The 210,702-nt window shown below is 43.3% G+C and overlaps 1 protein-coding gene across 6 annotated transcripts; it reads right to left on the reverse strand.

The window, feature by feature from the left end:
- Nucleotides 1–71,424: 71,424 nt before the first annotated feature.
- Nucleotides 71,425–205,916, reverse strand: HIVEP1 (HIVEP zinc finger 1). 6 transcript variants are annotated; one of them, XM_055407247.2, is made up of 9 exons: nucleotides 205,772–205,916; nucleotides 198,929–199,071; nucleotides 126,002–126,055; nucleotides 102,935–108,879; nucleotides 99,515–99,648; nucleotides 98,633–98,808; nucleotides 93,991–94,092; nucleotides 74,665–75,161; nucleotides 71,425–73,091 (listed from the first exon to the last, which is right to left on the reverse strand). In XM_055407247.2, exons 2-9 carry the CDS (start codon nucleotides 198,966–198,968, stop codon nucleotides 71,997–71,999), a joined length of 8,043 nt encoding a protein of 2,680 aa, XP_055263222.2. In that variant the 5' UTR covers nucleotides 198,969–199,071; nucleotides 205,772–205,916; the 3' UTR covers nucleotides 71,425–71,996. The 6 variants fall into 6 exon arrangements, with proteins under 6 accessions (XP_055263222.2, XP_055263219.2, XP_055263220.2 ...); XM_055407244.2 differs by lacking the exon at nucleotides 205,772–205,916 and adding an exon at nucleotides 202,588–202,764; XM_055407245.2 differs by lacking the exon at nucleotides 205,772–205,916 and adding an exon at nucleotides 202,128–202,266.
- Between the last annotated feature and the right edge of the window lie 4,786 nt (nucleotides 205,917–210,702).

Genomic DNA, 210,702 nt, shown 5'->3' on the forward strand with positions numbered 1-210,702 from the left:
TGAGCTGAGAATTTTCCAAGATTTTAGGCTCTGGTTCCTTTTTGGTTAACAATTCCTTCAGCTCACCTTTCTTTTCTTGCATTTTACTCCAAGCGCTAAGAGAAAGAAAGATACTTCTTCGTCTTTGCTTAGAAAAGTTCCTCAGCTATACATCCAATTTCATCACTCACAATTTCTACCTTACACAAAACTCTAGAACATAAATCAGTCAAGTTCTTTGCTACTTCATAACAAGGATTGCCTTTCCTCCAGTTTCTAAGTTCCTCATTTCCATCTGAAACGTCATTAGATCAGCCTTTAATGTCCATATTTCTACCAACATTGTGTTCATGATAAAGCATGTCTTCCCTCAGAGAATACTGGGTTGGTCAAAAAGTGCCTTCGGTTTCTAAGTAAAACTAAAAGATACTTTTCATTTTCACCATTAACTTTATTGAAGAATATATTCACTGCTTTGTTCCCCTACCTTCTGCCATGTTCCAGGCAACTTCATAATTTCATCTTCCCAAAATATTTTATCTTTTTGAGCAATGAATTGTTCTAGGTGCGTTTTACAGTCATACAAGGAACTGAAAGTTTTTCCATTAAAATGATTTTGTAAAGACCAAAATAAATGGAAATCCAAAGGTGCAATGCCTAGTGAACACGGCTGACGAATCAGAACTTACCAGCCAAGCCCTAACAGTTTTTGCCTGCTCATCAAAGAAGCATGTGGTCTTGCGTTGTCCTGATGGAATATTATGCGTTTTTTTGTTGACTAATTCTGGATGCTTTTCATTGAGTGCTGCTCTCAGTTGGTCTACTTGGGAGCAGTACTTGTTGGAACTGATCATTTGGCTTTCCAGAAGGAGCTCATAGAAGAGGACTTCCTTTCAATCTCACCGTATACACAAAATCACCTTCTTCGGAGAAGACCAGCCTTTGTTGTGGTTGTTGGTTGTTCATTTGGCTTGCCCCCGGATCTGTTTCATTCCTCTTTCTTGTACAATATCCACTTTTCATCACCCATCACATTTTGTTTTAAAAATGGAAAGTTTTCATTACATTTGAGCAGAGACTCACAGGGGAAATACTGCCAAGACAGCCTTTTTTGCTTAATTTCTATGGAACCCGAACATCAAGGTGATTAACACAGCCAGGCTAGCGCAAACGATTCTCAGCACCTGGTTGGGATATTCTGAGCGTGTTGGCTATCTCTCATGGTATAACATCGATTGTTCTCAGTGTCTCAATTTGATCTCTACTGACTTCAACTGGTCTGCCCAACTGTGGAGAATTATCTAGAGAGAAATCTCCAGTACAAAGCCTTGGAAAGCATTTTTGACATGTTCCATCAGTCAGAGCACCTTCTCCATACAGTACACACAAGTTTTTTTGAGTTCCAGTTGCTTTTTTACCTTTCTTGAAATAATAAAGCATAATACACTGAAAATGTTGCTTTTTTCCTTCTGTCTTCAATATTAAAGTGGCTACACAAAAGTTCTCCAATTTTGACAAGTTTTTTTTTTTTTCTTAAATGCACCGTGGTCCAGAGCCCTTTCCTTTCTTCTGCAAGATGCTTCTCCATCCTTCCTAGATTTTATATCACCTTTCATCACAACAGACTCACACTTTTAAACTGAGAGTAGTAAAGCGAGAAACAACAGAATCGAGATGGGTGGGGAGGAAGTCAAGTGATTATAAAATAGGGGTGAGGGTGGGGGAGATAGGAAAACCAAATAATGGCAGAATGATCCCAGTATTCCTCCTTGACATTTACACCAGCAGCAAACACAAGGATTACAAATGCGTGTATGGGCACGCCCAGGATCTCACCTACCTTTCATGGGAGAGGAACTTTTGGACTGATTGATATTCTTGGCACGAAAGAGCAATGTCATTGCAACTCTTAGGCAAATCACTGTCAGAGAATGGCTTTCCACCCAGGCAAGCTGTTTTTCATCAGTAAGAAGTGATTGCATCCAAGCAATGTGTATTCTTGTGATCTTACCCCTGAGACCCGAGGTGAGAGAAGAGGACTCTCAGCTGGCTTGGATCAAGTGGGCTCCACTCAAAAACATTTCCCTTGTGCCTTCCTTTTAGATCCAGGGCTAGGATATAAAGAGTGTAGAGCACGATGGAAATAAGATGGGGAAGAAATGAATATTTTCAAGAGAAAATGACCGTATGGCAACAGAAGAGTAGGGAAAACAGTCCCTTGTCCCTACACACTGCTGGAGGTCTATGAGTTTCTTTGGGGATCTTCCTCTGCCTTTGGGAGGTAAAATATGGGTCACATAAATACATCATTGTTATGGCAATTACTCACTGGTGACAGGTAGGGAAGATTCTGTTACCTGTACCAGGCTGGGAAATACAAATGCGAGGTTTTAAAACTGCTTCTACTTATGGCACCACCGGCTCACATTTCACTGGCTTCCACTCATCACTGGTCCCCACCCACATCCTCTTCCCCTTCATCACTTTCTGCCTGAATCTCCAAATAGTATCCCCCATCACTTACAAGAGGCCAAGGGCGGCAGACGCCTTAGCCAAGTTTCCCCTCGGGTTCCAAAGAGGAAGGAAACACGCATATGTGGTTTCAGAATGAACCCCTCCAGGATACCCGGGATGGAAGGCCCTGTCATCTGAGGGTGTTTCTCTAATCTGGAACTCCAAATTTAACCAGTGATCCAACCCAGGCTGAGAGAGTTTCTTCCTTTCTATACACTTCAGCCTATCAGCAGAAATAGAAACTGGAAAATCTCAGGGGAGTCACACTGTCCCTGCAGGTTTTCAGTTATTTGGCAAACTCTGCCTTAGGGATTTCTGCAGTCTCTGAGTTTATTGGAATCATCTCTTTTTATTGAAATGAAACATGCCTGCAGAGGCCAGATGGACCAAGTGGTTCAGGGTGGTAAAAAACAAAAAGGCTTTCAAATGTTAACCAGGAAGAACCCCTGGTGGCCGGGCTTCCCAGGTGGGACTAGTGGTAAAGAACCTGTTTGACGATGCAGGAAATGTAAGAGAAGCAGGTTCAATCCCTGAGCAAGGAAGATCCCCTGGAGGAGGGCATGGCAACCTGTTCCAATATTCTTGATTGGAGAATCCCATGGACGGAGGAGCCTGGCAGGCTACTGCCCATAGAGTTGCAAAGAGTCCGACATGACTGAAGCGACTTAACACATACACACAGAAGGAGACTCTGGTTCCACTGCCCTTTTCCTTTGTGACTGAGTGAATCTCATTTTCTTAGACTCTTGACCTGCAAACTGAATGGGATATGAAATCCTGTGCAACTGCATCGCAGAGTTTTTCTCAAGTTAAAATAAAACAATGTAGGGGACATCCTTGGTGGCCCAGTGGTTAAGAATCTGCCTTCCACTGCAGGGGACATACATTCAATCCCTGGTCGGGGATCTAATCCCATGTACTGCCGGGCAACTAAGACCCAAAACAGCCAAAATTAAGACATAAATAAAACTTTTTGATAATATAAATCTTTAGGAAAAGAGCTGCTGAAAATGCACTCAAAGGAGATTTTGTACTTATTCATTATTATTATATCATTATAGTATTATTATTACTATCACCTCTAAAATTCTGAAATGTGTTCAGGGATAGAAGTTTTTTAAAAGATATTCTGAAACTTTTTTACATTAATAATTATTGGTAAGATATTTCTTGTATATTGATCAGTTTTAAATTATAACAGTCATCATAAACGTTTGTAACATTTTCCTCCTGGTTTATTTGTTCCTAATGGGAAACAGTAAAAGCTCAGAAAAGACAGTTAAAAGACCCTATTATTGTAAACTTCATCCATGTGATGCTGATGAGTCTTAATACTAGAAACCCCTACCATAGCCATTCCTAAAGTGTAGTCTGATTCCTCCAGGGATTCCTGAGATCGTTGTTCTGGTTCAGAAGAGGAAAATGATTTTCATAATAATAGTAAGAAGTCATGTGCCTTTTTCATTGTGTTGACATTTGCACTAATTGTGTAAAAGCAAAATTAGGTATAATAGCTGCTGCCTTAGTGTTAATAACAATTGAGGCAAGGGCTGCTGCCTTAGTATTATTAACAATTGAGGCAAGGGCTCCAGCCTTCATCAGTAGTCATTGTTTTGTTTTTTTTTTTTTTGGTCACAATGAACTCACAAGGAAAGCGGAGGGGAGGGGGAGACTATCTCATGTCCTCGATAAAACAGGAAAATGATTAACTTAGTTAAACTTGACCTTTGACCAGATGTCTTTTTCAATATTCTACATGACAAAATAGGAAGTGTGCATAAAGCACTTCAACAACTATACTCCACCACATATGCAGTTTTGAGTTGCAAGCTAAAATAGCCTACTCTTTCATGGAACACCATTTTTCTCTGAAAGACATGTGTGCCCAATCACTCAGTAACGTCCGGCTCTTTGCAACCCCCTGGACTATAACCTCCAGGCTCCTCTGTCCACGGGATTTCCCAGGCAAGAATACTGGAGTGGGTTGCCATTTCCTTCCCCAGGGGAATCTTCCCAACCCAGAGATCAAACCTGTAACTCTTACATGTCCTTCATTGGCAGGTGGATTCTTTACCACAGCACCACCAAGACAGTTGACAACAAGCCACCAAGACAGTTGACAACAAGCTATTGTTATTTGAACTATCTTTTTGACAGAATTTTTCTTGAGAGTAAATAAAGAGAGCTTGTCACTTCAAGGAAAATGGCAGACATTATTGCTGCCAAACATAAAAATTTGAGCTTGATAACCTCCTGATGCTTAAAGATTTTTCTAATGAGCTCAGTGATATTAATAAATGTGATTTTTAAAAAATATTGTATAGTCAATATTTGGAAGCTCAAATATTCACCCATGAAGCAAAATTTTCCAATGATTGAGTCATTATACGGCAAAATCACACTTGGGCAAAAGATCCATTCAGAAAACATAATTAATTTCATTAAAATCTGTTATTTTGGCTAAAAATTGCACAGTTTATCAGTTATTTTTAAACAAATATCTTACGTTTCTTTCAGTTTTGATTTCACGAAAATTATTTTATTTTAATGTATTGAGTTTCTCGTTGCTTTTTAAACAAAAGTTAGTATTTTAAATATTTTCAACATTAGTTCTAATATTTTAAATATAACCTACATAAAAAAAAGTTTTTGGGGGGGTTCTCAAAAAATTTTAAGAGTATGAGGGATTCTGGGCTAAGTCAAAGCCCCTCACCACTATTGGTTATGTCCACTTCCACTCCCTGAGTTGGAAATAGGCCTGGTGAGCCCTGGCTGTCAAACTGCACCATCTATTGAGAAACAGTTTCCAAATTCCGAAAGATTGCTTGCCTCGGGAAAGTGCTGGGTATTAGATGAAGGGTTGCAGTCTTCCTCCTGTGTCTCACTTGATGTCTCAGGGACAGCTTTATAGCAAAGGGGAATATGCGATTGAGGAAAATCTTTCAAAGCTGAGTCTTTCCCTTCCTCATTCCAGATAAATGATATTAATGCACAGCCTATTACCTAATGGGACTGCGGTCTAACTTCCGTTTCTCAAGCCTTTTATGGGAAAGCACTAAAGATCGGGGCAGCCCACAATGTACACTGGACTGTTCAAAGAGCGATTCCCACCACCACACCCCGGCTTTCTCTGCTTTCCTGAGTTTAAATGTGTAGCAGGCATATGTGTTGAAACAATTTGCAAATGTGGCTTAAGATAAACCTTTGCTGGGGAGTGTAAGAGAGTAGACCCGAGGACTGAGTCTTCAAAGAGGCGTTACTCATGTGATTGTCTCCTATGGCATGATTAAGGAAAGACAGACCTGGTTTCCATTCTGAACTGCACTTCATTTCTGAAGAAAGAAAACAGATGAGCAATTATATCAATATTCCACCAACCATAGCGCATTGGGCAGTCTCATCGGGGAAAAATGTAGGGCTACGACTCTTGCAAATAATTTCTATTATGTAAGTGCCGAGCCTGCAACCCTTCCTTTTCTGAGCCATCTCTCCTCCCACCATGACTTTCTAAGACGTCGCCTCAATATGTATAGCCACAGTTTTTCAGAGTGAAAATGTTTTCCTGGAGAAACTAGGATCAGGTTCAACTGAGAGTGATTGAAAAGTTAGAATAAAATTGGCTTAAATGAGATGAACATTTGTATAATCTCCTGTGCGAATGTGGCTGATCCAGGACTGGAATGATGAGACCGTCGTAATCAGGGCCCCCAATACTTTCTACCTTGATGTTCCATTATTCTCATCAGGACTCAGCACCAGCCATCAAAACTGTATTCCAGGCAGCAGGAGATACAGAATAAAAGGAGGCAGAGTAAGACTACAGCCTGTCCTTTAGTGACACTTCCTAGAGATACACCCTACTGCTATTTACAGCCCTTGGTTCTTTCCTTGAGGATGATGGGGAAAATGGATATTGGAAGGCAGGAAGACAGTTTTTCTTCTAGGTGGTCATGGCTGCTAGCATTCAGAAGTTTTATGATTGAGGAAGAAGAGGAACATAAACTTTCAGGAATGATCAGAAGTTCCATGTATATTTTTAAATGAGTTTAGGGGAGTTAACGACTAAGGAGCCTGTCGTGTGTATCACAGCAAGAAAAGAGCAAGCGCTGAGGTATTCTGAACAAGGCATGCCTTATTTGACTCGCCCTATTCTGTGCCCAGAATTTAACAGCAATGGTTGATTGGGGTTCTTCAGCCAATGTGGGTCTTGCTGTGCGTCAGCCTAACTGATCCTGCAGAAGTTTCTAAAAGTTGAAATTGTATACCAACTACTAGAAGATCAATTGAGGATGACTCAGCAGACCCAACTGAGATATAGACTTCTTCAAACAACTGGCCTCTGCACTGTATACATAAATCAAGAAATGAAACAGAGTATTGTTCTCAAGTAAGTTCTAATTCATCTTCACTGAGGAATTGGGAAACCTTTAGTCAGGCGGATCTGAAGGGAATGCCTTGTTGCAACCCTTGCTGGCACTGTGTTTCATTTTTCTCTTCGACATCACTTCTGTGTTCACACTAGCGATTGCCTCGGATCAAGGCTGATTGTAATAAAAAAGAGTCTCAGTAGCTCTTCCTTGGAAAGCCACATGTCCCTGCTTTACCCATGGTTGGCGTCAACCAGATTCTCAGAGGAGGTGCCCTCTCCTACGAGGACTCTCAGCCGCCCGAGGATTATGTTAGCCAACCCTGGAAAACCCTTGCTCTTACAAAGGTGTGTTCTCTGACAAATGCTGCCCACCAGCTTCCTCGTGGCTCTGATGGTCACCAAGTCGCGGGCAGCTCTTGTCCAATGGTGTGAAATATTCCCTCCTCCGCTGCAGCCGCTTGAGCGGGCGGGGTGTGGGCTGGAAGGGGCCTCGGCTTCCTCTAGGGGACCAATGACTCAGGGCTTGGGAAGTGACCCCGCTGGGATCTGGGCTGGTTTCATCATAGTGCAACTATGCCTTCAGACCCCAGTGAAACTTCTACATCCTCTCAAACACGAAGTCCCCTAAAAAGACAAAATGCCAGGATATTGACATGTGCACAGTGCTATATTTAAAATGGGTAACCAACAAGTCATGCTGTACAGCACAGGGAACTCTGCTCAGTGTTATGTGGCAGCCTGGATGGGAGGGGAGTTTGGGGAAGAATGGATGCAAGTATATGTATGGCTGAGTCCCTTTGCTGTCTACCTGAAACTATCAAAACATTGTTAGTTTAGGACTTTCCTCATGGTCCAGAGGTTAAGAATCCACCTGCCAGTGCAAGAGACATGGGTTGGATCCCTGGTCTGAGAAGATTTCACATGCCAGTGGGGGCAACTAAGCCTGTATGTCAAAACTATTGAAGCCCTCACACCCTAGAGCCTGTGCTCTGCACGAAAAGAGAAGCCAAGAAGATGAGAAGCCCGAGCACCACAGTTAGAGAGCCGCCCTCACTGGCCACAGCCAGAGAAAGTCCGTGCATAGCAATGAAGACCAGCCCAGCCAAAAATAAACAGATAGATAGATTTTTAAACTTTAAATAAATAAATAAATGTGGGACTAAAAAAAGAAGCAGCATGGGCTGCCTGTGTTTTTCTGCAGCACCTTGGCTTATTTCAGTGTTCTGAAATTGATTTCTGTTCATTTGCATTTGTGTATATGACAGCTGCTTGATCTCAGGTAATGTAGTTTGGGGGTCTTAAGTCACTTTCTGGAGTGGGGACGATTTTATGCACCAAGGTTAAAAGTGTAGGAAGCGTCCTTCAAATAGAGCTCTGGTCCCCTAGGGTAAGAGTGTTGTCTGCATGTTGTCATCATAAAACCAGGACCAGCCCAGAGCAGCAGGCCATCATGTGGTCCCCTCTTGAAAACCTTGTCGTGGCAGGGATAAGCAAAGACACTGAGGGTGCTGCTCCTTCACGCAGGTGACAGTCAGAATCTCTTGATTGATCACTGTCACCGCAGATTTTGAAATACCTCAACATGCCTTCTCATAAAAGCTTCCGTGCATTTATCAAAATTATTTACAGGATGTTTTTAGTCTTCCCTTCCAATACAGGAGTCACTTTCTCAGGACTGTTACCTATCTGTAAGCCTCTTTATATTGGTGGAGGATAAAGGCTTTATTTTGAGATTAATGGATATGTTGTTGCCCAATGCTTGTTCCAGTTGAGAAATCCTGGGCTAATTAATTAGAAACGTACTTGGAATGTAAAGTGAGCTTATTTAAGATAGGAGTTATATAATAAAGCATTGAGAATTTCACCAGCTTCTTTTTTTTTTTTTACAGTCAAATATTTTAAGGAAAAATACACCTATCTATATTTCCTACTTCAAAGGATAGAATCTTTTTTTATTTCATTGCCATCTTTTTTTTGACACGCACACACTGCTTATATTTATTTATTTACTTGCTTATTTGGCTTCACTAGGTCTTTGCTGCTGCACACTGGCTTTCTCTGGTCTCAGAGAGCAGGGGTTAGTCTCTAGGAGCGGTGCACAGGCTTCTCTCGCTGTGGCCCACAGACTCCAGCGTGTGGCTGTCAGTAACTGTGGCCCAGGGGCTCATTCATTGTGACTCAAGGGCCCCAGAGCACGTTGGCTTCAGTAGTTGTGGCACACAGGCTTAGTTGCCTCATGGTATGTGGCATCTTCTGGATCGGGACTTGAACCTGTGTCCTCTGCATTGGCAGGCAGACTTTTATCCCCCCACACCACCAGGGAAGTCCTAGGATCTAGCTTTATCATTAAATGTTTGACACAAAAAAATATTCATTAGTTTAAAGACATTCTAAGATCACATTCAAATTTGATTATTGACTGGGAAAAAAAAAATCTACAGTGTGAGAAAATACTTCTCTTTCTACTTAAAACTCAAACCAGGATTCATTTTCTATCATTTAGTGTAAAATTAAGGAAAAACTCAGTTATCTCAAAGATTGTGGTTGTTCAGTAGCTCAAGTGTCTGACTCTTTACGACTCCATGGACTGCAGCTCACCAGGCTTCCCTGTCCTTCACCATTTCCTGGAGCTTGCTCAAACCCATGTCCATTGAGTTGGTGATGCCATCCAACTATCTCAAAGATAGACTGCATTTTACAAAGACTGATATCCCATTATATTTTTAAAATCCTGTTTTCAAGAACACAGAAAAGCATATACGCACGCCCCCGCCAAATCATCATCTTTTAAAGGTCTACTTTAAAAGCCGGGATTAAGGGTAGCTCTCTTATAATATATCCTTGACATCCTAGAAAAACCACGAAGTCTTGCAACAAAGATCTGTGTTATAAAATACTATAACTCTGTACTCATTAATATGATAACAACTAGGCATATGTGGCAACTTAAGATTTAAATAAACTAAAATTAAATAAAATGAAACATCAGTCCATGCTCAGCAGTCACCTACAACTGGTGGCTGTTGACGGACTACCACATTGCAAAGCACAAATTCCATTTTCAGCATTGCAGAAAGTTCATTGGCCAGTCCTGTTCTGGGGTCTCCTCTAGTACAGATGATCTGTTTTTTAAAAGGGCTCAACAAAGAGACCTCCAGAGTGACAGCATGGGAAGGACAGCGGAAGGGGAGAGGCTTTGAAACAAACAGGCTCTGCCTTGATGTCACATAGTGACCTTCCAAGGAAAGCCATCTATAGCAGTGCTTCCTCTTTTTATTGAACTTTTGAAACCACTGCTTGGATTTCCACTGCATGGAAAGGGACTAGGAAGTCATTAATTGTGGGGATTTACCTCCTCTGGAAAAACAGAGACACATGTGTGCCCCCAAATCGTCATCATTAGAGGATGTTATCAAACATCTCTGTGTGCGACTCACTGTGTGACCAAAATTAGCAGCAGATTCAGTTGAGAATAGGAAGGAAACACGGGCAGGACAGACTTTCTAAGGAAATGGAGAAAGCTGAGATTCTCCACTCAGATTTTCCACGGTTGCGTTGTGCTCTATTTTAGAACCATCTATCTTTTCGTCAAGTCCATCCCCCTGTTCTACAAATGAGATCACTGAGGCCCCAAGATGAGGAAGTGACTTGCACGAGGATACTCACACTGTCCCAGGAACAAGACAGGGTCAGGTCTTCTTTCTATAAATATTTTATCCTTCTTACTACTACATGCTTACCTTATATACCAGTCAGACAGACACTCCAACCCTCCCTTTAAAACAAACTCTATGACAAAAAAATTACTTTTTAAAGAAGCTAAAATATCATGGTTCAGGAAAGCACTGTAATGGTACAAGCGTGTTTTTGTTAAATATCACTTCCTGGCTTCATTTCTTCATGAAATGATTTAGGGTCTGGTTGCTGGCCCAGTTACTCTCTTCAGTGAAGTGAAGGTGTTAGTTGCTCAGTTGTGTCCAATTCTTTGTGACCCCATGGACTGTAGCCCACCAGGCTCCTCCTTCAGGCAAAAATACTGGAGTGAGTAGCCATTCCCTTCTCTAGGGGATCTTCCCAACTCAGGAATCGAACTGGGGTCTCCTACATTGCAGGGAGCTTCTTTACCAGCTGAGCCACCAGGGAAGCCCCGGTTGCTCTCTGCCTATCCTCAAAATCCCTCCCCTCTGGACATCTCAGACATTCTCTCTGAGTGCAGAATTTCCTTACCAAAGAAACTTGGGGAATTGGTTACTTCCAGCCCTCTGAGTGAATTTTAGCTAAGACTTCAGCTGTTTTAGGGACTGCCCTGGTAGCTCAGCTGGTAAAGAATCCACCTGCAATGCAGGAGCTGCTGCTGCTGCTAAGTCGACTCAATTGATTCTGACTCTGTGCAACCCCACAGACGGCAGCCCACCAGGCTTCCCTGTCCCTGGGATTCTCCAGGCAAGAACACTGGAGTGGGTTGCCATTTCCTTCTCCAATGTGTGAAAGTGAAGTCGCTCAGTCATGTCCGACTCTTCGTGACCCCATGGACTGCAGCCTACCAGGCTCCTCCATACATGGGATTTTCTAGGCATGAGTACTGGAGTGGGCTGCCATTGCCTTCTCCAGCTGCAATGCAGGAGACCCTGGTTCAATTCCTGGGTTGGGAAGATCTGCTGGAGATGGTATAGATTACCCACTCCAGTATTCTTGGGCTTCCCTGGTGGCTCAACTGGTAAAGAATCTGCCTGCAATGCAGGAGAATTGGGTTTGATCCCTGGGTTGGCAAGATCCCCTGGAGAATGGAAAGGCTACCCACTCCAGTATTCTGGCCTGGAGAATTCCATGGACTGTACGGTGCATGGTGTCGCAAAGAGTCGGGCACAACTGAATGACTTTCACTTTTCAGCTGTTCTTGCTTTGATTTAGAGCCCAGAGCCACAGCCCTCTAGGAGAGTGAGCTTGAAGTAGACCTTGCCCTTGGTCTTGGTTTGGGGAGCAGCAGAACAGTGTTTAAGAGCAGAGACTTTGTGTCCAAAGGGCTTGACTTCAAACCCAAGCTCGGCACTAAGTGCAGTTTGATCATATAGTGACCTCAGCCTCAACCTACAAAGTTCAAACATTAAGACCCATTTCCCTGTGGTTTTGAAGGGATTTAATTGGTTCCACTATGTAAATAGCACAGTATTTTAGTGTCAGAAACATGAAACTCACACCCTGGAAGGTGATGCTGTTGTTACCTGATCTGAGAATCTGCAGACACTCGGGGTTTCCGCTTCCCACCAGCCACCCTGGAGTCAGCATTCAGACCTCGGCTTCTCTGCTGCCAGCTGGGGGAGCATTTCCAATCTCAGCTCTCAGATTTTGCCACTTTAATAAATGCATCAGACCACAAGGTGGTGCTTTATTCTAATGTTTGATATTAGGAGGATTTTTCCAACCACAAAAGTGAAGAGCAAGGCGCACGCACCAAGTGTCAACTCTAACTCTAAATGCCAATGTCTGGGTAGGCTCCCATCCTCTGTGACTGATGACCGAGGAGCACAAAGCTCCATGGAGCACCAGGTCCTCCTTGTTCTGTCCCCAACTGGGAGGGAGAGGAAGAGAGCCCCAGCAAAGCTGATGCCTTTCCTGGGTTTCTTTTTCTGTGCTGCTGCTGCTGCTAAGTCGCTTCAATCATGTCTGACTCTGTGCGACCCCATAGACGGCAGCCCACCAGGCTCCTCCGTCCCTGGGATTCTCCAGGCAAGAACATTGGAGTGGGTTGCTATTTCCTTCTCCAATGCATGAAACGGAAAAATGAAAGTGAAGTCGCTCAGTCGTGTCCGACTCATCACCACCCCATGGACTGCAGCCCACCAGGCTTCTCCACCCATGGGATTTTCCAGGCAAGAGTACTGGAGTGGGTTGCCATTGCCTTCTCCATCTTTTCTATCCGTTCATCCGTTCAGTCGCTCAGTCGTGTCCGACTCTTTGCGACCCCGTGGACTGTAGCCTACCAGGCATCTCCATCCATGGGATTCTTCAGGCAAGAATACTGGAGTGGGTTACCATTTCCTTCTCCAGGGGATCTTCCCAACCCAGAGATCGAACCCGGGTCTCCCACATTGGAGGCAGACGCTTTAACCTCTGAGCCACCAGGGAAGCCATCTTTTCTATAGTGTTATGTAAATTCCTGTCAACCTATGCACCCACTGTGTGGCTTCCTCAATTTCTATCTTACTCACTCTCCTGGTGAGCAATGGTTCACAGGGTACAATGATGGGAAAGAGTTTAAGAAGGCATCTTGGTGATGTCTGCTCTGAGATGGTGAGATGTCCACTTGCTCATCGTAGAGTAGTGACCAAAGCCTCTGGCCATGAGTGTAGATCACGGGGCTCTGTGTGCAAAGCAGACGCCCACCCCTCTTAAGGTGTAGCTTGCCAACACATGTGCCACCCCAGTCTCATTCCATTGGCATTAGACAATACAGCAGCAGTTTTTCCCACTGGGTTAACTACCTTCAATTAGTAGAGCAGCTTAATGATCTAAAGGACTTTATAACCAATGTGCAGTCATTATTAGAGGCCATAGAGAATTAGCAATTCTGAGTCCTAGTCTAAGCTCAGCCACTACCTGGCTGCATGAATTCAGGCAATTTCATGGATTTTGTTCACTTTTAAAATGGTGCACCAAGAAGGTAGGAAGACCATGTGTGCATGCTCAGTTGCTCAGTTGCGTTCGACTCTTTGCGACCCCAGGGACTGTAGCCCACCAGGCTCCTCTGTCCATGGGATACTCCAGGCAAGAATACTGGAGTGGGTTGCCATTTCCTCCTCTAGGGGATCTTCCCTACCCAAGGATCAAACTTGTGTCTCTTGCATCTCCTGCATTGGCAGATGGATCCTTTACCACTGAGCCACCTGGGAAGCAGGCAGGTAGACCAGATGGTCTTTATGCCAGTCCTGAGGCCAGTGTCCTTTCTTTCTTAGAAGAGGTCCTGCATCTGCCCAAGGTGTGAGTTGTTGTGGAGGCTGGGAAGGCTTTATGGGGAATCCCAGATAACACACATCAAAGACAGTAAGAGAGAAAGGCAGGAGGTGGACAGGGTGAGGAAGGGCTGGGCTTGGAGACCAGAGGATACTGAGAAAAAGAGGGAGAGCTGGGGAGAAGAGAACTTGGATTGTGTAAACTTGAGTTAAGGCATCAGGGCAAAGTGAGAGGCTTTTGTGGAAAATGGCTGCTGTAAAGGAAAAAGGTGGCGGGGCGGGGCGGGGGGAGGGCAAAAAGGTAAAGCGCTTTCTTTGGATCCAGGCAGAGGATTAGCCCGAGGATGGTTTTCTGTTATAGCTGATCCCCTGATAACAGCTTTCTAAAGGCTTGTGTAGACGTCCCTTCACCAAGACCTTTGACCTTTTAATCCTTCTGAAAGCGACCTGCCCTCTATTTCCCCTAATGAGAACAGAGACAAATAAAAGAAAGTTTGCCAGCAGTCATTCCAAGAACTTCTGTTGGTTTTCTCATTCTGCTTTAAGGCTGCACCCAGCAACCTTCCATTATAAGATAATGAAAAAAAAAAAAAAAAAAACCTGTCCATGAGTCATAACAGCTATGGTCAATAAGCTGCATCACCAAGTTACATCTACAACAGCCTCTTCGGCCTGTTCATAGTCTGAGTGAGAGAATCGGGATCAGTAAGGCTCAACTTCATTTTCATAGACTCACTTTTCTTTTAAGAAAGTCCTGCAGTTTTCTTCGAGTGATATAGCACTTGGTGGAAGGCACAGGAGATGAAAGATGGCTTTGACAGCACCAGGCTGTTGGCTCAGAGGAGAGACAAGGCAAGATTGCTACATTCCACCACTTACTGAATTTGGAGGAGCGCTGCGTTTGTCCTCTTGAAAGGATCTGACTCAGCTTCTTCAAATCTTATGAGCACTCTGGTCATGTTATTTGAGACTCATCTGACTCTTATTTATTTGTATTAGACATTTTATTGTTTGGGAAAAAAATGAACTCAATTACTACAAGTATGAACAGACATCCTGAAGAGTGATCTAGTATAGTGTTAATGGAGACTGTTATTGTTGCTATTGTGTTACTAAAAATTATACATATTGTGTATATTAAGATATACAACATATTAAATATATATTATATATATTTAAAATACCTAATAAAAAATATATTTGGTGCTATATTCTGAAAGATTATATAAAAATGGTGAAGAACTGCTCTCTCTTGGAGAAAATGTTAGGATTTTAACCTTTCTTTCTTTAATTCAAATACTAATGTCTTCTTTGTGGTTTTCAGTCTATGAATTTTTTGGAAAAACTTGTTTTGATCCAAATTCATCACTGAATACATCAGAATTTTGTGAGAGATAAAAACTTACCAAAAACAAGGGGTTACCATTGGTGTGTATGTGATGTCTCTAAGCAAAAATTAAATGAATAAATCAGATGAGAATATTAGTCCAAAAAGCCAGGGTCAGGGTTACAGTGTTTTAAAATGTCACCTATTCCCTTTCTGTTTAATAAAATAAATTTATAGCTTTAACCTATGACTCCACAGATAGCCATGTGTTTTCTTTTGCAATGGGTTGTCAAATAAGCCCCTGAAATATTTTCATTTTGCTTCTGTTCAGAGCACAATCCTGGAATAATATAGAAATCAAATTATAGGCTAGTTTGAGTAGGAGAAAAAAATCATTTTTAATAGTCAAGCTGGAGCAACAAAAGCATATGGGAACTACAGCAGTACATGTTTTGGGTGGATTTCATGATATGACTTTTCCATTAATTTTTAGATTTTTTAAATCAGTGATTTTTGTCATGTCCTGTTAAATATGGATTTCACTTTTGGTTTATCAAAATTGGAGTTTTGATGCATCACTGGTCCTTGAAGTGAAAGTGCCAGTCAGAGAAGGTGGCTCCCAGAAGCCCTTGCACCCCACTGTGGATGAGTGTGTTCCCATCACCCACCTCCCTCAGGAACTCAGTACAAGCTGGAGGGCCAGGGTTTGATTGTGGAAAGTTCAAAGCAGCTTCTGGGCCATATAATCTCATGGATTACTGTTGAGTTATAAATCTATTTTTTATTAAAATACAATTATATATACATGGTGACAATGCTCACATTTTATGGCAAGCCATTTTTCACACTAGTAGGTCTGCAGATAGATTGCTGGAGGTGCAAGGAATTCTGTTTCTCCACCTTAGGCTATAAGCTACTGTCCAGGTACCATATCTCTCATAGATTATTTTCAACAGTCTCTTGGGTCTCCAAAAGGTGCGCCATTCCCTCCTTACACCCTTTTCCCTACCATCTGGAAAAGGCCCCCATCACTTAATAGGAACAGACACAGGCAAATCCACCTACTTGCTGAAATGTACTTGTAGCTCCCAGATCAACACTCACAGCACTTTCATGATGATTTATGAACACGTGCCAGATGAGCAAGCTTATGAATTACCAACAGGCGTGCTCCCAGCTTCTTGTTTTGGCTCTCATGCTAATAAAGTCTCCTCTCTGCTGTCTCCTTGGGCCACATCCTTTGCATTTCTGTGCTCTTTGGAGTGATTGTTTAAAATGGCCCCCAACTCCACCTTGCAATGCAGGAGACACAGGTTCGATCCCTGGTCCAGGAAGATTCCACATGCTGCAAAGCAGCTGAGCCCATGCTCCACAACTACTGAGCCTACACTCTAGAGTTGAGCCCATGTGCTACAACTACTGAAACCCCTGTCTAGAGCCTGTGCTCTGCAACAAGAGAAGCCACTGCAAAGAGAAGCCCATGTACCTCAACTAGAAAGTAGCTCCTGCCGCCACTACTAGAGAAGGCTCACGTGCAATCACAAAGACCCACCACCTGCCAAATAATAATAATAATACTGAAATGGCCCCCAAACATAGTGTCCAAGGGCCGGTTAGTGTCCTAAGCACAGAGGCTGTGTGAAATGCCTTATGGAGAAAATCCGCGTGTTCCATAAGCTCCATTCAGGTGTGAATTCTAGCATCATTGGCTGTGAATTCAATGTTAATGAGTCAGTGTGATACATGATATTAAGTGCATTTCAGCAAAAACACACAAACTGTAAAATAGGCAAGGTGGATCAGAAGATTCTCATCCCTCCTATCACCCTTTTTTAAACAACAGAGCTTTGACATATACACACTGCTTCACTGAAAATGGATAACCAACAAAGGCCAACTACATAGCACAGGCTCTGCTCAATACCATGTAACAACCTAAATGGGGAAAGAATTTGAAAAAGAGTAGCTACATGAGATACAGGTGTAGCTGAGTCACTTTGCTGTGTGTACACTGAAGCGAACACAACTGTGCCATATGCCGCTGCTGCTGCTGCTAAGTCGCTTCAGTCGTGTCCGACTCTGTGTGACCCCACAGACGGAAGCCCACCAGGCTCCGCCGTCCCTGGGATTCTCCAGGCAAGAACACTGGAGTGGGTTGCCATTTCCTTCTCCAATGTGTGAAAGTGAAAAGTGAAAGTGAAGTCGCTCAGTCGTGACTGACCCTTAGCGACCCCACAGACTGCAGCCTACCAGGCTCCTCCGTCCATGGGATTTTCTAGGCAAGAGTACTGGAGTGGCTTGCCATTGCCTTCTCCGACTGTGCCATATACCTGTACTCAATACAAAATAAAGAGGTAAAAAATTAAAATAAAGTAGAAAACAACAGCAAAGCCCCCAAAACACACATAAAATGATGATAGACATTGGTCTATTGATGCAGATGTCACCAGTGGCTCATAGGAACCCAACCTTTATTTCCCCTGGGAGCCATGGTTCTGTCTTCATCAATTCTATGTTCAAATAGTGACTCTGTAGAACACAGTACCACCAATAACGAGAATCAGTTGTAACTGCCATTGCTGTCTTTTCTGTTTCCCAAAACGCATATGCCTACTTTTTTACTTTTTTCAGAAAGGAAATTGGAAACAAAACAATTCAGAGAAAAGAAATGAATATTTTATAAAGAGAGAAAATGAATCCTAGGGTAAGCTTTCAAAGGAACTGGGGTTCGCTGAGTTCACAGAAGAAATGCACTTCAGATCCTTTCCAATCTCCCTTCCAACAGAGGACCAAAGAAGGGAGAGACGGACCCACACTCACGCAGATAAGATGGAGCTGGAACCCAGGAGAACACTTTACCGATTGGGGTCATGAAACTTCAGAACACAGAGTTCCTCTCCTAGACAACTTTCAGAGAAGAAGAGAAAACTGATATTCACAAAACTGCTCAACTGCATTCGAAAGTTGCAAATCAGGCACTCGGACTGGCTTTTTATAGCTCTGGGATCCTATGAATAGCATTCACTTGTGAGGGGCCCTGCTAAGCTGAGAGGCAAGGTCTGTGATTATGGAATGTTTTCACCCAGAACAGAATTCACTCGAATGAATAAGCCTGTATAGGGTTTAAAGCTAGGCCACTGGCCATACTCTGACCAGTATTTTCCAGGCTGCATTTTCTGGAAAGTGAGGCTGTATTTCACATGTGTGTATGTGAGTGTGTGGTGTGTGTGTGTGTGTGTGTGTGTGCAATTAGTGATTTGTCTTTCTTATATTCACATTTTAATTTTATGTAAGGTCATATTAGTCAGCATTTTGCCTTTTCTCTGTGGGATTTATGATCACGTAGATAAGAGTTTGAAACTACGAGGTCTTGGGTAAGTTATTTGACCTCCCTTCCTTCTGTTTTCTCATCTGTGAAACAGACATCCCCATGTCTGCCTTGCCAGGTCAGTTAGAAGATTCTCTAGTTTAAGTGGCTCTTCCTCCCTCCAGCTGGCCCCAAAGCCCATTTTCTCACCACTAAACTGTAGGTTCCACCAGGACAGATACCCTATCAATGTGAGCCTCCCCCTTAAGCAGGAGCTCAAGAAGTGCCTGCTGAATAAAGTTCTGTTGGAGCAATCGTTCCCAAGTTTAATTTCTTCAAAAGGTCATCACTGCTCACAGAATGAAGCTCAAATTCTTACAGGGTCAGAAAAGCTGCTTGTGAATTCGCTTCCGCTTATTAAAGACAGGTGCTCAGTTCTGGCCAACCTCCTCCCCACTCCCAAGGCCACTGGACCAGCTGGGCAGGTGGCCCTGGACAAGGGGAGGACACAGTGCACAGTGGCGAGACTCGATCATGCTGGAAGAAAAGTCTTTTTTCTGATTGGTCGGCCTTAGCCACCTTGAGATGACACCGTTTTCTGTTTTTCACTGAAGCCTCCCGTGGACAGAGCAGCCGCCTCTGAATGCCAGGCGTGAAGTCCGCGGTTTCACCGGATGCGCTGAGCAGCCTAGCCTCCAAGTCTTTAAAGGAGCTGCTGTTTCTTTCCCGGGATCCACACCATTTCCCTGGAGGATTCAGCGTAAATACCACTTCTTCCGCAAAGCCTCCCTGACCCCAGGAATAGAGTTCACGGTCCCTAACTCTCCACACTTGCTTCTCCAGTCATTTCCTCGCTAGATATTTAGCGATTATTTATTAAGTGCCTGCTGGCAAGAGGCCAGTGCAGTGAGTCCGCAGGAGGGACTCGAGTCCTGCCTCTTGGACTGACAGTAGATCCGGGGAGGTAAGCGTTAAATACAAAGAGTTTGGTTTTCATTTTGAGGAGACCCCACCCTGCTGTGAAAATGTCTATTAAACTGGAATAGCAATCACACTTTTCAGACTGTGTGGTAACTGCCTGATTTCTTGTGTATCCCTTTAGGAGACGACAGGGTCTGTGAGGTCTAAATTTCACTTTTTCTCAGAGCTGTCGCCCCAGAACTGAACGCAATACACTACATGCATTTAGGACACTATAAATGCTATCATGGTTGTTGTTCAGTACCTACATCGGGTCTGACTCTTTGTGACCCCTGGACTGCAGCACACCAGGCCTCCCTGTTCTTCAACATCTCCCTAAGTTTGGTCAAACTCACATCAGTTGAGTCAATGAGGCTATTCAACCATCTTGTCTTCTGCCACCCCCTTCTCTTCCTGCCCTCAATCTTTCCCAGCATCAGGGTCTTTTCCACCGAGTTGACTCTTCGAATCAGGTGGTCAAAGTATTGGAGCTTCAGCGTCAGTCCTTCCAGTGAAGATTCAGGATTGATTTCCTTTAGGATTGACTGGCTTGATCTCCTTGCATACCAGTAGCAATAGTGCTGTCTGGAAACTGCTTCTAGAAGGCTCTGCGATTGCTCACTTGTGACAACACAGCATTTGGAGTACGCCAGTCCACAATCTTCATGTGTCCCTGAATAGATAGAACAAGGGCCACAGACGTCGAAAAAGTTCCGTGAAGCTCAGCTCAGGGCATTTGCTTTTAGAGTGTCCCCTCCCCCGGCCCCCTGGCACCCACAGAGCTGTCACCACGTGCGCTTTGCCTGAAGCCCATTCATACCAGTGTGCCACCTCTCCCCCGGCAGCTGCAGTTTTAGCCTTCCTTTCAATGTCTAGCATGAAAGCTTGTGTGCTCTGTAAAAGGAATTTCAGGTTAATTGGGAAAAGTTAGTGGAAACTGAAATACAAGGTCCCCCATGGACACGTGAGCCTCAAGCCCACTAGCGTTTAGGTTGTAGTTTTGTGACAAAACCGACTCGGGTTGCCTATATTCTTTTGCGTGACTTGAATACCACAAAAAATACCACTCTGACATGAAAAGAATGCCAGAGCCTGAAGGCAATCTTGGTTTAGCCATTTCTAAGGTAATGGAGATGTGACGGCTTGGCAGTCACGAGCCGCAGGTGCTGGAGAGCAGCTGGGTTAGTGCCTCTCCATCCGCCTTCGCCGCCCCCTCCCTCCCTGCTCTCCTGGTTCCCAAACACCCCGGGCTCCAGGGCCCAGGGTCCCTGTGCCGTCTGTTCCATGTCCCCGTCTTTGTGTCTGAGTCTCACCTTCCCTCCTGCACTGAGCCTGTACGCGTCACGCCCTCAGCCAGGCTGCTGAGAACTCTCTCTGGACTCCCAGGTCCCTGGGCAGCACGGACTCTTAGGGATGCGTGGAGTCAGTGTGTCGTCTGGAGTCATGTGCAAGAATGTGGGTGCGATGGGAGGACAAGAGTGGACGCATGTTCCTTGGCTCTGGGTCGCAAGGAAGAGCATCAGAACTTCCCAGGACTGAGAAATCTCAACTCTTGGTGGCATCAGATGAGGATGTATTAATGGAAACTCCTAGAGCCACTCCAGTACTCTTGCCTAGAAAATCCCATGGATGGAGGAGCCTGGTAGGCTGTAGTCCATGGAGTCGCTAAGGGTCGGACACGACTGAGCGACTTCACTTTCACTTTTCACTTTCACACATTGGAGAAGGAAATGGCAACCCACTCCAGTGTTCCTGCCTGGAGAATCCCAGGGACGGGGGACCCTGGTGGGCTTCTGTCTGTGGGGTCACACAGAGTCGGACAAGACTGAAGTGACACAGCAGCAGCAGCAGAGTCAATACAGGGCTTCCCTGGTGGTTCAGACAGTAAAGAATCAGCCTGTCTATGGAGAAGACCAGGGCTTGATCCCTGGGTCAGGAAGATCCCCTGGAGAAGAGAATGGCAACCCACTCCAGTACTGTTGCCTGGGAAATCCCACGGACAGAGGAGTCTGGTGGGTCACAGTCCATGGGGCCACATAGAGTTGGACACAACTGAGCAGCAAACACTTTCTTTCAGAGTCAGTAGAGATTTGGGACATCAGTGCCAATTCTAGACATCAAAGAAGTGATAAAAAGAGAAGACAAAATATATTACTGATATTCATAAGTGAGTTCTACAACATATATGCCTACTGTATGTAAGATGAAATGTACTGTGAATTGTATCAGATTGAAACAGTAAAACCAATACTTACAGGTAAATAAACAGAACAGAATATAAACACTAGCAAACTTGGTAAAAATATGGTTTTTTCCAGCTACCACTAGTCTTTGAGTAGGGACATTTGGCCACCGTGAAGAAACACAAGCCTCTGTTTTGTCTTGTATCCTGGGGAGGTGATTTTTCTGGAAAGCTTTCCTGAGGACTGTGGTTCTCCCCCTTTTCCCTCTGTCCCCTCGGTTCCCACTCCTTCCTCTCTAATATTTTTCACAGTGAGAGTCAGTCACCCAGGAAGAGTTTCAAAACAATGGACAACTTCAGAGAGTATGAACTTTGGGTTGAAATACCAAATAGAGAGAAGCTGGGAGAACAAGCTCAGCCGCAGGGAGGGAGGGCAAAGAAAGAAAAAGATGCACTCATTTGCTACGTTCAGTCATTGATGGAAAAATCCACACTGGAAGACAGAGCATACAACAATTAAAGAAGACTGTGTAGCTGTTAGAAGATACGTTTTTACATGTATGAGCCAGGGATCATGCTTTATAAAGTACCTACACCAATAATCTTAAAAACGACAGAATGATTTCTGTTTGTTTCCAAGGCAAACCATTCAATATTACAGTAATCCAGGCCTATGCCCCAACCAGTAACGCTGAAGAAGCCGAAGTTGACGGTTCTATGAAGACCTACAAGACCTTTTAGAACTAACACCCAAAAAAGATGTCCTTTTCATTATAGGGGACTGGAATGCAAAAGTAGGAAGTCAAGAAACACCTGGAATAACAGGCAAATTTGGCCTTGGAGCACGGAATGAAGCAGGGCAAAGGCTAATAGAGTTTTGTCAAGAGAACGCACTGGTCATAGCAAACACCCTCTTCCAACAACACAAGAGAAGACTCTACACATGAACATCACCAGATGGTCAACACTGAAATCAGATTGATTATATTCTTTGCAGCCAAAGATGGAGAAGCTGTATACAGTTAGCAAAAACAAGACCAGGAGCTGACTGTGGCTCAGATCATGAACTCCTTATTGCCAAATTCAGACTTAAATTGAAGAAAGTAGGGAAAACCACTAGACCATTCAGATATGACCTAAATCAAATCCCTTATGAGTATACAGTGGAAGTGAGAAATAGATTTAAGGGACTAGATCTGATAGATAGAGTGCCTGATGAACTCTGGACGGAGGTTTGTGACATTGTACAGGAGACAGGGACCAAGACCATCCCCCTGGAAAAGAAATGCAAAAAAGCAAAATGGCTGTCTGAGGAGGCCTTACAAATAGCTGTGAAAAGAAGAGAGGCGAAAAGCAAAGGAGAAAAGGAAAGATATAAGCATCTGAATGCAGAGTTCCAAAGAATAGCAAGCTGCTGCAGCTAAGTCACTTCAGTCGTGTCCGACTCTGTGTGACCCCATAGATGGAAGCGCACCAGGCTCCCCCGTCCCCGATTCTCCAGGCAAGAACACTGGAGTGGGTTGCCATTTCCTTCTCCAATGTGTGAAAGTGAAAAGTGAAAGTGAAGTTGCTCAGTCGTGTCCGACTCTTAGCGACCCCAAGGACTGCAGACTACCAGGCTCCTCCATCCATGGGATTTTCTAGGCAAGAGTACTGGAGTGGCTTGCCATTGCCTTCTCCAACCGACCTCTATGAAGAATAGCAAGGAGAGATAAGAAAGCCTTCCTCAGTGATCAATGCAAAGAAATAGAGGAAAACAACAAAATGGGAAAGACAAGAAATCTCTTCAAGAAAATTAGAGATTCCAAGGGAACATTTCATGCAAAGATGGGCTCGATAAAGGACAGAAATGGTATGAACCTAACAGAAGCAGAAGATATTAAGAAGAGGTGGCAAGAATACACAGAAGAACTGTACAAAAAATATCTTCACGAGCAAGATAGTCACGATAACATGATCACTGACCTAGAGCCAGACATCTTGGAATGTGAAGTCAAGTGGGCCTTAGAAAGCATCACTATGAACAAAGCTAGTGGAGGTGATGGAATTCCAGTTGAGCTATTTCAAATCTTGAAAGATGATGCTGTGAAAGTGCTGCACTCAATATGCCAGCAAATTTGGAAAACTCAGCAGTGGCCACAGGACTGGAAAAGGTCAGTCTTCATTCCAATCCCAAAGAAAGGCAATGCCAAAGAATGCTCAAACTACCGCACAGTTGCACTCATCTCACACGCTAGTAAAGTCATGCTCAAAATTCTCCAAGCCAAGCTTCAGCAATATGTGAACCGTGAACTCCCAGATGTTCAAGCAGGTTTTAGAAAAGACAGAGGCACCAGAGATCAAATTGCCAACATCCGCTGGATCACAGAGAAAGCAAGAGAATTCCAGAAAAACATCTATTTCTGCTTCATTGACTATGCCAAAGCCTTTGACTGTGTGGATCACAATAAACTGTGGAACATTCTGAAAGAGATGGGAATCCCAGACCACCTGACCTGCCTCTTGAGAAACCTGTATGCAGGTCAGGAAGCAACAGTCAGAACTGGACATGGAACAACAGACTGGTTCCAAATAGGAAAAGGAGTACGTCAAGGCTGTATATTGTCACCCTGCTTATTTAACTTCTATGCAGAGTACATCATGAGGAATGCTGGGCTGGAAGAAGCACAAGCTGGAATTAAGATTGCCGGGAGAAATATCAATAACCTCAGATATGTAGATGACACCACCCTTATGGCAGAAAGTGAAGAGGAACTCGAAAGCCTCTTGATGAAAGTGAAAGAGGAGAGTGAAAAGGTTGGCTTGAAGCTCAACATTCAGAAAACAAAGATCATGGCATCTGGTCCCATCACTTCATGGGAAATAGATGGGAAAACAGTGGAAACAGTGTCAGACTATTTTTTGGGGCTCCAAAATCACTGCAGATGCTGATTGCAGCCAGGAAATTAAAAGACGCTTACTCCTTGGAAAGAAAATTATGACCCACCTAGATAGCATATTAAAAAGCAGAGACATTACTTTGCCAACCAAGGTCCGTCTAGTCAAGGCAATGGTTTTTCCCGTGGTCATGTATGGATGTGAGAGTTGGACTGTGAAGAAAGCTGATGGCCGAAGAATTGATGCTTTTGAACTGTGGTACTGGAGAAGACTCTTGAGAGTCCCTTGGACTGCAAGGAGATCCAACCAGTCCATTCTAAAGGAGATCAATCCTGGGTGTTCATTGGAAGGAATGATGCTAAAGCTGAAACTTCAATACTTTGGCCACCTCATGCGACGAGTTGACTCACTGGAAAAGACTATGATGCTGGGAAAGGTTGGGGGCTGGAGGAGAAGGAATGACAGAGAATGAGATGGCTGGATGGCTTCACCGACTCTGTGGACATGAGTTTGTGTGAACTCCGGGAGTTGGTGATGGACAGGGAGGCCTGGTGTGCTGTGATTCATGGGGTCGCGGAGAGTCGGACACGACTGAGCGACTGAACTGAACTGAACTGAACACCAATAAGACAAAAGAGGTATCTGATTCATTAATGTGACTATAACACTAGTTTTAGTCCTTTATGAAACTCCTCAAAATTGATGCTTAAAGAGCATGCAGAGCTTGCTGTTTGCAATAGCATGCTAAAAACAAATATCATACATAAGAAATCTAAAACAATGGTACTGATTAACCTATTTGTAGGGCAGGAATAGAGACACAGACATGAAGAACAGACTTTGGACACAAGGAGGAAAGAGAGGTAGGACGAATTGAGAGAGTAGCGTTGAAACATGTGTATTACCATATGGAAAATAGGTACCTAGGGGAAAGTTGCTGTATCTATCGAATTCATTTGGTTACTGAGTGCTGATTGTATTCTAGGAAGCATCGAGGACAGGGATTACTCAAGCCAGACACGGGTTCATGCCCTCATGGATCTGACGGTCTACCGGGAATGGCATGCCTGTGTCTCATCAGGGAATCGCCCAGGAGAGAATGTGAGGCTGTATCTTCAATGATGAGTTCCATGGTACTAAGCCAGCCTCTCAGATCAGAGTGCAACTTGTCCTCTTGCTGCTGTTCAGTTGCTAAGTCGTGTCCACCTCTTTGTGACCCCATCATCTGTAGCCTGCCAGTCTCCTCTGTCCATGGGATTTCCCAAGCAAGAATACTGGAGTGGGTTGTCATCTCCTTCTCCAGGGAATCTTCCCAACCCAGGGATCAAACCTGTGTCTCCTGCATTGGCAGGCAGATTCTTTACCACTGAGCCACCAGAGAAACCCAACTTGCCCTCTTAGAAGGGATCAAAAAGGGTCATGGAAATCTCTCTGAGTAAGATTACATTTCTTGAGACACAAAACCATTATGGTCAGGATTATTCTTTCGTAACAGAGTTTATGTCCCCTTTGTTTCAGTTTTTTTTTTTTTTTAATTTGCCTGTTATGACATGAGGCTGCCAGGTAAAACCTGCAAGTTGAAAATTCATTGTAAATGTTAGCTTCCAAGACAGTATGGTACCAGCACAAAAACAGACATACAGACCAATGGAATAACATAGAAAGTCCAGAAATAAACCCATGCACCTATGGGTGCCTTATTTTTGACAAAGGAGGCAAGGATATACAATGGGGCAAAGACAACCTCTTCAATAAATGGTGCTGGGAAAATGGGACAGCTACATGTAAAAGAATTAAATTAGAACATTTCCTAACACCATACACAAAGATAAACTCAAAATAGATTAAAGACCTAAATGTAAGATCAGAAACTATAAAACTCTTAGAGAAAAACATAGGCAGAATACTCGATGACATAAATCAAAGTAAGATCCTCTATGACCCACCTCCTAGAGTGATGGAAATAAAAACAAAAGTAAACAAGTGGAACCTGATTAAACTTAAAAGCTTCTGCACAACAAAGGAAACTATAAGCAAGGTGAAAAGACAATCCTTAGAAAGGGAAAAATAATAGCAAATGAAACAACTGACAAAGGATTAATTTCCAAAATATACAAGTAGCTCATACAACTCAATACCAGAAAAACAAACAACCCAATCAAAAAGTGGGGAAAAGACCTAAACAGACATTTCTCCAAAGAAGACATACAGATGGCTAACAAACACATGATAAGATACTCAACATCACTCAGTTCAGTTCAGTTCAGTTCAGTTCAGTTCAGTCGCTCAGTCATGTCCGACTCTCCGCGACCCCATGAATCACAGCACGCCAGGCCTCCCTGTCCATCACCAACTCCCGGAGTTCACCCAAACTCATGTCCACAGAGTCGGTGATGCCATCCAGCCATCTCATTCTCCGTCATCCCCTTCTCCTCCCGCCCCCAACCTTTCCCAGCATCAGAGTCTTTTCCAGTGAGTCAACTCGTCGCATGAGGTGCCCAAAGTATTGGAGTTTCAGCTTTAGCATCAGTCCTTCCATCACTCATTATTAGAGAAATGCCAGTCAAAACTACAATGAGATACTACCACACACCAGTCAGAATAGCCCTCATCAAAAAGTCTACAAACAATAAATGCTGGAGAGGGTGTGGAGAAAAGGGAACGCTCTTACACTGTTGGTGGGAATATAAATTGATACAGCCACTATGGAAGATGGTATGATGATTCCTTAAAAAAAACTAGGAATAAAACCACCATATGGCCCAGCAATCCCAGTCCTAGGCATATACGCTGAGGAAACCAAAACTGAAAGAGACGCATGTATCCCGTTGTTCATTGCAGCACTATTTACAATAGCTAGAACATGGGAGCAACCTAGATGCCCATCAATGGATGAATGGATACAGCAGTTGTGGTCCACGTACACAATGGCAGTTCAGTTCAGTTCAGTCGCTCAGTCGTGTCCGACTCTTTGTGACCCCATGAATCGCAGCACGCCAGGCCTCCCTGTCCATCACCAACTCCCGGAGTTCACTCAAACTCATGTCCACAGAGTCGGTGATGCCATCCAGCCATCTCATTCTCTGTCATCCCTGTCTCCTCCCACCCCCAATCCCTCCCAGAATCAGAGTCTTTTCCAGTGAGTCAACTCGTCGCATGAGGTGGCCAAAGTATTGGAGTTTCAGCTTCAGCATCAGTCCTCAGCCATAAAAAGGAATGCATTTGAGTCAGTTTTAATGAGATGGATGAACCTTGAACCTATTATACAGAGTGAAGTGAGTCAGAAAGAAAGATAAATACCATATTCTACCTGGCGTGCTGTGATTCAGGGGTCTCAAAGAGTTGTACACGACTGAGTGACTGAACTGAACTGAACTGAATGCATATTTACAGAATCTAGAAAAACGGTACTGAAGAATCTATTTACAGGGAAGCAGTGGAGACACAGACATAGAGAACAGACTTACGGACGCGGGGAGGAGGAGGGGAGGAGGGGATGTACGGAAAGAGTAAAACACAGGATGTTAGCTTCCTGGCTTTTTAAACATGACTAGAATTTGAAAAATCAAACATGTGACTTCAGGACTTTGTATTTTCTTATAACTTTATAGGCAGTTTCTGGGTTTTTTGTTTAAGGTTTTTTTTTTTTTTGATGCAGATCATTTTTAAGTCTTTATTGAATTTGTTCCAATATTATTTCTGTTTTCTGTTTTGGTTTTTGGCCACAAGGCATGTGGGATTTTAGCTCCTTGACCAGAGATTGAATCCCCAACCCCTGTACTAGGCGGTGAGGCCCTGCACTGGGCCTCCAAGGAAGTCCCGCGCAAGTCTGCTGTTTTCAGTCACTCGTTTACCTACTCAACAAGTAACTCTGACCCTAGACATGTGCCACACCTGGTGATGAGTATTCAGGGCATAGAGATGAGCAGGAGATACCAGGTAACAAGGCCACGTACAAATAGATACAGAATTAAAATCACAGTGAGGGGACACATGTATACTTATGGCTGATTCATTCTGTTGTATGGCAGAAGACAACACAATATTATAAAGCAATTATCCTCCAGTTAAAAATAAAGTTTTTAAAATGTTATAGCTGGCTCATATTTTAAAGAGGCCTAAAGAAATCCTATGGACAGAGGAGCCTGGTAGGCTACAGTCCACAGGGTTGCAAAGAGTGGGACATGACTTAGGGACTAAACAATAACAAAAAAACAACCTCTAGCAAAAATGACAATATCCGTGCCCCAAACTGCATTGCAAAATGAGTCGATTCAGGGAGCTGCTGCCTTTGTCAAGGTGAGAGCCACATCTCCTCCCCCAGGTCCCTGCTAGCAGATAACTCCTCCACCCACCTCTCTCTGCTCATGCAACAGCATGGGAAAACCACCTCTGTATATCTGATAGGCAGAATCTCAACTACATTTAAAACCCATTTCCCAGGAGCCTGGGAAAGGCAGTTTCAGTCTCAGTCCTTGCCTTCCAGGAGGAAGTTGGAACACCCATTGAGGGGCCTTGCCACAGTCAGCCGTAGTCCCCGAGGACAGGGCAGGGAGGTGTCACAAGCCACAGCGTGCGAGATCTGCTTTAGATTGGGTGATGGAGCAAAGCTGTTATGAAGTAGCCGCCTTAAAGCTTAAAGCTGTACATAGAAGAAGGAAGAGGACAGAGTCTGTGTGTGCAAAGGCCCTGTGGCAGAAATTTGGCCAGGACAGAAAACAAGGACCGAAAGGAAAATGTGAGGCGGGAACAAAGAACAAAGCGGAGTCCTTGGAAAGGTGGAGGGGTGATGTGCAGAGCCTGGTGGGTCCAGGTAAGGACTCTGGACATTACTCCACCTGCAATGGAAGCCCTCCAAGGGGTCTATACAGGAGAGTTGGGATTATACATTTCATTACTACATGGCCTAGTATGTTGTGGTTTATTGTCAATACTCTCTGCTGCAAGAAATAAAATATCTGACTAAAAGGGACTTAGAAAAGTTCATCTTTCTTACCTAACAAGAAGCCTAGCGACAGGCATTTCCAAGATTGGTTTAGTTGCTCAGCAACGTCCAGGCTTTGGGTCAGCGTCTTCATGAGCTTGGGGCTGTTCCCACATGGTCACAAGACAGTGGCTGCAGTTCCAGACATCACATGCCTTCCCCATGGAAAGAAAAAAAAAGGACAAGCAGAAATCTCTCTTTGGAAATTAAGAAAAGAAAGATATCTTCCTGAAACATTCAAGTTCCTTTGTCCAGAATCATGTGCCATTGATAGGCTGAGCTGCAAAAGACACCAGGAAAATGGCTCTCTGCCACTGTCAGATTCTATGGTGGGAGGAAACCTCTGCCAAAAAAGGGAAAGGATGGAGTGGTTTTTATGGGGAGCTGGAGTGAGTGCCTGACCATGAAAAAAGTGGTGGTAGCCTAGACTCACCTAGGGGTGTGTGTGTTTGTGTCTGTGTGCTCAATTGGGTTCTACTCTTTGACCTCCATGGGCTGTAGTCCACCAGGCTCCTCTGTCCATAGGATTTTCCAAAAATACTGGAGTGGGTTGCCATTTCCTTCCCCAGAGTCATCTTCCCAACCCAGGGATCAGACCTGTGTCTCTCACATCTCCTACATTGCAGGCGGATGCTTTACCCCTGCGCCACCAGGGAAGTTCCTCACCTAGCTAGAGAAGGGCATGAAATGGGATGGTTAAAATAAATCCACACTTGTATAAATCAATCATTTTCATTTCTTGCATAATTGTGCTACTTAGAAACTTTGTTCATAAATGTATCCATAGGACTTCCCAGGTGGCCCAGTGGGTGAAAATCTGCCTGCCAACGCAGGGGACATGGGTTCAATCCCTGAACCGGAAAGATTCTACATGCCGCGGAGCAACTAACTAACAGAGCCACGACTACTGAAGCCCGCTTGCCCTAGATAGAGCCCACGCTCCACGACGAGAAACCCACAAGAAGGCTGAACCCACAACTAGAGAGAAGCCCCTCCCCCAGCTGCAACTAGAGAACGCCCTCAGGCAGCAAAGAAGACCCAGTACAACCAAAACTAAAGAAATAAATAATTTTTAAAGAACAGTGACATTAAAAATAAATAAATGTATCCATAAACATATTGGTCAGTTCAGTTCAGTTCAGTTCAGTTGCTCGGCCGTGTCCGACTCTTTGCGACCCCATGAAGGTGATGCAAATCAGTGACATGGATCTTACAATACACTTTTCTGGGCAGGAGCCTTAGGGCAGGGCAAGGCCAGCCTGACTTCCGCTCCGGGTCTACCTGGGGCTGTGCAGACGACGCCCCTCGGTCTTTTGCACAGCCGTGTGACCACTTGTGTGCCGGACGTCCTTCCCCCTCTACCTGCCAGGATGCCACAGTGGGAGCATCCTACCCGGACGATTGTACGTTTTGCAGTTGGTCTGATGAAAAATGGACCTTCTCTTTCTCAATCCAGGAACAGCATTTTAACCTCCTCATCTAGCCCCATTCTTTCATCATCTCGGAACCTCCACTCTTTCAAACATCTCAGTTCCCGATTTCTCCCTCCTGCCTCGGGGGAGGGAGCAAAGTCAAAGTTTCAGTTGTTATTTGCACAGGAGAAAGACAGGCAGGCACCCCCCAGACAGATGCTCTGTTCTGTTTCTTTCTCCTGCTTATTGGAAATATGCTAATGACCCTGCCAGACCCCAAGGCAATGACAAATCTGGAAGGCTACACTCTCGCCCACTGAGTTGGAGTGGGGACTAGTCATCTTCCTCTTTTGCTATCGTCACAGACTTCGCCTAGTGTATTACCAACGCCCTCAACCAAAGCCCTGCTTGGGCTGCTCTTCATCTGGGAAAGCAGGGTTTACAGCCATCTCCGCGCTCTGACTGCGGTTTTGTAACTCCAATCGCAAGAGGGGCTTACTGTTAAGTAGAATAGACTCCACGCCTGAGATTTGTTTGTGAAATGTCCAGTGGAAGGTGTAGAGAAAAGGCAAGAGGCAGAGGGATTGATGAGCAGAGAGGAGAATTTCTACAAAACCCTTCAGCTAAATGAGAGATCAATTCATGAGAATATCATGCTATGGTTTTAATGTTGCCAAGTAAGTGTTAGCCCTCCTGCTTGCTTTCTGGTTACTGCACTGAAATTTGGAGATTTAATGCTCAAAACTTAAACCTGATGCCCCGCTCTCCTGCCCGCCCCTGGCCCCCCTACCCCCCAGCCCCACCACCATCCCACCTCTGTAATTCTGGAGGCAGATGCGAATGGCGAAACAGGGGTAGGAAAATCAAAAGAGAAACTGGAAGAGAGGTGAACACAGAAGGGAAAGAGGACTTTATCAAAGCATATAGTCAATGTGCCAGGATATTTAAACTTAAAATGGAAAATTAAACAATATTGTGCAGAGGGAAATACAAGTTAAAGAATAAAGACATGAGCAGGAAAGAGAGACACAAAGCTCTGACAGTGTTCATCTGTGGTTACAGCTGGGAGAGCTACCTAGCAGGGTTCACTGCTATTGGTGATGTTTCATAGCTTCACCTGGGTGGTAAAAATAAGAGTGTTGCATTTTCTTCATCCCTCGAGTAGGAAATGGCAACCCACTTCAGTATTCTTTCCTGGGAAATCCCATGGACAGAGGAGTCTGCTGGACTACAGTCCACGGGGTTACAAAACGTTGGACACGACTGAGCGACTGAGCACACATGCACGTTTCTTCATATTATAAACATATATGTATAGTATTTATGAACTTTAAATACTATACCTATAATACATATATAATGCATATTTACTTATATACGTACATAAAGCTGATAAATATCATATATGTATGGTTTGTTTTTGACAGAGTTGGACTGTGAAGAAAGCTGATTGCCGAAGAATTGATGCTTTTGAACTGTGGTGCTGGAGAAGACTCTTGAGAGTCCCTTGGACTGCAAGGAGATCCAACCAGTCCATTCTAAAGATCAATCCTGGGTGTTCATTAGAAGGACTGATGCTAAAGCTGAAACTCCAATACTTTGTCCACCTCATGCGACGAGTTGACTCACTAGAAAAGACTCTGATGCTGGGAGGGATTGGGGGCGGGAGGAGAAGGGGACGACAGAGAATGGGATGGCAGGATGGCATCACCGACTCGATGGACATGAGTTTGAGTGAACTCCGGGAGTTAGTGATGGACAGGGAGGCCTGGCGTGCTGTGATTCATGGGGTCGCGGAGAGTCGGACACGACTGAGCGACTGAACTGAACTGAACAGAAATATACTTTCTCAAACAGAAATGAGGATGGTGAAGGTACAAAGCGGATAAGGGGATGATGGAGGCACAGTACCCAGAGACCGTGATTCTTCCAGCACGTGAATACGTCACAGCTTATTTAGCTCAACTATTACTCCAAGCTATGGTTTTTCCCATGGTCATGTATGGATGTGAGAGTTGGACTGTGAAGAAAGCTGATCGCCGAAGAATTGATGCTTTTGAACTGTGGTGCTGGAGAAGACTCTTGAGAGTCCCTTGGACTGCAAGGAGATCCAACCAGTCCATTCTAGAGGAGATCAATCCTGGGTGTTCATTGGAAGGACTGATGCTAAAACTGAAACTCCAACACTTTGGCCACCTCATGCGACGAGTTGACTCACTGGAAAAGAGTCTGATGCTGGGAGGGATTGGGGGCAGGAGGAGAAGGGGACAACAGAGAATGAGATGGCTGGATGGCATCACCAACTCAATAGACATGAGTTTGAGTGAACTCCAGGAGTTGGTGATGGACAGGGAGGCCTGGCGTGCTGTGATTCATGGGGTCGCAAAGAGTCGGACACGACTGAGTGACTGAACTGAATTACTCCAAGAATTTCAGCTATTTTCTTTATTTTTTGGTTATAAATGTCAATGCAACAAAGATTGTATTTCCTCCGATAGTTTACCTAGGAGTAATTCGTAGGGGCAAATTATGAAATCAAGAATATAAACATTTTCATGAAATAATTCAAAATGCCCTTTGACTATCAAATACAACATATATGCTTTGGTTTTGTTGTTTAGTCGCTAAATCATGTCTGACTCCTTCACGTCCCCATGGACTGTATAGCCTGCCAGGCTCCTCTGTCCATGGGATTTCCCAGGTAAGAATCCTGGGGTGGGTAGCCATTTCCTACTCCAGGGGATATTCTCCACCCAGGGACTGAAGCTGCATCTCTTGCATCTCCTACATTGGCAAGTGGGTTCTTTACCCCTGAGCTTCCTGGGAAGCCTGTGCTGTATGGTAGGTGATTCTTTTCTATGTGCTTCCTCCTCCCCCAGCCCTGACAGAAGACGCACCCTGTCCCTTTCTACTCTGCTTTATGTCCTGGCAAGTTCACCAGCAAGACCTTGCTGACGTTGCCGAGACTTTTTGTATAAACGAGACGTTTCCATGGTCTGTTTTAAAAGAACTCTGAAACATGATAAAAGAAAATGAAGGACGATGGGTTCACAGTATCTCCTCTCCTGAGCCCTGGGGTTTTGCACTCGTCAGCTGTATGTGATCCTGAGTGAGTTACTTAACCTCTCCATGCCTCAGTTTACTCATCTGAAGAGAGGAGATGGATGCTCCTACTTCTCACGGTGATTTAGGAGGATTAAGGGAGAAAATATATATGTATAGGTGCTTAGACAAATAGTTGGCCCCTGGCAAGCATGATATAAATGTTAGTTGTCATGATTATCGTTAACATCTTTTTCTGGGAAATTACTCAAAAGATTGGGAGACATTAGGTGATTCAAAGCACTCATCTGAGTTAATGGAATGAGTAAATCAAGAACTAGAAAAAATTAATTGCTACTGTCTTATTTCTTCTATTGAAATATTAATATTAATGAAGCATTGATTTGATCATTATGGACTTTCCTTCTTATAGGGAATCGATTGCTTCTTCAGAAGCCAAAAGAAACTATACTCTTTATTATTATTATTATTATGGTCTGTCTAGTCAAGGCTATGGTTTTTCCCGTGGTCATGTATGGATGTGAGAGTTGGACTGTGAAGAAAGCTGATCGCCGAAGAATTGATGCTTTTGAACTGTGGTGTTGGAGAAGACTCTTGCGAGTCCCTTGGACCGCAAGGAGATCCAACCAGTCCATTCTAAAGGAGATCAATCCTGGGTGTTCATTGGAAGGACTGATGCTAAAGCTGAAACTGCAATACTTTGGCCACCTCATGCGACGAGTTGACTCACTGGAAAAGACCCTGATGCTGGGAAAGGTTGGGGGCGGGAGGAGAAGGGGAAGACAGAGAATGAGATGGCTGGATGGCATCACCGACTCTGTGGACATGAGTTTGAGTGACCTCCGGGAGTTGGTGATGGACAGGGAGGCCTGGCGTGCTGTGATTCACGGGGTTGCGAAGAGTTGGACACGACTGAGCGACTGAACTGAACTGAACTGAACTGATTGGCTTCAGGGACTTTCCTGGTGGCTCAGCAGTAAAGAATCCACCTGCATTGCAGGAGACTCTGGCTCAATCCCTGGGTCAGGAAGATCCCCTTGGAGGAGGGCGTGGCACCCCACTCCATTGTTCTTGCCTAGAAAATCCTGTGGACAAAGGAGTCTGGTGGGCTGCAGTCCATAGGGTCGAATAGAGTCAGACGCAGCTTAGTGACTAACACTCTGGTGTGCTTAAATCCATCTTCAGCAGGTGCACTGTGTGTCAGTGTGCATGCTACGGAAATCGTTAGTGGGAATTAAGACCTCAGGCTAAAACGAAACCACACAACCAGAAATTAAAGTGAGGCGACACACAAGGCGATCCATCCAGGTGCTTGGCAATCTCTACTCATCAAGGATGATTTGTCGTACTTAAAAAGTCAGCTGAATCAGAACAGATTTTTTTAATGCTTCTGAAACTTTGATGTGACATTTTTTCCATAGGATCCAATTTCCTCGGGTTTTATGTGATCAGTGTTGGCAACCCCCTAGGTTTATTAACAGGTGGTGCTGCTGGGTTAATTACAGGAGGAAATCGGTGCACGTCAGAGACCTAGGTGAGCGCTTCAACGAGCAGTCACCTTAAATTGTCAATGATTTGCTACAGCTTCTCAGTCAACTGTTGGGCAAAGGGTTTGGACAACAGTGAAGCTGGATGCAGGGGCTTCCCAGGCGGTGCATGGTGAAGAGTCCGCCTGCCGATGCAGGAGACACAGGAGACATGGTTTCGATCCCTGGGTAGGAAAGATTCCCTGGAGAAGGAAATGGCAACCCACTCCAGTTTTCTTGCCTGGAAAATTCCATGGACAGAGGAGCATGGAGGGCTACAGTACCTGGGGTCACAAAAGAGTTGGACATGACTTAACAAGAAACTAATCAACAACAACGAAATGCGACATATTAGTTTCCTGCACGTGCTGTGTCACTTCGTCAAGTCCGAGTCTTTGCGACCCCCTGGCCTAACTGACCAAGGCAGTAGGTCAAAACTGCCATGCAAAATCTTTTAAAGAGTTCTTTCAAATGATTTAATTATATTATTACTTGATATATATTATAGTTATTATTTAATATCACATTTAATAAATTGGTAGTTTCCTAATACTGGTTTATAGAATCCTTATAACAACCCTAGGGGGTCGGTAAACTCATTACTCAGAAGGCACACAAAAGTAACGCACCCTCAGTCACACAGCTAGCAAGAGGGGTGATTCAAGACGTGCAGCCTGGCCTCAGACCTAAGGGCCCAACCGCTGTATGATGCAGGAGGCCACATCCTACTTGTCTTTGCTAAAAAACATTTCCTGGCTTCCCATCTGAGTCAGAGGGACAATCTCAGTCCTCGTCAAGGCCTCCCAGACTCCAGGAGGGCTCACTACTGCCTGCCTTGTGACCTCATTTCCCAGCACCCTCTCAACCTCTCTGCTCAGGCTAAACTGCCATTCTCAACACCCAACCACTCTCTGACTCCTTGTCTTTGCCTTTGCCCTTCCCTTGAGTTTTATGCATGTGAATGGATGCAAATTATCTCTCAATGAAGACTCGTTAGCATACAAAAGTGCTGGCCACAACCCGTGAACTAACCCGTGAACTGACTTCGCGCCCCACTGATGCGTTACAACCTTCAGTGTGGTAAGCATTAGCTCCAGGGACTTGCAGCGTCAGGAATATGAGCACAACGGTCTAATTTAATCCTCCGAGTCTTGGAGAATTCCTCTTTCTACAATTTTATAGAAATTTTTAGAGAGGAACTGAACGAAAACTTCAAAGGCGACTCTTCTCCCTTTTAATGATTTAGCATCACTGGACACCCACGGTCAGTGTGGTCAGCCTTGAAGAGGCAGAGTCGACCTGGCTGTCAACAAAGTTCCTATCCCACTTTTCCCCTTGGCTTCCGCAAGATTTGCTCCAGTCTGTTCCAAAGGCGGCCATGTCTTCACTGGCCACTCTCTATGCAGCTTATATTGTGTTTTTCTTCCTGTCACTCATTATGTGATACGTGATACATGTTAACTGATTGACTGTTTGTATATTGCTTCTCTCTCCCACCCCCAGAGCTTCATGAGGACACTCTTTGGTGTTTATCTACTGCTATAATCCCAGAGTTTAGTGGGTAACAGGGGCGCAGTAAATATTTGTGAATGGAGAAATGAAGCAATGAATTATGTGGCTACGACTGGGCCTGATCATGCTGAATAAACAATCACTGCCAAGTTTAAAGCGCAGAGACTAAATGTATTCAAAGTGGCACAGAAGGGGTCTCAAAATAAATTTCTTTGGCCAGGGGGCTTCTTTTTTTTCCTTAAAATTAGAAGGAAGTCTGCTGCTAAAAGGCTTTCCATGTGGTGGTAAAAACCCGCCTGTCAATGCAGGAGACATAAGAGATGCAAGCTCTATCCTTGGCTTGGGAAGATCCCCTGGAGAAGGGCATGGCAACCCATTCCAGTATTCTTGCCTGGAGAATCCCATGGACAGAAACCTGGAGGGTTACAGTCCATGAAGCTGAAGAGAATCAGACACACTGTTGCTGAAATCCACCCAGCATGAGGCTCTGCAAACTTTTCTTGGTCACAGTACCTGGGAGAGAAGGAAAGGAGCAGGGAGCGGGGACAAAGGACAGAACAGGGTGGGGAGGGAGGCAAGGGCCGCAGAGGAGGAAGAAAGGGAAGGCAGCAAGTTTGAACACCCACCCTGAGCGGAGCAGTGCTGCGAGCAGGTGGCGACAAAGACGGAAACCAGGGGCGCCCGTGAGAAACCCGATGTCTAATAGGCGGGGATGCGTCCTTGGCCCCGATGGTACGAAATGACAAGGCCACCATACTTTCTGGTTGGACGAGCTCTCTCAGGACCTCTGTTCTTCGTTCTCATTTACGAAGAGAAAGGATTTTCTCTGAACCCCTGAACATCACTTGCCCAGTGATGAGCAAGTGATGCTTCTAGAAGAGAGGTCACCTTCAGACGCGTTGTCTGTCCTCAGGACACATCGCTCAGCCCCATGTCAGCTCATTTGCTCATTGGCTTGGTGATGTCCAGATAAATTATTTTCCAAAGCGCTTTATTTGTCTCCTCCTGCTGTTCTCAGCAAAGGAAGCAATAGCTCGCTAGTGACTCTGTGCCTGTGTCGTTCCTGTAATAATAAATGGCCACACTGAAAGGCTAGCAGAGGCTCGCTCACTCCACGGGATACATGTTGGCTGTAATTCCAGAGGTCTCAAAGAACAGTAAGCCCAGCCCAGGTCCTAGTGTCCATGATGAGTGAAAACTCACCCGGCTGCACCTCTTCACTGGCCTGAAACAAGGGCCACATTTGATGGGTGACGGCGCTGCAGCCTCCTTCCCCAAGCTGACCCCAGCATCCCTCCTTCTGTGGAATGTCCTTATCAGCCTTCGAAGTCACCACATTCCAAACCGATCTTTCCAACACAGGGCGTGTGAAGCGATGCTACTGTGTAAGGTCATGTCCAGCTGCCAAAGTGGTGCCTTCAGTGACAAGGCTTCGTGCGTCACACCATCCTCCCCAAAAATCAAGGGCAAGAGGGGGAGACTTCTCAGATGAGATTTTTTGGGGAGTTGGACAGCAAAATGCAGAAATGTGCTGTGATCAGAGATGTCTGACATCATTGTAAATTTGATGTGCAAACACATTTGCCCTTTTTTGGAATCTAGAAAGTCAAATCTTTGGGGGATCACACTTCACAACTGCGCGGTCTGTACTTACATTCATTATAGATTAGAAGGGGTGCACCTGTGATTACTTTATTTTCAGAAAATTGACGGAGGAGAGAGCTTTGATTTCCAGGTACTTCCTAGTTACTATAAGTTGTCTGACATTTAACTCAAGGTTCACAGTGTAGATGATGGATTGTGGGAGACAGAGAGATTGGCATCTGCTGTATTTGGTAAAAGTGGTAAAAATTCCTTCTTTGGAATGTGTTTTTAAACTTAATATTTCAATGAATTTGCATATTCCAGATAGGCACCAACTCTTTTATATTCAACCAGCATTTGTCTGCAAACATACTCTGCTGACATAAAATGTTTGGAAAGAAACAGAAAACTCAGGAAGAGGAGAAATGATCCAAAAATATCCTAAATCAATTATGAGAGGGGGTAGAATTAAAAATGGACAATATGTAGAGCTGTCAATAAGTTTACATCTTCAAACTTTCTCCTTTGGTCCTTTCCTCTCAGTATTTAAAAAACATCTTCCAGAGGGTCCATTTTAATAAAACTAAACAAGACAATAAAAAGTGAAAGTGCTAGTTATTCAGTGGTGTCTGACTCTTTGCAACCCCGTGGACTGTAGCTGGCCAAGCTCCTCTGTCCATGGGATTTTCCAGGCAAGAACACCGGAGTGGGTAGTCATTTCCTTCTCCAGGGGATCTTCCTGACCAAGGTTCGAACCGGAGTATCCTGCATTGCAGGCAGATTCTGTACTATCTGAGTCACCGGGGAAGCCCTAAACAATACAATAGACAATCGGGACCAACCACAAATCTTTCCCTCGGGTCCATCCTCAGAGGGTGTCTAGCCTGACCACTCTACCTGGGTGATGTCATCAAAACCCAGGGTTCCAGCCATGATGTACACACAGGCCATGTCCGTTTACATCATGCTTCTCTAGCCTAAGCCAGTCTTCTGGAGCAGCAGATCCTTTAAGACAACTGTCCAATATGCTTCCCAGCATAACTCCCCATGTTTCACAAATGTCTCAAACTCAATGTTTCCAACACCAAAGCCATTGTTGCTGTTTAGTCACCCAGTCGTGTCTGACTCTTTGTGACCCCATGGATTGCAGCACACCAGGCCTCCCTGTCCCTCTCCCAAAGTTTGCTCAAGTTCATGTCCATTGCTTTGGTGATGCCATCCAGCCATGTCATCCTCTGATGCCTTCTTCTCCTCCTGCCCTCAATCTTTCCCAGCATCAGAGACTTTTCCAATGAGCTTGCATCAGCCCTTTCAACAAGTATTCAGGCTTGATTTCCCTTAAGATTGATTGGTTTGATCTCCTTGCTGTCCAAGGGACTTTCAGGAGTCTTCTCTAGCACCACAGTCCAAAGGCATTAATTCTTTGGCTTTCTGCCTTCTTTATGGTCTAGCTCTCACAACCATACGAGACCACTGGGAAGACCATAGCCTTGACTATACAGATCTTTGTTGGCGGAGTACTGTCTCTGCTTTTTCAACACACCATCTAGGTTTGTCATCACTTTCCTGTCAAGTTGCAATCGTATTTTGATTTCATGGCTGTAGTCACCTTCCGCAGTGATTTTAGAGCCCAAGAAGAGGAAATCTGTCACTACTTCCACCTTTTCCCCTTTGATTTCTCATGAAGTAATGGGGCTGGATGCCATGATTTTCGCTTCTTTAATATGTAGTTTTATGCCGGCTCTTTCATTTTCTTCCTTTACCAAAGCTACTTTCATTCCCCAGAACCTACCCTTCTCGTGTATTCTCTGTGTATATGATAAACTTGTCCCACCAACTAGGCCAAGCCAGAAATTAAGGTTCACTTATGCCTCTTCCCTCTTCTTCATCCCTGCAGACAGTATTTCATGAAGCTCTTTAACCTCCTACACACTCTCCAATCCATCCTTTCTTGCGGTGTCCCGTTCAGACCCCCACCACTTTTATTCACGTTACTTCCCACCCCATAACAGTCCTTCTTTCCTTTTGCCTTTTCCCTGCTGTCTTAAGCTCCCATGGCTGCCAGGAGTGGTCCCTTCAACACGCAAATCAGATCCTGTAGTACCCTAGCCTAAAACTCTCCCTTGACTCCCCCCAGCATTACAACGTAGAGGTTAAAGTCTTCCAGGACTCCAAGCCAACCTACCTTTCTCACCCACTTTTCTACACATCCCTTCTGCTCTGTACCTTCTTGGGGCCAAACAGAAAGCAGTTCTCAAAGCTTCACCTCCTCAGCCCTTCCTACTTCATGCACATGGACACGTCTGCCTGGAACACCCATTTCCCTTTTGCTCACACAACCCACTGGTACTTATTCTAAACCCTTACCATGTGTAACTCTCACATCTAGACGATTTAGGTCTTCTTTCTTTGAGCACTCACAGCATCACCTACATGCTTCTACTAGCATCTAACATCTATGATCCTGAATTGAAATTGATTTACTCACTAGCTTCATCTCCCCAAACATAGCATTTTTTGAGGACAAGGGATGTGTCTTATATATTTTTATCCCTTATCCCTAGCTTTATTCCTGGCATAAAATAAGAGCTTAATAAATCTTATTTAAATGAAATATTTGCTTCTCTTGTCAATTCCCAGCACAGCATTAAGGTAAATAAATCTTAATTAAATGAAATAAGTGGATTGTGACACTCAGAGCAGTTTGAAGTTAAATAAAAGACTGAGATACTTTTACCAGGAGCCTGGGAAGCAGTTTCCACCACTGGTCCACTATCTCCACCAGGATAATGCTTCAGAAACTGAAAGAGCTATTGGGAGCTGTGATGAGGGTAGCGAGTTGGTGAAGGAGGAGGAGGAAATGAAGGAATGATTTGGAGCAGGGAGTTGTGTTGATGTGAAAGCAGCTAACCCCAAGGTCAGTCTCATGTCAGTTCCCATTAGCAGGAAGAATAACAGAGTAGCGAAGATGGGGCTTCTCTGGTAGTTCAGATGGTAAAGAGTCTGCCTGCAATGCAGGAGACCTGGGTTCGATCACTGGCTCAGGAAGATTCCCTGGAGAAGGGAATGGCTACCCGTTCTGGTATTCTTGACAGGAGAATCCTACGGACAGAGGAGCCTGGTGGGCTATAGTCCAAGGGGTCACAAAGAGTCAAACATGATGGAGTAACTAAGCACACACAAAGATGTTCCAAAGCGCTGTGATACTGAGAGGAGGGCCAGTGGCTGTGGAGAGCATGAGTGCTTACCATGGGGAACACCTGATTTACGCCCGAGAGTCCTTTTTGTGGTAATGATGGAAATGAGCAGATTACGATTGTCCTGATTCTTTCTTGAGGGCAAAAGAGTGAAAGTTTTCATTTAATGTGGGCATAAACATACATGGATTAAATGCCTAAATATAACACATTGAGGTCACTTGTTCTATGGAAGGAAGAAGAAGTAGAAAAAGCATAAGTGTAAACGGGAGGATATAGGCTACTAGTTCAAGTGTGAGATGAGTGCAATTGTGCGGTAGTCTGAGCATTCTTTGGCATTGCCTTTCTTTGGGATTGGAATGAAGACTGACCTTTTCCAGTCCTGTGGACACTGCTGAGTTTTCCAAATTTGCTGGCATATTGAGTGCAGCACTTTCACAGCATCGTATTTCAGGATTTGAAATAGCCCAATTGGAATTCCATCACCTCCACTAGCTTTGTTCATAGTGATGCTTTCTAAGGCCCACTTGACTTCACATCCCAAGATGTCTGGTTCCAGGTGAGTGATCACACCATCATGATTATCTTTGTCGTGAAGATCTTTTTTGTACAGTTCTTCTATGTATTCTTGCCACCTCTTCTTAATATCCTCTGTTTCTGTCAGGTCCATACCATTCCTGTCCTTTATCGAGCCCATCTTTGCATGAAATGTTCCCTTGGAATCTCTTATTTTCTTGAAGAGATCTCTTGTTTTTCCTATTCTGTTGTTTTCCTCTATTTCTTTGCATTGATCGCTGAGGAAGGCTTTCTTATCTCTCCTTGCTATTCTTTGGAACTCTGCATTCAGATGCTTATATCTTTCCTTTTCTCCTTTGGTTTTCACTTCTCTTCTTTTCACAGCTATTTGTAAGGCCTCCTCAGACAGACATTTTGCTTTTTTGCATTTCTTTTCCATGGGGATGATTTTGGTCCCTGTCTCCTGTACAATGTCACAAACCTCCGTCCAGAGTTCATCAGGCACTCTATCTATCAGATCTAGTCCCTTAAATCTATTCCTCACTTCCACTGTATAATCATAAGGGATTTGATTTAGGTCATATCTGAATGGTCTAGTGGTTTTCCCTACTTTCTTCAATTTAAGTCTGAATTTGGCAATAAGGAGTTCATGATCTGAGCCACAGTCAGCTCCTGGTCTTGTTTTTGCTAACTGTATACAACTTCTCCATCTTTGGCTGCAAAGAATATAATCAATCTGATTTCAGTGTTGACCATCTGGTGATGTCCATGTGTAGAGTCTTCTCTTGTGTTGTTAGAAGAGGGTGTTTGCTATGATCAGTGCGTTCTCTTAACAAAACTCTATTAACCTTTGCCCTGCTTCATTCCATGCTCCAAGGCCAAATTTGCCTGTTATTCCAGGTGTTTCTTGACTTCCTACTTTTGCATTCCAGTCCCCTATAACGAAAAGGACATCTTTTTTGGGTGTTAGTTCTAAAAGGTCTTGTAGGTCTTCATAGAACTGTTCAACTTCGGCTTCTTCAGCGTTACTGGTTGGGGCATAGGCCTGGATTACTGTAATATTGAATGGTTTGCCTTGGAAACGAACAGGAATCATTCTGTCGTTTTTAAGATTGCATCCAAGTACTGCATTTCGGACTCTTTTGTTGACCATGATGGCTACTCCATTTCTTCTAAGGGATTCCTGCCCACAGTAGTAGATATAATGGTCATCTGAGTTAAATTCACCCATTCCAGTCCATTTTAGTTCACTGATTCCTAGAATGTCTATGTTCACTCTTGCCATCTCCTGTTTGACCACTTCCAATTTGCCTTGATTCATGGACCTAACATTCTAGGTTCCTATGCAATATTGCTCTTTACAGCACCGGACCTTGCTTCTATCATCGGTCACATACACAACTGGGTATTGGTTTTGCTTTTGCTCCACCCCATTTTTCCTTCTAGAGTTACTTCTCCACTGATCTCCAGTAGCATACTGGGCACCTACCAACCTGGGGAATTCCTCATTTAGTATCCTATTATTTTGCCTTCAGCAATATGTGAACCGTGAACTCCCAGATGTTCAAGCAGGTTTTAGAAAAGGCAGAGGCACCAGAGATCAAATTGCCAACATCCGCTGGATCATGGAGAAAGCAAGAGAGTTTCAGAAAAACATCTATTTCTGCTTCATTGACTATGCCAAAGCCTTTGACTGTGTGGATCACAATAAACTGTGGAACATTCTGAAAGAGATGGGAATACCAGACCACCTGACCTGCCTCTTGAGAAACCTGTATGCAGGTCAGGAAGCAACAGTCAGAACTTTACATGAACAACGGACTGGTTCCAAATAGGAAAAGGAGTACGTCAAGGTTGTATATTGTCACCCTGCTTACTTAACTTATATGCAGAATACATCATGAGGAACACTGGGCTGGAAGAAGCACAAGCTGGAATCAAGATTGCTGGGAGAAATATCAATAACCTCAGATATGCAGATGACACCACCCTTATGGCAGAAAGTGAAGAGGAACTCAAAAGCCTCTTGATGAAAGTGAAAGAGGAGAGTGAAAAGGTTGGCTTGAAGCTCAACATTCAGAAAACAAAGATCACGGCATCTGGTCCCATCACTTCATGGGAAATAGATGGAAAAATAGTGGAAACAGTGTCAGACTTTATTTTTTTGGGCTCCAAAATCACTGCAGATGCTGATTGCAGCCAGGAAATTAAAAGACGTTTACTCCTTGGAAGGAAAGTTATGACCAACCTTGATAGTATCTTAAAAAGCAGAGACATCACTTTGCCAACAAAGGTCCGTCTAGTCAAGGCTATGGTTTTTCCCGTGGTCATGTATGGATGTGAGAGTTGGACTGTGAAGAAAGCTGATCGCTGAAGAATTGATGCTTTTGAACTGTGGTGTTGGAGAAGACTCTTGAGAGTCCCTTGTACCGCAAGAAGATCCAACCAGTCCATTCTAAGGGAGATCGATCCTGGTTGTTCATTGGAAGGACTGATGCTAAAGCTGAAACTGCAATACTTTGGCCACCTCATGCGACGAGTTGACTCACTGGAAAAGACTCTGATGCTGGGAAAGGTTGGGGGCGGGAGGAGACGGGGACGACAGAGAATTAGATGGCTGGATGGCATCACCGACTCTCTGGACATGAGTTTGAGTGAACTCCTGGAGTTGGTGATGGACAGGGAGGCCTGGCGTGCTGTGATTCATGGGGTCACGGAGAGTCGGACACGACTGAGTGACTGAACTGAACTGAACTGACTGAGTTCAAGTGTAGGAATTAATGTAGAATCATGTGACCACATGGGAATGGTATTACTTCCTCTAAGTCATTGACATTTTTTAATACACACAAAACAGATCAGGAACAGACATCTATTCCACATGACTTGCTGTTCACTTCACATTATCTCTTTGATTCACACCATTGGGATCTGTGGTTTCACACACTACTGACTGGTCTGAACATCATAATCTAGCCTTAGTTGCAAGACTATTTTAAGTGACCTTATCAAATGCCCAGCTGAAGTCTTATTGCTTTTTTTTATGGCAGTGAAGTATACCATTCTGCAACGGCGAATGCATGGTTATTTAGACAGTGCTCTGAACCTCTGGGTCACCCAGAATAGCTAGGGAATTCCACTGGTGGTGGTGGTAGTTTAGTTACTAAGTCATGTCTGACCCTTGCGACCCCATATACTGTAGCCTGCCAGGCTCCTCTGTCCATGGGATTCTCTAGGCAAGAATACTGGAGTGGGCCATCATTTCCTTCTCTAGAGGATCATCCCGACCCAGGACTGAACCCGGGTCTCCTACCTTTCAGGCAGATTCTTTACCCACTGAGCGATGAGGAAAGATCCTAGAGGATTCCACTAGGAACTTCTTTCTATATTCAGATTTGGGATAAGGGTTTCACTGCTTAAAAACAATAGTATACAAACCAGTTACCTATGGCATCAATGAATTTAGCAATTGGATATAAAAGTAGAAGTCAAATGCATGCCTGCTCGGTCACTTCAGAGGTCACTTCAGACTCTTTGTGATGCTATGGACTGTAGGCCACCATGCTCTTCTGTCCATGGGATTTCCCAGGCAAGAGTTCTGGAGTGGGTTGCCATTTCCTCCTCCACGGGATCTTCCCGACCCAGGAATTCAACATACGCCTCCTGCGTCTCCTGAATTGCAGGCAGATTCTTTCCTGTTGAGCCACTGGGGAAGCCCAGCAGCCAAGCAGGAGCTGCATAATTCCATCTTATCCCTCTCCCACGTGGACATATTTTCCTAGCTTACCTAGGCAATGCGAGCTAACCCTTTGCCTTCTTCTAGCTCATTCTATGTAGCAGTCCTGGCAATAGTGATTATGCTCCTGTTTGTCTCTTGTAGCAGGTCCTCTAAAATCTGAATATGTGAATAAATACCTAAGCTCTTTAGAGCCCTCCTGGATGGCCATGTTGGTTTCTGCAATGCCACTGTCTTTACTGCATTTAATTGCATGATGCAGCCTGTCTCTCTCTGTCTGTGTGTCTCTGTATGTGTGTCTGTCTCTGTGTGTGTGACTATATAGTCCACAGAGTCACAAAGAGTCAGACACGACTGAGCGGCTTTCACTTTCACTGGCTACCATGTTGCCCAGCTCGGCTATAGACCCATCACGCAGACTATTAGGCTATTCACGCTTCTCTACTATGTATGCTATTCATTATTTCCTTTGAAAACTAGATCAATCTCCTTAAACTAATGCATTTAGTTTGTAAAAACTTTAACAAAGGATTAAAGTCCGTTAAGACCTGAAACTGAGCCAATGTAAAGTAGTTCTTTTATTGTGAGCTCGTTTTTTTCTCATAAGCTGACTATTGATGTGCCTGACAACATCATCTGAGATAATCCTCACCTTAGCAGGGGTCTCTCATCATCATTCCTGCCTCTGTTCCCCTCATCTCGGCCCTTGACTCCTTTTCATCTTCAGTGCCATAGCTTGTCATTAAAAATAAAAAAAATTAGATTATCAGATAAACAAATGGGAAAATGTTTATCTCAATAACAAGCAAATAAATGAAAAATAAAAGATCAATTGCAAGATATTTGCCTGTTAAATGAGAAATTCATTTTTTAATGACAATACCCAGTGAGAATAAAACCGAGTGAAATGTTTCTCACACAGGATCGGTGATACTGTCACATCCTTTGAAGGAAAACCATTTGACAAAGTGAATCAATGACTTTTAAAAAATTCATTTTATTTGATCCTGTAATCATCCTTTGGAAATGTGTCCTGTAGAAATTGTCAAAGATAATTGATGATGGTATTCACATGGAATGTTCACTTCAGAGTTATTTATAAAAGCAAAATGTGAAAACAATCTCAGTCTACAAAATAAGAAATGGGATAAATAAATTTCACTATATTCATTAGGTGGCCTATGATTATGAAGCTGTCAGCAATAAAAATGAAAGTATAAAATGTCAAGCAAAAAACACAAAATGAGATGTTATATGCCTTTTAATATATATTTTACAATATGTATTTTAACATGCAATATCTAACGTTACTATATAATATGATTAATATTAGTATCTTTCTGTAACTGAAGGACAGATAATAGAAAATAATATCCCAAAATGAAACCAATGATTCTATTTGGGTAATAGGATATTTTTTACTGCACTGTGTTCTGTGATTTAAAAGAAAAGGGTGCAATTTATTTAAATAGATAGCTTTGTCCATTTTAAGTGTCGTTTGTATGGTGTTCAAGTGTTGCAGGAGCATATTCAGTCAGTTTTCAGTTACCCAAGGACCTGGATCCTGATCTTAATGAGCTGTGAGACTGGAACACACCTCTCTAAGGCTTTCTTATCTATAAGATAAGAACACACCTGGTCTCAGCTTTCTTATCTATAAAACAAGGAACATGAGGTTGACATTGTAAATTTCCCTGGTCTAAAACTGTATGATTTTACAAAAGCAAGGGCCAAAATGATCTCTATAGTGTTTTCATAATGAGGTACTATTTATCAGTTCAGTTCAGTTCAGTTGCTCAGTCTTGTCTGACACTTTGCTACCCCATGGGCTGCAGCACCCCAGGCTTCCCTGTCCCTCAGCAACTCCCAGAGCTTGCTCAAACTCAGGTCCATTGAGTTGGTGATGCCATCCAACCATCTCATCCTCTGTCATCACCTTCTCTCCCACCTTCAATCTTTCCCAGCATCAGGGTCTTTTCAGATGAGTCAGTTCTTCACATGAGGTGGCCAAATATTGGAGTTTCAGCTTCAGCATCAGTCCTTGCAATGAATATTCAGAACTGATTTCCTTTAGGATTGACTGGTTTGATCTCTTTGCTGTCCAAGGGACTCTCAAGAGTCTTCTCCAAAACCACAATTCAAAAGCATCAATTCTTCAGCGTTCAGCTTTCTTTATAGTCCAACTCTCACATCCCTACATGACTAGTGGAAAAACCATAGCTTTGACTATACACAACTTTGTTGGCAAAGTAATGTCTCTGCTTTTTAATATGCTGTGTAGGCTGGTCATATCTTTTCTTCCAAGGAATGTCTTTTAATTTCATGACTGCATGAAAGTTAAATTTAAGGTTGAAAATTAAATCTTTTAATTTTAAATTTATTAAAGCAGTTTAAGACGTGAGAATCATCATATCATCAACATTGGTACTACTAAAATTCCAGCTCTGTAGTTACACTGTGTGTGGACTTTTTCAAAAATAATGAAATGGTGTTAAATGTCAACTTGCCTATAAATTTTATTATTCCCTTTATGGATTGGGCTATAATGGAAGATATGTCAACACATTGATGTAGATGAAATAACAGGCCCCCTTCACAAGTAGGTTTCCTCTATATTTTACCTCTTATCTGGGGCTTCCCAGGTGGCTCAGTGGTAAAGAATTTGCCTGGTTTCAATCTCTAGATCGGGAAGATTCCCTGGAGAAGGGAATGGCAACCCACTCCAGTATTTTTGCCTGGAAAATTCCATGGACAAAGGAGCCTGGCGAACTACAGTCCATGGGGTCATAGAAGAGTCGGGCACGACTGAGTGATTAAATGACCACAACATAACCTCTTGCTTAGTTTACTATTATAAGAAATCTTAGCTTCTTGAGAATTTTTAAGACTTGCTACTAGAGTTTTTAATACATTTAGTAGTTACTAAAATTGCACTTTTCCAGGATTCTACCACTGCAACTTTTCAGTGGCTCTTCTCTGACGGTAATCACGAAACATTGTTCTGAACATGCCCAACTTAGCGTCTGGCGAGAGACATAAATCTCATAAATCTCTCAGAAATCTCCATGCAGATTTCTAAAGCCACTTTTCCGAGCAGCTCTTTCCTCTCTGGATATCCTTCTGCATGAATTACAAATGACTCAGCAGCCCGCAACTCTGGTATCTGTTTCCTCCACCCAGAAGACCTCTGCTCTCAACCTGGGCTAACTCCCGTGTACTACAGTTTGGAAAGTGCACCAGGCAGAGATAAGGCGAATATAAGATATATGTTCTTCCCCTGGGAAGAGCAGAGAGAGTCCCTTGGCCCTCAAGGAGATCAAATCAGTCCATCCTAAAGGAAATCAACCAACTGAATATTCACTGGAAGGACTGATGCTGAAGCTGAAGCTCCAATACTTTGGCCACCTGGTGCGAAGAGCTGTCTCATTGGAAAAGACCCTGATGCTGGGAAAGACTGAAGGGAGGAGCAGAAGGGGGCAGCAGAGGATGAGATGATCGGATGGCGTCACCAACTCGATGGACGTGAATTTCAGCGAACGCTGGGAGACAGTGGAGCACAGAGGAGCCTGGTGTTCTGAAGTCCATGGGTCACAAAAAGTTGGACATGACTTAGTGACTGAACAGTGATGACAAGAAGAAGAACAGCAGACCTGTGTGGTAAATTGCCCAATGTCTGAAAACAATTATTTCATATATCCTGTCCAGGTAGATAGTTGATTATTTCAGGTAGCTAAATCCAATACCTGTTACTTAGTCATATCCAGAGACAGAATTTCCTTCCTTTTAAACACTAAAAGGTGTATGTTTATCCCATACTTTAAAAATACATATTCATAGAGGATATTTATATCTCTATCTCCTCATACATTAAACTTTAGACTGAAATTTTGCAAATGTATTTTAAAGACCTCCCCTGCTTTTCATTTTTTAATAAATAATACTTTTTTCTAGTTAATTTATTTTTTTAGCCACACCTGAATTCAGACTTAAATTGAAGAAAGTAGGGAAAACCACTAGACCATTCAGATATGACCTCAATCAAATCCCTTATTATTATATAGTAGAAGTAAGAAATAGATTTAAGGGACTAGACCTGATAGATAGAGTGCCTGATGAACTCTGGACGGAGGTTCGTGACATTGTACAGGAGACAGGGACCAAGACCATCCCATGGAAAAGAAATGCAAAAAAGCAAAATGGTTGTCTGAGGAGACCTTACAAATAGCTGTGAAAAGAAGGGAAGCAAAAAGCAAAGGAGAAAAGGAAACATATAAGCATCTGAATGCAGAGTTCCAAAGAATAGCAAGGAGAGATAAGAAAGCCTTCCTCAGTGATCAATGCAAAGAAATAGAGGAAAACAACAGAATAGGAAAAACAAGAGATCTTTTCAAGAAAATTAAAGATATCAAGGGAACATTTCATGCAAAGATGGGCTCAATAAAGGACAGGAATGGTATGGACCTAACAGAAGCAGAGGATATTAAGAAGAGGTGGCAAGAATACACAGAAGAACTGTACAAAAAAGATCTTCACGACAAAGATAATCATGATGATGTGATCACCCACCTGGAACCAGACATCTTGGAATGTGAAGTCAAGTGGGCCTTAGAAAGCATCACTATGAACAAAGCTAGTGGAGGTGATGGAATTCCAATTGAGCTATTTCAAATCCTGAAATATGATGCTGTGAAAGTGCTGCACTCAATATGCCAGCAAATTTGGAAAACTCAGCAGTGGCCACAGGACTGGAAAAGGTCAGTCTTCATTCCAATCCCAAAGAAAGGCAATGCCAAAGAATACTCAGACTACCGCACAGTTGCACTCATCTCACACGCTAGTAAAGTCATGCTCAAAATTCTCCAAGCCAGGCTTCAGCAATATGTGAACCCTGAACTTCCAGATGTTCAAGCAGGTTTTAGAAAAGACAGAGGAAACAGAGATCAAATAGCCAACATCCACTGGATCATGGAGAAAGCAAGAGAGTTCCAGAAAAACATCTATTTCTGCTTCATTGACTATGCCAAAGCCTTTGACTGTGTGGATCACAATAAACTGTGGAACATTCTGAAAGAGATGGGAATCCCAGACCACCTGACCTGCCTCTTGAGAAACCTGTATGCAGGTCAGGAAGCAACAGTTAGAACTGGACATGGAACAACAGACTGGTTCCAAATAGGAAAAGGAGTGCGTCAAGGCTGTATATTGTCACCCTGCTTATTTAACTTCTATGCAGAGTACATCATGAGGAACGCTGGGCTGGAAGAAGCACAAGCTGGAATCAAGATTGCCGGGAGAAATATCAATAACCTCAGATATGCAGATGACACCACCCTTATGGCAGAAAGTGAAGAGGAACTCAAAAGCCTCTTGATGAAAGTGAAAGAGGAGAGTGAAAAGGTTGGCTTGAAGCTCAACATTCAGAAAACAAAGATCATGGCATCTGGTCCCATCACTTCATGGGAAATAGATGGGGAAACAGTGTCAGACTTTTATTTTGGGGGGCTCCAAAATCACTGTGGATGCTGATTGCAGCCAGGAAATTAAAAGACACTTACTCCTTACTCCTTGGAAGGAAAGTTATGACCCACCTAGATAGCATATTAAAAAGCAGAGACATTACTTTGCCAACAAAGGTCCGTCTAGTCAAGGCTATGGTTTTTCCCATGGTCATGTATGGATGTGAGAGTTGGACTGTGAAGAAAGCTGATCGCCAAAAAATTGATGCTTTTGAACTGTGGTGCTGCAGAAGACTCTTGAGAGTCCCTTGGACTGCAAGGAGATCCAACCTGTCCATTCTAAAGGAGATCAATCCTGGGTGTTCATTGGAAGGACCGATGCTAAAGCTGAAACTGCAATACTTTGGCCACCTCATGCAACGAGTTGACTCACTGGAAAAGACTCTGATGCTAGGAGGGATAGGGGGCAGGAGGAGACGGGGACGACAGAGAATGAGATGGCTGGATGGCATCACCGACTCGATGGACATGAGTTTGAGTGAACTCCGGGAGTTGGTGATGGACAAGGAGGCCTGGAGTGCTGTGATTCATGGGGTTGCAAAGAGTCGGACATGACTGAGTGACTGAACTGAACTGAACTGAAGTAGGATCTTTGCTGAAAAGACTGCCTGTAGTCTCTCACAGGCAAAAAAGAAAGGCAATCCCATTAAATCTGCAACTGCTTCTCAAGTGCAAGTATCTGACAAAAGGATTCCAACAGCCTCCTTCTAAATTCTGACAGATAGCTCACACATCCCCAAAATATTATCTATCAGTGAATTCACACCAATAATGTGAGTCTCCTAAAACCATATTTAGCTTAGTCTTCTGAAATTCTTTAAAATTTGTTTTTGCTAGCAATTTGTATCTCAAACCTTATTCACTGCACATGGAAAAATATAAGCATAGATTCTACTCCGAGTGTTTATGTTTCTAATTTCAAGGGTTATAACAAAATTATTAAGATTACACTTCAATTGTATTCATACCCGTATATAATCTGTGTGTACTGTAATATAATTTTGAGTGGTGGTGGTTCAGAAGTGAGCAGAAGTCACTGTCCAATAAGTAAAGACCATATCTTGTAAACGTGAAAAATGATCAAAGTTGGCATAAAGATAAGCAATCAGGAAATCTGAATTCCAGCCCAAGAAGGACAAGATTAAATTAAGTGATTAAAATTTAGTTATCTCAGTGTTTTTCTCATCTAAAAAGATCATTGCAGAGCACATATCTCTAAGAACTCCATCACGTAGCTTTGCAACCAAGACATTTGCACAGAGTATTTAATAAATGCCAGAGGGGCTGGAGCCAGAATCTGCCCCATGGCAGAGTCATACCCTTTAAATGTGCCTTTCCTTCTCTCTCTCTTAGCTTGCCTGCTGAGTATGCCGTATCTGTGATTAATACTGCAGAGGACATTAAGACAAGTACCAACAGCAGCTCTGTTGTTCCATGTTTATGAATTCATCAGCTCTCAAGTATTCTTGCCTCTCAAAATGATTCAAACTAGAGTTGGTTTGCTCCCAACGTTTCTTTTGTTTTCCTTTCCTAAAATTAAAAAAAAAAAAATTCTCTTACAGGTTCTGGTGGAAAGTATATCACCTTTATAAATACATAAATTTTCTCTTTTAAAATATCCTGCAACACAGTCTCCCCATAGATAATATTGTACTTCAGTTTGATCTCTGGTGTTTCTCTTGCTTCCTGACTTTAAAAAATTAGCCATCCTTCTGTACTGAGCTGTCCATGCTTTTTTGAGTCACTCGAGAGGGCAGCTATCTAAACTGACACCTCATGCCTGCAGTAAGGACAGTGCTACACTGTCATTAGTTATCACAAGTAAATTCTTATATAAGTGATGGCATCTTCTACTTGTACTGTTTATTTTATTAGGTGATTCTAATATAGCACTGCATTGACTCTTCCTCACAAGGCTCTTTTGAGGCAGGAACGGAAAGCATTTTCTTTAAGAAGGAAGAAATGGGGACTTCCCTGGTGGTCCAGTGGCTAAGACTCAGCATTCCCAATGCAGGGGTCCCAGGTTCAATCCCTGGGCAGGGTACTAGATCTCACTTGCCATAACTAAAGATCCTGCATGCCACATCTAAGACCTGGTGCAGCCAAATGAACAAGTATATTTTTTTAAAAAGAAGGAAGAAGTGAAAGATTAAAGAGAGCCCCAGAGTTAGGGGAAAAACCCGTGTTTTCCAGCCCCTAGTCCAAGGCCCAGTTCACTAAGCCAAACTTCCTCTCTAAAGAAATAGAGGAATTAAAAAATTAAATTAAAAAATTAATTTCCTTTAATTTTCCTGAATTAAAGTGAAAAATCTTGACATTTCTATGAACATTCTAATCATTCCCATTCTGTTGTTTTCTTCTATTTCTTTGCATTGATCACTAAGGAAGGCTTTCTTACCTCTCCTTGCTATTCTTTGGAACTCTGCATTCAGATGGGTGTATCTTTCCTTTTTTCCTTTGCCTTTAGCTTCTCTTCTTTTCTCCAGCTATATTTAAGGCCTACTCAGACAACCATTTTGCCTTTTTGCATTTCTTTTTCATGGAGATGATCTTAATCACTGCCTCCTGTACAATGTCACGAACCTCCATCCATAGTTTTTCAGGCACTCTATCAGCTCTAATCCCTTGAATCTGTTTGTCATGTCCACTGTACCATCATAAGGGATTTGATTTAGGTCATATCTGAGTGGTCTAGTGGTTTTCCCTACTTTCTTCAGTTTAAGTCTGAATTTGGCAATAAGGAGTACAAGATCTGAACCACTGTCAGCTCACAGTCTTGTTTTTGCTGACCGTATAAAGCTTCTCCATCTTTGGCTGCAAAGAATATAATCAATCTGATTTCAGTATTGACTATCTGGTGATGTCCATGTATAGAGTTGTCTCTTGTGTTGTTGGAAGAGGGACGTCATGTGAGATCTTGTGTTGTTGGAAGAGGAACATTTCATGCAAAGATGGGCACAATAAAGGACAGAAATGGTATGGACCTAACAGAAGCAGAAGATAGTAAGAAGAAGTGGCAAGAATACACAGAAGAACTGTACAAAACAAGATCTTAATGACCCAGATAACCACCATTGTGTGGTCACTCACCTAGAGCCAGACATCCTGGAATGCAGAGCCAAATGGGCCTTAGGAAGCGTCACTACAAACAAGGTGATAGAGGTGATGAATTCTGCTGAGATAGTTCAGATCCTGAAAGACGGCGCTGTGAGAGCGCTGCACTCAATACGCCAGCAAACTTGGAAAACTCAGCAGTGGCCACAGGACTGGAAAAGGTCAGTCTTCATACCAATCCTGAAGAAAGGCAATGCCAAAGAATGCTCAAACTACCGCACAACTGCACTCACCTCACACGCTAGCAAAGTCATGCTCAAAAATTCTCCAAGTCAAGCTTCAACAACACATGAACTGAGAACTTTCAGATGTTCAAGCTGGACTTAGAAAAGGCAGAGGAACCAGAGATCAAATTGCCAACATCTGTTGAATCATTGAGAAAGCAAGAGAGTTCCAGTAAAACATCTACTTCTGCTTTATTGACTACACCAAAGTCTTTGACTGTGTAGATCACAACAAACTGTGGGAAATTCTTAAAGAAATTGGAATAGCAGACCACCTGACCTGCCTCCTGAGAAATCTGTATGCAAGTCAAAAAGCAACAGTTAGAACAGGACATGGAACAATGGATTGGTTCCAAATTGGGAAAGAAGTACAGCAAGGCTGTGTATTGTCACCCTGGTTATTTAACTTATATGCAAAGTACACCAAGCAAAGTGCTGGGCTGGATGAAGCACAAGCTGGAATCAAGATTGCCAGGAGAAATATTAATAACCTCAGATATGCAGGTGATTCCACCCTATGGCAGAAAGCAAAGAGGAACTAAAGAGCCTCTTGATGAAAGTGAAAGAAGAGAGTGAGAAAGCTGGCTTAAAACCCAACATGCAAAAAACTAGGATCATGGCATCTGGTTCCATCACCTCATGGCAAATAGATGGGGAAACAATGGAAACAGTGACAGACTTTATTTTCTTGGGCTCCAAAATCACTGCAGATGGTGACTGCAGCCATGAAATTAAAGGACGCTTGCTCCTTGGAAGAAAAGCTATGACCAATCTAGACAGAATATTAAAAAGCAGAGACATTACTTTACTGACAGAGGTCTGTCTAGTCAAAGCTATGGTTTTTGCAGTAGTCATACATGGATGTGAGAGTTGGACCATAAAGAAAGCTGAGCGCTGAAGAACTGATGCTTTTGAACTGTAGTGTTGGAGAATACTGTTGAGTGTCCCTTGGACTGCAAGGAGATCAAACCAGTCCATCCTAAAGGAGATCAGTCCTGAATATTCCATTGGAAGGAGTGATGCTGAGGCTGAAACTCCAACACTTTGGCCACCTGATGTGAAGAACTGACTCACTGGAAAAGACCCTGATGCTGGGAAAAACTGAAGGCAGGAGGAGAGGGGATGACAGAGGATGAGATGGTTGGATGGCATCACCGACTTGATGGACATGAGTTTGAGCAAGCTCTGGGAGTTGGTGAAGGACAGGGAAGCCTGGCGTGCTGCAGTCCATGGGGTCCCAAAGAGTCAGACATGACTGATGGACTGGACTGAACTGATGAAAAGTCTTGATTTCATGTTAAAGTTACGCTTGTTCAGAACGTTTGCTGTAGGTCCTGGTGGCTTGTTGGTGGAGAGTCCACCAGTCAACGCAGGAGACTCAGGTTCGAGCCCCAGTCCAGGAAAAGCCCACATGCTGCGGAGCAGCTAAGCCGAGTTCCCACAACTGCTGAGCCTGAGCTCTAGAGCCTGGGAGCTGCAACTACTGACGCCCGTGCTTGAGGGAAGCACACACACATGGCAACTAGAGAGTAGCCCTCACTCGCCGCAACTGGAGGAAAAGCCCCCTCAGCAGTGAAGATGCAGCGCGGCCAAAAAGTAAGTAAATAAGTAAAAGTATTCTTTAAAAAAGAACTTTCTCTCTTCATCGAAAAGAAGAACAATAGGTCACTTAGATATGCCAGTAATTGGCCAGCTTCATGATAGATGCATTGAGGACTCTGATATTTTTGTTTCACACTCTGCAGCTTGGGATGAGGAAGTAATTTCTTAGTGTGATTCTTCATATACCTTGGGCTATTATTTTCTCCATATACCTTTCCTTTGGTCTTATTTTTCCTTTTCTTTAAATAAAAGGGGAAAGAACAAAATGGAAAAAAAAAGTAGTACATATGTTATCTGTGAATTGTTTTCTCTCTGACTTCTCTGTATGGCAGGTTCCTACAACAAATTTCTAAATACATACTTTAATCACCATCTTAAATTGCTTTAGGGTGATACTTTGCTCCCTATTGTTAACACAGAAAGTGCTTGAGCTTTGGTCCCAGTGTCGGGGCTATTTAATCCCCCAAATCTTAGGCGCTGTGAATAAACTGCAGAATTATTGGATTAAGATATCTAGAGAATCAAGTGTTGGGAGAAGAAATGTGAGGTTTCTCTATCTTGGCTTGTCATAATCTCAGTCTGTTTACACAAATTAAAAAAATAGCTTTTCTTATCTGGACGGCAAAATATATTATTATCAAAAGAGAGGGAAAAGAGGAATTTAAGTCATCAGGATGAGTCATCAAGATGCTAGCTTGCCCGTTTTATGATACGGAAAGTATCAAATCTGTACTTGACCAATGTAGGCTCTTACCTTTGCACAGTTGCGTTAGCACATTGGCATTCCGGATAGCGCTCACATTTTCATGTATTGACTTTAGCAAGGAAGTCAGGGCTTCGGCATCTGGGTATATTTCTGTTGGCTCAAGAAGCTACTGGAAGTCCCCCAATACTTTTCCTTTGCATTACCTCAGTGCTCTGCAATAACAGCTTGGATCAAGTATGCAAGCCAAGCTAAACATACATACAGAGGTATAAGTAGTCCACACATTCAGAGTGTCAGTTCTGACCTTGAGTCTGACCCAGATGCCCTCATTGCTATAAAGCAATGCACTGATATATTCTAAGGAAATCGTGTGTTGTTTATACCTGTACTTGATCCCCTGGAAAAGGAAATGGCTACCCATTCCAGTAATCTTGTCTGGGAAATTCCATGGACAGAAGAGCCTGGCAGGATGTCAATGGGGACACAAGTGGGATAGCACTGAGCCATGAACATTTTGGGTTTTCCAGGTGGGTCAGAGGTAAAGAATTCACCTGCCAGTGCGGGAGATGCTAGAGACCCAGGTTAGACCCCTGGGTCAGGAAGGTCCCCTGGAGAAGGAAATGGCAACCCATTCCAGTATTCTTGGCTAGAGAATCCCATGGACAGATCAGCCTGGTGGGCTACAGTCCATGTGTCACAAAGAGTCGGACACGACTAAGGGACTAACACACACCTGTAGTTGATATAGTCTTTCAAGCCTATTCAATGTTAAACAGCATTTACCAAAAAAAAAAAAAATCCTTTGCTACAAATGGAAATGAAGATATGCTCATGTATTTGGATACAAATTTGAGCACATTTCTGACGCTGCAGAGAAGACACAGTAATCCAGAAGAAAAAAAAACCTTCCAGGATGGACTGGAGACACCCCGGTGTGGCCAGACCCTGTGCTGTGTGCTTAGTCACTCGGTTGTGTCCGACTCTTCGCAACCCCATGGTCTGTAGCCTTCCAGGCTCCTCTGTCCGTGGGATTCTCCAGGCAAGAATACTGGAGTAGGTTGTCATGCCCTCCTCCAGGGGATCTTCCTGACCCAGGGATCAAACCCAGGTCTCCCACATTGTAGGCAGATTCTTTACCATCTGAGCCACCAGGGAAGTCCTGTGGCCTAACACTAGACCATATCAAAATATGGAAATTGTGATGAACGCAAATTATGTGGTGTTGATGAAATACAGGAAATACTGAATATCTCTCTCATTTTTCATACCAAAACACCTGTTTATAATTACTTGTTAAGAAATTTAGAAAACAATAGTCATTTGGGAGAAGCTGACAATTAGAGCAAATCTGTAGGTGATTATTAAATACCTAGCGTAAATAGACAGATTTTTCCCTCTTAAAATTTTGAATGCTCATAATTATCATTTATAAGAATAAAGGACTCTTTTTTCCCTCAGTAGATGACGATGCAAGTTTGAGAATCATTGCAAAAGTATACAACAAGTGAATTTAATTTAAATTTAATATGTATATTTTCAGCTTACTTGATAATGGCCTGGGAGCTGAAAGAAAATATGGGTGAAGAATAGGTGACATAAATACCCGGTTGAACAGGCATACTTTTTCTGGGGCCTTGAGCAAATACTTATCCATCCCAAGCCTCAGTTTCCTTAATTGGAGAGGAGTGTTGACCTCACGGTGCTAATTAAAGTATTAAATAAACAAACAATGTAAAGTGCCTAACAGAATACCTGGCACACAGTCAGTGTTCATATATTTTAATAACCATTGTTTTTTTTTTTTTTTTTTTTACTATTTCACAAATGTTCAATATTTTGAGTGTAGATTGATGTTGATGTAAAGCTTACTGAATTTCTACATGTTAAATGTCATGGAAATAATTTCTAGTCTTTTCAAAGAAAATTCATGTCATAGTTGGTTAGCCTCCCATCCTGTTTTCTACCTTAATTTTCATTTTATTACACGAATGCATTTTCCATTTTGAAAGCATTAAAGCATTACTCATAAGTGACTTCTGTTAGGAGTAAAGCCTAAAATCCATTGTGCTGGATTGGCCAACATATTCCTTCAGTTTTTAAGTAAAAATAAAAGAAACATTTTTTCATTTTCACTAAGAACTTTTTAAAACAATATATTCATCATTTTGTTTCTCTACCTTTTGCCATTTTTTGGGGAACTTCATAATTTCATCTTACCCAAACCTTTTATCTTTTTGAGCAAAGAATAGTTTCGGGTGCTTTTTACAATCTTCCAGGGAACTGAAACATTCCATTAAGAGAATTTTGTAAAGGCCAAACTAAATGGAAATCTGAAGATACAATGTGGTGGCTCAGATGATAAAGAATCAGCCTGCAATGTAGGAGACCTGGGTTCAATCCCTGGGTTGGAAAGATCCCCTGAAGAAGGAGTTGCTACCCATTCCAGTATTCTTGCCTGGAGAATTCCATTGACAGAAGGCCCTGGCAGGCTATAGTCCATGGGGTTGCATAGAGTTGGACATGACTGAACGACTAACACTTCAACTTTTCACTTTCAATGTCTGGTGAGTATGGCAGATGAATCAGAACTTCTCAGCAAAGCTTTAACAGTTTTTGCCTGGTCATCAAAGAAACATGAGGTCTTGCCTTAGCCTTGTGGAAAATTATGTGTTTTCTGTTGACGAATTCCAGATGCTTTTCGTCAAGTGCTACTTTGTTGGTCTAATTGGGAGCAGTACTTGTTGGAATTGATCATTTGACTTTCCAGAAGGAGCTCATAATAGAGGATTCCCTTCCAATCTCACCATACACACATCACCTTCTCTGGATGAAGACCAGCCTTTAGTGACTTTGGTGGTGGCTCATTTTGCTTGCCCCATGATCTGTTCCATCCCACATTATTGCACAGTATCCACTTTTCATCACCTGTCACAATTTGTTTTAAAAATGGAATGTCTTCATTAGTTTCAGTAGAGAATCGCATGCAGAAATACGGTCAAGAAGGTTTTGTTCACTTATGTGGAATCCAAACATCAAAGTGATTAACAAAACAAAGATGGTGTGAATGAGTTTCAATGCTTGATTTGAATATTTTCAGTATGTCGGCTATCACCTGCATGATATAAAATTGATTGTTCTCAGTGAATGTCTCTATATGAATGCTATCAACTTCAACTAGTCTACCCAACCATGGAGCATCATTCATTGAGACATCTCCAGCATGAAACTTTGCAAACCACTTTTGAAACATTCAATCAATCACAGACAAACTTCTCCATGCACCGCACAAATCTTTTTTTGCCTTTCAGTTGCTTTTTTTTTTTCTTTACCTCTCTTGAAATAATAAAGCACAATATGATGAAAATTCCCTTTTTTCCTTCCATCTTTAATATTAAAAGAGCTACACAAAAATTCATCAATTTTGATAAAAATTTTTAATGCATACTGATATGACAGCTGTCACAATAAAATCTGATAGAATTGTTTCGAATGAAGTTACAGACAACAAAACACTACTAGAGCCATCCAATGGAAAAAGATGAACAAGGCTTTTCACCAACCCAATATTAGTTTTTTATAGTAGAAAACACGTGTATTCTTTGCCAGCCCCATAAAACCCAGCTACTCCCTGAATATCCACCCCTGCCCCACCTAAAGTTTTCAGTTCCTCTTCAATTATAACTGGTCTCATTCCAGCCTTTTTCTGTGCTTTTACTTAAAGAGATATGACTTCAAAAATCTATACTTCACTTGCTATGCCTCTCTATGTGCATTTTTAACATAAATCGTATCTGTTAATGAATTTTTCTGCAACTAGTTATTTTTATTTCAAGATATGTCTTGGAGAGCTATCCACATATCTTATGCTTTTCTTTGTATTCAAGCTTAGTATTCCAGAAAAGGAATATTGTTTATTGAGACATTACCTTACTGAAGGATTGGGTTGTTTACAGTTTTTCAACATTACCAAAAACAAACAAACACAAATTTTTAGTTCATGTCCCTTGGCAAGCGTTCCTCCAGGTTGATACAGAGAAGAAGTTGCTAGGATGTAGGCTGCATTTTTAGTTGCTAAACTGTCCTTCCCTAGTTTAAAAAAAAAAATCTCATTTTCATTTTCCCCATTTCTATTGACAGTGTATGCTTTTTTAGTATATTTGTTGGCCATTTGTGTTTTTTCTACTTGGCATTTCTTACCTTTTGAACATTTTTCTACTGAATCATTTGAATCTCTCTTACCGATTTCAAAAATATTTTAAATATAGTTTTGGATGAGAATCTTTTCTTCGTTATATAATGTAAATTCCTTTTTCTGATCGGTTATCTTTTAAACATTATCATGTTTTTGTGTAGAGCCAAAGTTTTGCATTTTGATGAACCTGAATTTATGAAACTTCATGAGTTTTGTTTTTCGGTTTTTGTTACCTAAAAGCCTTTTACTACCTCAATGTCATAAACATAGTATCCTATATTTTTTCCTGTAAATTTATAACTTTCCTTTTTATATTACACTTTGAAATGTTACCTTGAGCTTTTCAAGTTAAAATCACAAAACCCAACACATTAAATTCTTTCAAAGATTGATTCTAAATAATCAATTTATTTTAAATATTTATGTTATAAACATCACTTTTACGTATCTAATTCTGTCAAGAACTTTGAATACTGACTTGGGAGACATACAAATTAGTAACAAAGCCAAATAACCCTAAGCATAAAGATTCTCCTTATTATGTAGCTAACGCATTAGAGGTTTAGGGTAAAAATTTCAAAGCATGGAGGAATGTTCGATTGTCTGTCATTGTCTTCTGGTTTTTTCTAATTCCCGCCCCCCAATAATACAAATTGGTGTACTACTAATAATAAAAAGAGGTAACTTTGATTGAATGCTTGTTCAGGCTAGGTAGGTTCTTTACCAAACACCTTACATGGATCTCATTTAATCCCCACACTGACTTTTGAGGTTGGTGTTATTATACCCATTTTACAGATTAGAATACTGAGATACAAGAAGATTCAGGGACCGTCTCAAGTTTAGAAAGCTGGAAGGTGAAGGAGGAAGAATATAATCTCAGGCATTGCCTCCAGAGCCCATGCCAACAGTCAGTTTGTATTTTTCTTAAAGGATGTATTTCCCCTCTTTGGACATTATTTTCCTCATTTGCTAAATGAGGAGATTGAAGAAGTTAGCTTGAGTTTGCTTTTTTTACATCTATGAACAGAGAAGCCTGGGGGACTATGGTCCATAGGGTCTCGAAGAGTCAGTTACAACTTAAGCAACTAAACACTTAGCACACACTTCCTGCTAGAACTGACCAAGAACAAAGGCAACCACAGGGAAGCACAGGGAAATGAGTACCCTCCCTTTGGGACTGTGCTCCACCGCCTGCAAATCTCTCACACACTTTCTTTTTGGCCAGCTGACAGCCCCCTCTTCTCCTTGAAAATGAACAGGAATAACTTCATGTAAGCTGTTAGAAATCACCTATTGGGTTTATTCATTATACTTCAGCTTTGTCTGGTTTTCCTGCAAAGCGAAACGTTAGAAAACATTTTAAGCATAACACAGCATTTTAAAAAGGGTGTCAGTGGTTTTTAACAGAGTCACAGATAAAGAACTCACCGTGGTCTTGCATGTGGTGAGTGCTTCTTAAGTATTTGTTGCATGACTGTCAGTGTCTGTCCTAATGCAAAGCATTCAAAATCATTGTAAAATTCCAAAATTCAGAGTTAACATTTATTCAAATATTGTTATAAGGAATTAACTGCTTTACATACTATCTGCTTTAATCTTCCCCCAAACCCTGTGAGGTGGCTATTTGCTTTTGCCCTAGATGGCAGATGAGAACCTTGAGGCACGGAAAATAAATAATTTGACAATTAGCTGGTAAGTCAATGACCTGGAATTTCAATTTAGACAATCTGTTCTTAAGATTGTTTCCATATGCAATATGCTACTTGTTTGCATATCTAATATTTAAAAGTAAGAACTGAAAATTAAGCTTATGTTTTGATTTGACTAACAGATAAACTATGGAGCATCAGTATGGTCTGTGCTAATAACATTGTTGCAACGTGTAGAATATAAACCTGTTTTATTTTTCTTATTTTGCAAATCCCTTCCCTCTTATCCATACCCTATATGATCACAAATTTGTGAGATGATTTACAACAATTGTAGGGATACAATCTTATGGCCACTGAAATACACCTTGAACAAAAGCTGCACCAAAATTTAATCACACTTCAGTCAACAAATCTAAGTGTTCCTGAACCCTGGACTGAATTAATGAGATGTGCATATTTTACAAATAATTTATTTTCAATTCATTCACAAATATTTTCAGCACGCATTTTAGCTGCTGCAGAGACAGTTAAATAACAACATAAAAAGCAACAGCATGGAAAGACCACAGATTTGCGTCTAAGACACAATAATGAAAATCTGTTATGAAATATTTAATCTATTTCAGCTGAAATCCTAAAGAATCCATGTCTCTGTCTACCTATAGCAGAAACTTTAAATGTTTTGACACCTGAATCTGTTTTGTCTTCCAAATCCCTCTTTTTTTCTTTTTTTTTGAAGGGTTTAGAAAAATGACAACAAAGAGTTCATAGGAATTTGTTTAGCGACAAAACAAAACAAACAAAACATTTTCCAGGATAGGCCCCTAGGGTCCCTATGTCAGTTCTGATCTTTATCTCCATTTAAAGGACCTTCTGAGCATTGACCTGAAGGTATTCAGGACTGCTTAAGCATCAAAGAGGATTGACGTACCATGTACTGAACATCTTACAACTACTTCTAACAGAGCCCAAGACAAAGAAGAATATATTCTAATAAGCATTTAACTTCAAGGCCGTTAACAACAACAAAAAATCATTAATTATTTGGATCTGATATTTATCTTTTAAGAAGTATATTTAAAAATTATTTTATTTTTCTCCTGATAGATTTGCTTTTAAAATTCAGTCACCAAAATGATGAATTCAAAAGGTCGGAGACCCTTTCAGACTGTGAAGTGATACCAGTTATTTTATCAGAATAGTCCATATACTCTTAGTGAAGACTGGATCTTTCAGTCAATGATGATCACAATTGTACAAGGTTGGTTATAATCTTAAGCTACTTCTAGGGAACTACTTTTAGGAAATCTGAGTGTCAAAGTAACAGAAAATGTCTCACTGTATAAAGCTGTTCCTAAATTTAAAAATTCAAATGAACCAATGGATACAACTGCTGAATCAAACCCAGTCTTAACATTTGACCCTAAGGGGCAAAAATAAGCCTTGTTATTAACAAAGAAAACTAGGAATGCCTGGCTAATTGACTGATCCCAAAGCTGGCTTTTCTTTCCATGACTGACCTTCAGGAATGTGAAGGCTTCTTGTCTTTCACCTACACGGTTTCCTTAGGTCACATTTGGCAACCCATAGGTAAATAACTAAACACACTTTCTTTCACTTAACTGAAAACAACGAATGAAAGATGTCTTGAAACCAACTTCCAACAAGTGTCTATTGGTCTTTATATCTTTATAAAAGCCATGAAGAGCTGAACATCATAAAAGGTATCTAATTATTCACTTCTATATTGCAGACACCAAAATTAAGAATTAGAAGGAAAAAATGTTAAATTTTCTATACTTACATCTATTGGTTTATCCTGAGGTATGGAATCACTGGCTAAATAGATCAATTATTTCTTTTCCTCTCTTACTGCTTTTGCAAAAAAGAATTTATAAATGTTTTCATTTTCTTCTAAATTCCTAGCTTTGCTTTCTTTACATTATTTTTAAATTTATACCTTGGAAAAAATAGTACAATTTGATGCCTCCTCTTTTAGGAGAAATATGTTTAAATAATTTTCTTCTCTATCAGAAGTAATGGAAAATTGTTCTATTTCTTCCTGGAAATATTTCTGAAAATATCACATTCAGAGACTTGATATTATGCTATGCTGTGTTCAGACCTTGTCTATACCCTGAACAACGTGAATCCACACTTGACTCTCCTCCTTCCACTCTTTTATCATCGTGTGATATGTAACAAAGACAGTTTTCTCAGTAATGATTGATAATTAAAACCTAATACACTTTGGAGCTTTACATGTCTTATGCTTGATTATCATTTTCATTTTAGATTGCCATTTTGTCTCCCTCTATTTAAATTAAATATTGCCTCACCAAGTGTTCTTCCAGCTCCTATTATATCAATTATGAAAAAGGGTATAGAGAAAGTTTATAAACTGCATTATTGATGCAAATATACCTGGCACTGGACATACTCATTTCTGTAAGAAATTTAAATGAAATGATTTATGAATTCCATTCCGTTCCGTTCAGTCGCTCAGTCGTGTCTGACTCTTTGCGACCCTGTGGACTGTAGCCTACCAGGCTTCTCCGTCCATGGGATTCTCCAGGCAAGAATACTGGAGTGGGTTACCATTTCCTTCTCCAGGGGGTCTTCCCGACCCAGGGATCGAACCCAGGTCTCCCGCATTGGAGGCAGACGCTTTTAACCTCTGAGCCACCAGGGAAGCCCACTTTATGAATACTAAAGGTGAATTTCACCTAGAAATGAATACAACTCCACCCAGTTACTGTAAACCATTGCTGAAAGCAGCATGGAGAAACACAGATCTAGTTTTAAATCACAGCGTCACTACTTAACCAGCTTTGTAACCCCGAGACATTTTCTGAAATATAACATGGAGATAACATCATATGGTATTTGTTGTAACTGTTAAAATTAGAAATACTGCGTTATACATAATGTGACTTACTCATGAAAGTGAAAGTCACTCAGTCGTATCTGACTCTTTGCCACCCCACGGATTGTATAGTCCATGGAATTCTCCTGGCCAGAACATTGTAGTGGGTAGCAGTTCCCTTCTCCAGGGGATCTTCCCAACCCAGGGATCAAACCCAGGTCTCCCGCCTTGTGGGCAGATTCTTTACCATCTGAGCCACAAGGGAAGCCTGTGACTTACTCATAAAATACCATTATAGTGTCAATGAAGCATGCCTGTGTATAGCCTCAAAACCTAGATCTATATGAGTACCTAAAAAAACTTACCTGCTTTTGAAAACTAATTTATTATATCCTGTTAAGCCAGGAGATTTTACATTTCCTTTGAGGTTTCACTGTAATTACCTGAATTACTTATGTCTTTTCAGAATTAGGTATATGACCTGAGCGTGTGGGAACAAGTAAAATCTAGAACTTCCTAGATCTTTAACTTCCATTCTTCCATCGTTTCCTCAACATGCAGTCTCCACCTCTACTACAACTGAGTGCCTCAAAAGAAAAATTCTTGTGTCCTGAAACAAATCCTTAATTTCTAATGTAACCCTCAGACATGGAATAAGAGAGGCCTAACTTCCCAGACAACAAAAGCAAAGCAATAAGAAAACTTATGTGTAAGAAAAATATAACATTTCAGGTGGACTTTTTAATTTAGAAAAGACCCCCCAAATGCACTATAAGCCAGACTCAATCCGTGACTTTGAGAGAAACATCAGCTTGGTCCTTCTCGCTGATGTTCAAATGCGGGTGGATCACTGAACAGAGTCGGGCTCTTTGCAACTGTCTCTTTGCTTTGCCAGAGCAGGTCTGATACCCAGCATCTGGGCCCTTGGAAGTCATGCTCTCTCAGAACTTGCTTCAGAATAAAGTGGAGTTACATATTTCTTCCTCGACTGATCTATCTTCAAATACTGGCGTGAGCAATACTAGAATTTTTAATTTTGCAGTCTCTCTTCAAGATAAATATGTTCCTAATACTTCTGCCTGATTTTTATGCAAATGAGTTTTAGTTTGTGAGCCCTGGCAGTTTTACACAAAATTTTGTTTCACACCAAAAGAATCCTGGTTTTACGCAAAAATTAACGGAGACATAGGATTTCGTTAATAGTTGGATTATTAGGGAAAAACTCTCTCCTTTACTGAATCAAAAGACAACTTTATTATTATTATTTACTACAATTATTCTTTATATTTCTACTGCTGGGACGCTCTCAACGTGACTTCTTGGCTGTGATGTTGAGCCATCTGGTTGCTCTGCATCCAGGGCCTGGTGGTCTGGAAATATGCTCATTTGTCTCTATCTTGTTCAAGCTTGGAGTCCAGAAATCCCAGTGAAGAAGGACACTCCCATGATGCCCTGTTCATGAGCATTTAGAGTGTGGATATCTTTTACCCGTATTTCTAATATCTCTAAAATGATGCTTTGGGGAGGTGGGATGCAGACGGTACAAATAGACTTTTTGTATAAATGGTTACAGTTTTTCAACACAAGTGCTGGAGCATCTGTTCCTGTCACTTCTCCAGTTAGTCCAATCTCCTAGGATGTTGATCCTCATTTATTTGGACTGAACTGAACTGATAAACAAGTATGTATATATATACACACAATAACCTTTACTGAATATTAAATATATAATTCTCCAAAGCCATGGGGAGTCAATTTGGGAAAAGATTCTTGCTTTAGGGACATTTACTATTCCATGTTTTGAATTAATAGATGGTTTTGAAACAAAATTACTCTAATGAAAAGTCACCTTTCTGGTGTTGCTTCATCTCTAGTTGATCTCTAGTTGATCTCAAACTTCATCCTAAAATGTAACATTAAAAAACAGAGAAGTTAAGAAGAGTACATATTTTGCCCTGAGCACGCATCATGAAAGAAACATTACCCTTCTCAACAGTCTTCCAATGAAAATAATGACCCCTAATCCTTGTTAATCCCCACCATTTAAAAGTCAGGTCAGAGATTAATAAGAAAAGTGCTATTTATATCATTTCTGTGAAAGGAAAATCATGCGTCTATTTTGAAAAAAGTGAGAAACAAAGTCTCTATATTAAATGTTAACAGTTGATCATCTCATTCTGAAATAATTACTCTTATAGCCTAAAGTTTGGGGAATAAGGAGTTACTTTAAGGCAATTGATTTCTGTTAACTCATAACTGATATTCATAAAACAGATGGACTAATCTTTGAAAACTAGACAAATGAATTTTGATGCTTTTGCTATTTCCGACACTTCTGATGGTGTCAGTGGATTCATACAGTATGCTAAAGTTGCTTCACATTATGTTTTTCACCTGTTTTGCTAATAATTTAAAGAAATTTGTTATATCCTTGCATTCTACTTCTTTACTAACCTGAATCTTTCATGAAGCATACAAACACAGTTTCCCAGCTCTCTGGATTACTTGTAAATGATTTATTCAAGTCATTATTTGCAAGTCATTGATAATCTGAGAATGACTTGTTTCTTAGGACAAGATGGCTTTGGAGAAACAGTTCAAAATTACTCCCTTATATTTTAGTCATGGGACTATTTCAAAATATAATGACACAAACTTTGATAATGTTTCTGATTTAGCTACATACTTCAAATGCTAGCAAAATATTTGAAAGCTACATGAAAGCATTATAGTCAGTAATATTAAAGGTATGTGTACAATGTAATGAATCTTAAAAAGTCAAAATAAGCCTAAGGTATGTTATGGCATTATGAAATTTTCAAGGGAACATCCAAGCATACTACAACATTTAGTATTTGGTTAAAGGTGAGAATTGAGTGAAGCACTTTCACAGCATCATCTTTTAGGATTTGAAAGAGCTCAACTGGAATTCCATCACCTCCACTAGCTTAACTTGTGCACTAAGTATGCCAGAAAATTTGGAAAACTCAGCAGTGGCCAAGGACTGGAAAAGGTCAGTTTTCATTCCAATCCCAAAGAAGGCAATGCCAAAGAATGCTCAAACTACCACACAGTTGCACTCATCTCACACGCTAGTAAAGTCATGCTTAAAATTCTCCAAGCCAGGCTTCAGCAATACGTGAACAGTGAACTTCCAGATGTTGAAGCTGCTTTTAGAAAAGGCAGAGGAGCCAGAGATCAAATTGCCAACATCCGCTGGATCATGGAAAAAGCAAGAGAGTTCCAGAAAAACATCTATTTCTGCTTCATTGATTATGCCAAAGCCTTTGACTGTGTGGATCACAATAAACTGTGGAACATTCTGAAAGAAATGGGAATCCCAGACCACCTGAGCTGCCTCCTGAGAAATCTGTATGCAGGTCAGGAAGCAACAGTTAGAACTGGACATGGAATAGACTGGTTCCAAATAGGAAAAGGAGTGCGTCAAGGCTGTATATTGTCACCCTGCTTATTTAACTTATATGCAGAGTACATCATGAGAAACGCTGGGCTGGAAGAACACAAGCTGGAATCAAGATTGCGGGGAGAAATAGCAATAACCTCAGATATGCAGATGACACCACCCTTATGGCAGAAAGTGAAGAGGAACTAAAAAGCCTCTTGATGAAAGTGAAAGAGGAAAGTGAAAAAGTTGGCTTGAGGCTCAACATTCAGAAAATGAAGATAATGGCATCTGGTCCCATCATGAAAAAAGTGGCTGACTTTATTTTTGGGGGCAAAAAAAAAATCACTGCAGATGGTGACTGCAGCCATGAAATTAAAAGACGCTTACTCCTTGGAAGGAAAGTTATGACCAACCTAGACAGCATATTAAAAAGCAGAGACATTACTTTGCCAACAGGTCAAGGCTATGGTTTTTCCAGTAGTCATGTATGATTGAGAGTTGAACTATAAAGAAAGCTGAGCGCCAAAGAATTGATGCTTTTGAACTGTGGTGTTGAAGAAGACTCTTGGACTGCAAGGAGATCCTACCAGTCCATCCTAAAGGAGATCAGTCCTGAATATTCATTGGAAGGACTGGTGTTGAAGCTGAAACTCCAATACTTTGGCCACCTGATGCAAAGAGCTGACTCACTTGAAAAGACCCTGATGCTGGGAAAGATTGAAGGTGGGAGGAGAAGGGGACGACAGAGGATGAGATGGTTGGGTGGTATCACCGATTTAATAGACACGAGTTTGAGTAAACTCTGGAAGTTGGTGATGAACAGGGAGGCCTGGCGTGCTGCAGTCCATGGGGTCACCAAGAGTCAGACACGACTGAGCAACTGAACTGAATATGTAGGAATTCTTCAAATTAAGAAAATTCTATTTATATAAAGACGAACCCACCTCAATGCCAAAATTCTTAGCATTGCTTTTGAATTTAGCTTCATCATATGTACTTAAAATCTGACTAGGAAGCAAGAATGTTTATTATACTGCTTTAAAATTTTAGGCAACGAAATTCTAAGAGGTGTGACACAAAGCTAAAACTTATTTTGAGAAATCTGACAGGCAATGGCCCTCATTTTCAACAACCATTTTGTTAGACCAATACAATTGCTATGACAAGTTTCCAGAACTCTTCTCAAATACATCTTGGGATATAAAACATAGTTTTATTGTTGTTGAGATATCTGTGGGCAAGAATAAATGTACATTGGAGCATGCATCAAAAGCATCACTGATCTATCAGAGCCTACTGGGACAGAGGCATAGTCTAGAGATCATAATTTAGATTGGGGCTTACAGGCCCAGATGACAGGCTCTTTTCCCCAAGTCCCAGGTTTGGAGCTGGGGCTAGGTAACAGAAGTCTCCCAAACTCCTTACACTATTTCCCTCATGCACTGCTATCCTACCAACTTCATTCTCCTAGATCTTCACCAAATAGGCCTTTAAGACCATGAACGCATTGCTTCAAATGCCAACATTAAGACATTTTTTCACAAATGAAGCATCTGTAGTGCTCGGGTAATATTGCACATCATCGCAGGTGCAATTGTGGGTTCCCTCCCCATTTTTCTAAATAAGTCAAGCCTCTCAGGACAGGAAGCAATCATTTCTAAAGAGTCAACTTAAGTAATTTCAAATCTGAATTTGGTTCTTCTGTGAAGCCCAGACCTCCCGAGGTTTGGTCCGGGGCAGAGGTCTCTGGCTGTAATAAGCAGGGCCCAGGGGACAGAGAGGCCAGTTTACACACAAACCTGGGCTGAGGCCTCCGGGTCTCATGGGCTTCGCCCAAGTCAAGCTCTCAGGACTGACTTGTAACATTATACATTTCTCAGAAGCTGTCAGACCCACCTTTACTAACTTTGCCCTTTTCTGTCCTTATGCTAAATACACTTACATGTAGTATTCTTAAGTACTTAATCTTCTCAAAAGAGTTACAAAATTATTCCTTATAAATTGGAAAAATTGGTCTCTTGGCTATTTCCCTCTGCAGTAACTATACAGGGTGGGGGTGAATGTGGAAGGAATGTTAACCTCAGGCTCTTTTCCGAATGCAGGTTGCTGGTCACTACATTACATAAAGAAACCACAATTAAAGCAATGGTAAAGTCAGTAAACAACTTTACTGAAACATTTCATAACACAGAAAATCTGTCTGAAGTGTAAAGTTATTGTCTTACACAAGGAGGACAGACCCATTTTCAAAGACTAATATGAATACAATAAATATGGAGTTTACATACTAATTTATACACAGAAACTCTGCCCCACAGCCATAAAAATTTAATATTTAACAGTGCAACATATAATTTAATCATCGGATTTATTTGACAGGTTTTCTTGCTAAACACAAATAACTACCTGGCTTTCATGTACATATATAATATATACTTTATGTATATAGATATTCAACAATCTGTACAATTTCTAAACATAAAACTCCTAAAAGGCACAATTGTCTATACAACATGTACAAAAATGGCTGGAGCTGACACAAAACAACAATTATTGGTCAAAAGTTCATGATTGCACAAAGATTAGTCATGAGTTTATGTCAGAAAAATGTGCTTTAAGGAAAGGAGGGTTTTCAAAGAAACCTGTGTTTATATAAAAAAACCAAAAAAACAAAAACAAAAAACCCCCAAACCAAACCAACCCCCCTGAATAAACGGCCCCTAGGTGGCAATGACGAGCCTGTCCTCATCCTCGTCGCTGCTCACGTCGCTGAACTGGGTGGCCGGCCTCCGGGGCGGGGGCCGGGGTCCCTCCGGGTCCAGGGGGAGCCTCGGCCGGCCCGGCGGGGCCGAGGCTGGTTTGCAGGGCGCGCCAGGGGTGTCGTGCCGGGGCTTCGGGGGATTCGCCGAGGCCCCCTTTCCCGCGTCCCTGGGACTGGAGCTGTCCCGCCTTGCCGGGTCTCTGGCCGGGGCAGGCGGGTCTAGACCCTTCTGGGCGCTTTCCCGCCGGACTCCGGGTGAGCCCTGCGGGGATGCGGTCCCAACGCCGGGCTGCGCCCCGGCAGAAGGCTGCGAGGGCGGCGCCTCCCGAGGAGCCCTGTTCGGGGGAGCGGGCCTCTCGGGGGCGCCCGGGGCGTCCACGGGGACCTGGCTCACGGAGGGGATGAGCGTGGGCAGGGCGATGTTCAGGATCTGGAGGCCCGGGATGGGCGCGGGGGGCGCGGGGCTGCTCTGGGAGGCGGCGTTGGCGGCCACCACCTGCAGCCCCACGGCGTTGAGGGCCAGCCCCGGCGGGCGCACCGGCGGGCCGAGGTTGGCGCTGGCCAGGCCCACGATGTTGACGGTCTCCATGCTCAGGGGCTGCAGCGTGGGCAAGCGGATCTGGCCGATGGGGATACAGGGCACCACGCTGCTCAGCTCGGCCACGCCCGCGGGGCTGGTGGCGCCTGGCACGTCCGCGCTCAAGTCCCCCGGGGTGCCCAGCGGTCTGTGGATGACGTTGACAGCCGGGATGGTGAGCTGCACTGGCCCGGCCTGGATGGGGACGAAGGTGGAGTAGGTGAGGCCGGCGGGGACCACCTGGATCCCCCCGACCGGAACCATGTTATAAGGTGTCCTCGACTGCTGCTGGGAATGCAGAGGCAGGTGGCTGAACAGGTGCGTCTGCGGAGAAGGCAGGCCTGCAGGCGCAGCCAGGGCGGCTTGCGGCTTCCGCTCTTGAGGGCCTGGCGGAGGCGAGGTGCACGGAGGCGCCCCTCCCTGCTGAGGGCTGCGCTCAGACGCCGGGGGAGCAGGAAGGCTCAGGCATGGCGGGCCCTGAAAGACAAGACAGAACCGTCTCTTGATGGCTCAGCTTCCTTATTAGTCACCGAGCAAAAGCTTTAGCTCTTGTAAAAAGTCTCTTCTGTCCCGATGTAAGAGTGTGTACAACAACGATTTCAAAAGCTTGCTGAATGTTGTTATGTTGATTTTCAAAGCAAAATTCCTACTGCACCCTTTAAGCTCTTTATTTTCTAGAATAAATAACAGCCACAGATTCTATATATTACTTAATTTTCCAACAGATTTCCTGGATATCATCTCACTTATACCAAAATTAACCCTGAGAGGCAGCCATAATTATCTTCTTCTTCCACTGCTATTATTATTGCTGGCACCTCTAGCACCATCCTAGTTTAGAGATTAGGAATTACTGAGAAATTCTGAGATCTTAGTTGGCCATGAGTATCGACTGCGGTGGGGGGGCGGGGATTAACTGGAGGACCACTCATTTATGAAATAAACAGCTTCCATTAACGAAGAGGTCTGCAGTTTTCATTTGGTCCTTCATTTATTCTAAGTGTATGAAATGTCTACTGAAAACCGGATCTTCAGACACCGGTAGGTGTGTGAGAGATTTAGGGACAGAAGCTTAGGGCACAGGTGACTAATAGGAAAGGAAGGAAAGGTTAGCAGGAGGAGTAAATCCTGCCAATTTTCCCACCCAGAGTTATCATCTAAATATTCACTTTTTCTTGATATGTCCACATTACAGAACTCCATTAATGTATCTACTAATTTAAATATTAATGCTACTTAAATATGAATGTAATTTAATTAAATAATATTAATGTAGGACAGGCTCTAGTAATTCAAGCTTTCATAGTTTTCTGAGTTTTATCTAGTGTTACCCAGCAAACCAAAATCTGCCACATTTAGAAATAAATCCTATGGTGATCCTCAGTTCATCCCAGAGGTAAGAGAACTGTCCATGAGAGAAAACAGATTTCTCAGGAGCCTGCCAGGGTGTGTAAAAGCAGGAAGTCATTCACTGCTGACACGGAGGGTGACTTTCCTGAGGCCTGAGTCTGGCTCTGAGCTAGTTCTTGGGCAGGAAGCTTTCCTAAGTGGTGACAGCAATTTGATGATTCAAGTAAAGTGAACTTAATACCTTTTTTTTTTCTTTTGGGTGGGAGGGGTGGGGGTGTCAACCTGGTAGCTGCCTTGTCAATAGGGGTAACATACAAACTGTTTGGATAATTAGTGCAAATCCATCATATCAATGCCAGTGGAAGATCTTCTCAGAGGAAGCCATGGAAAACGGAGGTCCCAAGACTCATTTTCTCCATTGGCACACAAATATTTTTTATTCCAAGATATTTATAAAAAACCAAATAGTAGTAAATGAGCATACTGCAAAGATCTACTTGGTTCTTTTACAGATTTATAACAGATGAACTTTGACTAAGATACATAACACGAATCCAAAGGGCATAAATGTCCTTTAGCCTTAAATCAAACCAAAGAAAATAAGGTTTAAAAAAAAACCAAAACTGATGTTAGCTACAAATGGGCAATTTCAGTACATTAACTCCTAAAGTCAAAAGGAAAACAGCTACGGATCCATTACCTGCGTTAAAGCTACAGCCTTTCCTGCCGAGCCGCTCAGCACATCCTCGGGGTCGGGGTAGTCCACAGACATCTGGTGACACGGGGACCTGGGCGCCCCCTCGGGTGGGCGGGCGGCCGCCTCCGCACTGCCCGCGGCCCGCGGCCCGGCGCCGCTGGGGGACCCCGGGCTCCCAGTCCCGCCGCGGTCCGACTGCAGCGCGCTCAGCACGGTCATCTTGGTGGGCAGCGCCCGCGGCAGCACGTCCATCGGGTCCGCGGGCCCCCCGGGAAGGCCCTCGGCGGCGCTGGCGTCCTCTTCCGCGCCCGTGGGGTCCCGAGGGCCGCCCCTGGCCGGCAGGTGCTGCGGGCTGGCGGCGGCCGAGGGCGCGGCCGACAGCACCGACTCGGCCTGGCTGTCCTCGTCCTCCTCCTCGTTGTCGAGGTCGTCGTCCTCGGCGCCGTCGGATTCCTCCGGGTCGTACCCCGACCTCTCGAAACTGAACCTCTGTTTCTCGTCTGGGAAAAAACAACCGAGAGGGGGTGTTACAGATGCTTATGCAAGTTTAACGAATGGCATCATCTTTTCATAAGCTTGGCAATACTGCGAGGAATATTCAAGGCCAGGGCGCTGCCCACACAGAGCCCCCACTTTAGTCGGGGAGGACGACACGGGGAGGAAGGCAGTCAGGACAGCGGGGATCGGAGGGATGCGCCGGCAGAGGAGGGGAGTGGCCAGGAGGGCTTCCTGGAGGAGGCGGAAGGCGGACGAACCTCGCCAGAGCAGAGGGGCAGAGGGTGATACATAGTGCAGACCAGAAACCGAAGCCTCAAATTTTACACCTCCAAAAGAAGCCTGAACTCTACTGAGAAAGTGAACCGAGAGTTCACTGCAACGGATTCTCTGAGCTCTTCTTCTCTACTTGTTTGTACCGCCCTTCTGTTGAACAAATTAAAATGAAACTAAAATACTGGGGGCATTTCATATTTGCAAACAATAATTTCCCATGATATTTGCATAGCATTTTAGTCATGTTTCAGCTGTTCTCTGAGTACTAATATTCTGTGATATTTTTTTTCCATGATGATTCAGCCCATTTCTCATAGGAAATGGAATATTACTTAAAAGTCATTAATATCAGCCATATAATGTCACGTGAGACTATGTTTAACCAGGAATAGTCAAGATAGTCCAGGGAATAGTTTAAAAGTTCTCATAAGCGCATGTGAGACTGGATTTAAAACCTTGTCTATTCAAAACTTGCAAAATCAGAGGCGCTTTCCCTTAGAAAGCTAATAGAGCTTAAACAGTTAAATGGAAGAGCAATGTTAAAATCTCAACCCCATTCACTGTCGCTGAGCTATAGGACATTCAGCTTTGCTGCAATGCAGTCTGCATTCACATGTACTTTTTGAAGAGAAAAAATGTGAACAGAAAAATAACTAACAGGTATATCTCTTGGATTTACCAAATGGTCTGCATATTAATTTACTTTATTACTCTTTCTATATTACAAAGATAAGTTCTTAGAGAAGAATCTTGAAGTATCAACACCAACGCATTTATGGAAGATTATTTCTAGGATAGAACAGATTAGAACTTTTTAAAAAAAATCTCAAGCACATGTTACTTTTGTGCTTAAAACATTCAAACACAAAACATACATGTAGGCTTCTAATATGTGATTTCATGCCTTCTGTTTTATGGGTTCTACTATTTTGTTATAAAATAATAGATAAAATAGCACCAATCTACTGAATTCCACCAGGTGCCTGCACTGGACGTGGGGCAGGCGCAGCCTGGGTAGGTGCTCTGCCCTCTTCCTCAGATCCCTCTATGATACCGTCTGATGTTTGAAATTCTAAAATTAGACCATCATCCCTCATATGTTTTGAATTTGCCACATGAATGGCAAATCAGATATATTTTTAGAGGTTTTAGTAAGAGAAAAAGAATTCTTTCCTAAGAGAAAGCAGAAAACCAAACAGAAGAAACTGAACGGCTAAGGAGAGGGAACAGGTGACTGGAGAGGGGGGCCGATTTCTTCAGGCCAGTCCTGCCGCAAAGACCGACTCCGGTGCGACTTTCTCAAAAGCTACCACTGGCTTTTTTTCTTTTTAAAAAAGAACAGGCCTAACTTTAAATTTAGAACTCTCCCCAAATCCATTGTAAGGCTAAAGTCCCATCAAACAGCCCAAGCTCCAGGGAGCGTCTGTATAAGAGAAGGGAGACGAGCTTGAGTCATCCGGGGCTGACGCAACAGGACACGGTCAGAGGCCGGCTGAACGGTGGACAGACTGGTCAGGGCCGAGTGCGGGCGGGAGGGGCTGGGTGGACCCTCTGAGGCTACATCTTCTTTCAGGCTGTAGATGATGATCACCGTTCAGCCCCATAGAAAAGTGGAGTAAGCATCCATGGTGGTCAGGATCCAGGGGAGAGAAGCAGCATTTAGGAGGGGCAGGGAACCCCCTGCACCCCCTCCCTTCTCCCCACAGCGAACAAACACTCCGTCCTGTGAAGAGGAGCGCTGAAGCATCGCTGCCCTGGGACACTGTGAGAATTTACTGCGGTGAGGAAACCGAGTAGGAGGAAAAACGCAACTCGACTCCTTAAGGAGGGACAGGGCTGCCGGCTGAGTCCACCACAACGGCTGAGCTGGGGCAGGAGAACAAGAGGGCCAGAGCCCAGGGACCCGAGAAGGCTGCGGCAGGGCCAGAACACAGTGCCGCCCCACCCTCCTCCTTACCCCCTAACGCCAGGCTAAGGAGCCTCAAGTGAGGGCTGACAGCAAAACACTGCAGGAAGAGCAGCAGGAGAAGAGCAGAATGTGTTCAGCACCCTCTCTGATGCACAGCGCCAAGGGAGGACCTAAAATGGGAATGGAACTAGCATTTCTCTTACAATCCAACCCGCACCAAACAAGAAAAGACTCTTTAGGAATCTGAAGCCTTTCGTGCTCTGATGGTGGTCATCTTAACAGCAACAGAGCTCTCCAACCCAGTCCAGCTCCTGACCGGAAATAGCAAGGCTTCAACTCTCACCTGAAGGGACTTGCCAGGCATAAATGCTATTTATATTGGTCTCATACAGTCTTATGCAAGATGTCTAGCTCTCAACAAAAATTACAAGGCATACAAAAAGGTAAGAAAAAAATACTCAGAAGAGGAAAAGCAATCAGAACCAGTCAGATGTGATACAGATGTTAGAGCTGTCAGAGAATTTAAAATAATTGATCAATATATGAGAATGGTGAGCAGCATATGGTGAGCAGCAAATTCCAAGTGGGAATTTCCTCTGTGAGAAGAAACTATTAAAACAAAAAATTGAAATGCTACCAACGAAAAACTCAGTAATAATCATGGAAAACAAAACAAAATTCTATGCCCATTGAAAGGGATTTTCAAAGATGAAAGAGAAATACAAACTTTCTTAAAAAACAAAAACGCACATATGACACTAAAAGCACAATTAACTTATAAAAATGGATAAACTAGGCTTCATCAATACGAAGAAAACTTTGCTCTGAGATAGACACTGCAAAAGAGAGTAAGATAAGCCACAGACTGGAAGAAAATGTCTGAAAATCACATTTCTGACAAAGGGATTATATTCAGAATATATTAAAAACTACCCAAATTCAAGAATAAGAAAGCAAAAAACCCACTTTAAAAAATGGGCAGAATCTTTGAAGACACTTCACCAAAGACAACTGGAAAGCAAATAGCACACAGAAGCATGCTCAACATCATCAACCATGAGGGAGATGCAAATTAAACCCACAATGAAATACCACTATACACCTGTTAGAATAAATTGGTGTAGACACTTTGAAAAAGTTTGATAGTTTCTGCCAAAGCTTAATATACACCAAGCTAATGACCCAGCAATTCTAGTACCAAACCCTGCAGAAATGGAAACTTCATTCACATAAAAACCTGTATATGAATGTTTTATAGCAACTTTATTTATGACTGCCAAATACTGGAAGAAACTCAGATATCATTCAAGAAGTCAGTGGATAAGAAGCTATGGCACATTAAGACAATAGAATACTACTCAGCAATAGAAAGGAATTGACTCCCACAAAAAGATGGATAAATCTCACATGCATTTTGCTAAGTGAAGAAGCCAGACTCCAAAAGCTACTTATTCTGATTCCTTTCATATGTGACTGTGGAAAACAGAGAAATACAGGGAGGAAAAGAGATCAGTAGTTGCTAGGGGCTCTTATGGGGGTGGAGGAGGAGCAGTTATCTGCACATAAGTGGCACGGGGGCTTTCAGGGTGATAGGACTATTCTACATGGAATTGTGGGGGTGGATATACAATCCTAAAGGAAGTCAACCCTGAACACTCATTGGAAGGACTGATGCTGAAGCTCCAATACTTTGGCCACCTGATTCGAAGAGCTGATTCACTTGGAAAAGACCCTGACACTGGGAAAGATTGAAGGTGGGAGGAAAAGGGGGCAACAGAGGATGAGATGGTCGGATGGCATCACTGACTCGATGGACATGAGTTTAAGCAAACTCTGGGAGTTAGCGAAGGACAGGCAAGTCTGGTGTGCTGCAGTCCATGGGTCGCAAAGAGTTGGACACGCTTAGTACTTGAACAACAACATATACAATTCTACACATTTGACACAAACCATAGAACTGTACACCATAAATTGAATTTTATGGTGTGTAAATAAAAGCATAATTAACCAGGATGTGGGAAATATTCAAGATGAAATGCAAGCTGAGACTGATGACTTGAGCACAAATAAACCCCTTGGCAGAAGGGGTTCTGATCAGATAATACAAAAAAGTGAAAGTGAAAGTTACTCAGTTGTGTCCAACTCTTTGAGATCCCATAGACTGTAGCCTGTCAGGCTCCTCTGTCCATGGAATTCTTCAGGCCAGAATACTGGAGTGGGTTGCCATTCTCTTCTCTGAGGGATCTTCCCAATCCTGGGATCGAACCCAGGTCTCCCACATTGCAGGCAGATTCTTTAGCAGCTGAGCCACAAGGGAAGGCCAAGAATACTGGAGTGGGCAGCCTATCCCTCCTCTGGTGGATCTTCCTGACTCAGGAATCGAAGTGAGATCTCCTGCATTGCAGGCGGATTCTTTACCAGCCGAGCTACAAGGGAGATAATGTGGCAAAAGACAAGAAGAGCTGCCCACAGACACTGAGCTGTGATTATAAATCTGTTTTTCACAGGCGGGTCAGCATTTCTGGAACTAGTTTATTGGTATACTAGAGTGGAACAAATAGGCAAACATACTGTAGATGAGAACCAGGTTTCTCACTGTAGGAGAAAGAAAAAAAGGAAATGGAACAGGCTGGGTAGAATAAACTCCGTGGGGCTGGACTGGAACTAGAATTATCAGTGTGGACTCATGTTCTCCTTTGTGTGTGTGTTTATGTGTGTACACAGAAATAAATACAGATGTGTGTGCATACGATTTAGTGTACATACGGGTATTTCCGAGCTCTATCCAACAAGAGGGGTTGGAAGCAGTGACAGGTGAGCAGCCAGAAATGCATCACCGAGTGGCTAGATCTTGGTTCTGAAATACCATTCTCCGATAAAGGGAACCAGGGGTCCCTGGAAAATGGTCAATTCCAGGGCTGGAACATCTTGAGGTGTCAAAAAGTAAAGAATAGCTTAAAGAAAAATAATAGTAATAAAAAAAGCAGCAGCATATTGAAAGGGCCCAGGAACAGACCTCAAAGAGCTCTCAATGGCCACTGAGAACTTGAGCTACACAATAAATAACAGTACTGGACCTGTAACCCAAAGAATTAAGTACACAGCCTTAAGTCCACATGGAAGTCAATAAACGAATGGATGGATGAACAAATGGAAAATTGGTAACTTTTCCATGTAGAAACACTCTGATTAATAAACTAGAACACCACAGCAATACCATAGGCAAGGTCCATCACTGCATAAACAGAATATCTACATAGTTTTAGGGTATCTCCACCCATATTTAACATGTATAAAGGGAACAAGAGTTAAGTTTACAGTAGCAAATCCTGGCAACATCACCTTGGCCAAGGAATGGAGGCTCACGTGACCCATGAAATGTGGTGGCATAAGGTACCCGGTAAGATGCCGCAAGAAAGTCACAGTTACTCTAGGGCGCCTCCCCAAGAACGCATAACCTCAATCCAGCCACGAGCATGTATCAGAAAACCTCAAGTTGAGAAAATCCTATGAAATAACAGACAAGGACTCTTTATCAATGTCGAGGTCATGAGAGACAGGGAAGGCTGGGGAGCTGTGACAGCGGGATGCGATGTGGGCTCCTGAAGGACAGCCCGGGACGGGAAAGGCCATCAGAGGGAAAACCAGCAAGTCCTGCTCTCCAGCTGGCAGTCCTGAGCTGGGGTTGGGTTCTTAGTATCGACGAGTGTCGTATGGTCATGTGAGATGCTCGGATATGGGAGGCCGGGTAATAGTAGAGTATACACTCTACTAGTTTTTCAACTTTTCTATGAGACCAAAATAATCTTAAAAAAAAAAAGACATTAACCTACTTGCCAACGCTCCAGGATCTTCATTTTACTCTACTGACACCAAGACTCTGTCTCACTCAGGGAAGCCCGCACAACCCCATCTCCCTGTTGTCCTTACTGTGTTCACTCAGCTGTCTCTTTCTGACAAGCAACTTCTTTCTGTCCTCCTATCGTTTCATAGGAAACTATTAATTTAGATAAATTCCAACATGTCTCTTGTTTAATTTAAAAGCTCAGGAAATTTCTCCAAAACACGCCCTAACGCCCCCGTCCCCTCCAAACATACACACACTACTCTCAAACCCTGCACCCATCTTGCAGTAATCGTTCGGTGGCGCACACGACACCTGAACAGATCTCCTCTGGTTCTGGCAGCGAGACTCCGGGAGAACCCGGGTTGAATCTACACAGAGCACTGCTATCTGATCGCAGATGAAACAAAAACTAATTAAGGACCTGACTTTTTTCCTCTGACAATGATTTAAAAGAATTTTTAAAAGCACTGAATTATTTTACAGGGTGGAGCCCACAGCTTAGAAGTTCACACCCAGGCCGGTCCAGCTCCTGAGTCTGTGCTAAACACTATATGTTCCAATGTCATATTATAAAAACCCAACCACAGAATGATCCGAAAGAAGGTCATCAGTGAATTACAGTCAATAACCTAGCTTCCAAATATGCATGAGGGAGTTGAACGTTTACAGGTAACAGACATTCAAAGCTTCAAGTAATTATTTTATTACGAAGAGTAGAACATGTAAAATACAAGCCAAAAGGAGAAAGCAAACTGATAACCTTTGAAATATCGCAACAAATGCACTGCATTTTACAGTGAATATGGAAGTTAAAGAATTAGTTATACTATAAATCTTTAAAAATTTTAATTGTACATATAGATATTAAATTTCAGTGTATGCAATTTACATGAAAGAGTATATAAAGAAAACCATATGCTTTTTAATGGGGAAGGAGGTAAAACTACTTGGCTCCATTTTAATCTGTCTTTGCCCGGATGCCACACTTCAGGATCAAGGGTCGCAGCATTAGGGGTGGAAAGACACTGGTGCCTCTAGACCTGGCCTTCTCCCTGGACACAGCCCCGGGCCTGCAGCCCATGAACTTCAGAAGAGCTGGGGTTCCTTCCTGCAGCTTTCTGTCCCAAGATAAGGACTGAACAGTATTTATCTCCCTGTGTGCACCGGATCGTGAAGCTTCTGAAGGGGAAGACCACTGTCCAAGTTTGGAAACTTGAAAATGAGTGTCGGGTCATTCCATACTTGTTAAACAGGGTGGGTATTCTGGAGTGGCAGAAAGAAGATACAACGGATACCTTAAAGAAGCCTGAGACAAAGGATACCTTAAAGAAGCCTGAGACAAAGCGCCAAAACAAAGCCCAGACCTCTGCCCTCTGCATTTGTGCTTAAAAAAAAAAAGAAAAAACCCTTTCATATTACTGGGTTGTCCCCTTAACCTCCAGAGAAGACTATTCCTATCGACTCAGAACCTGTGAAGACCCGGAAAGTGACCTGCCCACGACCACAAGCCCAGACCTCTGCCCTCTGCATTTGTGCTTAAAAAAAAAACCTTTCATATTACTGGGTTGTCCCCTTAACCTCCAGAGAAGACTATTCCTATCGACTCAGAAACTGTGCAGACAGAAGACCCGGAAAGTGACCTGCCCACGACCACAAGTCAGCAAGGTCAGGGACACAGATGTGCCAACTTTCCCCGAAGCTACTATTTCTGACTTTGTGACACTGTTCACTGTGCTACAGGCTGTTGCTGAGCTCAGTAACTACGATGGCACATGACGCTGTCTTCCTCGTATATATCAGGGACTGCCAGGCCCCATGTGGCTCCCCCTGTTCTTTTACATAAACTTTTATGGGAACACAGCCAGGCCCATTGGTGACATGCTGTCTATGGCAACTTTTGTGCCTCACTGAGTTCATTCGTCATGCCAGAGGCTGTGTAGCCCATAAAGCCTAAAACATTTATTATCAGGTCTTTTACAGAAGCAGCTTCCCAATATTTTACTGGACTGTCATGTTTAAACCTGACAGCCACTTGTGGCAGACCAGACACCAAACTCATCTTACACAAGGAAGATAAGCGACTTAAATGCAGCGGGAAGCCAGAATTTAGAAACAGGGTTTTTCTTTTTTTTTTATTAAAGGGCCACACCATTATTCCAATAGGATGCACTCTGACAACTCTTCCTTCCTTGGTATGTACAATGCGGTACTAGGGTTAGTTCCTCAGCCATGTCTGACTCTTTGCGACTCCATGGGCTGTGGCCTGCCAGGCTCCTCTGTCCATGGGATTCTGCAGGCTGACTGGAGTGGGTAGCCATTCCCTTCTCCAGGGGATCTTCCTGACCCCAGGGTTCAAACCCGGGTCTCCTGTATTGCAGGCAGACTCTTTACCATCCTAGCTACAGGGAATGTAGACTGCATTATTCCAGTGGGGTGAGAGCTGTAGGCCACCCCTCTGCAACTCCCAGGGACCCAAGAACAGAAGTAAGAAACCCATACTTACTTAATAAATTCATAGATAAATGGCTTCTAAAAGTTCTATTTAATTTCCCTCCTCCTGGACACACCCTAAACTCATTAGAAAGAAAAATTTCCAGTACTCAGTATGAGTCTACATATTTGTAATGTGAATTCTATTTTCTGTAAATTTAAATTTAGGAGGGGAAAAGAAGGTTACCAGTGCAGCCATAGTGTTTTTCAAAATTAACTCATCAAACCACTTCTCTGAAGATGGGTGTTATTTCCAAATCCCACTTCATTCAGTTAGAGGCGCTGCAGGCTTGCCCTCTCATCGCTGCCCAACAGCGACCCCTGCTGGCTGAATCGGGGCCTCCCTCAGACTGGCTCCCCTGGGAGGTCAGTGGCACCTCCTCCATCAATGTTCTGTTTGTTACAATTTCTTTTTTCCCTCCTAATTCCTCTGAAATCCAAACAAGGGCAACGTGGGGGAAAAGTTTTCTAAAGCATGTGACTACTGCAATAATGGGTTTTTGTTAAACTGTGTTTTCATCTTAACTATATAATGGGCCAGAGTTTAACGTTTGCTAACTTTATGGATGTGAGAGTTGGACTGTGAAGAAAGCTGATTGCCGAAGAACTGATGCTTTTGAACTGTGGTGTTGGAGAAGACTCTTGAGAGTCCCTTGGACTGCAAGGAGATCCAACCAGTCCATTCTAAAGGAGATCGATCCTGGGTGTTCATTGGAAGGACTGATGCTAAAGCTGAAACTGCAATACTTTGGCCACCTCATATGACGAGTTGACTCACTGGAAAAGACTCTGATGCTGGGAAGGATTGGGGGGCGGGAGGAGAAGGGGACGACAGAGAATGAGATGGCTGGATGGCATCACCGACTCTGTGGACATGAGTTTGAGTGAACTCTGGGAGTTGGTGATGGACAGGGAGGCCTGGCGTGCTGTGATTCATGGGGTCGTGGAGAGTCGGACACGACTGAGCGACTGAACTGAACTGAACTGAACTTTAGGAAGTAAACCAAAAGGCAGTCCTATCTGTGGTGCTCCCTACTGACACGAACACTTCTTTATTTTAACTACAGACTCCAAGACCTATCATGGTTTCGTACTGTGTGTGGAAGTTTTTCTTAAATGGAGTAAAAATATTTTCTGCAAACATCCCAGTGACAAAAACATATCCTACAGGTAATTTCGTTTTGAAAGAACTTCATTTAGTTCTTCACTAAATTAATTTTAAGGGTAAATGTGATACAGGTTTAAGTCCTGTGATCTAACCGCATCTTCCTACACACATCATCCTAAGAACTTCATCACCAACAAGAACCATGTTTCCAGTTGCACTTTGCCACTCTGAATGGTTCTCCCAGTCTGGCAGTGAAGGGCACATATTAACATTCCTAGCATTGAAGCCCAGCAGTCTGTTGACAAAAACATTCTTTGGATCAGGGCATAAAAAGCAAATAGCCAGCGGCGTGATTTTTTTGACACAAAAGGTGAATACAAAAGAAGTATTTACTAAGATCCCAAGAACACAGGGACAAAATTCCTGAGACTACATAATTTTGCATGGCAAGATTACAGGGAGGCGTGCAGCTGGCTGGAGGGGTGAGACTTTTCATAAGCACCTACTATAATTACAGCTTGAGGGGCTCGTTTTAAACTAAATGGAAACTTGAGATGGCAGATGTCCAAATTTTAATGGCTGCCTTAGATAAGATTACAGTCCCCTCTGCTTAATTCTGAATAAATGCTTCCCAACATCTCTAAATTCACTCCATTTGAAAAGTGAGCACAAGAATTCATCTGCTGAAAGATAAGATGGGCAGCCATACAGCCCATGTTGCTAAGGGGAGTAAAGAGCCAACAGCTCAGGAGTATTTGGTCCTTCATCACAATATCTCCACAGTGACCTACAGTAAGTGATCCATCAGCCAGGAAACGCGCACACTATGCTGGTGTATGACATCTGGGGTAGAGAGCTGGCAGAGGAGAAAAGAAGTTCAAGACATTCCAAAACAAAGAAAAAGGCTGGAGACGAAATCAGGAGAAGAAATACTGTAGATAAGTAGAAACAAATCTGCAGTAAACCTCTGATGAAAATCAACAAGGCAAATATAAAGGAATAATTAAATATGAACATGGAATAAAAGGGCTTGGACTCTTCCCAGAAAAACCAGAAGCTGACCAAGACAGTACCAAATGGTTATGATTTTTTCAAATAAATATTATGGTGGGATACTCTGTAGCAACACTGGCCTTTAGAGAGCCTTTCATTCTGTTGAATAAGTGAAAGCTCAGAGATGATATTTCTTGATGATTATGTGTGCTAGAGAAAAGATCAATTAAATGACCAAGCGACCCCCTGCCCCTCCCCCAATTTTTCCAATAAACCTAAAAACATTATCCTTGGGTTTCTGGTTGCTACTCAGCAAACTCTGGCATTTAGAATCAGATTCTCCCAAAGAACACCCTTGTGGGTTTTTCCCTTTAAAAAGTTTATGCCCATTTCCCAGATGTCTGAGATTAATCAAGGCTTAAATATCTGGAGCAAGTTCTCGCATCTCCTGTTGGCACAGGCTGTTAAGATTTATGTGACTTTCATCAAATGTGATGACTCTAACAGTCCTTCCTAAAGTGCTCTAGGATTCCACTTCTGACAGCACTTCCCTGCTGTCCATGTAAAATTTTATTCAGCTCACACAGAGTCGGACATGACTGAAGTGACTTAGCAGCAGCAGAGAAGAGGTAACGTCACAAATCTTCGTATTGATCAAGATGATGTGTTAGGGCACCAGTTGCTCCTGAACTTGGCTATTTGTTTTTAATCACTGTGCTAAATGGTGGCAACTGTAATCTAGCTGCATAATTGAGAAATCTCCACTTGTTTAGGAAAACCTAGGTGACAAAGGAGATTCTGCTGATAGGAGTTTACTCAGTAATTTCAAACTTGTAATTTTCATCCAGTCGATCAGTAACGTCCCTGGATAAATGCATCTCTGAGGGCCAAATGGAAGGCATCAGAAGAGCCCCTGGAATCACTACCTTTAGGGACACAGGTAAGAAACTGCTAACTGCTGGCCAAACCTTGGCATTTTCCTGAATGTTTATGTAGGCACGCAGCAGATGGAAATCCTAGTGTAGTTTCTAGAAGTGCACTGGGCTTAATACCAGAGTTAGATTAAAAGGACGAGAAATGATATCAGGACACTACAAAAGTGCTTATTAAGACTGTTCATAGTTAAAGGGAAACAGACAGCAAGATAATATGTGGAAAGACCCTGCATTACACAAGGGCAATTTCACCACTTGCTTTCCGGAAAACAAGAAATACACGGTCAGGCAGGAATCTGGTGATGGCGGCTAAAGTCTCAGAAGGAACGGCAGACGTGAGCCTGCTCCTGAGGAGGGTGGGGAGCTGGGACACTCCTACGGGAGGCGAGGAAGCAGCGGGGAGAGAACCCAGCACTTGAGACCACTCTGCCCTGAGCAGCTTCTGGACCTGAGCTGCCCACCAGCAGATGTACATTTCAATTAGATTAAAACTAGGAGAGCTGAAAATGCTATTCTCCCTCCTATTTTAAGTCAGCCACTACTTCTGCGACTAATGTATGGCTGATAGTCTATATTTTTCCTTGGAAAATAAAACTGATCCTGAAATGAAACACTTCATAACATACACCACTCTTCCTTACAACATCCTTATGGAATTGATAAGGGCAAGGTTTTAAACACACGCAGAAACGTGAAGGCAGGAACAAATCAAGTCCTCGGCTTTTAGATTGTCTCTTCTGCGGGGAAATCTAGCTTGTGGTGCTGCTGAGTCAGAGCAGAAATGAACCCCAAGAGAAATAAAGCTCCTTGATTTAATAAATGAACAGCAAGACTTCAGAATGAGTCATTATACATTTATACACACAAAACTGGATGCACGAGGGCAAAGTCTTACTAACTGTCCAACCAAACTTGTAAACTCCACCTGGTGGAGAAGGAGGGATGCTGACACCTTCAGGTACACCCTGAAGAAAAGCACCCTTCCAGAAAAAGATTTTTGCTCTATGGTATTATTACTGTGGTTGCCAAATGGGACTATCCACTTAAAGAAATTATGCGTCTTTCAGTCATTACTGTCTAAATTCCCACTACCAAATAAAACAGCAGGGGCAGAAAGAAAAAACAAACAAAAGCTCGGGCAATGAGAATTCCAAGGGGGCACGGATTAAAAACTCTTTATTATTTGTGCTTCCTTGTTTCAAGAATATTTGAGAATATAATCCAGACTAAAAGTCAGATGTGTATGGGCGTGCGCACAGTTGCTCAGTTGTGTCTGACTCTTTGTGATCCCCTGGACTGTAGCCCACCAGGCTCCTCTGTCCATGGCATTTTCCAGGCAAGAATACTGGATAATTTTCTCCTCCAGATCTTCCCAACCCAGGGGCTGAACCCATGTCTCCTGCATCGGCGGGCAGATTCTTTACCTCTGAGCCACCTGGGAAGCAAAAGTCAGATATATAGTTGTTGCTCAGTCATGTCCAACTCTTTACAACCCCGTGGACCGCAACACGCCAGACCTCCCTGTCCTTCACCAACTCCCGGAGCTTGCTCAAACTCACATTCATTGAGTCAGCGATGCCATCCAACCATCTCATCCTCTGTCGTCCCCTTCTCCTCCCGCCTTCAATCTTTCCCAGCATCAGGGTCTTTTCTAATGAGTCAGCTCTTCGCATCAGATGGCCAAAGTACTGGAGCTTCAGTTTCAGCATCACTTCCAGTGAATACTCAGGGTTGATCTCCTTTAGGATGAATTGGTTGGATCTCCTTGCAGTCCAAGAGTCTTCTCCAGCACAGTTCAAAAGCATCAATTCTTTGACGCTCAGCCTTCTTTATGGTTCAACTCTCACATCCATACATGACTACTGGAAAAACCATAGCTTTGACTATATGGACCTTTGTCAGCAAAGCAATGTCTCTGCTTTTTAATATGCTGTCTAGGTTGGTCATAGTTTTTCTTCCAAGAAGTAAGTGTCTTTTAATTTCATGGCTGTAGTTACCATCTGCAGTGATTTTGGAGCCCAAGAAAATAAAGTCTGTCACTTGTTTCCATTGTTTCCCTGTCTATTTGCCATGAAGTGACGGGACTAGATGCCATTATCTTAGTGTTTTGCATGTTGGGTTTTAAGCCAGGTTTTTCATATATATATGGGACTAAAATGGCAGTGACTTTAAATTATTTTAGATGATTTAAAAAAAAACAACACCCCAATCCCCTCTGACTTCCTTAAAGGCCCGTGCTGAAACCCCCTGTGGAGCAGGACCCGACCACGCAGCTTGCCCAGCGCTCTCAGCTCATCTGCCTCATTTATACTCTCAACGCCCTGCAGCCCTCTCCCAACAACTCCCTGGGTCCAGAATCCTTTCCCCCACCCCTCTCATCTCACCCCCTCTGTTTCAAACAAAGCGATATATGAACAAATATATTTGTTTCTATATTCCCTTCCTTTCCTTTCTCCTGGGATACCCCCAGTCATCCCTCTGTTCCCAACCAGGTATCTCCGTCCTCCCCAGATCCCAGCCTTGGGGAGTGGACCCTGGCCAGGCTGGGCTCACGCAACATTCCAGCATCACAGCCACAGGCGAGGAGCTCCTGAGGGCAGTGACTCTGCACATACTGGACAGCGGCTGCAGTGCTAAATCCATAAAAGGAATCCATCAGAAAGAGAATAAACTCTTCTCTAGAACCACTGAAAAAGGCCACAGATACTTATCAGTCTGGGCAGATCATTACTGAGGATGAAGAAATGGAATGGTCAGAGTAGCTTAAAATATCCGCTAGTCTTCTGCTCTAATAACCCATAAATAACCAAGTAACGAATGGCCATCACCTCTTTGATAATACCTATGTCAAATACCTATAATACCGTGGCTAAATCATGTAAATGCTATTCATAAGCAAAGGCGTTAAATATTGTATTACGGCTACCATTTCATCGCAGTGAAGGAATTTAATGGAAGATGAATATGTATTCAAAAAACAATACTGAGTTATTTCCTGACAGAAAAAGGTCACATTTCCCAGTCAGTCATTCAATCTACAACTCTTTACCATCTATGACTTGTAGTAACAGTCCCAGCAAGTCATAGAGTGGGGAGCACAAGGAGATGCCTGTCCTTATGTTCTATTTTCTAGTTGAAAGGAACAGATAATACACACACACCTGGTGGTGGTTAAGGGCCATACAGAAAAATAAGCAGGTCGGGGGTGTGAGTAATGCTGACGGTGAGAGGGGCAGGGGTTTCCTTTCTTCTCGGGTGGCTCAGGAAGCCCTCCCTGCTGAGCTGACATCTGAGCAGAGCGATGAGAGATGATGGCATGCTTTCCAGCACCCGGTGAGCAAGTGGTGGGGCGGGCAGAGAGCTCGCGGGGGCACAGACCACAGCTCTGAACAAGCCAGGAGGCTGATGGAGGGCTTTAAGCAAAGTAACGACATAGTTTTAAAAAGCCACTTTGGCTGCTGTGTCGAAAGCAGCCTGTGAAGAGACAGGGGTTGAACTCCGGAGACCATCAGGGGCTCCTGCAAGCAATTGAGAAGACAGGATGGTGGCTTTGACCAGGGCTGGGTGCCACAGGTGGCCCAAAGCGCTTTTCTGAATGCATTTTGAAGGAGGAGTCAACGGTTTTACTGATGGATTGGAGGCAAAGGACATCAGACAAGGCTTCAAGATTTCAGTGCAACAGCCGAAAGGATGGGAGGAGAAACCACAGGGAAACATGCGTCTGAAGAGGAAGGGGTCAACCAGGAGTTTGGGGCACAAGAGAGTCTAGATGTCCACTGGAACATCCAAGAGGAGATGGTGAGTAGGCAGATGGGCGTGCAGGCCTGGAGTACATATGGGATCATCAGCATACAGATGGGATTTAAATGTCAGGAGACTGGATGAGACTACCGGAGGAGGGGCATGGACAGAAAAGACAAGAGCTTAGGAATCACGGCCCTGGGCGCCACGTACAGGGACTGGGGAGACGAGGACTCAGCAAGGGAGGGTGAAGAGGAATACTGACTGTTGTTGGCTGTTGGGCCAGAAAACAAGCCTGCCCTGCAGACATGCGGCATCACACGGCGGGCTGCTGGGCTTCCCTCTAAAAACACAGACATCTGAAGAGTCGCTCAGCAAGACCCCACCAATCTCTGTCCTCAGTTTAACAGCGTGAAACTATGTCCCAGAGAACTGTCAGATCCCAACCTTAGGACAGTCATCAAGAAAACACAAATCAAGCAGCAAGCCGTCATCCATCAGATTGGTCCCAAATTAAAATCCACACAGTTATCAGGTTTAGTTAAGGATGTGCAGAAATACAAACTGTTCTACAGAACAATTTAAAATTATAAAGCAAAATTCATTTTCTAGGTATCTACATATAAGGTGATTGTGTCTATGCAAAATTTGGAATACAAACTTAAAACCCACATGTTACGTGTGGATATGCACATATATGGTAAATGAACTGAAAGAAAATCCCTAAGTGTGGTTACTGTTCGCCTCTGGGGAGAGTGATATGCAAGGGTAAGTAAGGGACACTGCACCTAATGTGTGATCTTTATTTAGCTTGATTCCCTTCCCCACCCCAAAGACACTGAATTTAAGAGAAAGACTTAAAGCAAATGAAAGAAAATATAATCACCAACTCTGGTGTGAATACATGAGTACACATAATAAAACTCTTTGTAATCTCAACTGTATTAAAAAAAAAAATCTCAGAATATTTTTTTAGAAGGACAAAAGACAACAATGAAGGGAAAGCAAGACCATTTGTTTCAAACAATAAATGCTGACCGTTTATCGCCTTCACTGCAAGCCTATAGCAAAGCGAAAGTGAAGGGATGTGTTTTTTGGCATTTTACAAAGAAACATGAGGTCTCTGGTATGAAACAGCAGTTGACAAAATCCACTCAAGTGCTGTAATTTACAACTCAATAAAAACCATTAAAAAAAAACTGAAAGTATTACCAGTAATTAAAAAAAAAACAAAACAAAACACACACACACACAGAAAAACAGGTAAAGCTACCTAGAGTTTTATCAGAGGATCTCAACTGAATTGGCAATTAGGGCCATCAAGTTTGAGTTGTAACCTAAAACCAGCTCCCAGCGCTTCTGGAATGGGGTGAGAAATGACAAAAATGAATGGGAGATAATGTAAGATCACTGTCAGTCAGCCAATCGGAATGATGCTGATAATTCATGAATACTGCGCTTAATTCGCCTACGGAAATCTGGGCTATAAACACAAGCCTCCCGTGACAATTCAGTAGATTCTATAGACATTTACTTAAGTTTTTAAGACTCATCTTCTTGAAAAAGTAAAACATGTAAGAGTATATAATAATAATGCTTTTAACATTTATACCTTTTTCAGAAATTAGTGTTTCATGTTACAGCCCTTACTTTGAGCTTTTTCTAGTCTGTGGGTGATAAATATACTCACTGACACCCTTACTCATTTTTCCTAGCTTTTTAATTCTGAATTGCTCAGTGTAACAGCAATAAAGCAAATAAATAATGAGGAAAGATTTTTTTCACTTAAATACTTATGGTAGTTAATTTACTGCAGGATTACAAAGAGCAGAAAATAAATCAAACAGACTATTTATATTAGAAGTAAATTATAGGTATATTAATTTTATTAAATGTGTGTCTTTAAACAAAGACACCAACACAGAATTCAATTCCTAGCCATTCAAAAATCAGTTTTAATATTTCTGTTCCTAGGACAAAAAAGTTACACGTGTTAATTTGACATATTACTTTTGAATCCTGATATTGCCATTCCCAATATGTATCAGAGTATCAAAGTGTCTATAAAACACTAAGAACCTCCTTTTTGTCCTAAGTTTGCTCCAATTATATTTTCCTTATTTTAAGAACACATCCATTTATTGCCAATAATTAAAATTTAAGGCAATCCTTTCCTTATGCTTAAAATACTAAATCATATCAACTGTAGCACTTACGATATGAGTCACTTCTCTTGAATATTTAGAAACAAATTCAGGCTGGTTCATCTAGTGTGTTAATTGCTGTCTGGTGGAATGAAAAGCATTTGCTTTCCTTACCTATGTTTTCAAAGATGTCTTCACCATTTTCTTTTTGAAATTTTTTCTACATCAAACTAGTACATACTAACTAAAACATAGCAAGCAGGTAGACGTTTAATTTAGGGTATTTTTCAAAAAAGCAATAGGACAACTTAAAAAAACACAAAAAACCCACACCTATCTCTTTTGTTGCTAAATTCTTGGGTTAAAACAAAAAGCCTTGCAAGAATAAAATTCTACTGTCTGATTAGTCAGAACAGATGAACAGGTTTATTTCTCCTCAAAACTGGTTAGAGATAAATACTTCTAGTTGTTCAGCTAACATTGTTAAGAAAAAACCAGTTAACCTTTTCAAGATAATAAACAATTTGGGGAAGCAAACGAATACTTTATGCCACAAATATTTCCAGAGCAGCTGCCCTGAGCAAGGCACTGTGCTGGGGACTGTGAGTGGCCACGAGTATTACCCAGGCAAGAATTCTACTCATGACACGCCTGAGAATCTCAGCGAGGAGGTGAGCGAGGAAGCGTGTAAGTCATAATAAAAACATGGCAGAAAGGGAGTCATTACTTTCACGGAGCAAACTCTAGAATATTACAGGTGTCGAGCAAAGGGAACAACTGCTTTCCACAAGTGCTGTGGCAAGGGAAAAAAATCAGAGAAGGCTTCGTGACAGCAGTGGATCTGAGCTGGATCTTGGAGGAAAATAAGATTTCGACGGGGTGTAGACAGGGAGCTGAGTTTCTGCGGGGACCGAGGGCAGGGCCTTCAGGGAGAGGGGTACAGGCAGAGAGCCGGATCAGCGTCACGGAAGCAGGAGACTCAAGCGGTGGGGCAGGTGAAAAGAGAGAGAGATGAGGGATACAGGTGGAGAAGCGGGTGGGTGTCAGACTAGAAAGGATTTTGAGGAATTACTTGGAGGTCAAGTGGCTCATACTGTACTTGATAGGCAAATGGAAACCAATGGAAGACTCGGAGCGGAGGGATAGTATGATCAGACACATGCTGCAGGAAGATTAACTTAATGTCAGTAGGGATAGATGTTAAAGGAAGAAAGACGAAGTAAAGATGGGAAACTGATCAGGAGTCTATCACACAGGATAAATAAGAGGCGATGGAAATAGGAACTGAGCAAAGTCAGTGGGAATGGAAAGAAGAGTATGGATGCAAAAAAAAAAAAAAAAAAGAGTACACTGTAAATAGCATTTATGAAAAATATGGAATAAAGCCTTACCTGATTCTTCTGTATCTTGTTCATCTATTAAACCTACTGAGACGCCTAAATCCACACATTTCTTGCTATGTGTCTTGGACTTCATGTGTTTTGTCAGATTTCCTTAAGGGAAAAGAATGTTTACTAAGCTTACATAGTATTATTTGGCTATTGCATTTGTCAATACTGGCAAATTCCATTCCTATTTCAAGTGAAAGTACAGACTGTGGTTATACAATTCCAACGACTAAAATTTGTTCAAAAGAAAATACTGGCATCTGTATGTTGTAATAACCCTGCTATTAAATAAAGAAGAGAGATTTATTATTCAGATTATTAATTATTATTAAGCAATAATCTCCTCTACTTTGATAATGTCTATCATTGCCTCACGGTTTCAATTCTCTAGTCCTTATTTATTTCATAGAACATTTTATACCCACTTAACGTCCCTTTCAGATTGCACTGTGACCTGAGGTTTCTGAATTCTCCCCAGGCTGTGTTTGCTGGCTTTCCCTCATAGTATTTTATTTCCTTGTACAACTTCTTAGTTTTTACTGTAAACTTATCTTGAGCAAGATGGTTCTGTATGGAGTTGTAAGTACCCCGGGTTGCAGACACATCTCTATATGTCGGTCTTCCAGTTGCTTCTGCCTGAGACTTGAAAAGCTTCATTCCACTAATTCTGGATGAACCTGAGGATCTTTTTGGCATGGCATAGGTATAGGGATTTGTTTTTTAGCAGGGAGCTTTTCCCCTACATGATCCAAGGACACTGGACAGGTGAGCCTGGCTTCTTTCAGAGGCCTCAGACTCCATTTTGGACCAGTATGAAGCCCCAGATCTGTGGGCATGGATCTGGTTTGATACCCTTATGGACTTTTTTTCCCCCATATCTGCTCACCATGCTAGTTTGGAGTTTCTTTTTTATTCCTGTTTTCTGAGAATCTGTCTTTCTAAATTTCAAGTTTGGCTATCTATTCAAAACTATAGTTAGTTGTTATATTACAAATAGTATTTCTGTGTGTTTGGAACAAGAGGAAGAATTTTCCGCATTCATTTCACTTCACCCTTCTGACTAAAAGCCTCCTAACAGTAACCCTAAAGGGGTGCTTCCTCTGGCAGCTGGTTTATTGACCCCTGTAAGTGTCACCGGGTTACACTGGGAACCATTGGGCACTCTGGCCCAAAGTAATCATTAATACAGGGAGAGAACTCAGATTCTCTAGAGGATAACAGGCAGCTTGAGTGGATAATGCCACGTACACCCAAAATTGCCAAGAAGGGAAAATCATCTCTTTTGAAAAGAAACAAAATCTAAATGCTGGGTTTGGAGAGCAGGGCTCTATTAGTATTTGAGAATAAACCTTTAGAAGAGCTAAACATGTCTGAATCAATGGTCCAGACCTGGAGCCAAATCTTGCGGCAGCTAGAAGACCAGTGAAACTGCAATATTTATAGAACTTCTGCTCCACTAAAAATTCACTAAGCCGGTGGGTCTGGCCACACCTGATTAGGCCAATTCCTGCAGTAGTTAGTATGCTCAACATCCCAGAGCTTGGGGCTTAATGGGTTCAAGTGAAAGAGGGGGCCTGGACTAGATACTAAGATCCAGCAAACCCTGACCTCTGTGACTCGAGAGATAATGTCCAGCTTAAATGACTTGGCCATGTCTGACATTTATTTTAAAAATAAAGCATGAAGCAAATTTGGCAACATGTTAACAACTATTAAAAGATGATGGGTATAATGGTGCTCACTATACAAATATCTACTTTTTTGTACACTTCAAAATTTTCATATCAAAAGTTATGACTAGTTTTCCCATCTTACTGTGGCTGAAATTTCCATTTACAAGTCAAAACACTTTCTAGTATGATGACAATATTACAAACCAAATTACAAGGTCCACTAATAGTTCTTTCAAAATGCTTTTGTTCCCTAAACAGATAGTCATAGAGGTCATTTGTTTTCTAAGAGATGGATGTATAATTGTAAGGAGGCAAATTTGGGAATGTAAGTTTTTAATAAGCATATTTCTCATAACTTGAGCTATTACTTATTATTAACCAACTTTGTAAATAATTTAAAATAAAGCAATTTGCATTTCATATGCAGAACATGCATATTAAAATGCAAATATCCCCTAGCAATGCTGTAAACTTGGTGCATTAATTTAACCCAATACATTTTTCAACAGATGTAATAAACATTCATCTAAATCTTCTGAAAAGCAGGAAAGCTTCTGTTTCTGGGTTCCAATAGCTATATAGAGAGAGAGCCCAACTTTCTGTGATATATATGGGCCTAAATCCTGCAGAGATGCAAGTTCAATGTGTATTTTCTGCTGACTGACCTTTAAAGTAGAATAATGAAGACAAGTCCATTAAAACTGGTTTGAAAATGCATTCATAAAATAAACTGAGAGGACAAATGATGAAGCACAGATTTACAAGCAGGACCATCAGAAGCATCGAGATCTAGGAGGGCAGAGCAATGCCATCTTTGCACACTCCCATTTACAGGGCATGCCATCAGATCACAATGACTTTCTGTTAATAATCAGACACATCCAGTAAGAAGCAGAGGTGAACTGCTTGGGAAAACCAAGTCAATCAGAGTAGGGTAAAATCTAGTCTCATCAAAAAACAAGTCTTTTAATATTTAGCTGCCTTTAAAAGGTACTATGACATCTGTTCCACATATAATCACAAAAGGTAGACTTTTACAAGGAAGCTGACCATAGCAAAGAGAATTGCCCTGAGGAGAATAGGGAAATAGTGAATTTCTGACATTTTCTTTACGAGTCTCCTTAGCTCGGGTAGCTTTCTTTAAATAAGTATTTATCACATAATTCCAATGAACAATCTGACAAAACAGAAAGTTTAATGTAAACTCATATGTGTGGCATGTTTGAGAAATGACAGACAGGAAGACTGCTAACATGCACTGCTCACTCTTCACGGATCACAATGCCCCGTCCACCATTTATATCTAAAATTCTACATGATGCTGGTTTGAGTTATCTCACTAGGATTAATACTTGATGATTCAAGAAATTTTCCTTTGCCAAATAATCTCTGTAGTTCCATTTGGTTTTCCACATCTACGTTTTCCTTCCTTTCTTGCCCTTATAAATATACCTTTAAAATGTCCTGATTCCTTTCCCTCCTTCTATCAAGAAATACCCATTTCACATTATACCTTGATCCTCTTTAATCTGGTAACATCACTTTGTACCTGGTCATCTCTTATCTGTAAATACTGGGCTATTGCTGCTCTCCTGGTCTCACATGGGAAATTATTTAACAGATGGGCGTTTCTTAATCATTAGGATCAAAACCAGTGTAAAAGCCACGAATTGGGTTAAAAGATCAAACCACTTAATCCTATCAAAGCCTTCCCACAAGATCAGGAAAGTCATCCTGAAATGCAGCCTGCATTTCTAGAAGGAACTCCTCTATATATCACAATCCAAGAAAGACAGAATCACGGTTGCTCCCAACTCATGATTTCTTGAAACTTTAGAAATATTCAAGTCTATCTGGATCACGGTTTTGTTTCCCCACATCACTCCTGTTTCAGGTATTACTGGCATTTTAGGAGAGCTAATTAGAAGCTACTTAGTTGCAATACACTACAACTCTCCTTAAAGGACAATAAACATTAGCCAAAAAAGGGAATAAACTCTGCTGAAGAATTGATCAATCTTTAAAACAAAAACCTCAAAGTCAACCAATAAGAAAAAAGCAAATGTTAACTAAAAGGGATAAAAATAAAGTAGTTCTGTGAAAAAGTTACTGATTAAATATTTTTCATAGATTTTGTCCTTTCAGACAAATAATTTTATGACCACACTGCCTTGTATTTGAGAGAGTCTTATTTTGTAAAGGGTGATATATGAAATTGAAGCCTCAAGCAACTAATTTTTAAACAATAATCCATAAACAAGGAACTTTATGGAGAAAGCAAACATTTTACAATAGTGCATTCATTGTATGTAACAGGAAATTTGCAGAAGGTAAAATTACCTTAACTATAATAAAGCCTTACAATTTAAATAAAAACTTATATGAGTACAGAAATGGTAATAAATGTAACTTTAATTACTAGTTCCGAGTTCTAAAAACATTAAACAGTACAAAAGAAAACTTTTGAAACTGAAATTCAACAGAATTTGGGTAAAAAAAATGTTTCATGGAAAAAAAAAGAAATGGCTATGCATTACTAAAATTAGATAATAAAACATGAATGTAATCAGTATAATTTTACTGTACTTATTAATTTTTGTCTTTAATCTTTTAGCACTGAAATGCATTTACTTGTGATCACAAAAATTTCTTTTTCTTCTTTAGCCCCAAAATAAGTAATTTTGAAAATGTATTAGTCATCATGTTATACAACTGTAATTTGGGGAGTAAAAGAAAAAAGGGCAGTTGCTCCTTTTCGAATGTCATATTTATTACATATATTCTAAAAGTATGTAATTAAAATCTGAGGTCTAGAAATATATAAAGAAATAAAAACATGACGCTAACAAGGTATAATTTATATTAGTCTATTTAAACTACTGCATCGTTGGTCAAAGAATAGTAAAGCTGGGTCTTGGCTCTACTGACTTAATGTATATAATAAAGGACTATGAAGCAATGTCATCTCATACCTTTAGTCTTAAAGGAGAAGTTACAGTAAGTGCAGTGGTAGGGGCGGACATCTGTATGGGTTCGTATATGTTTCTTTAACATACTGGGTTTCTTACAACGGATTCCGCATTCTTCACAAATGTACTTTCCTCTTCCCCTGCCTCGGACATATACATACTCTTCATTTGATTTGTATCTAATTTAAAGAAAAAAAATGAATAAAGCAATTGGATTCTATGTCTTGGAGAAAATATCGATGATTAAAATTCAACCTAAAAAATTAAACAAGGCACAGTTTTTACACTCAATAATATAAATACTATGCACGTACAAGTAACAGAATATTCCAGCTTTTCACAGCAACACAATATTCTAATAGCTAATTCAATTCAAGCAACTTTATTCAATACCAGGTTTAATTTTAAAATAGTTCCTCTAAGTCACTTGTCTAAAAGTTTTGTTATTGTTAAATTCAGTTACAACTGTAAGTACTGAAATATTTCTGAGCTTTAACTACAATTGGCTGTTATGATTTTTCTGACAACCAAATTCATAAAAGATATCAAATAGGCAACTAATTCATCTCTCTTAGCAGATTTTTTCCAGGCCATTCCTTATTATGAATCAATGTGAAACCCAGGGTTCACTCTGAAAATTTAGTGTTCAGCTGCCTCCTAGAACCTACAATGTTTCCTAAATAGTTATCATTTTCTTGATCAAAATGGAGTTGTTTAACATAATACCTAACATATATTTTGCCATGAAGATTCTGTTAATAAGCCAAGAAACTCTGCAACATTTATATAAAATTGGCACTAGTTAAGTCTTCATTCACATGAAAGCAAATGTACATTTAAAAAGTAAATTTAAATGTACATTTAAGAAGTAAAATTTGTACTTGCCCTCCATCAAATATTTTAATTCTTCTTGGTTCACTTTTGATTAAGGAATTTTCTTTATCTTGCTCACTGTTAATTTCAGAGGCATCTTTACTGCTGAATTCAACTACTGTGGACTTTTGATTACCTAATGCTCTCTGAAAGGGAAAAACAAAAAAAAAGAGAGAGAGACACTAATTTAATAAAGCTGAAAACACAAACGCGCTGATGTTTCACTTGGAAATTAAAACACGGCAGAGTACAGTGCATAAGGTTAGCTTAATGGAAGGCATTACAAGGACGTAACAGCTTTAAAGGTCATTGCTTTCTCTGCTCCTTTATCTGTCAGAATCACAGTGAACGGATAAATCTTACTGGACTTTAAAATTCCACCACGTTCCAGTGATACCCCCAAATAAAGACTCTACAACCCCCGACACTGGTATTCGATAAACTTAATGGGAATTAAAAAAATAAACTAAATATTGTTCTTAGAGCTAACCAACCACTCATATTACAGCCTAAGCATACTTGTTTACTCTTTAAAGATGGAAAAGAGCTAGCTACCCCTTATGGCATAATGTCTCACACCCTGAAAAAGACGAGTAACTCCCTGTCAATGTCAATGTGCTGTTAAGTTAAAGCAGTAGCCCTGTTTCCCAATATTTTAGCCTCCTCTTCCCCATCATTTTAAACCATAATTAGATTTCTTCTCTCTATCCTCTCCAAAGTTTCTGCATACTGATGACTGTGAATTATACGTCACAGGTCAAAAGTTAGGTCTTGGCCTCATACTACTTAAATCTCTAGAAAAAAACATACTGAACACGAGAATGATGAACAGTGTGTGCTTTCCCCGCCGAAACGCTGTAGTGACACTATCTCATGATCTTATACAGCTGCACTGTTCCCAACCACTTATCTCACTTCCCGGTCCACTCTGCCCTCAAAGGCCCCTGGGGGGCGGCAGCACTGGTGGATCACGTCCCAGTGAGGAAAGACCCTTGTCCAAGGCCAAGTGTTAACGGCAGGGGCACCAACTCCAGTCCTCCGGCCAAATCCAAAATAAGGCCCAACTTTTCTGATCAAGGGCCTCTGATTCCAGCCTCCCCTACAAGCTTCCTGTAAGAATCACACCACCAAGTAGACAGCTATTGTACTGCGATGACATAGTAACATTTAAGTGATGAGAGGGTCTGTGTACTATGGACAGAGGGCCGACGTGGCCTCACCAAGAACCCCTTTGGGAAGGCCCCGTCCTTACAAAGCCAGGGGTAAAGACGAGCAGCTGGCCTGAGTGTCTCAAAAAGGTGGTGTGAAGAGGTAATGACATGGACCCTGACAAGTACAAATGCAACTGTCTCTTCCTTTTCTGGCAAACACATCCGGTTTCCCTGCAATCTGGAATCTATATACACACACCTTTCCTTGACTGTGTACCTTTAACAGCAGCAATCTTACTGCTTACCTTCTTCTCAATACCAAATTCTCACTTATTTTTTGCTCACATTCTTGCTATCAAATCTCATTTCTGTTCACCAATGAGCTACATGCCAAAAGCCTTACTATTTTCTTAGTCTATATCCTTAACTACTCTATCCATTATATGTTGTTGACACCTCATTTCTTTTAGCATCTGTCTATTCTTTTCCATTTTGAATTATAAATACATCCACATTTGGGTGTGAGCCAACCTTCAAGCCAGTAGCCAGTCCCCCATGGTCACCAGTCCATACAGCTCAAGTCTCAGGGATATCAGACCGTTCAGTGCTGATACCATGCTAGCCTTCTTTGTCTGACCTCTTGGCTCGAACAATTCTCCTTGAAACATCTTCTTCCTTGCCCTGGTGATACCACTTTCTCCTAGTTCCCCTCCTTTTGAAATTCTCTTTCAGTTCCAATGGGGACTTTCTTCATTCATTCAACCCTTTAAATAGTAGGGATCTTGGGATCTGTCCTAGGCCCCTCTCTCTTCTTCTCACTCTTTGGGTGACCTCATTAATTGCATCTATGCACTGAAGGATCTCTACCCCTTCCACCTGGAACTCTTTCTCAGCTCCAAATCTGGGTGTGCACTTCCCAAGGCATTTCTACCAAGCACTCAGCACTGAAGGAGAGCTAGTTTTCACAGGTGATTCAGGAACACAGACACACGAAGTTCTGCTTAAATTCTCATGCTCAAGTCTCATTTTCCATCTGGTTTAGTAGATATAGAAGCTGAGCCTCTGAAAATTAAATTCTGAGTGGTCTGGATGCACCCTCCTCCGTTGAGAAAGTATCACAGGCTCTCTGCCACCGTGCGCATTGCTTTGGTCTTTATTTACATTTCCAATTTCGAACTAGGTCAGTGTCTCAAACTTCCAACACCTGCTCGCCACGCTGGACTCCTCAGGGTTCTATAAATGAACCACGTTCTTTCTCACTTCCACATCATTTGGCAGACTATTAAAAATTTCTCATTCCTGTTTGCTTGGGAAAAAAAAAATCTCTACTTTTTTTTCTTCCTTAAAGATTCAGCTAAAGTATCACCACTCTTGGAATATCTTTCTTATATTCCTTGAGTTACCTGGTAGTGTTAGAGACTTCCTTCTTTTAAAGCTGTAAACAGTTCTCTTATAATACTGGTACTGTAATTATTATCTTATTGATAAATAAATATTTATGAACCTGTATAACCTGTTCAGATCAAGAACTTCATCTACAATTCTGAATGTCCAGAGTCCAACCTAATACCCTAATTTATGTATTTATTCTTAATCATTTAAATGATTTCATTTTATAAAGCCAACAACTCGAATAAGGTTTATTTCACAAATAACCAAAACTTAATACTTTTATGACTTTTCTGTACAAATCTTGACCAAATCAACTTATCAAGTGTACAGTTATTTTGTGAATCTTTTCTCTAGGAGTAAGATGATTCTTACAGCTACACAGGATGAGATATGGGATCAGTATGGTGAGCAGAGGGTGGTCAGATTTGCATAAAGCAAGGATGAATGGCTCTCTGCTTCTATTTTAAAATGAAACAGAACAGTCTCCAATATTCACACCTCTGTTCCCCTTCACTAGCAGGGACAAAGCACAAATGTAGTCTTCTGTCACCTAACAAGAAAAATCTTTAGTATAAGAGAAAAATGAAAGTAAAAATATGATTATATGTACTATTAAGACTTAAATTTCTGCCAGTAGAAAAAAAGTGCTCAAGGCAGATTATCATTTTCAAAATGCTTCAAGACAGAATCACTGAAGGGACTCTGGGTAATCTTGATCAATATGGCTCCCTGGGTAAATTTATCACTTGCTTTCAAATAACTCTACACTTAGCACAATTTGTCATTCAAAATTAAAATACAAACTCCAACTGAAATGTTTGCAGGCATCCAGACAGGTGGAAACTAACTTGCACAGACTCTTTCTGAAGATAAAGGATATTTCAAGTACCTTGCTTAAGTTGCTTTTCCACTTGCTTGAATAGACCAGTAAGTCTGACTTGAAATGGGTGGTTATTGCTTGACAGTATAGAGATTTTCCGGTCTTCTGCTTGGAGTTCAGGAGAGAAAGAGCCACTTTGGTGGGCAGGCCGAGTGGGTTTGGATCACTGGCACTCACGGTCCAGTTGGTGTAGGCCGAAGTTTTCTGGTCCTTCTGCGGCAGGTGCAAGGCCTTCTGTTTCATCAGGTAGCACCACGTGAAGCTGGTGGCTGTCTTCAGGCTGGGGAAGGATGTGGACGGCTGTGTGTCGCCAGCCTCACATGTGGAAGGAGTCGTGGCCACAGGCTGACTCTGTTCCTGGACGTTCACTTTGTCACCTGGATTTTTAATCCCTGGAGACTTCCTTTCTTGGTGGTTGTCTATGGATTCCAAAGGAGAAATGTGAGTTTTCTCTGCAGGCACAGCTGGGTTTTGAACTGTCGGCGTTAGCAATGCGGCTGATGGGATGCTTTCAAATTCCTGCAGTTCTTTCATGGGTTCTCTAGCCACAGGCTTGCAGTGTCCTGATGACAAGTTATCGGCTGATGACACATCAGTCAAGCGAAGGGCCTCGGTACTGACTTCGGGGTGAGGAAAAACATCCTGCTCCAATGTCACAGCTTCAAGGGTCTCCGTGGCACACGCCTGCCTCACCAGCACAGGCTTCTGTTTGCTGCCGTCAGGAGCTCTTGAACCCACTGCTTCCAGCGGCCTCGCATCTGTCGCACAGACAGCTCCGTTTTCATCCTTGGCTCGCTTCTGGTGCTTTTCCATGGCAATGTCTAAACTATTTGCTGGGGAGAGCATCCTTTTACTGGAAGCTGAAGATTCTGGCTGGGGGGAAAGTCTCCCAACAGACATCTTCGGTGCTGTGGGCGAGGATTCTGACAGAGATGGGTTTTGGCCCATCTCTGAAAAGACAGGTTGGTGGACGAGCTCTCCCTCTGGGTTTGGCAAAGCATTCCGGGGATTGTTCTGCGGTTTTGGTACGGAATTTTGTTCTTCGCTGATTGGCACCATACTACAATTAGCCTGGCAAATCGGCTGATTGGAGAGATCCTGGGTCACCAGGATTTGTGGCAGAGGTGTGACTGCAGCTAAACAGTATGCGGGGACCTGAGTCTGCAGGTGCGCAGGCAGCGTCAAGGACGTGGGCACCCTTGGCACCTGACCGCCGAGAGCCCCGACCTTCAGGGGTGGCGGAGGACACGAGTTAGAGGTGGCTTCTGCTAATTTGGCTGGTAAGGTCAGTGAGGTTGCACGAGGGGTGGCCCCGGCTGGATCTGAAAGAACTTGTTTTGGCAGAGGTTGCACAGGATTAGAAGCGCAAGGCTGGCTGGAGGGGACCACCGGACACTGGAGCTGGTACTTGGGAGCAAAGCAATCCTCACTTTTAGAAGGGACACGTCCACCGGGGCCTGCATCTGGTTTGACACTGGGCACAGAAGACACCTGCAGGGACATCTGTGTGTCTGGGTGGCTATGGGGCACGTGGATTTGATTCAGCAAGTGGATACCAAGAAGTGGTTGAACCGGAAAGAGGTTTCGAGAGTGGGAACTTGCTGTCTCTGCTCGCACATCCTTCACTGGAGTCTGGGAGTACAAAGTGTTTGCAGGAAGCTCGGCTGAAGCTGTGTGAGTGAGCTGAAGCCCCTGCAATGGCACTGTGTTCACAGCGGGACGGGCGACGGTCTGGAAAGATAATGGGTTCCCGGGAGCCAGCTGATTCTCCGGAGCGATGTTTAAAGAGATCTGCCTTATCAGTGGGCCCCTCCGTCTTTCCAAGAGGGGCACGTGCCCGGGAACTCCCACGCCGGAAGGGGATGTCGGAGGATGCGATTTGGCTGGTGGTGCCTTGTGAGATGGGGTGATGCTTCCACAGTCGAATGACTTGCTTCTGAAGTCGGACACCTCCATGGACGTCTGCAGGCAGTGAATCTGTTCCGACACGGCCCGCCGCATCTCCCGATGACCCCCCGGAACACTCAGCGTGTTAGAGCCAGCGGGAATCAGGAGGAAGTCCGCTTTGTGCAGAAAGTCGATTTTGGGGGAGGCCTCGGTCTTAGAGACGTCCTCCACATCTAAAGACGCGGAGAAACTCGAAGCGTGCGATAAACTACTCTCCCTGCTGAGACTCCGGGAGAGCGTGGAGTCGAAACTCGACTCGGCGGAAGAATGCTCCATCTCGGCCAAGCGCAGCCTCTTCTTCTTGGGCGGCAGTTTCTCCGTCGGCAGCTTGGCTAAGGTTTCGCTCCGCTGAGGCCAACTGAACTTCTCCGGCTTTTCCGCATCGTGGCCTTGGCCTTCCAGATCACGATCTGGCTCTTCGGTGACCAGGATTTCCGGGACTTGGATGCTGTGCTGCCGAACGAGTCTGGAGGGCTGTCCGGGCATGTGCCGCTCACCTGAGATCTTTCTGGAACCGTCCTGAAGTTCCCCTCTTGGAGTATCAGACAGCATGGGCTGAGACGTGTGCCGGGAAGGGCGGCCTTCCTCTTGGGAAATTCCTCTGACGCTCAGAGACCCCAGCTTGCCAGTTCTCAGCTCCTGGTAAGGCACGGGGGACGCGCCTTCGCCAGCCTCCAGCTTGTCAAAGGCCCCGGGCCTGCTGAGCGAGTTTGTGTGCTGGATGACCGAGATGCCGGCCCCGTGTCTCTTGGGCTCCGCCCTGTCCTGGGCGGGCGAGCTCATCGGCTCTTCCAGGGCGGACGACGGCTTCGGGTCCCGGGGCTGGTCGGGGCCTCTGGCCCCGAGCTGAATCTGCCGCTGGAGGTTTCGAGGCTGCAGCTCACCGGGTATGGCAAGGTTCTGCTGAGACAGGCTGGGAGCCGGGCCCAGCGCGCTCTGAGATCGGGAGCCCTCGGAGCTTTTCGGAGGTGCTCCCCTCTCGTTCTGCTGAAGTTCGTCGTCATCTCCGACGCTTTTCATTTTCCTCCTTTTCCGGATCTGGGTCGTCTGTTCCCACACCCCGGTGGCCCCGGCGACCCTGTAGTGCAGGATGGGAGGCTGTGCCCCGCCGGGCACCGGGCTGTGCTCGGGGTCCCGCACAGCAACCTTGGTTTTTGGTCCGTGCAACTCTGAACAGTAAAATTTCTTATGGTTTTCGAAATTTTCCAGTTTCCGATACCTGTTTCTACAGGTCTCGCACTCAAACATGGTCCCTCGCCCTTGGTGAGACTTCTTCTTTTCCAAGTTTGAGCCCGGGGCCGGGGGCTTGCTCCTCAGGGCTGCAGTGTCCCCGGCGGGGCTCCCTCCAGGATGGCTCTCATCCCAGGGCTGTCCGGCCCCGAGAACGTGGTTTTCGTTCGCTGAGGAGTCTTCTACTGCTGCCTGTCTCACCAGGGTGCGGGGATGTCCACTCTGGGTCACAGAAAGGTTAGGTCCTGGTACAAAGACATCATCGTAGAAAGCGCCAATTTTGTCATCAAAAGACTGACTTCCTCTCAGCGGATGTGGGGCAGGGATGATGCTGGCGGGTACTGCGGAGTACCCGGTGGTGGGCATGGAATTACTCCTGGTGATGGGCAGGCAGTCGAGGGAAGGTACAGACAGAAGAAACACTTGCTTTGATTTCTCTGTGGGGGTGAAAGGGGACTTTGGTATATCAGAGCTCGAACTTGTTCTCCGTCCCATTGGTTTCAAGTCAAACTGGAAAGAGTCCTTAAAGATGTATGACTTGGGGGAATCGATGCTTCCCCGGCGGGAGAGGGAGGTCCTCCGGGGCTTCACGCTGTCCAGCTGCTTGTCATCCACCAGGGCTTCGTTGTCGGAGATGAGCTTCGAGATCCGCTCCTCCAGCGTTTTCGTGGCCAGCGGAGGGCGCATCTGACCGGGGAGGAAGGGTGCTTTTTCACCTGCTGAAACAGCAGAGGCTGCTGGTGTGCTGACCCGAGGGGTCGAGGGCCCACTGTTCTTGGCAGAGTCCTGTTCTGGGGCGGGTAGCGTCCTGGCAAAGGGGGTGGGTGGACTCACGGTTTGGTCGGCGCTTTCAGATCGGGAAAAGTAGCCCGAGTCCGTACTTCCCAGGCTGCGAGGACTCAGCAGTTTTCCTTGCTGCTCTTGGCAGTAATCGGTGGCCTGCTGCCTCTGCAGCTGGGCATGAGCTGTGCCCACAGGGGACTCTGGCTTTCCATCGGGCTGACTTGGGTCACTTTTCTGATGGGCCTTCTCATCTGCCTCCAGGGAAGACGCCCAGGCCGGGTGGGACAGGACCAGGGTTCCCTGAAGGTCTTTCTGTGCACCAGGGAGCTCGGGCTTGGAATCTGTAACCTTCGGGCTGTCAACTGGTAAAGGGGACACGCTGATGGGGTGGACCACAACCTTTGGTAACTCTGCCGCGGCTTGTGATTCTGAAGACCCGTCCTGCGGTGCAAAGTCACTGACCACGCGCTCGGGATTGCTTGGAATGGAACCTGATTTTAGTAAAGCTTCCGAGCTGGATAGCATTCTTATCATCTGCGCCGGCTGCAGGTCCATGGAGCCCGGGTCGTTCGGCCTTTCGTCGCCAGCGCCGTCCTCTTCGCTGTCTCCACTGTCTTCCACGTCCGAATGGATGCTAAGTGCTTTGGGGGACTCATGTGACACAAACAAGCCGCTGGCATCTGGCTGCAGGACGAGGCCCAGTTTGATAGTGTGTGCGTGAGACTTTTTGTGCTTGTACAGGTTGCTTTTAGTCTTAAATGAAAACCCGCAGGTCACGCAGGGGTAGGGGCGCTCCCCGGTGTGGGAGCGGATGTGCTTTAGAAGCACGCTGGGCTTTGCACAGGCTCGGTTGCAATACTCACAGATGTATTTTCCTTGCTTTTTTGGCTTCTGATCTTTCAGGAGAAGACTGCACATTTGCTCCACGCTGTGGTTAACCACAGCGGCTACAGGGCTCGAGTTGGAGATGGGCGTGGGGGGTGACTGTGAGGAAGGCGCGGGGCTCACCGGCACCGGGGAGGCAGCGTCCACTTGCTGGTTGGGAGGGGTGACCTGAGTGCGGCCTGGGGGTGACGTGGCCGCGGCGGTGTAGACGTGTTCTAGCTGGGCATTCTCCTGGCTCTGCAGGCTCGCAAGGGATGGGGCGAAACCCGAACACGCGGGAAACTGCTGACTTGGTGGGCCGGGTTTAGGCACGGGGAGTTCGTGTATGTGATACGCGGGAGAGCCGGCCGGGACCGCCGCTGGTTCCTTCCTCTGAGCGGCGGACACCGGCCCGGAGGGGTACGAGGTCCGAGCAGGCTGCGCCGGCGGCTGCGAGGGGGCGGCCGCATCCGGCGGGCACGGGGCCGGGGCCTCCCGCGGGCCGCCGTGCAGGTGGGCAGGGGCGCGTGCGGCTTTATTTGGTCTCAGTTTTTCGATCTTCGCGGCACAGGGTGAGCCCTTCTGCGACAGGCTGCTCAGCTCTGGCTCCATGGCCTTCAGCAAGACGTCGAAGGCGGTGTTTGCAAACGAGGAGGGCGGGGAGCTGCGGCCGGAGCAGGCCGGACCCTCGCGGCGCTCGTCCTTGCCCTTGCTGGGCGGGGACCCGGGGTCACACTTTCCCTCCGGGACGCCGGCCTTGGCGGGGTCGGGGCCCTCCGACCGCCATCGGCGGGGCTCCGACGGCTGCGGCGGAAGTGGGGGCTTCCGGGGGCAGAGGGGGGCTTCGGGCTTGGGGGCCCCGGTGGCCAGCCCTGGGGTCTCCCCGTTGTGTTTGGTCAGCGGCCTCCCCGCGGCCTTCGCCGGGCTGTGGCTCTGCTTCTTGTGGGGCTCCGCCGTGCCCGCCAGCACGACAAAGGGGGACTCTTCGGTATTTTGTCTGTGTTTGGCCTGAAGAGGATTTCTCAGAGGGGATTTTGGTATTTTTTTCAGGTGATTCTCCGCTACAATCTTTTTCCGTTTCACACCTTTAAGCGATTCGGAAGTTCCTTTGATGCCAGCCTCTAAGAGTTCTGTTCAAAAAAAGAAAAAAAGAGAACCAATTGGTAAAGTGGTACGAACACCCATTATGATTTTTTTTTTAATTAACATTACAATCATGAGGGTCTTATGACAACTGAAGAAGGCAGTTTAAGGAAAGCCCGTTTTGGATAAAACTGCATTCTAGCATTCTGGTGATAGGCTGGCCATCAAAAATCTGTTGACCTTACTATATACATTTCTAGAACTCTGTGTTCCTCTCTTGACCTCCATCTCACCAAGGTCCTGGGTGTTTTGTTTCAAAACAAAGTTATCCTCCACCTTCACCCTTGCAGCTGAGGACCCTAGAATGATAGTCTGAGAGAGCTGGCCCACACAGAAGAAAATCCAGCTTTTTCATGCTGGGTATTTATCTTTTTACATTTAGTATCTTTTAAAGCAAACTTCTCAGCAAGTTTCTAAAATAATAGCATTGCTCCAAAATAGGCAATAGTGATATCCTTATGGGCTTCCTTGGTAGCTCAGCATGCAATGTAAGAGACCCCAGTTCGATTCCATATAATGATTTTTAAAGCAAATGTAACTCAGCTGATCATGGGATATTCACTAGTAGAACTGTGATGAATTGCAAATATAGCAATTATATCCATAAACAAAAATATGAAAGTAAAATAATACACTTATTAGTGACTCTTCAACAACAAAATTTTAAAGTCAGAATGATGTAATGGCCTTTAGTAGAAAAAAAAAATCACCATTTTAATTGCGCAAAATATTCAATGGCTACATTTCTTTGCCGTTAATGATAGCTGAGTAGGTAGCTAGATAGATCTTATTACAGGAGAGAAGATATGAAACCACCTCCATATCTCCCTGTGTTGAAATAAATCACCATTCAAATGGCATCAACCACCCATAATCGCTGTCAACTACTGTATTTTTGAGCAATAATTGCTTACCATAGTTTCTTTCGATTTGTTGGATCCTCAGGCACATCAACAAAAATTATTCAAGCTTATATTACTTACTTATAGGGAAGCCAAATACTGTAATTTCTCATTATTTTCAAACAGCTGTTACAATGCACCTATTTGAAATTCACATTAGCCCCAAATGTCTACACCAAAATAACTACTTTGCATTAACTGAAAAATTTACATAAAATAAAAATTTCTAGTCATCTTGTGACATCAGTTTATGTGCACTCATGTTTTAATTTAATGGAAAAAAACATACTAATCCACTAAAGATACATTTAACCACTACAATCAGAGAGGCAAATAAAAGGAGGGAAGGTCTCATGATGAAAATACTTGAGCTAAAGAAAACTAGAAAAAAAAAAGGTATCAGTATTGTTGATAGAAGTGAAGTCATTCAGTCGTGTCCGACTCTTTGCAACCCCGTGGACTATAGCCTACCAGGCTCCTCCATCCATGGAATTTTCCAGGCAAGAGTGCTGGAATGAGTTGCCATTTCCTTCTCCAGGGGATCTTCCTGACCCAGATATCGAACCAATGTCTCCCACATTGATGCTTCGCCATCTGAACCACCAGGGAAGCAGTATTGTTGATACCTCTACAAAATGAGGTTGAGTAAATCTTCTTGATTCTTCAACCCACTCAGTTATAAAATGGTATTTCCCCACTGGTTTTCCCTCTTCAGTAAAGTCAGTGATGTACTTGATGCCTCTCCTTAACTACACAAGCAAGAGGGCGAAATGAAAAACGATGATCAGCACCTCGGGTGAGAAGTTCCCCAACTCACTTCCCGAGGATCTGGAGGTGGGCTGAAACAAGAGTGAGAGCCTCTCAGTCCAGTTCAGTCGCTCAGTCGTGTCCGACTCTCCGCGACCCCGTGAACCACAGCACGCCAGGCCTCCCTGTCCATCACCAACTCCCGGAGTTCACTCAAAGTCACCTCCATCGAGTCGAGATGCTATCCTGCCATTCAGTTCAGTCGCTCAGTCGTGTCCGACTCTCCGCAACCCCATGAACCACAGCGTGCCAGGCCTCCCTGTCCATCACCAGCTCCTGGAGTTCACTCAAACTCACGTCCATCAAGTTGGTGAAGCCATCCAGCCACAGACACACAAACAGAGCAGAGCAGCCACTTGGAGGAGGGGCAGTTCCCAACTCAGGCAACTCTCAGAGCAAAAACACAGGAGATTAAAAAAAAAAACCTGCCCACGCCAAGCCCACCCACAACCCAGTGTGACCTGAGCCTTAACTGGGGTGAAAATGTTTATTTTATATTTTGCATACTTTCTGGCATAAGATTTTATTTTTAGGTAAAGCTGTTTGTCCAAAAAAAAGTTAAACGATGGCTTACACTCCAAAGGAAAAAAAATGCAAAAATTCAACTCACAGGCAAATTACCAAGAAATACCATAGGAAGTTTTAAAGGGGACATTCTATGTGTATTTTTTTAAAAAAAGACAATTCAACTTTGTATTTTAAGAAAATGAAGTTGAGATGAAGGGGAAGGAATGACTTAAGATCCCTATTTCTTTATAGAGATCATTCTTCTAAATGTGAAAAAAACACATTTTAAACAGATTTTATGAACCTCGTTTCAGTTTTAAATGAAGACACACTCATCTCTCTTTGATGAATGTTTAGAACATTTACACTCTATTTGCATAGTGGTTTACTCTTTTTTCTCTGAATTTTAATACCTGGTGCTAATACACCATTTTTTTCCTTCAAAAGCCGGTACAGTCCTTTGCTTTCTGGCAGTAAAGCTTATAAAGAGAAGCCTGCTGACAGCGTAACAAGTAGTTTCTCCTCCTTGAGGTGACTTGCCTTTTTTTTGCCTTCATGTCTGTAAGAACGTTTCTTTTCAAAGTCTAATAACAAAACTAGTAGTCAGCTCAGAACTGACCACTGTACAACTTTCAATTTTTTGTTTTTCCCTAGAACACAATGAACCTCGAAAAGGAGATACATTTAGTTTATTTCAGAAAAGTTTTCTTTTTATTATTTATTCAAATACATTTTCTGGCCAAGATTTTTCTTTGGGGTGGACTCTTTTACATTACTGACATCAATTATCTTTGTGCAGGACCACCCTTATGATGATGTAAATTGCTTCCATCTTTTTGTTTCTCTCCTTTGCTTTTTCTAGAATTATATAAAGCTTTACCCCTTACATCAATAATGTGATTTTTAGGCCATTAAGTTCCTTGCTGTTTCAATTTTATTAGTTTTGGACCGACATTGTTTTGTTCCCTAAGTTCCATATTTCCCATGTCATCTCATTTTATTGCCTCATATTATGTGTGACTGTGTGTGTGTGTGTGTGTGTGTGTGTGTGTGTGTGTCCGTGTGTGTGTGTGTGTGTGTGTGCCCGCGCGCGCATGCGTGCATGCATGCTAATCGCTCAGTTGCTCCAACTCTTTGTGACCCCATGGACTGTAGTCTGGCAGGTTTTTCTGTCCATGGGACTTTCCAGGCAAGAATACTGGAGTGGGTTGCCATTTCCTCCTGCAGGGGGTCTTCCTGACCCAGGGATCGAATCCCAAGTCTCCTGCATGGTGGACGTATTCTTTACTGTCTGAGCCACCAGGGAAGCCCACTGCGGCTTTAAATAAATTTATTATCTTACAAAATTTAAAGAAGCTTAAAAAACGCTTGTTTCTGAGGTAATAAATTTTTTAAGGCTGAACTTTTGGTCCTTCTTTTCACACTCTCCCTGCTTTTCTATTACCTGAGATCACAGGGAATCACCGTGGGTAGCGTTCAGTGGAGAATATGATCCCAGCAGTGTTTTTCTGAGCTGTGTTCACGCTTCTAAGATTTTGCTGGCTCTCCTTTACCATTCTCCTTGTTCAAGGAAGAAGGTTAAGGAAATAGGAGCTAAAGTATGACAAAAGATATTCTCACGGTTGGATAGTGTCAGGTATGGTGAACTACTACCTAACAGTGTGTTCAAAACCCTGCCTTGATTGAAGGTGAGTCTCTTTTTCTGACTGACTAAAAAAACACACAAGTGTGAACAACTTCAGATCTCTCCTGGTTTGGGGAACCTGGGGACCACCTGTTTTCTAACAACTGAGGTGACACTGGTGTCAGTCAAGAGATCAGAGGGAGGGGCACCATTTAGAAGGCCTTTTAGCAGTTCAGGAGAGGGTTAAAATGCTACCCTAAACTCAGGCAGTGACAGTGGACCCCTGAGCTGATTCAAAGCAAGAAAGCCTGAGAAAGGTTTGCCCAGGGTTCTGCTGAGGCTCCCTGTCTCTCTGGAAGGACCAACACTGAGCTTGCTGGGGGGCGGGCGGCGTGTGGCTGGGGTGGAAATCAACTCACTTTCCGTCCCACCAAATCTCAAGCGCAATATCCACATGTAGAATTATATACTATAGCTGCAGACCCAGGACGAGACATGTTCATCAGGGAAGTGGTAAGGCTAATAATGGCAGAGCCACTTAACATAATATTAGACATCCATTTCAAGTAATTACAAAGATTACACAGCAGTATGAAAATGATGATGAATACATCATTTTGAATAACATATTTCTAAATAGACATGCACATATTCTTTTCTTTCCCTAGAGAGTATGGGCTAGCGGCACAGATCTGGGAGTATGCAGTGAATGCTGTTTTTCATAAAAGTACGGAAATGAGAAGCCAGAGACAATATACGGCAGAGAGGTCTGCCGTCAGAAGTTTGGGTATTCCCTGCATTTAAGGGTGGGCGAGAAATGGCAAGAATGATAATGATGACAAAAATGACACAAAAATTCATTTTTAGTGAATGCTAAAAAAAAAAAAAAAAAAGACAAAACACAAAACACGTGACAGTAGAGGGCCCAGGAAGCCACGGTTTAGAGACTTATAAGGAGAAAATGTGAGCAACAGTGTTAAGTGTCACATTCAGATAAACAGGATGAGACATGAAGCTGGCAGGTGTGGGGGTCACTGGGATTTCATTCTGTCAATAACCTGAGTGGGCAAGGAAACAGATTCTCTCCTAGAGACTTCAGAAAGAAACAGGGCTCTGCTGACACCTTGACTGAAACCAGTGAGAATGTGTGGGGCTTCCGACCGACAGAACTACAGGTGTATTTCTTGAACTGATAAGTTTACAGTAATTTATTAGACAGCAATAGAAAACGAACACAGGTAGCCACTGGGCACGTGTAACTATTTAAACTTAAAAATAGTCTGTTGCTCAGAAAAGGAGTTTGTATGTTCTCTGACCACAACAAAACTAAATGAGAAACAGCAGAAAGACATCTGGAAAATCCCCAAATATTTGGAAATTGAATAACATATTTCTAAATAGCGTAGGGGTTAAAGAGGAAGTCACAGGGGAATTAGAAAAATCCAAACAAACCTTTAGAGCACTAGGAAAACATGATAAGGAGTATGTACCATGCCAATGATAGGCAACACTCAAACACTAGAGAAATCTCGAAAGGTGGGGTCAACAAAAAGATTCTTGTAATAATGACTATGATTTTTAAATCATTTCTCCAGATCTAGCCAACACAATAACAGAAATTTTAAAAATGAGATACAAATGATGGTAAGGAAGAAAGCAGCATTATTTTCAGATAACAATGGTTTCCTAGAGTACCTAGGAGAAATAACTGAAACTCTACTACATCTAATGAGTTGCAGTAGGTCAGCTATCTACCCAAAACATACATGTATCTTTCACTCATGCCAAAAACAGTTAGAAAATATAATGAAAAAATATTCTATGTATAACAACAATAAAAACAGAAAAATGCCTAGAAATACATTTAGCACAAAATATTCAAAACCTACAGAAAATTTTAAAGTTTTCTGATAGGAAGGTGCTTACAAAATGAAGAAACACACATGTTCCTGGAAATAATATTTTGAAGATATCAATTCTTTTCAAATTCATAAACTTTATACAATTTCAAACAATGTTTAAAACTTGCTTTTTTAAAAATATGACATGACTCTATTCCTCACTTAGAATAATATTCTAGATTAGACAATAAAATTCTGAAAAAGAATTATGTAAAGACACACCTACATGGACAGAGATTAAACAGTATTTTCTCAAAATCAGATTAATGGTTAAACTTGAGAATCCGCAGAAGGGCTGTAAATGCATTTAGTATATGAAAATGTGGCATATTTCAAAATAATTGAACAGAAGTAATAGCTTTGAGAAAACAAGGTCCAAAAGTTTCCACAAACTAATGAAACACATGAATATACAGAATCTAGAATGCTATGAAGCACAAGCAGGATAAACACACAGAAATCATACTGTGAAACTGCAAGCGTCAGAGACAAGACCCAAAAAGACCACCTTCAAACGAACAATAATTAGACTCACAAGCAGACATCTCGACAGTAACAATGTGCTCAAGGAAATAAACTAACAAACTCTAATGTTATGCTTCTGTACTTGGATTAAACGCAGTTTTTCAAGATTGAAAAAAGAAATAGACATTTTCTAATAAATGAAACTTGAAATAATTTGACCCAACAGACCTGTACTAATGAAAAATGATGATTCATCACGTAAATAAAATTATCCTTCATGGGAAGCTAGAGATGTAAAAAAAAATAAGTCCCCAGTTGGTTAATACATGTAAAAAGAAAGATGAGGAGCAGCTGTATACAAAGAGTGAAGAATATATGTGGACTCAAATACATGATGATAATAGCATGTCAGTCAAAAGCAGGGTAAACGGACACACTCAAAAGAGAGGAAGGTGCAAAGGCCGTGAATGCACAGCTGCGAAAGCTTAGAGTCAGTATCTAACACAGCAGCGACCTCTGGGGCACCACCAGGCCTCATTAAAGGCACATCGAGAGAAGAGCAGAGTGGTTCTGTGCTATCAGTGGAGAATGAGTTCAATTTCCTAACAAAAAATGGATTCGGAGGCCTTGACAATGTTCCTAAAGGAGGATATGCACTGCAAATCACTCAGACCAGAGCAGCAATTCTGAACAGGACCTCAGCCCTGAAAAGAAAACCAGGGATGGGATACAAATGGAATTTGAAGTCAGTTCCTCCAAATAAGACCAAGAATCATTTAGTTAAGGGTTTAAACAATGCAGGACACAACATTAACTTTTATCGTATAACAAATAGGCAATGGAATACAGTTTTAGAAAACTGTTCAAGAGGAATAGAAAAATAATTATAGGGTGAGGAAGGGAATCTGAATTCACCATTAACAGGCTATGATACAGAAAAAAGGCAGGTAATAGAAAAAGAATAAAGAATATTCCTTTTAACAGAAAAGGAAAATGTAATAGAATAAACACATACTAAATTTTATATATTACAAAATCTTGGATAAAATTTAAAAATTCATAAAGTTTTAAAAAATTAAAACATGATGGGATTGGAGTACAGAGCTGGCAACTCTTTACCCATCACTGGAGTTCCATATTTTTAAATTCATCACGTACATGTATTATTCACATACAACTAATGTGTAATTCGACCCCAAAGCAGGAAGTTATTAGCAAATTAAGAACCTAACAAATACCTGCTTATTTAGCAATAACTTAAAATATAGATAAAAATCCAGCAGGTAGAGATGAAATAAATACTCAAAATACTTATGTCAGTAATCATAAAAAGGCAAATAAATATTGTCGAACTTTTTTATATAGAAAAGGAAATTTTTTAAGCAGTCAATATAATTTCAGAGAAATAATTTTGACTGTAGAAATAAACAGTAAAACCAGAGATATATCAAATTGAAAATTTTTAAAGCAAAATAAGTAACCATTGTTTGAAAATTTTAATTAAATAAAAAATCAATCTAATCAATAATAAATGTTCTCAGAAATGAGAAAGGAAAGGATACAGCAACAGTGAAAATTATTTAAACTTATGAGAGAAGGTTATACTCTATCTTAAAATATTTGGATACTTGTGTAACATATAGAATATAAGAAGTTATAAATACAATCAACCCAAGAAGGTGCAAACTTGAACAGGTCTCTAATTAGCAAAGAAAATAACAGTACATCTACTGAAGACATACACATGTTCTTCTTCCCTCACAAACACTCAACTTTCATATAGTAACGTTTCATATTAAATATAAGGAAACACTACCAATTAAGTCACAAAATAGATTTAATATTACAGGCCAGTCTGGGGGCTCAGAACAGCCAAATAAATATTTGCCCAATGCCTACTGTATGCACCAGGACCCGCAGGAGGTGCCAGTATACGAGCTTGGGCAAAATGGAACCGGAGCCCTCATCCCCACATGTGGCAGGGGTGAGGCTAAGAGCTTAACAGGCTGAGATCTCATCAGCTGTTAGGGAGCTCTGTCTTCATGCTGAAGAGACACAGGTAGCCATGGAAGGGCTTTGTTACCAATTACTAAGTGGGTCCCTTGCTGCTATGTGGTGGGCTTCCAGCAAGGAACCCGCATAGCGGCCTTCCCGTTCTGGTGCAGAGCTGCACTTCCAACACCATCTGCCAAACCATGGCCTCACTCACTGAACATCCAACTAGGCGCACACGTTACTATATACATTTGCCCTCATTTAAATTTTGTTCAGTCCTCTTCCTGCCTTTTCTCACTCACCCACAGAGTCTCATTTTCTTTTTCCAAATCTCTTCTTGAATGAAATAGCTACTACAGTATCCCAAGCTTGGTGCTTGGTGCAGAATTCTAAATCATCATCCTTAAGAATTGATATTCTTCGTACATATAGCACAGCCCAACAAAACACTGAACAGTGAAACAGGGGTAAGAGAATGCTCTGTTTCAGTGAAATGGTCCTCTACTGTTGGCTTTCAATTTTTTAAAAATTTATTTTTTAGAATTCCTCGCAGTTGTTCACCTATTCCCAATTGATTCCGCCCCCCGCCCCTTGCGTTTATTTTCTGTTCCTGCTTCCCCAGAATTGTCTCCTTCACGTCCATGTGACACAGGTACTGCCTTTTCTCATCTGAGTAAATGTGAGAAAAAGAACAAGTCCCCTTGTAGGCAACAAACGTCTGAGCCTGCCTCTCTTTTGTTTTCTTTCTTTTGCCCCACACATAGGTCACAGAAGCAAGGCTGGGGAAAAGCTTAAATAAATCAACCAACAGCCATACACATGATCCTTTTAAGTCTCCCTACAACACGACTCATATAAAAAAGTAAGATTGAAGAGGCATATGCATAAGGTCAGTCATCCCAAAAGCGAAGATGGTAAATTAAACATAATCTGGATTTCCCCCCCCCTTATTCTTAAATGAATTCCCAAGTGAACCAAAAGAATGAGACCCATTCCTTTGTTTTCCACCATCCTCAGGGATGCGGTCTTCAAAGCAGCTCACATCCACATCTCATAATCTGAGCTGTTTTAGATCTCTCTTGTCAAAAAACGAAGCAGTGGACATAAACACACACTTCATAGAATCTTAAACAAATGTGTTTTGAATATTTTAATCTCCCTGAAATCCTGCTGCATCTTCCAATCACTTATAAAAGCACCCTGTCCTCCCTTATCTGTCAGTCAATTTTTCCCTTCCTAAATGGGACATGAGATCACTGTGTACCTTATAATCTATAACATTTTGAAGTCAATGGAAAGGCTATAAAAGTGTGAAAGAATGCAAGCCTTTCAATGAATCCTATAAAAGTAACATCTTGTTACCTATTTTAGCTTCCAATTTAATAAATGATTACTCAATAGAGAGTAATCAATAACATTGTTAAGAAATACACTGAGAGTTTTGCCTCTCATAATTTGCAGGAAGCAAGGTTTTAGTTTCTTGCATTTCAACGCCATGAACAGAATATTTACTTATTTTACTAAAAGATAGTTTGTTTATCATTATGCAAATCATCTTTTATAAAACTGGCATAGTCTAGTTGCGAAGTAATGATCTCTTGGGATTTAGTATTTTTAAATCTCAAGATATTGGAAGGATTGACACATGATACTTTTAACTCATATACATGGCACAAATAATTAGAATAATACTAATTTTCTGGCAATCTGAGTCATTAGCATTGTCTAAGACACTAAAAGAACACTTCAGGAGACCTGCATATTTAAATCTGAAATTCCAAGTAAGATAATATTAAAAGAAAAAAGAGATGACTTTTTCTAAAAAATAGAAAAGCTGTAGCTGTTTTCCCAAGGGAAATTTGTTAGGCACTGCTGCCAGTCTACATAAAACCTCATGAATTTTGATTCCACCAATTCAGATTTTATGATAATTTGCACAAGAGCTAGGTTCCTTTAAGGTACAGACTTTTTCTTTTCTTTCCACTTTCTAGGGCAAGAAAGAATGGCTGATGCATTAATAAAAAAAAATGCTGAAGAAAAAAATGAATTAATAACTTTATAAGAAAAATATGATAAACTTTTTTGAGCAATTAATATTAAGAAAGTAGAATTTATAAACATTTCAATTAAAAATAAACACCCATTAATGCTCATTTAATTACATTATTTCCTGGTAATTAATTTATAAACTAGCTAGCATTACTATAATACTGAAATAATTAAACTGCATTCCTTTAAAAAAATTCTCTAGTTCAGACATCTCACTAACATATTACACTAGCCTTCCCATGGGCTGTATCAGTGTGAGCTTTCATTCTGTAAAGTGCTAATACCTTTCCAAGTTTACAACATTGTAAGCAACCCAACCAAGTTTTGTTTTACTGCACAAATTTTCTCCCAGATTGTTTTAAAACATTTTAATCTCATCTTTCAGTAACATTATTCATTTCAATTTAAGAAAAATCAGTCCAACTTTTCCATTATGCCACCTAAAGCTTAGTCTTAACTTACGAAGGACTTCATCACCCCTAATTATGGGAACATCCTCTCATATTTCCTTAAGTATACTTAGCAAAATTCTTAAGGAAGAGAATATCACTGGTGTAAAGGTATAACCTTATTAACATAAAATACTATTCCAAATCAACCTTCATTTTTTTTTCAATATCACAATCAGTATTTTTAAAAAAAGGGGAATTATTTTTCAGTCCTTGAAAACTTATTCATGTTATAAGAAGTTTCAAAAAATTTAGGAAAGTAGGTGAGCAAATGCTAGCTTTCATATTGACCCACTAATCAGAGTTCACAATCTAGGTTTCTGCTCACTAGACTGTCATGTTCACTTCTGAATTACTCAGTCTAGTTTTACATAGGAACCTAACTTCCCTCAAGCTTCCCCAGATAACAAGAGGGTAATTCCAGGCAGTACATTATGCCTATGTTAACAGAAATCCTACTTGTCAAGTGACTCCTTGGAGCAAGTCTGAATATCACAGAGTTATTACAGCAGGGTAAGTTGCTTACTGTATTTCTTGGCTATAAATGACGTATATGCTTAGGACTCATTATTTTCATACACGTGGTAAAATAACTTTCTGGTGACTAGAGTATATAATTTCAGAGTGATAGCTACTAAAAGGAAACTACAGATATTATGGTGGTGATTTTAGGATTTTGCTGTTTGAGACATAATAATATGAAAAATCTCAATGCAAGCTGACCTAAAATCTCCATCCTTTTCTATACCCATTGTTGGACTCCTACTTTTTCCTGAATCATTACAATATTTTTTTGAAAAGGTGATCTCTTCACTCAAAGGATTAATTTAGAACAGGAGTAACTACATTACTTTGCCAACAAAGGTCCGTCTAGTCAAGGCTATGGTTTTTCCCGTGGTCATGTATGGATGTGAGAGTTGGACTGTGAAGAAAGCTGAGCGCTGAAGAATTGATGCTTTTGAACTGTGGTGTTGGAGAAGACTCTTGAGAGTCCCTTGTACCACAAGGAGATCCAACCAGTCCATTCTAAAGGAGATCGATCCTGGGTGTTCATTGGAAGGACTGATGCTAAAGCTGAAACTGCAATACTTTGGCCGCCTCATGCGACGAGTTGACTCACTGGAAAAGACTCTGATGCTGGGAAAGGTTGGGGGCGGGAGGAGAAGGGGATGACAGAGAATGAGATGGCTGGATGGTATCACCGACTCTGTGGACCTGAGTTTGAGTGAACTCCAGGAGTTGGTGATGGACAGGGAGGCCTGGCATGCTGTGATTCATGGGGTCACGGAGAGTCGGACACGACTGAGCGACTGAACTGAACTAAACTGAACTGAACTACTATAGATTCAACTATCATTAGAACACAGCTCTCATCCAGTTACAATGCAGAATAACAGCAGAATAGCACAGACTTGCTTGCTCCTTAGAAAAAAAGCTATGACAAACCTAGACAGTGTATTAAAAAGCAGAGAAATTACTTTGCCAACAAAGGTCTGTCTAGTCAAGGCTATGGTTTTTCCAGTGGTCATGTATGGATGTGAGAGCTGGACTGTGAAGAAAGCTGATTGCCGAAGAATTGATGCTTTTGAACTGTGGTGTTGGAGAAGACTCTTGAGAGTCCCTTGGACTGCACGGAGATCCAACCAGTCCATTCTAAAGGAGATCAATCCTGGGTGTTCATTGGAAGGACAGATGCTAAAGCTGAAACTGCAATACTTTGGCCACCTCATGCGACGAGCTGACTCACTGGAAAAGACTCTGATGCTGGGAGGGATTGGGGGCAGGAGGAGAAGGGGATGACAGAGAATGAGATGGCTGGATGGCATCACTGACTCGATGGACATGAGTTTGAGTGAACTCCGCGAACTGGTGATGGACAGGGAGGCCTGGAGGGCTGTGATTCATGGGGTCGCAAAGAGTCGGACACAACTGAGCGACTGAACACAAACTTGAAAATTCCTCATCCTATGTTACGGTCCCTGGGATACAGTTATTGAACAGCTTTCAACTTCAGCTTTCCCATCTTTGTAAAATGATGAATTTTTCTGTACAATGCTGAACTCTTAAATTTCTAATATAAAATCTAGGAGCATTTTTATACACCATTCCCTAAAACTTTTGATTATGCAGAAACAGAAGAGCAAATTATTTTAGAAATACAAACTGATTTCAAAAAGCAATTAATTTAACAGTGCAATTAAGTCAGAAATCAGTAACAAAAAAGTAAATAAAAATCCCCAACCATCTCTAAGGGAAAAAAACTCTATTGAGGGAGTCAAAGAAGAAACCAGCACAAAAGTTAATGGAGGTAGGAAACATGAGACTACGTTTAATACAGCCGAAGCAGTGTTTATAAGGAAATCAATAGCTTCAAGTGATTTTACTAGGAAAGAATAAAGATGTAAAAATAATCCCAGTTACCAACCTAAGAAACTGGATAACAGAATAAGCCCAAAGAAGAAGAAAAGGTAACGCAGAGCAAAATGTAATGAAACAGGAAAAGTGTTATACAAGACGATATCAAGAAACTCGGACGTTACAGTAAAAGGGGAGTGGAACAGACAAACCTTTGGCAAGACTAAGCAATGTAGAGAGAAAAGGCGAACGTGAACAGTGAGAAAACGGAGACACAACTACAGATCCAGCAGCAACGGAAGAAAGAATACCAGGAATGACATTTTGCCAATAAACTGAAGTACCTGATAAAATGGATAAGTTATAAGAAAAATACCTGACTGAAGAGAAAAAAAGAACACTGGAGTAATTTTATTAAATACATTGACAATTAATCTCTGACAAAGGAGGCAAGAATATACAGTGAGAAAAAAAGTTATATGTAAAAGAGTCAAATTAAAACATTCCCAAATACCATACACAAAAATAAACTCAAAATGGATTAAAGACCTAAATGTAAGACTGGATACTACAAAACTCCTAGAGGAAAAGAAGCAAAATATGTTTTTTCACAAATCACAGCAGTATTTTTTTTTTGCTCCATCTCCTAAAGGAAATAAAAGTAAAAATAAGCAAATGGGACCCAACTAAACTTGAAAGCGTTTACACAGCAAAGTAAACCATCAGCAAATGAAAAGACAACCTACTGAACGGGAGAAAATATATGCAAATGATGTGAGCCATGAGGGACTAACCAACATACATAATAACTCGACATCATATGAGCTATATATGAGCTCATATAACTCAGCATCAAATAAAAAACCCCAAACAACCTAATTAAAAAATGCGGCAAAAGAAGTTAATAGACATTTTTTCAAAGAGGAAATGCAGATGATGACACAAAGACTTTCTACCAAGCAAATATTGGGATGAAATGGAGACCAGTATACAGTACATATTAGCAATATGCCAGTTCTTAACTTGGCTATTAGCATCAAAGATTGCCATGCTATTATCATGATGTTATAATATATATTACATATACTAATATAAGTACTATGTATTAAATATATGTGATGATACATAATATGAGACACACATAAAATATATACACAACAATATATGACATTGCATATATGTAATAATATATATTACATATACTTACATGGATTATTTTATGGGTCAAATATTATGTGATAAAAATTTAAAACAAAGTACTAAAATCAAAATTTATTCATGGAACAGCACATAAAAGCTCTCCTGATTAACTGATGAATTTATTTCTTCCCAGTTCACTTTAGTCGTATTCATCATTACATCTGTGACATTCACTATTTATTTAAATCTCATGCAATGATTTTAGAAATAGTGTCAAGCACAGTGGATATTAAAACCAAGTATTTAGCACTATAAGGAAGAAAATAAGGACATTATAGAGAACTGATGAATGCCGCTGTCTATATTTATCCCCAAATTGGTTAAAACCAAAATAAACAAAACTCAAATCATCTGATTTTCATTCATAAACAGAGAGAAAGAATAAAAGAAATATGCTACCATAATTTAGTGCACTTCTTTATTCTATTGGTATATAATGAACAAAGTCAGCTTCTCTGTAATCATATTGTACTACACAGATGAATCTTTCCTTAAAATGTTAGAAAACAGGAAAGATATCTTTTAAAATCTACCAATAAGCAAGGTTTGTTTTAAGAGCCTACAGTATGCTAAATTCTTCTGAAGATAAATTAGTTACTTGTCCTGCTGGTAAGAAAAAGAAGAGGCAGAAAGAACTTCCAATGGGTTAAAGACTATAGCATCTTCAATTGACACAAAGCCTTTGAACAAAGTAGCAATTAAAGAAAAAAAGGCAGGTGCAGAAAAAGTTAAACTTTCAAGGGGGGGAAATCACCAAAAGTTGGAAAAAGTAGTGAAAAAAATGATCTATTCTAGATGACCCACAAATCAATAAAAACAATAAAACTCCAAATTTCTAAAGTATATGCTACAAAAGAAGAAATGGATTTCCTTTCATCAAACAAGACAGCTCAACAAGCAAAGATCTGAGAAATCTCAAAGACTTTTGTTACTCAAAAAGTTTATCTTGTGCTGTTAAAGACAAACTGATATTATTCCTCAATTATATTTTGGAGCAAGACTACTTTATTTTTAATTTGCCCAGAATGCATATGTAAAAATGAAAGCTGAGTAGCAACACTGGGCAGTGAACTGCACAGAACAATGCTTGCTTGGTATTCATCCTGGGTCTTAAATAAATGTAGCCTGCCAAATGCAGCCCACTGGATTACTTCAACCTCATTATCCCATTTCTTTTTCTAGAACCTCTGTTCCATTTCCTCCTTTCCTATCAGACACTTAGTTCGCTGTTTTTAAAGCTCGTTGCCACAGGGGTAGGAAAGAAGTAAAAGTAAGACAAGAACACATTTATATTGCTAACTGAAGCAGCTATAAACCATTACTAGACATGGAAAAGATTGACCATAACAAAGTTTAAACTCTTAGGTTCTTACAGCCTGACTGTCTCAAATGCTTGAGGATTTCAGCAGTGTGAGGAAGGGATCTTCAGTCAACCTTTCAAAGGGATGGCCCTGGCTGTAATGACTTCTCAACTCTTCTTAGATTGTGTTTTGGCAAGAGTGCCACTGAAGGGTCGTGTTTGATATGGGCTTTCCAGAAATCCCATGGAAAGTGGTGAGGGGAGCAGATAAAGAGGGAAGATACTTTTAAGATGTCTGCACATCACAGCGGAGCTGCTCAGACCAGCCCCAATCAGCCCTGAAGGCTGCACAGGCTGGGCCAAGGGGCGGAGAACGCGGACAACCTGAAATTATTTCCACCAAAGGTATCTACTTAGGAATCCACTGCTGCTGCTAAGTCGCTTCAGTCGTGTCTGACTCTTTGTGGCCCCGTGGACTGTCGGGGGTCCTGTCCATGGGATTCTCCAGGCAAGAATACTGGAGTGGGTTGCCATGCCCTTCTCCAGGGGATCTTCCTAACCCAGGGATCAAACCAGAGTCTCCTGCATCGAAGACAGATTCTTTACCACTGAGCCACAGGAAAAGCCCAGTTAGGAATCTACTTAGATTAAAAAAAAAAAAAAAGAAAAAGACTTTCCACTGGAATCCTACATGGCTAAATTTTTCTGCCAAAATATCCTGCGGTAATAAGAGGATATAACAAGGACAAAGCAAAAACAAATCATGCAACCTGAATGCCATAAAGAGAATCTTGCATCCTTTTAATCAGTTTTGCCCACTAACAGTGTGCTGGAGCTCCATCCACCTTCCTGTCTCCCTCCCCTTCCACAGACTGTTCTACATCAGATGTCTTTTTTCACAGTAGCTGAGAAAATGATCAGTACGCTTTCTGTGATGAAAACCGCTTTTTTGCTTGTAAGCTTTTTATTCCTTATACAAAATTTACCCATGAAAACGAAGGAAAGAACACAGATCCAGATAAACAAACGTTAATCAACGTCCTCTGCCCCTTCTTCTCACCACTGCAACAAATCACCACAGTCAACTGAAATAGTTAACGTTTTTTAAAAAGCTGCATAACATCCCCAAATATGAAGGTACTACAACTGAGGCACCTATTCCTGCACTGACTAGCACGTGGGTTATTTTGGTTGTCTTAGGCTTTTGTCACATAAAAAAAAAAAAAATTCTCCACCACTCGAGCACACATAAGCACACATTTATGTGAACACAGCCGTCAGTACCCATTATACCGGCCCTGTTTATAGCTATGTGACAGTCTCCCAAATAGGATTTTCAGAAGATCTCCAACAAGCTGTCATACTCCCCCAGCGAAAGAGTTAACACCTGGGAAACAGTCACAGAACATGCTATGCACTCAAAACCTTTCATAAAGTCCACCAACTTTTAGGTATCGGTTTCACACTGATTCACGTAGAAAGGCTGCGATAACAAGGCATTTACCCAGGACCCTCTGCGGGAATAAAGCCCACACTGGGGTTGGTTTTAACGTACCTTTTTTTGACACTTCTGCCCCATTTAGTTCTTTTTGTGCTTCTTCAATTTTGTCTAAGAAAAACAAAAATAAGGATAAATTAATTCATCATACACAAATAAGACAGCAAAACAAATATATTACTTATAAAAGGTAGCTGACACATAGTAATAAACATTTGTTGAATGAATTATTTATGAAACAAGTATGTGTAAACTGTTAAAGGAATAATGGAGTCCTTTTAAAATTATAATTAAGTCTTAGTCACAAGGGCTACTTCCAATCGTTTCCATGATGCAAAGAATTAGTGCGTTTTAAATACTGAATCATAATTTTAAAATGTTTAGCTGCCTATTCAAGGTACATAAAAATAATTCTTTTTTTTTTTTTTTTAATGAAGACATACAAATTTCACTGGTGAGTTTCAACAAATGCCGACTGGCTTAGAAGTAAGTCTAAGCTAAGTTCACAGATGGCCTAAGACCTAAGTCAAACATGGAAGAAGTACAAGGATGGAAAATAAATGATGGGCTGAAAAGCAGCAACATGATACTTTTGCCAACTGTTGGTTACAGAATAATTACCCATGAAGTGTGAGGGTGGAATACTGAATTAAAGAGATACTAAATAAAAACTAAGGGCTTCCGCAGTGGCTCAGCAGTAAAGAATCCACCTTCAATGCAGGAGACTCGGGTTCGATCCCTGGGCTGGGACAATCCCCTGCAGGAGGGCATGGCAACCCACTCTAGTATTCTTGCCTGGTGAATCCCATGGACAGAGGAGCCCGGTGGGTTACAGTCCATGGGGTCGTAAAAGGGTCAGACACCACTGAGCAACTGAAAAACAGCAACAAATATATAGCATTTCTGCAATCATCATTTTTAGATGAGCACAGTTCTGAAAGAAGCAATAACTAACAAAGAGTTGGGGTGGCTGCCTCCCAGAGCTCCAGCTCTCCCATCTGAGATTTGAGCACAACTGGATTTGGTAAATAAGCGCATGTTCTACGTTGGTAACAGTTAATTTAAATTTTTATAAGGATATACATATTTGATGATTGACAGAAACCAATTCTGTTTAATACAGTGGTCTAAATACTGACTCTAATGGCAGAAGTTAACAAAATTCCTAGGTACTATTCCGTACTGAAATGAACACCATAACCATAACGATGCAACATTTCAGTAGTCCACTGGAGTACGGTTTAAATGCTTTCAGAATATTGGTATGTCAGCCATTCATACCTCCCAGTGTCCACTATCAGCTCCCACAATGGTCACTGATACTAAACATCACCGCGGGCCACAGAAGATGGCATCCTCCCCATCACAGGCCCTTCAATCTCCGGTGCTACCTGCCTCTTCCCCATCAGCCTTGCCGGAAAAGCCAGAAACTCAAAGGACCTTCCATTCATTGAGCAAACTTCTTTCAAATGCATACTGATCCATCCAGCCTGCCTTATCAAGGGAGACGGGGAGATGAGAATGAAGGAAACAAGCCATGGTTTCTCAAGACTACATCTTCATCCCGTCAGCAACGTCCTATTTGCTCCCTGATAATTATAAGATCCAGAGTAAGATTTGAGGGGAGGAGAGACAGTCTTTGAAAATAATACATTTTTTTTTCTCATTTGCAAGCTTTTAGTTATTTCTCATGAAAAAATGAGTAAAACGAAACAGTAATAGAAAAAAAAAGAAAGCCCATAATAAATGCAGAAAGTAGATTCTGTATTTAGCAGTACTTTTACTTCAAAAGAATTCCAAATGCATGACTGAAATTTATATTAATATACATGACAAAAGCACAAGGCCCACTTTTTCAAAAATAAATAATACTGAGTATATTGGAGAGTACATTGGAGATATTAAAAATGTAAATAAGTATTAAATATACAGTCTTTGAGAAACATAAAAATGAAAAGCATTATTTCTATGCCAGCAGTTTGCCTAACTTAAGAACCATAAATAATATATATGTATACATTGTACTGATATATATTCATAGCAGTAATGACTGTGTGTAAGAGTTTGTGCATGCATAATTTGGTATTATATAATAAAACAACTTTTTATTAATAGGATTAACTGGGGCTCCAGGCAGCAAAAGCTCATGACTTAACACATATTTAATGAACAGTTTCTGTTCAGTATATTGAAGTTTGGCCACCTTCTATTTGTACTTTAACATGACAAATTCTTGCAAAAATGACCTCAATTTGTATCAGTAGATTTGGGGTATCTACTGCGTCTAGTCAAGGCAATGGTTTTTCCCGTGGTCATGTATGGATGTGAGAGTTGGACTGTGGAGAAAGCTGATCGCTGAAGAATTGATGCTTTTGAACTGTGGTGTTGGAGAAGACTCTTGAGAGTCCCTTGGACTGCAAGGAGATCCAACCAGTCCATTCTAAGGGAGATCGATCCTGGGTGTTCATTGGAAGGCCTGATGCTAAAGCTGAAACTGCAATACTTTGGCCACCTCATGAGACGAGTTGACTCACTGGAAAAGACTCTGATGCTGGGAAGGGTTGGGGGCAGGAGGAGAAGGGGACGACAGAGAATGAGATGGCTGGATGGCATCACCGACTCTGTGGACATGAGTTTGAGTGAACTCCGGGAGTTGATGATGGACAGGGAGGCCTGGCATGCTGTGATTCATGGGGTCGTGGAGAGTCGGACACGACTGAGCGACTGAACTGAACTGAACTGTGTTAGGTATAGGCATTTACTTAAATGCCTTTACCTGGAACTCTAATTCAATAGGTAATTACAATCTTCAGTGACAGAGTTTATAATAGTCATTATAAGCTCTTGCCTCACTCTTTTAGAGAAAGTCCTGTTTATATTTAACCTCTGTTTATGATTTTCCTGGTAAAACAAGATGTTTTAAAGACACTCTCCAAAGCTGCAGAGAAAGTACTCATTTATTATATGGTCTTAATTGGTGCAGATAAGGCAATTTACTAGTATTTAAAAGCAACATTTATCATTTTTTTCACTGTGACCCAGAGTAAGGAATGTTTTTACATTCCAACCAATTACAAATGTGTGTGTATATATATTACGTGTATACATAATTCAGAAACCAACTTACCCATACACTAATTTCTGTCCTTTCCTATTAAAAATGAAAAATGCTGCCTTGCTCAGACACATTGATTCTCAGCCCCATGCTGGACAGCAAACCCATGGCTTGAACCCACAGACAGAAAATAGTTCTCAGCCAAGGGCTTCACCACCCAGCCAAGACACCTCTCGTCATAAGCCTTGATGTGCAGGGGGGTACGTGTTGTTTAGAACAGGATCTCAGGTTCTCAGACATCTTCCATCATGCACTCCCCAAGGTCACTGTTATCCAAGCTCATAATTTCATAAAAACCACACATTCAGAAATAAACAGTAGTTTCTCAGCTGCTTCAAAATAAAAACAGATATATGTGCAAAATGGACATTCACACCATGTTGGTAAATCTAAAATAAGTAACACATTCTTACTGTAATGAGTTCTTACTGTATTTAAATTAAGATGTAATTGCAATTTATTCAACTTTTACTAAATATGCTTGGAGTTGTTCACCTGGAAAAGGTCCTAGCAACACATGAATGGATCCATAATTGTCCCCAAGATCCAGAAGGACCCATGGCTGAGTGACAGGCTTGGGAGGACTACTGACCGTGTAGGTTAAAGTTTGGTTCTGCAACTATTAAAAATGTGTGCCTTTTGACAGTTTTTCTTCTCTGGTAAAGCAGACAAACTATTTCTTAATGGTACAGGCTATGAACAAGCTTGTTTAATGCCTTGTATATTTTAAAGCTTTTGTTTGTATAAGAAAACAATGCAAAACTATTTTATTTTCACCACACGTAAATAACTGTAAATAAAGAAAAAACAAAGATTGATTTGTGAAACATAATCTGAAACCATTGAGCCAAAAAAACAAAATTCCTGGAGCCCTTAGGAAACCACCGTTCTTTTGGGGTTCTGGGAAGAAGATGGGATCATTAAAAACAAATCATTTATAAAAATAAAACAATCCTCAAATAAGGATTTGAAGTAAGTGCCTGCTCTCTGACTACTTTCACCCTCTGATGAAAAGGAGGAGGTCTCCTGCACCATCTCAGAGTCTCAGCACCCCTCCTCAAGAGCACGAGGATCCAGGACATCAGTTCTGGGGACCAACCCACCAAACTGCTAGGATTTGGTTCATCGACAGTTGTGTGTTTTTATTGCATTGACTGTTTACCTGGTGGCAGGTACACAAGGAAGAACTAGAAATATAAAGTGTAAAAAAAAAAAAAGGCTCTGCATTACAATACCCTTTCAACAATCATTTTAATACCAACTTGATGGTAAATATAAAGCCCGATTCCCCGGCGCAGCGAAGTTCTCCGTGGACCCACTCCCTGTGTGCGGCCGCAGCCACACCTCTGCGTAGGTGCCCTCGGGTCCCTGAGGCTCTTCCACCTGCTGGCCCCGACCCCATGGCCTCGGGATGTCGGCTCCTGGGGAAAAACCTGCTTCGACACCCGCCGCAGAGCCACGGCTGCTGCGGGGAGGATCCGTTTTTCCAATGCTCTGTGTCTCATGAGCATTAGCAGCTTCAACAGTAAGGGGGACTGAGCGATCTGCCCACGGTAGAAATGCTGGCAGTAACCTGCCAGGTGACACGGTGAGCACGGGTGCATTCTGGAAAAGGGAAAAAGGAACAGGCACCCACAGACTGAGCACTGGCCTTCGGTGGTTCCAGGTAAGAACCTGGCGCTTTATCTTCCTTAAGGTTAAAGGTGATTTCTGCGTTGAAGAAACTGCATCAGTGCCCTGAAACGGCAGGTGAACCAGCTGCTCCTCACGCCTTCCGACCTAGTGAGGAGTTTAACGATCACCCCAATTCCAGCAGCGCCTCCTCCTCGCCTGCTGTTCTGACAGGCACCCGTAACCTCTGCTCTGACCATCAGGGGGTCTCCTCCTTCACGCAGCCCTAAAGACGCCAAGTGGAAACACTAATAGTAGATTTTTAGGAGGCAGATCCTAAGGAACTGTAAAAGGCACCTCTGTTTACGCTAAGGGAGACCATCTGATTGAAAAAAGATCACCATATGCGCTGCACTATTTTTACTACTGAATAAGCCTAACTCCCACGTCCCATCATCACACGTCAGCACCAGCTCCCTGTTTTCACTGGTAACTGCTCGAGCTATTTCAATAAGACTAAATATATGACCATGACGTAATATGAAGAGTGCACCCAACACCCATAACCACAAATACATGCTCTTCTAAACGACGGGCCTAGTGTTCACTACCAAATCAGCTAAGTAAGCCGACCTTTGGAGGTAACACATTTTAACCTGTAAATGGTATCTTTCATATTTCCAGATCTATGTCTTTCAGGAAGCTAAGCTCCACAATAATGCCAAAAAATGATAGTCTAGACTAGTAATATTTCAACCTGAAAAATACGGCCTGAAATAAGTGGAGAAAAAAATAAAAAGCGAGAGAGTGAACTCTGTCCTAATGAATTTGAAGACTGTGATTAACAAGTTCTACAAAAATGTAAAATTACCCAGCTTGTCCAGAAAGAGAAACCCAACTAGACTAAGTACAGAAGACTGAGAAAGTAACCGGGGAATAACACAGAATTACTTCTCTAAGGTTGAAGGCCAAGATGGTCTTGTCATCAGATTCTTACCAATTCTGAAGAATAAACATTTCTCCTAAACTGTCCCAGAGCACAAGCTAACAAGAAAGGTGTTCTAAATAGTTTTTAAAAGCAGCTACAACCCTGATATCAAAATGTGACCAAAGGCGCAGAAAAATCAACACTACCTAAAAATCTCCCAAATGAATATAGATTTAACAATCCACACCCAGAAATACATTCCAAGATTAGAAAGCCATACCAAATGAAGGTGTAAAGTAAGTATGCAGAGATATTTCAGGATTGGTGGTGGTGGTTTAGTCCTGAAGTCATGTCTGACTCTTGAGACCCCTTGGACTGGAGCCAGGCAGACTCCTCTGTCCATGGGATTTCCCATACAAGAATATTGGAGTGGGGTGCCATTTCCCCTCTCCCGGAGATCTCCTACCCAGGGATCGAACCCATGTCTCCTGCATTGCAGGTAGATTCTTTACTGCTGAGCCACTCAGTTCAGTTCAGTCGCTCAGTCGTGTCCAACTCTCCATGACCCCATGAATCACAGCACGCCAGGCCTCCCTGTCCATCACCAACTCCCGGAGCTCACTCAAACTCATGTCCATCGAGTCGGTGATGCCATCCAGCCATCTCATTCTCTGTCGTCCCCGTCTCCTCCCACCCCCAATCCCTCCTAGCATCAGACTCTTTTCCAGTGAGTCAACTCGTCGCATGAGGTGGCCAAAGTATTGCAGTTTCAGCTTTAGCATCAGTCCTTCCAATGAACACCCAGGATTGATCTCCCCTAGAATGGACTGGTTGGATCTCCCTGCAGTCCAAGGGACTCTCAAGAGTCTTCTCCAGCACCACAGTTCAAAAGCATCAATTCTTCGGCGATCAGCTTTCTTCACAGTCCAACTCTCACATCCATACATGACCACGGGAAAAACCATAGCCTTGACAAGACGGACCTTGGTTGGCAAAGTAATGTCTCTGCTTTTTAATATGCTATCTAGGTTGGTCATAACTTTCCTTCCAAGGAGTAAGCGTCTTTTAATTTCCTGGCTGCAATCAGCATCTGCAGTGATTTTGGAGGCCCAAAAAATAAAGTCTGACACTGCTCCCACTGTTTCTAGGGAAGCCCATTTTCCAATATTAGAAAACATGTTATTATCATTTGTAGTAGGAAACAGGATGGGGATGAGGGGGAAGGTAATTTAAATAATGTTCAAAATGTACTTGATTAAAATATCTATCTTTAGTGTAAACAAAAAGCAAAACAAAAAAGCGTCAATGATAAATAAAACATTTACACGTCATCACAGGAACCAAGTGGTATTCCGATACACATCCCAAAACAGAGAAACTAGCCAATAACCTGTGATCACTTCCTTTCAGAAGCCTTCCCTGACCTGCTCCCTCAGGTCCTGGTTTGTGCCCCCAGGACAGAGTTCTCAGCCCCTACGCGTCGTTCACCATGGGATATTCTGAGACCCTGTGTACGCACTTGCTTTTTTCATTAAAGCGGTTTCTTATCCAACAGAGTACATAGGTGCTTAGACCAGCGGACCCTCAACACATATTTGTTCAATAAACGAATCACTATTGCAGTATTTACTATAGCATTTATGTTAACAATTACTTGGGGACAATTTTACATGCAAAACCATAAGGGACTAATCAAAGAACTATGATATTTCCATACAACGGAATGTTGGGCAGCCATTTAAAATACTTTTGAAATACTTATTGATAGAAAAAAACACTCAAAGTATATTATGTAAAAACACACTGTGTCACGCAGACGTCTGTGTACATACACACACACATACAATTTCTGTAAATAGGCTCAAATGTAATGATTATCTGAGGGTAGTACATTAATAGTTTTAATGTTATTTCTATTTTCTTCAATTAATAAATTACCTATAATAAACATTTTAATATAAAATATTATCTAAATTTAATAAAAACTAAAAATCCTAATATATGCAGGCATGCTAAGTTTCTTCAGTTGTGTCTGACTCTTTATGACCATTGCTTCTGTGGTGGCTCAGACTGTAAAGCATCAGCCTGCAATGAGGGAGACCTGGGTTCAATCCCTAGGTCGGGAAGATCCCCTGGAGAAGGAAATGGTAACCCACTCCAGTACTCTTGACTGGAAAATGCCATGGATGGAAGAGCCTGGTAGGCTACAGTCCATGGGGCTGCAAAGAGTTGGACACGGCTAAGTGACTTCACTTTTACTTTCATGGACCATACCCTGCCTGGCTCCTCTGTCCATGGGATTCTCCAAGCAAGAATACTAGAATGGGTTGCCATGCCCGCCTCCAGGAGATCTTCCTGACCCAGGGATCGAACCCAGGTCACTTTTGTCTCCTGTGTTGGCAGGTGGGTTATTTACCACTAGTGTCACCTGGGAAATCCCTAAAAATGTGATTTAAATTATTTAAAGAAAAAAAGTCATCTGTCTATAGGTTCTAAATTCCAAATTTCCAGATCATATGAAAGACTCTGGGATAATTCCTAAAACATAAAAACATTAATATGCTGAATGGTTCACTCAGTCAGGAATATATTTATTAGCTCCTGTGGGCTAGCACTAAGGATGCACAAAGATGAATAACCCTTCCATGCAGGAACTTGGAGAAGTAAACAAGCAACCCCTCTCCACGCGGTGAATGTGAGACTGAGTCCATGGGGCGCTCGGAAGCACGTGAATGTGACCATCTTGCAAACAGGAAGAATGGTCCTGAAGCACCTTCATGGAAGAAATAATACAAACGCTGTGAAAGCAGAGGAGAAAATGAGAATTCCTGTCTGGAGGAGGAGGGAGCTCAGAGAGGGGAGGACAAGGAGGCTACAGAGGCAAAGACGCAGAAAGCAAGACGAGAGTCAGGAACTCATCGCAGTTTGTAACATACACCTGGAGACAGCAAGTTTAAAGACACGGGATTTGAGAGCCACCTTCTTATGTAACTGGTTGCTAAAACCATACCATGGAGTAGGTGGAAGTAAAAATATAACTATTCTATGAAGTAATTTGGCCATAAGCATCAAGATCTTTGAGACCAATCTTTACATTTTAATATGCCGATTCAAGTACTGATTCTAGACTAAGGCAATGAAAGGAGTGGAACAAAGGCTATTCATCACTGTAGTTTCCACAAAGGAAAAAACATGAATAATCAATGATACCGAGAATATAGCAGATACTCAATAAATACGTGTTGAATACTTGAGAAATGGTTTAGGAAACTGTGGTACCTTTGTATAATAGACTATTACCATAGAACTACTATATTATAGGCTTCTAGGAGGACTTACTGAATCAGAAACTATAGGAATGGTGTCCCAGACTGTATAAATTTTTAAAGCTTTGCCAAATGTTTTAATGGGCCACCTAACCTCCAGTTAAAAATCACTTGTGAGATGAGAGGTAGAGGAAGAAAAACCCAAGAAAAAGGCAAAAAAAAAAAAAAAAGGAAAAGAAAAAAAGCTGAAAAAATTAGGAGAATCAGAAACAATTTGGCCACAGAAGTCAAGAGAACAGTATTTCATTGACAAATGAGAAGATCATGCAACTGAGGAAGATGGAAAAAGCTTCCACCGGATTGAGCAGTTAAAGAGGTCCCAGTAACGCTTCCTGAAGCCTTGAAGTGGAAAGAGAGGATGGCGGGCAGAGGGCTGAGAAAGTGATGGGGCAGGAGGTGGAGAACACAGAGCAGAACTGTCTTTCAAAGCACTCAGCAAAGAAGACAGGGAACTTGAGGTCCGGAGAGAAATGCAGTGTAAAGGAAGGTTGTTTGGTTTGACGTGTTTTTGTTGTTTACATGCTAAGTCATATCTGACTCTTTGCAACCCCATGGACTGTAGCCCTCCAAGGCGCCTCTGTCCTTGGGATCTCCCAGCAAAAATACTGGAGTGGGGTGCCACAGACCCAAGGGAAGGAACCAATAAAAAGAGAGGAGAGATATGGGATGTGGAGGTCAAGGCTCTGAAGAAAGTGGAGGCTAGCCTGGAGGCTAGGGCTGATTTTGAATAGGGAAACACCCAGGGCGATGCTCTGAGGTCAGAGGGAAGGGCAGAAGGGTGGGTCGTGTGAAAAGTCTGCTGATGAGAAGAAAGTTGGAGGGAGTTCATATCCAAACTTCACAATTGTATTGAGATAACATCTGGTTGCCTAGAAAGAAAACGGAGTTTAGTGATTACGTTAAGGAGTCTGGAAAGTGAAACTAAAAGTGAAGTCGCTGAGTTGTGTCCGACTCTTTGCAACCCCATGGACTGCAGCCTACCAGGCTCCTCTGTCCATAAGATTTTCCAGGCAAGGATACTGGATTGGATTGCCATTTCCTTCTCCAGGGGATCTTCCCAACCCAGGGATCGAACCTGTGTCTCCCGCATTGCAGGCAGATGCTTTACCATCTGAGCCACAAGGGAAGCTTAGAGGTCTTAAGGGGTCTTAGAGACTGGTAAAAGTTAGACAAAGTTATTGATGGGAGTGGAAGAACTGATCAATTTTAAGGGCAAATAAAGCATTGATTAACTCAACTAGGGATCCATGGATGTAGAAATCCACATTATTCCTTGAGCCCCTACTGCAAATGAAGCAGACACAGTACATTTGTTATCTAATGCACAGTGATGGGCACCTCTCATAGCTGTCTTTAAAATAATTTTATCTATTCTGCCTTGTTTTTTCTTGTGACTTTTTCTTTCAAAGGACATTCTGTATTTCAAATCTACAAATATAGATTTGAAAGCCATCAAGAAAGCTAGAAATGGAGTAATGTTGGCCAACAAATGCATGTTCAATATAATCTGATGATACATAAAAATATCTGGAAACTTAAGAGGCATCCGTCAAAACAATTTTTAAAAAAATCTACTTATATATTTGAACCTTTAAAAACAAACCAATAATGAAAACTTTTACCGGACAAAAAGCCTAGTTTCTTTGGTAAACGATTTGCAAAGAAGAGAGACAGAATTGGGAATGGTGTCTATAGATTAAAAAAAAAAATGAAAGACGTATCAAACTACAAAATGCTGCTGTTGCTGCTGCTAAGTCACTTCAGTCGTGTCCGACTCTGTGCAACCCCATAGACGGAAGCCCACCAGGCTCCCCCGTCCCTGGGATTCTCCAGGCAAGAACACCGGAGTGGGTCGCCATTTCCTTCTCCAATGTGTGAAAGTGAAAAGTGAAAGCGAAGTCGCTCAGTCGTGTCCGACCCTTAGCGACCCCAGGGACTGCAGCCTACCAGGCTCCTCCATATGTGGACCTTATTTTCCCTGATTCTAACAAAATGTTTAAAAAATTATGACACTGCAAAGAACTGGTAATTTAAACACTGATAGGATAATTGCTCTATTAAGGAATTATTTTTCTTTGGTTTCATAAATGTACTGTGATTATGTTAAAAAATTATTTGTCTTTTGAAGCTTATATAACAAAAACGTATCAACAAAATGATGTATGTGAGGTCCTAAAACACATATAGGAGGGGAAGAGCCCAGAGGAGGTAAGGAAACCAGACTGGCTGTCCAGGGGTGAATTACTAAAGCTAGGTGGTAGCTGCTACTGCTAAGTCACTTCAGTCGTGTCCGACTCTGTGTGACCCCATAGACGGAAGCCCACCAGGCTCCCCCTTCCCTGGGATTCTCCAGGCAAGAACACTGGAGTGGGTTGCCATTTCCTTCTCCAATGTGTGAAAGTGAAAAGTGAAAGTGAAGTCGCTCAGTCGTGTCTGACCCTTAGCGACCCCAGGGACTGCAGCCTACCAGGCTCCTCCATCCATGGGATTTTCCAGGCAAGAGTACTGGAGTGGCTTGCCATTGCCTTCTCCGAGGTGGTAGCTAAACAGAGGTTTATTACACTACTCTATTTGCAATCATTTTTAAACTCACATCATCAAAAATATAAAAAAAAAACAAAAGAAGGAACTCAGTCTGAAAATATAATTTTAAAAAACCGAATTACCGAAGTATTCCTCACATATTGTTGGTTCAAATAATAATCATAGGCAAAAAATACTATGGAAGTGGAAAGTAAATGAAGCTAGGCATCCAAAGGCCGGGCACACAGTAAGCCCTCCCGAGGTCATGGACTCAGAAGTAACTGGAACCAATAGGAAATTCAGTAACTTCTGAGTTACCGCTAACAGTCAGGTTTGTACACACCAAAGCCGGAAAGGACAATAAAAAAAATAAATCATTTCTAGAAATGTGATCACCAGTGTTCTTAATTCCTTTCAGCCGGGCAAAGGGAGGGTAAGAACTTGAAGACTGTAAAGGTTTCTAAAACACAACGTTTTTTTTTTTTTTAAAAAAAGAAAACCCAAGGAGCAGAGCAACCTATATAGTATACATCTGCTGCTGCTGCTGCTAAGTCACTTCAGTCGTGTCCGACTCTGTGTGACCCCATAGACGGACCCACCAGGCTCCCCCGTCCCTGGGATTCTCCAGGCAAGAGTACTGGAGTGGGTTGTATCAAAATATAAAAATGGATGCGTGTATTTTTAAAAAACACAGAACTGAAATAGATGATTTTCCTCCCAATCTATTTTCTAGCACACATTACAAATAGCAAGGAAATTATCAGCTCTGAATATCTTTTGAAAAACTGAAAGCACTTTTGCTTCTTCAAGTTCTTTTTAAATAAATTACTAATTAGTTCAGCCTATTAAATACTGTCAAAATGTGAGAGATGATGTAAATTCCAGGGAAGTGAAAAGGCTTCTCTGAGAAGAGAGCGTGAGGAAAGCTATTATAAAGTAGGACTAAGTATACAGGGATGCCATGAGTAGGAGTTACACGTGTTAGTCGCTCCGTCGTGTCTGACTCTGTGTGACCCCATGGACTGTGGCCCACCAGGCTCTCTCTCCATGGGATTCTCCAGGCAAGAACACTGGCGTGAGTAGCCGTGCCTTTCTCCAGGGATCAAACCTGGGTCTCCTGCATTGCAGGGAGATTTTTATGATCTGAGCCAACCAGGTGTTACACGGCAGAAGGCACTTATGCAGAGTGAGAGGAGAAGGTGGTAAAAAGTTAGCATATCGAGTAAGGAATCGAGTCTAAACTAACATGGGAAGTTAAGGTTTTGATGGCTGGACCAAAGACAGTACCAGTCCATGTGACCCAGAAGCAAATGACCTGCTGCCACAACTATCTATTCACACTCAGCACAATACACACATATGACAGAGTGAGCATTTTATGGACATTCAGGGATCATTCAATCACTTACTATATGAACAAATGAACAGAAAACCTTAAACTGGTCTATGAGGGATGAGAAGTCCTTCTGCAAACATGGTAATGACTTTGTAACATGAGACTGAATGAAGGGACTGGGGCTTATTCCAGGAAAGCAGCTTCAGGAGAAGCCTAATAGAACACAATCGACAGGTCAAGGCTGGACATACAGATTCAGAATTAAGAGTCTAGACTTCTTGTTTATTTTAATAGATTCTGGTTTGTGTTTTACCATGTTTGGTTACCAGAGATCATTGGAAGCACTTTGTTTTCATACTATTTCAAATGCACTCTGTAAATAATTCTGTAAATAAAACTATTATCAGTGAAAAAATGAAACATCAGTAATATGACGGGTGGGAATAAACGGAAGCCAGAAATCAAACAAGAGGTTTGAGTGGAGCCAAACTCCATCAGTTCATGAGTAGATGGCTTTCAACTGGGATGGATTTTGCTTTTGATTTATACTTATAACACTGGGGATTTGAGCAATGACTTTATGGAGTTAGTATGAGAATCCTAAATTTAAGATTAGTGGTCCAGATCAGTAGCTATTATGGAATTCGATTTTTTTTTTGGACATGTGTGCATACTTTTTAAATGATGTTGTAATTTCTGCATAAACTTTTGTGGAAAAAGTGATGGGAAATTAATATAGGTGGTTACCTCTGAGTAAGAGATAAAAAGCAAGGGCAGGAAAAGGGGGAAATGCTAATTTTTTAAATTATATATGCTTCTGGGCTACTTAACTTTTTAAATTAAGTTTATTACTTATAGTGAAGATGTACTATTCATTGAAATATACATGTATGTATAAAAATATATGTATACATGTATAAATATAGGTAGTCAAATAAAAAATAAAACTTGAATGCCTCAATTCTCTAAAAGTATATGTGCTTATTTACTTATATGTTTAAAAAATACACATATTACTTATGTGTGTACGGATATACACACGTATCTGAATGTACATATATGTATGTCCAGGCATACTAGTAGATTCTTTTTTTCAATATTCTCACTTCATCTCAGTATTATTCCATTCTTTCAAACTATTTGATACCTGTTTCCTCCTTCCAAATTGGGTATATTTTAACACGTACTAATCAGTCCAGGTGGTGCAGCAGTAAAGAATCCGCCTGCCAATGTAGGAGATTCAAAAGATGCAGGCTGGACCCCTGGGTCGAGAAGATCCCCTGAAAAAGCAAATGGCAACCCAATCCAGTATTCTTGCCTGGAGAATTCCATGGACAGAGGAGCCTGGTGGGCTACAGTCCATGGGGTGGTAAAGAGTCGGACACAACTGAACGACTGAACATCAGCAGCAGCAATAATATCTTACAAATATTACAATCCACTATTCTTTTGGATTTTTTATTTTTTTGGCCATACTGCAAAGCTTATGGGATCCTAGTGCCCTGACCAGGGATGGAAGCCATGTCCCACGCAGCGGAAGCATGGCATCTTAACCGCCGGACCACCAGGGAAGTCCCAGATCCACCATTCTTTACATTTTATCTAATTAAATGGGTTGGTCAAAAATATTCAGGTCAGTTAAGAAGTCTGCTTTTTCAACCTAAAATAGTCCTATTTGCATCTCTCCCGAAGGGTAATTCCCCAACCAGCAAGAATCAGAGGTAAAAAGCTATGAAAAATTCTAAGTAGGTGGTGGAGGGGAATGAAGTAAAGTGAAAACAAAGTCTAACAGGTTTAGTCACCAACCACAAAGGTGATCTTCATGGTGGGAATTACAGTCAAAATAAACTAAAACGCCCTCTCGTTCTGTTGTTCATAAATACCCAGGGGCCACTGAGAAGTACTAACAGCACGTGACTCTGTCCCTGTCACAGCGGGCACCTCATTCTACTGTGAGTGATTCTTGCGCAAGGTCTGATTCCTTACCGCCCGGCAGGGCCCACCAGGACACGGACCAGGTAGGTGCTAATCACTGAGTCCCCGCACCCTGCTGGACACACAGCAAATAGTCTTGACACTTTTATCAGGTAAACGTCGTTAAGTCCTACCATTCTATACGGTATCAGGGAAGAATTAAAATTGGTAACAAGAAAAACAGACCTAAAAAGAAACCCAAAAGTTCCAATTAACTACATCTTGTAAACAATCCTTATTATGTATTCTGTTCTACTGCTGCTGCTGCTAAGTCACTTCAGTCGTGTCCGACTCTGTGCGACCCCATAGGCAGCAGCCCACCAGGCTCCCCCGTCCCTGGGATTCTCCAGGCAAGAACACTGGAGTGGGTTGCCGTTTTCTTCTCCAGTGCATGAAAGGGAAAAGTGAAAATGAAGTCGCTCAGTCGTGTCCGACTCTTAGCGACCCCATGGACTGCAGCCTACCAGGCTCCTCTGTCCATGAGATTTTCCAGGCAAGAGTACTGGAGTGGGGTGCCATTGCATTCTGTTCTATAAGTTAATAAATGGCCTAGAAGAAAAGTTCCCAAACTTTTCACAGTTTCGCAGAGGAAAATAGCAGTAGAAGAAAATATATGGCGTATAACCATTTCCAGTTACTAATATACTATGCTAAGATTAGTGACTTAGTTCATTACAAATACAAAATGTAAAGAAAAGAAGCGCAAAAACGTATAGCTGGTCACAGGTGTGGACCACAGTACTAATGGTCAACCACAGCTTTTTATTACTGGCCAAGACATTCAGAGAGAAGAAGTCCATAAAGAGTAGTGAAAGTATTAAGTCACTCAGTCATGTCCTACTCTTTGCAACCCCATGGACTGTAGCCCACTGGGCTCCTCTGTATAATGCGATTTCCCAGGCCAGAACACTTGAGTAGGTTTCCAATCTTCTCCAGGGGATCTTCCTGACTGAGAGATTGAACCTAGCTCTCCTACATTGCAGGTGGGTTCTTTACCATCTAAGCCACCAGGGAAGTGGACTGAGTAGCTATTCTCTTCTCCAGGGGATCTTCCTGACCCAGGGATTGAACTGGGGTCTCCTGCATTGCAGGTAGACTCTTTACCATTTGAGCTACAAAGGAAACACCAAAGTCCCTAAAAGGATTTCCAAAAATGACTAACACTTAGAAAACGCACCATTAAATCTTCTCATTACATTATGTTAAATTATATTTAGGAAAATAAATTCTTTGGGAACCATTCACATTACTGTCTGAGTCCATTAGCCTAAATAATCAAATACCAGTTTCATATAATTTTGTATACATGTGCGAGAGCATGTGTATGACGAATGTCTGTTTGTACAATATAGAGCATGTATGTATCTATTACTTTATTTGAAATATAACCACCACACTATTAGATATAAACATGAACATGTCCTCTATTTATTTGTCTTCACTATTATCTGTGGTGTTGGAGAAGACTCTTGGGAGTCCCTTGTACTGCAAGGAGATCCAACCAGTCCATTCTGGGGGAGATCAATCCTGGGTGTTCATTGGAAGGACTGATGCTAAAGCTGAAACTGCAATACCTCATGTGACGAGTTGACTCACTGGAAAAGACTGATGCTGGGAAAGGTTGGGGGCGGGAGGAGAAGGGGACGACAGAGAATGAGATGGCTAGATGGCATCACCGACTCGATGGACATGAGTTTGAGTGAACTCCGGGAGCTGGTGATGGACAGGGAGGCCTGGCGTGCTGTGATTCATGGGGTCGCAGAGAGTCGGACACAACTGAGTGACTGAACTGAACTGAACTATTATCTAGTAATAACAGTTCACGAGCAATAATGATACAGCACTGGACCCTTAAAACAGTTGAGTGGTTACGAACAAACTTTTATGTATAAAAAATTTTACAACATATAAAATTCCTAAATCTGCATCTTTAAAAACAATCATTAAAAAAAAAAAAAGACCCCATACACTTTAAACAATCATCACAATTGAAACAGTGAACAAATGTCATTTTTTTTCCGCAAAGGAAGTACTTGGCCACCTCCCACACTGTCAAGGACTCTGGCCAAAAATAACAGTAATTAGGCTTGTAACCTCATATGTATGGATCTGATCTAGTCAAGCCAAAAATAGCTCTGGTTGCGTATCAACTGTAGGCATTTGTTTCAGAGGCTGTGTCATACAGGCCAAGTCAGGCAAATTACAGTGAAAGCACACTGGAATATAATTGAACTTGAGAAAAATTCAAGCTCTTTCAGTGTGATTGAAAGTTCTTTTCAATAATACTGTAGCACATGAGGGTACCCAGGATACCATTAACTATTTCTTAAACTCCCTAAAATATATGTTAAACAAACCAGCAAAAGAGAATTCACACACACACGCATTTCTTAAAAACTTGGTGGAGGAACCACAAGTTACCTGTCTGGAGCCATCATCAGAATCCGTCCTCCTGGAAACCTTCCTCCAAGAGGAGGGCGGCACTGCCTTTAGGGGTGACCATCTGCAGCTCGCCCGCCCCCAGCGTGGCTTCAAACTCTTGGGGTTCCTTCTGAGACCCACCTGCCAGGGCTTCCCTCACACCTGTCTGGGATGCCCTCACCCTCCTTCTGACCCTACTGGGGAGAAATCTACCAGTAACAGCTAAAACATAAGTGCTTGCCCTGTGTGGACACCGTCCTAAGGACTCGATGTGGACCCACTCACTCAATCCTACCCCAAAACCCACCCAGGAGGGAGGAGCTGCCCGTGACCTCCACTCGGCGAGAAGCAAACCATGGCTCCTGGAAGCAAATGCAGCGCTAACACGGAGAAACCTGGCTGCCGGCTTTCACCCCAGGCACGTGGCCTCCAGAATGTGAACTTAATGCTATGCTATATTACTATTCCGTATCATTTAAAAGGCTGTTCTGCCCAAGCTGGCAACTCCTCCTCTTTCATGTTTGAGCTTAAGTGTCATGTGCTCTCAAAGTCTTTCCTGATCCCCACTGGGGCCTCCACAGTGTGTGCCCACGCACGCTGGCTCCTCTGGCATTGAGAGCACCTGTGCACGTGTGTGGAAGGTTACTCCTTTCAGGCCTGGATCACCTGCTAAAATCATAAACGCCACATGAACATCTATCCTGGCCACCCGATGTCCTGGCACACAGTATTTATCTGCGTTGTCATTGCTGTGCAGTCGCTAAGTCGTGTCTGACTCTTTGCAACCCCATGGACCATAGCCCTCCAGGCTCCTCTGTCCATGGGATTCTCCAGGCTAGAATACTGGAGTGGATTGCCATGCCCTCCTCCAGGGAATCTTCCCGACCCAGGGATCGAACTTGCATCTCCTGCATTGGCAGGTGGATTCTTTACTGCTGAGCCACCAGGGAAGCCCCTATTTACCCATATCTTCCCAATTTTTCGTGACCAAGCTTAAATCCCAGCTCTCGGAAACTTCTATACATAAATCCAGAAAAGCTGTTTTTCTTACCTTTCTGGGCGTCCCACAGAACTTCACCTATCCAAACAACGGGCTGGAGCGCAGCATCTGTTTAAGGGTATCTGACTCCATCCCCTTCACCCACTGCCACTGGTTGTCTCACTGTTTCTCCAGTTCTCCACTACGCATGAATGTCTTTTCCATCTCTGAGATTTTTAAGCTCCCTGATGGGTAAATCTCTCTTTCATCTTCCCTAGTGGTAGGAAAATGGACCCTGCAGCACAAGTGCAACCCCTGAAACACAGCACGTGTTCAAACGTGGCTGAACTCACACCTGTCAGAGCTAGTGACCAGACAAAACATCTCGACTAACTTACTCAGGCCCACTTGGCAGGGCGACTCCGGGTGGAAAATCGAGCTGAAAATGTCTTTTCCCAAGGGAAAAGGAAGCAGCCAAGAACTGATCTGACCGATCAGCAGAACTGGAGTGGGGATGTGGAGGAAGGGACGGGGCATGGAAACAAAGCCCCACAGAGCTCCCGGGAGAGCAGCCTCTCTCTCCCCTTTGTCTCCTTTTGGGCACCAGACTTCACAACGACAGGCCGCGGTTCTGGCTCAAAGATGAATTTCCATTCTCCACACTCAGATACACCCAATTTCAACAACATCGTTTCATGGGGGTAAAAGGGCTTATCATCATGGCTGAGGTCATGGGCATTAGAATCGTGTAATAGTTACATGTACGTTGCAACTACAAGCCAGTGATTTTACTCACTGCTATTAACAAAAGATCAGGAAATTATACTCACGGTGATCTTATTAAAATAGCATCACTACACAGCCTGCTGGAGTTACTTGCTGTGGAAAGAGAGGAATTCCACTGGGTTTGCTTCAATGCTCTGCTACAAAGCGGGCCTGGAATGCTCCATCCCTACCGCTTGTTCAATTTAGGGTACGTACCAAAGCCACCCTTGGGATGCACTGCTTGAAAGAATCTGTAAACTTCCCACTTGGGACTGAAAAGCAAGATCCTCATTTGCTGTCAGAAGAATTGATTTTGCAAGTGGCTGCGCTTGGACACAGACCTGGGCAGGGACAGGCACCCAGGAAGAAGCAGGGGCACACCCTATCCATAAAGCATGGCAAATCATTCTGGGTTTAAATATGCAGCCCCTTGAGAGTCCCAGATTCATGGTTCCCAATATTCACGAAGGTCGAGGACAGTCTGTCATTCCTATCTTTGCTGAGAAACACACCTGAGTCCTGGGCACGGCCAGGCAGGGCCCGGGATTCACTGGGCTGCTGGGCAGCTTGCCCAGCATCCACTCCTCAGACCTCCACTGTCCTTTTACTCTTCTCTCTCAAGAGTGTAAGATTCCAGCAAACCCCAAGCCCTCTGGCTCTCCCTCCGAAAACCTGCCCAGACCACCCATCTCCCCTCCTGGCCCTGGCCCGCACCTCCCACCCAGACCTCTGCGCTGGCCTCCGCGTCTCTCAGCCCCTTCTCTGCCGGACCCCATGCACAGCCACACCTGCCATGAGAGCCAGTCCACTCCCTCGCCTCCTTCTCACCTACAGCGCCTGCTGGCATCCTTAACACACTGTAATTACCTTACGTCCACTGGTTTGATGCATGGCTCTAAGTCTCTAGCTGTCATTCTTGGCCAGGGGTGATTTTGCTCTTCAAAGGGTATCTGACAATGTCTGGAGACACAGCAGAGGGGGAGACCTTGACATCCACTGGGTATAGGCCAGGGATGCTGCTGAACATCCCACGACACCCAGGACAGCCCTGCCGACAAAGAGTTACCTGCCCAAAACGTCAACAGTGCCAAGATTGAGAAACTCTGCTTTGTGGGGTTATAGGCAATAAGGCATGCCTGACTCTTGCGACCCCATGGACTGCAGCCCGTCAGGCTCCTCTGTCCATGGGATTCTCCAGGCAAGAGTACTGGAGTAGGCTACCATTTCCTTCTCCAGGGAATCTTCCTGATCCAGGGATCGAACCCACGTCTCCTGCACTGCAGGCGGATTCTTTAGCACTGAGCCACCTGGGAAGCCCCAAACTCTGCTTTAAAATGATCCATATTTGAATGGACATCTGAGAAAGGTTCAATATTACTTTAATCATATTCTCTATTCCTCTTGTAGTCAAGTAATTATTTCCAAATGGAGCAATAAAACATAATTTGGATTACAACCTTATACTTTAACATAATGAATGGCAGCACATGACGGCAGTAACTATTGCCATGGGTGTGAAAGGAACCAGCCTTCACATTTGCACTAGAACTAACGGACTCACATGCATTCTGCTGTCAAATATGAAAAAAACAGCGGCAAGAAGAGGTGCAGCTTCAGCTATCACTTGGCTAAGATATAAAAAAGCTGGGATTCCATCTCAGGATACCCGGATGGAAAGCTTTTCACAGTATGCCAGGCTAGAGTATTAACATGCAAAACACAGCGTGGTGGTTAAAAACTGTCATGGGTTCAAATCCTGGTCCATCTCTTCTTATCTCTATGACATTAAATTACCCTCTAGACCTCAGTTTCTTTGTCCATAAAATGGGGGGGTGGGGAGGGAGGGGAAAAAAAAAAAAAGCACCTCCCTCACAAAAGTGTGTGAGATTCAGAAAAGACAACAGGGCAGGTGTTTAGAATACTCAGCTTGCAGTTAACATTGACGTGGAACTCTCCAGGCCAGGACACTGCAGCGGGCAGCCTTTCCTTCTCCAAGGGATCTTCCCAACCCAGGGATTGAACCCAGGTCTCCCACACTGCAGGCGGATTCTTGACCAGGTGAGTCACATGGGATGCCCAAGAATTACCTGCTATTATCTAACCATATGCAAATATGTCACACTTCATCGCCCTTTCACTTGCATGAGTCATGAAAACTGATTTTGGTCTCCTGTTGAATGGGTGTACCTGAGAATTAATTTAAAAACTAAGAAAAATAATGAAAAATGTCAACTCCATCAACATCTATACCTAATAATTTATAAACTTTTATGCCTTTAAATATTTTATTTAAGAAGGAAATTATTCTTAATATATAATATTTCAAACACAAAAGAAGTAGAGTTTTAGTAAGCCAAATAAAGCTATCACTTAAGAAAGTTTTAAATATATATACAATCTCTACTTTTATTGAAAAATTTCCAAAATGCCTTAATGTGAAATGATAGTTTCCAAGTAAATTCAGTAATAAATTTCTACATTTTACAAATCTTGACAGTAGTACTATGTACCACTATGTATGATACCATGTCTAGATTTCACTTAACACTACCTTAATTAAGAAAAAAAAAAAAGACTTGGTGTAGCATTTCTTTCATGGATTAAATTAGGCAATTAGTTATTCTTAAAAATAAGCAGTAATAAGCAGTTAATGACTGTAACAGCCATACAATGTATCTTCACCTAAACCATCTCTGACTCAACTACTATAAAACAATCATTCAGATTTCACCAGAAGACTGAGATGTCAAAAAGTTTCTTTATATTTGGTAAGTTTAACATCTTATATGACTTCCTCAAGAGAAACATATTTTGATGTAGAAATATTTTAAACAGCAGCTTAGAGTTTAAGCTAAAATTACCAATCACATTTATTGTTAAACAAAGGCGTTATCCACAATGACAGCCACAAGAAAACAAAAGACCAAAATAGTCATCATATTCAATCTACCACTGACGTCAAGAGAACAAACCAACAAGACCCCCCAAGATGATGCTACTACAAACGCGTTCACAAAAATTTTGTTTGACATAAAACTATTTCCAATAAAACCTATTAACAGCAATGACAAGAGTCCTAACATTCACCTGAGATACAGCAGGTTTGTCTATAAAACACACCACTGATTTTCCTCTACCTATTTCGTAGGAAAATTCTTGCAGCTGTCACTGTTCCACGTTCTTGAATGCTCCGGCTACACAGCTCTATGACACCCGTACACTCAGGACCCCAGCTTAGGGACACATTCACGCCTGGTTCCAGTCCCACCCACCCTGTTAGATCTCTCTGAGTGCATTATTCCCATCATCGTTTATCTGATTTGCTCTTCTGTCATTCATCTATACGCAAACACGCCGACTGAGGTGAGTCGGTTTCTTGTTGGAGGAAGGGCGGACATTTGGTTTAATCTGTTTCAACTCTTCATTGAAGCTCGAGTGGAAGAAATCAGGAAGGGTGGGAATACATACAACATTACAATCCATTCACTTCACACAGAGAATCCACAGGCGCTTCCACGAACATGTCTGTCACCCCCAGGGGTCCCTGCACAGTCACATTACCAGGCATGACAGGTCAGCCGGCCCCCCCGTGATCTGAGCCACCTGGGCCCCCCCACCCCGCATGGCACATTCTGGAGCAGCGCTGAGAAGGAGCTGCTCGCCGGGGCTGCGGTCCTGGGAGTCCTCCCCCACTGCCTCTCCATGGCAACGCCGCTACAGAAAAGCCAGTCCACCTCTTACGCAAATGAAAAAGAGGCCACAAATGTCAGCAGTCACAACATCCACCTCCTCCCTCCCTGCTTAATTTCCTTCTTAAAGTAACAGCAGTGCATTCTTCTCCTTCTGTATTTTCAGAACACCTTCCACTGTTCCATGGATGGGAGAGCAGTTTAGGAAAATCAGAGTTAAAAAAAAAATCCATCTGTATGACCACTTACATAACGTAGCTGAGAATCCAAAGAAGGGTATGATTTGCTGAGGTTCATCTACCGAGGCAGTATCTCACTGCATCCCCTTTGTATCGGGCCATCCTAGTGTTTGAGAGAAGAATCCTTTATGATATTAACCATCCTGTAATTTGGCTTTCTTAGAGACAGACCCAGAGAGAGGAGCAGGGAAACCACCCATTACGATTACCAGGAAACACTCAGCACTCAACACACACTGTTTCCTCTGCAAGTTCACGTTTCTTTAGAAAAATCAAGCTTTGCTTTTACCTTTTTGACTAAACAGTCAATTATCTATTAAAAATGCTACAGAATGGAAAAGCTGAACAGATTATCCTTCAAATGTTAACAGGTTTAGCTTACATTGTAACTGAACAGTTTCCTTTCATAAATATATTTTAAAATATATATATATAATGGCTGGTTTACACTTCATATGGCTACAGATTGGAGAACAGAGGCAATTCTTGTCCACAGAACCATGACTAACAGCACCTGATAAATTTTAAAATGCCCTTGCCTTAAAACATGTTTTAATCCATAAAATGCAACAAAGTATCAAATTCTGTAAGCTGTAATCTGACATGTGATTATCTATTAATGAGAATTCTGAGTGAATTCACAGGGAGTAAGCGAGAGGAGACAGGGACGACCGAGAATGAGATGGCTGGAAGGCATCACCAACTCTGTGGACATGAGTTTGAGTGAACTCCGGGATTTGGTGATGGACAGGGAGGCCTGGCGTGCTGTGATTCATGGGGTCGCAGAGAGTCGGACACGACTGAGCGACTGAACTGAACTGAACTGAAGCTCCTATTGGTGGTGGATGAACAACATAAATGTGGATGTGGTTGTCTTAACATCCTCTAAAAGATGTATTTTCCAAGGGAAAACAAATTAGAATCCAAAACACATTACCTAAAAAAACAATAGCAAAAAATGTTAAATATACCCAGGGGTGTGGACACACTTTTCCTGTCTCATGAAAAATGCAGTTTTAAACGTTTCATTAATTACTCAGCATTTATTAAACACCTACCAGTGTGCTAGGCAACCTAAGTTTGGGAACAAATGTGAAGAAAAGAGATGTTGATATTTCAGACGAATCTAAATGACGTGGAAAGAACCGCATCTGGTACAGCCAGGGGAACACACAACTCGAACAAAGGCCCGGAGGCAGGAGGAGCCGCTGCAAGCCAGCACGCGGGTCAGGCCTGACGCACCGTGCTCGCACAAGGCAGCTCCTAGATTGATAAACGGAAAATCACACGCGATCGGTGTGTACACGAAGGGCAACAAGAACGGAAGGTCCAACAGCTGAGCATCAGCTACGACTGCAGAGCAGAGGGATGAGCCACTTTCACAAAACACCACTCTGGGGGGCTGGGCGCTGTCCCTCGACTGGCCCAGCCCAGGGGTGTGACAGCTGGACCAGAAAGAAGACTGAGCATCGAAGGATTGATGCTTTTATACTGTGACGCTGGAGAAGACTCTTGAGAGTCCCTGGGACTGCAAGGAGATCCAACCAGTCTATCCTAAAGGAGATCAGTCCTGAATATTCTTTGGAAGGACTGATGCTGAAGCTCCAGTACTTTGGCGACCTGATGCGAAGAGCTGACTCACTGGAAAAGACCTGGATGCTGGGAATGACTGAAGGCAGGAGAAGGGGACAACAGAGGATGAGATGGTTGGATGGCATCTCCAACTTAATGGACATGAGTTTGAGCAGGCTCCAGGAGCTGGTGATGTACAGGGAAGCCTGGCGTGCTGCAATCCATGGGGTCGCAAAAAGCTGGACACGACTGAGCGACTGAACTGAACTGAGGGTTCTGGAGGACTCCCCAGGGCAAAACTCTTGGGAAAATGGATGAGTCTACAGCAGAAATGGAGTCAAGAGGTTCTGGGAAAAGCATGAAGCTAGAAACAGCACATCAAGTCAGTTGAACCATTGAGAGGTAGGCATCCAGCCCTTCTGAAGTTCAAGTGTAAAAGAGAAGGATGTGGTTGCAGAAGTAGGCAAGATCAGGAAGGACTAAAAGCCACAAAAAGGATCTGAGCCTTTATCCTGAGGTACATGGTAACAGTACAGGATTTCAGAGAACAAGTGATACCAGATTAAAAATTACTCAAGTGATCACTCAAATTGCTTTTGGATCTACAGTGGGAATTCCTCCCCCAGGAAAAAGAAAATAAAAAACCTACGAGATAAGCACATAGGAATGACTAAGAATCTCAATGAAATAGCCGTTAAGCACACAGAGAGTAAGCTACCTTAAAGAGAGGTACTGAATGAAATTTTCTTTCTCAAAGCCTTGAACAGGTCAACCCACTGTGAACCAGATCATCAGACTTATGTCAAGAGACCAGGAATCCATGTCAGCAGGGCCACTACCTCTAAGGAGCTGTATGAGCCTGGGATGCCTGCCCAAGTGGAGGAGTCACCCCACAAAACTGGGGAATCCACCTCCTACCTTAGGTTCCATTCTATAATACAGTATCCCTACATAAGCTCTTTATTCAAGTTATCTGTCTCCCAAGCTAAACTTTATAGGCTAGAGCCACATTTTGTTCATTTTTATAACCTTCATCGACTCGATGGACATGAGTTTGGGTGAACTCTGGGAGTTGGTGATGGACAGGGAGGCCTGGTGTGCTGTGGTTTATGGGGTCGCAGAGAGTCAGACACGACTGAGCGACTGAACTGAACTGAACTGAACATCTAACAAAATACTTGCTCCATCAGAAATGCCCCAAAATATTTTGAACAAATACTCTTGAGGTTCTTTTCAGCTACTATGAGCAATGACTCTAGAATTTTATTTGAGACTCAACTTCAAAAGAGCCAGCCAACTCAAAAGTTGGCCTGAAGTGTAATTTACATCACCAATTGTTTCCTTTCAACTTTTTTTTGACTATGTGCATGTCACTAAAGGACTGCTGCTGCTGCTGCTAAGTCACTTCAGTCGTGTCCGACTCTGTGAGACCCCATAGACGGCAGCCCACCAGGCTCCCCCGTCCCTGGGATTCTCCAGGCAAGAACACTGGAGTGGGTTGCCATTTCCTTCTCCAATGTGTGAAAGTGAAAAGTGAAAGTGAAGTCGCTCAGTCATCTGACTTGTAGCGACCCCATGGACTGCAGCCTACCAGGCTCCTCCGTCCATGGGATTTTCTAGGCAAGAGGACTGGGGTGGTTTGCCATTGCCTTCTCCAAACAAAGGACTAGGTGAATGCTATTTTCAAAAAACTAAAGTTTTCAGACTTACTTGTAAGCACTTTATAAACACAGGAAACATAAATTTTATATGTTTTCCAAATCACCAGCAATACTGACAACTAGCAAATGCTCCCAGATCAAAACCCTCTACTTTACAGCAGCATTTTGGTTTTAAATGATCTTCTTTCTCAAACCCACACATTCAGCTTCTAGATTCTATAAAAATGGGTAAAAGAACATACCCAGACATCCCAGAGATGTGGAGGCATTTTTAAAAACAGATGTATTCAGATGAGAATACATCTGAACATCTGGATTTCTTCCTTCCCACACTAAAGAGGGGCTTCCCTGGTAGCTCAGTTGGTAAAGCATCTGCCTGAAATACAGGAGACCCCAGTTCAATTCCTGGGTCAGGAAGCTCTCCCGGAAGAGACATGATGACCCAACATTCAGGCTTCAGGGATTTATTAACTCACACCCTAATATTCTTCACGTTTTACAACCATTGTGTGATAGTTATTGACTGTTAGGAGGGATTTTGAAGAAATATCAACTCCCCTCCCATACTCCAAAAATACATTTCACACTAACCATTCTAATCTATTTAGAAAAGGTAACTGAGATGACCTTTTAAAATCGTTTATGTCTGAGATTGTAGGATGTGCAGATTAACTTCAAGACCATCTTCTAGACAACACTCAAAAGCGAAACTCCCAGAACAGGGGCAAGGGTGAGCATGAGCTTGCTTTTAAGTTCCTAGGCTAGCGACTCCTCGCTATTTCGAGGGTGAGGACCTCTGTTTAACAAAATATTCTGGAGCCCTCCCAGGGATCGTGGATATGGTTTTACTCCCTGATTGATTTAGGAATCTTATTGATGATAAAAGTATATAAAAGCAACTTTCAAGTGGGTCTGTATTTCACTAGTCACAATACTATCTATATCACTGAATTAAAATAAAGGAGCTCCAAAACATATTAAATGAAGTCAGCTTTATCTCAGTAATAAAAGGATAGCATGACATCAGAAAAATCTATTCCTACAATTCACTACAATTCCATATGGAAAAATATCACTATAAGTCAAAACAAAGTGATAAAAATTGCATACCAATTCCCCTCAAAATGCCCAGAAAGTTATAATTAGAAGATAATTTCTGAAACTATGTAAATAAGATCCACAAGAAGCTAACTGCGACCACTCTATTTAACTGCAGACTACCAAAAGCATTATCATCAATGTCAGAATTTAATCAGTGGTACTATTTAAAACTTTAACTAGAGATCCTGGACAACTCGATAAAATAAGAAAGGAAATTTTAAAGAGGCATGAAAATTGTAAAGGAAGAAACAAAATCATTTATTTGCAGCTGATATGACAATCTAACGAAGGAAACTAAGAAAATCAACCGAACTGTAAGAATGAGTAAGAATTCAGTAAAGTGCGTGTGTGCTCAGTTGGGTCTGATTCTCTGCGGCCCCATGGACTATACAGCCCACCAGGCTCCTCTGTCCATGGGATTCTCCAGGCAAGAAGGCTGGATTGGGTTACCATTTCCTACTCCAGGGGATCTTCCTGACCCAGGGATCGAACCTGCATCTCTTGTGTCTCCTGCATTGGCAGGTGGATTCCTTACCTCACCACCTGGGAAGCCCTAGAGTAGGCATATACAGAGTCAACTCACAAAAGTAGATAGTTTTAATGTACTTTTAAATGTACCACAAGCAAATCCAAAAACAGAACACATAGATAAGGTAAATGTGGCAAGATGTTGACATATGTGAATTTAAGTGAAGGAAGCACGAGTATCAGTTAATCCCAGTGCTTTAAGACTATCACATTCCTTTAGCCTAAGGCTCCATATAACATGGGAAGTAAATTCAAGACACTTCCTTCCTCCTCAAATCTTCTCCGGTTGCCCAGTTACCCTGCTGGTAGTTTATTTATCCTGTTTCACCGCCAAATAAATCTGAGGGCATTTAAGCTCATTTTCTGCTCTGAACTCTGTACTGTGGCTCTTCATTAACTCATCACTCTAGATCTCAGCTTTGGTTCCAACTTTTCTACCCAACGGAGGCTAAATCTACTCTGGACCCTAGAATGGCCCAGTGGCTTTCTAGCCCAATACACATTGTTAACTAAACTGCTGAGCAATGAAATGTAAAACAAAAGAACCAAATGTTACGTCATCCTTGCCTTGAGTAGTCCATGAAGCACGGTCCCCTTAAACGATGCACTGAAACCGCCATGTCTCACTGCACTGACGTTATAAACAGCACTGGCTTCACTGGATCCCTGTCTTGGGAACATGTTTATCTACATCACTGTGCTCACTTTGGGCTTAACTTACTTTGTGAGCAGGTTGGTACTTTTTGAGCATGATGATGAAATCTCATGCATCAAAACCACAATGCTGGCTGAAAGAATTCAACTCATACCTTGAAATCTGCTAACTCAGAAAATACTGTAGCTCAGAAGCCAAACACTCAACCAGAAGGATGAATGATTTCTCTCCCAGACTGGGCATTTGGTGAGAGGAAGACATAAAATGCCTGCATTGTATCATCTGGTTTGTGGCAACTTCTCGGATCAAGCACAGAGGTTTTCTATTTTAAATGTAAGCTATGAAAGATAACAAAATCAGTAAGATAATAAATTTGTTTTAAAAATTAGTAAGAATAATTTTAATTGAGGAATTGTTTTCTTGCCACTTTAGATTCCTCAAGTGTAAGTTTTAACAAGACTAATAAGACTTTTGGTTTGAAATGTAAATTACAATTATAATTCTATAACAATTTAGGTAATTGTTTCATATTACACTTTCCTACTGGAGAAGGAAATGGCAAACCACTCCAGCACTCTTGCCTGGAAAATTCCATGGATGGAGGAGCCTGGTAGGCTACAGTCCATGGGGTCGCAAGGAGTCAGACACGACTGAGCGACATCACTTTCTTTCTTTCTATAGTTCCTTTTGGAGAAGGACACGGCAACCCACTCCAGTGTTCTAGCCTGGAGAATCCCATGGATGGAGGGACCTGGTGGGCTGCAGTCTATGGGGTTGCAGGGAGTCGGACACGACTAAGCAACTAACACACACACACATACTTTCCCACCAAGCAAAATACTCTACAAGAAGAGGAACCATGTCCATCTAGTTTTGCACTGAAGTCTGACTCCTCGGCATGAAGACATTCAATCTTCATGGAAGAGTGGATGACAGGAGATCAAACGGAAACAAACGACACAATAAATATGAAAATGAATATCACAATCCTGAATCAGCTTCTCAAATGCTCAGAGTTTTCAATGAACAAGAAGCAAGACATTTTTGATCAAATAATATGCTATGCCATAAAATCACATTAGAAAATTGAGAAAAAGGTTCTACGATAATGATTAAATGGAAATAAACCAAGCATACAGCAGTAAGAGAATGTGAATTGTGACAAAGTAGTATGATGCACGGAGAAGGCAATGGCAAGCCGCTCCAGTACTCTTGCCTAGAAAATCCCATGGACAGAGGAGCCTGGTGGGCTGCAGTCCGTGGGGTCGCTAAGGGTTGGACACGACTGAGCGACTTCACTTTCACTTTTCACTTTCACACATTGGAGAAGGAAATGGCAACCCACTCCAGTGTTCTTGCCTGGAGAATCCCAGGGACGGGGGAGCCTGGTGGGCTGCCATCTATGGGGTCACACAGAGTCGGACACGACTGAAGTGACTTAGCAGCAGCAGTATGATGCAATGTCATGCAGTCATTTGAAACAAAGTCTAAGAGGAACATGAATGACATTGAGAAATACTAGTGACAGATACCATTAAAGGGGAGCACCAGAAGATAAGTACTATATGGTCCCAACTGTGCTTTATAATGTATACATATGTAATTATATGTGGAGAATCCCAGGGACGGGGAAGCCTGGTGGGCTGCTGTCTATGGGGTCACACAGAGTCGGACACGACTGAAGTGACTTAGCAGCACCAGCAGCAGCAAGCAAATGCATGCCAAGGCACACGTATACAGTCTAGACACATATATACATATATGAAATATGTCAAATTGTTAGTAGTTATCGGAGAAGGCAATGGCAAGCCACTCCAGTACTATTGCCTAGAAAAATCCCATGGATGGAGGAGCCTGGTAGGCTGCAGTCCGTGGGGTCGCCAAGGGTCGGACACGACTGAGCAACTTCACTTTCACTTTTCACTTTCACACACTGGAGAAGGAAATGGCAACCCACTCCAGTGTTCTTGCCTGGAGAATCCCAGGGATGGGGGAGCCTGGTGGGCTTCCGTCTATGGGGTCACACAGAGTCGGACACGACTGAAGTGACTCAGCAGCAGCAGCAGCAGTTAGTAGTTATTTCTGGATGACACAGTTCTGAGTGACTATTATTTTTGTGAATCTTTCAAATTTTCTGCAATAAACATATCAACAATTTTTTTTTCTGTAACTCCGCCTACAGAGGGAGAGAGAAAGATGGACCTTAATTTCCACAGCATTAACAGAGGCTTCAATCTAGCTACTGACACAGTCATCAGGCAAATGTGTGACCCAAACATAATACTCTAGCATGCCCACACTGCATCAGAGCGGACAAAAGGAACTCAGATCAAAGTTACCTGAATGTAGAGCAGACACTTTATATATCTGCTGCTGAGAGCCGAGCACCAGAGTTTCAAAGCTACTAGCTTTCAAGTAGGGCTTCCCTGGTAGCTCAGCTGGTAAAGAATCTGCCTGCAGTGCAGGAGACCTGGGTTCAAACCCTAGGTTGGGAAGATTCCCTGGAGAAGGGAATGGCTACCCACTCCAGTACACTTGCCTGGAGAATCCCCATGAACAGAGGAGCCTCGTGGGCTACACTCCATGGGGTGGCCAAAAGTCAGACACGATAGAGTGACTAAGCACAGCACAGCTTTCAAGTACAGTAGACTCTTTGTGCAATGCAGGGAAAAGATATATCTTTTTGTTCTACGATTTAAACAAGATATATCTCTTATTTTTAACGGCGAATGATGAAAATGTATACATTTTCTCTCCTTCTGTTATAATACTTGTAAGACTCCTTATTTAAAAAAATTACCTTAAATATGGAATAATAAAATAATCACCATCCATGCAAATATTTGTCACAGTAGTATTTATTTTAGAGAAGAATGGGAAGCCATCACATAATAGAATTTTGCATGTTTATTCTTTTGGTCTTAGGTCATCTCTAATTTTGTTTGGGGATTGACAAAACTGGGAAAGGAAAGGGGGTGTTTTACTTTCTCTCCCACCGTATCCTGACTGCAGCGGCGCGTGTCCTCCTAGTACCAACAGGCTCATTTCAGTTCAGACGTGGAGTCAACTCTGTTCTTTCCAGATGCTGGCACAGGTCAAGGGCTTGAGAACCTTTCTATAGGTCTTCTTCACCAAGACTCACAGTATCTATTTACACTTTACTGATCTATCCAAACTGGGTTAGTTTATAATTAAGAACAAGACTTTCCAGAACTAACACCCAAAAAAGATGTCCTTTTCATTATAGGGGACTGGAATGCAAAAGCAAGAAGTCAAGAAATACCTGGAGTAACAAGCAAATTTGGCCTTGGAGTACAGAATGAAGCAGAGCAAAGTCTAACAGTTTTGCCAAGAGAACGTGCTGGTCATAGCAAACACCCTCTTCTAACAACACAAGAGAAGACTCTACACATGGACATCACCAGATGGTCTCTACCAAAATCAGACTGATTATATTTGTGGCCAAAGATGGAGAAGTTCTATATAGTCGGCAAAAACAAAACCAGAAGCTGACTGTGGCTCAGATCATGAGCTCCTTATTGCCAAATTCAGACTGAAATTGAAGAAAGTGGGGAAAACCACTAGACCATTCAGGAATGACCTAAATCAAATCCCTTATGATTATACAGTGTAAGTGAGAAAGAGATTTAAGGGACTAGATCTGATAGAGTGCTGAAGAACTACGGATGGAAGTTCCTGACATTGTACAGGAGGCAGGGATCAAGACCGACCCTGAAGAAAAGAAATGCAAAATGGCAAAATGGTTCTCTGAGGGGGCCTTACAAATAGCTACGAATAGAAGAGAAGCAAAAGGCAAAGGGAAAAAGGAAAGATATACCCATTTGAATGCAGAGTTCCAAAGAAAAGCAAGGAGAGATAAGAAAGCCTTCTTCAGCTATCAATGCAAAGAAATAGAGGAAAACAACAGAATGGGAAAGTCTAGAGATCCCTTCAAGAAAATTAGAGATACCAAGGGAATATTTCATGCAAAGGTGGGCTCGATAAAGGACAGAAATGGTATGGACCTAACAGAAGCAGATATTAAGAACAGGTGGCAAGAATACACAGAAGAACTGTACAAAAAAGATCTTCAAGACCCAGATAATCCCGATGGTGTGATCACCAACCTAGAGTCAGACATCCTGGAAAGTGAAGTCAAAGGGACCTTAGGAAGCATCACTACGAACAAAGTTAGGGGAGGTGATGGAATTCCAGTTGAGCCATTTCAAATCCTAAAAGATGATGCTGTGAAAGTCAATATTGCACTCAATATGCCAGCAAATTTGGAAAACCCAACAGTGGCCACAGGACTGGAAAAGGTCAGTTTTCATTCCAATCCCAAAGAAAGGCAATGCCAAAGAATGCTCGAACTATCACAAAATTGCACTCATCTCACATGCTAGCAAAGTAATGCCCCAAATTTTCCAAGTCAGTCTTCAACAGTACATGAACCATGGACTTCCAGATTTAAAGCCGCATTTAGAAAAGGCAGAGGAACCAGAGATCAAATTGCCAACATCAGCAGGATCATGGAAAAAGCAAGAGCGTTCCAGAAAAACAACCACTTCTGCTTTATTGACTATGCCAAAGCCTTTGACTGTGTGGATCACAATAAACTGTGGAAAATTCTGAAAGAGATGGGAATCCCAGACCACCTGACCTGCCTCTTGAGAAATGTGCTTGCAGGTCAAGAAGCAAGTTAGAACTGGACATGGAACAACAGACTGGTTCCAAACAGGAAAAGGAGTACGCCAAGGCTGTATACTGTCACCCTGCTTATTTAACTTATATGCAGAGTACATCATGAGAAATGCTGGGCTGGATAAAGCACAAGCTGGAATCAAGATTGGTGGGAGAAACATCAATAACCTCAGACTTGCAGATGATATCACCCTTATGGCAGAAAGTGAAGAAGAACTAAAGAGCCTCTTGATGAAAGTGAAAGAGGAGAGTGAAAAAGTTGGCTCAAAGCTCAACATTCAGAAAACGAAGATAATGGCATCTGGTCCCATCACTTCATGACAAATAGATGGGGAAACAGTGAAAACAGTGTCAGACTTTATTTTTTTGGGCCCCCAAATCACTGCAGATGGTGACTGCAGCCATGAAATTAAAAGACGCTTGCTCCTTGGAAGAAAAGTTATGACCAACTTAGACAGCATATTAAAAAGCAGAGACATTACTTTGCCAACAAAGGTCAGTCTAATCAAGGCTATGGTTTTTCCAGTAGTCATGTATGGATGTGAGAGTTGGACTATAAAGAAAGCTGAGCGCCAAAGAATTGATGCTTTTAAACTGTGGTGTTGGAGAAGACTCTTGAGAGTCCCTTGGACTGCAAAAAGATCCAACCAGTCCATCCTAAAGGAGATCAGTCCTGAGTGTTCATTGGAAGGATTGATGTTGAACTGAAACTCCAATACTTTGGCCACCTGATGTGAAGAACTGACTCCTTGGAAAAGACCCTGATGCTGGGAAAGATTGAAGGCAGGAGGAGAAGGGGACGACAGAGGATGAGATGGTTGGATGGCATCACCAACTCAATGGACGTCAGTTTGAGTAAACTCTGAGAGTTGGTGATGGACAGGAAGGCCTGGCGTGCTGTAGTTCATGGGGTCACAAAGAGTCGGACACGGCTGAGAGACTGAAGAACTGAACTGACTGAGAATTAAGAATGTTTTCCCATGATAATCTTCTTTTTTTCCAGAGCTTATAATACATTTCTAACCTATTTCTCTTATTTTTACCCTTGGTAAACTTTATCTTCTAGTTTGACCAGGAGAAAAATCCCACTTCTCTTCTTTTTAAACAAACCATAAAATGATCTCAGGACCTCTCAATGTTTAAAGGGTAGCAAGTAAAATTTGACTAGGCCTGCCAGAGGAAAGCACAACACACAGAAAAAAACCCAGCACATCAGAAAGTATAAAATTGTAATAATTTTATATTTCATCTTAGGCAAACCAGTATTCTGAAACACTACATACTTGAGACAAATATCCTTTTAGGTTTTCCCCAAAATGGGTATGTGAATTAGAGCAGTTGCATAGAAAGTCTTGTGATCTAGGGAAAAATTAACAGCTGTGAAGTATTAGAGGCACATGGCCCAGATTACAGGAATGGTATAACTCTTCCAACAATGAAAATCAGATTATTTTAAATAGTACTGTTTTAATTTTTTTTTAATTATGAAAGTATGGTAACACATTTACAGGAGACTTGGAAAATACAGAACAAAGTTACATATAGTTTCACTATGTATTACAATTATTTTTAAGTAGATAAATTAAGATTTTTAGTTGGAGTTTCAATATCAAACTCTCAAAAATTATTGGAATGAATAGACAGAAAAGTGGAAGGATACAGTAGGCCTGAAAAGTACTATGAAGCAATTCAACATAATTAAGATTTATACAATGGTCACACAATAGCAGGATACAAATTATATTCAAGTTCCCATAGTATATAAACCAGGAGACACTGGAACATATCCAGGTGCATAAAACAAGGTGCAAAAACTTCACAGTCTTTTCTCTTGTCACTGAAATTATGTTAGAAATCAATACCAAACGATATTAATTTCTCATTTTGATACTAATTTCTTATTTTGCTGAAATCATTCTCTGTTTTTTAGTCTTTTAACTTTATTGAGGCTTTCAACGGCTAAGTCAAAGATCTCTCTTGGTGAATGACACACTGCACTTGAAAACCCGTGAGTTCTTGTTAAATATTATATTTAACATGAAAACTCCCACCTCTTACTCCAAGGAGCGACTGTTTAAGTATTTGTTCCAGGTCTTCATGTAGCATTCCTCACCATTTTGCATGGTTTTTAACAACTGTTGGGTCAACTAAGTTTCTAGCTAACAAGTAGTTACCTAATCTTAATCTGGTGAAAGAAGATCCTTAGGTTTCGTTTTAGGACAAGAAAAGGAAGTTGAGGCATCAGTGCGCCCTGGGAACAGCAAGGGCTTTGTTTACAGACAAACCGAGGCTCCAATCGGGCTGGGCGGCCCCCAGCTCCCTGACACCAGGCAAGCAACGCCACTTTCAGCCCCGCACCCAGCTTTTCCACCAAAGACAAAACGGAACAAAAACCCCCAAATTAAACAGCACCATCTGCCTCAAGAGATGAGCTTTAATTCCCGAAAGAGATATCGGATGTAACATACCAGACACCAGGGGGAAGAGTCAAAGGACGTCAGGTCCTCTTCCTGTCTTCATAAATACATGTTTTTTAAACTATCAAATAATCTTACATGCATAAACTAGCTGATGGACCATGGCAGCATATTCAGAACAGTACTGTTTTTACTGGGGTATAATGATTCCTGGGTCAGGAAGATCTGATGGAGAAGGGATAGGCTACCCATTCCAGTATTTTTGGGCTTCCCTTGGGGCTAAGCTGGTAAAGAATCTGCCTGCAATGTGGGAGATCTGGGTTCGGTCCCTGGGTTGGGAAGATCCCCTGGAGAAGGGAAAGGCTACCCACTCCAGTATTCTGGCCTGGGGAATTCCACGGACTGTATAGTCCATGGGGTCGCAAAGAGCTGGACACAACTGAGCAATTTTCACTTTCACTTTTTCATAATTGCTTTATAATTTTGTACAACAGAATGTATACATATATCCCCTCGCCCTTAGCCCTACTTTTTATCCCCTAAGCCATCCCACCCATCTAAAGGTCACCAAAGAACACAGAGCTGAGCTCCCTACATGGAACATTAATTTTTTTAAAGGACGTCTAAGGAAGTTAAAATGTATTCATAAAAGCCTTTATGTATCGCATCACACTACACAAAGCCATCCCTTTAAATATGTGCCTGCCCATTCTGGATGCTCCTGGTCACACATTTCATTGCTCACACCAGTGTCCTCATCACGTAAAACAAAACCTAAAGGCAAAGAATGCTCAACACATTCACAATCTGGACGGACAGGCTGTGGTTCTGTTACCATCAGAAGACGGCTCTTTACTCATCTAAGGCTTGCACAGTTGGAAGGGAGAGCTTTCAAACGCGCTCGAGCCAGAGGCCAGAGCGGCTGGACAGCCTCCAAGGCTGGGCAGGCTGACCACACGGCCTCCCGCAGCGGAAAGTCCCCACAGGGCGTCTGAACTCATTCTGAAAGCAGGGGGCAGTTCCTCCTACGACTCATCTGCGAGTTTCTAGAAAAGGACAGTTTGCAGAGAGCCACAGAGGTTCTCTCCTGAGCCGCTGGAGCGTAATTATGGGCGAGGGCAGTGATGGAGAGAGAGTGCGCGCTCAGGGAGGGTGAGGAGGGCTGAAAACAGCAACAGCAACCCCAAGTCCCGTCCCTCTGAGGAGCTGACTGCAGAAGCACCAACTCAGTCCTGCCCCACCACCTCCCTTCCTGCCCGAAAAGCAAACAAACAAAAATGGTTACAGTTTGTGTGTTAATGTGTAAAGTGTAACTAGATTCGCTTCCTTTCCTCTGGAGACACAGAGCATGGGTCAGTGTGAACATGCTTACATTTGGCCTATAGATTATATCACACACACAGTGTAAAGACAGAAATGGAAGAACCGTAATATTTCTGAATGGCCGCTTACTGCAGGGGAAGGAAGGACACACATGAGAGCTGGACTTCTCTGACAGTAGCTTACTTTCTAGATTATGCTTACGAACCACTTAAATATTTTACACAATTACAAAAGAAAAATTTTAAACAAAACCATCTCTAAAATTCAAAAACAAAATGACAAGTAAATTTCAGAATGTACTGAGTTGTGGCATAACCATCCAAACGGGAACAAGGGACACTAAAACGCAACACTTCGATGACATAACCCCAGTGATACGTACCCTAAGGAAAAATGAAAATGAAAAAAAAAAAGCACCGATGGTGGTGCTGGCATCAATCCGAAACCTACGTCAAGGCTGTATATTGTCACCCTGCTTACTTAACTTACATGCCGAGGACATCATGAGAAACGCTGGGCTGGAGGAAGCACAAGCTGGAATCAAGATTGCTGGGAGAAACATTAACAACCTCAGACATGCAGATGACACGACCTTAATGGCAGAAAGCAAAGAACTAAAGAGCCTCTTGGTGAAAGTGAAAGAGGAGAGTGGAAAAGTTGGCTTAACGCTCAACATTCAGAAAACTAAGATCATGGCATGTGGTCTCATCACTTCGTGGCAAATAGATGGGGAAACAGTGGAAACAGTGTCAGACTCTAATTTGGGGGGCTCCAAAATCACTGCAGATGGTGATTGCAGCCATGAAATTAAAAGACACTTACTCCCTGGAAGGAAAGTTATGACCAACCTAGACAGCATATTAAAAAGCAGAGACATTACTTTGCCAACAAGTCAAGGCTATGGTTTTTCCAGTAGTCATGTATGATTGTGAAAGTTGAACTATAAAGAAAGCTGAGCGCCAAAGAATTGATGCTTTTGAACTGTGGTGCTGGAGAAGACTCTTGGACTGCAAGGAGATCCTACCAGTCCATCCTAAAGGAAATCAGTCCTGAATATTCATTGGAAAGACTGATGCTGAAGCTGAAACTCCAATACTTTGCCCACCTGGTGCAAAGAACTGACTCATTTGAAAAGACCCTGATGCTGGGAAAGACTGAAGGCGGGAGAAAAAGGGGACGACGGAGAATGAGATGGCTGGATGGCATCACCAACTCGATGGACATGGGCCTGAGTGAACTCAGGGAGTTGGTGATGGACAGGGAGGCCTGGCGTGCTGCAGTCCATGGGGTCACAAAGAGTTGGGCACAACGGAGCGACCAAACTGAACTGAACTGATCCTGGTATATCGTGGGACAAAGCAAGTGCACGATCCTACCACTGCAGGAGTCACTGACAATCAGGTTTCTCCCTGTGAGAGAAAGGAGATACATAAGATCAAAGAGGACAAGTGAAAACCCTGTAGTCCTGACGTTTGTCTCGAGCTGTATTCATGTATTTGTGCGTGTACACACACAGAGAGAATCTACCAAGGACAAATACAGTCTCTCTGTATTTGGGATGGACAGCCAAGCTGGCAGCGAGAATGTGCCTGGCACCCGGACGGTGGCACCCAGAGACGCCACCTCCTGCCGCATCTGGGCGTCATCCACAGAGCATCTCCACAGTCCGGGTGCCAGGCACGTTCACGCTGCTGGCGTCACCATGGATCCCATATACTGCTGGAGCCCAAGAGCACACAGTCTGCTGGACGAAGCCTGTGACCTAGTCTGGCCAGAGGATGGGAGGGCAGGCACTCGGCAGGGCTGAGGGAGCTGGAGGGACAGACGGGCACACCCTGACGGCCAGGACCAGCGGCTCCCCCAGGAGGCAAAAGGGGAAGAAGGGAGGAGGTGATTCAGATTCAGCCAGTACCTGCCCCGCTCGCTGTGCCAGCTCCTTGGGTGAATTACAGCACCTAGCATCTGAGGATGGAGAAGGCAATGGCACCCCACTCCAGTACTCTTGCCTGGAAAATCCCATGGAGGAGCCTGGTGGGCTGCAGTCCATGGGATCGCTAAGAATCGGACACGACTGAGCGACTTCACTTTCACTTTTCACTTTCACACATTGGAGAAGGAAATGGCAACCCACTCCAGTGTTCTTGCCTGGAGAATCCCAGGGACGGGGGAGCCTGGTGGGCTTCCGTCTATGGGGTCACACAGAGTCAGACATGACTGAAGTGACTTAGCAGCAGCAGCATCTGAGGATGCTAAGCCTTATCTATCTCACAGAGATGAAGCAAGGAAAACGAGATTCTAAGCCTGACAGTGTTTCCTGAAGACAGGGCTGCTCCCTGGGCTGGGGGACTAGGTGCCCTGCGTTCAGGGCGGACACTGGGGTCACTGCTGCGATAGGTTAGAGGCAAGAGACCCAGGTGGAGCGGGAGGCATCAGGTTTCTCAGCAGTCTCCAGGCCTGGCCTACACCTGACACCAGGGAGCCCACCACACCCAGCAACACTGTTCATGAGCACCCCCCTGCGAAGGCCTGAGTTTACATCCTCATTTAAGGGCACGAACCAGGTCATCCCATTCCAGCCTTCTCATTAGAACAGTTACACGTTATAAGTTTCACAGAAGAAATTTTCCCTCATTACATAATAAAAATTGTTCAAATCCCGAATAGGGCAGCTGGAAAAAGGCAGTCTATTCAATAAGACTACTTCGCTCTGTACTTTGCCAGGCAAGTATACACTTTTTAGTTACATAACCACAAATTTAATTTGTTTTTAAATAACCCTTGAATCATCTGTAAATCATATATATATATTTTTTTTCTTTCCTACATACAAATAGTATTTCTTACCAGAGGGAGCAGACAGAAAAGTATCTTCTTTGGCTATGTGTGTTGATTTTTTAACAGAGAACTGGGTGAAGTTTATATACTCGGAAAGCACATGTTAGATTTTTAGGAATCTATCGTCAGGGAAAGAGAAGCAATTCAGGCAGAACAACCAGCACGTTGGCCTTACACCCTGCCCCAGCACAGAAAGTGAGCGTGGTCACTCCACAGCTGCCCCAGGACCTCAAATACCACTGGCTCCTCTTCTCCAGGGTGATGACCACCCCCACCCCTCAACCAGGAGAATCTGAGGGGCCGGGGCAGCTCACGGCGAAGGGTGTGCGTCAGAATCACCTTCCACCTGAAATACACGTGGATTCTGCCATAATGAATAGCATTAATCCCCAACTTCCATATACCGAAAAGATGCCTGTTCCCCGGGCGCTCCTATTACGTGCTAATGTAAACCCCACAATGAATGTTACGGTTATAGATGGCTTTGAGAGACCACTCTCCTCTTCACCTCCACACACCTTTTCTTAATAATCTCACCTCTCCCACCCTCCTTTGGACAACCGGCAGTTTAGCTGTACGCTCAAATTCAGAGTCTTACCACATACAGTGGATGGCTATCATCCTTTTCACTGACGTCCCTGTTACCACGCAGTAAGCAGAAAGGAGGCGTCATACAAACACTTCGAGGCTTGATTCTGGTTTGGAGTGGCTAGGGCTGAGAAAAGAATACAGAAATGTCCCCAAGCAGGGAGCTATGCTCAACAATTTGCAATAACCTGTAAGGGAAAAGAATTGCTGTTCAAATAATAGTAGCAAGGAGAAAAATCTGTTTTTGACTTCCAGAGTTCTTCAACTCAACTGGAAACACATCTTGAAAAATAATCATTCTGCTTTGGACCCTGCACATTGATTTTCTGAGCGAAGAGTGTCTCCAGGTTCTATTAACAACAGATTCATACGCATGTTTTGAAATATGCTGTGAATCACAAGGAACATCTTGATGACTAACGGAAAAAAAAGTAGGAATTTTTGGAGGTGGGGCGGACATTTCCGGTTGGAAGGAGGCCAAGAGCTGTTTGTAGACAGAGGAAGTACTGGAAATATAGGCCACCTCTTCCAAGTACTAAATGGTCATTCAACGTCCGGGTGACAAGAGTTCAGGAAAATACGGTCATGATGCTGTCTTCTCCCACATGGAAAGGAGTGGGACGCGTGAACTCCTGGGCCCCTGTAGCGCGCTGTTCTCAGAACCGTACTGACATGCCTTCCATGGCCAGTCACGCGCTCTGCAGCCCACCTGCCTCACTTCTGGATCTTGAGCCACTCAGGATTCACGACTTTTTAAAGGGAACAAATAACTGCCCCCCAAAGGGGTGACTGCTTAACAGAGAGCCTGGGAAAGGCTTAAAACATCCACGGGCACAATAGCGGGTTAGAAAGCGAGGGTTATACTGCTGTTGCTCAATCATTAAATGTCCAACAGTGTGCGACCCCAGGGACTAAAGCCCACCAGGCCCCCCTGTCCATGGGATCTCCCAGGCAAGAGTACTGGAGTGGGGCTGTCATTTCTGCTAAATGGAAAGGTAACTGGGTGCAGGGATAAACTATAGCATCTCTGCCATCCCTCCCGCTCCTCCCGCTACGTGAACCTCAAGCCCCCAGACGCTAAAAAGCAGTAAGAGTGCAACAAACTCAAACACAGGGCCTGAAACTCTTTCCTGGCTGGCTCACCAAGACAGCTTGGTTTGCCCTGGCTGCAGGTAACAGGGCAGCGAGTTAAAATGCTGCCTCCCTGGTGCATCTGCAGGAGTGAGGTGGCGGCCGGTGTGGCCCTAAAGCACCATGAACTTAGAGATGGAGACGGCCGCAAACACTGCCCTCAGACCTGCCCCCCACAGAGCAGAGCGAGGGGAGCGCAACCTGTGCAACAGAGGGAGAAGAGGTCAGCGGAGACGGCCTGGGTCTCTGACAATTCCACCCAGAGCCGGAGTGACCGGGGCAGGTTACACCACCGCCCAGGGCTGTAGGAGCCAACCCCCGCCCAGCACAGTGCCCGCATGGAGAGGGCACCCTTCTGCACTCTCCAGGGGCGCCTCCCCAAACACGGCTTCACCCGATGGCAACTCTCTGATTCCTCTGAAAACCATCTTGGCAAAGTGCCTCCAATCATTTAAAACTGCACAGGCAGCCGGGTCCATATCTGGGCGAGGGGCATACTGTACAGAGCACGTCCCCACACTTGAATTGTGTAAGACATACACAGATCTCACAGGCCCTCAGAATTATGTTGCTGTTATACTACAATGGCATTCACACACCACTGCAAAAAGTACAGTGTCTTACGCACTTAGACACGCGGCAGCAGGAAGATGGGGGTAAGCCTCGGGGAAGACAGACTGCAGTTCTACCGCCAGTCTCTGCTCAGCACTCCACTTCTGGGAGCCTGTGGTTTCTTCCTCCTTTGTGCCTGGGTTTTCCTTTCTCAAATGGGGACAAGCGAGTACAACCAGCTACAGAAATTTTTCGGAGAACTGAAAGAGGTAACGAGGTTAGGACAGGCTGAGAAATCCAGCGAGAACTCGATAAACGCTGGCCGCCACCCACAACAATATACGCAAAATATCAGTACCATACAGCTAATTTTCTAACTGCTACTCAAGAATATCTAAGGGTTTGAAAGCACATTTTAAAAAATTTAACACAATCTACCAGTTTACAAAATCTACAAAAGTAGTTCAGTTATTCAGAACAAACAAGGTAAAATTTCTCTAGTTTCTATATGGCTAAAATTACTATTTTTTAAAAATCTTTCCCAGTGAATTCTGGGTAATTTAAATTACATCTAATTTCATCTCTTGGGTCAGTGTTTCACAAAAGATGCTTAACATTCTCTTGCAAATCATATTCATTTATGAACAGAAACATCAAGCATTAGTGGGGTGCCATTCCCTTCTCCAGGGGATCTTCCCAACCCAGGGATCAAAACTGAGGTCTCCTGCCTTGCAGGCAGATTCTTCACCGTCTGAGCCACCAGGGAAGATCCCAAGAATATAATTAATTGCTGGATTTCAAACTGGTAAAATTTAAAGCATGGCTTCCTGATATCTGTAAATGTTACGATCAAACTGTATTAGGGATGCTTGCTGCGCCACCACACTATGGAAAGCATTAATAGGCATGTACCGTAAAAACCATAATGAATGTTTAACTGTTGTTTGAGAGGTTATGAAAAGGTTGTTTACATGCTATGAACACACCCTCTGAGGCTCTTGATGGGTCAGCCTCCACTGACCATGGGGCACACTTCCTTTCCAAGCATTAACTCAGCATGAATTTACTGAAGAAGCCAAGGAGCTAGCCCCAGGCCTTGCCTGTTGCACAACCCCAGGGGGTGCCATCCCCACTGATTTTTGTAGTTGGTAGCACAGTATGCCCAGGCCACCTTTTCACTCTGACGGCACCCTGAAGAATGCACCCAACTCATGACATGTTAAAGGAAGAATACAAGCCACATAAATCCCCCTTGGCATGTCAAATCGATACAAACATGCCCCACCTTCCTTTCAGATCAAGGGAACCTGTCAGAAGCCAATTCTAATGTGCAGCAAATCTGCTCCTACCGGGAAAGTCAGGGGACCTCCAGGGGCCAAGCTGCGTGTCTGAGATGGATGACCGATCTATCTGGATCCACACCAACATATTCCCACAATCCAACTTCTAACCAAGAGTGTATATACATATACACGCACACACAAACGCCCAGGGGACGGCCAGGGTGAGCACTGAGATGCACGTGCCCAGTGCCACACTGTGTCTCGTCATCTTGGTGGTCTCTCTAGTCTAGCTCCTGACAACTCGGCTGAAGCGCTACAGAAGCCCTATAACCAGAGAACAAATGCTCCACAGACGCTGCCCGAGACTCCAGAAGGACTGCAGAGCAGGTATGCAGGCCCAGTCTGCTTGGGGGCAGTCGTGGGTGTGGACAGGAAAACTGCCATCTCCACTGGCTGCAGTCAGAGGTGTGTGGTCTGAGGGGTGCTGGCTTGTGGGGGGGGGGGGCACTCAAGTTTCTAGAGATACACTCTGGCCCCCTCACCGAGGCCCTCATTCAAATGCCACAGTTTCAAAGTTCAACCGAGAATCGTTTTGTTCAGAAGTTCAAATATATTTTCCCTTGGAGAAACATGCATTTTGGCTGGTGTGTTGACCAGCTCATAAAAAGAGTCCATAAACTTAGGGCAATAATGAGAAGAAAAAAAAAAAACTGAGAAACACTGATCGTGCCTAAAGAGTAGAGTTACAAGTAAAACCAAAAAAAATCTTACTTAACAAGTTCTCATCTAAACCCCAGAGGCACATCTAGCTGGCTTGGTCTCTTTTCCCTGTTCGGACGTATCAATAAAACTGTTACCAGCTAGCCACTGGAATAAACACCTAAACTATTAAACAATAACTATCAAAATCAAACCTTAAACTATCTCTGATCTACTCAACATTAATCTCAAGGCTTATTTTCAGCTACTCTGTTAATAGTACGTCTATGTAACACTTAAATTTAGTAGGTATATTCAAACACTTTCCCCCAAAATACTCAAAACATGTCTAAACTGAACATTTTTCAGGTTTCTAAGACAACCTTAAACATATTCAAACTGCAGATTCAGCCTTACCTGTCTGCCCTGACACTGAAGTATTCACACTTTGCATACAACAACCCTGCTTGCTGCCTTCTTTCTGCCCATAGATGAGACATCAGATGCTGGGGTCTCAGTGCAACTCCTTCTTGTCCCGATCACAACCCTACTTGTCACTTGAGTCATATTACAAGACAGTTAAAGTGTGACGTGTCTGCTAAGACACCCTTTAATCTTCAAAGATTTAAGTCACATAAGCTTTCTGTCAAGCAAACAGTTATAAAATTGAGTGTTTCTAGCTACATAAAGAGCGTTAAACAATGAGGATACCGAATGTTTTACTACCTTTTCCCAGTTTTCCTAGACACCCCACCCCAGGGAAAAACAAAATCGTGTGTTACAGTCCCAAAAATCTATGGATAGTTTAAGCCATGACCAGCATTTGGTAAGCGATATAAATACATTTATTTCTTCATGAAAGACAGAAAGAAGGCAAGAATCAGATTAAGGAGCCTTCGTTACACAGTAGAGCTAGACTCTTTTAAGAGAAAATCATTTAAAATTTTTCTTGTAAGAGAATTTAACTTCTGTGAACATCATAAAAGATTTGCACCACCTGGTGGAAAAGCAAAGATTCAAACACGTTAAATCTATTACAGAGTGTTTCTTAGGTGCTCTTGGATCAAAGGCCCTAATTTCAGGACTCCGATGAAAGCCATGGGGGTCCTCTCCTCTCTGAAAGCAGGCACGTGCCCGCCTGCTCACAGCGGGGGCAGATTCAAACACACCACTAAGAAGCATCCCCTGCTTCCAGCAGTAGGAAACGTCCACCTTTCTTTTTGCTTGTAGCTCCTCTTAGCTGCTGGGCATCTGGATCCTCACCCCAGGCCGGGCAATCCACCATTGCACAGGGCCAGGCGCTGCCCTCTGCGACGCTCGATGCAGGGTGAGGTCAGGCAGCAGCCCTGCACTCCCGAACGCTGCACCCACAGGGCGCTCGTACACAGGGTCTCCCCAGTGCGCTGCCCTGGGTCCAGGAGTGCCCTGCGTGGCCACCTCATCACGCTGCTCCACACTGTGACCTTGCACACGCAGGCTGCACACACAGCTTCCGACCTTGTGCAAAGGGATTACATGAGCTATTCGATATCCTTCCAGTGAATTCCTTCACGGACCGAGAGCCTGCTTCTCTTCTTTACAATCAGGAACCTTGAGTGTTAAGTCTGTTCCTACTTTATTGTAAGCCTTGGTCAGCGCCACCCCCACCCCCACAATCAACCAGTCCCGTGGCCTTCTTATCAACTTGGAGCCCATGGGAAAAATAAGGCCCGAAGAGCTACTGGAAGTGAAGATAAGAGAGTGACCCGTCACAAAATGCAAGAATATGCTGCCTGGAAGTGAAGCAAGATTCCTAAAACCCAAAACAGGCTCGTTCGCCAGGGCAGACGCCATAACCTTCAAGCTGGTATCTGAGGCAACGGGCACGATTTCAATCAAAGGTGACTGGCAAACATCTAATGAAAGAAAACTGGTTAAAGAAAAGCTAGGTGGTTCAGAAACAAACGTCAACGCCCACCCGTCTTTAATCAGCAGAGCAAAGATCTGTGCCCTCTTCACAAGACGGCACAGACACCACTCTGATCTGAAAAAGGCAACCCCGAATTTCAAAAGAATCTCAGAACATGCTCAGCCAAAGCAGAAATATACAAGCTTAAATCCATTTAGTTTAGATAAATGCACAACAAAGACCCAGGAATGATAAGTAATCTATCCAGACACAACTCTAGTTTCCGGTAAGAGTTAGGACCAAAGGTAAAAATGTCTATTCCATGTGCCAGTTACTTACACAGGCGTGGGTGCCAAGTCGCTTCAGTCGTGTCCAACTCTTTGCAACCCTATGGACTGCAGCCCACCAGGCTCCTCTGTCCATGGAATTCTCCAGGCAAGAATACTAGAGTGGGTTGCCATGCCTTTCTCCAGGGGATCTGCCCTACCCAGGGGTCAAACCTGTGTCTCTTTATGTCTCCTGCATCAGTGGGCAGGTTCTTTAACCGTTAGTGCCACCTGGGAAGCCAGTATTACATATGGCATTTATTTGAATCCTCATCAATACCTGTGATGGATATATCATACTCATTTTGTAATGCAGAGAATGAAGCTCAAAAGTTAAAGGTCTCATCCACATAACAAAAGGATCATAACAAGAGGCAGAGTACAGATTCAAAACTCTTATTTGTCAATTTCTAAAGTTCATCCTGGTCCCTTCCTCTCCCGACTTTGAGGTGTGAGGGGTTAGGGAGCTGGGAGTTCTTAACTTTATGTGTGTGCTATGTACACTTTTGCAGTCTAGCAAAATCTACAGACTTCTTCTCAGAATGTTTTTAAATGCAAAAAACACATAGGCTAATAAAAAAATCAACTATACCAAATATTAAAAAATCTTTTTAAGAAATATTATCTACTCTTCTTTAAGAAGACACTATATAAGATCTTACAAAACACTTAATAACTACTGCTTTTTGCCTTTGGTAGAAAGGACATCAAAAGCTCAAATCACTACAACATACGATGCTTTTGAACTGTGGTGTTGGAGAAGACTCTTGAGAGTCCCTTATACTGCAAGGAGATCCAACCAGTCCATTCTAAAGGAGATCAATCTTGGATGTTCATTGGAGGAACTGATGCTAAAGCTGAAACTGCAATACTTTGGCCACCTCATGCGACGAGTTGACTCACTGGAAAAGACTCTGATGCTGGGAAAGGTTGGGGGCGGGAGGAGAAGGGGACGACGGAGAATGAGATGGCTGGATGGCATCACCGACTCTGTGGACATGAGTTTGAGTGTACTCCGGGAGTTGGTGATGGACAGGGAGGCCTGGCATGCTATGATTCATGGGGTCGTGGAGAGTCGGACACGACTGAGCTACTGAACTGAACTGAACAACATTAAATGTCTAAGAGATATATCATGTTCCTTAATTTTTTCTATATAGGACACTTTAAAAAAGAAAAAGAATAAATGGCAGAGCTTATTATTTAGATTCTATAATGCTGAAGAATATTTTTAAGATACTGCTACTATTTATTTCACACACAAAATTCTTTCCTATAATAGCCAATAAAACTTGTTTGCCAACCACATAAAACCACATTATCCACAAATATGTTTTTATTTAGCTGTAACCTATTACTCAGCAATAAACTGCTAAAGGGAATAGAGTCTCCTGTATCAAGATTCAGAAAATCTAATTTTTGCCACTGATTCATGTACAGTCTTGAGAAAAATCATCAATGCTCAATGTAGGAGTGACCACAATAGGAAATACACAAAGCAACTTACACGGACAAGTATGTTTTGATTCTAAGCAGTTCATGTGCGTGCGTGCTAAGTCACTTCCGTCGTGGTGGACTCTTTGCCACCCTACAGACCGTAGCCTGCCAGACTCCTCTGTCCCTTTGGAAGCATGGACAAAGGGCAGAATACTGGAGTGGGTCACCATTTCCTCTCCCGGGGGATCTTCCCAACTCAGGGATCAAAGCCAAGGCGCTTATGTCTCCTGCAGCGGCAGGCAGGTTGTTTACCACTAGCGCCAAGGCATTTAGCAAACAGCCTGACCAGCAGTTCAACAACCAGGAGAATCAGGCACCACTAACAAGCAGACCGCTCCCACTGTGCTCAGAAAGCAGCAGGAGGCGAGGTGACCACGAGGCAGTCCTCACGCCTTGCGACCTCACACCCTCCTCAGTCTGACCCTCAGCACCGTCTCCCTGCCCTCCACCCTGCTCCTCACAGTGAAATCCAGCCTGAAGAAAAGACGGCTTTTGCAAATGTACATCACACCTTTATCTGTACTGTTGCCTCTGCTCAGATTACCTCTTGCGTGATGATCATCTGGTCAATTCATCCGTCCTCCAAGACCAGTTCTTGCATCGACTTCTCTGGAAGGTCACTCTCCTCAACTGTATTCTGAGCTGTGTCAGGTACCCAAAGGCATGACCAGATAGGATGACCTGGGGAGCTTTGCACTCCTGGGTTCTAGAGTGCTACCCTGAACACAGACCGAGGAATTAAACTGAAAAATCTCATGCCAAATGCTTAACTGATGTCTGAAAAAAATCTAAAATTTTCATACTGCTGTTACCCTAACAAAAGTGTTTCCAAAAAGATCATGTAATTATACATGTAACTGTACATTATATTTTTGCATGTAACAACAGGCATTTTTCGTATTTCCACGGGATCTCAAAACTTATCACTTTTAGAGCCTGCTAGTACAGAGAATCACTTCACTATACTAAACGGCATACTAGTCACGTCCACTATTTTGCTATTAATGATAACACTAAATGAACACCGCGCAGAAGCAAGAATGTCTCTCTGAAAGAATCATGTCTTTGGGATAAATTTCAAGAAACTGAAAACCTGGGAAAGGGGGTTTGTTTCAATGTGCTTATACTCAGGTTTACACCCCTTAAAGGCCCTCCCTTGTCACCAACAACAAATGATTATACAACCTCCTCCACACAACCTCAGGAAACCTGGGTGTTTTGTTTTGTTTTTAAATACCAAATGTATTGGTAAATAAAAATGATCCCTATCCCATTTTCACTTTTTATTACTGAGAGTAACTTTTCCATATATTACTTTATCATTTCTAGTTTCCTTTGTCCGTTTACCTGCCATGTTTTCTTACATATTAGAATGCACGCTCAGTCGGTAAGTCAGGCCCATCTTGGCAACCTCATCGACTGTAGCTTGCCAGGCTCCTTTGTCCACAGGATTTCCCAGGCAAGAACACCAAAGTGGGTTGTCATTTTCTTCTCCAGGGGATCTTTCCAAACCAGGGATCAAACCCACGTCTCCTGCGTTGGCAGGCAAATTCCTTATCAGGGAGTCATCAGGGAAGCCCACATATTAGAACAAGTTACCTTTAACAGACTTTGTCTAACGACTTTGGGGTAAATATTTTATACGTTTATATGTGTCATGCTTTTTATTTGAATTCTAACTCTCTAAACCTGAGACGGTAATCTCTCCAGAGGTCAGACATGTTCTTCCACATTTCCTACTTTTTAAAAACATATGATTTTCTATATGTCCACTCTTTAAAATTTATGTTGACTTGTGTGGTGAAGTTTCAGTATCTTCCCTCCCAAGTACTTACTCAGTTAAACCCAACATCATTTTTAAATGATCCTTCTCTGCCTAGGTATATGCATCTGTGTGTGTGAAAGAGTAATTCCAAAATTGTAAATGCTAAAAAACAAGATGCACTTTAGAAACAGATTTTAACATCAGCTTTGCTGAAATACACAAAAATTCATAGAGCAAGGGGTAGATGAAAAGTAAACTGCACCATACATAAAATGTACAAAGGTCCATATGGTCAAAGTTATGGTTTTTCCAGTAGACATGTACGGATGTGAGAGTTGGACTATAAAGAAGCCCGAGAACTAAAGAACTGATGCTTTCAAACTGTGGTGCTGGAGAAGACTCTTGAGAGCCCCTTAAATAGCAAGGAGATCAAACCAGTCAATTCTGAAGGAAATCAACCCTGAATATTCACTGGAAGGATTGATGCTGAGGCTGAAGCTCCAATACTTTGGCCACTTGATGCGAAGAGACCCTGGAAAAGACCCTGATGCTGGGAAAGATTGAGGGCAAGAGGAGAAGGGGCGACAGAGGATCCGACGGTTGGATGGCATCGCTGACTCAATGGACATGAGTTTGAGCAAATTCTGGGAGATAGTGAAGAACAGGGAAGCCTGGTGTGCTGCAGTTCATGGGGTCGCAGAGCTGGACACGACTTAGCAACTGAACAACAACAAAAATGCACCATACGTAATTTTTCACTGAAATTATGTTCACCGAGATTTACTTGTAAACAGGTCCTGACACTCTACTTCTCTGAACTATTCTTATTTCAATTAAAAAAGAAAAAAAGCATGATTACAATTCTTTCCTAAAGCAAGCATCCACATACATTTCAAAAGGACAAGGCATTATTTAAATATACTTTGTCTCCACTTTTAGTAAATCCTATAGGCAGAATTCTATACAATAAATCTGGTATTTTTGGTAAAGATTAAGCTGTGACTCGAACCTAACAGATATACGACAATCTATTTTTTAAATAATTTGGGAATATACTGAACAGTTTTCACTGTCACTGATTAAACTCCTGGGTCAATCCGAGCAGGGCCATATGGGTGTCTGGACTCACACACACACACTCAGCCACATACGCACACGCTTTATGGAGCAGAAAAAAATAATATCCACATCCATGAGGTGTCAGCAGTTCTTCATACATTTGGTACCGAGTGCTTGATTCACACAAACGGTATTTTCCCCAAATCTAACATGTGTCCAAGCCCCCATGCTTACTCAAGCTGCTTTTCCCGGCTATTTCTGTTGAGACCCCGCACTTGCAGGGCTCTTCCAGTGACATGTCAGGTCAGATGCCACACGCAGCGTGGCCCATCAAGTGGAGAAACCACACCAAAGAGTCCAAGCTACTCTTTCTTCCTTTCTCTTCTTTTAAATATATATATATATATATATATAATTTTATTTCTTCTGCTGTGCTGGCTCTTCGTTGCTGCTCAGGCATTTCTCTAGTTGCAGCGAGCGTGGGCTTCTCATTGCGGCGGTTTCTCTTGTTGCGAAGCACGGGCTCTTGGGCGTGCGGCCTTCAGCAGCTGCAGCAGGTGGGCTCAGGAGTTGTGGCCCCCGCGCTCTAGAGCAAAGGCTCAGGAGCTGTGGTGTACAGACTTAGCTGCTGCGAGCACATGGGATCTTCCCGGACCAGGGTTCAAACCCGTGTCTCCTGCATTGGCAGGCAGGTTCTTTACCACTGGCCACCGGGGAAGCCCCTCAGCTACTCTTCTTAACCAAGTCTCTCACCACTGAATTCCTCTTTCCTCTCTTTCAGGCTCCCACAATGAAAGGAAATTAAATATAGATAGATAGGTAGGTAGGTAGTTAGGTGGGTAGATCAGTTTTATCACTAGAAGAGACTTGAAGAATTAGTTCGATATGGACACAGGAAATAGAATGCTTAGGGTCTGGAGGCAGCTTCCCTACTGAACCACAAAGCACTGCCTCCCTCCCAGGCTCCAGCGGCCCCCGGCACTGACCCCCTTTGCACTTGTCTGAATGGCCGGGTGCTTGTCCTACCACTCCCCTTGAACCCCGGGGCCTGGGTCCTGCCAGCCAGGGTCCTTACGGAACCCTCCGCGGCGCTCAATGGCCAGCACCTTGCACACTTACTCATCCAATATTCAGAGCACCTGGAACAAAACATCCAGCCTACATAGACTAGCAAGTCTCATCTTTCAGTTCATTTAATAAAACACTTGTAAGGTTTTTATCACAGAAAAAATGTTGCCAAAAATATGCTTTTTTAAAGCCTGAAGGGAAAAAAAGTAATCATTTTTACAGAGCTGTCTCAAGAGACAGGTTTGTACGCGTGTTTAATAGGAACAGCATGAATATGCAACTCTGTCCTTTAGTCCTGCAGCAAATGCAGGTGCTGGAGGACCATTTGATGTTTACAAAACCTGTGATTTAACTCTAGAACTTGGGCTGCATCAAGCACGTTACAGGCATGTATGGGCTGTGAAATCAGGCCTCATTCTAGACGGCACACAGCTGCACCTGTCAGTGGGAGGGCCCTACCTACACAGTGCCTGTCTGACCCTGTCCACTGAGACCATTGACTTCCTGACCTCATTTTACAGTGAAGGAGCTCTGAATCCTGATTTCCCGTGCTTCTAAATTTTGCAATGTCGATGCTGCAAAAGTTACAGGTACCCAAGGATTTCAACTTTAAGTATTAGTGTTTTTTTAAATGTATGTATTTTATTGAAATCTGGTTGACTTACACTGTTTCAGGTGCAAAGCAAGGTGATTCAGTTATACAAATACACATACATTATTTTTGAAATTATTTTCTGTCACAGGTTATTACAAGATACAGACTCTAGTTCCCCAGGCTATAGGGTAGACCTTTTGTTGTCAAGCATTACCCGTGATAACACACACTCCGTGATGAACACATTCTCTAGAAGAAAAAGAAGAATTCTAAGAGGGAACATCTAGAAACTTAACTAAAAAAATAAATTTAACAAAAAGCATTACAAGATATTCTGGCATAAATGTCTTTGTCAGAGTTAAGTAAAATGTTAAGTAAGAGGAATCGTTAACTTCTCCATCCCATGGATCATGTGAAAGGATGGCCACTGTTATGAGAATCTGAATACACCACAGTCTAATCAACCCTCTCGAAAACCAAAGGTGACACTGAAACCTGATGTCACAAAAGTCACCACTTCCTTTGTATTAACAGAAACACCGTAGGACAGGGCCTCTGGGGTTGGGCTGAAGGAGCACTGGGCCTACAGGATCTGACAGCAGCCTTCCACACTCTCTGCCAGAGACCTGCTTTCACCCCTTCCCATCACGGTCTCGGAGTGTCTAGATAATGATCTACTTTCTTTCATTTGATGGACCTCCCCACAAGACAAGCTTTTAATATATACATATATATAAAACTTCCCTGGTGGCTCAGATGTAAAGCATCTGCCTACAATGCAGGAGACCTGGGTTCGATCCCTGGGTCGGGAAGATCCCCTGGAGAAGGAAATGACAACCCACTCCAGTAGTCTTGCCTGGAAAATCCCATGGACACAGTCCACAGAGTCACAAAGAGTCGGACAAGACTGAATGACTTCACTTTCACTTTCATATACATATATATATTTTATAAAAGCTAAGTAAAACAAGAAGCAGATAAACTGATACAGAAAAACTTAACCCAAACTACATTCCCAACCACTAACATATACTGGATGCCTGTTAACGTGCCACACCGCTTGAGGCTATACGTGTGTATTTTGCTGTTGCTGTCTAGTTACTAAGTCGTGTCTAACTCTTGTGTATACCAATGTGTACATACCCAGGTGGCTCAGTGATAAAGAATCTGCCTGCCAGGGCAGGAGACGCAAGAGACTGGAGTTCCATCCCGGGGTCAGGAAGATCCCCTGGAGGAGGAAATGGCACCCCACTCCACCATCCTTGCCTGGAGAATCACACGGGCAGAGGAGCCTGGCGGGCTGCAGTCCATGGGGCTGGAAGAGTGGACGCAAGTGAGCAAGCGAGCACATACACGTGCTGTGCACCAGATCTTCTATCTGTGTCATATTCATTCTTCACAGGAACTCATCAGGCAGGTAGGTACTGCTGGCCACAATTCAAGGTAAGGAAACACAGGCTCACAGAGAGTAAATAACATTCTGTAAGTCAGGGACCTCATCAGCTGCAGACGCAGGATTCAGTCCAATTTCACAGCCCCAAACTCGAAAGCCCTGGCTTTTCCTCCCCAGTGAAACCACATCTTCAGCGACAGAAGCTTCGATATAAAGTTATCAGTGGGCTAATATTTATATGAGTAGTACAGATTTAAAGTATGAATAATGGCTGCAATGGCATCCTAAAAACACGATCGTTTCCCTTTTTTCTACTTTTTAATGTATAGCAAAACCCATCACAATATGGTAAAGTAATTATCCTCCAATTAAAATAAATAAATAATTAAAAAAAAAAAAGAGCAGCCAGATTTTCAGCCAAGCAGATGGGTCTGGACGAGCAGTCCAGTGGAAGCTGGTTAAGACACACCGTGGGACCTGACAGTCCCGTGGCAGAGCCTGCTGCGGGGTCGGGGAGTGGGTGGGTACTCAGAGCACAGTCCACGAAAACGCAGCAAGGGCAAAACTAGGGGGCCGACACACCCCCTCCCGACACACACCTCTTAAAATGACGCACAACGACCAGCTCGGCCCTCCGGAAGTCAGCGAAAGCCGGACACAGCCAGAAACGCGTCTTTGTAAAAAGCGCTGAACTTCAGGCAGGACCGGCACGGTGCAAGCCCACAGCTGTTTCGCTCTGGGGCTGTATCCATGCCCTTGTCCTGAGCTCCAGTCAGTGCAACAGGTCAGGGCACGGGGGTCGGCCGAGAAGACCACGAGCTTCTCTGCCAGGCCAGGCCAGGCCAGGCTCACCAGATTCGGGGCACTGTCAGCTAAGGGGGGGCCATGCCATCGGCAGGAGAACACAAGGGCCTGAGGCTCTGCCAGCCTGTGACTGAGGTCAAGGCGGGTCAAACAAGAGACCCGCAGATTAGCCAGGATTTCGCAGGGAGCTCTGGGAAGGGACATAACGCTCCACCAGCATCCCCGGCCGACCAGTGACCCTGCGCACACGTCGCAGATGCTGGAGTGGACACATCCCGCCCCGCCCCAGGTCCCCTACTGGCACCAACGCCCACGGAGATGCCGGGGAGTCCGGCTGGAGGTAGAAGCCAGGGGAGACGGGACAGCTGCCTGGAATCTGCAGGTGCTCCCCAGCCCATGCGTGGGCCCATCGGCAGCGAGCAAAAGCTTTCCCAACTCCGCGTCAACTGTCTGAGGAGTCATTGGTTGAACACAGAACTATGCTGGCGCGAGGGTGACCTCCGGGAAAAGCTAGGCTTAAAAGTAACAACAAGAAAAGAAACAAAAGAACAAGCTGAACAAGAGACACCAGCCGCCACGCAATATGGGAGAGACAGCCTTCACAGATTGATTTCAGGCAAGTTACTAAACAAACAACTACAGAAATAACGCTTGAGCAGACAAGTCAGAATCCAGTGTTGCTAGAACCCATTGTTTGAAGTGTAAGATATTCAACAAAAAGCTTGGAGACATGAAAAGAAACAAGAAAGCAAGACCCATACTCGGGGGGAAAACAAGCCATCAATAAAACTACCTCCAGTATCCCCAAATGTTGGATTTAACCGGTCAAGGCTTCAGAGTAGCTAGCTATTATATGAACATATGTTTCCCTGGTGGCTCAGATGGCAAAGAATCTGTCTGCAGTGCGGGAGACCTGGGTTCGGTGCCTGGGTCGGGAAGATCCCCTGGAGAAGGGAATGGCAACCCACTCCAGTATTCTTGCCTGCAGAATCCCATGGACGGAGGAGCCTGGCGGGCCACAGTCCATGGGGTTGCAAAGAGTTGGACACAACGGAGCAACTAACACACACACATACACTCAAAGAACTGAAGGAAATCCTGCTTAAAAAACTAAAATATGGTAAGCTGACAAATAGAGAACCTCAAAAAAGAGAAATAAAGGGTATAAAAAAGAGTCAACTGGAAATTCTGACTTTGAAAAGTACAATAAATGAAATTAAAAGTTTACTAGAGGGGTTCAGCCACAAATTTGAGGTGACACAAGAAAACAGCAGTACAGTTGATGGCAGCTCAAAGGAAATTAACTAGTCTGAAGAAAACAGAAAAAATGATCAAAGAAAAATACACAGAGCTTCAGAGGCCTGTGAAACAACATTAAGCATAACAACATATTTGTAATGGGAGAAGAGAAAAGGATGGAAAAACATTTGAAGAAATAATGTCCTACAACTTCCCAAATTTGATTAAAAAATTTTTAAAACAGCACTAATCATCACATCCAAGAAGTTTAACAAAACTTCAAATAGGGTAAAGACAGAGAAACCCACACCTAAACTTTACACAGGACTCAAGCTGCTGAAACCCAAAAACAAAGAGCTAAACTTGTAAACAGCAAGCAAAAAGTAACCCATCACGCAGAGAAAACCAACATGATAAGCACCTGATTTCTCATCATGAACAAGGGAGGGTCAAAAGCCACGGGATAGCCAGGGTGCTGGGGGAGGGGAGCTTACCAGCCAAGAACTCTATAGCCAGAAAACCACCCTTCAAAACTGCAGGAGAAAAAAAGGCATCCCATGACTTTTTGAAAAGACAAAAGTTATTGCGAGAAGATCTGCCTTACAAAAATGCTGTATGAAGTCCTTCAGGTTGAATGGAAATGACATGGACAAATAACTCAAATCCACAAGAAGAAATGGAGATGGCCAGAAGTGGTAAATGTAAGACTCCACTAATATTTTTCTTATTTCTTAAACTCTATCTTTTCTCGTTCCTTCCCTCAAATTCATAAAAATACTGAAGACTGTACAAAGCCACAATTCAACACTGTAACGCTGGGTTTGTAACAGACAGGTATCACACATTTATGACAGTAAGACCATAAACAGAGAGAGAGGGAAAAGCCAAAACAAAGGCACAGTGTTCAGGCAGCCTGATTCTCAAGTAGATGACGATGCATTAGCATGCAGACTGTAATCTCTAAAATAACCAAATGACCAGAAGAAACGACTCAAAACGACAGTAACGACAAGAAAAGCAGCAGAGAAGTAAAAACTATACACTAAAAAAATATTTAACACAAAAGAAGACTGTGACACAGAGAAACGCAAGATTATGAGACAGAAAAGTAACAAAATGGAAGACATAAATCCATCAATAACAATAATTACATTGACATAAGTGGAATAAACGCCACACTCAAGACAAACTGTCAAGCCTGGATAAAAACACGACTCCAACAAGGTGCTGTCCACAAGGGACATGTCTCAGGTTCAAAAACCCCAAAGTTTCAAAGGAAAAAGACGAGAAAGATAATACTCTGCAAACAGCAACCCTAGGAGAGCTGGAATCGGAGATAATTGTATCAGGTAAAACATGTTAACAACCAACTTGACCTCAGTGACATTTAGAGAAACTCCAGCTAACTGTAGATGTGGGCATGACGGCTCACAGCAACATTATCCACAACAGCCAAAAAATTAAAACCATCCAAACGCGTCTACTAACTGGTGAATCAGTAAATGAAATGGGAGCTAGGCACACAATAGAACATTACTCGGCAATAAGAGGTAACAAAAAAGCTGATACATGATACACGCAGATGAATTTCAAGTATATTATATTGAAAGAAGTTAGATTTTTATATAAATTGTGATCCTCATATTATTAATAAAGGTCCAGAAAACGCAAACATAAAGAGCCAGAAAGCAGACCAGGGCCTGGCTGTCGGGGGCCAGGAACGGGATGAGGATTGACAAACAATTCAGGGAAGTGTGGAGGATACGGTGGACACAACCTGAAACTGGACTGTGGTCAAGGCTGCAGAACTCTACAGAAGCACCGAACGCCACTGAACTGGACAGTGCACAGGTGGGGGTGAGTTTCTCTGCATGTAAACTCTATCTCTGCAAATCTGTAAACTTATGTATTGTACAGCACTTTGACAGAGCAGTATAAACTACTGTCTGGAGACTGACAAGGGCACTCTTTCCATGACAGAGCATCACATACAAACTCCAGCTCGTCCGAGATGTTAGTTGAACGCTAGGTGTGTAACTCATCACTCATGTGGCATTAATTTCATCAAAACACAGCAAACCAACTTAGACTCTCAACATGTAAGAGGCCAAATGATGCCTTTAACCTGTGTCACACAGTCACACATCTGCTTATGCGTGTTAACTGAATATCACTTACATGTTCACTCATCAGATGTTTGCACAAGCTGGCTGAACTTGCATGTGTAAGCCACTATGTTCTTTCAACGTCTTCAACTATAAATTTCCTGGAAGACAGGGGCAGAGCTGTTGAACTCCTCAGTGTGTCCCACACATTATAGCAGGGCCTACAGAACCCCAAACAGAGGCTTCTGGGTCAGTTCATGACCCTACAGTCTCCTCCCTTTACCATGAGAGGCAGCAAGTTAACAGTTCCTGATTCTCAGACCATTTATGGGTCACGTGCTAACAGCAGCCTGTACAGAAGTAGCGGCTAAGGTTCCAGCATGTCCGTGGAGAATTGATGGTGCTTTCAAAAGCATTTCTTAAATCACTCAAATAGAAATTATGAACTCAACTGAGTCTATCCTTAGCACAGAATATTTAATCTTAAGCAAAGTAATATTTAAAATGGATAACCAACAAGGACCTACTGTGTAGCAAAGGGAACTCCGCTCAATGTGGCAGCTTGGATGGGAGGGGAATTTGGGAGAGAATGGATACACATATATGTACGACCAAGTGCCTTCGCTGTTCTCCTGAAACTATCACAACATTGTTAATCAGCTATAGCAGCCCCCTCCAAGATTCTTGCCTGGGAAATCCCACAGACAGAGGAAGCTGGCAGGCTATAGTCCATGGGGTCGCAAAGAGTTGGACACGACTGAGCGCCTAAGCATAGCACCCCAATACAAAATAAAAAGTTTAAAAATAAAATAAACTTAAGGAAAATATAGCAAAATAAAATGGATCATTTCTTCTTCTCTATCCCACTATCCCAAACCACCAGAAATAAAGAACTGCTCGGAGATGAAAGGGAAGTGTTGCAGGGAATACTGCGAATTCAGGCACACCAGGTGCTGAATCACATTCTCAGACGCCTAAGCACAAAGTGTTAATACCTCACACGTGAGTACCATCCTCGCTCAGAAGACCTGCCCACCCCCAGGCCCACTCACAGGCGGCGGGACTGCCTCTTGGAGCCCATTTTTCAGGAGGCCCTCCGCTCAGAGATGGCTCTGCTTCCCTGCAGAACAATCCTGCAAAGAAAATGCACACTGCTGGAAATCATCGCCTCCAGCATCTTCTCCTACTGTGAGTTAAATACAGAGGCAACTCATGGGGACAATCCAACCCCGAAAAGGACAGCGCTCTACCTAACAAGCAGCTGGCTCCTCCCTGACGACCCGGGCCTTCTGAGTGGGACCCAAGATCCTGGCATCAGAACATCGAAGACAACTGAATTTTCCCGGCAAGACCAACTCAACCTCTAAGGCCATCACTTCAGCTCAGAACCACAAGCAGAAGGGCCCTGAAGGGAGCCCCTGACAGGTTCAGGCAGCAGCTCTGAGTCCCCATGACCCACGCCCGTGGCCATCCTCCACAGAAAGAGGGGCACTCCGACTTACTCCCAAACAGAAGGGGGCTGATAAATCAGCTACTTCTCCTCTACTTCCTGCACAGGGGTCGGCAAACGTTTCCTCTAAGTGTTAGACGCTGCCCAGGTGGCTCAGCAGTCAAGAACCCTCCTGCCATGCAGGAGAACAGGAGTTCCATCCCTGGACAGGGAAGACCCCCTGGAGAAGGAAATGGCAACCCACTCCAGTATTCTTGCCTGGAGAGTCCCATGGACGGAGGAGACTGGTGGGCTACAGTCCATGGGGACACAGAGTCAGACGTGACGGAGCGGGGGACACGGAGTCAGACGTGACAGAGCGACCAGCCAACAACAAGGCGTTAGACGGCAAACGTTCCAGACCCTGTGACTCCTCGCTTTGGCTGCGGCGGCAAGTAAAGCAGTCAGGTGACGAGTGAGTGAATGGACGTGGCTCATTTCCAGCGACAGGACATTCACAGAAACAGGTGGAAGGCTGGATCTGACCACTGGACTGCAGCCTGCTGACCCCTGCCTAGAACTGCAGCTATTTAAAGCTAAAAAGGAAATTACAGGTTGACAGTGCCCTGCCCCTAACCCCTGCCTACTCCCGTATGGTGTTCTCAATGAAGACACGAAATTCAAGTTATTTGCTCGAGGTCACATACTAGCTTATGCTGGCTTGTCCGTATGCATGAAGAGACTTTTCTAAAGTAAAAGAGAGAGAGAATGAGAGATGAAGGGGAAGTGAGAGAGGGAGACAGACACTCCTTTTAACCCATCATCCTATTTCCTGGATATCAACAAATCGCATGGACCTAGGTGGTATTTTTGGTTTTAATATACTTTTGGGGAGCAGGTTTAGGTTCACAGCAAAATGAAGCAGAACGTGCGTGGATCTCCCCTCCCTCCACACAAACTCAGCCTCCCCCACCATCGCCACAGTCCAACCAAGTGGTGCATCTGTTACAAACGATGAAATACACGTCATTAGCATCCAGAGCACACCGTTTACTTGAAGGCTCACTCCTGGTGCATGTTCCATGAGTCTGGACGTGTATCCACCATTACAGCATCATACACAAGAGTTTCACTGCTCTCAAGATCCTCTGTGGGGAGGCTGTTATTTCATTTCAAAATGTTATAAGACAGTCCAAAGTGTCTGACATCTCTTCTGTGAATACTCAATTTAGTATAAGAGGACTCAACTTCGTTAATTTTATAACTGTCATGAATAGGCACTATATATATCAAATCACCAGGGTTTCCTTGGTGGCTCAGATGGTAAAGAATCCACCTGCAATAACGGAGACCTGGGTTCGATCCCTGGGTTGGGAGGATCCCCTGGCAGAGGGCATGGCAACCAACTCCAGTATTCTTGCCTGGAGAATCCCCATGGACAGAGGAGCCTGGCGGGCTACAGTCCATGGGGTCGCAAAGAGTCGGACATGACTGAGAGACTAAACACATACATATCATATCTAAACAGGTTCCTTTCTTCTTCTTCAGTAAAGTTTCAAGTTCACTGAGAAATCCACTCTAACCACCAAACTAGATTAACAACCACTTCTGTAATGATTTCCCCCATCTCTTCTTTTGCAAAAGTCTCAAAACAACTTATTTTCTGTCAATCTATCCTTCTTTTCTTTAAAACGCATCTCAAAACTCTACCTCCTTCAGGTTTTCAAGGAGAACAAAGTTAAACTACTCCAATAAGTATTTTCTGATTTTTATCCCACTCAGATTTTTTCACTTTGAGGATTCCACACTGCATGTACCATATTCACCTGAAATTATTACATGTTGCTTTGCATTGCCCAAATAGGAAAAGGAGTACATCAAGGTTGTACATTGTCACCTGCTTATTTAACTTATATACAGAGTACATCATTGGAGAAGGAAACAGCAACCCACTCCAGTATTCTTGCCTGGAGAATCCCAGGGACAGAGGAGCCTGGTGGGCTGCCGTCTGTGGGGTCGCACAGAGTCGGAGACGACTGATGTGACTTAGCAGCAGCAGCAGAGTACATCATGAGGAACACTGGGCTGGAAGAAGCACAAGCTGGAATCAAGATTGCCAGGAGAAATATCAACAACCTCAGATATGCAGATGATACCACCTTTATGGCAGAAAGTGAAGAGGAACTAAAAAGCCTCTTGAAAGTGAAAGAGGAGAGTGAAAAAGTTGGCTTAAAGTTTAATATTCAGAAAACTATGATCATGGCATCTGGTCCCATCACTTCATTGAAAATAGGGAAACAGTGGAAACAGTGTCAGACTTTGTTTTTTTGGGCTCCAAAATCACTGCTGATGCTGATTGCAGCCAGGAAATTAAAACACGTTCACTCCTTGGAAGGAAAGTTATGACCAACCTAGATAGCATATTAAAAAGCAGAGACATTACTTTGCCAACAAAGGTCCATCTAGTCAAGGCTATGGCTTTTCCAGTGGTCATGTATGGATGTGAGAGTTGGACTGTGAAGAAAGCCGATCGCCGAAGAATTTATGTTTTTGAACTGTGGTGTTGGAGATGACTCTCAAGAGTCCCTTGGACTGCAAGGAGATCCAACCAGTCCATTCTAAAGGAGATCAGTCCTGGGTGTTCATTGGAAGGACTGATGCTGAGGCTGAAACTCCAATACTTTGGCCACCTCATGTGAAGAGTTGACTCATTGGAAAAGACTCTGATGCTGGGAGGGATTGGGGGCAGGAAGAGAAGGGGACGACAGAGGATGAGATGGCTGGATGGCATCACCCACTCGATGGACATGAGTCTGAGTGAATTCCGCGAGTTGGTGTTTTACAGGGAGGCCTGGCGTGTTGCAATTCATGGGGTCGCAAAGAGTCGGACACGACTGAGCAACTGAACTGAGAGCTTTTTTTGTGTTTTGGGTCATATGAAAAACTCTTAGAAGGAGATTTGTTGTTCACTGCTAAAATGAAAGACTAATAAAATCTCCTAAATCTGATCTCTTATCACTAAAAGCGGTTCTTCACTTGCCCTTTACCTACATCTGCAATCTGGATATAGAACCCACATATATCTAGAATAGTATATTTTTTCTATATGCTTCTGTACCTACTGCATAAGGAAAAATTATAAACTGCTTTATTTTACTTAAAATTTTAATATTTCCATTAATTTCCCCCCAAAACAGCTTCTAAGCCTTTGTGTCCAAACTTTCAACCTTTATGTGGAGACGCCCACTTAAATACTGCTACTCTCCATCTTAAGCAAGACATCTTTACTTTCAAATACATCTTACTAAGCAAATCAGGTAAGCAAACATCTCTGATGGAACAACTGTTCCTTCTCTCTTGAAGAGCTTGGAAATTCCCGTTTGCAACAGCAAATCCAACTTGGACTATAATCTATGTACACAAGTCTGAAATGGATTTCCAACAATTAAAGACTTCAAAGGGGCAAGAGGTCTTTCTCACCTTGTGAGTCACCCCAGTTTCATGTGCTATGCTTGACAAGTTTTATTTTGTAACTGGCCATTGTGCCATTGTGCTCAGTCGTGTCTGACTCTTTGAGGCTCCACGGACAGGAGTCCGCCAGGCTCTCCAGGCAAGAATAGTGGAGTGGGTTGCCATTTCCTCCTCCAGGGATCGAACCCACATCTCTTGTGTCTCCTGCATTGGCAGATGGATTCTTTACCACCGAGCCACCTGGGAAGCCCTCCATTTTGTAACTGGGGTGAACAGCATTTCCACACTCTTGCTCTAATCTGGGGAGTTCTTTCTACTATCAACATGAAAAAGCAGAAGCATGACACGCATGTGTGCGTGCTCACTTGCTAATTCACTTGTTCGACTCTTTTGTGACCCCATGGCTGTAGCCCTCCAGGCTCCTCTGTCCATGGGATTCTCCAGGCAAGAATACTGGAGTGGGTTGCCATGCCCTCCTTCAGGGGATCCTCCTGACCCAGGGACCAAAACCACATCCCCTGCATTTCCTGCACTGACAAGCAGGTTCTTTACCACTGAGCCACCTAGGAAACCCTATATGGATGACAGTCACAAGCACATTAAACTCCAGGCTGTGGGACCCTGGGCCACCCACAGCTTCTCTGTACCTCACTCCCACATCCATAAAACGGGGGTAGTAACAGCAGCCATTCCACATGGTAAGGAGGATTAAACAAGCAAACATGTAAAAATCACTCTGACTAGAGCCAAGTACACAGACCTGTGGGCAGGCTAGCTGTTCTCATCATAAAAACGATACACAACCTCCGTCTTGCTACTGGCCCACAATGAAGTGTAACTGAGGGGATCAGTATGATTAAGAAAAAGAATTTAAAGACCGCTCCACATGTATCACCTCAAACAAGACATTAAATAGCTGCTGGAGATCAATTCACTTAAACTTCTCTGCCCAGCTTCCTCGTCTGTAAAAAGAGGAAGATGAACTAAGTATCTAAGGTTCGTCCTTTCCCAGCTGTAAAATTTAGAAATTCTCTTGGAAAGGCATATAAGAAACTAGGGATGGGAGAGACAGCTCCCTGACACTGTTTAACCACCTTCCAGGTCCCTGTGTAGCAGCTCAGATCATTTGTATTGATTTTTAAGCTATCAAACACTGCCCTGTATGTTTAATCAACTCCTATTTGGATACGGGTATATTAAACGGCTATATGCTGATTATATCTTTTTCTTCACTGAAGAATCTGAAAGAGTTGGAAGACAAGTACACATAACTAAGCACACATATAAATATGCACATTTCAAAATATAAAACAATAAATACACTTGAGCAAATTCATACTCTAACACATAGGCACCTGAGTACCATAAAAAGCAACTTTTGTATCAATTAAGTGGGTATAACTCTTGGACTACTATAGTTCCATCTTGTAATTTGCGACTGCTATTCGGAGAAGGCAATGGCAGGCCACTCCAGTACTCTTGTCTAGAAAATCCCATGGATGGAGGAGCCTGGTGGGCTGCAGTCCATAGGGTCGCTAAGGGTCGGACACGACTGAGCGACTTCACTTTCACTTTTCACTTTCACGCATTGGAGAAGGAAATGGCAACCCACTCCAGTGTTCTTGCCTGGAGAATCCCAGGGACAGGGGAGCCTGGTGGGCTTCCATCTATGGGGTCACACAGAGTCGGACACGACTGAAGTGACTTAGCAGCAGCATTCCAGTTAATTACACAGCAGCCGACTATTTTGTGATCACTACATACTTTTAAATACTTTTGCAAGGCAGCACAGCCTTAGAATATTCTAGAACAAAAGTTCTAGAAAATATTCAAGAAGCTTCTGAAAAGTCTTCCTTTTAAAGTTATTTTTTTAAAAAAAGGTCAAAATTAATACAATATTGCACCAAGTATAAACTTTAAGCTTAATGGTCAGAAAGAACTTCCTTCTAAAATAATGATTTGAGTATTGGGAAGAGACTCTATTTGGTGATAAGCTGTAGTGCTATGGTGAACAACGGCTAACAGTATTACAAATACCCAGTGCTTCATAAGAAGACCTTCATATCATTTGTCTTTGGAACATTATTAATATTCTATGGTTTTTCCAGTAGTCATATATGGATGTGAGAGCTGGACTATAAAGAAAGCTGATCGCCGAAGAATTGATGCTTCTGAACTGTGGTGTTGCAGAAGACCCTTGAGAGTTCCTTGGACTGCAAGGAGATCCAACCAGTCAATTCTAAAGGAGATCAGTCCTGAATATTCATTGGAAGGACTGATTCTGAAGCTGAAACTCCAATACTCTGGCCACCTGATGTGAAGAGCTGACTCATTTGAAAAGACCCCAATGCTGGGAAAGACTTAAGGCAGGAGGAGAAGGGGATCACAGAAGATGAGATGATTGGATGGCATCACCAACCCGATGGACATGAGTTTGAGCAAACTCCAGGAGTTGGTGATGAACAGGGAAGCCTGGCGTGCTGCAGTCCATGGGGTCGCAAAGAGTTGGACACAACTAAGAAACTGAACTGAACTGAATATTCAAAAAATACTGCTTGAATGTTTTTAAAGAACTAAATATATAAATGAAAAAATAAGGTGCTTAGTTTATTTATAAAATATTTTTTCAGATAACACAAGAATCAACTTTAGCCCAGACTCATTTAAATTACATTGCATTCTAAAATGTGTGGTTTTAACATCTATGTACACGACCAAGGCGAGAAGGCAATGGCAACCCACTCCAGTACTCTTGCCTGGAGAATCCCAGGGACAGGGCAGCCTGGTGGGCTGCCGTCTATGGGATCGCACAGAGCTGGACACAACTGACGTGACTTAGCAGCAACAGCATATGACCAAGGGTTTTAAGCATATTATGTATTTTTCTGTTCTATGGTAAGATAAAATTATTCCTCATCAGAACATATTTTCTGCAACAATGTTCTAAAATAAAGTCATTACTCTGATTAATCACATTATTACATTTTGTATTTGCTTTTAAAAAGAGAAAAGCATTTGCTTAATGTTAATAAGCATTCAAAAAGCATCAGATAAGCTCTCAACGTGAGCTGAAAAATAATTATCTGAAATAAAGAAAAATAAGTGGCTTGCTATATTCAGTCTACTGTTCTATTTTTATCCTCGTCAAACTAAATAATATCAGCTACTTACACGAAAGTTCCTAATAAGTCCAACTGCTTTTTCACCTTTCTCATCAAAACTATATTTTAAGTTATCTATTTCCTTTCTAGCTACAGTCATATACAGAATTTATTTTTACAAGCCATGGGATGGTTTGCCCTACAAAATTTCTAACTTCTCAAATCTTGAGGCTGTCGGCACAGAAGTGCTGACCTAACATTCAAATGTAAAAAAACACTGCACAAGCAGCTGGAATTACATCTGAAAAATCATCAAAATTCAACCTATTCTATAGATAAAGCTCAATCAGATAATCCCCACATAACAAGAAAACGTAAGATTTTATTCACAGTCAAATTTTACAAAACAATCACTAGAATGGGCTCCTATCAACACATTGATAGCAAATGCAAACAGTCTCTTGATGAGCTTATGCCTGGGGTCCCAGCTGGGTCCTGTGGTCTCCCACAGGAGGAGCCAGGGAATGGAGAGATGGGACCACATCTGCCAGATGTATGTGGAAGATGCACCTCGCAGTGAAATACCAGAATATGTCACTGCTCTCCCGCATGACGGCGACGTCATTTTTAACAACAATGCAATGATAATAAAACAGAAGACCTCACAATCTGTGGCCTGAGAACTACACGCAGACAGAACAAATAACCAGTTTTACTTCACTCAGCACTGTCAAAATAGGAGCTGAGGTTTGAATGAGTTCAGCGGCAGCGCGTCAGCTAAGAATTTCCCTCCCCGAGTGACTGCACTGACCTCTCTCTTCCAGATCCCAAGCCCTAAGGAGTAAGGATAAGGAGGAGGCATACCAGTGATCAATGCGGAGCACGGATGCAGCCTCCTTTACGTGGTTATCAAAATGCAGGTAGAGGCTTCACACAGGTATTCCCTGGTGCTCTGTGTAACTCAAGAGTCGGACGGAAACCAGTTTTTCACCGAAAGTAACACATAGGTCTCTGGACTGAGTGTCTATCCAGTGTCAGGCATTGTCCCAAATGCTTACACATTATCGAATCTTCACACCCATTATCTCTGTTTTACAGACAGAGGAAACCAACACTCCCAGCTTGCCTGGCTAGTCCATGATAGCATAAAGCCAAACTCTTCACCGTTACATTAAGTAAAAGTACTAAGGGGATGAACTCTAGAAATCCTGTGGCAAAATTTCACATGAAACAGGAGTTAGTAATAACTAACTTTATTTTTGGGGGCTCCAAAATCACTGCAGATGCTGATTGCAGCCAGGAAATTAAAAGACGCTTACTCCTTGGAAGGAAAGTTATGACCAACCTAGATAGCATATTAAAAAGCAGAGACATTACTTTGCCAACCAAGGTCCGTCTAGTCAAGGCAATGGTTTTTCCCGTGGTCATGTATGGATGTGAGAGTTGGACTGTGAAGAAAGCTGATCGCCGAAGAATTGATGCTTTTGAACTGTGGTGTTGGAGAAGACTCTTGAGAGTCCCTTGGACTGCAAGGAGATTCAACGGAGATCAATCCTGGGTATTCTTTGGAACGACTGATGCTAAAGCTGAAACTCTAATACTTTGGCCACCTCATGCGAAGAGTTGACTCACTGGAAAAGAGTCTGATGCTAGGAGGGATTGGGGGTGGGAGGAGACGGGGACAACAGAGAATGAGTTGGCTGGATGGCATCACCGACTCGATGGACATGAGTTTGAGAACTCCGGGAGTTGGTGATGGACAGGGAGGCCTGGCGTGCTGTGATTCAAGGGGTCGCAAAGAGTCAGACACAACTGAGCGACTGAACTGAACTGAACCTGGTTCATCTGTTTGGAGTGCTTCAAAATTTATATTAGAGCTGGTTTCTAATATAAGAAGCATTTGCCACTTAAGGTTCAAAAACATAAACAAATTTCATGAGTACAAATCATCGTGAACCCTGTAGTTTGCTAAAAAGCTAAAGTGAATGTGATTCTGTTGAGCAGAGAAGACTAAAATAGTCTCTTCTGACATATGATTCACCCAGCTAAGATGGCAGGTCTACAGAATTACTAGTAATAGTCCTCACCGAGTTTAGTACGGTATTGCTTCCGCGGTTTATTTTTTGATTTTCTGGCCGGGAAGCATGCTCATTCTTAGCTCCCTGACTAGGGATCAAACCCACATCCCCTGTATTGGAAGGAAAAGTCTTAACCACTGGACTGCCAGTGAAGTCCCTGTAGAATAATAGGATGGAATAACAAAGTACAACAGGACACCTATAGACACAAGCAATGGAAACCCACTGTCTCCTGGGGGTAGGGGTGGCGGGGGAGAGGAGGAAGGGGAGGAAACGTGAAGAAGTGAACTCTTCAGTGGACACACCTCCCACACAGAGTAAGGAAACAGTGGAAGCAGAAAGGGAAGGACATTGTCCAGAGAGATGGGCAACGTGGAAATGCTGGGAAATGCTTGGTTTGCGCACTGAGCTCCGGAGATGGCGGACGGCTGTCCATCAGACACACAGGAGGAGGCGAGGGCGAGGCGAGTGTGTCCCAGCTAAGCTCACGGCTTTGGACCTCATCCTCCAAGGCGATGGGCGTCCACAGACCCCACGTGTGGGTCTCGGCCATGCTCTGATCACCCTCCTAAGTGTTCCTTCTCACCGTATGATACAGCTGGAGCTCGGAGCGGAAAAAAAAAGCCCTCGTCTTTTGCAGTGGGTTCAGAGCCAAATGCACTCAACCAATAAAAATGAAAAACAGCCCCACCAAATTCTCAAAATATGTTTTGCAAAGGTTAATACTTAGTATTTTCCACACTGATTTCCAATCTTCAAGCCGATGAGCCTTTGAAACCCTGGGCCCAAATACAACTAAAAAAGGTTAACACCTATTTTCTCTTTTTTCCCAAAGCTTTGAAACTTTCACAGTGGTGATTGGCAGAACACAAAAGCAGCTCTTTATCTAAAGAGGACAGATGGAACCCCTGCAAGTCCCCAGTTCCTCCATTCCACATTACCCAGGAGTCCCAGTAAAGAGCTGGGAAGGCGCTGATTGGTAGGGAAGGACTGCTGGGGAGGAAGGCTTGGTCACAGCCACATTCACGTTCATCAGGACCCGATGGGAGCCAGCCTTGGAATCTCCCACATGGCGGCCAGGAGCCCTTCGCCTGGGACAACACATAAAGCCTTTCTTCCAAACACCAAGTCCACCTCTCATGCCCTTCAGAAATTCCTGTACAACCTCACAAAGGAAATGTCACCATTAAGGCTCTATCTTCCCCCCTCCTCCGACACGCACACCATGCAGGCAGGCATTAAGGACAAAGGTCCTGCCTGGTTTACATGGCCCAAGGAGAAGAGACCAGAACTCAGCCAACCGCACTCTCACACTCGACAGGTCACCATCAGATGCAGAACTCTGGCTTAGTTACGCCCCAAACTCACGGCCACCCTTAACGTACCAGTTCTTCTCCTGCTCTTACACTGAAGAACTTCCAGTATCAGAGAGACGCAAACGCCATCTCCTTAGGGGAGCACAGCCTGTGCCTGACTTGCGGGTCCACCAAGTCGCTCAGTTGTGTCCGACTCTGGGCAACCCCATGAACTGCAGACCGCCAGGCTCTTCCGTCCATGATTCTCCAGGAACTCTGGATTGGGCTGCCATGCCCTCCTCCAGGGGATCTTCCCCACCCAGGGATCGAACCCTTGTCTCTTGTGTCTCCTACATTGGCAGGAGGGTTCTTTACCACTAGCACCACCAGGGAGGCCTATGCCTAACTTAAATCCAGGCAAATCGTTTATGCTTCTGCATGACAGAGCCCTGGACGTATTTCTTTATACATGTGTGATACCTCAATACACAAACACACTCTTCCGCACACACATATGTGCTTGTTCCAAGGAAACTTCATATTCTAGAAAGTTGCATACGTTTATCCTCTGACTCTGCACGTCCGTGGGACTATACCAACCCCAGCTGAAGGACCAACGATAAACAGAAGAAAAATTATATTTGAAAACTGCCATGGAAGCATAATTAACATATGATTTCAGATTTAAGTATAAAGTTTTAATTACTGACTTAATGACCAAGCACAAGTAAAGTACTTCCCAGGCTATTTTCTGAGGAAGCCTCAAAAGAGGCGACGTGTTTCATGGAAACCCCTGAAGAGGACAGCGCCCCGGAGGGTGAGTGATGAGCTAGTCTCTCCCCACGGCACAGCTAACTTCATGAGACAGGGCTGCTGGAAGCCAAAGCACTGGGGACAGGTAAAGCGACGCAAGCGTGGTGCTTCAGATGTACCCCACAACTGAGATACATAACACAGTCACCCCTCAGTATCTGCAGGGTACTGGGTCTGGGCCCCTAGAGATACCACCCTTTGAGGATGCCCAGGTCCCATAAATAAAACGGTCTAGTAGAGTCAGCCCTCCGTACCCAGAGATTCCACATCTGAGGATTCACCCAACCCACGGCGGAGAAACACCCACACACACGCGGACCCATGCAGTTCAAATCCTTGTTGTTCAAGGGTCAGCAAGAAACGCTGAAAAATTCGTTTCAGTAGATACTGTTCACTTGCTCGCTTTAACCCCCAATCTGTGCCCGGGGACAATGTGCTCACACACGCTTTTAGAAGGAAAGCAGAAACTGGAAAGGCGCTCCTGCCTTTGTGCTTTGCTTACCTGGGCTTCCCCAGTGGGGACAGCTTGGTCCTCCTCCTCAGGTGAATGAGCAGACTGGCTCAAGCATCACGCCGTCCACGAGGCCCCCCTCCCCTGGGCCTGGCCAACCTGCCAGTCCACCCACATGGCTTTAGCAAAGCCACTTTCATCATCTCTGCTAACCCACGTTGATCTTTTCTTCAGTGGCCAAGAGATCGTAACGTTCTAGACTCTCACCCACGGGCCCAAACACAATTTATCACAAGTTCTCATTGAGAACTTTAAAAACATCTTAATTCCAGAAAAGAAGCAAGTTTTCCTACTAAAACTTTTCATTTTCCATCCTCTATGAACTTAGACCCATTTCGTGGATCTTCATAATCTGACTCCTCCCAGGTCTTCTACTCCAGCCTCCCCACTCCTGCTTTTTCTGATGCTCATAGACGTAACTTAGACGAGCCTGGATCCCAAGTGGCTTCACCAGCTCTTACCCCAGGATGAAATGCACTCCCGCTGTCCCGACAGCTTCCTGAGTCACCTCTCAGCCTTAAGAACTCAGTTCAGAGGTTACCTTTCCTTCCCACCCTGCCCCTCTCCAAACCAGCCCCCAGGACTGGGCTGTAACACGATGCCCACGCTCTGGGCGAATCTCTGAAAGGCTGCTCTCTCCCTGTGCGTCCTCTCGCCTGGCCTGTCTCTGATGATCAGTTCATCCCTGCGGCCTGGGACACAGAAGGACATTCAACAAATACCTACTGAGCTGTACGTTCATTTGATACAGAAAGGAAACGACTACGGCCTAAAAATCTGCGTTTCTCCGGACAGCCAAGTTATATTACGGCATGAATAGAGACACAGACGTAGAGATCCGACTTGTGGACACAGCAGGGGAAGGAGAGGGTGGGATGAACTGAGAGAGTGACGCTGACGTACATGCGCTACCGCATATACAACAGCTAGCGAGAAGCCACGATCAAACACAGGGAGCTCAGCCTGGTGCTCTGTGAGACCAAGACGGCTGGGATGGTTGGCGGGGTGGGAGGAAGGCTCAAGAGAGGGAAATCTAAGCCTACTTATGACTGACGCAAAGATGCTGTGGGGCAGAAACTAACACAACATTGTAAAGCAGTTATCCTCCAATTTTTAAAAACAAGGATAGAGTTTAAATATGAAAAACGAGCATTTAAGTGTTTATGACCTAATGAACGATACTTTCAGCTCAATCATGCGTTCATTCTTTCAACAAATGGGTGGCCTCCTTTTAGCTGTGAGGAGCTGTGCTGGGCTGGGGCCCCTGCCAGCCCCAAGGCTGACTTCAAGCACATGGATTAATAGAACAGGGCACCCTCTCTGGACAGATGAGTTACAAAAGCTGGGCTCAGGACTCCAAACGCCCGCCCCAGCTAGCTGTGAGCATGGAGGCTCTGCCTATAGAAGTAAGTGAGGCCAAGTCCTGACTTCAGGGCACTCAGATTCCAGTGCAAGAGACAGACAAACACACAGTCTGCAACATTTTTCATGTGACCCTAACATCCGACTCTGACATACGACACTCGGTGCACTCCCTCTAAATCCTCACTTCATTGAACACTGGTGCTAGAATCATCGATTTGAACTCGGGCCAAGGCGTCCACCTGAGCCAGCAGAGACTTCTAGCCCACTTAGCAGGCAGGAAACAAGCACTGTTTGCAGACTCAAGGAGGCCACAAAACTGGCCACGTTTCCAACTACCACCTTACAGGTACCGGTCAAATTACTTCACCAAGGAACATGCTTGATTAATTTGTCCAATTTAAGTCATTTCTTACCTTGCATGTGCTTGAGAATATTTTTTTCTGTAATAGTAAATATTTCATCAGATACTTTACTCAGGTTGGAATTATTTGCTTAAAACACTGCTATACTTTTATCTCCTAAGTTAAATGTAAAAGATAATTACTGCTCCCAGTGGATAAAACACATTAGAGCAATACAAATCTTGTAAAACAATAAGCTAAAATAGGCTGCCTTTCTTAATACTACAGTACCTCTTCACAGTTTAAAGGAAATGCTCATTTTTATATGAAATGTATACATAATAGACATACATATGTTTTTTGACTGCTTCCCTATGGAAAATACATTGGTGTACCTATTTTCTGAGTTCTGCACATAATGGTGTGCATTAATGTCAACTACGCCTCTCCACTTCTCAAGATAATGTAACACTGCTACAAAAATAAATCTCAAAACAAGAGTGCGGGAGGGGTGAGAAAACGTAACTCAAGGTGACCCAGTGGGCAAAGAAGAGCCGGCCATTTATTTCAGATTCCTCACTCCAAAAAGGTGCCTGGTGAGAAACAGTAAATCTCAGACTTTAATACCCACCCTAATGGTTGGGAAGGCATTGTAATTCTGTCAAATCCCATTAATTCATTCAACAAACACGTATGAAGCATCTCCTGAGAGACAGGAATCGTGCGTGGCAAGAAGAAGTGAACGAGAGAAACAGAACAGGGGTCCCGGAGCTGACCCACCACCGGGCAGGGTCGCCATCCCACAGGCTGCCTTTGCTGCCGCCAAAGAGATACTTGATTAAATAAAGACTTATTATAATCCCTCCTTCCCACGCACGCAGAGCCCTACCTCTGAGATTTCTGGGATGAATCTGTTTCGTTCGAGGCATCTTCTTTGATTCAGGGGCCCCTTTCTCTTCTTAGAAACTGTAGGAAGAGCAGGTCATGAAAAGGTAGCTCCATAAACCCAAGGTCCATCAATTAATCCATGTGCTAAAAAAGAAAAAAAAAAAAAAAGTCATGTTTTACTATTTTTCACTACTTTCAAAGAAAAAAAGACACTTCAGAAGTTACGACATAATACAGCACTACTCTAAACTCAATAAAAGGTAACCGGCCTGAAAGCCCCTGCAAAAGATGACTTACTTTTAATTAAACACAGTACATGTCATTTTGTCATTATCTGGGCTTCCCCATTAAGAACACGGGGGGAAAAAAATCACTGTTCCTTTAACAAAAAAAGAGTGAAAAAAGTCAGTGAACTGTGTTTTAAAGCAACATCCCCAGGTTATAAAAGGGTTTTGCCGTATACAGTACATGCCTGCCCATTTATAAATTTCTCAGGGACAAGGACCATTCATTCTGTTACTGGGTTAATTCGGTACATAAGTGTGGTTGCCACTGGGGCTGTTCCCCCACTATTGTGGTTTTCCATTCGAGGTTCCTGTTAGGACTGTTCTTTCTGCCTCCCTGTGTTGAGCCAGAATGTGTGACCAGTTCTGGCCAATAACCTGTGAGTGGAGAGACAGGCGTCATTTTCAGGCTTTGCGTTTAGTTATCAAAGTAAGATCCCCCCGTGCTCTCTTCCTCCTCTGCCATGAGACAGGCACTGTTCTGGACAGCAAGTCTGACAACATGGAGCTGAGCTCCTGCCAACGCAACACGATCATGGTGCATAAACATAAAAGAGATCTTTGCTGATTTAAGCACTGAGGTTCGGGAGTTATTTGTTACTGCACATAACCGTGACCTAACTTACACATCTTACAAAGTGCAATTTCAAATACAATATGCCAAAACACTAATCCAAAACTAAATCATCTCTTTCCCAGAAAGAGTCCCAGGAGATGCTCAAGGATCAGAGATGCTCAAGGATCCTTGAGCTAAAATCTTAGTTTTAACTTCCTGCAATACAACTGATATGCAAAGTCGGTGATGCTGCTGCTGAACGTGAAACTATGCTTAATCCCTAAGCAAAGACACAAGAATGGAACAGAAATGCTTTGCAACTTTTATAACATCCAATACTATAGAACAAAAAGCAAATACTTATTGAGAATCTACTGTGTGCCTATATACTTCCTACCCATTACCTAATTTAACCCTAATGGTAACTGCTTAGGTAACTATCATTTATCCATTTTATAGATAAGAAAATTAAAAGAGAAATTGGTAAAGGAACTGAGCCCATAGTCAGTAACTAAGAAACATGGCACCACCTGACTCAGGGACCCCCAGCGCTTACCTCCTGGCTGGAGGTAAGACCTATTCCAGGGGGTTTACTCAAAAGGCTCTATAGCACAAGTCACAGCTGTTAATAAATATTTCGGTGTCAAATCAGACTGGGCTCAAAGCTTGCTGCGTGGCCTTGTTGAAGGTACTTAGCCTCTCTGGGGATCAGATTTCCCAACTGTAAAACAAGGAAATAGTATCCCCCCTCAGTGGGTTGTTGAAGGAACCATGTGGATGCTTTGCTTACTGCTGGCACACAAAAATATCAAATAGTAACTCTTCTTAAGAATGCCTGTATGGGAAAGACTGTATCTAATAACCAGTATAAGGTTTTAGAAATTTATGGTTTCAATACAGCAGAGAATAGCAGGAAAGAAGGCTATAATTAACTCCAGTATTTTATCCCTGATAAGGCTGTATGCAGGCACTGTACAAAAACATTATTTGCAATTTTTGAACTGCATGGGAAAGAATATAAACTATGATGGTCCAAGGCTGTGGACTTCATCTAGCACTGTGCTACACAATCTATAAAAGACATGGCTCCACAACGCCCTGCATTAAAAGCATCCACCATTCAACTGACGAAGCTGCTGATTCAAGAGAGAATTTAGAGACGTCAAGATCGAATAAATCGTAGGAATGCTCGACTCCCAACTTAAAGCCTTTAAATGGTCACGCTATTTAGAAGTTTTTAAAGCGTGAACTCCGACTGTAATTCAATCACGTGACACTAAAAGATGAGGAACCTGCACAGAAAATATTCCAATCCGCACATGCATGTTTCCAATCAGTAACAGCTTTCTGCTACCTTGTTCACTGCCTCCCCACTGTCCCGAGCTATCCATCCCAGTGTGAATCCTTGGGGTGGGGGGGGGGGGAGGAGGACTATTTCCAAAGACAGCAGCATTGTAGCGACAAAGATGAGTGATGAACCCGTTCCCTTACAGCAAAAGAGATAAATACTACATGGAGCGAAAACATGACACGATCAAAAAGCGTAAAGACAGTTGCAAGGAGAAAAAACATGAATGAATGTGGAGGGCGGAGCCTGGGAAAACCCCTCTGCAACGCTGCACTGAACAAAGCGCTTCGCATGCCAGGAGGGGGGGCGGGGGGAGGGCTGGAAGTGCCAGCTCAGGAAGGAGCCCAGAGTGAATGCGGAGAGCGGCAGGAGGAGGAAGAGGACGAGAGGAGGCGAGCGCGGCGGCCCGGAGACTCCTCCTCGCCGCCGCCGCCTCCTCCCCTCTCCAGCAGCAACTCCTCCGCCAGCCCGACCCCTGGGCGATCGGGAGCCGACCCGCGCCCCCAGCCCACCCCACTGTGCTGCGAGCGCGTACTCCCAACCCGGAAAGAAAACTACCCAGGTGGCTGGGAGTAAACAGGCACTTCGAGCAAAGAACGAAAGGGGAGGGAAAAAAAAAAAAGCAAGCCACAAAGCCGAGAGGTTGGGAAGCCGAGGCCTGGTCTCCCTCACCCCCCCAGCCCACCCCACCCCACCCCACCACCCCCACCCCCACCGCCAGCCTCTTGCAAAATGCGCCCGCGGCTGGAACGCGGCTGGGGAGGCCGGGTCCCTCCGTACCTGCTCTGCTCGCAGGACCGCAGCTCGGGCCGCGAGGGCGCCCAGAAGTGGCAAGTGTCTCCCGCACGCGCAGCCATCCCCTCTGCAAGGTCGGCGGTTGCACACACACACACACACACACACACTCGCGCGCCCGCGGAGAGGGACGCGGTCCTGCCCCCACTCCCCTCCCCACGCCGCCGCCCCCCTCCCAGCGGCAGCGCCCCCCGCCCGCCGATCCCGCGCGCCGAACCTGCTGCCAGGACGCCCGGCGGGGCCGCCGCCGCTGCAGCCAGCCCCGGAGCTGCGCTGCTGATGGCGGCGGCCGCAGCTCGGAATCTCCGCGACCACCGAGCGGCGGCGGCGGCGGCGGCGGCTGGGCGCCCTCCTTCACTTGACAACCCCAAACACAAACAGAACCTCCTCCCGCGGCGGCGCCCGGGGCCCCAGCAGCCCGGCTCCGGCCCCCTCCCCGCCGCCGCCGCCCCAGCAGCAGCCGCCGCCGCCGCCGCCGCCACTAAAGGCCGGCGACTGGCACTCCCGCCGCCCAGCTCTGAAATATTAAACAGGGGAGCCGGCCGGGGGGCGGCGGGCGAGCTCGGCCGCGCGGGCGGGAGAGGCGGCCGGGGCCGCCGCATGCCCGCCGCCGGGGCGCGGGGGTCCGGGGCGGGGGCCGCGGAGCGGGGCGGGGAGGGCGGGCGCGGGCTTTTTACCTCTCCCCGGGGGCAGAGTAGGGCACGTTTAGCGTCTTAGGGGCGACGCGAGGAGCGCGGGCCGGGCGGCGCGGGGGAGGGAGGGCGAAGGTCGCCGGCTTTCCCGCGGCCGGGCGGGGCGGCAGGGGATCCCCGGGGGCGGGAGGCGGGGAGACCGCGGGCCGCGACGCGGGGGCGGGGCTGGGGGGCGGCGGCCCGGCCGGCCTGGCTCGGCCGCGGGGCCGGGCCCCGGCGCAGAGGCGGGCTGGGCGCCCCGGCGCGGGGCCCGATCGGAGCCCCGGGTGTCCCCGGCCCGGGGCCGCGGCTCCGCCCCGCCCGGCCGCCGCAGGGACGGGAGGCGGGGGGCCCGGGGCGGAGTTAGGGACGCGAGGGGCGGGAGCCCGGGGTCGCGCCGGCTCGGGGACTGGCGCCCGGCTGGGGCGCAGGGGCGGGCCCGCCGGTCACGCGGCCGCGGGCAGGCCCGGCCGGGCCGCGCGGCCGGGGGGGCGGTTGGGCCAGGGAGAGGGGCGGGGACGGGCGGGGCGGCGGCGGCTCGGAACCGGCTGCTCACTTTCCCAAAGCAGGATGTGGGCCGGCCCGCTGACGTCATGGGGTCCCCCAGCCCCGCCCCCCGCCCGGCCGGGAGGGGGCGGGGAGGGGAGAGGGCGGGCCCGGGGGCGGGGGGGACCCCAAGGGGGTTTCCTCAGCAACGCGTGGAGGGAAGGAGAAAGTCATTGTGAAACTTGAAACTCATTAACTTTGAAAAACAACTTTATAAAAAAAAAAAAAAAAAGGGAGGGCGGGGCGGGGTGTTGGGTTGAAGGGTGGAAGGGGACACATTATTAACCCTGAACTGAAACTACGCTTTGGTGGCGGATGTTCTATTAAAAGATTGAGGAAAGCCAAGGTTATTCCAGAGGCCACGGCCGTGCCCGCCGGTGGTTCCCAGAGCCCGAGCTGCGAGCGCAGTTTAACCCTTAGGGCTCCGCTTTGACAGTTTAGGGCCCGAGAGGAGAAGGTTCTTTGGGGGTCTGGAGAGGGGGTTTCGGGGCTGAGCAGGCGATCTGGCCCCAGGGTCGCAAGAAAGAGAGAAAGAAGAGGGAGTAATTACCATAAACCAGAGTTTGACCTCGGGTGCTAGAAAGCAGTAGCGGAGGGGCGGGGGTGGGGGGGAAGCAATAGAGGAAGCAAGGATTGGAACTCTATGGAAAAGTGATCAGGAGGGAATGGACCAGGATAATGAGGAAGGTTTTCAGGGTTAGACCTAAAGAACGTTAGGTCTTTATCGTTTGAAGTCTGGGGCTCAGAAATTCCACATATATCCCTAAAGAAGCAGGCACAAATGACTGGTTAACGGAGCCACGCTCAACTTGGGAGGGATAAGGTAAAACAACAACAAAAAAACCTGATGCATAAAAAATTCTCATGTAAAAACCAAAGTGCTTTCCCCTTTTAAGGAATAAAAATGCTGAACGACCGTACACCCACTCTGCTGGCCATCTGTGCAAACTTGAATTGTTCCCTGGGGCTTCCATAAAGATATCTAGGTTTTCCTTGCTAGGGTTGACCCCTAAAATTCCCGGGAGGAAATCCTACCTCTGGCTCAGCTGAGCTTAGAAAAGCTTAATGCACCAGAATGTGAATGACTAAAAATGGAATACTCAATAATAGCGAGCTTGTAACCAAAAATAATGTCATGTAAAGGGAGGGATATGCCCATTAAAAACTAGATTTGGTCACAAAAGCAAAGATTAGCCAACAGCTACCTAAATTTGAAATAATGTTTAGCACACTACGCCTCCAACCTTGCAATGAAATAATACAATCTTTTTCATTTCCGATGTCATAAAATCATCTCTGTCATAAAATTTAATTGACATCTAATGGACTGCAATCACAAAACATATGTAAATGTAACTTTTAAATTTGAATGAAAAAAACAAACATCCACTTAAATGTGAAAGTATACTTAATCTGTCAGAGGATTAAAATTAAGGTGGCTTGATGATTATCGACTCTACTTTGGGTCACTGGCTAAGTCAAAATTACTAACAATATATTTTTAACCCAATGGCCCTGACCATAGCAAATACATACTGTGAACACAAGGTTTATATGGGATTTGGCATTGCAATGAACTCTTTTAACAAATTAAATATGCGACTTGGAGTTGTAATAGATTAATTTTGTCATTTCAGTTTGTTAAGTTTTTTCTGCAATGGACTATTCACAATTTGACTTTCTTGAGATCAAATCAATAGTAATCTTTTTCCTGAAACAGACACATTTCCCCATTTTCTATTTCCGAATTTTCTAGGTGCAGTTTCTTTTCCTAATTCTGCATGCAGTTCTAACTTCCTAATCATCAGACTGCAGGGGACTCCAACTAAACTATAAGGTAGCTACAGTCGCTTCATCATTTTGTGGCAAATTAAATACAGTCTCTAAAATTATATCTTATAAACGGAATGGGGGGGGCTTTTTTTTTTTTTTTCCTGAACCAGAAGATGAAATGGGAATGGTAAAGAGCAGTTTGAACTGTCAAAAATTTTGGAATACTGGGGAAGGACACCGTACTCAAAAAATAAAACAAAATAGAGGGGGGCCCTAGGGTCCCGATTCTCTCTTCCTGTACCCCCCACCCCGGGCCGCGCGAGCGCTTAGGGAGCCCCCCTCGGGGACTGGGGTTCAAGTGAGGGCAGTGGCCCTGGCAGGCTCTGAACACGGTTTCCCTGCACAGACTTTGGGGAGAATACCAGTTCATCCCCCCGGCCCCCAGGGCTCCGTCGGGGGACCCCACGGTCCCGCCGCGCCCCGCGCCTCCGCCCGCGCGCCCCCTGCCCCGGGTTCCCACGCGGCCGCGCGGCCCGGCCCGGCTCGGGCGCCCCCCTGGCGCGGCCCCGCGGCCCCGGCCCTCCGCCCAGCGCGCCGCCCGGCAGCGCCAGCGCCACGCGGAGATCCCGGGGGTTCCTCCCCGCCGGCCGCCGGGTCACGCCGCCGCCCGGCCCTCCCCTCCGCCCTCCGCCCGCGGCGCGCGCCGGGCTCTTCCCGTCCACCGGCCGAATCCCCTCCTCCTCCTCCTCCTCGGGGCGACCCGGCGACGAGACCTGCCCCGCGCGCGCTCTGCCAGCCGTGCCCACCTCCCGCCCCCCGGAGCCCGGGCTCTCCTTCCCCAGCCGGACAAAAGGACCGAGAGAAAACTTACCCGGGCTGCCACGCAAAAAAACAAACCAAAACAACCAAACAAAACTCTGATCCACAGCTTCCTGGGTTTAACTTTTAATTTTTAAAAACAACAAAAGCAGAAACCAAAAGCCTCCTAGGTTGGAAGTGGGCGTGGGAGGAAATGCTAGGGGGAGGCGCTTCGTTCCCTCGTCTGCTTTTCACCCCCCTTTTCTGGCCCCTGCCTGGGGCTTTGATGTTATCTGGTGCATCGCCTCCGCAGGGTTCAGACCGTGGGCTCCGCGCCCAGAGTGATACACAGATATTTGGCACTTATATATGCGGGTTTGAAGGGAGGGAAGCAGGTGGTCACCGGCCTTCTCAGCCCCGGCCCTGAGAAAGGGGCCCTGAGAAAGGAGCTTCTGTCCGTCCCAAGCTTCCCTTTTGTTACCTGCACTGAAATGAACAAACCGCCAATCTAGTTAATCCCGGGGAGCCAGGCCATGTGGCATTTTTTTCTGTTAGACTTCACACCAAAAAAAAAAAAAAAAAAATGAGGCCTTCTGAATTAGATTCATTTTCCCTCCACTCAGCACAAACTTACAACAAGGTGGTGGTGTACGTTTTCTCAGGCTTTGTTTGGTTTTCTGATCTCAGTTTTAAAAGTAAATATGATTTCCCTTCTAAGATAGACCTGCAGCCTGGAAGAGACAAGCTACCTCTGAAGAACATTTGTTGCTGAGTCGTTCGGTCGTGTCTGACTTCTTTGCGACCTCATGGACTATAGCACTCCAGGCTCCTCCGTCCATGGAATTCTCCAGGCCAAGAATACCGGAGTGGATTGCCATTTCCTTCTCCAGGGGATCTTCCTGACCCAGGGATCGAACTCTTGTCTCCTGCAAGTCTCCTGCATTGCAGGCAGATTGTTCACCCCTGAGCCATCTGAAGAATATAAACTGGGTAATAACATGGTCTTTATATACCCATCTTACAAGATAGAGACTCCCAGCACCCTCCCCCTCCCATTACGGAAAGCTTATAACTGTTGATTTTATCTTTGCTGGACACTAGCAGAAACTGAATGCATTTTTACATTAGGTTAGCAGTCTCACGACCATCACAAACAGAGCACTAACAAAGGATGCTTTTTTTTTTTAAACAGATTAGCAATCAAATATTGCACAGTCTGCCATTCAGCCCTGACTATTCATCCACTTTGTGCCAACACCGACCTGTGTTCAGGCCTTGCCCTCTGGGAGTTTACAAATTAATGGAGACAGAATAAACACATGGAAAAAATACCTAGAGGGGAAAAAAAGATACAAGAAGAAGCTTATAAACAGAGCCAATTAAAGTTATACAGTTACTTACATGATTGAGAGCTTTCTGGACTGGATGGAGGGCAGGATTATCAGAGAAAGTTTCATCCTCAGGGTGAGTTCTGAGTAGGATTTTGAAGGAGAGAAGGTTCATGATTTGGCAATAGGTTGAGAATAGCATTCCAGACAAGGGGAATAGCTTGAAGGTGGGAGCAAGTGAACATGTGTGATAGATTTTCTGGCTAGAGGCGCAGGTCAAAGTAAATGTGGAAAAAAGAAGGGTGGCCATATAAATGCAGCCTCCCAACTAGGGTACTTTTGAGAGGAAGCAAGAGGCCATGAGTGCCCCCAGTGAGAGGCATTCGCCTGTCACTGCCAGCCAAATGGGAAGAATGTGTTCTCTCGTAGTGAGATGTGAACTTTGAAGACTGAATGCCCTCAGGAAAGCCTTCTTGGGCATCCTTAGGAAGGAATTAAGTCATGATGCTGCATGTTCTTTGGAGACATTTTGGATTGAGCATGATCTTTTAAAGGAAAATTGTTATCACCGCTGGATTTAGAATCTGTCATGGTAGGATTTTTAATGATAGTGGTAGTAATAGTAGTACTTCTGTAACAACAGAGATGGTTGTAACACAGATCTTCCTTGATTTACAGTAGTGTTGTGCCCAATAAACCCATCGTAAATTGAAAATATCATGTCAAAAATGCATTTAATACACCTAATCTCCTGAACATCGGAGCTTAGCTTTGTGTGTGTCCTCAGTTGTGTCCAACTCTTTGCAACCCCGTGGACTGTAGCCCACCAGGCTCCTCTGTCCATGGGATTTTCCCAGGCAAGAATACTGGAGTGGATAGCCATTCCCTTCTTCAGAGGATCTTCCCAACCCAGGGATCGAACCCAGGTCCCCCACATTGCAGGCAGATTCTTTACAATCTGAGCCACCAGGCACCCCAAGAAAACTGGAGTGCATAGCCTATCCCTCCTCCAGGGGATCTTCACAACCCAGGGATCAAATCTGAACCCACATCTCCTGCATTCCAGGTGGAGTCTTTACTACTGAGCCTCCAGGAAGAGTGTAGCCTAGCCTACTTTATCCGTGCTCAGAACAATTACATCAGCCTACAATTGGGCAAAATCATCTAACACAAAGCCTATTTTATAATAGTTTTGGATATCTCATGTAACTTATTGAATACTGTACTGAAAGTGAAAACCTGAGTGGCTGTATGTATTTGCTTGTTTACCCTCTTGATGATGTCGCTGACTGAGGGCTGTGCCACTGCCCAGCACTATAGTAGTGTGAATTGCTAACCTCCGAAAAGATCAAACTGAAAAAGTATGATTCTGATTGAATCTTGCTTTTGCACTATTTTATAGTTTAAAAAAAAAAAAGTCAAACCATCTTAAGTCCAGGACAGTCTGTGTATCTGTATCACCAAAAAATAGTATTAGTAGCATTTGTATGGGCTTCCCTGGTAGCTCAGAGGTTAAAGCATCTGCCTGCAATGCGGGAGACCTGGGTTCTCCTGCAAATACAGCATTTGTATGGGCAGTAATAGAGTAGTATTTGTGTGGCCCATTACAGCAGATAGTGGGGTCTCCCAGATGGTGCTAGTGGTAAAAAACCTGCCAATGCAGGAGACATAAGAGATGCAGGTTCAGTTCCTGGGTTGGGAAGATCCCTGGAGGAGGGCATGGCAACCCACTCTGGTATTCTTGCCTGGAGATTGCCCACGGACTAAGGAGCCTGGCAGGCTATGGTCTATAGGATCGCACAGAGTTAGAGAGGACTGAAATGACTGAGGACACGTGCACGTAGGTAGTGTTTGGATCCCAGAAGTTGTTATAGTTCTGTTTGTATCAGCAGCAGTAGAAATAATAGCAGCAGTGGTGGTGGCGGTAACTGACAATTACTGAGAGTTTATAACTTACCAGGCTTTCCTGTATAAATTCACTTACTCTCCACCATAAACCCATACCACAAATGAAGAAACAGAGGCTTAGAAATGTTAAATAATATGCCTGCAGCCACAGAGCTCGTAAGGGGGTAGATCTGTGATTGGAACCCAGAGAAAAACAAGATGCTAAAGTTCACAGATTATAGTTTCTGAAAAACATCACAGTAATTCTATAACATCGTACCTCCGTGAAACAAAGAAGGAAAAGGAGTGTCAGAAAAGTCCATCGTTTTGAGTTTTGAGAACTTGATAGATTGTGTGATGAAAATGGCAAAGTTGGTGCAATGCTTAAGGAATAGAAGAGAAAATGATTTTAAATGTAACCATATTGAGGTTTGGGGGTTTCCTAGGTTGCACTAGTGGTAAAGAATCTGCCTGCCAATGCAGGAGACACAGAAGATGTGAGCTTCGATCCCTGGGTGAAGAAGATCCCCTGAAGTAGGAAATGGCACCCCATTGCAATATTCTTGCCTGGAAAATTCCATGGGCAAAGGAGCCTGGCAAGTCCATGGGGCTACAAAGAGCTGGACACGACTGAGCAACTGAGGAGATAAAATGTCGAGGTTTAGGGTTTCCCAGGTGGCACAGTGGTAAAGAATCCCCCTGCCAATGCAAGAGACACAAGAGATGTGGGTTCGATCCCTGGGTCAGAGGGAGATCCCTTGGAGTAAGAAATGGCAACCCACTCCAGTATTCTTGCCTGGAAAATTCCATGGACAGAGAAACTTGACAGGCTACAGTTGTGAACAGTCAGACATGACCAAGTGCACACACACACGTGTCCAGGTTTAAGAACGATGATTGAATTCACACTTATGCCAGTATTTACACTGCTAACCTTGTATGTGTATGCTAAGGCACAACAGTTGTGTCCAACTCTTTGCAATCCCATGGACAGAGGAGCCTGGCGGGCTACAGTTTATGGGATTCTCCAGGCAAGAATATTGGAATGGGTCGCCATGCCCTCCTCCAGGGGGTCTTCCCAACCCAGGGATCAAATCCACGTCTCTTATGTCTCCTGCATTGACAGGCAGATTCTTTACCACCTGGGAAGCCATGAATCTCAGTTTACTCATCTGTAAAGTAGATATAACTGGAGTCTTCAGAGATGTATTATGTGGATTGGATGAGTTGGTATTTCTAAAGTGTTTAAAATATCCTCTAAACTTATAGTTATAAATATATACATATATATGACAAATTTCTTATTGCTTGTCCAGATCTCTACCAAGTGTACTTTAACCTTAATTACCTTTTAAATATTGAGGAGAGTCTCTGGAGACTGAGGAGGCCTGATAACTAAATGGAACATGGTGCTCTGGACGGGATCCTAGAATAGAGAGGACATTAATGGAAAAACTTGGTCATATCCAAATAAAGGTTGGAGTTTAGTTAATGGTAATGTACTCATGGCATCTTCTTGTTTTTGATCAAATATGATATAAAAATGTCAACAGTGGGGGAAACTGGATGAGGGTAAGCAGGAGTTCTCTGTACGATCTTGATAAATTTTCTGTAAATATAAAATAAAGTTGACTTTAAAAACAATGACTCATAGCTACAGAAAGTATTGTTATCCAGGCCTTTCTGATGAAGGAACTCAGGCTTAGAGGTTAAGTAACATGTCCAGATTCACATCTGGCCTTACAGAGTCCCTCACCGTCTGCAGTGGAGCCAACCCCCTAAACCCCTG

This window comes from Moschus berezovskii, chromosome 23 (assembly GCF_049115385.1).
Source record: "Moschus berezovskii isolate FMDL1 chromosome 23, NW_MosBer_1.0, whole genome shotgun sequence".
In the NCBI taxonomy this organism is placed as follows: domain Eukaryota; kingdom Metazoa; phylum Chordata; class Mammalia; order Artiodactyla; family Moschidae; genus Moschus; species Moschus berezovskii.

Excerpts from the sequence above, each read along its gene's own strand:
- HIVEP1 (XM_055407247.2), bottom strand. The coding sequence starts at position 198,968 with ATGCCTCGAACGAAACAGATTCATCCCAGAAATCTCAGAG. Across the intron at positions 126,056-198,928 it reads TCATCCCAGAAATCTCAGAG|ACAAAATTGAAGAAGCACAA; the intron begins GTAGGGCTCTGC and ends TGTTTTTCTTAG. Across the intron at positions 75,162-93,990 it reads ACAAGATACAGAAGAATCAG|ACGAGAAACAGAGGTTCAGT; the intron begins GTAAGGCTTTAT and ends GTTTTTTCCCAG.